Source organism: Equus asinus, chromosome 9, assembly GCF_041296235.1.
Source record: "Equus asinus isolate D_3611 breed Donkey chromosome 9, EquAss-T2T_v2, whole genome shotgun sequence".
Taxonomy (NCBI): Eukaryota; Metazoa; Chordata; class Mammalia; order Perissodactyla; family Equidae; genus Equus; species Equus asinus.
Window position 1 is genome coordinate 23,662,999 of NC_091798.1, and position 270,295 is coordinate 23,933,293.

General features: G+C 41.2%; 1 long non-coding RNA gene and 2 pseudogenes across 3 annotated transcripts; 1 reads left to right on the top strand and 2 right to left on the bottom strand.

Moving 5' to 3' along the window:
• Positions 1-14,037: 14,037 nt before the first annotated feature.
• On the bottom strand, positions 14,038-225,565 carry LOC139046144 (uncharacterized). 3 transcript variants are annotated; one of them, XR_011505744.1, is made up of 6 exons: positions 225,470-225,565; positions 177,513-177,581; positions 151,285-151,401; positions 35,935-36,117; positions 21,614-21,661; positions 14,038-14,181 (listed from the first exon to the last, which is right to left on the bottom strand). It is a non-coding gene; the product is annotated as an uncharacterized lncRNA (long non-coding RNA). The 3 variants fall into 3 exon arrangements; XR_011505745.1 differs by lacking the exons at positions 14,038-14,181; positions 21,614-21,661; positions 35,935-36,117 and adding exons at positions 120,919-121,676; positions 124,543-124,638; XR_011505746.1 differs by lacking the exons at positions 14,038-14,181; positions 21,614-21,661; positions 35,935-36,117 and adding an exon at positions 120,914-121,676.
• LOC106832116 (serine/threonine-protein kinase MARK2-like) lies at positions 183,858-191,799 on the top strand (annotated as a pseudogene).
• On the bottom strand, positions 192,491-192,978 carry LOC106832114 (large ribosomal subunit protein uL23 pseudogene; annotated as a pseudogene).
• Positions 225,566-270,295: the final 44,730 nt, after the last annotated feature.

The following is a 270,295-nucleotide window of genomic DNA, read 5'->3' on the forward strand; positions in this document are numbered from 1 at the left end:
TACATGGTTTCTGTAAATTGCTCTGAGGACCAGGTAGAGGGGAGCATCTCTGTCCCACAGCTAAAGAAATAGAAGCTCAGAGAGGGTTTGGGGCTTTTCAGAAGCTACATACTAGGAATGATTGAAGTCAGCCTGGAAACTGAGATCCCCCAGCCCTGTAGCCTTTCCACCAAGTCCTCCCGGCTCCAGCTACATCCGGCCCTGACACTATTGCCATCCAGATAGCATTTACTTCTTTGGTATAATTAGGACGCAATTCTCAGGCTGAGATTTAGGACTTTCTTTGCATTGAGATCCACACCAAAGGCTCTCGATTAATTCCCTGGAGTCACTTACCACCCCATGACTCACATTATAAGGTAATCGTGTCTTCTGAGCAAACCGTAGGCTACCCAAGAAGGGAAGGCAGGGGGAACCAGCCAGGAGATGATTAGCATACAGGCCCTGGAGTAGGACAAGGAAATCTGAATCCTGGTTTTGCCGCTTAATAGCTTGGGCAAGCTCTTAACTCAGATTGTCTCAATATTGACATTTTGAGCTGGACAATTCTTTGCTATGAGAAGGTGCCCGGTGCATTACAGGACGTTTAGCAACAACCCTAGCCTCTATCCACTAGATGCCAGTGGCACGGCCCCCCCCCCCGAGCTGTGACAACTAAAAATGTCTCTACACTGCAGACTGTCCCTTTTGGGAGATGGGGGCAAAACCACTCCCAGTTGAGAACCACTGACTTAAACTCTCTCAGCTTCAATGCCCTCAGTTGTAATCTGTAATCTTTAGATAAGATGATAATGATAAAAATACCTGCTTCATCAGGTTCCGAGGATGGATAAGATGATCAAATACTGGTGTGGCATAGCCTGGCACACAGTTAGATGATCAATAAATATTATATGCTATTATTGTTGCAGTATCAACCAAGGAATGAGGATCTTTGCAAGAATTCCATTAGCCTATTGAATTTGGAGTTGAAAATTCAATCCAGCAAATACGCATTGAGATCTACTTCTACAGGTACTTTTCCAGGTACTGGGAATTAAAGGTTGAATAAGATTTAGACCCTGCCTTCAAGGAGTTCCCTACCTAGGGGGAAGCTCACAGCCCAGACCCAGTTGAAATCCTAGCTCTGCCACTTACACGTGTGACTTAGGGCAAGTTTGCGGCACTTTGCTGAGTCTCTGTCACCTCACCTCTAAAACGGAGATAATAATCAAAATCCCTAGGGGACTTAGCTCTTAACCAGTCAGCTTCACTGTCTCCCAACAACACCAATGTCCCCCAATTGCCTCTCTGTTTCCTTTCCCTTCACCACACTGACTGCAGCACAGAGAATAAGTCCCTAGCCTTCCCCAATGGAAGATGCTATTTCCTTCCTGTGAACATTTACAATCATCCAGGAGGTGATTAGGAGTCTGAGGTCTGGGGACCGATGGCCTTGGTCTCATGGCCTTGGCAAAGTCACTGCACTTCTCTCACCCATCAGTTTACTCACATAAGCAATGGGGATAACAATGGTGCCTACTTCATAGGCTTCTTATGAGAATAAAGTAAGATGACTCTTGTAGAGCACCATGGAAAGCCCAGCACTGAGGCAGCACTCCATACCCTGTCGCCATGGCGATGAAGGTGTTGAGAAGGGGGAGGCGGATGCTGACCAAGATGGGAAGGAAGAAGATGAGGCTCTCTGTGGCCTGAGCCAATAGCCTTTTGAGAGCTGACAGAGGAGCCCAGAAGGAACTCAATCTCCCTCCCAGACCGCAGGGCATAACCTACAAACCTTTCAACACCAAAACCTCCTCTCTACCCCAGCTCCTCCTGTGCCAATTGTAGCAGCTTTTTCCCAGGCTCTCGCCAAACGATTCAAGCGGATTAAAATATGTATGTATATATTTATGCAGACTAGAAAGAGGAAAAGCATAACTTCTAGTCAGAGCCTAAATTTCCTGCCTCCAAAGCCCAGCTGGAGAGCAGGAGTTCTAACAGAAAACAGCCGCACAATTAGCTGGAGTTCTGTAGCTGTCTGCAGCAGACTGCTTACGCTGATGTCTCAATAGGTGGTCTCCCAGTTCATCAGTTCATAAATAAGTAATTTGAAATGTGTTCCTGGGGGAAATTTTCCTCCTGCTCTCCCCAACAGACTGTACTCATCAGTTTTCCCATTCTCCAGGTAGCTGCCGTCCTCATTTATAATGGCCAGAGGAACTACGCTGTTCTAATTCCTGCTTCATTACATTGTCTAATGCAAGTTTTCACCAGCCTCGCAACTCCACATTTCTTTATACTGATAAGACAAAAAAAACTTTGTATATATTATTTATTGGCACTTTGGAGATAGCTTTGCTACAGGTTTAAGTGGAATATTTTTACATACAAAACAAGACAGGCAAGTTGAGCTCTGGACAGAGGTTTGGAAATGTTGTTGATCAGCTCTCAAGTGGCACATACGTGTGCACACGCAGTGAACAACCCACACACACCACACAAACCACACACTCCACGCACATACCACCAAACCATCACCACCTATTTTACTTCTTTGACCTCGGCTCCTACCCTCACCACACATTTCGACTGGCGGATATTTTGTACACATCTTGATGCATTGTTCCAACCCTATATTTTTCCACTCGAGAAAATGCACAACCAGATCAAAAGCACCTGGTGACTTAGGAAAACCAGGGTTCCCTACTGGCGAAGCTAATGGAGTCACTAATTTGCCTGGCCAATAAAACCAATGATTTCTATACTAAAAGCCTTTGAGTGAAGCCTCCAGGGCTTGCTCCAGGGATAATGGAGGGGGTTAGTTTCCTCTTAGCCAATAACCTAATTATTTTTTAAAGCACTAACTGTACCTTTCATTATAATAATGCACATAATTGATTTTACTGATTATGTCTTTCATGGCATCTATTAGTCACTGGAAACTATATTTACTTCTTTTTGTTGTTTTTATGATTGTTTAGCTTTGGGGTCTCATAATAGGTAATTAATAAAATATGTTAATCTGAGAGTAATTTACCTAATGAGATCTCTAGGAATGCTTTTCTCTTCTGATAAAGGAATTCCTCAGAAGGCTTTTGTGGAAGAAAAAGCTATTCTGTGAAACCTTGGCACAATCTGAAACCTAAATTCATATTTAGATGTTTGTTTTCCTAGATTCTGAACAGTGAGAGAATTTCATGAAAAGGATTTAAAATCGAATGTCAGGGACTGTCCAGTGTCAGAGTAAACTGTTCTCTTTTCCGGTCTGGTGGCAACAATCAATACCCTTACCCCTTGGACGACCATCCAGTTAGCCATTAGTGAAGGTGACCCACCCGCTATTGGATGACTCTTTAAGGAAGGGGCTATAGTTTAGAAGGAAAGCTAGATTATTGTGGTGAGACAAAGAAAGGAAAGAAGAGAAAAGGGGCCAAAGAAGGACAAATTTCACATTACAGGAGACTTTCAGCACTGAACACACCATCAGGTGGGAGAGGAAGACAAAATCTAGACTGGTCTCCCCTGTGCTGGAACAATTCACCTATATCTGTGAGGGGTGCCAGTGTATTGGGGGTGCCAGTGTATTGGGTGGAAATAGCTTGTTGTCTGGGATGCTGCTGAGACAGGCCTAAGGATGCCTGCAGCACAGAGTGATGCTTAAAACTGGGTGAAAGCAGACAGATCTGGCTCAAATGCAGTTCTGCACCTAGGACCTCATGGCCTTGGTCAAGTCATTTCTCTCCGTGCCATATTACCTTTCATCTTTAAGATATAGAGTAGACGATAGTACCTACCCCATTGGATTCTTGAAAAAACTAATGGAGACCTGCCTTTAATGAAGGGACACAGAGCTTGGCATTCAGCAGGGTTCTCAACCTCGGTACAAGTGACATTTTGGGGCAGATAATTCTTTGTTGGATGAGGGAAGTGTTTGCATTGTAATCTGTTTAGCAGCATCTCTCCTTCTAGTCACTAGGTGCCAATATTGCTCCTCCCCTCCTAGCTGTGGCAACCAAAAGTGTCTCCAGATATTCCCAAATATCCTTTGGAAGGGGGCAATAGATACACTAGGGATTTTCGCCACTCCTAAGAACCACTGGCCCACACTAAAGACTCAATAAACACTAGCTTAGTATTACAATGATCTTTTCTGAGAATCAACTAGCAGGACAGATGAGAAAACCATTTGGGGAATAAAATGTTCTACAGTGAATTCCTCCAACTCTTGTTATGATCACTGGTAATAATTCTGGACTTCAGTTTGAGTGAGCGTCTCCCACGGAAACTTCTTTCCAGGGGAGGCCAAAATTTCCCAGTCAGGCAGGGAGTATTTACCTGGGGCTAAACTGACTCCAGGTTATGGATTACACACCAAGATGTGCGGGAACCATCTCACGTCCAGCTCCTGGAGAGCCAAGTCAAGCCCAAATCAGAGCCCACCACTGTGAACCAATGTGTGTGTGCACACGCGCACGCGTGTATAGAGATAGGTATAGATACATAGTTACAGATATATCACATACATAAGTTTCTGATATATAAGCATGGAAAAACTACAGTAAATTCTTTGCTGATTGAGGTAAAATTGAAAGGTACTTAGACCTGACCCATAAAAAGCAAATTAGGAAAATCAATAAAGCTTAAAACTGACTTGCCCATTCTATGACTCCTATGACACATGATGTCCTCTAAAAATTCAGGTCCTAGATGCTTTTCGAACCTAGATTATTTCAACTTTAGATTGAGATTGATTTGGATTCATTCATTTCTTTACTTGGTGAGAAAAAGTAACCTTCAAGCATGCACAGGCCGTGTGAAAGGCTCTTTTTTCATATGTCATCTCATTTAGCAAACTAGAGCCTGCCAATTTTAGCAATCACTTGATTGCCTCGCTCTGTAGAAAGAGGAAACAAACCTGCATCTGCATACATACCTATTCACCAAAAAAAACACACTTAATACCATAGAAAACCACATAAACACAAAAATAACAATATAAAATTGCCTAAATGTGTGTTCACACAACCTGTCATGCACTCACTCAGAAATAAGTACCTGATGACACTCAAATGTCCTACACTGGATTTCCCAATAAGCAGGAAAAGCATGTGCCTGAGACACATTGGCAAAACAGCAGCACCCAAAATAAAAACTTTGAATAGAATTTGCTATTTGAAAATCACGAGAGCAGTCACTGCGGGAAAAATTAGTTCTTTATTCTACTTTCTTACATTTTTGTTACAATTTTGCATTGTTTTTACTTTCAATTACCTACATTGGTGGGGTAGGGGGAGGTTGCCATAATTTTTTGAGAGATTCAGGTCTTTCAAATCTTAATTGAGCCCTGAGGCACACCCAAACATTCACATCCAACTATAAAACATGGAAACCCACGCCTGCTGATACAGGTACTCCTCAGCATGACACCTGGGATGGTGGGAGGGGTTCTGGTCCAGCAGCCAGGAGTCCTGTATTTTAATCCTCTCTAATCCTCACCTTCCACTTACTCCTCTCTGATACCTTGTTCAGATCTCAGATTCCCAATGTAAAAAAAAAAACCGCAAAACCTAAATGGTGGAATTGGCATGATTTCCAACAGTCACTTTAGCTTTGACTGCCTGTGAATCCTACCCCTTGCCCAAGGTCACCCACAGCTGGCAGCCACAGAGACAGAACTGGAGGTAATTCTGCCTCCTAGTTCAAGGCCTCTTCCACAAAATTCTTCGGGCACACAAATGCCCCCCTCCTTCTCTCTCCTCCCCCAGCTTCTCATTACTATGCATCTCCTCTCTCATCTCCCCTTCAGCCAATCCACAGGCTCCTCTCCACCCCCGACAGCTGGCACGGCAGGTAGTTTAGGAGAAGATAGCAATGGAGAAAGACAGCCAGGCACATTGAAGGGGTTACTTTGCCCGGGGACCCCTTTATCTGAAGTTGTCCTCAAAAGCGGAAATGAGTTGATTTGCATTTTCCCACTGAAGCATGCAGAGTAGCTGAGGAGCGTTTCTCTTTACCAAGTTTGTCTTCTCTGGTTTGCCCTGAGGCCTTCTCTGGGGCTGGAGCAGCTCTGAAAACACCTGTACGCTGCCCATTTAAATACATGCTTCAGACAAATCTTTTCGGGGGTTTCAAAAGGGAAAGACTAATGCTTTCCTCCCCAGCATACATTATCCTTCCTGTGACTGCTGAAGGCGGAAATTAACCCTCTCCAGGACTGGTTTATTTCTAGTCTGCTTATCCATGCAATGCCTGCATTCCATGTTCCTGGACTGGCAGTTAACAGTTTCCTCCTTCCTTCCTTCCTTCATTCAAGTCAGTTAGCAAGTGTTTACTGAGTATCTGCTCTGTACAAAAGCACTGTGTTAGCTGCATGAGACTGTAGAAACAACTTTGACAAGGATCCTGCTCTCAAACCACTCAAGACCTAGCTAAGGAGATAATGTGCCCAGTTGTACCCAAATACACTCAGATGTTCCCTGGGAACCTCACCACATCTCAGAAACTGGCTTGGACAAATGTTATGGTTCCCCAGAATCCAGAGTTTTCCCCATGACTTCTGCAAACTCCTGCCCTTCCTTCTCTGCTGTGCACCTAAGCCTGCTGCCATGATTGGGTCCCAGTACCTCCCGACTTTGGTAACTTGGTGGAAGAACTGAGGTGAGCAGAGAAGGGTGGCATTATGTGCCATGTGGTCTTCCACCATCTTGGTGGCCCTCCACCTCTGGGCTCTCCAAGAGGTGATCCATCTCACAGTGTGCATTCCTCTGTGAAGTATAAGCCCGCCCTGCTTTTCTCACAGCGAGTACATCCCACAGACCAATCTTCCTTCCCTGGTATCCTGGAAGTTTGGGGAATAAAGTTTTCTCCATCCTTTTATTCAAATAACTATAATATTCATGGGAAAGTGATGGAAGATGTAAGAGTGTGCCTGGTTCCAGGTCAGCAATTAATAAATATATTGGATGAACAAATTTGCTGAAGGAGAGGGTTGGAAAAGGACTATGGGTGTTGAGGGGAGGGAAAGTTCTCATAAAGAATTCAAAGCAGGAAGGTTTTTCTGCAAAACATGTAGTGGCACACGAGCAGGTAATGTCTCCTGTTACCCAGCCCTTTCTGACCCTCGTCTACCTATGCTTCTCCTGTTTTCTCGTTTGGGGTTTCTGCTCAGCTCTTCATGAAATCCCAGGAGATGAAGGGATCTTGAAGTTCTGAACACAAGACTCAGGAGCCACAAAATCCTAGAGGGTCCAAGCAGGAAGACATTTCGGAGCTTATCTACCCCAATTCCTTTGGCTCATAAAGGAGTAAACAGACCTTTCCAAGGTCATGCAGCATGTTAAAGGGCCATAATGAACTCACCACTTTTTCTTCTATAGCAAAGAAATCCAGACCTCTGATGTGTTTTATTTGGCCTGTAGTGGGTTTTTTTCCTCTTAATTGGAATGAATGATCAATATTTTAAAATCAGGAAGCTTCACATAACAATCCAGAAAAAAATCAACAGTCTGCCAACACTGGGCTCACATTCCTGACCAGCAGCAATGGCTGGAGTTGGGTGGCTACGGTCCCCTGTTAGCACAGTCCCCTTCACTCCCAGTTGCCTCACACCCAGAGGGGTTCACTCATCTCCATCACAGTCACTGCCCCTATAGGCCTTTGAACCGGCAAGCCCTGCTCTACAGCAAGCTTCCTGCCCCAGTCAAGAAAAAAACATTTAATGTGACTAGCTTCAAGCAGCTCTATATGTGTTGGGCTTCTAGAGGAACCAAGAAATTCAGTAATTGCTCTCACTGCCCCCCAAAAATAATAATAATTGTAATAAATTGCAGGCAAATAAGCAAACAAAAAAGCCTTTCCCATTGTCTGGTACTGCCTGGAATTCCACTGCAGCTTTGGGTAAGTGCTGTGGTCCTCTAACATCTTGGATTTGGAAGAAAAGTGATAAAGACAGACGTGGCCCCTAGTACACCTCTTCACCTACTTTAATATTTTGGCCGAGGGCAGCCCTTGACTTAAGAGCCCTCAGACCCTCTGCGTGTGCACACGCACACACATACCACACAGCACAATACTTGGTCCCCTCTCTCATTTTCTCTCTTCCACTCTCAAAATCAGCCACATACCCAACTTTCTCAAAATATGATTCAATCAACAAAACAAAAATTTTCCCTTAAAAAATAAGAAAAGAGGGCCAGCCCTGGTGGCCTAGTGGTTAAGTTCAGCTTGCTTCGCTTTGGCGGCCCTGGTTTGGTTCTTGGGTGTGTACCTACCCTGCCCTGTTAGCAGCCATGCTGTGCTGACAGCCCACATACTAAAAAATAGAGGAAGATTGGCATGGATGTTAGCTCAGGGAAAATCTTCCTCAGGAAACAAAAAAAAAAGACATAAAAGAGAAGAATTTTCATAAAATGAAAACATAAAGCAAATATACCTTTTTGAAGATGAAAATGTGATGGTTTCCTTTAGAGAATCAGAGAGTGTGAACCAAAGGAACAGACCCCAAGAGCACTGGATACTGCATTGTGCTTATGTGAGTGTGTGGACGTTGAGAGGCAGAAGGTATATGAACACAAGGCAGAAAGAAAGGAAGAAAAACTGTCACTTTAGCAAGGATTACTTTATTGTAATATCAAGCTAATAGTCAAGTAGGTACCAAAATACGATGTCCAAAATATTAACAAGTATTCTTCCTTTCTCTTGTTCCCATTGTGAGTCCCAGGAAAGGGAGAGAAAATGTCATGAAGCATATTTCTTTTTAAACGGCATGTAGCTGGCCTCGATGTGGATCCTGTTTTCTGGCATCATTTTAATTAGGAAAGGCGAGAAAGCTTCCAGTGTTCCCCCCATTGCCCTTCCCTGAGTCTAAGTGAGGGTTTCACAGAGAACTGGCAACCAACACAGTTTTGACAGAGTGAACTTCTTCCTCTCACAAGCATTCCTCCAATCCCCAGATAATACCCCTCATTCCTCCCACATTAACTAACACACACAAATTTCTTCCTCCCGCCCTCCCCCAGCCCACACTTCTCTCCAAAACGTATAACATAATTGTGAAGGCTAATTATCAAATAATGCTTAAGCCTTTGGGAGCAAGATAGGGGGTTCTAGAAATGTTTTAAAAAGTCCCCAGGCTGCAATAGAAACGTGATTAACTGAAACAAAAATGCCTGGTGAAAAGTTTCAAAACCAAAGTCAGTTAAAAATTTATATATATATATATATATATACACACACACACACACACACACATACACATGTATTACACACATATATATGTAATATTGTAATATGTAATATATATTGTATCATATATATAGTATCTGTGTATGTATATATGTATGCAAACAAAAATGCGTGTGTATATATGTGTATATGTTGTATCAGTTTTTTAATAGGTCACAGAGACTCTCTGACATTCTAGGGCAAGTCTCCTAAAGAGAGAAATAATTTGAAGTTGATCCATCCTTTTCCTGATCCTGGGATATCCACCGTGGATTTCTACCCACCCCCACCCTCCCCTGGGAGCAGACCCCTCAGCTGGCTCTGCAGGGAGGAAGGAGGAGCCTGCCTCTAGGAAGAAGGAAGGGGAGAGAAATTCTGGGCAATATAATTCTCTTCCTGGCCTGAACATGAGCAGATAGGGCCTGACAGATGTAGTCTTTATCATGGAATAAAACAGGCTCACAGCGGTGTGCTGCACACATGAATGTCACATTTTATGAATTGCCATATTGCCGCACTACACGCTGCAGTCAGCAGAGCTGGGTAGACCAGGAGGTTGAGAGACAACAACTGGGCCTCCTGCCTCCTGTGCCCCCTCCTCTCCAGGCACAGGCATTGGTTTTCTGTCTGCATCCTCAGAGAGGAAGAAACAGCGGCTGTGGATGCACCTGTGTGGGGGCCAAGTCCTCAGCTGTGATGCATGGAGAGGTTAAAAATAGCAACCAGGCTGGTCCAATTTCAACTGTCCTGGGACCTTGAGCAGTTACAGAGCAGAAGGGGCTGGGGTGGAGGGAGAGGAAGGATTCAGAGAAAGCATGCTTCATAACTATGCATGGCCTATCATGCAAAGAGCTGCAGGGCAGAAAGAAGACTCCTCATGCCTCCTTCAGTAGAAACCAAGCCCAGGATGCTGATTCTGTGCACAACAAGCCCTCTGGCAGGAAGGAGAGCCCATCCAGGAACCCTGGGCCAGGAAAGCAAGGAAGGTCCATTCTGAGAGTCAGTCCACAGAAGAGCATTCCGTGAGGATCAGTTCTTGACTCAGTACTGTGGAGGAGAGGGTATCCGTGATCTCTAGGGACTCATTTTCACATTGAAGAGGAAGTCCCACTGATTGTCTTTACCTCAAGCCCCACTGAGACTTCTTGCCTCACTCAAGAGACTCAGGCATGAATGGGGGTTCTGAGCAGGAAACAATCAGAATCTTTTGGGGCTCTCCACACCCCAAATTGCTGGACTAGGCCTGAGTCAGCTATAGTTGAAACTAATGACACCTCTTCATTTGCTCTTTCCTATGCTGTGACACCATGCCGTCGAAATTAGATAGGGTGTGATATGGTATCCCAGAATCCTCGCAGCCATGCAAGAATCATGGTGCATCTTCCCAGATCAATTTTTTTTTTTTTTTTTGATGCAGGAAAGTAGGATAGGGAGATTATTATTCTTATTAGGAAGCAAGCATAAATGTAAACTAGAAAATGCAAATGTTAATCTTCAAAGAAATTGTAGGCTTCCAGGAGACTATTTTGAACTTTAGCCCTATCACCAACCTGGAAATGAGTTTACTTCTCTCTGTTATTAGGGATACTTTGGTGCCAAAATCTTATGCATATAGTAGGCCACATAGCGGTCCCTCAAAGATATCCATGTCCTAATCCCCAGAATTTGTAAATTTGACCTTATGTGGCAAAAGGGACTTCGCAGTTGCGATTAAGTGAAAGATCTTGAGATGGGGAGATTATCCTGGATTATCTACATGTGACCACAAGTGTCCTTATAAGAGGAATGCAGAGGGAGATTTGGCTACAAAGAAGAGAAGGTAATGGGACGATGGAGGCAGAGATTGGAGAGATGTGTTTTGAAGATGAAAGAAAGGGCCACAAGCAAAGACATACAGACAGCCACTAGGAGCTGAAAAGAGCAAGGAAGGCATTCTGCCCCCAGCGCCTCCGAAGGAGGCCTGCTAACCCTTTACTTTAACCCATCTTGATTTTTAACCCCTTGCAAACTTCTGACCTCCAGGACGGTAAGAGGATAAATCTGTATCATTTTAAGCCACTAAATTTGTGGTAATTCATTACAGCAGCATCTGGAAACTAATATACCTCAGAAACAAAAGTCCAGGTCATGTGGATCAGCAACTTCACACTATTATAATGGATGATTTTGCTCTGAACCACACAGAACACAGGATGTTGGGGGATAATTGCTTTATCCTTTCTCCTTTAAAAATCATTCTGTTAAGCTAAAAAACAGGTTTTTCTCAGACTGGTTTCCATGCATTTACTCATATCATTCCCCCTGCCTCAAGAGCCATCCTCACCCTTACTCCTTTAAGTTCTGTGGTGAACAAATAAATGAAATCTCCCTAAATTCATATGCTTGATGAAGGTAAAGTTTTCTGTTTCTAATAGGCTTTAGTAATTGAAAAAGGCAAAGAAAAGATTTCTAATCCCAAAAAATGTAGGAGGTTCTTACCTCCAGTGCCAGTCTCAGATTTTTAGACTATATGATTTGATGGGCAGCAGAAACCTCAGGGTGCAAAACTGTCTATTGTACTGGCCTGCTGTTGTCCTATAAATGCATATTGGAGATTATAAGTCAATTTCTCCAGTGCCCACTAATAAAATGAAAATAATATTAAAAAACCACTGTAGTCATTACCCCAAATCATAAATCAGTTTTGAAATATACACACATTTGCCCAGACCTCTTATGTATTATCACAAAATCCAAACAATTGGAACTTACATTAAAAAGAGTTCTGGAAGATAGGCAAAGAGGATCCAATACACAACTAACAGGAGACCCTGAAGATGAAAGCAAGGGAACAGAAGAGTCTCAAGAGAACAAAGAAAATACCAAAACTATAATTCAAGAAAGTCTGCCTAATATAAAAAATGATTTGAACTATATGTTGACAGAACATATCATGTACCTAAGAATGTTGACCCAGAATGACCAAAACCAAGACATATTCTAGAAAAATTATTGTATTTAAAAGAAAAAGAAAAAAACTTGGATATCTAGGCAAAAGGAGCTTATAACTTACAAGAGAGATCAAATTAAATTATGCTCAGATTTTTTTTTTGACAGCAAAGCTTTTTGCCAGAAGAAATTAGGGTAATGTATTTAAGATATTCAAGGGAAGAAAATGTGAACTAAGGATGTTTTATCCAGGAAATCACGAACTGCTAATAATATGCGAAGACTCAGAGAATATTATTCCCATGAGCCCTTCTTAAGGTGTCTACTAAAGAACAAGTTTCAGACAAGTATTGCTGGTGAATATTAGATATATCGTTACTTATAGATAAAAGACTAAATGAGGGTTAAAAGGTAGAGACTCTAGTATGCAACGGCTGTATGATTTAAAATGCAAATATACTACAACTATAAAAAATGAGGAGATGATTCACATATGCAAAAAAATGTTTTAGCTACTTTCAGTAATAATATCAGTGATAGTACAAGTTATTATTCTGAGAATGTTGTATATGAAAAGTAGAAAAAAGCAAATGCTAATTAGATATTCTAATTCTACCATCCCCCATGCCTTCAAGGATTTTCTGGTTAGAGAGGGGAGCTACTGAGGTAATACATAAGATGTTAAGTAAACACCCTGTAGATATGAATCCGGATTAGAAATATCAGTATGAAATCATGACGTATTTGCTTATTCCAGCTCTTTCCCCTGAAAGAACTTAGAAACAAAAGGCAACCCAATAGCTGTGAGCATCTCTAGCACTCAGATTTGATCTTGAAATGACATATCCCATTGAACTAAACCAGGATTTCTTGGAGCAATGGCTAACTTTAGGTCTGAGGAAGGATCCATCCATGAGGAGTTTGGAGCATGCCAGCAGTTAGAAGGAAGTTGTCAAAAACTAACTAACATCATGTCAAAAGAACTCAGGAAGCACCTTGAAGAGTTCTCCACTGGCCAAAGATTTAAGCTTTGCAATAGACTGCAACTCATCAAATATACATAAATCCAAGAGCTCATGACATATATTTAAAATATAATAATTGGTCACCATCTGAGGAAACAATATTCCAATTGTTATCTTGAAAACTGGGTAAATAAAAGGAAATAATCAAACCCTACCCTACCTACCCTGTATGAACTGTACTCCTGTGTAACAAAATAGTAGATATGGGTAAGTGTCTCTTTATAAAAATACCCCAGGAGAAAAATAAATAAATAAATATATGAAATTAAAATATTACTATTTTCAACTCCCAATGAATTAATGAGGTAGACCTTGAGCATCTGCTTCGACTAATATCAAAAACAGTGTAAACCAGACACAAGATATAACATCACCAATAATCTTATTAAAGGGATTAAACCTGTATTAAATCAAGCCTCTTGATCCAGCTCCCAAATGGCAGGAAATACAGAAGACAGAGGAACACGCTGAACTGCACCATGAGTGAGCAGTCAGCAAATCTCACTGTAGGAAACCTGACAAGTCAAATGGCCCAGATTTGTCAACAGATAAATTGTAAGGAAAAGAAAGAGGTAGAGGGGGAAACCACAGATTAAAAGAGACCTAAAAAGCCTAACAAGTTAAAAAACATATGGACAAGACTAAACTATAGGTTTTAGAGATGCACACTTAAGTGATAAAACTATAAATAAATGCAAGGAAGTAATTACTACAAAAGTCAGGATAGTGGTTACTTTTGGAGGTAGGGAGAGATTGTGTTGGGATGAGGCACATGGAGGGGTGACGGGGGTGCCTGGGAATTCTTTCTCGATTTGGGTGGTAGTTATAAGGGTATTCACTGCATAATAATTCACTAAGCTTCAGAGTAGTTTGTTTTTCTGTATCTGTGTTTAATTTTACAATAAAAATATTTTTTTTAGAAAAAGCGTTAACTGCAATGGTTACTTGCGTTCTTCATCTCTGGGTTACCTATTTGGTCTTGATGAATAAGAAGCTCTCCCCAAGGCAAGGGTTCCTTTGATTTCTGAAGGAGAAATAATATTATGAGACATAATAACTCGTGTCCACCATGATCATTGAATTAAACACACAGTAGAGCCCATTAAACTCTTGTTGCATGAATCTATGAATCAGTGAGACGATAGATAATGCAAACACTCCATACTCTAAGTCATTCTAAATACTTATACTAGATGCCTCTCCCTGGCTAGAAAAATCTCTCGATTACCTGTAGGAAAGGCCCATGCTCCTCAGTTTCACATTCCACCCTCTTTTCCAGAAACCAGTCCCGACCAACCTTTCCAATCTTATCACCATTACTTTCTCAAATGCTCCATTCCAGCCAAACAGATCTACTCCTATTTTCCTCATTTCCCCTACCCCCATGCCTTATCTGGTAGCTTTTCTCTTTCTTTCTACTCACCTAAACTCTACTCATCCTTTAAGACCTGGCTCTATTCCCATTTCTTCTCTAAAGCCAGTCCTTATTACTCTGCCCCATTGCACTTTCCCTTTCCTTTGAACTTCAATAATGCCTATTATCACTACCGGACACTCAGTCCTTGCTTACAATGATATTGTGAGAGAACTTTTTATCTTTATTTGTTGTGGGTCTGTAAATATACTCTATATTTCTTAAGTCTGGAACTGTGACTGACACTTTTTAAAAATTATCACAGAGGGGCTGGCCCTGTGGCCGAGTGGTTAAGTTTGTGCACTCCGCTGCAGACGGCCCAGTGTTTCGTTGGTTCGAATCCTGGGTGCGGATATGGCACTGCTCATCAAACCACGCTGAGGCAGCATCCCACATGCCACAACTAGAAGGACCCACAACGAAGACTATACAACTATGTACTGGGGGGCTTTGGGGAGAAAAAGGAAAAGAATAAAATCTTTAAAGAAAATTATTATAGAAACCCTACTACCACATTTTGTGCATAAGAGGCTCCCAATCAATATTTGTCAATTGGCTAGTTAGGTGGGTGGTTGGACGAATGGATGGATAAATAGACGAATGGATTAAATTATCATATTTTTTAGAGCATTCAGTGGGTACTGACAGACATATAAGTTTATATTCAATGGGGCAGAATTATGGGGGTCTATTTTTTTTTTGAGGAAGATTAGCCCTCAGCTAACTACTGCCAATCCTCCTCTTTTTGCTGAGGAAGATTGGCCCTGAGCTAACATCTATGCCCATCTTCCTCTACTTTATATGTCGGATGCCTACCACAGCATGGCTTGACGAGCGGTGCCATGTCCGCACCAGGGATCTGAACCAGCGAATCCCGGGCCACTGAAGCAGAACATGCGAACTTAACCGCTGTGCCATTGGGCCAGCCCCTGTGGGGGTCTATTTGACCCTGGTACAGTCACTACAAGGGAGTCTCTTGTTAACTCTTGGTAGTTACAGACGTTGAGTATCTGGAAATTGAGATGCTGAAATGAAAAAAGAGGACACTGAGAGTGAATGGAAGAAACTACTGACAATTGTTTTTGTTTGCGATGTCGTGGACAAAACTTCACAGCTTTGTCCACGTCTGGATCTACCTATGGCAGGTCACACACTTAAATACTGAAACTTCAAGCAAAAATTTCAAGAGTCCCCCTCCATATACTCAAAAACATTTTCTGTACACAATCACTTATGGCAAGTTCAGGGGTGGGCAGGACAATGGACTGGGTTGCGTGAGAGCTTTTTTTGGCCTAAAATCTATGTATGAGCAATTACCATGAAAAATTAGAGGCCCAATCCTTCAGTTATAAAGGTGACATCTGCATAAAGAAGAAAAAGTAAGGTCCCTGATATGTGTCAGCTGTCCCAGGGAGCTCTGAGCTGAAAGAAATCCCTGTCCTGGTCAGAATGCCAGGCCAGCTGAGTGGCACAGTGCCCAGGGCCTCCTCCTTCTGGTTCCCTCCGTCCAGCTAACCATGGGCCTGCCCTCCTTTTGAAGGAATGGCTCCAGGGAGAAATCTTCAAGGACCGACAGATTGGAAAGGATAAATGAATTCGAGTCTGTATGCTGAGATGTCAGCAAACACAAATAAACAGAATTAGATGTGGAAAGAATGGGAACCTCCAGAGCCAACAAACTTTTCTTCACTCATGCTCAGGCATTTTCCATCCAAAAAAGCCAAGAAAGAAGAAAAAGGCTCTAACATGGATTGGATGGCTCCTGTGCCAGGAGAACTGTTCTAGCTGCTTTCATACGTTTAATTTTATTTAATCCTCCCTCTCAATTTGCAAGGAAAGGGTTATCTTCCCTGTTTTACTGATGATGCAAACCAAGATTCCAAAAAATTGAGAGGCTTGGCCAAGGCCACACACCTATTAAGTATCAAAACCAGGATTCAAACCTATGTTTATTTTCCTCCAAAGTCCTTCCCACTGCACCATGAGTGGAAGCAGAATCATAGCATGTTTTAGCTGAAGGATGACCTCACCACTATCCCCATTTCACAGATGAAGCAACTGAGGCCAGAAAGGAGAAGCAACTTGCCCAAGGTCACACAATCAGCTCATGACAGGTCCTCAGCTGTAGCCCAGGCCTCCTAATTCCAGGTAGGAATTCTCATCACTTGTATCCACGAGGGTCCTACAAGAATGGCATCCTCAAATAGGGGCATTAGTGAAGAGCTTGCGGAAGGGACTGTTAAATGCAAGGGCACATTTAAAGTAGCCGAAAAAGGACGGTCAAGCATTCCAGGTACAACAGCTGCATGGGGGCATGATCATCTCCGTGCTTGAAAGGACAAGGTCAGGGCCCTGAACCCAGAGGGAGCTGTAGCTGAGGCTGAAGCTGTAGCTGTAGGAGAGCTCTGAACTTTGGTAGAGAAAGCCACTGCCAGGTTGCAGCCTGGCAGGGAGGGAATCCAGGCAATAATCCCCTGCCCTCGTCCTCTCTCCCAGCCTACTGGTCTCCTACTGGTGCCTCTCATTAGCTGGACCCTACAGAAAGCCAGAAGCTGAGGGATTCCCAGGATGCAGCTTCCAGAGATCAGGGCAGGATGGAGAAGGGAGGAGAATGGACCTGGAAGGGCAAATGAAGTCTTTTGAGCACACTGCTACACAGGGATGCATCTCTGAACCTCAGTCCTTGGGAAGGGTCCTGCCTCAGCAGGTCATAGACAACAAAAGTCTCCTATCCTAATCAATGTGGGGCCATGAAGGCCTGGCATGGGGAAATAAAGGGCAGCTAGCAGCACAGAGCTGGATTTCTCACTGCCCATGGCAGGAGTTTTATCCTAATCTGGTCAACCTGTGATAACAGGGGACAGAAGCCCTGTGCTAATCACCTCGGGATCAAAGGCATTGCTTTGGGACTCTTCTGCTTTGGTACCCAGGTCAGTGCTGGTGTTCAAGCAGAGAGATGCTGGTGTTTCAGATGAGCTTTTGTGGGTATTTGAGAATTAAAAATGGGAGCAGGGGGCGAGGACTGTGTGTATGCGGACAGCATGTTTGCTGTTTACCAGTTCTTGGAAGTCGATGCCACTTTTTAAATAAAGATAACCCCTAAATGAAGGCAAATTGCTCTTATCTATGCCGTTAGCACACGCAACCTTGCTTTGATCCTACATCTCTCTCTCCACACACACACACACACACACACACGCACGCACGCACGCACGCACGCGGCCCCTTTAGGTCTCTCAGGTCCATCCCAGCCTTTCATCACCGCCTGAAGTTTCAACCTCAACTTCCACTGAGCCCCTCTCCTCACCCTGACTTGGTCATATTTCCTATTTAGTTTAAATCAACAGTCTGATTTTATCAACAGTAATGCTTTATGGAGGTTTATTTCTTCAATCAGACTGTGCTCCTCTTTGCTATAAAGTTAATTTTATGTTCTTTGTTCACTTTCCTAATCTGCAAATTACATCCTCCTGTTCCCTGATTACTTACTATTGGAAAAACAGCCTCTTTTTGCTTCCAGTTTGAATATTCTCTGCCTTATCTTGATGACCCTAATCTCTCTCCCCTGACTGGCCTCTCAAGGCAGCGGTAAGGACCTGGCGGGGCGCATCCTGGCCGCCAGCAAACCCGCGGGGCTGCTGCGCGCCAGCCAGGCCCCCGTGCCTTGCTCCTCCGTCGGCCTTTCCCCGACTCCCCCCCAATCGTTTTTCTCAAACATGGTGTGGGAAGAGGTTCAGTTGCAGGGGGAGGATTACAAATTCTGGGATCCACTCCATGCTCTCAGAAAGCCCTAGTGGGAAGACGGAGAACTTCCGACACTCAGAGAAACAAGGACAAATGCTTCGGAGGCTGACATTCGGCTGATATCGCATGAAAAATGACCTGACTCTTTTGTTGGAAGCGCCTGGAGGGGGAGGGGCTGCAAAAGGAAGAGAGATCACTTGGAATGGTGAAGGGAAAAATAGAATCAGTTCTTACATGATCAGGATTTTTAAAGAGGTGAGGAAGAGATGACCCACCTGTCAGAAATGTCAAAGGGAATTAAGAGTCTTTGTAACTGCATTGAGAGAGGGGAGGAAGGGAAATGAGGAAGGAAGAAGAAATTGACAAAAAAATTTTTAAAAACACAGAGTTGGAAGGGATCTTAGCAAACCTCGTGCTTTAGGAATAAGAACATTGGGGTTCCAAGACCAGACCCTAAGTTCTAATGACAGCAAAAGAGTGACAATATTGTTGATAACAAGAACGGCCAGTGATATTTGCTTACTGTTATTTACCAAACCAATTCATCCTCTTACTGTTGTTTAGCACAAGCCATGTTCATTTCCATCTCCGATTGCTCTAATTTTCTGGGCAGCATTGCAATCTGTTCAAAACCCCTCCAGGCTTCTCAATTGCCGGGGCAGATTCTTCTGATACCCCAGACCAGGTCAGAGGTCGGGTACCTCTTTGTGTAAAGAGCCAGATAGTGAATATTTTAGGCTTTGCAGACCACATATAGTTTCTGTCGCCTGTTCTTCTTTGGTTTTTACAATCTTTTAAAAACATAAAATATCATTCTTAGCTTGAGAGCTTCCTCCGATCCCTGTTCTAGGCTCCCAAGCCCTGGAGTCATGTTTAATACGTCCCTCTTCCACCACCGGTCCATCCAATCATAAAGTTCTTTGGGTTTGAGCTGCCTCTCAAAATACCCTTTAAATTTTTTTCACCTCCCTCCCCACTATTTCATGCATGCTCTGGTCACCAAAATGGTCACCCCTACTCCCCCGACGTCACTGCTGAATCTATCTTTGCAAACAACGATTTGCACAGATCATTCCCTTGCTAAAATACCTCCAAATCGAAGCCCCTCACTTTGCCTTCAAGAACTGATCCCCCCAAACACACAAAAGTCACATGCATAGACACACACAGTTATCTGGTCTTCAGTAATAACACAAAGAAGGACAGCTAACATTTAGTGAGCATTAAAATGAGCTAGCCACTCCACTAGACACATGGATCATCTCATTTAAGCCTCATTGGGACCCTATGAGATAGGTGTTATTATGAGTGCAATTTTACAGATGAGTAGCTAAGGTTCAGAGAGACTAAGGAAGATATGATAGTTTACACAGTAAAATGGTAAAACTAGGAACCGAATTGTGGACACCAGACTCCAGGGGCACTTCCCTTAATCTCCATCCAGCACTGCCTTTAACACATCTCCTCCTCCACCCTCCTAGAGCCTCTGCCCCTGTCCCACCAAGAAACACCCTCAAAAAGACCACTGATTCAAGACACGGCAAGCAGGTCATCCTGCAAGATACATATCTCAACTTGTGGCCCACGAAGGGAAGCAACTGCCCTGGAGGAGAGGCTGGTGCCTCTGAACTTAGAGCAACAGAAATCAAGCAGGGGTGACCCTCGGTGCGGACAGCAGGTTCCATGTGATGTCCCCAACAGCAGGCTGCCAGCCAACAAGTGGGCAGCTCAGAGCAGTTGCGTTTCAAAGCAGCAGACTAGGGCAGGCTACTAATGTGTGGACCCAACCACTCCACAATTTGCTTAAAAGCCACACTGTGTTTCCTGGACGATGGCCGCAGGCCAAAACACACACATTCCAGTTTTTACGACTGTAAGGTAAGCATTCTTTTAATGGTTCTTTCTCTGTTCCCTCACTCTCGCTTGTGTTGTATTTTGCTTGTTCCATCTCCCTGCTTTTTTCCCCTTTCTTAGCCCGGCTCTCCTCTCTGCCTCGCTTGCTTCCATGCTCCTGCTTCAAAGCTCCCTTGCCACTATCTCCTGCCTCGCTTTTCTGCAACTTCTCCATCACAGTGGTTTTCCCCTCCTTTCAGGCCCTTGGTCAGGTTTTCTCTAATTACTAGACTTCCTCTCCCTCTGTTTTCCTGTTTGCCTGGCAGAGCCTCCTTCCCCTGCCTTTTAAGTTTCCTGGCTTTAGCACAGACTTGAAAGCTCCACTCCAGCTTCCTCCTCTTCCCATTTCCCCCGTTGGTCCATCCTCTCTCCTCCACCACGGCTCCTCTCCGCGGCCCTTCCCTTTCTTTCTGGACACCTGGTCCCATGTATCCCTCTTGCCCTTCCCCAACCCCTTCACCTTTCACCTCTGGTCTTTGTTCCCTTGTCTCCTGTCTTTCCTCAGCCCTCCTCTCCCTCCCCTTGGAGCCCCTCCTGGTTTCCATCCCCCCTTTATCTTTGTTTTCCTTCCTTCTGGCTGCTGATAGAGTGGGAGTACTTGCAGGCTGCGTCCCTGATTTCGCATGCAGACTGGGAGCCAGCACGTCAGTCTAACACTAACATTGCCCCGGGGAAAGGGAGTCTCAGTCCCTCCATGCAGTTTGCCCCTGCAGTTTGGAGCTGAGATAGAAGGCTTCAGAGTAAAGCCACAGGAGTGCAAGGCTCCAGCTTGGCAGGCAGTATGGAGAAAGGACTGACTGCTTCTTTTTCCCACTGATCTTGTTTAAGCCCAGGCCAAAGATCAAGGCTGGGACATGTCATTTGTAAATTGCAGCCTTGGGGTGGGACCTGCCCCTTCTTCCCAATACACACACACACACACACACACACACACATGAGCGCACACATGCATGCACACGCAAACACGTATTTCTTATTCACTTTTGTTCAGAGCAAAAGGCCCTGTGACTTTTCAGATGTAATGTATAAAACACCCACACTGCAAAATAAAATCTATAAAAAGAACCAGAACCACCACAAAAGGAGACATTGCTGCTGGGGAAAGGGCTGTCTTCCATCCCTTCTACTTCTTGCTCGTCAATTCTTTTCAACTTCAGTTGTTCCTATTTCCTTGACGGAGCCCGTTAGAGCAGAGCTGGCTCTTTCCTTAGAGGACAGCGCCATCTAGCAGGTGAAATGTCAAACCCTTAGCTAGGAGCCAACAAGAAAACCAACCTCCCAGGTTCCTGGCTTCCAGGCTCCCAACTTCTCTTCTTCACTCCCTCAGCCAGTCAAACCCCAGCTTGCCTGAAATAGCGATTTAACCCTTTGGCCTCGTTGGAGATCTCAGTCCATTTCCACTCACCTCGGTTTCTCCAGTGCCTGATTTAGTTTCAGTTTGTGGCCTTAGTTCCTAGAAAAGGCAAGAAAGTTCTAGGTGAGGCAAAAGGCTCTGCCTGATGCTAGTGAGCTCCAGGTGACTTTTCCAAAGCAAACAAAACATCTTCAGGCTATCCACGGAGCTGCCCAGGCCCCCAGAATCTGTGGCAATATCTGCTGCTCTTTCCTTTTTCTATCATTTCTTCCTCCTTCCTTCCTTTCATATTTATTGAGTGCCTGCTGCGTACCTGGCACTATGCTAAGTTGATTAAGAGACACTCCTCTCTTAAGGGTCCCCCAGCCCAACAGACTCGAACGTTAGACTCTTGGGCTTGCAAAACATCTGATCTGGGATGGGGTTTTAGTCATTGTAGCTATGCTCAGGGTCCAGGGGATGGAGGAGAGAAGACAGGCCCAAGAGCCTCACTTCTACCTCTATCAGAACAGTTTCATGTTTATCTAGGTTTTATTTCTTAAGTTTTTGCTTATGATTTTGTTTGAATAAAGAATTTTGAAGCTTAAGAAGGAGTTTGAGAACATTTGCTCCGATCTAAATGTCTCACTCTACGGATGAGGACACGGGGTCCAGGAAAATTCAAGGACTCACCCAAGCCCAAAGAATTAGGGCAATAGGTCTCCAGGTTCTACATACCTAGCTTCTTGCAATAAAACCCCAACTTCACCAGGTCTTCAAGGTCAGCCTTCTACGGTGGCAATGAGGGCAAAGTGAACACTCTGATTATTTCGTATTTTTGTTTGCTTCTCTCCTGCCAGACTCCGTGTAGGCAAAGGATGGAGTGTGAGTTTTATAGGGCTGCCATTATAAAATATCACACACTGGGTGACTTCAACAACAGAAATTTATTTTTCTCCTAGTTCTGGAGGTGAAGTCCAAGATCAAGGTATTGGCAGGGTAACTATCTCTGAAGGCCATGAGGGAAGGATCTGTTCTAGCTCTCTCCCCTTGGCTTACGGATGACCATCTTCTCCCTGCATCTTCATGTTATCTTCCCCCTGTACGAGCTTCTGTCCGAGTTTCCTCTTCTTATAAGGACTCCAATTGTATTAGATTAGGGCCCATTCTAATGACCTCATTTTTATTTAACCACCTCTGTAAAGACCCTATCTCCAAATATGGTCACATTCTGAGGTGCTGGGGGTTCAGACTTCAACATGAATTTTTTTTGGAGGGTCACAACTCAGCCCATGACAGATGGCAAAGTTTTTCTTTCCCTTACAAACCTTGATCAATTGGCAGTGACTGCCTAGACCCCCATGCCAAAATAGATGAGAACAAATCTAAGACCGAGTCCTCACAGAGTCTACTTTGCCAGTGTAAGTTACTGGCCTTGGGAAGAAGCTACTGGGAGTGGGAAGTGGCAGTATGATTGTCACATGTCTGCCCTTGGTGACATAGGGCATATAGATACTACTCCTAGGAGCAAAGAACATATATCACCATGACATATCTTGACATACCAAAACATGCCAAAGCCACAGGTCTGAAAGAAGGTCCGTGGCAATCATGTAGTCCTCTCAAGCCTTTCATTTCAAAGATGAGGCAAACTGAGATCCAAGGAGCTTATGCCTTGCCTAACATCACTCAGCATCTTTGTGGAAGCATCAAGACTAGACCCAGACATCATGTCTCCTGATCTAGTGTCCTTTCCAAGAGCTCAGGTTGCCCCTAGTGACATCCAATAAAGACAGAAATGCCTATACTTCCCAGGCAGGATTCCCCAAGTCTCCCATTCCCTCAGACTCAAGAAGGAACCATATGAAGAGAACTAAGCTAAAAGTTCAAGTCCTGGGCCAACTCCATATTGCTTGGACCACTAGGTGTTAAAGGGATCTGAGGCTACATCTAGGCCTTTCCAGAGAGAACACTACCATCAATTAGTAATGTCTGCCATTGCTCTGCACACAGGATTGGGGAGTGGAAAGATGAATATGATCTATATGCTGGATTAGAAAACCTCTAAAGTCCCTTCCAGTCATAAGACTTTGTAATGCAAGCCTTGGGCAGGAGCCATGTGTTTCTTCCTTGAACGTAACTAGAAGGCTGGGTTAGGAGACATGCTGTAATGATCCTGATGCCCGAACACAGTTATGTGATCTGCTCCAAGGGCTTTCAGCACAGGCCCCTTTTTTGCAACTTCCTGACACAGAAGCTCCAGCTATCCATTACCTATGCATCCATAGGTCCAGTCCCACTGAATTTATCCCTGGTGTTTCTCCATGTAGAATTTTCCCCCTTGGAGTCAGCTGATGACACCTAACTCCAGGTTATGGCTAAACACTGGAAATTTCCATCCACCTGATGCAGCAAGAGGCAAGGAGTGTTTGCTGAAGACTTATCCCTCAGCCATTGCAGGTGAGGGGACATGCAAGGGTCCGCTGGATCATGAGCCCTGGAGAAGGTCAACTACAACAGAATAGATAACTTTTCTCAAAGGCTTTCCAACATGCCACAACCTCATACGTGGCTGACTCATGGGGCTGATCAGGGAGAGACATTTGCCTCTTAACTTCAAACAGAGGCACTGAGCCTCGTTCAGGTTCTTCTGTTCCAACTCAGTTTGCAACTCCCCAGCTCCCTCTTCCTCCTCCCTCTTGGCAGGCAGGCCTGGACCAGCTTCTGGGAAACTTTGGGATAGGTATTTATCACCTGGAGGAAAAAGCTCCATGTGAATCAATATGAGAGAACCTAGAAGTCATTGAGAGCTCAGCTCTGGAGACGATAAGATCTAGACTCAAATTGCAGTCCTACCACTTTCTAGCTGTGTGACCTCAGACAAGTTACTTAACTCATCCAAACCTCAATATTCCCATCAGAAAAATGGGGAGAACAATAATACCTAGCTCACAGGGTTGTTGTAAGGATTAAATGAGATCATAATTACTGGTGCTATTATTAGTATTAGTGATTCAACATATAGGGAACTTGGAGAATGGACTGTGCCTGGAGATGGTAAAATCCTGCAATTTATTCTCTTGGTTCCAGGAGAGGGCACCCCTGGAAATCAGGAGATCTGACTTGACCCTGGCTATCAATGTCAGTCAAGTCACCCTACTTCTCTGTGCCTCCGTTTCTTCAACTGTCAAATGGGATTGATTTCCTGCAAAGAGGTTCCATGAGGCTTGAAATTTTAAGTAAGAGGTGTGTGAAGCTTTGGGAAATTAAAAGAGCTATTCAAGCAAATAATAATCATAGCAACAAATCTTTACTGAGCATATACTACCTGCCAGGCACTGTGTCAAGGGCTTACCAGCATTGTCTTATCACAACCACCATTACTATTGCCACTTTACAGATGGGGAAACCTATTGCGAAGAGAGGTAATTTGCTCAAGTTAACACAACTCCTAGGTGGTAGACCTAATGTCGATGTGAAAGTGAGGGAGAGGGACGGTGCCTCTCCTCCCCACCCTAAACATGCTGGAAATACTTTTTAATTATCGTGGGGTCTGCGTAGACCCCAGGAGAAACAGAGGCCCCAAGCAATGCCATGCCCAGAATTAGATTCAGGGTGCAAGATAGCACCCTGCTTGAGTCCAGCTTGCCAGCCCCTAGAGAGGCGCAGAGCATTCTGGGTCCCTCTGTCCTTTCCTGGGAAGCTCACAGCCACAGCATGTCACTTTTTTGCCCAGTGGGTGCCAAGAAGAGCTCAATACGCAACTACCAAGTTTCAGTGAAGCACAGCCGAGGTCGCTGCTGGGGGCGTGGTCAGGGGAGGCAGCCAGAGCACAGAGCACAAGCCTGACTCTTGTTGCTAAGTTTCTGGGGCCATCCCTTGGCCAAAGGCCCTAGTCCCACAGGACACCTCACTGGAGGGCCCAAGGCTTCTGGGAAGATCTCCCTTTCCCCCTGCAATGAGCCTTGGCAGAACAGGGTTAACGGAAAGTGGGCCCAAGGTCACCAATGCCTCCAAGGCACAAGCAGGAAGGACCAGCTGTGAGAAGCTGAGTGGGTGGCTCCCAGGGCAGGCCTAGCCGGGAGAACACAGGGGATGTGCCTAGGCTGCCTGGAGGCTGGGGCCTCACAGTTAGCTCAGGGTATCAAAGGAATCCCACCCACTGAGAAAGCTGGGAAGTAAAAGCTCCTGGGGAAAAGATGGCACCCATGCTTCCTGGAGTTGGAGGAAAGCCCCGGTTACAATTTTTTCTGCTTTTGAAGAAAAGAAGGAATGGGAGGGGGGAGGCTGCTGATGCATAAAACAGGAGTAGAGTCGGGTGATCTTGGATCTTAGCCGTCTATCTGCCACAGCCCCCTCCATTCTAGCTACCTGCCCAGTTTTCTTTCTTTTTCTTCCTTCTTTTCTTCTTCACCTCTGGTACTACTTCTAGATAAAGTTTTTGAGTACTACTTCTATGCCAGGCACAGTGCTAAGTGCTTTATATGCATCATCTTATTTAACCTGCATAGCAACCCTCTGAGGTGGCAATATATAAAGATTTCAGAGCAGAAGAGACTGAAGCTCAGAGAGAGTTGAATAAACTGCCCGAGGTCACAGATCTGATGCAGCACCCAAATCCAGATTCCCACTCTAAAGCTCACGATCTTCCCATTGCACTACCGTAACCATAAGATCTGTTCGTAGAGAGGGAGCCCATCGGACGACTGCTTACCAGAGACTGAGCTTGGGCTAAGTTTCTTTTTCTTCAGCAAAAGTTCCCAGCTGCATCACAGTATAATCCCCGAAGGGAACTTTCTTCATAAAGGGGATATCGTGAGAGTATGTGACTGTTCTCAGACAAGGATGTAATGAGACATTCTGCCTTTTGAGGGGTTGAGAAGGAAGCAGCCCCACCCCAGGGGAGGGAGCCAGAGGGGAGAAAGCAGGATCAATGTTCTGGGCTGGTGAAGGAGTGGACTTTGAAGTTAGCCCTTAACCAATGACACTGTTGACAGTGATGCTAGAGCAAGTGAAGGTGAGCCGAGTGAGCCTGAGACTCTAGTGCAGTCGTGACCGGACTTGAGCTGAAGCCTTGCCCAAGAATGGGGCAGAACTATGCTTTCTCAGTCACATCACGGGCCAGTGAGAAACCACATCACTAGAAGATTGACCATGCTCCAATTCCCTCCTCAGCGAGTGTCCCATAAAGACAGACCACCCTTTGGGCTAAGTAAGCAAGCCCTGAGGTTTTGGATAATTCAAGGAGAAGCAGGAGACTCTGAGCCTTCTTTAATAAGGCATGTAAGGATTTCAAGTAATTAAATGGAAAAATAAGAAAATTGATCCTATTTGCACACGGAGGTTGCCCCACAAGCAGTGATATTACTGAGTTTCTCTTTGATGTTTCTCCTATTGGTCTTTCTAGTCTATTGGCGTGATAATGACAAAGACGTGGCTGGGATAACTTGATCAAGAGAGCCATAACTCACCAACACAAGGATGATTTCTCTCCCCCAACTAAGTCAGGGTTGCCATATATGGCTGCACAGGCTGTGCACTGCTCAATTCCAACAGGCACTATTCACATACTATGATCTGAATGGTTTCTCCACATGTTATGTAATAAAGAGGAACTAAACTGCGCTCTCCCAGCTTTCAAGGATCAGGTCAAATACATCCTTGCCCACTTAGCCTTCCCCAAACAGCCCAGCTGACAAGAATCACTCCCTCTTTTGTATATCCACAGTGTACTCTCTACAACAAGACACTTCCTGCCTTGTAGTTACTGTTTCATGTGACTAGCTTATCTTTCCCACCAGACTATGGTTCTTAACCTTTCTGGAGGAGTCCTGGGCCCCTTTGAAAATCCTATCAAAGATACAAACACATTCCCCAAGGACAAAAAAAAACTGCACAAACACAAGTAATTTTGTATCTAATTTCAGGAAATTCATCAATGCCCTAAAGCCCATCCAGAGCCATTCAGAGTGTAGCTTCCACAGGAGCAGAGACAATATCTGTCTTGTTTATCACTGTATCCTGGAAATTAGCACAGTGTCTAATACACAGTAGCATAATAAATGTCTGTTGAATGAAGAAATGATTAAACTCTGGAAGGTTCTTGGGTGCAGGGCCAGTGTCAGATCCATTTCTGTAGCCTCAGAGAGTTTCCAAGACAATGAACCCTCAACTAGTTTGGCCTAACACTCAGAACACTAGTGATGAATCATTGCTCCATCTCCTTCTGGCATGGGCACCTCAACCAGCCTGATCCTTCCAGGCCCAGCCAGACAAGGAAACTTCGCCAAGCTCCAGGGTCTCCACATGGAAAGGCAATGGCCCAGCTTGGTGGGGGTTTCGGGTACTGAATCGGAAATCTGACACAATGACTTTTTTTGGCCACTTAGAGTCCTGAAAATTTATGCTTTCCTTTGTTTTTTCCCAAGGAGATAGAGAAGTTTGTTTAGTGAGGTGAAAGATAACGTTAATAAAAGAAAATAATAATCATCTCATATAATTTGCAAATTAAATTGTCCTCCACATTTTCACATACATGAGTTCTGGTCTTCACGTGGCATCCAGTGAAGTAGCTATGATCCTCATTTTACAGATCAGGAAGTTGAGGCTGAGAGAGGCCAAGTCACTTGCCCAAGTCACACTGTTTGTCAAAGGCTAGAACTAGCACCCTGGAATTCCGTTTGTTTCTCCAGCATTGTTTTGCTGACTTCAGGCTGCCATCTGAGCAATTACTGAATCACGCATTAAATGTTGTCCATGTGCAAATGTCAGCATACTCTGAGTTTAGCCTATCTGGGCCATGCCCCAGAGTCTGTCTGCATCAAGCTAGAAAAGTGGATCTTCTCAGCAAGTCTCACCTGCCATAGGCTTCCAGCTGCCAAAGGCAGGGCTAAATCTGGCCAGGGACTGCCACTAGGACTCTCTTAGGTCAACAGTCAGCAACACAGTGGCCCAGAATTCCCCACCCCTCCTCCATCACCAACTGATGCCCACAGGAACCACTCAACTGTACCTCGAAGTGGCCTAGGTGTGTCCTGAGGGCTTGCAACCTCAACTTCCACAAGGAACAGCCCAAATGATGGAAGGGAAGAAAATGAAATTGGGAAGTGAATTAAAAGGACCTCCTAGAGCAGTGGCCCCTGCTCAAAGGAAAAGAATCCCATGGGAGGCACTCTGAGTAGTCTTTAAGCGTGTATAGGGACATGCTACTATGGATGATGTAGACTAGCTTGTGTCCATCTATATTAGAAGTAAAAAGGTAAGAGCTCCTACTGCAACAGGCAAATTTTAGGTTAAGTGTGAATAACTTCCCAATTGCAAGCCTGAATGAGGCTGTGAAGCTCCCTAGGGAGCTTCAGAGGAGGATTTGCAATCCATAGTATCAAATCACTTAAGGGCAAATCACCTGCATTGAGACAAAAGGGTAGACCAGCTTGACCTCTACACAGGCTTCCCTTCCCAATTTGAAATTATGTTGCCTCCTTAAAGCATACTAATGTCTTATGCCTGCATAGACTTTACAGTGTTCAAAGCACTTTTATGGAGATTGGATCATCTTTGTCAATTCTGGAAGGTAGGCTGGGAAGAAATTACCATCGCCAGTTTACAGATGAAGATGATCTTGGGACCCTTATAGAGCAATGCTTTTTCCACCAAGCTATGGCAAGGCACACACCTTACCAGCTGGGCTCTCAACTCTCAGCAGCTCAGTTTCTAAAGTCTGTCTGAATCCTTGCGCCAACCATTTGGATTTCTGAGAAAATCCAGGGAAGCCCGTACACAGACACTCAGGGCTGGGAGTTGGACAACCACACAGCCATAACAGCCAAGGCTGAGAAATCACAGTGACACCCCTTATCTGGCCGGAGCTGCCTGCAGATAAGGTAGAAAAGAGTGCACGTCACAGCAACTTCCTGGGTTTGTTCAGACAACCATTCCCCCTCAGTCCCATTAAAAAAGACTCCAGTCCTGAAACGCTCCTCTCTTCCTGTCTTTTTGTCTTCTCTCTGTTCTTTGCTCTCTCCCCAAGCCTCCTTCCTTATCTTACTCCTCCGTCTCCCTGAGGCATACTAGTCTTCACCTCTCACTCTCACTGCAGGGCAAAGATGCCATTCAGCATGATGGCAGGTGCTGGGAAAAGTCCATTGCCGCAAAAGATCTCCTATTCTCAAGAGCTAATGTTTCCAAAATGTAGGGCAGTCTTACGTGTGTATATTTACTGGGTAAATCTCTAGCAACTTGGCGGGAATTATTTTATCCCAATGTCTACCTTTGCACCAGGAGTGAATCTAGTGATTTATCCAGTCAACAACTGTGCCAGGCACAGAGATACATGGCCCCATGGTCTCACGGTGCTCACGGTCTGGTACAGGGCTTCCGTTATAGGCGTGCATGATCCTGAGCCTCCTCAGCCCCCAGGCAGCTGGGCAGCAGACACAAGGGCAGTCAAACCCCCCATTTGAAATTCTCATTTCTCATTTTCTATGTATGCTGCACCATGAGATGGTGGACATACAGCAGTCAAATCCAAGGCTCCTGGAGAGAGGAAGAGAAGGCACTGAAAGGGAAAGTAAACTGCAGACCAGAGAGTTGGGGGTCCCAAAGACAAATGTGACTTCACAATGCGTCTGGGATTTACCCCACTCCCTGTCACCTCTGACACCCTCAATTCATACACACACACACACCACAGCCCAATCAAAGAATTCCTGTAGAATGCCTTTTAACAGCAACTCTAGTGGGATCCTGAAACTCTCTAAACCACCTATTTGCTTTGATTTCCAAGCCAGCTATTTCACTCTTGGCCTGATCTTCCTGAGATCTGAGAGCTCAGCTGACCCCAGACCATGCAGTACGTGAAAACAGCGTGGATAAGTCAGATCAGGCGCCAGTGTGCCTGGATTTAAATCCTGGCCCATAATCTACTAAACTTGTGATGGCAGGCTCATAGTAAAACTTACTCACCCTTCTCTTATCTGTCCAATTGGTATTTTACTAGTACCCGCATTGTTGTGGTCTACAGAAGATTAAATGAAATAATATAAGGAGATGCTTAACACTAGGCACATAATACGTGCTCAATAGATTTTAACAGTAAAATAGTAGCAAGGTCTGGCTTTTTGATTTGTGATACTGTTGGGTTTTTTTTTTCCCCTGCCAAATTATGATTTGTGTCATAGAGAGGAGGTTGAGATATTTATGACCCAGTTCCTGATTCAGGGAAAAGAATGACCCTTTGAAATGTCACCAAAAGTGCACTCTGTCCTTGTTGCAGATTCAGATCAACCGAGTTTTGATGCCTCCCTACTCTGAGGCTCTGCCCTAGGAAAGCAAAGCAGACCCAAAACCTGAGGACTCCCCACCATCTCTCAAGACTAGCCTCTTGAATCAAGCTACAGAAGGACCCTCTGTGCAAATGCAACTTTGATATCACACTAGCCAAAAAGATACAGTGCGCTGGTCTTAGTGACACAATTCTTATCTCGCTAGTGATTCTTGCAAAGAAAGATATAAAAGTCTCATTCTTCCACAGAAGGGCTTGAGTAGAATTGAAGATTGTGCAGTTCAGGAGAGACCTGCAATATAATATCTGGAATCACTAGACATTTGAAAGCAGAAATCTCTTTCTCCTTTGAGTATTGCATCCTAACTGCCACCCAGAGATGATTTATATGTGCTCATCCTTATTACAGACTACACATAATAAAGGCATGATAGAAATCATATCTGCATAGATTCAGGCAGCTCTGGGAGAGAGGCTGCCAGTTTTGTTTGACAAGACACTCAATCAAGCAAAAAGGTTTAAAATATTCCAGGAGGATCTCACTGTCTGCTCAAGACTGTATATTTTTATCCAGATAACAGAAATCCTAATTGAGCACAACATTAGTACTCGCTTTTCCTAACTCCTTCTTGCAGTAAGAAGCACGAAAGGAAAATTACGGACACACTTTGCTTTTGTGGGCTAGGGTTATGAAGAAGAGTCTGTCATTCGGTTGTTCCCATAGACTCAGGTATTGCCACTGGTTTGGTGCTTCTAAGTAGAAAGTGAGGACTTCCATGCACAGCATACTTAGAAAGAAATATGCTTGGGGCTGAGTTTTTCCCTATATGTTTGAATCACTGGGTGAAAACTTTCCTTTGGGACTTTTTCAGATGTTTACATTCCTTTTAAAGTCTTCCTTGCACTTAGATTTATAGCGGCGTCCAGACAAGGGGGAGGTGAAGGAGACACTCACCCATGTGCAAAATTTAAGGGGGCACCAAAAACTCAGGAATCAAAATATATAATACAGTATTTAATATTTATATTTAATACAGTAATTTTCAAAAATAGAAATGAATGCCAAAAAATCCAAAGTGGAGAAAATATCCGAATTCTAAATAAAAACAGGAACCAAGTCTGCACTTTTACAATGCTGCATCCCTTGCCTCACCCTAACTCAGGCCCCGGCTCCAAAAAGATGGGTTAAAATAACTGGTAGCTGGTCTGTGAGTCATATTTTAATGATTTTATTTTTTTAATGTTGCATTAAAATGTTACTTATCTTGATCCCTGTGTTTTTTGGTGCCCCCTTAAGTTTTGCATAGGAGGAAAATGCCTCACTTGCCTCACCCTAAGTCTCAGCTTCAAAATGTAGACCAAGATGCTTGGAAACCCAAGAGGAAACTTAAAAAATGCAAATTTGCTCATTCAAATACTCCTTCATCACCATGGCATCCAAGGGCATGAAACACCTTTACTCCAGACTAAAGGTGAGCAGAGGAGGGGAGCAGGGGGAAAACCATCATCCCAGCTCCTAAAGAAATCGCTTTGCCAGCCATTACAAGAGCTGACAGGTTGATAAAACGTTTAAAGGCATAATGTTCAAACAGAGAAAAAAACTAAAAATGTAATAATAAAGTTAAATGTAACTGTTTTAAAGCATAATTCTTTTGAGAGACGAGTTTTATGTTGGACCAGCATTTGAAGTAGCAGTCGTCATTATTAACGGGAACCTCCGAGAGAGAAGATTTAAATCACCAAAGTAATAAAAGCTGAACAAGGACTAGCACCTTGAAAGGCACTTGGAGAGAAGATTGCATACAAATGCAATTAAAACGATGCTTATAAAATACTAAGATGTTAATTGGGTTCACTCCCAGAGGCCCCAGCAGTACAGTATGTCAGAAGTTAGCGGGTTTGAAGTTTAAAAAGAGTAGTTTAATTTGTACACCTTGTCCTAATTACAGAGCTTTCTGCAGCCCACGTATCTGTATGGTTTATTGTAGCTTGGAGCTTTGTAAAACAAACACACACACCAGTTAATTGGGTTATTGCGATGGAAAATTGGGCTACAGAACAGCAACCTCTCTTGCTGGCGTGCCTTTACGGCTGGTAATGAACGCTCCAGCCACGTCAGGGCACCCTGATTTGTAAGGTGTGCCGTTTACAGCTTGGTGATTCTGTTGGTCTGAGGAATAGGAGGTGATGCCGTGAAAACAAAGAATCACACCAGATAATGTTCCCTCACGACCACGCTCCCGCCCCAGCTGGCTTGTTTAGAACTTTTAGCACTGCCACCCGCCTGCCTGATCTCTGCCCTTTCAAACATCGCAGCCCGTCTGAAGGCCACCTTCTCACATTAAAGCCCTAACCCCCGGAATGGAGCAAGGAAGAGGGGCTCCCCGGTAGCCCTGTTTTTAGAGCACCTGCAGGGAGACCTTGTGAGGTGGTGGTTTTCCTCCTAACCAGCAAATAAATACGTAATGCTATCAAAATAGGATCATTAAATCGGATTAGGAGTGAGTGTGACTGAATCATTTTCCAGGAGTCCTATTGAAATGTGCTTCCCACGGGTAGGGTTTGGGCCATTTCGTGCCTGGCACTGGCAAACTTCCTTCATGAGGAAGGGCATAAAGCTGTGGCATATCATGGGTTTACCTTCTCTCTCAGTCACTCTTCCTGTCCCCTTCTACCTCGAGCTGCTAAATGTGAATCCCAAATGAAGTGAGATGAGAGTTTAGGACTTTTATTCCTATGCCAGCTAAATTATTCATCTCTGAGAAGTCCAGAAGTGAGCAATGGGGTGGCAGACAGTGTGGAAAACAGCAAATGCAAGATCCCCATGCCAGCTCCCAGCTTGTCAAAAATATAGGAGGGCCCCCTCAGTCTTTGACCATGAGCAAAAAAAGAAATATCATCTCCTGCCACCCCTCAGAGCAGTTTTGCAGATAGAGTCCATAGTCCAGGCCAGCCCAGCGTAGCTGACCCAAAGCAAACTTGGATGGTCAATGTCAAACTCCAACCTCCCCTCCACCTGGGTGCAGAGGGACCCGGCTCCTCACAATTGAGAGGAAAGTAACCTGACAAATGAAGGCACCATAAGGAATTGATGTCTCAAAGTTTTCTCCAACCCAGAGTAATTGCAGTTTAAAAAGAATTGCCATGGGTAGGCCATGCTTTACACAGATCTAGAAGGAAGGACTTAGGAGCCAGGGCCCTCCAGAAGAGGCCATTCATCATGCTGAGGATTTAAAACTCTGGACATTGAGGATAAGCTTTTCAACATGCTGGGTGCTGTAAAGAATCTCGGAACACAGGGTCTCTCTCGTCAATGCACTGACATTTGGGAGAGGCAAAGCCCACGCCTGGCTCTCAGGTACAGGGCTGAGATGAGCAGGGACCAGTTGCCATGGCAGCTTTGCATGGTGTTAGGGTAATTATCTACACCAACAATCTCCCTGGACCTGAAAATTTGGAATTAAAAATGTTTACTTTGGGCTAATCAAAATCCTAAAGGGAAATTTCCACTGTCCCAGAGCCTGGATGTTAAGGAAGCCTGGCCATGCTTACTGCCACTTAGCATCTGGCAGATGTGGAGCAGAGGCTCCGTGGTGTGAGTAAACCTGGTCCCCAACTCAGCAGCTGTGTGGCCTGGGGCGCCCTCCTTAACCGCTCTCTGCCTCAGTGTCCTCATCTGTAAGCCAAAGACAATTACATTACCTCCCTCCTAGGGTTCTTATGAGGATTCCAGGGGATAAGGCAGGTAAATCACTAAGAGGACTGCCTGGCACATAAGCACCACTAAATAAATATTACCTATTATAGTTACTACTACTAATATTATCCTTGCTCTGTGGATGAGGGATTGAGGCTCAGAGAAGTTGAGTAATATGCTCAAGGTCACACACACATGTAGAAGAGCAGAAATTCACATTCAAACCAAGGAATTCTGACCCCGAAGCCCAAGATCTTAATCATTCTCGAGGGCAAGTCTTTCTGAAAGGACACCCCCTCACATCTCAGGACTCCTTTACTCAATCTAGGTCTTTTCCAGCCCATCACCTGGAAGAAAAGAGGAGAGTGGGGACGTTTAAAAAACAGTGTGGAATCTGAAACAGGGCACATCGGAGGGGAGAGAAAAACTGTAAATCTGAGAATTCCAGGTCACCATGGACACACCACCCATTTCATAATTTCACCCAGATGGGTTCTGACCCTGGGAATCCGACTCAAGGACAGCGGCAGGGAGAAATTCCTGCACTGCAAAGCTGCTATGTTTTCTGCTTAAAATTGACTTTGAGGTTGTGTTAAGAAGCAAAAAAGCGTCAGCAAACCCAGCCTCCCTGGCTCCAACAAGCCCGCAGCAGGCAGGTTATTATTATTATTTATTATTTGTTGATGGATATTCAAAGCCACCAGTCGGGTCTTCCCTCAGGCTGGGAAGCCGGGGAGCAACAGGAGCTGGAAATCTGGCGCTTGGTTCCCAGAGCTGCTTGGGAACTGGGAGTTATTAAAGCACATTTTGCTATTGCCATCTGCTCTGCGGGGCGCTTGACCCTACATCTGACTTCAGGCTTCTGCTGTCCCTGCAGAACAAGCAACAGAAAGTTGTACAAATTGCAAAGAGGGAGTCCAGGGAAAGGGGAGGAGGAACTGGTGGGTAGGAAGAGGATGCTGGGGCTTGTTGAAATGGGGATTTCGTACCCTCATTTTGTACCCTCTCTGCCTTAACCTTTCATTACTCCATAACCACGGGACTCGCCGAGACCAGAAGATGAAAAAGTTGCCCAAGGAAGGATGGATGGAGCTGTCAATAGCAATAAAAGTCCGTGTAGCTAAAGAAGAAAGAGTCACTTGCCATATCATGTCACAAGGGTGAATACTGACAATATCCCTCACTGGAAGTTTTCAAACTTTTTTTGACCTTGACTCTGCCCCACAGTTAGAAACACATTTTACAACATGCCCCAGTCCCCTCATGCACACACTCATGAGGGAAACAAAGTTTTCACTGAAACAATACTCACTTTTACCACATGAGATGCCCTCTGATACATTCTATAGTCTTTTAATTCTTTTGTTTTTTTTAAATCTTGGTGAAGACCCACAAAATTAACTTAATACTCACCTTAAGCCTTGGAGATAAGAATCCTCTGAGAGGGGACAGCCCCGTGGCCGAGCGATTAAGTTGGCACACTCTGCTTTGGCGGCCCAGGGTTTCACTGGTTCGGATCCCGGGCGCAGACATGGCTCTGCTCATCAAGCCACGTTGAGGCAGCATTCCATATAGCACAACCAGAAGAACCTACAACTGGAATATACAACAACATGTAAGCTAGGGTTGACAAAACAACTGCACACCACAGCCTAGCCAAGGTGACACATAAAATTAACCATCACAGACCAAGACGAGGCATTACAGAACTGGCTACCTCCAGACCTTGAGAATTCCTGGATGATTTCAGTAGTTCCTTGAGAAGGCAAGTTGAGGCAGCTGAGGGTCCAATGCATAGTTTCATGTGTAAGAGAATTATCAGGATGCCTGTTGTCAAAAATGTTGGTTCCCTGACTTCATTCTCAGAGGATTCTTTTGTTGTTTTTTTGATTGGCACCTGAGCTAACATCTGTTGCCAATCTTCTTTTTTCTTCTTCTTCTCTTCCTCCTCCTCAAAGTAAAGAAGACGTACAAATGGCCAATAGGTATATGAAAAGATGTGCAACATCACTAATCATCAGGAAAATGGAATCAAAACCACAATGAGATATCATCTCACACCTGTTAAATGGCTATTATCAAAAAGACAAGAGGGGCCAGCCCGGTGGCGCAGCAGTTAAGTACACACATTCCACTTCTCAGCAGCCAGGGTTCACCAGTTCAGATCCCGGGTGTGGACATGGCACCGCTCGGCAAAAGCATGCTGTGGTAGGCGTCCCACATATAACGTACAGGAAGATGGGCATGGATGTTAGCTCAGGGCCAGTCTTCCTCAGCAAAAAGAGGAGGATTGGCAGTAGTTAGCTCAGGGCTAATCTTCCTCAAAAAAAACCACAACATTTCTACTAAAATAAATCTCTTATTGTATATTGTATATATATGCATGTATATGTACACACACAAATATATGCACATAGATATATGTAAATAGACTCCTACTCGTTCCTCCTAGTGGTTCTGTTTCTTTGGAGAATCCTAACTAGATACAAGGTTTAAAGTCATTTACCATTAACATTTACTATTAAATAAACTTCCTAATGTAAAAAAGAGAATGTCTACTCTGGCCGCACAGTGGAAACTAAAACTAAAGGGTGAGAAGAACGGATTCAGAGAGACACAGAAAAAGACTTGTAATCTAGGTGAGAAAAAAGCACCTTAGCTTGGGGAGTGGGAATAAAGAGAAGAGAGTTTTCTAAGACATTTATAAGCCTTATTCCATGGGAATTAATGGTTAATTTGTTAAGGAGTTTGCACAAGAGGAAGGAGTACAGAATGAGAGAGAAATAGAAAGTGGAATGAGCAGTTTGGGGAGGAATGGTGATGAATTGAAATTTATACATATTACATTTGTGCTGTGTGCAAAAACCTGCAGGTGAAGATACCTAGTAGGTAGCTGCATACATGTGTCTTAAGTTTGGAATCAGATCCAACCTACAGAGAGAGATTTTTGAATCATTTACATATAAGTAGCATTTGAAGACATAGAGGTAGATATGCCTATTAGTTAAGACATTAATTAAGACACAAACTGTCTGGGCCAGAAAAAGAGGAGGTGGTATTTATTGGCTCACATATCTAAAAAGTGCAAGGATACGCTGGCATTGGATGCAGCTGAGTAAAAATGTCCAAATGTCCACATGTCCAAATGTCCACGTGTCACTACCAGGAGTCACCAGGAATCAGTCTCTCTCTCTTATCTCAATGTTTCTCTCCCTTTAAGATGGGAAAATGGACCCAGCACCTCCTGGCTGACATCCCACAAGGTTAGTAACTCCATGAGAAGAGACCAAACAGATCCACTGAAAGTTCCAGGGCTGCAAGTTGGGGCCGTTCCCACAGCTCTTACGTGGTTCGCTTCTCCTCGTTCAGGTCTCAGCTCAAATGTCAGTTTCTAAAGACCTCCCTGGCCACATTGTCTAAGACAGCTCCCTACCTCAATCGCTAGTTTCACCTTTGCTCTACTTTATTTTATAGCACTTATCACTACCTGATATTATCATGTTACTTAATTTATGCATTTAATTATTAATTTATTGTCTATCTTCCAACAGAAGATAAAAGCCAAGAGCAGAGAGGCTATTTTGGTTCTATTCACCTTATGGATCCCCAGCCTCCAAAACAGTACCTCCTCAAACATTTTAGGTACTTAGTAAATATGTGTTGAATTAATAGGTTGTGACCATGGTGGGAGTATTTACACCAATGAAATGCTACCAATCATGACTTTTCCCCTGGATATTGATTGTTAAACATTTACCAGCACACCAGAATCAAGTATACTGAGAGTGGTAGAGGTTTTGTTGGTTCAACCAAAATAAATCCATTTGATTTTACAAAAGGAAGAGTGACATGGACACTGGGAGGCCAAAACAGCAGGTGGCCACCATAATAAAGTTGACCAGGAAGAGTCCATAAACCAAGAAGAGAGATATATCAAAGATAAAACCTTAGGGGCCGGCCCCGTGGCTAAGTGGTTAAGTTCGCGTGCTCTACTTCAGCGGCCCAGGGTTTCACCGGTGTGGATCCTGGGCGCAGACATGGCACCGCTCATCAGGCCGTGCTGAGGCAGCGTCCCACATAGCACAACCAGAAGGACCTACAACTAGAATATACAACTATGTACTGGGAGGCTTTGGGGAGAAGAAGAAGGGGAAAAAAAAAAGGAGATTGACAACAGATGTTAGCTCAGGTGCCGATCTTAAAAAGAAAAAAAGGATAAAACCTTGTAAGACACCAACATTTAAAGTGAAAGTGGACGAAAAAGAACCCACAGAGCATATATTAAGAGGGAGTAACCAGAAATAGGAAAATCAAGTCATTTTCATGTCAGAGAAGTCAAGGAAAAATTGAATTTCAGGGATGAAGAAATAGTCCATTCTATCTTATGCTGCAGAGATCAAAGTAGCCTAAGGTAGTAATTAAAAGCTAGGGTCTTTATTTGATTGATGAGATGACAAGATTTTTACCTACTTTGGTCCACATTTCTCTATTAGGTAGAATTAATGTACAAAAGCCACAGAATACGTGGCACCTATCTCTTTTTCTCAACTATTGGGGTTCCCTGTGCCTACAGTAAAAGCAAGGAGCTGTACTTTATGCTGTTTATTGGGGTACCATTAGCACAACAGATCCTACTCTCTCCTTGGGTGATGCCTTCAAAACCCCAATTTGGCAATGAAAGAGGGAGGTAACCAGTGATGCTATGGAACGACTTCCATACTGCGTTTCCAAACTAAATTTCCAGTTTAGGCTGAAAACCACTGTTAATTTTGTGTTTTGGGTTATTTGGTTTCTGCAGACCTACTCAGTTGAGAAAGAGGAGGGTTATTTGACACAGGGCCGAGTTTGCCAACTGCTTTCTGTTTGCATGCCCCATCTCCCCATCTACATTGTAAGAGTCTGATCAGGAACCATAAATATCACTGACCTAGGAGACAAGTCCTAGGTCACAGGTCCCAAAATACAGACTTACCACCATGCTCTGTGGCCCTGCTTAAGTCACTGAACTGTTCTGAGCCTCTGTTTTCTATAAGAATAGGAATGATTGAATTACACCACTTTCAATGTATCTTTCAGCTCTAAATTTCTGTTTCTGCACTTTGAATTACTTCTGTATCCCAGGTGTCTACCATTACGTGGAGTGCTCCAGTAAATACCTGCTGAAGGACTGAAGCATGAAGAAGCAATATATTACCTAGCCATCATATTAGTACCAGAAAGGAAGGGGTGGGGGAAAACATAAGGCAAGCTACAACCAAGAAAATTAACATCAGACCACAGCTTTGTGATTCATGGATTCAGAATAAGGGCACTCTGTCTTGGCCCCCATCTGTAAATGGTTTATTACTGTAAATTCTAGAAGGCCCTCATATATCAGCCTCATTTACATCATGACCCTACCCCTTGGACAGTTTTGTAACAAAATGTTCCTTCCTTGCCTTCAGCATTTCACTGGCGACAATTCTCACTGAAATGGACCCCATCGCTGGTATTGGCTAAATTAAAGAGATGATTTATATCAATTAGGGCTCTTTGGTAGCAAGCAACACAAATTGACTTACGAGGATAAAAAAGCAATTATTGTAAGTCTACTGTGCAGCTTGCGGAATAAAAGGAAGAGCTGGTTAACCAACTACAAGAAGGACAAGAACCAGACAGCTCAGGAATATTGGTCACTCATGATGTTTTCTCAAGAGCACTGCTTTCAGATGACTCCACTTCCTTCTGAATCTAAGAATCTCTGCTCAAGGTTCTAATGCTGGGAGGAAAACCAGATTGGCTTGTTCTGCATCATATACTTACCCCTGGGATCAATGAGTAGTGACTCTTCTCAGAAGAATGGTGTGTATACCGTGTCTGCATATGTGTGTATATGCATGTACATGGTATAAGTGTGCGTGTATATATACGTGTGTGTGGCATGTGCATGTATGTGCATATATGTGTGTGTGTAGCTAAATCTGTACATGGTACATGTGTATGAGTCTATATATGTGAGATTGTATGTGAGTGTGTATTGTGTGTTTATATGTACATGTGTCTGTGCACATGTGCAGGGGAAGATAAAGTCCACGCTATCAGTTATGTTTGGGTCAAGTCTCTAAGATGTTTTTGAATTCCAGTAACATTCCCTACCAGCTATGTAAATAGCTGTATAACCTAGCATCTCTAAGTTTTACTTACTCTCCTCTATAAAATGGGAACATCAATACTTACCTTTCAGGGTTGCTCTAAGGATAAAAAAAGACAATGCATGTATGCCGTAGCAGTAAGACTGACACAATAACCTCAATAAATAGGAGTTAATATTCTTACTATCTTATTATCTCTGAGATAGGCTATGATGTTCATAAATAGGTCAAAATCAAGTCAAAAAAAGTCCTATTCAATCTCTTTTTTCTGTCCCAAGAGTATCCACATCGGGAAAGTCACTCTTGTGCCCATCCCCAGGAGGCTACTCCCTCACTTTCAACTCAGGGGCTTTGCTAATGTGCTTCTTTCCACCTGGAATAGCCTCCTTTCTTGCAATCCCACTCCTAAATTCTCCCACTCCCTGAGAGCTGGGCTTCAACCCACCACTGCCATTAAGCCCTCGCCGACCCCTCCAGTCGTCCCCAATCTCCTGCACCTCTGAGTGACAACAAAAGAGGTTGTAATAGGAGAGATGGTGACTAGATCCAATGGTTGTACCTAGGATGTTGTGCTGAGAGGGATTCTGAGACTGAGATCACATCCAGAATCAGAATCAGGAAAGAGTGCCCTAAAGAATCAGTGTCTGAAATGGCGTGCAGGAAGTAGGTGCTGTGAGGTACCTGGCACATGGCTGTGATGCTGGCCATGTTAGTCTTTGATTGTACAATATGTTGTGCTATTCTGTAAAGGTTTCCCATGTGCTCTTCCCTTGAAACCAGGGACTCCGTCTCATACTTTTTATTTATGCCCCACTCTAACTAGTGTGGTGCTGAGCACAAGGCAGGGGATCAATCAAGGCCGGTCGGAGGATTAATTCATTCTTTGACGGGTAGCCAAAAAGTATGAGGTCATGTACTACAAACTCAGAGCATCTGGGGACAATGAGCAAATGCAATCTCACAAACTTCCCAGCAGGGAATATGGGGACAGCAGCGAGGTCTCGGTTTTTTGAGTCAGACAAAACCGGGTTAGACTCCAGTCCACCCATTAACTGGGTGGCCTAATAGCCGGGTCATGTAACTACACCAAATCTGGGTCCCTATCCAGAACGAACGGGGCCAATAATATCCACATTGCAGGGTCATTGGGAGGATTAGAAAAGATCCCATATAAAAGGCTCAGTTCTGAGCAGAGATGAAGCGTTCAGTATATCTGAGTTTCATTTTAAGATATGAATAATGAATTTGAAAAGAATTCAGAAAGTACTAATAACATCATCGTCATTGTCATCATCGTATGGGAATCTGGTTTCCCAGGAAGACAGTCCACACCAACTTCTCCTTGGATCCTGCCTTTGGGCGACATTTGTAAGGAATCCCCTCTTCTCCTCCCACTGGCCTCCTGCATGCTCCCACCCCCACCCCGCCCCCAGGAAGTGCCTGGTGCTCTTGCTGCACTCTTCCCAGGTAATTTGGAGCTCTTCCCACTAGCACAACAGGCTTTCTTCATGAAGGAGTGGGGGCTGGAGAGTTCAAACACACTTTCCACTGTGTCAAGCCTATATTTCTCAGGTAGGAGCTAACAATACTAAGAAGTGTGGAAAATCAGCCAGGATCAACAGAGACCCTGCATTACCCCTGCTTATGTAATTTTCTGAGGAAATCCAGGACATTAAAATCACGAACCACCCGGCATCAGTTGAAATAGTGCCTCCTTTTAGAGCCAAAAGTTAATCTAGGATAAAACATACATTCCAACCCATAGATGAAGCATTTATTTTTAAAAAGAGCTACCATTAATTGAGTGCTTACTATGTGCTGGGCACTACGCTAAGAACTCAACAGACACAGTCATACTTTATCCCTCCAACAACCCCAAGAGGTAGTACGAACAAACGCTCCTCCTCAAATCTATATAAAACGCAGTCAGCATCCGAAACACTGTTTCAGTAGTAATTAAAATGCACAGGGACATTACTGCCCCCTGGGCTTTATCTCTGCCCTGACAGGCACTCAGCACAATCACCAGGAATCCAATGGGGAGAGATGCCCAGGGGCAAAATTCTCATTCTTGTTCTGGAGGCCCTGGAGAATTCCTCCTAGAACATCCATTAGCCCTGGCAGGCATCGCTGGTGTAAATCACCACCCGGCACTCCATGAGAATATAGTTATTATAACAATTGCCGCATTGCATGATGCTCCTGCCATTCGGAAATGTAGGTCTAATTAGCTCTAAGCTGTAGAAGATTTGAGCATGGTAGTTTCATTTTGGCTTAATGCTCGGTGCCTGGTGTAAAATCTGAATTTATTACTCTTTTTTTAATCATTTCTGCACGGCTCAACCAGTCGTATCAAAACTACTGCGTGTTATAGACTTTAAAAAGTGATTCCCTGTAGGCATTTTAAGGTATAGGATCTATTATGGGAAGATATATATTTGACAGCATTCTGTTTATTACTCAGTTCCGCTACATTGTTCATGAACCCAGTGAAAGATGTTCACAGTGGTAAGTAACACTTTATTCCAGGAAGAAGAAACACAGGGCAACTTCTTTCAGTAAGTACTAGAATCTGTGTATGGCTCAATTACAGGATGGATAGGCAAATGCTTTGCATACTCCATCAAGAGCCTCAAAAATAAGAGACTGCTTTAGTACAACATAGCCCCCTAGATTTTACCAAAAAATATTTGTCAATTAAAAGTAGTATGTCCCAGCAGTGGATAATCTATGTTCTATTTCTGAACATTTTAAAGAACAAAATCCAGGAAGCATTACTCCTCCTACCCCCAGCCCCTGAGAACAGCTGTTTGAAGATGGGAATGGAAAACATCCTTGTTGTACATTCTCACATTTATTTCTTTATTCTATTTGTGCCTGAACCAGTTCAGCTCTTTTTCGTAGCTGTTGAAGGGAGTCGGCTCAAAGAAGTCCCATAAAAAGCCCTGTCTGGGTTAAATCCAGTGTAGGGCATGATCCTTGGCACTACTTCCTACCTCCACTCTGCACTTGTTTGCTCAGCCTCAGTCTCCCCAGTTTCTCTCCTTATTTCTGCATTCCTCCCCAGTCCCCTAGGTTGTGACTCTGGTCAGCCTGTCTTCTTGGCCCTCAGTCTGGCTTTAGTTCAGGTACTCACCTTAGAATTGCTCTGCAACCCTTGGGCCACTCTCAACGCATCCCCATGGAACCTGAGCCTAGGCCCAGTGCTCCCAGGGCACCGACTGTCTGGACTGGGGTTTAGTCAATACTTTTGAGAAAAGGTTTCAGGTAAAAAGGAAAGTGAACTGAGGCAGCTGGTCCCACTCAATTTCTGTGCCTATCTTAACCCAGCCCCATGTAGGATCTTTGGTATGGGATCCCATCTTCCATGCCTCATGGAACTCATCATGGTCTGTGAAGCCCTATCCTTCAGAATGGCTGAGTACAGAGTTGGGGCAAGTGTCATGGGGAAGTGACCCAGACCCCAGCCTACCAAACCAATCAACCTGGGCACCACCTACTTCCAGAACTCTTCCCATGTACAATAAATCTATTGTTCAAACCACTTTCCATTGGATATTCTGTTACACACAGCCAAAGCATCCTGATTAAATCACTAGAACTATTACAATCTTCCAGTCTCAAAGTATACAAATAGGTAGAAAAGAAAGAACATAGACTTGACCCTTGGACCTAGATGCACATCTTGACTCCCTCAGTAGCTCAGCTTCATTTATTGATTCTGTCTCCCTACTGGACTGTAGGCCTGTTGAGGATAGAGGGCATGTCTAATTGCTCTTCGTTTGGAAACAAAGTGTACTAAACTCTTTTACAAACTCAAACATCTTGATTGGAATCCAGGCTCTGCCACTAACTAGTTGTGTGACCTTGAGCAAGTGATTTAACTGCTCTAATTAAAAAAAGTAAGAAAAATAGTACCTTAATATCTACTTCATAGAACAGTTGTAAGATGAACAGAGATAATCCATGTAGTAAATACTTAGCACAGTACCTGGCATAATGTAAGAATTTTTTTAAAGGCAGTTAATAGTATTAGGTTTGTATGTTTACCACCTACCCAGACTACATCTTGACATTTAATAAAACAGATGTTGAATGAATAAGAGACTGAATGAATGAATGAATCAGTGAGTGAATGGATGAGGGAATAACAACCTTGCTTACACTGCTTTGAGTGTTTCAGGAGGCATAAATCTTGGAGGCTTGAGACACTGAAAATTAATTTGTGATGTGATATAATTTTTAAAACTATAGACTTTTCAGCTGATTTTTATCAAATGTAATGGTTCCTTATCCATTTTTAAGAACCTTTAGGAAACATTTTCCCAAAAGCAATGTGTTGCCTTCTTAGGAAACATTCCTTCTTGGTCTTGTTGCCAAGGACACAGAGCAGAGATGCCTCCTACTCTCGTGCCTGGTATCAGCTTTCCAAAGCTGAAAAGCCAGCTCTGACTTCTGGGGCTGGGCCTGAGCAGACCCCGCCTGTGCCCCCTGCATTACCCCTCTCCATCTCCCGACCTTGGGAGGCTGTTTCAAGTGGTTGGTTTGTAGTGAGCAGTGACCACAGGGTGCCGTGAGTTCTTAGGTAGGCTCTAGAGTAATGGGATGGTAGAGAGGAATACTGACGACCAAGGAGCAACGGCAGAGCCAGGATGGTATGCAGGCTTTCAACACACAGGTACTCAGCACATATTTTGGAACATCAACCACACATCGAGCACATGTGGAGGGTGCTGTGGAACACCACTCATACTCCTTCTTCAGGACTGACACATTCATTCCCATAGTCGTTGGTAACACTGGCTACCAAAGGCTTTAAGCTGAGCTCCTCTCTGAGAATTGCTCTCATCAGAAGAAAGTTGCCTTGCCCAAGATTTTGCTCCTTCTCCTGTAGCAGCCCACATCCAGTGACTGCTCATTCTTGGCGTACAAAGATGTAGCCCCTTGGCGTCAATTGGGGGCAACCCAAGGACTATCACAGTCCTGAGGCTGCAGACTCTGCTGTGATTTCCAGTCAGTTCCACATCTACCTCCTCCCAAGCCTCCCTCCTCACTCCTCACAGGTGTTACTCCTGCACACATGCCCCAGTCCAGCACAATAGTCGCAGAGTTTCCAGGAAATCTGGGCTAAGAGAGAATCATTTTAAGAGCTAGAGATACAGCAACGAACAAAACAGAATGCTCTAGGGGTGGAAGGGAGGGGAGTGAGAGATACAGAAACAAATAAAAATATGTCAGGTAGGGATAAAAGCTATGAAGACAAATGAAACAAAGTGAGAAGAATAGAAAATGAAAGCGGTGCTATTTTCAATAGTCTCGTCAGGGTAGGCATCCTTGATAAATGGATTTGAATAGAGACCGCAACGAAGTGAGTAAGGTAGATCAATACCTAAGAGAAGAATATTTCAAGCAGAGGGACAAGCAAGTGCAAAGGCCCTGAGGAGGAGATTTAGCATATTTGCAGAATAGTGATGAAACCAAACTGGCTGGACAGAGTAAAAGAGGGGAAGAATAAATTATATGACATGTTTTTAAATGGTTATTCTGGCTGCTACATGAAAAATAGATTGGGGCAGGGAGCAAAGGTGGAAGCAGAAAGACCAGTTAGGAAGTTAATGCAATAATCAGACAATAACCAAAGAATCTGAGCATCTTATTATATGCAAATCTCTAAGTTATGCAAGAAAAAACATCCACCTATGTATATATGCCTCCAATTACTTAAATGTCCGGGTCCCCCTTTAAAGGTTCTGGTCACCAATTCTGATGTGTATGAGGAGGGAAGAGGGCTTCCCCACACACCCAAGCAATTCTCTCACACCAGCTGTGTGTCCTACAATTCAATTCAAATCTGACACTATCTACGCAGAGATAGCATCAGATTCCATAGGTTAAGGGCTCAGTCCCACAGCACAGCCCTTCACACTTCAGATGCCAGTGACAAGCCCAGATGCTTCTGACCAACCTGTGCTTCTCACCGACCAGTTATAGATCAGAGGTTCCAACCACCCTCTCCTTGGGTTCAGTTAATTTTCTAGAGAGGCTCACAGAACTCAGAGAAACATTTTACTTACTAGATTACTGGTTTATTATAAAAAGGTTATAACTCAGGTACAGATGAGCATCCAGATGAAAGAGACACATAGGGCAAGTTATAGGGAAAGGTCTCAGAGTTTCCATGCCACTCTCCCCAAGTCTCCACTTGTTCAACCCAGAGGCTCTCTGAACTCGGTCCTGCTGGGGTTTTATGGAGGCCTCATTATATAGGTATGATTGGTTAAATCATTGGCATTTGGTGGTTGAACTCCATCTCCAGCCCCTCTCCACTGTCTGAAGGTCAGGAGGTGAGACCGAAAGTTTCAACCTCTAATCACATGATTGGCTCCACTGTTGACCAGCACCCATCCTTAGATGCATCCCAAAAGTCAGCTCATTAGCATAAAAAAGTCAAGTTTATGACTCTCTTCACTTAGGAAATTCCAAGAGTTTTAGAAGCTCTATGCCAGAAACAGGATGAAAACCAAATAGAGATGTGTCACTTAACAATGGAGATACTTCTGAGAACTGCATCATTAGGTGATTTCATCCTTGTGTGAGCATGATAGAGTGCACTCACACAAGCCCACATGATATAGCCCACTACGCACACAGGCTATATGGTACTAATATGGGACCACCGTCACATATGCAGTCTGTCATTGACTAAAACGTCACTATGTGGCGCATGACTGTATATATTTTTTTTTTTAAAGTTTGGCACTTGAGCTAATATCCGTTGTCAATCTTCTTTTTTTTCTTCTTCTTCTCACCAAAGCCCCTCAGTACATAGTTGTATATTCTAGTTGCGTGTCCTTCTGGTTGTGCTATGTGGGACTCCATCTCAGCATGGCTTAATGAGAGGTGCTAGCTCCCCACCCAGAATCCGAACCTTTGAAACCCTGGGCCGCCAAAGTAGAGTGCGTGAACTTAACCACTCAGCCATGGGGCCGGCCTCATATATTTCTTGTTATAAATCATAATGTCACATCCATCTACCCTCGTTTCAGAAGACTGTCAGTTGGAGGGAACTGCCTTCTCCAGAAGTGAGCTGTCCATCACAGTAGGTATTCAAACAGAGAGCCAAGGACATAATAGTTGGAAAGGTGGTATGAAGTACTCAGATTCCAGATATATATTTAAGGTAGTGGCAAAAAAATTTGCTGACGGATCAAATATGGTTTTGAAAGGAAGGAAGGAGTCAACAATGACTCTAAGATTTAGTCTGAGCAACTAAGATAAAAGATACAATGAAGAGAAATAGGTTTAAGGGATAAAATTAAATTGTTGGATAAATTTGAGTCACCTATTAGACACTAAAATGGAGCTTTGAATAGGCAGTTGGAGGTCTGGAGTTCAGCAGAGAGGTCCAGGCTAAAGACATGAATTTGGTCATTATCAGCATATAGATGATATTTAAAGCCATGAAATTGACGAGTTCATCAAGGGCGTGAGTGTAGTCAGAGATATCAGGGTCTGAGAGCATTCTAGTGTTTAGAAATCTAGATAATTAGAAGGAACCAGGAAAGGATACTGAGAAGGAACAGCCATGAGGTAGAAGGAAAACCAAATGAGTATGGTGTCCTGGAAGTCAAGTGAAGAAAGTATATTAAGAAACAAGAAGGGATCAACTGTAATAGGTTGAGCAAAATGCAGCCTAAGAATTGACATCTGGACTTGGCAATACGGAACTGAGTCACTAGCCACTTTGATAAAGAGTTGTTTTTGTCAGTAGTGGCAATGAAAGCCAGCATGGGATAGTTCACCAGAGAATGGCAGGAGAAGAACTCCAGTCAAATGACAGGATTGCCTGGAGTTCTGTTCTAAAACTCTAAAAATCTGATCCCAAATTCAAAGAGTGCTCCATGAGTATAGGATAGGGAAATGGTGGTATGTATGACACATATTTACTATTCTTGTTCTAGGATATATGCTGGCTCATTTCATATTCTCTATACACCTTTTTATGCTATCATCCATTTGGGGTAATCATTAACAGTCAATTTAATTAACTGCTCCAATAAACTCCTGGTTTTTCAAAGGAGGGGCAGAAAACTTTTCCCTTCTTCCCTTCTAGGTCCTTTGGCTGGTCTAATAATTAAATTGATCTAAATAATTAAATTAAATTAATCTAAATGAATACATTAAATTGATCAGATTAACAGAAGAAAAACAAATTTCATACGTACGGGAGTCCCAAAGATATGAGACCCAATGACAGTCAGGCATTGAGGCTTACATACCATCCTGAACTAGAGAGAAGGAGGTAGGGGTCTGGGGCTTCAAATGGGAGGAAGACAAACCACAGGGAGATGAGAACAGTAGATCATTGGTAAACAAATGTTTGTCATGCCATGCAGAGAAGTGTTCCTGATATAAAAAGTTATCTTTGTTATTAGCTCTCTTCCTGATCCAAGCCCTTTAAATTCTTTCAGGCAGTTAAAGGGAAGGTAAACAGCTCTTCCTGAGTCTTGATCGTCTTGATCATCTTCAGCTCGAAATAATCTACATGCCAAAGTGATACATTTTTGGGTGACATATTCTTCTCCCCGTATCAACATCCAGATAGTTTTGAATAGAAAACGATGTTTTATTAAATTCTATACCCTAGTTAGATAGTTTTAAACCAGTTTCTGGTGTACCATGTAAAACAATTTATAAGATACCGCAGTATCCTGAAAGAACTCTGGATGTCTTAAAAAGATAACCACATCTTTCTGCATTCCTAACTTATTAAGCAAAGGGGCTTAAAAAGGGTAGGAATTTCAACATTTGGCTATGCAATGCATACTTGCATCTCCTGTCTCCCTTTTCCCTGGGAATCAGGACTAGATAATACAGATTTCCACATTTATAGCTTCAAATGGCCACGAAGTACAATAAGAGAAACTAGCAGGAACAGGAGATGCACAGAAATACTAAAATTTAATTCAATGGCCAACTGATTCCCAATAAGACCACCCATGCTTCAAGTTGTGTGTTTTATCCTAGTCTCCGAAAACAGTTCTTTGGGACTCACGCCCCTGGGAGAATATTTCCTAGAAGCGTGCTTGGTATGGTTTCAAAATTTAATTTCCTTTTAAATTTGCATGTCTGCATTCTAACACACAACTTCCGAGAGTTGGAAAGTGTCTTAAGAGTTATCTTGTTCAAATATCAAATTCACCCCTGTGTGAATGAATCCTAGGTGCACGATCCCTGACAGAAGGCCCTCGGATCTCGGGTTAAACACCTCCCGTGATGGACCACTCACTTCTTCCAGAGAAAGCAGTTCTCTCCAGCTGTCAGTCTTCTGAAATGAGAGTTGAAGGGGGACCCGGGCATTTAAATAATTGGGGGAATATGCACATAGGTGGGTGTGTTTTCTCGCAATTTACAGGTTTGCGTAAAAAGATGCTCAGATTCTTTGGTTATCTGGGGCTGATTTATTTCAATACTTCTCTGATTTCCAAGGCTCCAAGAGAGAGGAAACATTCTTCATTTGTCAACTAAATGCCTTCCAACTATGCTCTCACTTAAGAGGGTTGCCATGAAAATAAACTCAGGGCTGCCTGATTTTTAAATCTCTTTTGTTCCCCAGCTAGCAGAGAGGCATGTGGTTGGGAGGGTGGAGGAACAACTGGAATAACGACCTTCTAGTTCTCTAATTATGGCACCAATAATTCCCTTTATATTCTGGCGTTTTGTAGCATGTTTATGGTTTTGTCTTATTTCATCTTTAAGGCTGAACAAAAGCTGACTCCAATTGCTACAAACTCACAAGGCCCCAGCCACAGGCCTCAAGCAAGGAAACAAACAAATAGAATGCATGGGAACCCAGTTTCTCAGAATAAATATGACAATGGTGTAGAGTCCATATGTTTCAGGAAAAGGGGGATATTTTTAAAGTCTCCAGGGTGCCCTGTCAAATCAGGATCATCCAGAACCCAGGCAATTGTCATTTTTCATCCTCAGTAGAATGTCCTATGGATTCTGTCCTTCGCTTATGCTTAAAGATGGATGGCCAATTGTTTAAACCTGGTGTTTTTAATTAATTAGGTCTCTGCCACCAAAGCTTTAAGTGAAGGCATTTAATTTTGCTTAGTGGGCTATAGAAAATCAGTATTTATTAGTATTTTTCGTTTTTATTTTCCATATGACTCAGCCAGCCAAGGAGGATAAGGGTTCGAAATTTTACAAACCGATTCCCCATAGATAACAGAAAGCATTAGATTTATTGTCAGGAGTGAGCAATTTTGTAACTCAGGCCTAGGTATAGCCAGAGCGGGCAAAGAAAGAGCAAGAAAGTGAAACACAAATTTTGGCTTTTTCCACCTGTGGAGAGACGGGGTAAGAATGTGTGTTTAGTTCATCTGTGGATTCTAAATGCTTGTTTATGGATTCAAGTATCAAAACGACATTCTCTTTCATTCTGGAAAAAAAAGTTTGGTAAGGAGTGATTTTTTTTTAAAGGCCAGCAAGGCAATCTGGTTATATCCATCATTACCCTTAGTTAATGACTTACTTGTTAGTTGGCAGCTGCTGTTGCCAAGGAAGGGTACCTGGTTTCTAACAGTAGTACCTCATTGCTACTGGGAGTGAGAAAATGAGAGGAATCAGGGCCTGCCTCAGGGCCATGTGGGTGAATGGACCCAGCTTGAAAAGAATGTGCTTTTCTTCAGTTACCTAGAATGACTGTATGTCTCTCCTTGGAAGAAACCTAAAAAAAAGAGCAGTTGAGCACAGGGTTACCCTAAAACTGGACGGAGCCAATCTGAAAGAGAGGTTGTAAGGAAAGCATTTCCAGGGCTCACGTTTCCTTGGAAAAGAATATAAAATATAACTTTGACAGCAAAATGCCAATTTATTCACTGCTAGTGAAAAACCTAACCATTGAGCAAAAAGAAAATACCTGTGCCGGTATGATTGGGGCATTCTCTTCCCGCTGTCAAGCCACATGGGACGCCAAACATCGGGATCACAAAGGGCTTGGAGCTCATGGAATCAGAAGGGAAAAGACGGGATAAATGGGATCTTTAATGGCATCTATTTGACAGTGACAAAGATCTTGTCCATTGGACCATAAATTTTCAAAGCCCTTCAGTTAGAACTCCTTACATTCATTGCCACACTAACCCTAACCTGTCACTGGAACCAAAAATAAAGAGATGCAAAACTAAAACCAAGCTTCTCCCACTAGTCTTTAAGCAGTACATGGAGAGTTTGGCAGCTTCCTTTCCAGAAGGCAAGACATGATTTAAGGAAGGGAGATAGCCAAATTCACAAGCATAATCACTGATCCATATACTTAGAACATTAAAGACACAGAGATATAGGTTAAAAATGCAGTCAAGGAACCCACTCATTTATGCTCAAATCCTTGAGGTTTTAATGATATTTTTAAAAACTAATTGGTTACCTTCAGAGGATGATAGGAAACAATTCATTATCCTTATGGTAAATAAAGAGAAAGAATCAAGCATTTCCAACATTAATCATACCACTGGGTAGTCAAAGAGTAGATGAGGGGAAGCATCTGTTTATAAGCTTTCTAGCTAACAAGGGAAAGGGAAATGATAGAATTAGACATCACTATTTAGCAATTCCCAGTGAACTAATGGATCCAGGCATTGTGCATTGGCTGATGTTAACATCAAAAAAAAAGGGCAAAAACCAGACATCATGTGTCTCCAGGTGAAAGAACTCAATGCCACCTACCAAACAAATTAAACCTGAATTTAATTGAGTCTATGAATACAGCTCCCAACTTGCAGAAAATACAGAGGAGAGAGGAACATAGAGAACTGTACAATGAGTGTGCAATCAACAACATCCATGTTGTAGGAAAACGCTACAGGTCAAAACATAGAGTATGAGGAAAAGAATATATAGGGAACTTGTAGCTTAAAGTAGACTTGAAAGACAGATCAATTATTTTAATGGAAAAGACTAAACTACAGTGTCTAGAGATGCTCACTTGGATGATAAAACTATAAAGGACACAAGGAAGTGATTGCTACAAACGTTAGGATAGCGGTTACTTTTTGGGAAGGGGAGGGGTGAGATTGGATGGGACGCATAGAGGGCCTTTCAGGGTGACTGGCTAAGTTTTATCTCTTGACCTTAATGGTGGTTAGAAGGGTGTTGGCTTATAACTCATTGAACTGTGCAGCTGTTTTGTGTGGCTTTTCATTTCTGTGCTTGATTTAATGATAAAAGGTTTGCAGAATGCGCAATAGACTCTTCCTCTTTCTCTTTGGTTTTGTGCTATGGGTACCTAGGCCTGAGGAAGACTTCTTACTCTACATAAGCGACTCAGGCAATCATTCTAACACTGCCCAATGTCAAGATATTTTGGAACAGCTATGTGAGGAGCTATGACCATTTTAATCTAGTGATTTAGATCTGTCCTTGAATGACACCTCTAGGGGCTACTCTGGCCCAAAAGCAACCTTTCTAAGAGGACCTCCAGGAATACAAACCCAACTCAGGAGCCCTAGAGGCTTTATGTCCTAGTAGTGACAAATAGGACTGATAGCTCGAGTCATTCTCTTTTATAGTCATCCATCCCGTGGACCAGAGTGTGGTGGCAGTGTATCCACTCGAAAAAATTATCTCATCACAGTCAGTCAAGAAATTACACACCATTTAGGACTCCTGCTCTCAGTTATCAGCAAGTGGCAAAGCTACAAACAGTTCATAAAAGCCTTCCAGGCATGTAGTAGGGTGGGGGAGTTGTTGCTAGAAGTATCCCAAAGAACAGGGTGACAGGATAATTTCAACGGCATTAATTTTTTTATATCCCTATCCAGCCCCTTTTCTCTCCCTGAGCAGGACTTGGCTGTATATGTCTACTTGGCCCAACAAAATAAGAGCTTTGGCACTTTCCTCAGATGAGCCCATCTCATTCCCAGGTAGTTTGCAGCCAATGCCTGGATACAGGAGAACTGGTGCCTTGAAAGGAGAAGTGAAGACCTCAGCTTCTATCCCATGAGGTCTACCCATTTAGCTTTGTAGCTCCCCACCCCAAAATTATTTCTGAGTATTATTTTTAATAATGATGATGATAAATTATTTCTGAAGTTCATGGCTCAAGAGCACTTGGGACTGGTTTATATTAAATTGGCCAATAAAGCTCCTTGAGTCAAGGCAAATTGTAAGGGGATGCAGAGATTTGGGAGTATGCAGCAGGGGAGAAAAGGGAGCTATTGGAAAAAAATCTACAAGCACAAAGCACTTTATAAGTCTTCAAAGCACTTTTAAAGTGAATCTGACATGTAACTAAAAGCTAACGAAACTGCACATATATATTCCTCATTTTGTCTCCAATCACACGGGGCATGTAAAATCCAAGATGCAGGGTTTTATGGGAGCTGGAACCCATAACAGGTCTGCCTGTCAGGAAGCTGATGAAACAAGACTTTTGATGACCTGAGCCAGTGGCACCCTAGGGTACAGACAATAGCCTTGCTCCACCCAAGGCCCTGTAACAAAATTTGGATTTCATTCCTTCAAAGAACAAGGTCTGTGGACTCTATGATAATAATCCCTGCATTAGAAGCCAGTTTGTCCACTATCCTCAGTTTATTGATAGAGGAACTAGGGTCCAACAAGGGACATACTTGCTTAAGGTCACTGAAGCAGACATTAATTCCATCCTCTGCTTCTTAGATGACAAAGCCCAAGTTTTGTTTGGATAATCACTTGCCACACAGCCATGTGCTCAGAAAAAGGGTCCCCTGGCACCCTCTGAGGGAACGAACTATGACTGGTCAAAACCAACCATAGCTGTCTCATCACTCATGGCAGTGATTGGTTTAGACACAGACACGTGATCAATCCTGGCCAACAGGATCTGAGGGTAGTCTGCTGGAGAATTTCTGGAAATATTTTCTCAAATAAAAACAAAGAATAAGAAGAAACATATAGGAAGAAATACTCCTCTTCTTCATGGGATACTATGTCTGCATATGACACCTGAAACATCCATAGTCACCTTACAACCGTGACAGGAAACCCAAGCAGAAAGATGGCAGACCCCAAGTCCTCAATGATGTCAGGAAGCTGCAACTCTGGATCTTGATATTTGGGATAATAAATATCCTTGCTGTTTAAGCCACTTTTTACTATACTTTCAATTTCTTGCAATCTAAAGCATCCTAGCTAGTACAATCACAAAGAAAGTTTGTGGCAGAGCTAGGATTGGAACCAGATGTCATGATTTCCAGGCCAGTGAAGGCCTCTGTTTCAGCAACAGGTGAAGTCTGTGTGCAGCTGTATCAGTCTAGGTTATCTGCGATAAGAAACAACCCCCCAGATCTCAGTGGCTTACAACAGCAAGGTTCTATTTCTTGCTTGTGTAACATGTCCATCAGAGTTGGCTGAAGTTCTACTCCAGGGACCCAGGCTAACGGAGAAACTTTTTTCTGAAATATTGCTGGTTTTGTGACAAAGAGAAAAAGAGAGCATGGCAAACCATGAATTGGCTCTTAAAGCTTCTGTTCAGAAATTACATGTATCCTTTTCACTCACATTTCATTAACGAGAGCAAGTCTCATAGTGTAGCTTGATATCAATGAGGAAGGGAAAAAGAACAATTTCTTTATGTAAGCACCACACATTGAGTCTGTATTTAACGTTTCTAAGCAATAGTTAAGCACCCTAGAGGTAACTAAAATGGCTACTGAATTGTTTTGGAAACATCTCTAAACTCTAGGATATTTTATGAAACACAACTACCAAGCCCTTTTTACAATAAACCCTTCTTTAAAATATCTTTTCATCTTACAATGATTACACGTCTGTTAAAAATACTTGAATGTTGGGGCCAGCCCAGTGGTGCAGCAGTTAAATTCACATGTTCTGCTTCTGCGGCCTGGAGTTCACCAGTTCAGATCCCGGGTGCAGACTTACGCACTGCTTGTCATGCCATGCTGTGGCAGCATGCCACATATAAAGCAGAGGAAGACGGGCATGGATGTTAATTTAGGGCCAGTCTTCCTAAGCAAAAAGAGGAGGATTGGCAGCAGATGTTAGCTCAGGGACAATCTTCCTCGGGGAAAAAAATCTTGAATGTTGCTAAGAGAGTAGACCTTAAATGTTCTCACTACAAAAAATGGTAATTATATGACAGAATGGAGGTGTTAGCTCATGTTATAGTGGCAATCATTTAGCAATATATAAATGTATCAAATCAACACGTTGTACATCCTAAATTTTCACAATGTTATATGTCAATTATATCTTAATAAAGCTGTAATAAAAAATAAAGAATACAAGAAATAGTTACAAATCAGCAAATGGTTAAAAAAAATAAAATGCCTAGCTTTCTCAATCCTATTTACTATTGCTAAATCACTAATAATTTGGTGTATGTCCTCTGGTCACTCTCTATGCATATTCACATGTTTGTATACGTGTGTGCATTTATATACATATTTGTGACTAATTGAAAAAATACCATTTTACACAATTACACATAATATTGTGGACATTTTTGCTTGTCAACATGTAGTGAATTACTTTTCTTTTGAATGATTACATAGTACTCCACTGTGTATGTACCATAATTTTTATCACAATTTCTCTCAGGATGGACATGTAGGTTATTCTCATTTTCACCATCAAACAATTCTATATTGATCATCCTTTTACATGTAGATATAGATCTTTGTATATTCCTGTGAATATTTCCATAGGATAAATTCCAAGACATAGAATTGCTGGGAGGAAATGATATGCACATTCAAAATTTTGAAAGATATTGTGAAATAGTCCTCCAAAAATGTTTATACAACTGTACCTTTGGACTGGTGGACCCATTGAATCCAGCCAACAATAGATTAGACAATGATCCTTATAGACAAAAATATGTGCCAAGATCCTTATATGTAGTCAGTAAAAAAGATGTTGGACATATTTATAATTGTTTATCTCCTTAATGAGCTTAAATCTAGTGAGAGAGAGAAAAAAGACATATGGAAAGTACTAAAAATACATACGGACGTAGGGTGAGAAACTGGATCAGGCACATGCCGAGAGCTGCAAGGAAGCAGATATGCTAAGGGAAAGGTAGGGGAAGCGAAAGGTGTCAGCGTAGGGACAGGGGAGCCTTCCTGAAAAGAAGCAATGTCATTGATCACAGCTGGTAGAAGAGGAGCTGAACCCTGGAGGGGTGGCTGTTGCAGATCAGGTTGATGGCAGCCCCGGGAGGGGAAGGGATGGCTGTTATGGGATAGTGAGCTCACAGGGTTGGTGCACTGAGCTAATCACATTAGGGTCAGAGTCTCTTCTTCAGGCCAAGATTTTACATAATCATTGTCTTGGGTCATTTTCCTGCAGACTGTCTTAGCAACAGGGGATTGGTGTGAATGGCCAATCTAGAGAAGTGAGACTAGAGGAGTTCTGCCCTCTGAGTCCCTCAGCTATAAACCACCAACATAGCTCAGCCATTTCATCTCCTGGAGAAAAAAATCAATCAATCAACTCAAAAGATATATCCAAATCCTTAAAGGGTCTGGATTCATAGGCCCCTCCTCAATACCTTAACCTTTAGTTTTCACTGGAATTTAAAACTATTTAAATAGACTAATGGGGATATCATTAGTTCTTCTGTAAGCCCGGATATCCATGGAAAACACCACAACCAATTCCAAGTTTAGGAGTCAGGATACGAATGCTGCCACATCCCCTTTCTAAGCCCAAGCCATCTCTGGATCACACTTTTTTCCGTTAGACCTAGAAACAGCCTCAGAATCCTTCCCAACACAGCCTTCCAAGAAACCACTGTCAATCACGTGTAATTGGCACTGGCATTGAAGCCCATGTGTCATTCCTGATTTATAGCAACAGATTAGTCATTTCCTCACCAAGCATTCTGTCCTACCAATCACTTCACCAACCAGAAGCCTTTTTCAGAAGAAGCCATAGGCACTGGGGCCTCATAAAGAGCCAAATGGCCCACAGTGGGAAGTGAGGGAAGGCTAATCCAGCTCTTCCAGTGCTCCCCACTATCTCTATCCCTCCCACCATAACGTCCACTCCTCCAAGCCTCTACATTCTTATAAAAGAGTTTCCCACAGGAGCTGGCGCCATGGCCCAGTGGTTAAATTTCCACACTCTCCACTTCAGTGGCTCAGGTTCTCGGGTTCCAATCCCAGACACAGACCTACTCAGCTTGTCAGCCATGCTATGGAGGCATCCTACATACAAAAAGTGGAGGAAGATTGGCACAGATGTCAGCTCAGGGCGAATCTTCCTCACACACACAAAAAGCATTTTCCCACAAAGATATTAGCTCTTCATCTGTTGTCCCCTGCCGAGTGGCGGTTACTTCCATTCATCCTTTCAACAAATATGTACTGAGTGCCTACTATGTGCCAGGTCATGTTGTACAGACCGAGGATATGGCAGTGACCAACAAGACAAAACCTGTGCCCTCTTGGAGCTTGCGTTTGAGGGCAAAGACACGACAAGAAGCAAGGAAAACACGTACGTGCAGAGTGGGCTAACTAATACGAAATGTCAAGGAGACCCAGAACACACAGGAAAGGAGAATGGGGAATATTTGCAGGTGGGGAGGGAATAGAAATTTTTAAAAAGGGAGACTTTACTTGGGAGATGAAATCCGGGTGAAGTCTTGAAGAAGGTGAAGAAGCGTGTCATGCAGATATCTGTGAAAGGGCCTTCCAGAGAGAGGCCCTGAGGCAGGAGCAAGGCAGGAATAGTGAAGAGGTGGATCTAAGTGGACAAATTCGGGAGTACAGGAGGGGAGGTCAGAGAATGATGGAAGGGGGTAGGTGTGGGGGTGGGGTGAGGGTTACAGATCATAAAGAGTCTCAGTGGGGGTCGAAGGAAGGATTGCTGACATAGATGGTCTCTGCCTTCACCAAGGTTCTATTTATCATGCAAGACAAATAATAAGTACATTATTACAAGTAATTTACTCTAAGTGTAACAAATGTGGGAGGTACAAAGTACCATGGCAGGTATGAGAGGACAACTTGATGGCATCTGGTGATCATGGAAGTCTTCCTGGAAGAGGGGACATCTACATCAACAAAGAAGGCAGAAAGAATGTGCCAAGCAGAAGGAACAGCATGTGTTCAAGGAGCTGGAGGGGTTGAGAGAAGATCTACGCCCTCGTAGCACAGATAGCAAGAGGCAAAGGGGTGAGATATCAGCCCGGAGAAGCCAAAAGGAATCAGAATGCTCAAGGCCTTGAAATGTTTACTGAGGATCTTTGACTTCATCCTAAACAGAAGAGGAAGTTTTTGAAAGGTTTTAAGCATAAAAGTGATCAGTCTTTCCCTTTTTTTGTAAAAAGATCTTTCTGATTACCATGTCACCAACCATGCTAACCTCTTAGATCCTTGAAATGACACCATAAAGTAAAAAATTTTTTAAATTTGGCCTTGCTTCTATTCTAATTAGCTGTCTTAAAAGCCTACTTTTCACTTCTCGACTCTGTTCTTGTGAAACAAAACCTTGCCCTCTCTTCACCTGTTCTGGGCTAGGTAAGTCCCCAAAGATGTTTCCCAAAGCAAGGCAGGCCACATTCATATGCGAATACTTCTCTGAGAGTGAGGAAAGGAAAAATGAAGTTTCCTCTATTTGCTTCAAGCTTCTTCCATACTGAACTCAACAGATCAAAACCATTTCAAACTGGGATGAACCATATGGTTTCCAGAATCACACACTGTTTTACAAGGTTGAGAGGTTCAGGCCACCTTCTTCTCTTGGTGGAAATGAAGCAGACTTTTCCCATTTGCTATTAGGGGTCATTACATAGAGGTTAATTAATTCATTTGTTAGCTGTGTAGACAACATATAAGGTGTCACAGCTGATCTGGGACTTACACAGCATCAAAGACGACAGTCCTCCCTTGTGCCTGAAATCATCTTGAGTCCTGTTTTTCTCAAGAAGCAGTGTTTACAATCTCCAGCCAGCAGGAATTTGTCGTTGTCATTTTATTGTGTTCTTTCTATTCTAAAGTTCTTGGTATATTCCATACTCTAAATGAGGCCTCAAAAATATTTCTGATTAAAAATTTATAGAGCTCATGACAGCCTCTTTCTAGAACATAACCCCTAACTAATTCATGTTCACTTACCCTGCAGTTTTCTATTTATAATATTTTACAATTTCTGTGTATTTGTATTATAAATTATTAAATGACATCAAGGTTTTTATTTTGATGAGAGAATTTTTGATGAATTTGACAGTGTAATTACTTCAGATCCTGCTCTGGATTGCTGGGAAAATATTTAATTTTATTTACCTCTATGAATAATTAAAGCCTGCAAGTGGTAGGCTCTCTTGCTGTGCCTTCTAGCTTCATACTTCTGTTTGCTTCTCACTAATTAAAATAGTGATGCTTATACATGTAGTGGCTTAGAAAAAATAAACTACCAATTTGGGGAGGTATGGAGAGTGTAGGAATAGGATAAGACTTTAGAAAGCTAAATTGAAAAGAGGAAGGAGGGAGATGGTGAAAACTTGGCTGTGTTTTATTTCATGTTTCTCTTGCAAAAGCATGGAGAGGGAAAAGTGATCTCCTTGTTTATTTAGTGAACCCCCCCACCCCAGATCTAGGAACTTCTTATCTGCAAGCCTCCTCAACTGAAAGAGCAGAAATGGCAATCGCAACAGAGGCTGGCAAGAACACCACAACTTCATAAGGCCCAGAAGATAATTGATTATGATATGTGCTATCATACTGGCTTCATGGACTACATCTTTATCCAATTTCCATTTGGTTATCATAAAACCCCTATAAGGTGGACACAAAGCCACCCTTAATATCCTACTTGAAGATGAGAAAGTTGAGGTTCAGTTTGATGAAGAGCCTAGTCCCACATCACTCACAAGTATGAGGTCCAGGTTTCCTGACTCTTAATCTGCTAGGATTAAGGAATCAAGGAATAATTTTTTTCTTACCACCTCATTTTAAGCAATCCAAAATAATTGTTAAAAAGCAAGACAGAGCCAGCCCTGATGACCTAGTGGTTAAAGTTCAGCATTCTTCGCTTCAGCAATCTAGGTTCACTTCCCCATCATGGAAGCATACCACCCATCTGTCAGTTGTCATGCTGTGGTGATGGCTCACAAAGAAGAACTAGAATGATTTACAGCTAATATATGCAACCATGTACTAGGGCTTTGGGGAGGCAAAACAACAAGAGAACGATTGGCGACTGATGTTAGCTCAGGGCGAATCTTTCCCTGAAAAAAACAAAACAAAACAACAGGCCCAAAATAGAGTTGCTTATGCTAAGCCTCACATCACCAAACCAAGACTTACCGTAATTACAATTTGGGCTCTCCCAGAAATGGAATCTTAAACCAGTCAACCAGGAATCACCTGATCAGCACTAGTTAGGTAATCTGCCTGATAGACACTTGCCATCCCCTAAAGGAAAGTAACCTTGCATTAACTGATCTGTTTTTTTGTGTAGTAGAACTTCCTTGTTCCTGCTCCCTTCTGCCTATAAGTCTTTCATTTCATACAGCTCCTCAGAGCTCCTTTCTATCTGCGGGATTGGATACTGCCTGATTCATGAATAGTTGAATAAAGCCAATAAGATCTTTAAAATTTACTCAGTTGAATTTTGTTTCATAAAACAATAAACATGTTATTAGATACTCAGTATATCTTACCAAAAGAGAATTTACATGTATCTAAATGTGTGTGTGAGAATTTTAAATGCTAAGATACTTGAGACATCAGCGGAAACAGTACTGAACTGTAGATCAGTACAAATCACTGCCCTACTCTGAACCTCAGTTTGCTCATCCAAAAATGTAGACAATATTGGTATTCGTCTCTTAAAGTTATAAACGTTTAAGGAGATAATGCAGAGAAAGAAGTCAGTAAGTCCTAGCTATTCCTATTGTTTTCAATGGCATATAGAGTTAAATATGGTACCAGAGGGTACCAACCACATCTTAGCCATCTTTGTACTCCCAATCCCTAAAACAAGGCAGGATATTCAATAAAGAAGTTGGATGGCTGACTGAGTGTCTTTTGGGGATTCCATGACCAGACTGAAAGCCCCTAATTACATCATAAGGTCCTTGAGGGCAGGACATTACCTTGTTCTTTTCCCTCATGCAGTATATTGCTTGAACACAGATGATGCTAAAAAATGCCTGCTGAGTTTTACTGGAATCGAGTACTCAGTATCCTCTACACAGAGCCAAGGGTTTGGCAGCAGCTTTTCCCAGGAGTGTTGCCTGAGGCAGGGGCTGTAAAAATCTTGGAAGTGCCGAGGCCACCTTAGTAAAGAACAGGGCATTGTTTGGGGCCAAAACTCCTAGCGAGCAAGGTCTTTTCCAATCAAAGGCCCAGTCACTGGCGTGTGTTCCACAAGCCCCTGGGGCCCAGCTCTCATTGTGTGGCAGGGCCACTGGGGGCGGGGGGACGCCCACCTCCCAGACTGTATCGATTAGCTGCTCCATCTGCCACTCTGCAAACAAGCAGTGCGGTCTCCCATTGGATGAAAATGTCACCCATGGTAACAGATCCTCACAGCTGGTGTCTGACCACAGGACCCTCGGGGAGGGAATAATCAGATCCTGAAGAGCAGTCAGCCCACACCAAGCTAACTGCAAAATGAAAAATAAATAAATGTCTATTTTAATCTCCTCCCTCCCTTCTCAACCCTGAGCACTAGACACTATTTGCAAGTTGCACTGTCACAGCAGGGGCCTAGTGGCCCCCAAGGCAGGTTGCTTGAGAGTCCTGTGTACAGTCTGTGAGAACTGTAACTCAGAGACCCCTCTCGTCTAGCTCTGGAGCTATAAATAATGCACTGAAAGCCTGCTCCAGCCACTCCAGATTTCGATTCTTTCCTTAGAGATCTCTCTCTTTCTTTGTCTCTCTCCCTCTCCCCAGACCTCTCTCCCTCTTCCTCCTCTTCTTCCCTTTCTCTCTCTCTTTCTCTGTCTCTCTCCCCCTTTACACCTCCCCCTCTGCCCTCCCTCCTTCCCATTCGCCTCTCTCCTCACAGTTGTGTTCTCTCTGCGCAGGATGCTCTTGCTCATCCTCTTTCCTGCATCACTCCTACTCCTCTTTCAGGCCTCAGCTCCAACGTCTTTTCCTCTGGGAATTCTTCCCCCAAACTGTGTAAAGTGGCCCTGATTCTATGCCCCTCGCATTCTGTGCTTCCCCTCTCACACTTGCCTGTCGCTCCTGCCAGGCTGAAGGCACCAGGAGAGCGGGAAGCTTGTTTGTCAAGCTGACTATTATATTCCCAGCACCTAGCACAATGCCTGGCACACAGCAGATGCTTAATAATTATTTCTTACATGACTAAACAAATATTGCCAGGTGCAAGGCAATTCTTATAGGGCTTCTGGATATTATCAGACTCTGAAGATGTCCATGCCATGAGATTTTTGTCAGTTTCCAGTTACTGTACTAGCTTCAAGCAAAAATAAAGGAATTTGTCCCAAGGGCACTGGAGTAGCTCACAAAGCTAAAGGAACTGTTAACATTTTGGATCAAAGCATTCTCGGTTGGGGGTGGGGAGAGGGCTGTCCTGTGCATTGTAGGAGGCGTAGCAGCAAACCTGGTCTCAACCCACTGGATGCCAGTAGCACTCACCACCCTAGCTGTGACAACAATAAATGTCTCCTAAGGTGGGTATTCCAAAATTATAGGAAAAGGTTTCAGCTGCAACCAGCCAAAAATAATGACAAAAATGATGTCCACTACATCTTCCCAGTTAGACCAGTGGTTCTCTGGGAATGATTTCTGCTCGCCCCCCACCTCAGGAACATTTATAACGCCTGGAAACACTTCTGGGTGTTACAGCTGGGAGCACGGGGTGCAGAGGACAGTCTCCCACAACAAGGAATGCTCTAGTCTGAAATGTCAATAGTGCCACGATTGAGAAATCCTGATCTACACGGATAAGATAAACTTAAAGTCACAATCAGACATCTTAACCTTTCATTGTAAAGCCTAAACTCTACATGTTAATCTTGGATTCCAAAGATACATTGGTCCCCTTGCCTTTTTTTTTTTTTTTTAGGAAGATTAGCTCTGAGCTAACTACTGTCAATCCTCCTCTTTTTGCTGAGGAAGACTGGCCCTGAGCTAACATCCATGCCTATCTTCCTCTACTTTATACGTGGGACGCCTACCACAGCATGGCTTTTGCCAAGTGGTGCCATGTCCACACCGGGGATCCAAACCAGCGAGCCCCGGGCCGCTGAGAAATGGAATGTGTGAACTTAACCGCTGGACCACTGGGCCTGCCCCTCCCCTCACCTTTTTAAAGCCGGTAGCCACTCCTTCATTGTGTGGAGCGTTCCCAGCATGAACACAGCAGGCTGCCAAGAGACCCTATGAGGCATGTCTGGTAGACAGCACTCTGGTGTGGTTAAGGGTATTATCATCTATATTTGTTAGCTTCAAATCCTAAGTCTGCCACTTTCTGGTCATGTCCTTGGACAAGTCACTCAATCTTCCGAATCTCAGTTTTCTCATCTATAATATGGGAATAATAATATACCTACGAGTGATAATCCAACAAAAGCACATGACACATTACTTAGCACGGGGGAAGTATTAGCTACTATGTTATTTATGTCACAATAAGCAATCGAGAGTTTGTGACACAGGGTTTTCACTGATTCATAGTTATTTTCTTTTTTTGACAAATGCACTGGCTATGATTCTCTAAACTATGATTAATCCATAGCTGTAACAAATGCTTTTGCGAAAGCGATCATTGCCCCTGGGTGCAAAGCTGCAGAGATACAAGACGGCAGGGCGTGTTCTGGCCAAGGTGAGACTCTTGGCACAGGAGGAGCTTAAAGCACAGGGATGTGGCGGAGTGAGGGTCAGCGGAGCTAAGCCATTTATTGAGGGCAGATTACAAAAGGCCCAGCCAAGGAGCAGGAGGTTGGTACCTCAGGCACCAGAGGCAAACAGAAACTTTAAGCAGTTGAGTAGCATATTAGGTCTGTCTTTTATGTGCTAATGCATCATATTGCTCACTTCCCTCACTGTAAACCCAATTATGCTCTCCCAACATTGGTTCTTCAAGTTCAAGTAGAATAACTTTGGAATGATGGGGATGAAGAAACAGCCATCTCAAGTACCACCCATAGCACTATAAATGAATGCCACTTTTCTGAAAGGCAGTTTGGCAATATGCCTTAGGTGCCTTAAAATCTGCATGCCCTTTTGCCCTGGAAATCCCACTTCTAGGAATCCATCCTGAGGAAATCATGAAAAATGTGCACAAATATTTACCTACAAGAAAGCTTATTTTTGGCACTGTTTGTAGGAGTAAAAAGTTGAAAACTCTAAATCTTCAATAATAATTAACTGGTTAAGTAAATTAAGGTACAATGACTTACAATGCAGCCATTAAACTCACATTATTGACATGTAGAAAAACAGGTTACAAAAGAGTACGTAGTGTGTGACACTTTTTTAAAGTACACACTCACACACACGCACACATCTTTATATGTTATACATGCCCTTTTGTCCCAGCAAATTCTTTCTGGTAATTTACCCTAAGGAATTAATGAAGGCAGTAATAGTGACTATGTAAAAGTGTGTGTTTACATTTATAAACCTACACATATACACACAAAATAGTCTAGAAGGGTATATACCAAGTTATTACTAGTGCTTGCTATAGGTAAAGAGGTTACGGGAGATTATTTTATTTTCTTCTTTTTGCTTTTCCAAACTTTCAGATCTTTCTCACAGATCTTTCTCTCATTATTACATTTATAATGAGAATATTTTTATATTTAAAAATAATAGCAAAGGTAAAGAAAGTTTATCCCCAATAATTATGCCCAACAGAATTTTGTAGCATTTCTGATCATGACGCAACTTTTGAATCATTAGAGGGAGATGGCCTAAGTCATACTTTGAAAATTCTGATTCTCCTTAGATTTCAGTATAATTTAAATTTGGTGTCTACCGAACTTAGTATATACTGAGTTGCCAATATCTGTTCAGCTACATCCTAAGTGATGTAGGGCCACAATGAAAATGTAACCTATATGATTCCTTTCCTCAAATTACTCATCGTCGATCCAGGATAAATGATATATGTGAAAGAGAAACTAGGACTAATTCAAGGCCACTCATGGTAAAGTGCTAAATCATAAGGGACAGCTGCTGAGTGGTATAGAGGTTCAGAGAAGGAGAAGTTAATTATGTATTGGAGGGGTCAGGAAAATCTTCAAGCACATAAAAGATGGGATGGCAAAAAGAAGAGCAGGGACATAAAAGGTGTATAGACAGGAATGACGGGTGAGTTTCAGAGACAGTAAGAGACTAGCTTGGCTTAAGCACTGAGTTCTTACTGAGGGCTGAAGATAGTGAGGACAATTCAGGGAGAAGCTTAAGTGCCGGGGTCAGACATCTGGATGATAATGTCTGGGTAATATAAGTTCTAGGTCTAAACATAGCAAATAGATGAGTGATTTTAAAATATCAAATATGAACAAGATATGAACACAAGCAGTACTCATCCAGAAACCACCTAAAAGAAGCAAGTAACACAAGAAGGAGGGACATCATAACCTCTTCTAATCAAGCCCTCAAAACCCACTCTAAAAGTATGTTTTGGAAAAAGGGGTAATGGCGGTCCTTTCAGCAGGCAGCAGCCCTCATGAATCCCGAGCAACTGGCAGGAGAGGAATGAACCAGAGGAAAGGGAAGCTCGTGCTGACAAATGGCGGTCAAGGAATTTGGATGAAACTCTAAGTAGGGAAAATTTGTTTCAGTCCCCAAAGTGGAAGTTCTGTAATGAGTGAAATTCATTATCTTAAACTTTTGGCTATGATGTGTAATTGTTAACCTCTGCTGCTTTGGTTCAAGGCTCCCTTCAGTAAAATATATTGTTTGCCATCAAAGCTGATGTGGATTAGGAGCTGAGCATGTGCCCTCCCTTTCAGGTTATATTAATATACCAAAATCGATAACATGCCATAGCTTTCAGAACTAGTAATAAAATACCCTAAAATATTCCCAGAATATGTCTATAAATTATTTGTTCAATGTACTTATGTTAAAAAGGTTGTCAGTTACAATGCTCTGGAAGACTCTAAAATTACAAGCCATCGTATTTGTATTTGATAAAGCTCTTGCTGTTTCAGGTCAGAGGGGGTTATTCTGTGGGGAAAAAAAATCATTATTTTCCCTAATAAATAAATTACTTGCCTATATTTCATGTATCACTCAGGCCAGCCAGTATTGAAGGTTTAAATAATAAATAACAAATAGCTCCATTCATTTATTAATAATGATGCATCACTTGTGTGAGTGTGTGTGTGTGTGTGTGCATGCACGCATGTGTGTCTTGAGTATATGAGTTTTCTTTTGGACTCTTGGGGTGAGAGATTGAACAGTAGTCATTTGAAAGGACAAAATCATGCCTCCAGGATCATTAACATTTTTCCAAGTTAAGGAAATCTAGTACTGACACACATTTTCACTGATGCAGGGGCCTGTTCTGAAAGAAAGTTCTTGAAAGGCACAGAACTACTCAATGTCTTTAACCTTAAATTTGCTAGAGGGACTCCTTATTATTAACACTTCTCAATGGAGCACCAAGACAGATAGAGTTCTAGGGGAAAAATAAAGAGAAAAGAAGATAATCAGACTCTCTGCAAAACGCTCTCCTTTTATTTAGTAGAAGGAAAAAGGATGTTAGCCAGGTCTGCTTAAGGCTGTTTATATCATCATTAGCCCAGTTAATTAACTGACTCCACAGATGTAAGTATCAATTTCCGCCATATTGTCACAAAGCGACCCTCACCATTACCTACAGTGCCTCTCCTATTTGAAGCAGACAGAGGTAGGTCGATCTAGGATACCCATTCCCACAAAAAGCCAGCTAAGAAACATATTGTACTACATTCAGCCCCCAAGGAATACCTGGACCAAGGAAACAGCTAGAAACAGCTGGAACTTGCAATGAGTTACTGTTGGCACTAGGCCAGAGCAAAAGCAATCAGCCTTGCAGCAAATCCTAGAACAGATGGATCCCCTCTGTTTGTCCTACCCTTCTCCACACACCTAGGGCAAGCACAGGGCTTGGCAGGAGCTCTGGGGACACGTACATATATTTAAAAGGACATAGGTCTCAGAACTACTCTTTCGTAATAAATTGCATACTTTTTTTATGCATTACTTAGCTCTAGGGCAAAAGATCTTTCACCTCGGAAAATACATATGAAAAATCTGACCTGCTGCAGTGACCTTGCTAATTGGGCCCTAGAATGTTGAGTGCGAGAGTCAAGTTCTGCCTACTGTTTGGGGTCTGCTGCTGATACCTTTTGCCCTAGGTAAATCTCTTCTCATTCTTTGTCTCTTCTTTATGTGACCCTCACCACCAAATAGCGACACGGAGCAGGGCACAGCAGGCTGCCACACCATCATCCTTGATTAAAGAACAGGGTCAGCTCCTTGCTGTGAACAGATTTTCCTCTGTGGAAGCAGGTTCATGTTTATCTTTCAAGTTCCAGCAACAAACTCAGGATAGCCAACATGTGCCACACAGCTGCGGCAGTGCCTGATTTATGAACAAATCTGCATATAATTGTGTTGGTTCTTTTTTTTCCTGGTCTATTTTTTTTCTTTAAATAAAATGGTTTATTCCAGGTTGCATAAAGCCCCAATTCTAAAGCCGTATAATTTTATGGACAAAGGGTGGGGGCAGGAGTGGGGGAGTTCTTTTGTATGGCACCTGAACTCATTAAAATCCTAAATTCCATAATTTTACACTACCATGTGCCACAACTGAACAGCCTAATTGCTCACCGTCTTTATGAGAACCGCAAATGGAGCAGGAAAACCAGGGAACAGGTGGGAAGGCCACACTGGGGTTTGGGTCCAAGCCCTGTCAAGAGGTGGTGACTAGAAGTGGATAAATTTGTAAGAGACTTGACTCTCTACGAAGGCCTGAATGTTGCCAAGAGTCAGTGGTGGGGTGAGGTATGTGTCAAAATGAATAGATTCCCATAACTAGACGTCTCTTATAGTGACCACACAGCTAGGATTTTTACGATAGGGCACTATGGGATGAGGCGAGAATCAACGACTAACAATGTTATCTCTACCTACGTATTAACAGATTCTCGGACAAAAATAAAAGTTGGATCTTACAATTTACCAAAAAAAAAAAAAAAAAAACCGCAAGTGATTTGGATGTCAAGAGATCAAGTGCTTCCCTGGTCCCTCATGACAGGATCTAGTGATGTGGGAGTCATGGAAATGAAAATTCTTTAGCACCCATTCTATAGACAGTAAAAACAATTGATTGACCAGAATAACTGGCATTTTTAGCATCATTTTGCTTAATCATTCTGCTTTCCTCACAAAGGAAACCAGCCCCTTTGAAAAGGGTGTTATAGTTTGGTTATTGTGGGAAGGGGCCCAGACGTATGCAATTAGGAAGAAGTTTTCAGCATATTTTTTTATTTTAACTGCCAATTGCTAGCAAGACCAGGCCAGCTAATATCCAATAGTAAAACCCCATTCTCAAGACTGTACAACCAATCTGATTGTTTCCTTCAACTTAAAATGAAGGAAAAAATCAACATATTTCCAAAATTCAACACTTCTTTCAAGCCTCAAGAAGCTTTACTCTTGAAAATTAAGGGTGCAAATGCTAGACTATCAGCCTAGATAACCATGAGACAAGAGAAGACCAAGTTAATGAGATCCAGAAATCTACTAAGTTGAAAGAGGTTGGAAGATGTCGAAGTACCAGGGAAGTTGGCAAGTCCATAGAGGTTAGCAACAGAAGCAACAAATGAGAGTTTTCAGAAACAGAAACCAAGTCTAAAATGAAGTAAGAATTAATGTTAAATGAAGGAGTCAATGGATGGATGGATGGAAAGTCAGTGAGTTAAGAAGAAAACAGTTGATGAGATCTGATCTCAAGGAGAAAAATCCTATAGAGGTGGGAGTGGTAAAGTGCTAGCCCTGGGCACCCTAATGATGATCACAATGAGAAGTTGCTGAGAACACTGCTAGTGAATGCTGTCCCCTAACTAAGGGACAGAAATACCTTACCAGAGATCTAATAAGGTCTAGAATCATGGACAAGCTCTTATTCCCCAAGGAAACTTTCACACAGAGCTCCTAGGGCTGTCCAAAGCTTTGGCCACTCAGCAGTATTTCCAACAAGAACTGACAACTTCTTTAGAAATGTGCAGAAATATCTCCTCTCTGAACCAGAGGGACAGGATGTTTCAGCTTAATCCTCTGTGGAGACATGAGATCTCATACCAAGAACATGGTGTCTTGCACCAGGAATTCACTGAGACAAAGTGGGGCCAGATGTGTGTCTAGTGTGCCAGGCACAGTCTACAGGGAAACAGAGGTCTCCTATTTAGGCCCAACAATTAGAAAGTGGGTCTGATATAAGAAAAAGAACACTGGATGAGGAGTCCTGCTTCTAGCTTTGTTAATTCCAAAATTAGGCCAAAAGTACCAAGTAGGACAATTCTTTCTGTTCACCTTCCTTCCTTACTTTTTCTTCTCTTCACGTTCTCAAAATCTGTTTCCAGGCACATTGCCTCACTAAACGTCCCAGACATTCCTCACCATTGACCAGCTCACAACTACGTAAGTACTTACTTAGCATTAAGCATTTTGCATTCATTGCTTCATCTAATTCTAATGACAACCTGGTAAGGCAGACACTGTAATTATTCCCATTTAGTAGATAAGGAAACTGAGGCTCAGAAAAATTATATAATTTGATTAAAGGTAACCTTGTTGATGCTAATGTTTCACATCTGGTCCCCTGCCTTCCTTACTTGCCCTTTGTTCTTATGGATGGTCTAGTTCCTAAAAGCCATGGCTCTCTCTTCAGCCCGCCAGGTTTCCATTCACCCAGCTAATGACTCATGGCTTGTCATGCTCTGCAGAATGGTAATGAATATGGAAGTATTTTATAAACCATAACGAACCACACAAATGTGAAGTCTTATTTTAATGTGTGTGGGGGTTGCATTCATTTCTGCACTGTCTGGTTTCTGACTTGTTACTTTACATTTTTCCTAGATGCATTCACCTGAAATTCAGACTCCTTAACTAGAGTAATGCCCACCTCCTAGGCTAGCCTCCACAAATCTGTAATGTGCCTGGGTGCTCCTAGTGCTAGCTCCTGTCAAATTTGGAATGACCCGAGGCCATCCTGTGCTAGACCCAGGGGCCAAGTGCTGCCTTGCTAATAGAAATTCTTTATGAAACATCTTCCCCCCTCCCCACCCCGCCGCATCCTATGGCTCTCTCATTTGTTCCTATGTCCCTCCCATTGATTCCCATTGCCCTTCAAATTAGTCCCACATGTACTCCTTTAAACCTTGAAATAGTGTTTCTTATCATAAATCTACAACACCAACAGAAAGTTTCTATTGTGGCCAAGGAAAACAGCCACATTATCATGGCTAATACTATTTGAGCATTTACTATATTCCTAGCACTGGGCTAAGCATCTTACATACATTATCTCATTTAATCCTCATAATACCTCTGTGAGATATACAGAATTGTTATCTCTATTTAATGGATGACAGAACCATGGTTAAGAATGTGCCCTAGGTCACACATGCTAAGAGGCCCAGCCAACGTTTCAATCAGATCTTAAGGTGTGTCTCGAAAGTCTTACGCTCTTAATGAGTATGCTATACTCCACAATACAAGAGAAAAATTTTTTTTATTCTCTGAAATGAATGAAGGCTTTCCAACTCTTCCAGGTTCACCAGGAGTCTTCTGTAATTTCCAACAGTTTCCTGAGTCCCAGGCCAAGCATATCCCCATGCATATTCCCAGGTAGAGCAGCCTGTGCCCACTCTTTCGGTCCAAGGAGTCAACTAGTGACTTGGTTCAAGGTCGTGCAAAATGACTGTTCCCTGATCACTAATCCATGTGTGTTAACACACAGATACTGTTAGAGATTATGGAACAAGAGGACACCTTAGTACACCTCAAAGAAGGGAACTGAATGCAAGTTGATCTTCTGCATATAGGACAAGCCACATTGTAGTTATTTTGTTGTTGTTGTTTTCAGCCAATAGGGCTCATGTGCTTTCCTGATATAGGAACCCAATGCCTCCCATTCTAGACTCTTGTGCCCATTTCAGTACTTCTGCCCATGAGTACATTCTTTAAGTATTTTAATAAATCCGCTCATGTTAGAAGAATGACATACAGTATTTTCATTTAAAAGTGTTTGCTTCAATTCAACTGACACTTGAGCAGGTGTTCTGAAGTTTGACCTCCCAGATTAAAACCCCTGCTTCATCAATTTTTTTAACCTCTCTAAGCTTCAGTTTCTTTAGTTGTCATAAACATCAAATGAAATTTTGCAAGTAAATTACTTAGCCCACACTGACTTCCACAGGTAGGCAAGAAGAACACTCAGATGCTACTTCAAAACAAAACAGAAATAATAAAAGCATATAAATCAGGCCAGTGAGTATGGGAAAGTGTTCACGCACGGCAGAACTGTACTTCTCCAACTTTTCTGTCATGGCCAAACGAAAAGATACATATGGGAAATTAAAGGGCAGAGAAGAGAGAAAGGATATGAAGCTTATCTTTTTCTAGCCCTTCTAAGTGGCACTGGGACTCAAGATGGAGCTTCTGAGGAAGGGCCAGGCCTATGGGTTGGCGTGTTTGTGCCCCTGTCCCTATAGATCAGTGGAAGGAGGGAAGTTCTCAGCCAAGGTCAGGAGCCTGGGCTTATTAACTGAACTCCCTCCCGCTTTGGCAGAAGGGAGCTCAGGAAAGAAATGAGTAAGTAAACAGGAAGGAATGGGGTGGTGAGAGTTAATAAAGAGTGTGCAAAAATTCTGATGTGCTTTCAATAGAAAAATCTTTTGACTCTACATCCCAGACATCGTTGCCTTGAATGTGAGTTGGGACAATCACATTGTATAAAATGAACAAGGGGAATAAACAAATCCAGAGCTGTGAAACACATTCTCTTGCGGAGTCCAAGAACATCTCCCATTGCCAGTTCACTGGTGGCAGAAATCTTAGCATTTCACCATTTAAGGGCCCATGAAACCTCTGAGTGAGGAACAACTCGTTTCCTGGCTTCCTTTATTACAATTCCTTCTAATTTAAAATTTATAATGAATGCGAACAATAACCAGTTTGTAAATACTGTTTTTAAGTTCACTAGAGCTTTGCAGAGATATTCCTTCTAGGTAACAAGTATGTGGCTCATTACTCTCTCATTAGCAAGATAGAAATAAAGATGCAAAAAAAAAAAAAAAGGAAGGAAGGAAGAAAAGGAAAAAAACACCCTCTCCAAAGATATTGTTGGAGTCTAATTGCCTGCAAGGAATTCTTAATAATGTTTACTAATGCCTTTTCAGCCTTGCCAATTTTATAATGCTCATTCCAGATTCCAGGTGTGACGTCTGTGGTCCCTGCTGTGATCTTAGCTAGTGAGTTTAGACACCAAGAATAGCAGCTTTGGAGAGTTTTTAGCCCCATCTTATGTCCCCAGGATGCAATCACACCCACTGGGGCTTTAGAAAGCAAATTTGAAGCTCTGGCATTTTTATTTAAAATTAAATTTCTAATTGGACGAGGCCTGCCATTTACCTACGCAAGACACAATACCAACTCAACCTGGTTCGTTCAGGGCAAGGCCCCAAGAGTGAACCTTTGGCTAGACATTGCAAGTGGCTAAAAAGCAATTTCCCCCTCATCTCCTGGAAACTGTGGTTAGGGCAGATTACTCTCCTGTCTGAAACATGGACCCTTTTCTGTAATTCTATTTGGTGTTCTGGAAATCCAAAAACAAATGGAAAATATTTTACAGAGATGAAGAGTCCATACCAAATATTAGTGTCTTGAATCTCACCACTATTAGAGTAGAGAATGGCAAGAGGACTCAGTAAGAAACTACAGTAGTTTGGAGTCGGGTGGTGCCTGGGGAAGCAAAGCTTGGTTGTTTTCCTTCTGAACAACTAATGAATTATTTAGGAATAATATTTAGGAAATAACTCATTGACTCTTGCAAGATCCTTGTGTGTGAAGAAACTAAGGCAGGGAATTTGTAAATTCGCTGCAGGTTAGAGACCATAGCCATCGGAGGTTTGTCCTCACTATACTGTCCCCATTGAGTCCTACTCTTCCTAAGCCACCTTTCTGCCTCCCTCTCTGGTCCCAGAAGCTGTTGAAACAGTCTTTCTAAGCCCATGAGGTCAAGGCTGAGTCGTGAGGCTTCCATTTTTGGTGTTAATTTTGAGAAGCAAATTTGAAATGGACTGACTCCATTTCCTTTCTGCTGGTAATCCCTTTCTCTTAGAGTTTTACAGTGAGAAGGAGGAAATGGGGAGGCAAGTCATAACTCCATCAAAATTCCTTGCAACTGTAGTGTTTAAAGGAGAACTTTTGGACTACAAACTGACTTGTTTGTAGGCGTCTGCTCTTGATTACACGGGGAAACCAAGCAGAAAACTGTGAACAAGTTCCCCCAACAAGGTTCATAAAACAAGATTGAAAAAGATATAAGAAGCCGTAATTTCAAAACCACCAAGCCCAAATCAGGTACTATGCTCAGATCTGGTGTCCATTTCCTAAAGAAGCCAAAGCCTCCAACAGGTGAGCAAAAGTTCCTTTCAGCCTGGGAGAGTGGAAGAGACTTGGGCAAGGGTTCAAGGGTTCTGGGTTCTGCCACCAACTAGCTGTGTAATCTTAGGCAAGGTGCTTGACCTCTCTGAGCTTCAGTTTTAAGCATCTATAAAATGAATTTTGTATGGTTTATATGGTTTTATATGGTTTAACTTGAAAGTGGGTGAATTCTGATGCTTGATTTTGAACTCTGGCTCCACCGCTTACTTATTAAAGCTGTTCAAGGTTAAACAGCCTTAGGGAAGTTACTTAACCAGAGAATGCCTCAGTTTCCTGACTTGTGAACTATCCTACTTCTCTCACAGGGCTGTTGTGAGGATTAAAGGAAAAATGATACAGGTAAGGGCCTAGGATGGTGCCTGGAATACAACTATCACTAGACATTGGGTGGTGATACTATTAAATGTGGCTAAATGACTGTAACTCATGAAATCAACAGGCGCAGGAAGGATCGAGCCATTACCTGAGCTGACTCTGGGCAAAAGGCTCCTGGTTTCCTAGGCTCATCGTTAATTCATTCCTCCAGGGACTCAGAAATCCTCATCTCTGCCTCCATGAAGAGGCATTTTTACCTGCTCCTCTTCCCAACACACACTGGCAGATGCCAAAGTTTAAATTCCGGGTTCCCAGACCACACTTGGCAAACGGCAACTCTTGTCCTGGTCGAGCTGCCCTCAGAGGCTCCCTGTATGCTCATCTCACAGAGAAATCTGTAGTTTAAGCTGGCTTTTACAATTCATTAGCTGTAGGACTATGACCAAGTCATTCAGCTTCTTGATTGATTCCTTTTTCTGGAAAAAATAGGATCATGACATCAGCACCTTGCTTGGCTCTAGAGATGAGAAAATGAGAAGATTGTAAAATACAACTAAAATTTACTGATCAACCACTATGTACCAGACACTTCACATATGTCATTTCAGGTAAATGATCCTCACAACAATCCTAAAAGGCAAGAAGTGAATAGCACCATAACTTGTCCGCTGCTCAGGTCAAACCTTGGAGTCATTCTTGCATCTTCTCCTACATTCTACACCAAGTTGTCTTGGCTCTACCTTCAAAAAGTAGATCCAGACCACTTATCACCAGTTCTGCCTCCACCACCCTAATCCCACCAACCTGCCTGGACCACTGCAACAGCCAGCTAACTAGTGTCCTTGGCCCCAGTCTCATCGGTTCTCCACCAGCAGCCGGAGCAATCATTTTAAGAGCCTAAGTTAGGTCATATCTCTCCCCTGCTCAAAACTCCCCAACAACTGTCCGTCACAAATAGAATAAACCCTAGTTTCAACCATAGCTTACAGGTTGGGCCTCTGCTAACATTTGCAGGGCCCAGGGTAAGAATTCCAACGAAGATCCACCTACCTTATTCTAAATTTTTTTAAGTTTCAAAGCAAGATAACAAACTGTTTAAAAAATATTTTCTCTTTATTTACTTGATCAACATATAAAATGGTAAAATCTAAAAATGTGTGTAGATCTATGGCTTTTAAAATAACAAATATAAATCTATGGTTTTTAAATGCCCAAAAGTTGGGAAAATATCAAAGACTACTCAATTTAATTATTATTACACATATTTGAATGTTTTGTTGATGAAATAGTAATGTTTGGATGAATAATAAAATAAATATGTAGATAATACTTGAATTATTATGCATTCATTCCATAAAATTTTTCTTGCCTTAATTTCAGCAAAATTAATAATTATGTTATTATAATCACAACTTTCACACTTTTTATGTTCTATTTATGTTCTATTAACAGTAGTGGTCTAAAGTATTAAAAGGTAATTTTTTTCAAAGTATATAGTACTTGAATATACTTTCATCAAAAATTTTCATTAATATAAATATAAAAATCAAAACAAAATTATTTTTCATGTTTGAAAAAATGTTATTTTTATTCTAAAATATGCAAAATTGTCTACTAAAATTAAAAGGCAAAAGGTTAATTATACTAATGACTGTCAATTTTAAATCAAGTTATTTAAACATAGCTGAAATTTACTTTTTTTGAAAATTTAATTAAATCTTAATTTTTTTTTTTTTTTGAGGAAGATTAGCCCTGAGCTAACATTTGCCACCAATCCTCCTCTTTTCTGCTGAGGAAGACTGGCCCTGAGCTAATATCCATGCCCGTCTTTCTCTACTTTATTTGTGGGGCACTGCCACAGCATGGCTTGACAAGCAGTGCACAGGTCTGTACCTGGGATCCGAACCAGCACACCCCAGGCCGCTGAAGCAGAACTTGTGAACCTAACCACTGTGCCACCAGGCTGGCCCCTTAAATATTTTTATAAAAATAAAACTATTTGTAATTATAGCTTGAAACTTTATCTAATTGCCAGTGTAAAGACTCAGCATCACACCACACTTCATACTGTTTATGACTAAATATATATAAATGTATATATACACAAATTTAAGGGTAATATGAATTTTTTACTATTGCAGGAAATTCCTTGGCCACCATATGCAACTGTGTTCATGAGTACTTTCAGAATATGAGGAGAAGAAATAAAATGGATGCTTTATAGTCCTGGGAAATAATTTTGCACTTCATTATGCAAAAATTTTTTGATATCTGATAGGAAGAATTCATCAAATCAATTTGTCTTTTCTTTTACCTAAATACTTTATCCACTCAATCCTTCCCACACTCCAAATCAGTGTCTGTTTCTAAAGTCAGCAGCAGCACCAGCTTCAACCAAACTTTTACAGTATTTGGCTGCAGTGACCTTTTGTTTTGAGGACATAGGGCAAGAGATGTGGGGAAGTGTTCCTCTGGGGCCTGAATAGTGTGAGTTGCAAGAGTGGCTGTTTAGAGTTGGGCTGCTCTGTGTTAATACTGCGTGCTGAATCTCAAGGAATACAGGCCTACGTGTGTGTTAATAAACTACGCTTTCTGTGATTGTGGTATGCGGGACCTTCTAATGCTGACGCCTGTGAGTAAGGAGAATATCATCCACAAGGGCCTATAATCTGGGTCTTGGGTACCTCTCCATCCCATCTCCTGTCACGCTCTTCCTCGATCATGCCGATTCAATGAGATTTGCCTTTCTTGATCCTTGAACACAACAGCCATGTTGAACACCTCCAAGGGTTTGCTGTCTCCTCTGCCTGCAATGTCCTTCCTCTAGATGTTGGTGCAACTCACTACCTCAGGACTTCACGGCTCTGCTCAAATGTCACCTTATTGAAGAGGCCTCCTCTGACTGCATTATCTAAAGCAATACATTTATCACTTGCTATTCTCTTACCATATTTCCATATTTTATTTTCCTCTGTAGTACTTAGCTATCTGACATTAAATGTAATATTTATATCCTTATTGCTTACTTTTCCCACATTTTGGTCACAAAATGCAGTATTGTACATTCTCAGTAAATGCTTGGTGTATGAGAGGCACTCAATAAATATTGGTTTCCCTTTTGTTTCTACTGCACTGTGCCCTTCTTGGTCTTTGGGTTTTTGGTTTTGTTTTTTTTTTTTTTGGTTGGGGATGGATATTCTGCAATGATATTCCTTAATCACTGTGGGGAAGAATGCGTTATAGTTTCTCAGAGACTTGAAAGTAGCAGAGATGCACCAGGTGTGGGTCTCCTCTGTTACCCCCAAATGAGGAACAAAAGACAGAGATGACTAATAGCATCTCAAAGTCATGGGAAGAGAGTAAATACAATGACTATAACCTCTAAGACCAGCTGGATTTTGCAAGTGATCCACATCTCCGGGGGTTATCAACGTTGGATCTAGTCAAGTGATTCCCTGCACCCACTCCTCCCTAGCCACTCCTCCTTCTGTTGTAAGAAACTTGAGGTCAGCTCCCTTGCTGTCTAGATTCCCCTTTTTCTTTTTCCTACCACTCATTGGAGCACTGGGCATATGCCAAGTACTAAGCTTAGTACTCGCCATGCTTTGCCTCATTGCACCTTTACACCAATCTACAAGCAGCTGCCATTTTTGTCCACATTTTACAAATGAGGAAGATGACACTCAGAGCGAGAATAACTTTTTCCAAGGCTAACAAGTAGCAGAGCCAGGTTTCTAATACATGGGTTTCTCTCTGAAGCCCATGGTCTTAACCACTATGTCTTCTGCCTCCTCAAATTAACCCAGTCTCTTCAATTCAAGCAACATTCTCTGGGCAACTTCTAATGGAATGCTGTGGTGGGTGCTGTGGGGGACACAAGAATAAGAAGACACAGTCCATATACTTAAGTTGCTTTACTCTACACGGAGAGGCAAGGTCTTCCCATACCAAACCATAAACGAAAACTACAGTATATGAGTTCTTAGCTACTTGAGTGTATGGACAATAAGTGCTCTAGGAAGACAGAAAAATAAGTGGACTTCAGTAAGATGGAGAAGTAAAGAGGAGTGAACATTTGAACCTGACCCTAAAGGATTTGGCAGTAAAATAGAATATTGCTCTATGTGGGGAGATACATGTGTAGACGATGTTGTCGTTCATTTGTGTATTTACTGCACAATATTTATTGATGTCTTATCATGTGCTTGGCAACCTGCTGGGTGACAGACTAAAATAAGTGCTTTGCAAGGAAAAATTAAACGGCCAGGGAAGATATCAGATCTGGGCTCTGTGAGGAACAGGAGGCTGCTTTCCTGGCTCCAAAGATCCCATTAGAAAAAAATGTGTTCAGCATTCTTTCTTTATTGCCCAGAGTATGAGAACATTTCATAATCAGGAACCACTAAGTGGCCCCTGGAGAGCATTCATTGAGTACCAGGTCAGACTTGAGCAGAGGCTCTTGTACGTCTCCTGGTGAGACATGCTACAGTGGTCAAAGGAGCAGGTTTGAATCTTGGCTTCAACACGTGAGTTCTGTGTTGCTGGGCAAATGACTTAACTTCTCTGAGCCTCATTTTCTTCAATTATAGAATATAGAGGATAATCCTTATTTCACAGGGTTGCAATAAGGATTAAATGAGATAAGATCTATAAAAATGCTCACATAGTTGGAACCCCAAAATTAATAGTTCGTTTGCCTTCTCCATTTTCCTTAGAAAAGTTTCTCACTTTCTGAGCAAGGAAGCGTGGTCTCAATTTTTTCTGAAACTATAAATTTACTGAATTCATCCACTTCTGCTAGGTGATTCCTACCATCTAGCTTCCTTTGCAAGGTCTCATTCTCCCTAAACTCTCTCCAAACACACTGCTTAGCCCCCAACCCACCTCACTTGCCTTCATCTTTCTCTTAGACTCGAAGCTTCAGTTTCCCTATCCAGAGTAAGAAAGCACATTGCGTGTCTTAGACCTAAGCTTGTGTAGCAAAAGCTTGCGTAGCAAAATCATTATAACAGGGCGATCCCCTGCTTTCCCCTGCAATAATCGGGCTCCCTCATTGGGGTAAATGACTTGGCCATCATGTTTATAGTTTACCCATTTGGGAACTGGATTATTGCTTCATAAAACTGGGCTACATGGTACTATTATCATTTAATTATGTTGCCTAAAGAAAAAAAAATAAAGATTGCCTTTTCAAACACTACTCTCCAGCACCACCCTAAGCTTTCTGGGTGCCTGGGTTCCTCGGGAAGCTGACTCCTCCAGCGCATTTCCTGGTCTCAAATATCTCTGAGGATGGAAGGTCATTCTGCTTGGCATGCTCTCCTTTGCCAGGCACCTCTCCTCAAAAAAGCAGTTTGATCTCTAACATGTTATTTCAAATCCCCAAGAAAATTGTGCGAGACTTTACCACATTTTCCTTCCCAAAAGTATTATGTGTCTCACAGTCCTTTATATATGTATCCTAGACACTCAATGCAAGAAATGATTTTCTCCATATGCTACATGATTGTTCAAAAAGACACCTCTGGAAATTGTTCTTTCATATCTATCTGGTAAAATGCCAGTAGTTTCCTCTTAAAGATGCATTCTTTTGGCGTTAATTTATTTTGTCTATTACAATGCAATTGCCATGTAAGATGTCTGAGGTAGGATGGAGTGGGTGGGAGCGCAAAAGAAACAAGACTTGCCTTGAGTTGATTACCGTGGAGGTTGGCTGGTGGTATTCAGGGACTCAATATGCTGTTCTCTCCACTTTTGTATGGGTTTGAAGTTTTTAAAAAGCCTTCACCGTGGGCGGGATAATAGGGTCAGTTTCATTTACATTTTAGTATTAATTAATTTATCAATTCTGATAGGATCCTTCAAGACACAATGCAAGTTATGATGATGGGAAGCGAAGATGAAGTGCTTTATGCTCAGCTCCACACGACTGCCCTGGTTCAGCACGACTGTGGGTTACACCCCACGAAGCAGCTAGTAAAATGTGGCCCCATCAACCCAGTAAAACTTTGGGGGAGAGGGAAGTCAAGAAGGATTTGAATACCTGGGCACTTCAAGTTGTTTGAAAGAGGGGTAAAATTTGTATGGATCTGTGAAGAACAGAGAATATTCCAGAAAAGGGAAATGACGTAAAGTGAGGTGTTGAGAATGAGCATGAAGTGTTTCCTGCCTGGCTTGCTAACTGGTCTCTTGCCCTCAGTCTGGTCTCCACATTGCAGTCATAGTAATCTTCCTAAAATACATATATGATCTTATCTTGACTCTACCAAAATCCCTCCTCATCTTCTCATTGCACTCAGAATAAAGTCCCAAATCCTGGAACCATCAACAGAGCCCTGTGTGTCTGCCTCGTACCCCCTCTCTCTAGCCTCATTTTTCCTCATTCTCTCCTCTCTATCCACAAATACCAGACAATATACTAACATTCTAATAATGGCTTTCTTGGGGTCATCATTTTATGGGTAACTTCAAAATTTCTTTTTGTTTGTCTTTCAGTTTCTAAATTTTCTATAATCAACCAAGATTACGTTTTTAGTAATAATAACTTTTTAAGAAGGCCTTGAAAGTGTGAGGGGAAACAGTTTAAGGAGGCAATTTTGTCAATAATGCAGGAGGCTTTAGAGAAGGCAAGTAGGCTGAGGGCTCAGTGAGAACAGGAGACACGGAGGCGCAGCAATGAAATGGTCCAGGAGTGACAGAAGTCCGTCCCGGGAGTAGACAGACATGAACTCTTCCTGGAAGTAAGCAAGGCTGAAAGAAAGGTAGCATTTAACATTTATTCTTCTGAAGAGCATGCGAAAACAAAGGAGAGAAATGGGAGCAGTGGTCTAGGAGGCAGACAGAATTAAAGTACTTCTTTTATTGTTTTCATTTGGTTTTGTTTGGCTTTATTTGATTGGTTTGGTTTTCTCACGTGAAGACATTTCAAGATGGTTGCAAGCTAAGTGCACACTCACCAAAGGTGCTCGCCGTGTCTGTCTGTCACTTGTGGCTTTTCTGTTAGTGTTTTGGGGATGATTTTAAGGATTACAAAGTATTTTAAACAAACTTTGTTTTCAACAAATTTCGGCCCAGTTCCATTTCTTTAATAAACAAATAACTGTCTCTAAATGAAAATACCATAAGGATGAAGGTGGTTGGAAAAGGTCTATTACCAGCAAATGATCCAATCTCACTACTTCCAGCCTGCTTTATTATTTGTTGTTACTCTCACCCTAATTCCTTTCAGCCACCAGATCTCTATATGGATGATAATCTGCAAACATGGCTCCCAGTGACCCCTGGAGACTTTTCAGTCCAGCTCACAACGATTCAATGAGTTAGGGCCTGGATGAATATATATTTTCAAAGAGCATTTCCCAGTGGTCTCAAGAGTTGGAAAGGGTTATTTAATTACATCATAAAAGGGCTAAAGAAATCGATGCTTGGTATCTTCAAGCTACACGGAACTTGCAGAATTAGCTACCCCAAATCCCACCTTTAGGAAAGGAAACTGGAGCCACAGAGGGTAAAGGATCTATCCAATGTCCCCGACAAAGTGATGGCTGAGCCAAAGTTGAGAACTCAGGTACTCAGACTCTCAACCCAGTGCTCTTTCCACAGGCAATCATTTTTCCAATAGTGCTCCTGAGCAAAACAAACATCTCTTTCCTAACTCTCTAGAATTCCAAACTCCCTGAGGAAATAGGTCTGATGGAGTTCTTTTTAGTATTAGTATTATTTTTAAAGAAATCTTTAAAAAAAAAAAGAAAGAAAAAAATGCCTTGATGATGACAAACTTGGCCCTAAGCAGAACAATTTCCCAGCGTTGTCAGAACCAGAGACACACCTCAGTGTTACCTATCTGGGCCCAACGTTATGTATCCCAATGAGACCTATGTGCTTAATGGAATAAAATGGGAGTAGACACTGGTTAAGTATTGTTTTTAACAGTCTATTGGCCAGCATAGCTCCTTCTGGAGCATAGTTCCCTGGAGTTTTGGATGGCCTTGGAGCCAGATCTCATTCTCAGGTGCAAACAGCTGGCTAAGGGATAGCCGCCATGTCTGGCTGCCCAAGTGGAGTGAAAAGGGTTTCCTCACTGCAGGTGGTGGAAATCCTGCCTTAGGCTACTTCCCAGCTTCCTTCCCCCAGCTCCCTGTGGCTGTTTCTAGGAAGCCCCGTGGCCCCCCTATGCCTTGGGCCTGCTTCCCAGGAGCCAGCCCCTCTTAACCCCATATCACCTTCTCTGATGACCGAGTGACATCATGAGGTCAGTGCAGACCATAAAACTGCACAACTGGCTCCAAGGAGCAGTCCTGAGCTCCAGAAGAGCAGGGTATTTGCAATCCTAAGAGGAATATGAACCTGATTCGGAGGGTAGGGCATGTGTCTTGGCTTTCTGCATTTTTTTCTTTTTAATTGGTCTTGTTATGACACAACCCAGACATCCAGTCACCGAGTAGAGACAGCCTAAAAGTAATGTGATGAAACTGCTGTCTTTTAAAGGGTGAGCGAATGCATTTTAATAATTAAGCTACTAGGGCTTTGATGAGAGCCACGTCCTCAAGAGGAACATGGTCCTGAACTCATAAGCAGGACTTCAAAATAGGTTAGCCCCATCCCCTGCCACCTTCGCCCTTTCTCCTCCATAAATTCAACCAATTCCAAAGCCCAATACTGACTGAATGGAGACTGTGGTTTGGATAAGAGAGTCTGAACATTGGAAAGCTCAAATGTCCACCTAGGCCAGTTCATTACAATAGACCTAAGTGGCATCAAGACTCCTAAAACATAGTTAAATCTGACCTGGGAGGACCCACTACCAGGTGCCAGCTGACAGTTAATCAGGACAAATCATCAAATACCTTCAGTCATGGGGATGGTGACCTCATATCCCAGATGTATCTGATTTCATGTCGCTCTATTATTTTCAGTAAGTCAGTTGATTCCCACATTACATCTAATATACATGCAAACGTGAACTGGGAAGCAGAATGGTATAGAGAATAAGATAACAGATTTGTGAGTCAGAAGGACGTGTCATTTATAAGCTTTGACCTGGCTAATTCTACGTACTTCTCCAAGCCTTGGATTCCTTATCTGTAGAATAAACGTATTCCTAATATTTACCTAACAAAACTGTGGGAAAAGTTACATAAAAACCTGAAAACAGTAATTACTCAATAAATAAATCGCTACATAACTAAACATGATTTTATTTTTAAGTCTTTACAAGACAATTGATTAAAAATAAATTCACAAATCAAATCACTCTCTGTCTGATCACATGATCCAACTTTTGGCTTGGAAACAGTCACAGTGGACACAGGTAACTAGAAGAATCAGGACGTAAAATGTAAACAACTCAACAATGCTTTTCTCTGTAAGTACGTCATTTCTGTAAGACTAAATCCATTCATCAGTGTTTTTTTTCTCCTCTTAAAAAATGTAATAATGCCATAGGGTTTAAAAACAAATCAACCAGGAAACAAAAGAACTGAACACAGGTGAGAAGAACCTGAGCCCAGGCCTGCCCATGTCACACTCTGTGAAACTTGGCGGCTTCGTCTATAGGATGAGTACTTTGGAACACACTTGCAGGTCTCTTCCAGCCCTAAGGTTCTGGGATCGCTATTTCAGTGACTTGGTAAGACTCATAAAGAGTAGCAGAGGGCTCCGACGTCAGACAGTGATTCACTTCCACTCTTTGCTACACAGAAGGCCACATGCAAGACGACAAACAAGCATCCAGACAAACAAGAGATGGAGCAGGGTGGAGTTGACAAACTCTGCAAGGCATACTATTCAATCCCCAGGACAGTAGCATCCGGGGTTAAGTTTATGAAGGTAGCAGCTAACCCTGCAACCAGTCCCTACATCCCCAGGGACAGAGGCCTGCACATACCTATCTAGAGATGACTCATATCCTTTGGCCACATTGAGTGTTGGCAGCAAGGAACATCCTGGCTCTAATCCAGGCCACCAGGCAAACCTCATCAATATATGAGAGTAAGCCCTTAGCTTGTCCCAACATCCTTGTTCCTGGAAATAAAACTGGCATCAAAATGTCTTCAAATGTAGTGCAGCCATGATGTGGCCCTTGAAAGTATGCCAAATAAATGTTTCTCCTGATGCAATCCCTAACCAGGAACCAACAGCAATCATCATCACTCCATCACAACTCCAAAAACCCATATGAGGCCTCAGAACTCGTCTAAATGCCAATGCATCAGATGGGCATTAGATTCAAAACCTACTTATCATCACTAATACAGTTTTAATTTGGATATAAAATAATATATATCATAATTTCAACTATGCTTTTTAGAACATGCTTAAATGCTAAGGTTATCTCTGGGTAGTAGGATTATGGGTCATTTTTTTATTTTACTTTATTGTATTTTCCAAATTTTCTGCAATGGGCCTGTATTACTGTTATACTCAGAAAATAAATAATTTTAAGAGAGTTTAACAAAAATATTCTGAATTGCCCTTTAACAGTTTAAGGAAGACCATCAGGCTCATCCACTCACTTGGGAAACTAATCTGAATGAACCAAATGCTGACTTGTATTGGCTCCTTTGAAATATCATTCCTATGACAGTTTAAATCAAAAGCAGTGTGATATGGTCAGAAAAACTGAAATTCAGAAGGCCTAAATTTTAATCCTAGTTCTGCTCCCTAACTAGTTTGAGATTGTGAGCCATCACAGCTTCTTTGGGCTCAGAGTACAGGACTGGAGTCAGATTGCTCATATCCATATCCTGCCTCCCCTGCTTTCTAGCTGTGTGACCTCAGGCCAGGGACTTTACCTCTCTGAACCTCAGCTGCCAATTCAGAAATTGGGAATAATAATTGTCCTTGCCTCCCAGGACTGCCGTGAAGATGAAATTAGATAGTCTGCATAGGCCTTTAGCCTCATGCCTGGCACACTGAAAGTTCTCAGGGAACATTAGCTGAAATTATTATTATTCAGAAGGCTATTATTCAAAGCAGAAGGAAAGCTAACATTCTTGAAAGGGGCCTTCCATGAAGGGAACTGTCTCTGCCTTCAGTGCTCTCCCAAAGGCCTAGCTAGTTCTTCCTCACAGAGGTCCAAACTCTCTACAGCGACCGTGTTCTGCCTTCCCTTCACAGTCACTTATTTCCCACTATCCCTCCCAAACAGCCTCTAAGATCTTCAAGTCCCTCTGGGGACCAGGAAGGGATAAAGGAAAGCATGTGGTGCCTGCCAACAGGCACAGAACATCAAGATGACCTCTCCTACCTTTAAAAGAAAAGGTTTGCGTGTGCGGCCCAAGACAAAGGGAGTGTTGTTGACTTTTATTTGTTAGAGACTATCTCGGATCCCCTGAGTTTGTTTGATGAATTGTTTTGGGTAGATAAAATAGCCCTGTTCCCACTCTCCCCAATTCTGCCATCGAGAGCAGATTAACAAAAAATGTGCTCTTCACATCGGAAAATGCAGCCCTACAAAAACAGTTCTTGAGGGAGAAAATTTTTTTGTCTCTGCTGATAATTTTCCCACGCTCTGTGGACAGCCCATGCTGGCCTGAACTCAGAGTTGCCTTCTCTCATTCAGAGGCGTCAGGAGTACTTAGGGCTGAAGACCCCGCACACGTTTTGTGGCTAAAGCTGGAACATATGGAAGACAGGCCCAGGAAACCCGTGGGAATTGCAGAAGACTGACTCCCACCCGCTGCGACCCATGAGCATGCAACAGAAGAGGAGGGACAAGTGACCTTTGGCTGCAGGAATACAGAGCTCAGAGAAAGCACAATTAACAGTCGCAGAAGGCTGTATAGCCCTGGGGTTAAATGCACGGGCTTTGGAGTCAGACCTCAGTTCCCATCCTGGCACTGCCCCTCACTCAAGCAGGTAACCTCGCCGAGCCTCAGGCACATGGGAGGGGAGGAAGACTGACCTCATAATAGTTATTACGGGGCCTAAAGGATGTGATGGAGCTCAAGCACCTGGAAGGTAAAAATGGTGGTACTATTAATAATATGTACATCCTTGAATAGGAGCCCTTCTCTAGAGTAGGAAGTACTTTAGCAGTCCCTTAAAAAAAACCCTGTTTTCTTTAAACAAGTTTTAAATGGGGCCATGGGGAACCAATGAACTCCTTGCACACAGTCTGCACTCTGTAATTGTAGCTGGTATTACATTAAATTATAAAAGCTGCTGGTTATTGAGCAGTACTACAGACCAGGTACCATTCTAGGTGTTTTTCACGCATCCTCTTATTTGATCCTTAGAGAAAATCTTATAATAATAAGTATTATTATTATTGTCTTCATTCCATAGAAAATTGAGACTTAAAAACTTGCCCAAGGTCATTCAAATAGTAGATGGCAGAACCAGAATTTGCCTATGCACATACATGATCCATTTCATGCATCTCATTGGTTGGAGTCACTGATGAATTTAACTGTTTTCTATGGAGAGATGTTGGATGACCTTTTATCACATCACATTAGCCCTTCATCCATGACCAGACTCACATCTCACATTCGTGCCATGACTTAAGTTGGAACCCTGTTGACGATAGCAGGAAATCATACTAAAGAGTTTCTCCAGCCCAGCCCTGAAAACCCCCTATTTTATACAATTATTTAATAGTATACCTCAAGGACCCTCTGAAATGATCCCTCAATGTCCTACCTTTACAAATGAGAAAACAAGACTCAGAGAGGTGAAGTGACTACAACAAAGACACACAGCCAGTTCCCAACTCAGCCAAGTCTAGAATCCAGCTCCCCAAATTCCTTGCTCCTATTTCATGCTTTGTCACCTCTAACATCATAGTCTTCCATGCAAATGGAACATGAGCTTTCACCAAGCTTAATAACAGTCAGAAGTCCACCTTCCCCTCTGGGATCCCAATGTATGTTCCCCCTGACAATAGGGGAGACTTCACCATAATTCTGACACACTGACACCTGCCGCCATGACAATGAGAATGCCCACTTGCCAACCTGACTTAGCTATCCCAAGTATAGGTGTTGCTTCCTCATCTTGCTCATTTCATTCAGCCCATCCTTGCCCTCTTGCTATGCTTTTTGTCCTGTTGGGACCATGTTCAGCCATCATTCTAAAACGTAAGTCCATAATGGATGTTTCTCCTTTTATCTACAAAGACTTTTGTCACTGGGTTCTGGGATGTAAGGATCATGAAGAGGATGAGTGTCCATGCATACATTAGTAGCTCAACAAATAATTATTGAGCACCTATTATGCAACAGGCATTGGGCTGTGTGCTGCAGTATAGTGAACCACAATACATGGTCCCAGATCAGAACCTACAGACGAGGAGGAGACCCAACTATTAAGCAGACAAACACATCAACAAATAAAATGATGGTGAAAATGCAATGAAGGAAACCAAACAAGATACTATGGAGAGAATAACTGGGGCAGCTCACCTGGGATCAAGTGCTCAGGACAAGGCCTCTCTGAGGAGGCGATCTCTAAGCAGATGCCCGAGGAATGCTTGAGTTCTCCATAAGAACAGCACAGAGACTTCTCTCATAATTCTGTTCCTGGTCCCCATTCCAGGTATTCAGCTTATCCCAAATCATGTTTAATATTTTTTAATTACAAAGCTAAGATATACTTATTGTAGAACATTTAGAAACTCAAAAAAAAGATAAAAGAATAAAAATTAAATTGCCCAAAAACTCATACTCCCATTATTGCTAACTGGTGCATATATATATACCATTATAAAAGGGAAACTTTTATTATTAAAAAGAAAACGCATGGACATGGTAAAAAAAATCCAAGGCATAAAAAAGTGTACAATAAAAATTAAGTTATTCTTCCACTCTAGCCACTTCCACCCCCAGTTTTATTCCCCAGAGTAATAGTTTTTGTGTGGACTTCAAGAAATATATACATTTTTTACATAAAATGATATCATTCTATAGACTCTATTCTGCTCCTTGCTTTATCATTTAACAATATATCCTGGAAAAGCAAGCACAGATAATCTTTCTTCTTTTTTAATGACTATTAATGCCTATTTTTACATAACTGAGGCCACATTGTATAATCATCTTGCAGCCTGCTTTTTCCCTTCAAATTACATCATTAAAAATTCTTACTTCATTTAAAATTATTTGTAAAAAATTTTTAAAACATTTTAATGACTGCAAAACATTCCATTATATGAGTAAACCAAAATTTACATAAACATTACCTAATTATGAATATTTAAACTATGTTAGAAAGTTTTATTAATGGCTTCAGTGAACATTATGCATAAAGCTGTCCTTTGGTGTGTTTCTCCACTGTTGGAATCTTGAATTCATTTCTATAAGAATTTATTGAGACCTCTCATGAACCCAGCACTGTTCTCTTGTCTACTGCAGTACCAAAGATAGATATGATGTGCATATTAATACCTTTAAGAATAAGAACAATATGCACTGTGCTAAATACAAATGCTCTCTGGATGATCCCATCTCCAGGTGGCCTAAATGAGCTCTGCTCTAGGCAGCAAGACTAATAATGCCTATTCTTGCTATTTTTGCTGTCTGACTTATTCCTCCCCCAACTGACCTTTGGGGGCTAGCACGCCAATAGAGTGATAAGATAAAGAGAGTCAAGGGCTCAGAAAAGGGGACAAAGGAGGCCACTTGGCCAGCTTAGATTCTAGGCCTCAGTCTCCTGTTTTAGGAAAAAGACGTCCTCCATGCGGCCCAGAGGGTTCTACACAAAGGTAGGAAACTAAACCCAAGCTGGTAATAAAATGTTCCTTTCTCTGGCCTTGTTGTGGGCACACATCTTTCGGGAATCTCACTGGGATTGGGGAGGAGTGGCTGAGACCAGATGGAATCTGGATGCCTACCTAATACCTCCAGTAGATAGTTCTCTATCCACTTGCACATAATTACTGGCTCAGTAAATATGAGTGTAGGTTCTGGAGCCAGGGGTCACTACTTAGACAAGTTATTTAAGCTCTCTGCGACTCCAATGTCCTCATCTTTAAAATGATGATAATAATGGAACCTACTAAAGGACTATTGTGAGAATTTCATGAGTTAATTTCATGTAAGTAATTTAGAATCATGCCTTGGACATCATGAGCATTCAATTAATGTTTATCATTATAATTTGTAACAAGTGAAAAATGAAGTTGAGCACTTAAGTTTTTAAAAACTCATTAAATTCCAATAACATGACAAAAGAGGCCAAAAAGCAATCAAATACTTTACAAAGTCAACTGTAAATATTTCAAATTCTTCAACATACTATTTGAGCATGGGACCAGGAGGAACACAATTAGACTAAAGTAGTGAAACATTGCTTGATGTGATGAATTGTTAAGACCAAGGACTAGACCAAGCCATATGGACTTCCCTTCATCTATCACATGTACTCCTTATTACTTCAATCATTCAATAATTTCAATTATCCAATCTTATTTATAACTCTTCTAGGAAAGCAGGTGGAGTATAAATTTCTCTGAAAGGCATTCCAGGCAGAGGGAATCATATTAGCCAAGCATGAAAATATGGAAGTATACTGTGTTCTCAAAGGATGACAAATGGCTCACTGGAGATGATACTGGGGTCTTTCAAATGGTTGGAGCCAGAACCTAGAGGAAGAAGATGGCCCTAAAAAATTGGAATTGGGTCAAAATATTCAGGGCTTCTCAGGCCACAGAGAAGTGATAGCATTTATCCAACAAATGTAAGAAAAGGGGTAACTCTTCAAATTTCTATTTTAAATAACATAATAGATGGCCATGTAGAAAATGTACCAAATGGCATAAAAATTAGTGGCAAGAAGGCCATCTTAAGGTTGTTATTAAGAATCTAGATAAGAGATGATGAGGATCTGATATAGGGTGATGGAAAATTCAAGAGGAAGAGAAGAAGGCATGAAAGACATTTCAGAGATAGAAGCAATGGGTCTTAGTGACTGTTTAATGTCATAGAGAAAAGAAAAAGAGAGAAGAATTAAAGTTGTTCCAGAGCATCATGTTGGAAAGAGGAGAATTCAGAACAAAGCACAGTGAAGTGTTGATGGTTAGGAAATGTTCATCACAAATGGAAGAGTTGAGAAGGGCATGTTCTAGTAGTGTTGAGCTCAGAGGAATCCGCAGATATCTAACTCACTGGGTTCCCCTGGGGTCAGGAGACACCTGAAGTGGAGAGAAAACTGCTGAAACCAGAGATGGAGGATGTGCCAGAGATAGTCTTTATCCATTTGACTATTGTGCCGAGTGTTGTTCCTGCCAATAAGAATATCTGCTTCAATGCCTTCCAATGTTGTGACATTCTCCAAAACCCTTTACATTGTCTCTCTCTGCTTTCTGCCAAGAGTGATGTATCCTTCCTCTGTACCCCCATGGTACCCAGAATACGTGACCACATGATGTTATAATTATCTGTTCCTCTACCTGTTTTCCTCTGGACTATGAGCTTCTTATTGGCAAGAAATGTGTCTTAATTACCTCTGTAATATCAATACCTAGCACAATGTCCAGCACACAAGCTGCAATCAGAATTCTATGACGCAGGATCCGTTTATTGCCTGAAATACGAAGATAATCACGTGCGGTTGCATTAGCCCCTCACAGATAGTTGCAGTGTTAATGTTCCTTGACCTGTTGAAATTGATAGGAGATGTATAGTCTGACCAATTTTAATCAAGACACTTAGATGTTGTCTGCTGCACTCTAAATGTGCTATAGATCCATCTGCCTTTTCTCAGATTCTTGCCACAGTCTTTTTGTTATCTCTATTTCTGGAGTCCCAGAATGAAAATTTTAAAAGTCTCTACCCTACCGATTCCAGAAAAATAGCAACAAAGTGAAGACCAAACTCAAAATGAAAAGCTGATGACAAGCCACATATTTTTCTATTTTAATTATTTTGTTTATAAACCTGTTAGAGATCTGAATGGATTGTAAAGAGTATGCCAGGATTTCAAGATTTAATTTGGGTTTTACAAGCAGTGAAAGCAAATGAGGCATTCATCTCAAAGTAATTTCTCAACTGTTATTATCGTCCTCAGTGCATTGACAAGGAAACCAAGACACAGAATTGAGGAGTAAACATGCAGAATCTGGGGAGGGTAGGAAATGGAATAGAATTCCTAATTCCGAGCATAGACTAGTGGCAATTAACCTTTAGTGGGCAGAAAAATCACCTGGCACATTTGTTTTAAACGCAGATTCCTAGGCTTCAGTCCAGACCTGGTGAATCAGACTCGGGAGGCTGGGTGCACTTTTCCAGGCTTTCCAGGTGATTCTTATGAACACCTAAATTTGAGTGCCACTGATGCAATGGTCAGGGGTCAGAAGCCATACCGCGAGAAACACTACACTAAACTCTTCAAATGGTTCTGCTCTATTTGGCTTGAGCAGAATGCCACTTTGTGAAGAGTCTAAAGGAAGGAAGCTAGCAGGGATTATGGGAGGCTCTCCCCAGTAAGCCCTCTGGCTTCCACCACATCCATTTTACCAATGTGGTAAAGACCCAGGTCTGGTCAACAGGCACCAGCCCCCCACACACCCATCCCCACTTCCCCAACACCATTGTGCAGACCCAGGAACTTTCCCTTTGGTCCTGTTTCGGAAGGGCTGCTGTGATGCGACAGCTCCCCATTCCTAATCTTTCCTGCAAGTTTTTTTTTTTGTTCTCTGTATAATTAATTAGCTAATAATTTTTGCTTCTGATCCATTCCTCATTAAAAAGCTGAATCCCTGAGTTGGAGCTGTCGGAACAAAGGTGGGAAAATTTATGTCTTAATTTTGGTTCATTATGGCAGGAAGCCTCTTGCTCCCATCACTCTCTCTCCTCAGCCCCTCCCCTCCCAGCTCTGATGGCTCTGTGACCCTAAATGCCTCTCGCGCAGCAGCCGCCATGGAGGCTGTGTCTCTGCCCTTTATCTTCCGCCGCCTCATTAAGAGAAATGAACCTGAGTCTAAGAAAGATGACACAGGGGAAATAAAAATGTAATCCCTTGGTGCCACCTATAATGAATTGTTATGAAAACCATGAAAATATCTGTCTGCAGATATTGTTCTTTGATTTGAAGTCAGTGTTGTAAGCGGTAATTTTTGTCATTAAAGCTGTTAATCTGCTCAGCGCTCCTCATAAGTTTTTATGAAGAAAAACAGCCCTGCTGCCTCCCTGCTCATTGCAGAGTACTTTGGAGGCCAACACACATGCAGAGCACCGTGGAATAATTAGCTTTAATTATGGCTGATACCGCTGTCTGTTGAAAGTGGAGGGACTTCATGCTGCTAGGGCTGGGGATGGGGCCTGGTCAGCCTTCACAAGGCCAGAGGAGAGAGGCCTAGAGCTTCAAGTCTGGGCTCTCAACCATAGCCAACCACAGACACCATACACCACACTCCAGCCAGGGCAGATGCACTCTGGCCACCACATACTCACACCCAAGCGTGAACATGCACGCTTGTGTGCACACACACACCCCTCACAACATAAACACACACAACTTCATATCCCTCATCCTCCAGTCATCATGTCCAAGTTCAACCACCACAAACACTCATACCACCCATGATCCACATACACTTCTAATCACAAGATATGTATACCAAGTCATAACAAGACATGCACCAAATAAGACAGGCACAGCAAAAACTCAGCTTATACTACCAGCTACAGCAGCATAAACGTTCAGCTATATCACATGCATACTCCCATTCCCTCAGCCACAACCTACATATACCCACCACGACATAAGTGCCTTGATACATAAAGCCGACCCCAAACAGACCCATACCCAACTATGAAACACACACCTGTGCATTAGCTCTAAGAGGCAGCCAGACCAATCACCCCTGCTATGTGAAAAGCCTAGTAATAAGTTCTGTAGGAGCAAATGTTCTTGACCTCAAAGAACTCATTATATGGTCAGAACTAAGCACCTAGACCAAAAACCGCTGGCAATTCATCTAGCATCTATTGATGCACTGAGCATTGATTATGTGTCAAGCACAGGCCTAGGCGCTATGGAGTCTTCAGGGGTAAATAAGACATGGTCTGTGCCTCAAGAAGTTTGTGGTAGACACAGGTTGCCTTTCAAGAAAGAACTTGTCCCACCTGCTGGGAGGGCTGTCTGCACAGAGGCTTTAGCCTCAGCCACCCCAGGGATTCCATCAACCACAGAGAGCTGCCTCGCCCAAGGTCACTTCCTGCCCAGGGCAGCCACATCCAATGACTGATCATTCTACAGATGTAAGAGCCTGACCATTTCGGTCAATGCCAGACAACTCTGACCTGCCAAAGCTCCTCTCATCAGTGGAGGTTCTAGTAAGGTCTACATGTCAGGTCAGCTTCTCCTTCTGCCCACTCCTTCTTCATTTTTCTCCCTTCCACAGATGTTGGTCCCAAGGACACTCCTTAATAAACATCCTATCCCATCGAACACCATCTCAGAGTCTACACCCCAGAAAATGCAACCTGCGACAGAGCTAAATTCTACACCATGGATACTATCTACTAAGTAAGAGTATCAGAGAGTAAGTGCTAAGGGGTCTCTTTGGAAAGAAAGGAATGAGTAGTAAGAGAAAGATTTCTGGAGAAGGTGAGACTTAAATTGGGTCTGGAATGATGGCTAACATTGCAGAGCTGAGGAAGCACAGAGTTTTTTAGAGAGAAATGACTTTGGCCAAGGCAAAAGAGCAAGAAGTACAAAGTGTGTTATTACCTCAGGGAAATAGTGAGATGTAAGAATGAAACCAGACTGTGGATAGAGCTTGAACTGAAATTTTTAAAAAGGGTTGCACTTCATGTGTTAGACCAACTGACCTCAACATTTGGCACTCCAGATTAATTACAAGGGAGATGTAACCCAAAAGTACATTTAGCATGGTTACAATTATAGTCATAGGGAGACATCATAAATTGAGGAATATTCAAAAGAAGAGAGAGGAGGTTACAGCTATATTCAAAAAGTCTGGCAACCACTGCTATAGCAAAGGCAATAATAGAGTTCTCTCACTGTGGTCCTCCAGGCCATCCCTTCATTCAATATTTATTGGGCACACACTGTGGGCAAGTCACATTCCAGATAAATGCCTTCATGGAGTTTACCCTCTAGTTGTGGACAGACATCAAACAAGAAATGAACAAACATACAGAAATGATTTCATTTCAGTTGTGGTAAAAATGTTAACATAATGGGTAATATGAACAGATCAGAAGATTCAAACTGACCTAGATTGGGGCAGGACAGCAGCTAAAGAAGTTTTCCCTGAAAAATTAAAATTTTAAATGGTGAGACCATTTTAGTACTCGGTACTTAGCTGGGCCCTCAGAGTGCTACTGAAAACATAGAAGGGGACAGAGATGCAAAATGGTAGGACCGAAGACAAATTTTGCCTGTTTTACAACTTTTGCGTAGGAAAGCACCTACATGGAAAAGGAAAAGTAGCTAATACCATTTGCTTCGTCGTGATGACAGGGGGGTTATGGGTGGACTCCATATGTGTGCTTGTGCAGTTTACTTATCCCTCCTCAAAGAATATATCCTGGGAAATGATGGCTTGAACTGGATTCCTAGTATCGAGTTGACCCAGGTTCACACTCTGCTTACCTCCTGGGGTGATGCTGAAGTGAAGGGTCACCAGGACACTGCAACATCAGAAGCAGGAGCTGGCGTGCTGCTGCCACTTCTGGAGTCTAGCCACTTCCACCCCAAACCCAGCCCCCAAGCATTATGCCTTCTGCTAACTAGCGACTTTGCATGGATGAAGCATTTGTCCCAAGCAGATTGAATTTAGAGACATTTGAAGTTATTCTTTTGTTCCATTTCAACAGTATTCAAAAATATATAGCTTTGTTGCTGGTTTGAACTGATTTCCTAGGGAGCTTTAAAAGGAGAAAAAAGGCCTTTTCTCTGACTCATCACTCAACTAAATAATAACATTTGGGTTTGGTTTCAGAGTTCAAAAAATTATTATTCACTTTTTCAATGATTCATTTAATCAGTTCAGTTCAAGTTCCTATAGTTGGCCTAATCCAGAAGAATCCATACAATGAGGCAGTATGGTTGCTTAGGATTCATCCAAACTTCTCAACTACTCCCCCCATGCCTGGGTTTACAGGCCTAGGGGGGAATGGGAAGATGACCCCAGTCTGAATAAATGAGAACAGTGACTTCTACTAAAGGGAACAAACAAATCAAACTATGAACTCTTACTCAGCTAGGAATCAGAGGAAACTTTCCTAATATACTTAAAGTATATAGCAGACACTAACAACAAGCATACATAATGGTGAAACACCAAGGATATTGCTATTAAAATTAGGAACAATGAAGATGCCACCATCACTGCTATAATTGAGATTTGTTCTGGAGTTTTTAGCCAATGCAGTAGGACAAGAAAAAAATTTTTGAGCAAACAGTGGAAAGGAAAAGACAAAATCATAATTATTTACAATTATAATTAACTTCCTAGAAAATCCAAGGGAATCAACTGAAAAACTATTTAAACTAATAAGGGAGTTCAATGTGAGGTAAGATACAATATATATAAACAAAAATTAATAACTTTCCTACATGCCAGCAAAAATCCATTGGAAAATTTCTTATTAAAGAAATAACCCATTTAAATAGAAATTAAAAATATAAAATTCCTAAGAGTAACTTCACCAAGAAAAGATCAAGACCTATATATTTTTTAATCTTTCAAATAAACCCAGGTACAATTGGAAAGCATCAAGCAATCTGAAGCTTAAACACATGATGCTATAAAAGGCTTGTGGATCTGAACTCCCTTCCATTATTAATTTCTATTCTTTATGAATTCTCTACCTGGAAATAATAAATTTGCTTCATTACCAACCAGCCCTTTCCAGCCCTGGGTAATGGAGAGCAATAGAATGCAGTTTAAACTTTTTGACTGCTGAGAGCCAATCAAAGGATATGGTTCTGAGATTGCTGTAGCTCTGACCAACAACACAGCCACGTAACTATTCAAAAACACTTGGACTCATCTGAAAAGCTTGAAGATAAATGCCACAGAACGGAAGTTTACATTTACTATAAACACATTAAGTATCTGTTAAATAAATAATGCTTACAACATGTCCAAAATTGTCATGTCTTGATTATAACAATAAAACTACTTAGGCTATTCGGGGTCTTTTGTTGTTCCATATAAATTTTAGGATTCTTTGTTCTATTTCTGCAAAAAATGTTCTTGGAACTTTGATAGGGATTGCGTTGAATCTATAGATTGCTTTAGGAAGTATGGACATTTAACAATGTTAATTCTTCCAATCCAAGAGCACGGAATATCTTTCCATTTCTTTGTGTCTTCTTCGATTTCTTTCAACAATGTTTTATAGTTTTCAGTGTACAGATCTTTCACCTCTTTCATTAAGTTTATTCCTAGGTATTTTATTCTTTTTGTTGCAATTGTAAATGGGATTGTATTCTTAATTTCTCTTTCTGCTACTTCGTTGTTAGTGTATAGAAACACAACGGATTTTTGTACATTGATTTTGTATCCTGCAACTTGACAGTATTCCTTTATTATTTCTAAAAGTTTTTTAGTGGACTCTTTAGGGTTTTCTAGATATAAAATCATGTCATCTGCAAAGAGTGACAGTTTCACTTCTTATTTTCCAATGTGGATCCCTTTTATTTCTTTTTCTTGCCTGATTGCTCTGGCTAGGACTTCCAATACTATGTTAAATAAGAGTGGTGACAGTGGGCATCCTTGTCTGGTTCCTGTTCTTAGAGGGATAGCTTTCAGTTTTTCTCCATTGAGAATGATATTTGCTGTGGGTTTGTCATATATGGCCTTTATTATGTTGAGGTATTTTCCTTCTATACCCATTTTATTTAGAGCTTTTATCATAAATGGATGCTGTATCTTGTCAAATGCTTTCTCTGCATCTATTGAGATGATCATGTGATTTTTATTCTTCATTTTGTTAATGTGGTGTATCATGTTGATAGATTTGTGGATGTTGAACCATCCCTGCATCCCCGGAATGAAGCCCACTTAATCATGATGTATGATCTTTTTAACGTATTGTTGTATTCGATTTGCTAGTATTTTCTTGAGGATTTTTGCATCAATGTTCATCAGTGATATTGGCCTGTAATTTTCTTTTTTTGTGTTGCCCTTCTCTGGTTTTGGTATCAGGATAATGTTTGCTTCGTAGAAGGAGTTAGGAAGCCTCCCCCTCCTCTTCAATTTTTTGGAAGAGTTTGACAAGGATAGGTATTAAGTCGTCTTTGAATGTTTGGTAGAATTCACCAGGGAAGCCATCTGGTCCTGGACTTTTATTTTTTGGGAGGTTTTTAATTGCTGTTTCGATCTCCTTACTGGTGATCGGTGTATTCAAACTTTCTACATCTTCTCGGTCCAGTTTTGGAAGGTTGTATGTTTCTAAGAATTTATCCATTTCTTCTAGATTATCCAATTTGTTGGCGTATAGCTTTTCATAGTATTCTCTGATTATCTTTTGTATTTCTGAGGTGTCCGTTGTAATCTCTCCTCTTTCGTTTCTGATTTTATTTATTTGAGCCTTCTCTCTTTTTTTCTTGGTGAGTCTAGCTAAGGGTTTGTCAATTTTGTTTATCTTTTCAAAGAATCAGCTCTTGGTTTCATTAATTTTTTCTATTTTTTTTTAGTCTCTATTTCATTTATTTCTGCTCTGATTTTTATTATTTCCTTCCTTCTGCTGATTTTGGGCTTTGTTTGTTGTTCTTTTTCCAGTACCTTTAGGTGCACTTTTAGATTGTTTATTTGGGATTTTTCTTCTTTGTTGAGGTAGGCCTGAATTAGTATAAACTTCCCCCGTAGAACCACTTTTGCTGTATCCCACAGATTTTGGCATGTCATGTTTTCATTTTAATTTGTCTCCAGGAATTTTTTTATTTCTTCTTTGATTTCTTCATTGACCCAATCATTGTTCAGTAGCATTTTGTTCAATCTCTACATTTTTGTGGCTTTTCTGGTTTTCTTTCTGTAGTTGATTTCCAGTTTCATACCTTTGTGGTAAGAAAAGATGCACGGTATTATTTCGATCTTCTTAAATTTATTGAGACTTGTTTTGTGGCCTAGTATGTGATCAATCCTGGAGAATGTTCCATGGGCATTTGAAAAGAATGTGTATCCTATGGTTTTTGGATGGAATGTTCTGTATATATCTACTAAGTCCATCTGGTCTAATGTGTCCTTTAAGGCGAGTGTTTCCTTATTGATCTTCTGTTTGGATGATCTATCCATTGGTGTAAGTGGAGTGTTAAAGTCCCCTACTATTATTGCATTACTGTCTATTTCTCCTCTTATGTCTGTTAATAATTGCTTTATATATTTAGGTGCTCCTGTGTTGGGTGCATAGATATTTACAAGTGTTATATTTTCTTGTTGGATTGTTCCCTTTATCATTATGTAGTGCCCGTCTTTGTCTCTTATTACAGTTTTTGATTTAAAGTCTATTTTGTCTGATATAAGTATTGCTACCCCCGCTTTCTTTTCTTTGCCATTTGCGTGGAATATCTTTTTCCATCCTTTCAATTTCAGTTTGTGAGTGTCTGTAGGTCTGAAGTGTGTCTCTTGTATGCAGCATATACATGGATCTTGTTTTTTATCCAGTTGGCCACCCTATGGCATTTGAAAGGCCCTGAATAGCCAAAGGATTCCTAAGAAAAAAGATCAAAGCTGGAGGTATCACACTCCCCAATTTCAGATTATACTACAAAGCCATAGTAACCAAAACAGAATGGTACTGGCACAAAAACAGACACACAGATCAATGGAACAAAATTGAGAGCCCAGAAGTAAACCCACATGTTTATGGACAGCTAATATTTGACAAGGGAGCCAAGAGCATACGATGGAGAAAGGAGAGTCTCTTCAATAAGTGGTGTTGGGAAAACTGGACAGCCACGTGCAAAAGAATGAAAGTAGACCATTCACTTACACCATGCACAAAAATCAACTCAAAATGGATTAAAGACTTGAATGTAAGACCCGAAACCATGAGACTTCTAGAAGAAAACATAGGCAGTACGCTCTACGACATTGGTCTGAGCAACATATTTTCAAGTCCCATGTCTGACCAGGCAAGGGAAACAAAAGAAAAAATGAACAAATGGGACTGCATCAAACTAAAAAGCTTCTGCACAGCAAAGGAAACCATCAACAAAACGAAAAGACAACCTAACAATTGGGAGAAGATATTTGCAAACCACATATCAGATAAGGGGTTAATATCCAAAATATACAAAGAGCTCATACAGCTCAACAACAAAAAACCCAACAATCCAATTAGAAAATGGGCAAAAGATCTGAACAGAGATTTCTCCAAAGAAGATATACAGACGGCCAACAGGCATATGAAAAGATGTTCAACATCATTAGCTATCAGGGAAATGTAAATCAAAACTACAATGAGGTATCACCTCACTCCGGTCAGAATGGCTATAATTAACAAGACAGGAAACGACAAATGTTGGAGAGGGTGTGGAGAGAAGGGAACCCTTGTTCACTGCTGGTGGCAGTACAAACTGGTGCAGCCACTATGGAAAGCAGTTTGGAGTATCCTCAGAAAATTAAGGATAGATCTACCATATGATCCAGCTATTCCACCGCTGGGTATTTATCCAAAGAACTTGAAAACACAAAGGCATAAAGATACTTGCACCCCTATGTTCATTGCGGCATTATACACAATAGCCAAGACTTGGAAGCAACCTAGGTGCTCATCAAGGGACGAATGGATAAAGAAGATGTGGTATTTATACACAATGGACTACTACTCAGCCATAAGAAATGACGAAATCCAGCCATTTGTGACAACATGCATGGACCTTGAGGGTATTATGCTGAGTGAAATAAGTCAGAGGGAGAAAGTCAAATACCATATGATCTCACTCATAAGTAGAAGATAAAAACGACAGAAAAAAAAAAACACATAGCACTGGAGATTGGACTGGTGGTTACCATTGGGGAAGGAGGGTGGGGGGAGGGCAAAAGGGGTGATTAGGGTCACATGTGAGGGGATGCACTATAATTAGTGTTCGGGTGGTGAACATGATGTAATGTATCCAGAATTTGAAATATGATGTACATCCGAAAAAAATAAAAATTAAAAAAAAAAATACTTAATTTTACACAATACCTTCACATGCAATGTCTCACTTCGTCCTCACAAAAACTCTATAAAGTAAGTAGTGCAGGTGCAATTTTTAAATAGGAGTATGTATAAAGCATTTATCCTGCTCCATGGCATACAGAAGGATTGTGCTAAATCTTCAACACCTAACAAATCATTCAATGATGCATCATGACATCACTCTGAGAATGGTCTTATTATGATGATGCTTATTTTATGGATAAGGAAACTGAGGCTCACGTTAAAAATCTAATTACAGAGCCAGTAAGTGGCCGAGCAATGATGAGCCCAGCCAAGTCTGACTTCAAAAGCTTCACTCTTAAATGCTTACACTATGCTTCTTCTGATGGTGACGGTATTATTGTGATTCTTACCACAATCAACGGCAGCACAGCATCATTAGTTTGCTCAGGCTGCCATAACAGAATAAAACAAATTTGGTGGCTTAAACAACAGAAATTTATTTTCTGACAGTTCTGGAGGCTTGAGGTTCAAGACCAAGGTGCCAACAAGGTTGGTTTCCAGTGAGGCCTCTCTCCTTGGCTTGCAGATGGCCGCCTTTTGCAATTTTCCACGACACATGTAAAATTCCTGACGTGGCCTTTCCTCTGTGCGTGCACACCCTGGTATCTCTTCCTCTTCTTATAAGGACACCAGTCCTATTAGATAAGGTCCCCACTTTTATGACCTCTTTTAACCATAATTACCTCCTTAAAGGCCCTATCTCCAGATAGTTATATTAAGGGTTAGAGCATCAACCTATAAATTTCAATCCATAACCTCTATATTTAAAGATAAGGAAGGGCCGGCCTGGTGACACACTGGTTAAGTTTGCACACTCCACTTTGCTGGCCCAGGGTTTGTGGGTTTGGATTCTAGGTGCAGACCTACACACCGCACATCAAGCCATGCTATGGTGGCATCCCACATACAAAATAGAGAAAGACTGGCACAGATGTTAGCTCAGGGCCAATCTTCCTCACCAAAAAATTAAAAAATTTAAAAAATAAGGAAACTGAGGTGCAAAGTTAATAAACTTGCTAAGGGCGCATAACCATGAAGTAGAGGAACTCAGGCACAAACCTAGATATACCCAAGTCTAAATCCCACATTCTTTCCACTTCTCCACAGTAATTACTCACACTGTGTAGTGTGAAGGGAAGTGGTATGTAAACAATGCAAAAGAACAGATAATACAAAACTCATTTCCATTCTGCTCTGGAATACTCAGTATACATTTTCAAACCCTGTTTTATCTTCTTCATTATTCTTAAGTAGCTACTAAAATGAGTTTTCATTGCCTTGCTGTGCCTTCAGCCCTAGCTCCAACCTAAGAACAAAGAGGGGGTAGCCCAAAACCAAACTGACGTGCATCACAAAGACAGCAGGACCTTAAAAACCTACCATAGCTAACCACACACCTATAAACCAAAACTCACTGGATGTACTTTGAAATACTTAGAGAGAAAGGGCTATATAAATGCAAACTGCTCTCCTACCTGGATATCTAATTCAACTTCACAGGGTCCTAGGATGCAGGTACAGCATTATTTTCCAGACACATTCATTTATTTATTTATTCAACTAGCATTTACAGAGCAGGGTCCACCAATTAGTCAATCCCAGACTAATTCATTTAGTCAATGGATGGCAATTGTTCTCTTTACTTTCCCACAGACACCGACCTGTGCTGTCAGGAAACGGACCTTTCTTGTGGTCTTCCTCAATGTCTCCACCTATATCCTTCCACTCCCAACCCCTACACACCAAAATAAGATGATCTATCTCTGGCAACAGGTATTGTTATTGCGCTTGTTTTACAGAGAGGAAAACTGATACAGAAGGGATCAAGTTCAACATCAGACAATTTATTTACTTACTTATTTATCTATGTATTTATTTATTTTTTTTTTTTTGGTGACGAAGATTTGCCCTGAGCTAACATCCGTTGGCAATCCTCCCCCCCTTTTTTCTTGCTTGAGGAATATTAACCCTGAGCTAACATCCGTGCCAATCTTCCTCTATTTTGTATGTGAGATGATTCTACAGCATGGCTGATGAGTGGTGTAGGTCAGTGCTGGGATCTGAACCTGCAAACCCAGGCCACCAAGCATGCGGAACTTTAACCACTCGGCCATGGGGCCGGTCCCTAAGTCATACAATTTATAAGTGGCAGTGCCAGGATTAGAACCCAAGCAGCCCGATACCAGAGACTACACTTGTATCTGCTATGCTGTACATACTTCTTGCTATGTTATATTTCTTTAATTTGTTTATCAACTTAAGAACTGAAGGAAAGTTTAGGCTTGCAAAGTTTAGAGAGACTTACCTAAAGAAGGGAAATCTTAAACTGAAAACATAAGGCCTGAGAAATCAAGGGATTTGTCCAAGGCCACTCATTGAAGCAGGAGACAAACAGTGCTCAGAACATGGATTTCTTGCCTTATCATCCTGACCCACCTTCAGGGATCTGGTGCCACCATAATCTTGGGACCATGGTCTGAAAGCTAAGAGGAACCCAAGCCCAAGCCCACCATCCATTGTCCACTTGAGTATGGCATTCCCACCACGAGTCCCGGTGAGCACAGGGAGGGCATACATATCCTGCACAGCGCCCCTTATGGGCAATTCCCTCTGATGGGGTAAGACTAGGAATAAAAAATGAATATAATAGAAGAGTTAATTTATGACATGTGAGAAGGGGCTAAGGGCTAAGGAAGAGAAAATAGAGTAAAGGGGATAGGGAGAGCCACCTGTGAGGGTAAAGGAGGGGGAGGAGTTACAGTTTTAAACAGTGTGGTCAATCTGGGCCTCATGGAGAAGGTGACAACTGAGCAGAGACCTAAAGGAGATAAAAGACATTGCCATGCAGATATGTGGGCAACAGCATTCCAGGCAGAGGGAACAGCATGCTGCAAAGATCCCAAGGGGAGTAGACAGGGAGACCTGTCAGGAGGTTATTGTGCAGTAATCCAAGTGAGGGATGATAGAGGCTAGAGTGGTAGTAGGAGAGGTGGTGAGAAGTGGTTGAATTCTGGATATATTTTGAAGGCCAAGTCCACAGTATTTCCTGGCAGATTGGTTGTGGGAAGTGAGAGACAAAGTATTCAAGAATGCCTCCAAGCTTTGGACTTGAGCACATGGAAGAACAGAGACGCTATCAACTGAGAAGAGAAAGGCTATGGATGAAGCAGTTTTGGGGTGGGTGTGGAAAGGAAGATCAGGAATTCAATTTTGGACAAGTTGAGTTCAAGATGTATCCAAATGAAGATGCTGAGTAGGCTGTAGAACATATGAGTCTGATGTTCAGAGGGAATTCTGGCTGAAGATATAAATTTGAAGTCATCAGCATATAGATGGCACTCAAACCCAGGCAACTAGCCAAACTCTCTAAGGGAGCAAATGTAGATAGAAAAAGAGGAAGACTAAGGACAGAGCCCTGGGGCTCTCCACCATTCGGAGGGCAGGAAGAGAAGGAAGAGGAAAAGGAGATTTGGAAGCAGCAACCAGGGAGGTGGGAAGAAAACCAAGCAAGTGTGTGGTGTTCTGGAAGCCAAGGGGAGAAAGTGTATAGAGGAAGAGGAAGTGTTCAGCTATATCAAAAGTTGCCGATAGGCCACATAACATGAGTTCTGAAAAATGGGCACTAACTTACACAGTCTGGAGGCATTTGGTAACCTTAACAGAAAGAATTTTGATGAAAGGATATGGGGGCAAAAGCTTAATTGGGGTGGATTTAAGGGAGAAAGGAAGGGGAAAAAATGAAGATAGCACAGATGAGCAAAGAAACGGGGTCACAATTAGCATGAAAGGTAGAATCAAGGGAAGTTTTTTTTAACCTGTGAAAAATGACAGCATATTTAAATGCTGATGGGAATGACCCAGTAAAGAGGAAGAGGTTGAGGCTGTAAGAGAGGGAAGAATTGCTGAATAATGTCCCTGAGTAGGCAAGAGGCCAGGATCTAGGGCACAAGTGAAGGAATTTACCTTTAGATATAAGCATGAGTAATTCATTTATCACATCAGGCCCAAGACAGAGTCTGTGGGTGCGGATGCTGGTGGATGGGGTTACGTATAGATGCTGGGGAGAAGGGACTGTCAATAAATAAAGACTGGTGAAGGAAGTGGGGCCAGACCATAAAGGACCATATAAACTTCTGTAAGTGGTCCAGACTTCATTGTGAGTGCAATATAGAGCGAATTTAAACTTTTAGGCAGATTTTTAACTTTATAAAACTTATTCACAGGAATACATAGAGTACATATAAGGTGGAAAGAGAACCTAAAAGTAGAGACCAATTAGGAAGATGCTCAAGATGTCTAGATGAGAGAACAAGACGACTTAAATAACAGCAATCGGAATAGAAAGAAGTTGACAAATTTGCAATTTAAAAGCAATGGACTCCAAAAGACCTGATAATCAATTGAACATGACAGAAGGGGAATGGGAGTCAGAAAATGACCTCAGTTTCCTGGCTCAGGCAGCTGGAAGGATACACATTCCACTCAGTTAGCTAAGGAATTCAAGAGGAAGAACACAATTGGGATAGAAGATAAATAGTTGGTTTCTGGACCTCTTGGGTTTTAGACATCTATGGGGTACCCACAGTGAGAATGTCTCCCAGATTATGGATTACGTAGAGCAGGAGGTGAAGAAAGAGCCCTGAATTAGAGCTAAAGATCTGGGAGTCATTCTAGAAAATTTCTGCTATAACATGGACAGGGTCTAAGTGATTAATTGATGCGTGTAGTGCTGTCTGCTCCTGCACACAGTGGCCCAGAGCACTCTGCTTTTACAGGAGTCCTCCCTTTGACTTTAGTTGTCACCCCAATGTCAGTGGAACCTGTTTTTAATCTGCCTTTATTTTACATTTACTGTATCTATGCAAAGTCATGAAAACAGCTGGTCTCGTAGAATAAAATAATGGACCTTTGTCATAGCAACTCAGAGATGTTTTCCATTTTCAATTTTATGGATACATTCTTGCTAGTTAAGGTTTTAGATAAGAGAATGCTACTACAAAATGCATTCTGGTTCTTAACTACAAAACATTTTTACCATGTGCTACTGTGGATGACACAAGCATTGTTTGTCTCCATCTACAAGATTAGCAAAAAGCTAATTATCTAAAGCAGTGTTTCCTAAAATGTGGACATACACTCCTCACTGTGCACTCAAGATGCTTTTACATGATATAGGAGAGGATTTTAGATAGTACATGAACATGGCAGTAAATAACATTGACTCTCACTGCAAGAAAGTTTATTTCATTTTCCATTTCCTTTCAATATTTCTGACTAGGCCAGTGCAAGGAGAAAGACACACTTTGATGTTAGTGTCTCCTTACTTCCCACTAATATCCTTTTATAACAGAGATAAAGCAGGCCTTGGGTTCAGAACCTTCCACAAACCACAGTTTCTAATTAGAACTCAATAACGTTGTTTTATTTTCATTGTATTTATTTTTATACTTAACTTTTATTTGTGGCAAATGGTTTCCATTTATAGCATGGATACCAAATGTCCTTCTAGAATAGATAGTATTTTAAAGTGAATCAATTGCAAGAAAAATATTAAGTAAAAGATGGTTCTTGAATATGTCCCAAAACATAAAGATGGTAGTATTAACAGATACCAAAAAAAAGTAAAAAAGTAAAGTTTTGACTCATATAAAACAACACATATTAAAGATTGTATTTATTATTTAATTTATTACTTAAATGAGGGAACCAGGCAGATGATATAACCAGTTCAAAGGAGAAGTCAAAGAAGTACAAATTCATATTACTTAAAAGAGTATTAATGTGGAAATGGACACAAAACTGACTTTTGCATGGGGGGGGGAAGTGATGTCCTTCCACTGGACAGAATTCATTTGCATGTCAAGAAACAGTAATTATTTCACTTTGCTATCTGTTATCTATAAAATTTACAGAGTAATAAAATAGTTCAATGGCAGTAAAAGGCGAGAATCAAACACCCTGGCAGGGTATGCTCTAAACAATGCATAGTTTTTCATTGATGCACTGGTCCAAGGTAATTTATAGTTCAAATCCTAGGGATGCAGCATTAAATAGATGAAAAGGGACATAGTCAGTGGAGGTCTAGAAATTTGGAGTCTTGACCGTGCAACTACATGAGCTTAGGCAAGTAATTTCCCCTTTTGACTTCAGATTACTTATCTGAAAATGAAGGACCTCGACAAGATGCTTTCCAAGGGTCCTATATGTTATGAAATTCTCAGAATCATGACACTTAAACCCCCATGACTTCAGCTGCATAAGAGTGGCATTTTGAAATAGTACTTGTATTTCTATTTTGAAACAGTACCTCTTATTTTCTTAACCTGGAATTGGCCTGCTCACCAGCTTTCTCAGAGCCGAAGCAGAGAAATTTCCTCCATTTACTCAGACCAGAAGGTAGTCAATAGGCAAGTTACCAGTTATCACCATTCATACACCAACGGCTTTGTTAGGAAGGGGGTATCCTCCTTTGTGTTCATTGTAATTAAGACTTTGCTGAAATCCAACAAATACACTTCATTTATCATCATCATTATTACCATCATTAATAACCAGAGAAGTCCCAGCTTCCACTGGCTACCACATCACATCATTAACTTCCTTCTCCCTGAACTAGCTGTAGGTCCCACTCCTGCTTAGAAAGTTCCTGTGTCATGGGAGGCGTTAACATAGTTATTTTTAAAGTAATTTGATATGAGAATTTCAGAGATGCACAGTTCAATTTTTGTACCCCCTTCTGAGTTTTTCTGGACCGCCATTTTAAGGAAGCTGGATTAATATAATTTACATTGAATCTAATTCTTTCCTTCCTCAAGCGACAGGGGATATGGACAAAGTAGAGGTTAAGAGGACTATACTCCATGATCTTACACCAGAAAAGAGCCTAGGGAGGGCAAATACTGCCTTTTTCTCCTCAAACTCTGCTCCTGAATTGTCTTGGTACCCTGCCAGAGCTGGAATGAGAAACTAAGAGGGTGGACTTTGCCGCCAGCAAGTCTTGGATCTGACATTTATCAAGCAAGTTCATCCATTTCTCTGAACCTTGATTTCCTGATCTGTTAAAACAAAAAAAAATTCTAATAGAACCACAGGGTTCTTGTGAGGCTTAAAATTAGGTATGGAAAACACTTCACACAATGCCAGTATGCACTTAATAAATGTTACCTGTTGTTGCAATTTCCATGTCCTACCTGACTGCACTTGGAATTGGAAAACAGAAGGAATCTCAAAAATAAGCATTCTTTGAGACTGGCCTGGTGGCATAGTGGTTAAGTTCGCACACTTTACTTCAGTGACCCGGGGTTCTCCAGTTCAGATCCTGGGCATGGGGTCACACCACTCATCAAGCCATGCTGTGGCAGCATCCCACATACAAAATAGAGGAAGATTTGCACAGATGTTAGCTTGGCGACAATCTTCCTCAAGCAAAAAGAGGAAGACTGGCAACAGATGCTAGCTCAGGTCCAATCTTCCTCACCAAAAAATAAAAAATGAGCGTTCTTTCATTCTGCCGTTCAACAGACATTTTCTCCCTTACCCATTTCCATTATTTTCCATTATAAAAATTGTGAGTAATACTGGTTTTTTAATGTTTTCAGTCAGTTTGGGATAGTATATACACACAAGTATTAGGAGTAATTTCCAAGGTGTGAGATTAGGAGAATTTCTCTTCATACTTGCAACACCTCAAGGTTTTATTGAGTAACAAATATACATCATGGTTATAAATTTTTTCAAAAGATTTCCATTTTGAGAAAACTGCTATGCAAGTATCATGAGTACACAATAACTTGCAAAAACAGAAAAAGAAAAAAGAAAGGTCTCCTCCTCCTACCACTCCCACTATCATTGTTGTAACTCCTCTGAAAACCCAGAAAGGTTTGACTCCTGCAGAATGTCAATAAAAGATCCTGGATTCAAGTGTAACAGCTCTGAAAAGCTGGAGTTCTTAAAATCTGGAAGGTCATGGATCCCACTAAGTATCTGATGAAAGCCATGGACCTTCCTCCAATGGATAGTGCATACACAAATAACTGCACACATTTATGCATGGTCCTAGACCTGCTGAGATTTGTCAAGATACAACGAACCCTGATAGTCATGCCCACGGTACCATATACCACTAACAACATTCTTCACCTATCTGCCTATTTGATTAAAAGCATCCCAAGAAGGTCCTATGACCAAAGAGATCTTCCCCACAGCCCCAACTCTGGCACCTAATATCTCACTATTAGGAATTCCTTTGAATCAAGGCATTATTACCTACAAAACTGCAAGACATTTATAAGACCCCAAGAGATTTAACATATTAAAGCTCATATCATTCATTCATTTATTTTTCCAACAAATATTTATTGAGCACATGCTGTATTTCAGGCAATAGGGTAAACAAGACAGTTTTCTTTGAACTCAGTCTAGTGTGTGGAAAAAGATGGGTAGGGAGATGGACAATAAACATGTAAACAAACTCATTAGTGCTGTAACTGGTTAATGACGGTGCTACAAAGAAAAGAAAACAAAGTAAGGGAATAGAATGGCTTGGGGAGGCCAACTTCTCATAGGGTCCTCAAGGAGGCTTTCTGCGGACCTGCCAGGTGACAATAAGCCAGTCATATAGAAAGATGTGAGGAAACACATTTCACGTCAGTCATGAAAGTGTTCATTGAATCTGCATATCACATTTTTTCTCAGATGAAGGCAGTTTTTAAAAATAGGAAGAAAGCAAGTCCAGAAAAGAAGATACTGCAGAGAAAGAAGGAAGGGGGCAACCATAGGGGAGTCACAAATAGGGAGAAAGACTGGGAAAAACGGGTAGGGAAGAGAGGTAAAAGGCCAGACCTAACATTTGATTAGATTTTGGAATAGTTACCATCTTTTCAGCTGCAAGTAACATACATCTGGCTCAAACTGGCTTAAACAATAGGGAATTTTCCTGGCTTACACAGATGGAAATTCAGAAGTAATGCAGGACTTGGTGATACCATCAGGCATCCAGCTCTGTTTTTCTTTGATTCTCAACTCCATCCTCCTCAGTAGAGACAGAGGTAGAGAAAGAGATCAGTAGAGATATAGATGATAGAAAGGTATAGAAATAGACACAGGAATAGATATAAGGACAAGTATATGCCTGGTACCTCTGGGCTTTTCTATCCCCCTTGCTCCCAAAAAACTTTCTGGCTTCGCTCCCTTGGTTTCTTCCACACCCCAGCTCTTGGAGACAGGTTCTGCCATCATCAGACAGTTCTTTAGATTTTGTGACAGAAGCAGGGAAAGGTAGGTAGGAAAGGGGCACAAAAGCTAGCACTGGAGGTAGAGCTTTGCTGGGACTTTCATAAAACTGTAGAAAAGGAGAAGCCACAAGGTATGAGAGAATTAGATGATTAGATAAGAGGGATAATGTTAAAAGAGCTTTGTGGAATGTCACCCTTTCTTAAGTTTGAGCAATTTAAATAAAGACCTTGAGGAGTTGTTTTATATTGACATTTTTGGTTTTTTAACTAAGTTCTTTGATTACAACACAGCTCTGAGACTGGACTACGTGGGTCCTGGCTTCAGTAGGGTTACACACCCACCCACAAACACGCATACACACACAAATGGCAAAAGCTCAACAACCCTATTTCTCACATCCCTTGGGAACAAGGTTGTCATGATCCACTCTAATGCTCACCTTGACTAGGCATAGAAGGAAAGAGACTGGAATTTTGGCAAGCCACTTTTTAAAGGTCATTGACCTCTGGTTTACATTACAGTTCAAACCATGAACTCGGTACTATAAATCATTATTATTAAAAGCAGCTTGGGTGTAGTAGAAAGGTCTTAGATTTATGAGCAGGAAACATGAGCTGAAATGTTATTCCATAGCTCAACTAGCTGAGTGATCTTTAGTACATTCCTTAATATTCCTTTAACATCTGTAAAAGGGGCATAATAGTGCCTGCTTTGCTGGGTTAGTGTAGAAGTGTGAGTTCCTTGAATAGATGGGCTTATACATAGAGACTATTCCTTATTCATTTGTCTATCCTTAACACATAGCTCATCAATGGCAAATATACAGCCCCAGTGCTGCAATTCCCTACCCAAGGAAAACAAAGCTAATAAATAATGGTAGGTTGTTCCCCTGAATCTGGCACATAGGGGCACCAAATAAGTAAACATTTGTTGAGTGAATGAATGAATGAACAGCCTGCTCTAGGTGCTCGCTACCAACTGATCAGAGCTGGCTCTTGAGTTGAAGCACAGTTGCTATCCCCGGCCCTAGCCTTTATTCTAGCATTATCACAATGTAACTGATGGCTTGCCCATGCCCTCTAGACCAAGGATCCACCACCTAATTTTGTAAATAAAATTTTATTGGAGCACAGCCACACTCATTTGTTTATGTATTGTCTATGGCTACTTTCACATTATAATGGCAGAGTTTAGTAGTTGTCAGAGAGACCATATGGCACACAAAGCCTAAAAAAATTACTATTTGGGCTTTTCCAGAAAAAAATTTGCCAATTCCTGCTCTAGACCATGACCTTCTTGAAGGTAGAGGCTGTGTGCTTCATCTTTTGGTCCTCAGCACCTTGCAAAGAGCAGGCATGTGATAAATGTTAACTAAATTAACACATACTGGGGATTCCAAGAAGGATGTTATTGACCTGAAAGTAGGAGTTCACTGGAATTAGCCATTCCACTTCTTCTTGGGACTCTTGGGTGATGGAAAACAAGATAGTCTACTTTCATAAGGAGAAGGATTGTGACCAAAGACAAACTGTCAAGTGTTGGCCTAGAGTAGAGCACTCATGGCAGGGTGGAACTGAGGTGGTGGTGGAGTAGGAGAATGCAGATCAAGAGGAGAAAAGCATGGAGAGAACAGGAAGGAGGAATTCCAAAGTCAAACCTGGTCTCCCATCTACTTTGCTGAAAACCACCACTACCTAATAAATGTATTGTAGTTAAGAACCTCCAAGTGTGGTCTGTGGGCAGCTTACATCAGAATCACCTGGGGCCAGCCGTGTGGCTGAGTGGTTAAGTTTGGGCACTCTGCTTCGGCAGCCAAGGGTTTCACTGGTTAGGATCCTGGGTGCTGACGTGGCACCACTCATCAGGCCATGCTGCGGCAGCACCCCACATGCAACGACTAGAAGGACCCACAACTAGAATATGCAACTGTGTACTGGGGGGCTTTGGGGAGAAGAAGAAAAAGGAAGAAAAAGAAGATTGGCAACAGATGTTAGCTCAGGTGCCACTCTTTAATAAAAAATTTCTTAAAAAAAAAAAAGAAGCACCTGAGGAGTTGGTTAACATAAAAACTCTCAGGAGTCATCCCAGACTCAAGAAGTCATGAGCTCTAGGGCTGGGGTCAAGGAATCTGAACAATTAACAAGCTCCTCGGGTGCTTTTTGTACTCACTAATTTTTAGAATCACTGGCCTTGAGAAGACGCTCCTTTCCAAAGTGAGAATTCCTAACAAATATTTATCACAGATAGCTCCCTTGTCACATATTTTCCATTTAAAGACTTTAAGATCAATGCACTCTCCCTGAAAATTTAAGTACTGTCTGTTGAGAGATACTTTTACTGTGTCCACACAATGCTAAATGCCTGGTCAAGCCAACCAAAAATACCAAATAAAGCTTTGCTTCAGTGAACTGGTCAGTCAAAAGTTGATTGATGATCCATGAGTCTTACAGAGACGTAGGTCCGGAGAGAGACAAGGACAGAGGAGGGGGAATACGCAGCAGAATAACTATATCTTATTGGAAAGTATCTTTACCCTAAAATAACCAAGATAAATGATTTGTGACTGTGACATAGGACAAAGATTTTCAGTATAACAGAGTTGACTATGGAAAAAATGCAGCCAGTACAGTAAATCACTCTATGGGGAAAAACAAAAAGGAAGCAGTTCAGAATTAGTGCCTCTAGAGATAAAAATCACCTCCCTGAGATATTTTTGTGGAAAAAAAAAAATCCTTAGAAATACTGGGAAATAATTTATAGTAAGGAAAAAAAAACCCATTATAAACCAAATGGTCTTCCTACATGATAGCAAAGTGTATATTTAACATGGGCTCATTATACCTTATTTACTATCGATTCTAACTAGGTTTTCATTTGCTGCCAAGGTTTGGCCCCAAAAGTGTTAACTCTAAAACCAACCTTTTCTTCTCAAGGCTGTAAATGTCCATGAAAGGGGTTAAGAAATGAAGACAGACTCCACCCCTACCCCTGCCTCTGGGACTCATTTCCTGACTTCTCAATGGCAGTCATTCATTACTTGTGTACCTGGGATACTCAAGCTACCTGCCAACTATTCCTACTCAGGTTCTGGAAGCAGAATTCAGAAACAGCATACATTCCAAAGAATTCTTATTTATTTTTCTAAAGAACTGAAAAAATGAGTAAAACGGTATTGGGAAAACTGAATAATCTTCTGGGAAAATAAATGATATTTGACTCCTAAGTCACTCCCTGCACCAAAAAGGCATTCCAGATGAACCAAAGATTAAAGTGCAAAATATGAAACCACAAAGGTTCTAGAAGAAAACACTGGGGGAACTGTTATAATCTTGCAACAGAGAAAGTATTTCTGGATGTAACACAAAATTCAGATGCCAAAATGAAGAGATGAATTTCACTCTACAAAATTCTGCATGAAATAAAATACTAGAAAAAAAAAAGCCAAAAGATAAATAATAAACTAGAGGGAAACTAGGTTGCAATGCATATTATAGAACATAAGCTATTTTTGTAATATACAAAGAGTTCTTAGAAATCAATAAGAAAAATCCAACTACCAAAGGAAAAAGAGGCAAGAACATATACACTTCATAGAAAATTAGCTAAATGACTTATATTAAATGGACTCAACTTCCTCATAATAAGAGAAATGAACATTAAAACTATACTGAGATATCATCTTTCAGATATCCTTCAGGTATCACCTACCAGATTGACCAAGACCAAAAAAAATTATGGCAACTAGTATTGAAGGTAGGAAAATATTGCTTTTAACACCTTATTAATGGGAATGTGAATTGATTTAACCTCTGAAAAAGGCAATTTGGTAACGTTTATTTATCAAAATTTAAAATGCACATGTCCTTTAACTCAATAATTAAAGTTCTAGTGATTCATCCTGAAACTTACCTAACCTGTGTACAATAACCAGGATTGTTAATTATACCATTGTTCATATTAGCAAAAGATTGAAACCTCCTGAATGTCCATGAACAAAGGGCTGGTAAAGGGAATTATGGTAAAATACATAAAGTTGAATATAGTATGAAGCTACTAAAATTAAAGAAGTAGCTTTGTATAACTATGTGAATAAAATCAAAAATATACGTTAAACTAAAAATGGTAAAGAATAACATACTGTGTTCATAATGATTATACATGCACAGAATACTTCTAGCAGGAAACACAACAAACGGGTAACAGTGGTTGCCTCTGGGGAGAACTGGACGGTTGGGGAACAAGGGAAGAGAGTGACTTTTCACAAAATATCTCTTTTGTATCTTTCGATTTCTGAACCAGGAGTAAGTACTGCCAATTGAAAAGATATTTTTTTGAAGAGCTGCAAGAAAATTAGACAAATATTCAAACCCTCTCATCATATTCTAAAGGGGTCCTGGAGGCAGGACTTTACCTGCATGATCTGAGTATTATCATCAGGCAGGAAATTTTTCTAGGATATTAATTAATATTCTGCTTTATTTTTCCCTCCTCACCTTTTCCAAACACGTATTCAGACCCTTAATAATTTCTTGCCTTAGGGAGTTTTGCAGCATAGAAAGCAGAAGATGCTGAGATCAGCAGTTCTTTTCATCTTTTGTAAAAGCCTCAGCACCTTGAAGAGATTATGGCAGTGGACCAAAAGGGAAGGGAAGAGGTGTGCTTTTGAGGATAATAAGGGTGTAGAGAGGGAAGAAGACAGCTTCTAGAACCAGAAAGAGGTGAAGTTCAGGCAGCACCAAGATTAAAGCTCCTAGTGATGGCTATTTGGTGGGCTAACAGGGTCTCTACATAGGACACGGGGCCTCCCAGGGTCATCAGAGTCCAAACTCCAAGAACCAACAACCAAAAGGCCTGTGGAAGCTCTGAGAGCTTGTGGACCAATGAGGCCACCTCTATCTGGCATTGAGAGAAAGCCTGGGACCTTGGCAAACCCCTGGGTCGGGGTAGGGGAGCAGCAGGGAAGGTTTACAGGAACTCTCATAAGGATTGAAGCTGGGTTTCCCTCCAGCCATCAGGATGCAGGGCTTATAGCTGGATTCAAGTTGGTTTACCACGTCTCAGACTTTGTGGGTGGAGATTCCTCCCTTCCACATAGCAGGGTGCACTGCAAATCAGCTGGTGTATAGTAGACACTCAATATCTTAGTCCTACTGCCCACTGTCTTTTGTGATGGCACCATGTGGAAACATCTTTTCTTTCTTCCTTTTCTATCACGTTTTGTTCCTCAAATCTCCTTTTGTTTCTCATACTGTACTTTTGCCTTTTTCCTATCTCTTTTTCCTTTCTTGCTGCCCAGAATGTAGACATACCAAAGGCACAAGAAGAATGATTTGGCACAACTCGAATCACTCAAAGGTGAAAATGCTCTCTTGAGCTTACAGAATCCATGCCCAAAATCTAAGAAATTTTCTCAAAATGCTGCCTCTTCTGGCCAGATTTCTCCATGAAGCTGGAGAACATGTTAACAGCGCTGAGGCAGACGATGAAGCTGACCCTCTGAAACTTCACAAGAACCTTCTAGATAGGGCTAGTTCTCTTTCAGCTAAGTGTAGAACTGGCCTATGGAACTGGCACCAAACGCAACAGTGCATTTGAACAGGAGTTCAGGGAGCTGGTCCTTCTTAGGTCCTCACGAGGACATAGCACAGGGACTAGCAAGAGACCGCAGCATCATTAATCATCAAAGAAATGCGACTTGGCTGTCTGAAGAAACATAATGGAAAAATGGGGAAAGTGAATAGGGGAACCGAGACCCTGCGGGGTAGGGAATCCCCTGCAGAGCTTAATTTAATGGGCAATGAAAGGTCTATTTTCTCAAGGGCCTGAGAGTTTCAAAAACATTTTTTAACTGTGTTTTCATTTCAAAAGAAAAAAGTTTTAGCAACTATAAAACTTGTCTTTAGCAGTGACAGTTTGCAACTGAAAGTTTACTAAATCAGTGTTTCCCAAATGGAGGTTTTCTCTGGAGTTGGGAGAATTTTTTTTCCTTTGAAAAGGATCTATACATTACATGAGTTTAAGAAGCCCTGGTTTTAAGCATTGTCTCTTCAGGAAAGTGGGATAAAATTTGAATGTTCCCATGGTCTCCCATCAGTGTCTTAGCACTGATTACATGACAACCAGCCACAACTTTGGAAAGCAGAGTCCTAGTGGGGCAGGGAAGGCTTGAGAAGTGGTGGAGTACATGAGAAGTATGGAGCAGCCAGGTGAGACATGAACAGAAGGCACTGAGCAAGAGAAGGATGCGCACCAATGAGCAGAGGAGGCCGCTTGCAAAAGGCCACTGAAGTACCAACCAACAAAATGTCAGATGTCAACCTAACAGACTGGTGGTACCACCCTAAACTTGAGCTTCATCCACGAGGACAGTCTCCCCGCAGTGTGTTCCAACTGCCAAAATGTGCAGCAGCATGCCACAAGCACAAAATGAAGACTAGCCTGGGATTCCTGCTCTTCTCCTTCTGAACTCCATCTGTTCTTCAAAGCCAACCTTCTCCCTGACCTCCTCCAACACGCCATAGCATCTGTGCCATATACTTTATCACTTATCTGTAAACTGTTTGAATTGCTCACTGTTGATCAACCTATATTTCTCTTGCCTACCCAAGAATTCTGTAAGATCCCTGTGGGTAGACCCTAAGAAAGCCTCAGCCCATAATAATCCCTATTCTTTTCTTCTACTAGAATGAACTTTTATGCATATTCTCTCATTTTACTCAAACATCCATCCTATGAGGTGAATTGGACAGGAATTAACATAGACCTCTATCAAGAAAAGGAAACTGAGTCCCAGAAAATTTTGGTGACTGGATTTGAACCACTAAGTGAACTCACAAGCATGCTAACAACTCTCTGACAGGCTAATCTCCACACTGACCTGGAGTCTTTTTGATATTACATGATTTGCCTTAAAACTTTCTTCAAAGGAATGGCGAACATCCCGGTCTAGCAAGCTCACTATCTTGCCTTCACGTTACTCATCCGAGCTGCAATTTTGTAGTTATTTTGTGATTATGGGCCTGACCCAAAGCAGGTGTGTAATAAATACTTGCTAATGAATGAACTCTACCTCCTCCACCAGACCGTAAGTTTCGTGAGAGTAATGACCCCTGCTTTGCTCATTATCATATCCTCAGCACTCAGACAGTGCCTGGTACACAATAGTGGGCCCTCATTAAATATGTATTGATAAACAAATGAAGCAGTCAATTAATCAATGCCTAAATGCCCTCCGATGAAAAGCATCCACGATGCCTACAGATTTCTTTTAAAAATCTGCTTTATGTGAACCGCCCCCAAACCAGGGCAGTGAACCCAAAACAGAATTAAATTACTTCCAACAAAATGAACTGTTCCCCAGTTGCAAATTGGCTCTGGATGCCGCAGCTTCTCTCCCATTTACACTCTTTTCAGGCAGCTATTTCAGGTGATGGCATTATCATCGATGGAATTCAATAAAGTGACTGGCTTTCCCCCCCTCGACGTTTATTTTCTATAATCCATCTTACAGCGGGAGACCATTATCCAGTCAAACAACGTTCAATTTCACCGGCATTACCGCTTCAAGGAAACACGCAGAGGGTTTGCACAAACGGGTGTGTAGTAAATTTAGTCTTTTAATAGGTTCATTCTTTATTAGGTATTTATTTCAGGAGGCGAAATCCTAATTAGATTAAGTGGAGAAGCTAAAAAGCTATGGAAACAACACAGAGAGATTCCAGAATTAGATGGATTTGGTTTAGGTTTCCAGTTTTCCTTTTATTTCCTTTTCTTCAGATGGCTGGAGAAATCCGCCCTGCAATCTCCAGCCCTTCAGATAAGGGTTTGTGAAATGAAACCCTGCCAACATTTTGTGTGAGGAAGTCACATTTGTCTTTCTCCTACGCAAAGTTATTGTGGGGCCAGAATCTAGGAAAAAGCTCCCGGAGCCAATGGTGAACCCAATTTACTGTGGCAGATGAATATAACAAAGGTGGTGGTCTAGATGTTTGGCCTCAAGGCACAATTCAATTTTCAGCTGTTTCAAAGCTATTATGTCAAAGGCTGTTTGCATAAACATAATGTTGCCGGGGTAATCTTGCAGGAGTAATCTTGGGTAGGCAGGAGTGGAGACGTCTGCCCTCTACTGCCCAAAGTGGAAATAGCAGCTGGACGTCTCTTCAACTCTGAGTTAAAGCTAGAAAAAAGTCTGCTGTCCCCCAAATAAACGGCCATCTCCAGAACTTTCTGAAACCTTTTTTCTCAAGCTTTAAAGCCAGAAGTGATTACTCAGTTTTGTTCCGAGGGAGAAAATTAAGTAGACTGAGGATGTGATGAGTTGATTGATGATGTGGGAACCTATGAGAAAGCTATTTCCCTTCTTAGAATTTAAAAGAAAATTTCCTTCACCCTCCCATCCACCCACACATATATATTTATATCATCACATTGATATTTAATATGTTTTTTTAACATAGAAGAAACAGACAATGACTCACAGGAAACAAATCAATACATTTCAGAATGAGCTAAAAATGTCACCATAAAAAAAAATGTTTAATGTTTATGAGGGCAAGAGTGGGAGAGGATATCTTTTCAGTTTCATGTAAAAGTCTAGCTCTTTCTTCAGGTTTCTGCTCTCTTTCTTTGTTCTTTCTCTAATAAAAACTGTGACAAGCTCTATGATAAACACTTTATACCCTCAGAGAACCACTATCAACATTTAAATGTTTTTTCCTTCCAAATACAAATGATTTTTTGTGCGTGTGAGAGAAAGATTGGCCAGGAGGTAACATCTGTTGCCAATCTTCCTCTCTTTTGCTTGAGAAAGCTTGTTGCTGAGCTAACATCTGTGCCAATCCTCCTCCACTTTATGTAGGACGTGGCCACAGCATAGCTTGATGAGTGGTGTGTAGGTCTGCACCTGGGATCCAAACCTGTGAACCCGGGCCACCAAAGCAGAGCACGCAACCTTAACCACTACGCCACTGGGTTGGCCCAAATAATTTTTTAGTGAAACAGAGGATGGGCCACTTTGGGGGAGGAATTTTTAGGCAGGCTGCTACAGTGGAGGTCCCCAGACAAAGAGAAAGGTCATGTGCAAATAGACAGAAGTTGTGTGCCAGGGAACACTGACCTAAACCTGAACCTGCATAGAGTCAGTCTTGAACCAAACTTGGAACAGAAAACTGCCCATCAGATGACATTGGTCTCAAATGGCACGGAATTAATCCTCAACTGGGTTTTTTTAAACTAAAGTCCTTATATCTAGAGATGTCTTTGAATGCTTTATATTCTAAAATGTCCAAACTTTGTTCAAGTCACTGGACACAAAATATTCCTTCTGCATACCCAGGTCCCTAACAAGGCCATATCAAGACTGGGCAACATAAACACACACATGGAGTTCACAGGCTAGTGGAGTTTAGTCTAGTGAAGTTTATGGTTCAGTGAAAAAGACTGACGTTCATCAGATAGTACAATCAAGTGACTAATCACAAAATGAAGGAGATTTTCTTAAATGGTGTCCATAAGCCATGTTTAACAGGCTACCTACACTAAGGCAATCCCTATGGTGGCAAAATATTTGTCTATAATAATAAAAATATCTACCACTTATGGGTCTTTCCTCATTCCAGACACTATATGAGTTTTTGCATGGTTTTCTCACTGAATCTTTCACTACACTCCATGAGGTAGGCATATTGTTACCCCATTTGACTGGTGAATAAACTGAGGTTCAAAGAAGTGAAGTAACTCGTCCAAGGTCATACAGCTGATAAACGGCTCATATCTGTCTATGTGCAAGGTCAACACCCTTCATGGCTTCCTACTTTCCTAATTATCTAAGCTAAATATGCTAGCAAATTTAGTCAATGAGTTTGAGAATCAACAACGCTCACCTCAGGCAGAGCTACTGTATCTATTTTCTTAAAGTTTCAAGGGCAAAAAAGAGTTAATTATTTCGAAGCAATAGAGGAATGGGAGGTTACTGCCCAGGGTCGTTGGTAGAGAAGTGTGCTTTCTGAGGCTAGACTGCTTGGGTTCAAATCCCAGAGCCACTACTACTGTGTGATCTTGAGCAAATTTCTTCATCTTCAGTTTCCTTACTTGTAAAATAGGGATGATAATAATAGTATCTTACCTCATGGCATTGTTTGGGAGGATTAAACAAGGTAACCCAGTGTCTCTGAAGCCCTTAGAATAGTGTCTGGCACAGAGTAAGCTCTCTATTTTGGATTCAGAATGAAAGCACAGGTGATGGTTTACCTAAAGGGTAATATTGGATTAAGTAATATTTGGAAAGTACTTAGAACAGTGGCCAGAACTGAGTGAGAACTTAACTGTTCAGTGAAATCCTTTGCTGGCTGCCCATGAGTGAGAAGAAGGGGGCTTGGAAGTCAAGGTCATCCTCGCATCCACAATCCCAGCTTTGAGATGAACCATGTGTGGGGCGCCATCCAGATGTTTGAGGCCAGAGCATTTATCACAGGCTCTGCTCCAACTGAAGAATGGTCTTGTGTTGCACACTCAATTTGCATTTGTTAGGGGAGCCTCTGCAGAACTTCCCTTTGTGGAAAAAAAATTAATTACATAAAGCAAGAGGTTCTTTGGTTTCTTTCTGCATTACCAGTGGTTTGCCTCACCCTCCCACAAAGAAATAGGAATTCAGGGATTGAGTAATTCACATCTTCTCAGTTGGCATATTAAAGGATAGGAAGGCAAAATAGGATAGTAATTAAAGACACAGAATTTGGAGTCAGGCAAAATCAGGTTCAAATTCCAGCTTCACCCCTCACTTACATAAGACCCCGAAAGAAAGCATAAGCTTTCTGAGCCTGTTTTCTCACGGGTAAATGGAGACCAAAATAGTATTTTCCTTACAGGTTTGTTGGAAGAATGAAACAGGTTAATATAAAAAGCGTCAATCATAAATAAAGATAGTATAAAAATAATAATAGCCAGTATTTATTAAGTGCTAACCATGTCAAGGGCCTTCTATGTCATAGTTATGCCTTACAACAATCCAGCATAAGTATTGCTAATAGTTTCATTTTACAGATGATGCTTGAGATAATTGAGTCACTCAGTTGGGATAGTTTGGATTTTAAATCAAGTCTGATAGGGCCTAGGACATAAGGTTCTATAAGTGGTAGCTGTTATTTCCTTTTATGTCGATTCTTCAATGATTCAAACCATTAAATATTTCTTATATGCTTACTTTTGTGAAGCCAGGGCCTATGAGGAAAAACCAAGCAGGCTAAGGCATGATTCTTACCTTCACAGAGCTTTGAGTTTTATTGTTTAAATGAGACAGGCAGTTGATGAGTTATTGCTCCCATCTCCATATTCTCCTAGATACAACCAGAGTCCTCCACATATGATATTCAACTTTGCCCATCATATTTGTCTTCCTCAAACCATATCTCCATTATATGAAGTTAACATTATTCAGCATCTAACTCTCAGTCCACGTGCTTTGGGAATCGACTCCATTCCAGGCACCAAAAGGCATTGTTGGGGGGGCTGGCCCCGTGGCCGAGTGGTTAAGTTCGCGCGCTCCGCTGCAGGCGGCCCAGTGTTTCGTTGGTTCGAATCCTGGGCGAGGACATGACACTGCTCATCAAACCACGCTGAGGCAGCGTCCCACATACCACAACTAGAAGGACCCACAACGAAGAATATACAACTATGTACCGGGGGGGCTGTGGGGAGAAAAAGGAAAAAATAAAATCTTTAAAAAAAAAAATAAAATAAATAAAATAAAAAAAAAAAGGCATTGTTGGGGCGTTGGGGGGAGGATTGACATTAACACAGGCTTAGCTCATCAAAAAGCTGCATTCTCTAAGCCAAGCAATTGGTTCAGGGATGGGCTCGTAACTTAATTAGAGCCAGAGATGCTTTTCCTGAGACTAAGGGGAGAGAGGCATTGTTTTCCCTGGTTCCCTGGGGTCTACCAGCAGTAAAGAGAATTGGAGTCTGGAGTTTCCAGGGCCAACACAAGAAGCCTAGGAATGAAGCCAACATGGCAAGAGGCAGAGCTGAGAAATGGAGAGAAACCAAGTCCTCATGATATCACTTGAGCCCTCAGACCACGTCACTTCTGAAGCATTCCACTGGAGAGAGACAATTTTTCACTCATCCATAGAAATCCCTTCTCTGCTTAAGCCAGTTTGAATTATGTATTTGTCACTTTCAGCCAGATTAATGTGGACTGATAGAGGGCTCCATAAATATAAATTCATTCATTAACAGTAGTAGGAGAAGTGGGAATTGTACATACTTTTCCACACTTCTCATCTTTCGAATCATTGGCACATCTCTGTGAAACATCTCCCCAGAGCTGGGAATGCTTTCTAAAAAATAGAATGAGCAAGATTTGCATCAAAAGCTAGGACTAAACCAAATTAACTCCACTAAACTTTGACTCCAACAATGCAAGACATAATATTGACTTTAGCATCCAACATCTACGTTCGTAATGCAAGATCACTCCAGGCCAAGACTTGTGTGTGCAATTTAGGTTGAACCAAAATTAAGTTAATTTATCAACCCCCAAGTAATTGGTTTGAGAAAAGTAAAGCCTAAAACCCAAAGAAGGTTCCTTTCAGAAAAACTGACATTGTGCGTCAAAACAGAGTGTTTTATAGTAGGACGCTTGTTTGAGAAATTCATTCACGTGTTTTTCCCTCGTGTCTTTGCCTCTTTTCTTTTACTTGTATCCAGTCAGGTACCAAGCTCTGTGCTTCCCATCCAGAGGGAAGGTTTGTAACTGTAAAACACTTTCTTCCCTGGCATTTGTTCTCAAAAGCCTACACTGAGGATAGCAACCTGATGGCCCATGGACATTTACTTTGTCTACACAGAGTAATTTAATAAATGCTCGAGCCAACATTTAACATGAAAGAAATTGCTCATAAAAGTCTGGATTTCAAGCTTTTCTCAAATAATCAGATCAGAAGATCTAGCAACACAGGGCAACATGAGTGACGACAGCAAGCCAGAACTAGGTGGCAGCACCACCTCCCTCCTCCCCGCCTTTAGACAGACCCTGTGTCCAGCCCCTGTCAAGCTACTTTACTCACTTCCATTCCTGTCTGGTCTCCATAGGCATTGGAGTTTGCAATTCTTAGCCTAAACCTACTCAAGAGAGTATGCCAGGAGTCCTGAAGGGACAGGAGGATAGGGTTGGATGCTAGAGGGGATTCCTCTGATGGAAGCAAGAAGAGAAATAAATTCTCTCCAGAGTAAGGAGATTGCCAAAAGCTGAGGGAGAAGACAGAGGGCTGCATTCTCCCAATGAGCAGCAGCTACCCAAGGGAGCTGACCACTAGTGTTCTGGAAAAATAGCAAGACTTCAGCAAGAAACGGCTGTGCAGTTCTCTGCTTTGACAACGATGTTCTTGTTCCAGTTGTGACACAAAAGCAGCAGGGCAGGAATCACACCATGGGGACTGGGTTCATGGGAATCTCAGCAACCAAGGCACACTAATGACCGATGAGCTGGGGCCCTCCCCAAGAGATGGTCCCCAGGACTAAGTAAGGTTGAATTTCCAGCCCACCAGTGAAATTTGGACGTCGGTTGTTTCAAAGGAAAGGGAAATGCAGTATGTTCTTGAGCAGATGAGATTGAGAAACTGCTACAATTGCCAAGTGCTCCAGGAAGTCACTAATATACTCCTCCAAAAATTCTTTCTCCCTTGGTTTTGCTCTGGTTTTTTCAAACATCTGGTTGGATTTTCTCGGATGGCCATTCCTGTTTGCATTGCTCCTATGGCTGCTGTGGCCTTGGCCTACAGAGGCCTGGGATTTATAGTGTCCTTAGTCCCAGGATGCTTGGAAGTTCCTCTCTGTTGCTCTGACCTGGACGCTGTGATCCTGTGATAGAGCAGCAGTCCCCACATTCCTCACATACTGGAAGAAGCCCAGTGGATAGCTTCTTAGCTGACAAGAGAGTTGAGCTCAGGCAAGTCTGCACAATAGAGTAACAACATCCCTGTGGTCTCTCTAGAACTGAGAGGAAAAGTATAGACTCTGGTTGCTCAGGGACAATATTTCTACATAGTCATTAAGAGTACCAGCTTCAAAGTCAGACAAACCAGGTTCAAATCCTGGTTCTGCCACTTAGCAGCTTTGTGTTTTGTTTTGTTTTGTTTTACCTTAGGCAGCTTCAGTTTCCTTAAAATAATAGTACCCATCTCACAATTTTGTTGGGAAGATTCAATGAGATGATGCATAGAAACTGTGTAGTTCAACACCTGTTCATAGTAAGAACTCAACTAAGGGTTAGCTATTATAATAATAATTATTGTTATCAATGGGAAACTGTCCAGCTTTCCTGGGAATTCAGAGCATGGATAATGAAACCAGCTAAACCAACATCTGCTCAGTGATTTCCTCCGTGGAACATACATTAAAGAAAGCGTAAGACACAGCACCAGAGGCTATTCCAGTCTCTGATAAATCCATATAAATACTCATTTGACCCTCACAGTCCATAGGGGAGAGGCAAAGCATCCCTGTGCTCAAGGGAAATGGAAGGCAATACATATAAGGTGTATAAGCAAGCACCTTCATGAGGCCAGTTGTCAGCTGCTCCAGAGAATGGGAAGGCGTCAAGGTCAGCCAGTGGAGCCAAATGGTCGGGGCCAGAGCCATCAGACAAAACTGTGAAGAAGACCAAGGTTTTATTCAGCTCTTTGTTATTCTTTTTTGGTAAATTAGAAAAACTCCTTCGAGTTAGACATCCAGTGCTTCATGCTGCCCTTTTAATGCCCAGGATCTGAAAGTTAGATGAAGTTCTCTCTCAAGTACCCTCAGGTACTCTGAATCTTCAAGAAACATACCCCCTAGTCAAAACCTGCCACATGTTCCCTTCCCTTGGGACTCTGCTCCCGTTTCACGAATCTGAAAAATCAATTTATTCTAAAGTATTATGAGTGGATGGAGTTTTCCTCCTTTATCACTTTTATCAAATCTGCATTTTTACCAGGCATTTAATTCCCCAAGAGTGAGCATTAGGCCTACCTCAAGAGTGACTAAGCCTTGGTGCAGCACAGACAAGACTGGAATTTTAGTTCGGTTATAAACTGTGAGGTGCTCCACAAACATGACAAGGGACGAGCTTTACTCAGAGAGGCACTGTTTCACGGACCAAGGCAGGATGGTGAGACCCTGCGGATCTGTGAAGGCAAAGCCTCCCACTTCCTTCCTCCCACCCCAAACCCCTCAGCAGGCTGAGCCGCAGGCATGCAGAGACTGCAAAGAAGGCAAAAGTGGACTAACAGCCAGATCGGCCTGTGGAGAGAATTCATGGCCCACAGAAAATTCCACTTGTAAAATCACCTCTCTCTCTGGTGTTTTCATAACATACAAACATCTATGAAAAGACATAGGAGAATTTCCTTTCGAATTAACATTTAAATTCCTTGAATGTATTTATTTCTTTATCATGTCATCTGGGATTTCTCAGGCCCTTGAAATCTAAATAGGTTTACCTCAAAATCCTTCTTCTGTAGTGTGCGGGAAGCCCGACATCTCACCAAGATTCCCATAATTTCCTCAAATTTACTCAGAGACCGCTATTTTCTTCCTGACTCCCAAGTCCAGGGGACCATCTCTGCTTTCCACTGAAGGGACTCAGATGTGAAGTCCAACCCTTCCTTGGATGATCCCCCAAAGAATCCAGTCACAGGGAGCTAGCAGTGAACAATGAGGATTTTATTGAAGATTCCAGAGAAAAGACAGCACACAGCCTCCAGGGAGCTACATTCGAAGCCCCTTTAAATGACCTCTACCTCAATGCCCACTGGACAGATCCAAGCTTCCCAGGACCTCTGTACATCTCAAAACTGATGCTCAAGCACTGTTAGCCCCAATCTTGTTTGTGCCAGTCGTGCTTCTACTGTAACTATGTAACTTAATTCAATATAAACAGACAAAATTTAAGTATAAAAAAATACAGCTCTTATTTCTATCAAAACTAAGTTAAATGCTTTGTATAGACTCTATAAAGGTGCACTTATAGAGAAATTACTGTCAGGTTAGAGCTTTGAGGAAAAAAATCACTATAAAAGGTGGGGCATAATAGTAAACCTCAGAAGGACTCTGCATTGAGATTACCTCCCAAGTTTCTTTTAAGTTGATGATCCCATTCAAAAAAATAAAAATTAGGATTCACATATGATGCATTTGGAGTGCCTGGTGCAAGAAAAGCAAGGAAATCCGATAGCAGACACTTGGCCAGAAAACATAGACCTTGGCCTGACATCAAACGATGAGTAAATGAACACACACTTTAAGTGTCTTAAGTTAAAATAAAATGTATAAATGTGGTTTTTAATGATATCCTGATTTAACCATTTTTTTCATTAATAGTGCAACTGCTCCTGTCATATCAGATTAGAGGACTTCTGCTAGTCAATCAATCAATATAGACCATCAAAAGGGATCACTGTACCTCAAAGTGAATTTAGAAGAAAGGCTTGACTTAACTAAGTGGATGAATTTCAACACAGAGACTACCTCATTTTATGCTACACAGACATATGCACTCATCTTACTTCCATCGATCAATGTACTAATCTACTGAAAACTCATTTGGGGAGTGATTAGAGGGCAACAGCTCCCTCATCACCTGTTTCCTGAGTCTCCTCAAAAGATCTTCACAAGTCTTGCTGAAAGAAGAATAAGGAAAGTACCTTGGAACCAGGATGATTTTTCAGAGCCTGTATTCTTAACCAGGAATTCATGGATAGGCTTCAAAGAGTCCAAGAAATTCCTGAAAATGTATGCAAAACATTGCATTCACGTGGGTGTGTGTTTTTTGGGAAGAGTACCTGTAACCATCATTTGAGTTTCAAATGTGACCTTCTGAAAACTGGCCAGACTGCTACCTTAATAAAGTGACCACTTGTGCCTATGTGACTGTCCCCATTTAGATTAAAGGTCCTGCATCCTGGGAAATCCCTCAGACCTGGGAAAACCAGGATGGTCGGTAACTCTAATATATAGGATTGCCAGATAGAATGCAGAATGCCCAGTTAAATTTGAATTTCAGATAAACAATAATAATTTTTAGTATAAGTATGTCCTGAGAAATATTTACTGCTTATCTGAAATTCAGATTTAACTGGACAGGCTGTATTTTTATTTTCAAAATCTGGCAACCGTATCCTCATGTAACAATTTATAATATAGGATGAGTAATAGCAATAGCAGTAACTGTCAATTATTGAGTGCTTCCTTCATGTCAGGCACAATTTCTTATTCAATCCTAACCACCACAGGATGTTAGGAATGATTATGATCTTTCCCATTTTATGGATGCAGTAATTAAGGACTAAAGAAGTGAAACAGCTTGCCCAATATCATATAGTTAGTCAATGGGAAAATCAGATTCAAATCCACCAAGATCCGTGTTCTATAACATGGGAAAAGGGGAAAGCCATATCTGGAGATGTCAAAGGTGGCTGAGTCTGCCACCTGGACTTCCCCTCCATCCATTTCCCTCTGCCCTTGTAATCAATAACTTATCCTCAGGTTCTGAACACCCCTCCCCAGGCTGTGCATCAGAGGCTTATATATTCAAAGCATTAGCACTATGGCTTGGCAAGCATCCTGTTTCCCAAACTCTGCTCTAACGCCTCCACTTTTCTCATTGGCTTTATCAGGAATACTTCCCTGAAGCCTTTCAGCCCACGAGAGTTGACAGTAACTTAGAATATCAGCTGAAATTCATTTGCCTCCTTGAGCTGCTTTCTGTTCTCCAAAATCTAAGCACTTTGCCCAAATATTTTGCAAGTTGGAATGGGACTTGCACAGAGTGACCAAATGTCCTGATTTGCCTGGAAATGAGACTTCCAAGGATGCAGGACTTCCACTGCTAAAAATGGGAAAGTCCCAAGAAAACCAGAACAGTCAGTCACCCTACCTATCTGGCAGACTAACCATAAGCTTTCACTAATGTTATCTTGCTTGATCCTCAGCACAAACCAGGGACAGAACCCATTTTACAGACAAGGAGATTGACTCACAGAGATATTCAGTAAAGGCTACAGTGTGCAGGCTTGTGAACTGCAGAGCTGAGCCTGCCAGACGTGCCTCACTGCAAAGCTGGGCCAAGAAGTGGTTTTATGCCCTAGGCTCCAGAGTTGGACTGCCTCAATCTGAACACTGAGTCTGACCTCAGGTCACTTTATCAACCTTGCCTAGCATCCCAATTCCCTTAACTATAAAAAGGGGATGATATTAAAACCTAGTGTCCCATTCTGTGAAGATTAAGTGAGATAATGCATTTAAAGCACCCAGCACAATGCTTGGTGCTTAATAAGTGCTCACTGATGGAAGGTATCATGACTCTATCTTATTGCTCAAAGAATGAGGTATGGAGACAGTTCTGGCTTCTTTGCATTAATCTCAAAGGTTGAGACTATGCCCAAAATGTCTTTTCTTTCCCCCTCATAACCAGTTATCCATATTTCACCAAAGGCTTTTCCTAAATATTTTTAAAAGCTACATTTTCAGCTTTTACTATCTCTTGTGTGTCCCATATTCTAATCAAAAGCTCTGTGTACTAAAGCTTCCTTTTATTCAACCTACATTTATCTGTATCTTTCACAAGCTCAAAGAGAGCATAGGTCCATCAGGGTCTAAGTAAAGACCAAATCCTCCTCGTCCCCCCACCCCGCGTGACTTGATGAGCACAGGGCCCACACATCTCCTCGATTCACCTCTGAGCTACCTCTGGTGCCACAATCACTGCAGGTACTCAATAAATATTTACTGAATTAATTCATTAATCAATCAATATCAATTCCCTCATTATCAACCATTCTTGCTACTCTGTATCTGGAACAAAACATTCCATTCTGTGAATCTTGTTTTGCAGTAATTTTTAATCTTCATTTTATAGTTGTTAAATTCTTAAAATTTACCGTCAGACGAAGCTACTCTCCAATCCAGTCACAAGAAGAAAACTGCTCAGACTAAATAAGAGCCAAGGAATGAATGAAGGCGGGTAGAAGGAATACCAAACCAGAAATCAGAAGAACTGCAGACCAGATTCGCCATTAATCAGCTACGTGTCTTTGCGGGGGAAAGAAAGGCAATGAGAACATTTGTGTAGCCCTTGCTATGAGCCAACTCTGTACTAAACACTTTCTACAGATTTTTTTCAATTCAATTCCCCTGCCAAGAAGCTATTTCTATCCCAGTTTTAAGGGTAAAAAAACTGAAACTCAGGATATGTGAGTATTTTACCTAAGTTATACATAATAGTGGAGTCAAGATTTGAACCCAGGTCTATTAACTAGAAAGCACAGATTCTTCTCATTTTTCTCATCACCACCAAGTTGCCTCCTTAAAATAAGAGATTGTAATAGAAAAATGTTTCATTCAATCAGTCTCAAGTTTATAGGTCCAACAAGCTTTCCTTGAATCAGATCATGTCATCTATTTAAGCCCTCGTTTCCCTCCAGGTAAAATAAGGTTGACCTAGACGATGCCTTTCACATTTGAAATCCTGTGACTTGGTGCCAGTGTGCTAAGGTTCACTCTAAAAAAAGACGATGCTAGTTGGGGCACTCAGAAGAAGGCAGCCTCTGTGTTTAAGCATCCATCCTTCTAGCATTATCAATCTGCCACATTAATATGCTAATTGCAAATTTGCAAGGGGGAGAAATGTGGAACTACTTTCATGTATCTTTCAAGTAAGGGCATCCAGGTAACACAAGATACTAGAGAATCAAAATCAGCGTGATTGCATTGACTTTGAGTGTGCCGTGGCAGGAGAACAGGAAACCGGTTCTTCCAACACAGCTCTTTAACATGTTCATTCCAAACAGTCCAACAGAAAGGAAGCTCTTCTCTCCATTTTCTTCTGGTGTTGGCATTGCCCAATATATAAACCACATTGGCAGCCTCCTCCATTCCTCCAGGAGCCCATCAAAAAGTAATAACCCTGATGCCTCAGGGCTGGCTAAATCTGTTGCTCTCAGAATCCCCACCCAGCTTTGAAGGATTGGCTGACTTGAATAGATGGGGCTAAAAGAATGTTCCAGTTGGCTTTTTCAGAATCTTGACTAATTGAACCATCTGGTGAAGGACAAAAACCATGTCATTTGGGGCATGATGATTTTAAATAAGCTGCCAGCATGTCAGGATAAAAAGGATTGGTGGCATGTTGGTGACAGCTCTGGGGGAACTTAGCACATCTGCCAGAATGTACCTTGAAACAGAACTTCCTAAATGCAAAACCATCTTTTTCCCTCCATGACCCCTGCTCAGATTCATAAAAACAAATATATGCTTAGATTTTTTTTCACATTCATTCCCCAAATAAGGGTGTTCCCAGCCTCCTCTTTTCCTTCCTTTACTAAGAACAAGCCTAAAATAGCAACAGGTAAACCGCCCACATGGCTCAATTTGCAGGGCCCCATAAAGTCATCCTGTCTTATCCTCCATACCACCTACCCACCAAAAAAACATATTAAACACTGGCTTTGCCACAGTGGCTGACATTCCCATCATATCCTTCCTTCATATTAAATGTGTATGTATCTCTCTAAGAAGCGGAAACATAGTATGTCAGGACCTCAGAAGCAGACCCTGGTAGGAGGATTGAGCAAGTGATTTGTTAAAGAAAGGTTCCCAGGAGAAATCAGTAATGGAAAGCAGGACTTGGAAGAGGGAGAAGCTAAGCCAAGGCTTGATTTATGGTAAATCTGCATGGGCTCATCCTGATCCCACAGGGAACCCTGGAGGGTAAGTCATATAGCTCAGAGTTCCTCTCAAGGAAGCTGGGCTTTCATACTTCTGCACAAGTCAGTTGTTGGCCAAGTGCAGCCCTGGGCAAGTAAACCCCAGGTATTTCTATCTCTCTGGGAATTTAGGTGAAGCCACTCCAGTGGTCCAAGAATGTTCTTCAAAGAGAGTCACAGGGGCAGGTTACAGAATCAAAAGCCCTGGGGTGAGGTGGGGGGCGGCCGGCCGGGTGGCGCAGTGGTTAAGTGCACACGTTTTGCTGCGGCGGCCCGGGATTCACTGGTTCGGATCCCGGGTGCGGACATGGCACTGTTAGTCAAGCCATGCTGTGGCAGACATCCCACATATAAAGTAGAGGAAGATGGGCCCAGATGTTAGCTCAGGGCCAGTCTCCCTCAGCAAAAAGAGGAGGATTGGCAGCAGTTAGCTCAGGGCTAATCTTCCTCAAAAAAAAAAAAATGAAAATAGGCAGGTTAGCCTTGGAAGAGAATAGGATCCAGGAGGAAAGGTGCAGATGGCAGGAAAGTTAAGTAACAAGAAGTGAGGAGGTGCTCCCGAGTAAGAGGAGGTGGGGCTCTATGAGGAAGTGTGCAATCAAGAGCACTTGAGAGCTGAAGGAGAGGATGTGGTGGGGAATGGAGGTGGAAGGGCATGGAGATACCCCCACATACAACACATTCATCCGTGGAAACAGCTACTGAGCACTGCAAGGGAGGGAGGAAACAAAGAGCAGAGGGAAGGGCACTAGATCAAGATGGGGTTCTCATCCTGGCCCCCCATGAACTCACTGTGACTTTGGACAAGCCATTTTCCCTCTCTTCATCTCAGCTACCTCTTTGGTAAAAGGAGGGTTGACCAGATTAGGACTATTACAAAGAGCACTGTGGTTTCATGAGATATTAACAGGTGTTCGTGGAAAAGGGTTCTGCAGAAATGAAGCTTAGGGAACACTGCCTTTCCCTCTGGGAAATCCATGTTAGCATACTATGAGGCCTGCCTTGAAGAAATTGGTTTAACTGTCGAACTCTGTTTATTTACTTGACCACAGGACTCTCTGGGGGTCAAATACCTAGAATCTTCTCTCAGGACACTGATGTCTGGGAAACTGAGAGTCCTTCTTGCTTTAGTGTTGAGTCCATTTCACAACTTGAGAATTCTTGCACTCAAAAATTACATGAAATAAAAACATGTCCAGTGAGAGAGACTCATGACTATCAAAAGGCAGCCAAGAAACTCAGTGATCATATTTACAACTACCAGGTATGGAGCAGTTAACCTATGCCAAGCACCACAGCAAGCTCTTTATAAATACTGTTTGATTTTATTTCCATAGGGACCTTGATTAGCATTTTTATCTCCATTTTTCAGATAATGGAACTGAGGCTCTGATAGGTTAAACAATTTCCTTGCTCTCACAGTAAGTTTTAAAGCCTGGAGCCAAGCCTTAGCAGCCCAATACCATGCCCTGGTCTTTATCATCACCCCAACGCTGGGAGGGCCTTTGTTTCTCATCCTTCTCATGCCACTCTGCATGTGTGAGACTCTCTGTCTTTTGTCACTTCACCTTTGATACATCATCCGTAAAATGGGGATAACAGTACTTCCACACGTACCTTTGGAAGCTCTCACAAAAATAACAGTGAAGTGCTTTTCAAATAGAAAGTGCTCTAAAATAATGTCATCACCCTGCTAGAACAGTCATTTGAAGATGATTTGAAATAAATAAATAAAATTCCATAGATTTTTGAGAAAATTGTTTCAATGAATCGATGAAGGGAATCATGTCAACATTACAGGGAAAAATGAGGGGGAAGAAACAATGCTGTTTTGGGTCAAAGTTAGAGCTAATTTTACTGAGATTCTGTTATGTAAGTGCCTGACTTAGCCCATTTGGGCTGCTATAACAAAAATATCATAGGTTGAGTGGCTTAAACAACAAACATTGATTTCTCACAGTTCTGGAAGCTGGGAAGTCCAAGATCAAGGTGCCAGCAGATTTGGAGTCTGGTGAGAGCCCACTTCCTGGTTCACAGACACTGTCTTCGCTGTTTTCTCACATGGCAGAAGAGGGAGAGAGCTGTCTGGGGCCTCTACTACAAGGGCTCTAAGCCCATTCATGAGGGCTCCACTTTCACGACCTAATCCCCTCGCAAAGGCCTCACCTCCTAATACCATCACACTGGGGATTAGGTTTCAACATGTGAATCTGGGGAGAAACATGCATTCAGTCTATAGCAGTGCCTCAAAGGGAAGAAGTACACGTTATACGTGTCTTGCATCCCACACGGCTCTCTACGTTATCCCAGAACTGGACACTATAAACCAAATTTGAGTAATTTTTTGCTTAATGTCTGTGTCTCCCACTAGCTGCAGGTCTCCTTGACGGCAGGGACATGTCTGTTTTGCTAAGAGATTATCCTCAAAATCTAGCACAGTCCCTAGCATACAATAAATTCTTTAAAAAAAAAATTGTTAGATAAGGGAAAGAATAATTCAATAGGAGATGCTCAACTAATAATAATAACAGAAAAAATGACAACATTTATCCAGTATTTGCTGCATGGCAGGCACCATGCGAGGCACCTGTATTGTATTTACAGTCTCATCTGAGCCTCACAACAAACTGATGTAGGTGTTGTTAGTAAGTCTCCTATAGAGATGGGCAAACTGAGGCACAGACAGGTTGAATGACTGGCCCAAGGTCACAGAGCGATCGAGGATTTAAGCCCAGTCAGTCTAACTCAATGGCCCAAGCTCTTAATGACTAGACAGATCAATATTTAGACATTCTGACCACCTGAGGATGACAAGTATCCAGAAATAAATTCAGATTTCTCAAGTGATCTAAGGCACAAAATAGAGGCCTCAATGCTGTTGCTTGATCAATATGCTGCTTTACAACACAGTGATTGGCAAGAGGCAATGAAGAAATTAAGAAAGTCACCACATCCTCAGAGAAGCAGGCAGAACATTATGCCAACATTTCATGGAGCTTCTACCAGGAGGTATCTATTTAGTCACTCACTCAACAAACTTTTCTTGAGTACTTATGTAAGGTGTTAGAAATGCCCTAATGAATAAGCAGTCAAGATACCTACTCTCATGAAGCTTCCATTCTGATGAGGGAAACCAAGCATAATCCGGTAAACTGACCCAGATAATTTAAGACAGTGACAAACGCTAGGAACAGCAATAAAAGGAGGTAATAAAATAAATAGTGATGGGATGAGGCAGACGCTGCTCTGGAAAGCATGAGTGAGGAAAGCCTTTCCTTGGGGGTGTCATTGGAGCAGAGACTTGAATGAAGTAGAGGATATATCCATGCAAAAATGTGAGGGAAGTTATATGATCTGGTTTCTGTTTTTAAAAGAATACTGTAGCTGTTATGTGGAGGATGAATTGTTACTGGCCAAGTGTGGAAATAGATCAGTTAAGAGGCTTTTCTCAAAAGACCAGGGGAGATGGTCATGGCTTAGACTCGAGTAAAAGCAGTGGAGTTGATGAGGAGGCCGTGGAGAGGAAGGAGAGGAAGGGAAAGGATATCAGGTAGTATGCAACCCTGGGAGCTGCACTGGGGAAGAGACATGGGATCTGAAAACTACTTTTTTTATCCCTCTCTTCTTCCCTTAACCAGCCTATCTGTCCATTTCACGAAATAATCGAGTTCATCAACATCGAGTCAATATCCAAACACATCGACAACGTAAAGAAGCTTGAAGTCTCTAGTCCCAATGGTATCCTTTCCAGAGCCCAAGTCCGAATTCCTCTAGGACAAAGGGCAGCACATTTTTGCTGTAAATGGCCAGATAGTAAGTATTTTCAGCTTTGCAGCCACATGTTCTCTGTCACTACCACTCAATTTGCAGAGTGCAAAAGCAGCCACAGATAATACACAAACAAATGGGTGTGACTGTGTCCCAGTAACAAATTTTTATGGAAAATAAGATTCTAGTTTCATATAATTTTCCCATGCCACAAAATATTCTTCTTCTTCTTTTGATTTTTTTCAACTGTTTAAAAATTTAAAAACCATTCTCAGCTTATAGGATGTACAAAAACAAGCAGTGTTTGGCCCGAGGGCCATAGTTTGCATACCACTGCTCCAAGAGGATGCTGGCTAGAAGAGCAGTATCTCTAACACTCCCCTCCCGTTTAGTTTCTTATGTAGCATCACTCCTATGGGCCCAATATATGTCATACTGCATATCTTACATATAAACAAAAGCCAGATTTTTTATTTCCCTCCATGAAGTCCCCCAGGGACTCAAGGGTCTAATAGTCAGAGTGAGCACATTTTGCCAACAACTCCCACTTTCCATAATGGAATTTAATTATTTGGCCTGAAAAGCATTTAAGCGCCACTATGCAGAAAGAGTCAAATAAATAAATAATAAAGGGGCACATTTTGATAGCACCTGCCTCAAAGATCTTAAAGGCACTGTCATGCCTGCTTTAATATTTTATGGTGTAGAAATGTAACTGTTACCAGGTCATAAAAATATACTGCTTTTTATACCAGGTCAAAATCTAGGGTCAGGAGTCCTGTTTCGTGGCAGGATGCAGAGGGCCAGGCAGGAAAGTAGTCTAGAGTTACCTTTTCTGAAATCTGAAGAGAGCTATTTAAAGACGACAGATCAGATAAGTGCATATTGGGTATTTTTTTCTCTCCTTCTTCATCTCAAAGCAGAAGGTTTCGGAGTCTGCCGGCAGCTGGTGCAACATTCATTATTTACTACTGAAAAGCCAAGCATCTCAGCCTCTGACCCTCCATTGTTGGTTAGGCATATTCTGGGAAGAGTAGAGAAGCAGGCAGGTGTTTCCTGGAGCCAGTAACACACAGTTTCTATACAAACACTCCAAATCTTCAAGTTGGAAGTGACACTGGCAATGATCTACCCCAGTATCCTACGTGTTGAAGAAAGACTCCTGCAGTGTCACTGACTGAGGACGACCCCGTCATGGGACAGGGAATTTATCCCCTCCCTGGGAAGACTTTGTCATCGCTGGAGAACTGCTTGTTATTTAAGATTCACAACAATCCTGGGAAACAGGGACTATTTTAATGTCCATTTTATGGAAAAGGAAATAGGTTACTTAATTTGCTAGTGACACAGCTAGTAAGTGCCAGAGCTGGAGTTTGAACTCCAGTTTTTCTGGCTCCTCAAGGAGATTGCAACCAGCCCTCTCATCATCCCCACCTCCCACCTCTCAAAACGCTTCGGTGTAACTAAGTCCTCCTTAACTGTGAGCTGCCCTAGTTCCCACCCAAGGAAAAGGACAATCTCCAAGATTGAAATGAAAAAGAGAATGAGAGAGAGAGAGACGAGCAACAGTTTCACAGCTGGAGTTAGAGGTACTAATAAAGCTAATAACTGATGTACAAGCAAACAAATGCAGAGAAAGGTTTTTGGCACCATAAAACAGAGATTAATTAATACTAGATTACAATGGAATTCCTATAGACTTACACTTGATCCAGACCCCAGAATAACAAAAGAATTCAACATGATTAATGCTTTGAATAGCAAGGGACATCGGAATGATTTACCTCTTATTACTAAACAGGGCTGCCAGATTGCTTAAAAAAGCTCTGCCTGACCCAGGATGTTGCTATCTCCAGTGCAATCAGCAATCTGAGTTTACTCATTTGACAGGAGCACTGATTCTTTGCCAATTTGGCTTCGTTTTACATACCTCCTTTTCTCCCTTCTTTCCCCCTTGCCCCACCCTCTCTCCCAGTTTGGAGGAATTCTTTTTTTTTTTTTTTTCTGCTTTTTCTCCCCAAATCCCCCCAGTACATAGTTGTATATTTTAGTTGTGGATCTTTCTAGTTGTGGCACATGGGATGCCACCTCAGCATGGCCTGACGAGTGGGGCCATGTCCAGGCCCAGGATCCAAACCAGCGAAACGCTGGGCCGCTGCAGTGGAGCACGCAAACCTAATGACTCGGCCATGGGGCCAGCCCCTGGAGGAATTCTGAAACTCCCAACAAGCACAGCTGGCTAACCAGGGTATTCAGAAGAACCAGTTATAGGCAATAGGCAACCCAAGCAAAACCAGCCTGGACACGAGTGCCAGCCATTCCACCAGCTCTGAAGGACCTCCTTTATTTTATCTTCTCGTTTTTCCTATTTGGAAAAATTTCAGCTGGTGAGTCATTTGCGGCTATAGGTGTTTAAAGCATTTATATGAGGAGAAAGACAGATTGATGCCTTTAGCACAGCCTGCCTGCTCTGGTCTAAGGAGAGGTCAGGAGGATGACAAGAATACTAAAGCTTAAGACGACAGAGTTGGCGCCAACATGCATTTAAGCAGAGACTAAGAGTCCAGAATTCCTGGACATCATAAAGAATCTATTATCATTGTGGTCACTTTCAGCAAGACTGATTTCATTACCATCTGTCTTCATCCACCACTGCTTGGTGAATAAATATTAAATATGGAACTTTTCCTGGACTCAAGTCACTGAGGCCGAGAAGGAAGCAGTTATGTAACCATGTGATCTCCGCACACCTCACAGCCCGGAGGAGAGCAGAGGAGGCGAGGGGGGTCAGGTGGGGGCCGCTGGGGGAGGGAGACACTGCGGAGAGAGATAAGATCATTAGCTCTACTGAATCGAAAATAAGGGTGCAGTTCTCGGTTGAGTAATAATTCTCTTTTCAAGGTGGGCAATATTTAAGCAATCATCTCTTGAAAATTGGTCATTACCACCAGCTAATAACTGATTTGTTAGTTAATAGCCCAAGGTGAAGCCAAGGGCAGCAAATGCTCTGGCATACCATTCTCTGATGGCAGGATTAACAGATTTCAAGGGCATTATTGCTATTATGAACCATGTTCATTGATTTATAACAACACTAATATGTTTTATAAAAAAGTAGGTGTAATGTCCTGGAAAAATTGATCATTGTCTGGTGCTCTGAAGTGGAATAGCCACTATACCATGTCCAAGAGAGACGCCTTCTGGTCTGGTTCTGGGCATCGCCAAGGTCTAGGCTGGCCCTGGGTGGCTCTCACAGTGTGGGATTAGAGAATCCAAAGAAATATCACTCAGAAGGGCCTGGCTGTAGCTTTATTTACAAAGATGTCACTTCCTCCCTTAAACATGTGCCTATTATGTATTTTTTTAAAACCTGCCAGCATAAAGTCTAGAAGGATAAACAGTAAGATTTTATCAGTGGCACCTCTTAGGAACAGGATTGGCATAGGGGAAGAGCAAGACTCTTTCATTTACTATTTTAGAATTTATGTTTCTTTTCTGAATATTTAATAAAGTTTTGGCCCCCCCAAAAAAATCTTATAACTGCCCTCTACAGAATCCTGAGGCTCAGAGTGGGAGCTCATGTCCGCTGGTGAGATGAGTCATTGCCCCAACAAGTTTGCACAACGTCACTGGGACCAAAGGAGAAAAGTTGTGATGGTGGGATAAGGCATGCGGGTCCCACTGGGAGCTGCCCAGACAACCCTCTGGCTGAGTCACCACCTCCATTCTTGAAGTCAAAGCTTTCTTAGGGAGCCTGGAATCATGTCTCCTTCGCTTCTTGTGACAGCCCTTTTCTCCCTTCTTCCTCAGGGTCATAACTCTAATTTTATGCTTTAAAAAAGACAGGGCCCCTCCCCATTCCCAAGAGTAAACCTTAGTTAATCTAAACTAATCATGGTAATTCTAATTCTCTTCCAGTGATTGGTTTAACAGTGGGCATGTGACCCAGTTCATACCAATAAGATTAAGGGGAGATCTGTAGAGGGATTTCTGAGGAGGGTTTTCTTGCTCCTAAAATCAAATGTGCAAGAAGATAGAAGCTCATTTTTCCACTCTCATGGCTGGTGAGGTGATGGCTGGAACTGCTGCAGCCTTTGGCAATCATGAAAAGATGTCAGTCCAAGAACAAAAGTAAATATGCTGAGGATGGCAGAGCAGAAAGATGAAAATGACCTAGGGATTTCACTTGGTTGAGCCCCCAAATGAACAAACTCTGCAACTGCTCTATCTTCAATTTGACATCATGAAAATGTCCAGATTGTTTACACCACTTTTCACTGGGTTTCTTTTTACTTACAGCTGGCAACATGCGATCTGATCTCTAGCCCGCCTCGAGAAACATGGATAAGGAAGGGCCCACAGAGAAGGAAGTGAGGACAGAGCCATGACAGAAGCTGAGGATGCTGGGTTTAGAAAATCCAGAGGAAATTTAAGTGAGTTCCATACAACTGAATGATTCCTTGTACACTAAAGATTACGTGGGGTCTTTTCCACGGCAAACGCAAAAGGAATATGTTTATTAGCCAGAAAAATAAACACTCACCCATGCCAAAGCCCTCAAAGACACCAGAGGGCAGCTGGTGGGAATCAAGGAAAATCAAGTCAAACCCAAGGAAATCAAGGAAAACCAAGTCGGGAGGAAGGTGTTACAATCAAGCTCACCTCTCAGCTCCATTGACCTCGCCATTCAGAAAAATGTTTGTAGGGAAATAGCATTTAGTGAAGGTGGTTGCCTGGCTCTCTTAGGGTGAAAAAGAGAAATAAAAGGTGAGGATTCATAACTGATTGGCTTACTAAATAAACATTTACTCACTGCCTGTCATGTGTGAGCACTGTTGTCAGGGCAACAGAATAGTTGAAGACGGCTCTGTCTTCAAGGAGCTCACAGTCTGTAGACACCTAACAAAAGGTTTCTTGGAGAGGCTAATGTAAGAATAGAAGGTAATTCAATAATTAGGTAAGCCTGACAGATACACACACGTTACCACAGAACTCAAAACTACAAAACCGGTCACAAACTGGCTCACAACCAACATATGTGCCTGAAATCAGCAGTTCTATGTTAAGGGAATAGACTGTTACTTCTCTTCTTTTGCACCTTCTTTCTTTTGCCTTTAGCTGAGGCAGTGGTTTTCCAGCAGCTGAAGCTTGACTTTGAACTTCTAAAGCTGCCAGAGTTGGAGGAGCCCGGGGAAGAGGTGAATGATGAGCAGGAATATTTGGCAACAACATAAAGATTATATGGGGAAAACGTTTTTACGTGATCGTTTTTTCTGATCCACCGTTTTTTGACGGAGCTGAGATTGGCCAGCCAATGTCATCAGTTAGTTCTAGGCCTTCCTCAAAACAATTTTAAATATCTCTGAATTCCTTCAGGAAAAGGTATGATCAATTTACGAGAAGAGAAAACTGTAACTTACTTATCCCATTTATAAAGAAAAAAAATAGAACTCTTCCTTGCTAGTAAGTAACAAAAAGGTTAGTGCTTCACCTCTACTCTGGAATAAAGCCCAAAAGATCTTTCACGAAAAGGATTCTGAACGTTTGCTTTTTAACAAGCCAAACTTCATGATGGAGGCAGTTTGTCTGCATACCTCCTTCCCATTCTCACTCCCCACCATCCTATTTACCGAGCCCTCCTTCCTCTTTTTGCAATACGCCCAGGCACTTAGGGGTCCCTGAACTGTAGTCTCACAATCAGATCTTCTTTACCATGATAAGCACCCCTCATTCTAAACATTTCCATCTCTCCTCACCTGCTCTGCCCTCACAAAAATCCATCTGACCAGTGTGTCATCCCTTTAATATTAGGTGCTCTGCTCAGAATCTGAGAAGCTAGATGCTCTTAGTGGGTATGAGTTGGTTAATCTGGTACCTCTCCCAGGTAACCCACAGGTATTTTTACAGGAACCCCCTGAAATAGTATTCAAACCCTCTGGTTAAGGATTCTAATAATGAGGATTTTTAAGTACCCTGGGAAACTTGTAAAAGAAGCTGGGGAAATACTCCTAAAAGTACACTTAGTGAGCCATTGGAATTCACTTATTTGTAGGCCTGGTCATCTCCTGTGTTTATCCAAATAGGTTGTGTGGGTTTACACAGGATGCTTCTCCTGTAAAACCACTCACATGTTAACAGCCTTGCTCCAGGAGACTCCAGTGCTCGCCTGACATTTTTGCTACAAGCCCTTGACTGTCAGTTCTAGAACACACTGTTCAATTGAGTCTAGATACTCATTTCTCTTTAGGAAGGAAGAAGATGCTCTGCATAACAATGGCCGCCTTCTCCTGCATATTCAACAGGCGGGCTAACCATAGCAATAAACACCACCAAACTCTCAGAGCCTTAAAACAGTAAAGATTTGTCTCACATAAAATTCAAGCAGCTCTCCTCTAACTAACGATTCAGAAATGCAGGCTCCTTCTATCTGGGCCTCTGCCACCTGCAGTCCATAGCTGACGTAGTTCCCTGGGCTTCACTTCTGGGCCAGGGCACAGAGAAGAAGGAACATGGAATCCAGGGACGTCTGGGAGCCAGGACTGAAAGTAGCAACAATACTTCAACCCACAAGCTAGTGGCCAGAACTCAGTCACACGCCCACTAATGGTGTGCATGTGACAAAGTAAGAGTATAGTGAGCAGTATCTGCCACAACCCAAAACACAGAGGCCTGATAACTGTGCACTCACTCTACAAAGGCCTGTTCTGACTCACAGCTACGGCAGACTGCACCTGACCAGACTCGAGTCTTTTCTAACTGCTTCCTCTTTGGGTTTCAGTTTCTGAGATTTCACAAAGATTCTTAGCTTAACCGAACTTTAATCAGGCTTCTGAACCTTCTCCTAGGCCCATAAGTGCACTCCCTTACAAAACCTGGTTTTAGCAAGAACTCTGCTGAGTCAGTTTAACCAGAACCTTCACTTGCAATATCTGATCATCCTCAATATCTGATCGGGTTCCTGATCCTCCACCATCCCCCAGGTGATGTCTGATCATCCTGGCCTGTCTTCAGCAAGAATCCTGTTAGGTCAGTTTAGCCAGAACCTCCCTTATCTCTGACGTTTCCTGCTAGTAATTTTCCACCCACTGACCCGCGCCCTGCTCTTTGACTATAAATTCCCACTTGACCATGCTGTATTCAGCATTGAGCCCAATCTCTCTCCCTCACTATAACATTCCATTGCAGTGGTCCCTATACCTATCACAATGGCCCTAAATAAAGTCTGCCTTTCCATCTTTAACAAGCGTCATAGAATATTTTTTCTTTAACAGACTAAAAACATGACCCTTGAGGAGATAAAGGCTGAAGAGCTGGATACTCTTGGTTGTAACGAATTCTTCTGGAAAAAATATCTTCAGTTTGAAAAAAATTATACACCTTCCAGGATCTTTCACCCTTCCAGATACATTGATTTAGGAATTTTCTGCTCTGCTCCCAAAAAATATATCCATGGATACCTAAGGTCTGAGAACAATATACAAGTATAAAATATACAGGCCTCTGGAAACCCGCCTCTCCCTGTTTGAGCTTGAGTAGCTTTCTCTAATTGGACCCACAGAATTTCTTTTGGGTTGGCTGCTTCACAGAAAGCCACAGTCAAAGGAGGACTAATCCAAGGATTGCAATGACTCTTTGATCCAAGGATCACTTTATTGAGGCATTCACCACTGATGGTCCAAGTCCATCCACTTCATCCCCAAAACACCTCCCCAGAGTGCCTGGGGGAAATTCACCACTTTCAATGAGACACCAATGAGCTGATGTCTGGTTTGTATTCAATAGGATAATTATTAATTCAATATCAAATTATTAATTTATGCCAGAAACTAAAGTATGGATGCTGTCATATTACAGCATGAATAATAGAGGAGACCAGACCTCGGACCACACTTTGAGAATCTCTAATATAATTGATTCCCACTCCCAACTGGCCCCATCTAGGCAGAACCACATGACCAGTTCGCCCTCTCAATCTGAGAAGCACTGATTGAAAGAGGAAATTACTGTTTTGTGAATGATCAACCTCACTCAAAGAGGACATTTTTAACATCTGATGGTAAAAGCAAATGTTGACTAGTGAAAACATTGTAAGCAAAAACTTTTTTTTTTGGCTTTAAGATGAAAGAATTTTTTTCTCTCATAAATTTTATCCTTGTAATCTCTAGATTTATTGAGCACCTACTATTTGCCACAAACTATTCTAGAAGACTTTACGTGTTCTATTCCATTTACTCAGAATAATCTAATGAGGTAGATATAATTCCTGTCTCCATTTAACAGATGAGGAAAATGATACATTCGTTTAAGTTTGCATTAATAATATCTAATATTTGTATCAGGTACTACAAGTTATAAAAATATTTTTACTTGCATTATCTCATTTGATCCTTACAACAACATCGGAGGTAGGCGGAATATGTCATATTTTTCCATTTAGAGATGAGGAAATTGATGCTGAGAGCAGTTAGGTTACTTGATCAACATCTCTGGAAATGCAGTGGTCGGGACTCAAATCTAGATCTTCCAGTCTCATCACTCTACCACATCACTCTACTCTGTTTTAAAAAGCACCCATAGAATGTCCTTTCATTTCAAGGAGTGGACGGAACCAAAGAATTAAATTTGAAGTATGTCTTCATACTCTTTAGAAGAGTCAACCCAAAAGTAACACGAAATGAAAAGATAGATAATACAAAATACTATCTGGACAGTCATATTGAAATAGTCCTTCCTTGGGTAGAGAGAAGAGAATGTTTGCAGGAGAATCAGCTCCACTGTGTTCACCTCTGGGAACATATAAATTGGACTGGAGGATCCACAAGCGTTGAGTGAATAGCAAACTCAACAATAAATTTCAAGGCCCAGAAGTATGAAATCCTGGACAAAGTCTCCCTCCACTCCTCCAGGAAGTTTTTTCCAACCTCCTCATCCCACAATGGCTCTTCCTTCTTGTGAATATGTATTTCTCTCACAGTCTATATCACACAATCTAGCGCCTGATGACATGTGGGATTTACTATCTTCTACATATCACAAATACATGACTTCTAGAAAGTAAGACCATGTCTCCCTCTTGTACTTTGGTATCCATCAGAAGATGAGCACCATCCTGGGTCCAGATGAATGATTACCAAAATTTGAAAGGTATTTCTGATGGTAATAACCATTCCACTGAAATACTAATATTGTATGATAGAACTAACCATTTATGAGCTTAACACATTGCATTAAGATTTTATCCTATGGAGTTATATTTCAGTGTATATAATTTGACCCATGTCAAATATTATATAGCGAGAGCTGCATAATAAAGAGGCATGTTTAAGACAGTTTTCCTATATTTGTGTAGATAATATCATTTAAAACCTACTACTAAATTTTGAAATCCCAGAAATAAGAGATAGAGATGGCTGGTTAAATATTTGGTATTTATAGACAGTGCATATAAATCAATCATAATAAAGATACATTGTAGACATCTCCACCCAGAAATTTTAATAAAAACAAGCCTCTAAATCTGTATTACTGTTTGAATAAAAATGAAACTGTTTCCATAACTCAGTTACCTAATGAACTATACATATCTTTTCCTTTGTCTTGGAGGATGAGTAGAAATGGATAGGAGAGGCCATGCCTAGCAATGATATTACCAATCATTGGAAGATCTTTTACTGCTGTCTTTACCATATAGACCTCCAGCAATTTAGATCTCACATTTGTGAGCATCAATATGTAAGAAAACACAAAGTTGAGAGCATTAAAATGTTGATGGTCAGGAACAGCCAGCAGAAAACACTGTTCATTGCTATTTATCACCTAGGAAAAAATAATAATTCCCTGCTCTTTACCTTCTGCAGAAATACCTCCCCATTGTCTCCTTAGTCTGAGAAGCAAGCCCATGTACCTGGACACAAAAACCCACTTATTTGGACAAAACATCCTGGGCAATCAGAAGTCAGGATGCTAAGCCTTTGTGTAGGTATGTGCCTGTTGGGCCAAGACCTTGAAAATACCTATAACTGTATAATAGATATGGCTACACATTAAAACTACTATTTGCAATCATGCTCAATAACACAAGGAATCATCCACAAGCTGCTCCATGACAGCAGTTCTTGACCTAACTAGTCTCTCTGACTCATTGGTATCGATGAGCTTGGGTGCATTTATGACTCTGATCCAGAAACGCAAGTGTGAGGAAACACAGACTTCTTGACAAAGCCAAACAAATCCCAAGTCTAGAGACAATGAAGGCTGCCTGCCAGCCAGCCCCAGGGAAATGGTACATAATGCCCAAGACCTTTATTTGCAAAATTGACCTAAAAAACAACCCCAGGTTCTGCTACCTGTTAAAGCAAATAATGACAAAGAAGACGGACTGGAGAAGATTGGTGGCACACTTAGGCAACTACCTGACAGAATGTGGTTCCAACATAGCCTTGAGTTTAATTTAAAATGCTTGATCCACAGATAGAACAAAAACCCGAGTTTAAACTCTACTCCTCACTCTGCACAAACTAGCTAACAGCCTTAAGTAAGTGAGTGAAACTTTCTAGGTCGTCGTTGCCTCAACATCAAAGGATGATGAAACTGTAGAATCATCTACAGTAGTCATTTGCTAAATTTAAAAAAATATAACAACTATACTTGTTGGCTGTCTTAGTTTTGGCTGCTATAACAAAAATATTGTATACTGGGTGGCTTATAAACAACACAAATTTATTCCTCACAGCTCTGGAGGCTGAAAGTCCAAGATCAGGCACCAGCAGATCTGGAGTCTAGTAAAAGCCTGCTTCCTGGCTTACAGATGGCTGTCTTTCCTTGTGTCCTCAGATGGCAGAGAGGAGAGAAAGGAAGAGGCAAGTTCTCTCAAGTCTCTTCTCTTTTTTTGAGGAAGATCAGCCCTGAACTAACATCTGCTGCCAATCCTCCTCTTTTTTTTTTCTTTTTTTTTTTGCTGAGGAAGACTGGCCCTGAGCTAACATCCATGCCCATCTTCCTCTACTTTATATGTGGGATACCTACCATAGCATGGATTGCCAAGTGGTGCCATGTCCACACCCAGGATCCGAACTGGCGAACCCCAGGCCACCAAAGCAGAACATACACACTTAACTGCTGCACCACTGGGCCAGTCCCTCAAGTCTCTTCTTATAAGGGCATTAATTCCATTCATGAAGACTCCACTGCCATAGCCTGATCACCTCGCAAAGACCCCCACCTGCTAATACAATCACATAGAGGATTAGGATTTCAACACACGAATTTCAGGGGGACATAAACATTCAGTCCATAACATTGGTCAAAGGTCTGACAATTTTACCCATTGATTCTTTCAAATTTTTGAGGTGGATGCTATTGAGTCCTGCATGTTTTTATAGCTAGGTTATGCCTTAAATCTAGGATATTCTGAGATAGTATTTCCCAAAGCATGTGCTATAGACTGCAAATTCCAAAGATCATTCACAAAGAAAAGGTTCTATGGTAAAATAAATTTGGAAACACAGCATACCGTAACCTCACTTTTGGATATTCAGTATCTATATTAGCATATTAAAGACTCTAAGAAGTCCTGAAGTAAACAAACCTTTGCTTTGTTTAGCCCATATCCCTTGAGTCCTCTGACTTCAAACTGGCAGTATCTGCACCTCTTTGTCTGATCTCTCTCTCTGTCGTGCCTCAGAAGGCTCTTCCACCTGCTTGCAGAGCAGGCTGATGTACCAGGAAACTAACACACACCCCAAGAGCAGCCCTCAGCCAATAACTGATGGCAACTGTGGTGTAACTATCCCAGCTCCCTTGCTGCTTGGTTGGGATGACTCTGAGGCATGTGCTTTATACCGTCTCCCATAGCTCTTCTGTGGGATTAAGCTCTAATCACCCACAGTGGTTGCTGGCTTGAAAGGTACCATTTATTAGATGCCTTCCCTTCACTGTCTTACTTCCCCACTCTCTGCCTCCCAAATAAACTACTTGCATACAAATCTTACTGCAAGGTCTCGTTCTAGGAGAACCCAAACTAACATGCCCAGGGTTCCCACATGTGTTTGATGGCAGATCAGTCTTCACATAACACTTTTTCAATTAGCCAAAACTATTTGGGTGGCAAGTGAGAGAAGCCCAACATAAACTGAATAAAACAGAAAAATTCATTTATTTAAGTCCAGGGATAAGCTGGTTTTAGACCTGGCGGAACTCAGAATCTCACACAACGTCCCGGTGACTCACTGTCTCCATTTCTGGGCTCAACATTCCTTTGTGTTGGCTTCATTCAAGCAAGCTCTTTCCACAAGGCAGAAAGACAACCATCAACACTAAGCTTATATCCTCTCTTTTCAGCAACCCCAATGAAAAAGGGGCTTCTCCTTCTCAATTGTTCCAAAAGAGCCCAGGATGAATCTCACTGGACTTTCTTGGTCACACAGTCATCCCTGCACTGATTCCTGAGACAAGTGAGATGGAATATACAGTCCTGGGCCATGTGTCCACCTCTGGACTCAGTCACACCAAAATCATGTGGACCAACCGTGGGGACGGATGGTTCCTCAAAGGCAAATCATGGTATTGCTACCAGCAGAAAGAAATGCTTCAGGGTAGGTGCAAATAACAGATGTCCACTCCACTCTTTCACATTCTGTAGAACTCACTAGGGGAGATGCTGTTCTACACCATTCACCACTACTTCCTCCAAAATTCCTGAGAAAGCCCTTCTTGGGAAAGGCTGAAAGTACACTTTAAAAAGAGATGAATCTCTGACAACTTCATGTCATGCAAATTCACCTTTTATACATGACCATTTTACTGGTGTTACTTGTTACTTGGCTTCCTGGCTTTGGTATATTTAAAGAAGTATTGATTATCAGCTTCGGCATTTCTTGTCACAAGAAAAAGATAGTCTATCAACACCTTTTCATCAACCTAGATCCTCGTGATTAATTTCTTTACTATTTCTATCAAGGAAGGTGGTCAAATAGCCTTAGCAAATGGGAGAACACATTCATAGCAATGAAAAGACTAAAGAATAATGGAAGCTAGAAATGTGCTCTATAAACCACCCATCCATTGCTAGAAACATTTTTTTTTAACTGTCTTGTCTTTCCCACAGGAAAAACAAAAAGGTTAACCTCAAAATAAAAAACAAATAGAAAAAAAAGTAGGATTTAACTGCACACTTGTGGTTTTATTGGGTTTTCTAGAATTTACTACAAATGCCAGAAATTAATTTATAAATAACAGTAAGCATGGGATCGCAACCAACATCACGTGAAGAAAAGGAAAACACCTCAAGAATGTTCTAATTGGCACAGAAACACTCATCTGTGGCTAGAATAGCCAAAAGAGAAGGGCAAGTTCCACATACCAGCCTTGAAAGCATTATTGGTTTTCAAATTCTACAATGATACAATATCGTCTTTCCAATTTTTTTCTATTTCTTTTCTCGGTTCATAAGCTCACTCTCCTGGAGGAATCCCACTGAAGTAGGGACACACATCTACATTAATAGGGGAGCCATGATGCCACTTTCTTGCACCTTGCTTTGATCATTCTCTACTCTTTGAAAGAAAGGTCCTGTGTCATTTCTACTTTATGGACTCCTGACAATAACTACCAATGTTTATCATAAAAAGATGTACTATATTAAAATCATATGATTTCAGAGTTCTTTGGTCTAGCAATGATAAGCAGCTTTTTAAATATAGAACAAAGGCCCCCTTTGACTTTTCAGCAGTGAGCTCTATTATGTTCGTGCGTGTGCATGCTTGGGAGGGGCATGGATTAATTAAGTGCCTGCTATTCATGCCTCAAGTGGCTGCACCTCTCTCACCCAAGTGCACTCCACCTGTGCACACCCCCATTTGCATGAGACTCTACTCTCAGGTATCCTAGGACAGTCTCAACATCAGGCCTATGTATAAGCGAGGAGGAACTTAGCTATGAAAACACGAAAAGATTCAACATCCACGGACCAGTAAACAAATGGTGAGGCATCAATTCCATTCAGCTCAGAAAAAAAATCCTTCCAAAGAATATTAATGTTGTGGGAAAATGCCAACAGTAAAACTTTTTTTAAAGAATGAGAAGAAATACACTCAAATATTAACAGTAACATTCTATCTCCGAATGATAAGATCATCAGTAGGTTTTTTTCTTCATGTTTTTCTGTTTTTCCCATGTTTTCTACAATGAATATCCATTACTTTATAATCAGAATTTAAAAAAAGAAGAAAGGCTAAATTTTGAAAAGGACAAAAAAAGCCTCTGAGAAAAATTTATAAAATGCTGGAGCAGAGCTGGTGGGACTAAGTAGGTCATTACTACAAAAATCAGAGCCCTAGATTCCTCTCCACACTAGTAAATGCTTGTCATCACCACGTCATGGTGTATACTTACAGCCCCCACAGCACTGGAACCTCCGGGACTGTAGAGCAACATCTCAAATTCTTTATCGTCCCAAAAACGCTTAGTACAGTGCTTTGTACAAAATAGGTGTTCAAGAAATGTAGTGTGAATTGATTTATTAGAGCATGTTGGTTCTAGGATGGGGGTGACTAGACAGGGACCATCAGGGGACAGGAAGAACTATGGGTCCAGCTGCTCCAGAGCCTTGAAACTTCAGGTGAATATCTAAAATCAGAGATGCTGATGGAAGAGTCAAAAGTCCAAGAAGTCCGGCAGGGCTTATGGGATCAGAGGGTTAAAACAAGCATCTAGGAAGGCAGTTGAGTCAATGACCCTGAAAGCCAAGACAGCAAAGCAATGTTGAGTATGCTTTCAACTTTCCTCTAAGCAGGGTGGTCCTAGGAACAAGTGTGCTTTGTGGTTACCCAGAATTGCCCCCTATGTACACCAGGTCCAGATGGTTTGACTGAAAACAATGTGGCCAAAGAAATGTAGTCAACTGAACAATTTAGGCCAACAATAGAAGGTTTGTTGGAACAACCTAGTCCTGCAATAGGATGTCTTTTATAATGTCATTTATTGTTTTTTGCCAAATTTCAGAAACAATGCGTTCTCATTAGAGAAGAATCTTGAGTGACTAATAAGCACATCAAACTTAAAAGGTCCAAAATTGAGCTCTTGATCTGGCCTCCCAAATTCCACCTTCCTGCAGACCTCCACATCTCAGTTGATGCAGTTGTATCATTCCAGTTGCCCAAATCAAAAACTTGGATTCACTCCTGCCTACTCTCTTTATCTCATACCATATATCCACAGACATACAGATACACACACACACACACACACACACACACACACACACAAGCCGTGTTCCCTTGGAAGCCCTTTTGTACTTGTTATTCCTTGTTCCAACATGAGTTTTCTCCAGATGTCCACCTGGCTCATGCCCTCATCTCCTTTAGGTCTTTACTTAAAAATTACCTTGACAGTGACACCTCTCCTGATGATCTATTTTAAAATTGGAACCCTTCCCCAACACTCTATCCCCCTTCCCTCCTTCATTTTTCTCCGCAGTACTTTTCACTGTCTAACCTATGACATATTTTACTTAGTTCTTTTATCTATTCCCTCTCCCCACTAGTATGCATCTTCATGAAGGCAAATTTTTCTCATCTTTTTCTTTATTGCTATATCTCTAACATAGAGAATATGGCTAACATTTAGTAGGAGCTTAAAATTTTGTTGAATGGATTAAAAAAATACCAATAAGCAAAATAATTCTACCTAACCAAACACTATTCAGACTTTGATGTATAGTTGTCCAAAACCTTCTCTATACATTATTCTTATTTTATAAATATAGGATTACACCACACATAGCCTTTGGAACTGTGTGTTTATTTCATAACACTAAGAATTGTTAGATATTTCGGATGTTTCAACTAAATCCTATTATCCCAACTTTCCACTTCCAACAAACACCAAAGAATAGGAATAATGGGCTGGAAATGAATTTGAAATATAATTATAAATATATAGGGAAAAAATTGAAAAGTTAACTTTTAAACGAGCAAAATCTTTAAAAGATGAATAAAGGGTGCAAATAAGCCACAATCCTGGGCCAAAATTATCAAGGAATAATGTCTGAAGAACATTCATTTTACATTTTTTTTCTTTTACCAAATAGCTATGTTGATTTCTTATTTTTGACTAAATTGTTCTTAGTTGAATAACCTGGAGCTGATGTTGGCAGAAGTCAGGAGAGACATAGGGAGAGCCAAAAGCTCTCAGGAGCGTCCTGATTCTGGCAGAAGCAGGAGCAGAGGGTTTAGAATCATGAGAAGGTCATCATAAACGTTCTCCTTCAAAGACTTCAGGTTCTCAGACCACAGAAATTGCCCTACATTTCAATTTCACCATCCACCACACTCAGAAAGAAACACTCCTTAACTCCCTACTCCTAAAGGATGAGAATAAACACAAGCCAGATCTCTCTGAGATTTTCAAAGAATAGTCTTGGAACTGCTGTGGGCTTTTCCAGAGTCAAAAGCCAATGGGATTGATTTTCGGAGCCCAGCGGCCCTCGTCTCTTTTTCATTACACTGCATGGATGTTCACATGGGGGTGCTGAAAGAGTCATAGTTTTTGTTCTCCATCCATCACCCTTACTAACCACTTTGGTTCCATGGACTCTGTATCCCTCTGAAAACCACCCAAATGGTGGAAATTTTGAGAGCTTTGGCTGACTTCCTATTATCTAAATAAAGTGGGTGACACGGCTTTTTTTTTATTTACTAAGAAAATAGAAACCAGACCCTTTGTTTTGTATCATCAGGTTAACAACTGAGTTGAGGTGTCACCAGCAACAGTAATGGGCTTTACCTACCTCCAAAAGGGGATTTCTGGGAGGGAACACTGAGGTGGCACCTACAAAAGACTCAGTCTTCACGTCAAGGGAAGAGAGAAATCAGTCATTCTTCAGCAATTCAACTCGGGGCCCATCCTGAAGAGAGACGAAAGGATGAAGAAAATAACTTTCTGAACCTACTATGTAACATGCCCAATGCTGGTACTTTCATATATATTATCTTAGTTAATTCTCACAACCACCACATTAATAATAACTACCTGTGACGTGAGTGTCATTATCTCAAATTTGCAGATGAAGAAAATGTGGTTCAAAGAAATTAAGTAATTTCTAAGAAGCAATACCAAAATTTAGAATCTTCCTGAAACTTCTAACTCCTGGTTCATTGGCCTAGTCTGGCCCTCCACCATGCTGTATTTTTGGATTTCAAATGTCAATGGAATAGTGATGTCTAGAGTTGGGGGAAATGGGAGGAATGAGAGATGACTAATAAACAGTTTAGGATTTCTTTTTGGGGTGATAAAAATGTTTTAAAATTGATTGTGGTGATGTTTGCCCAACTCTGTGAACACACTAAAATCCATTGAATTATATTCTTTAAGTGTGATTTGAATGGTATGTGAATTATATCTTAACAAAGCTGTTGCCAAAAAATAATATTTCATGGAAGGCTTTCCCCACCCTGTTACACCAATAAAGTAACAAAAACCTCTCAATTTCCAATAATCAACATATCCTGAGGTTCAAAGGCTGTGCTTTGTATCTCTTTGTAATTTTATATACCAGGCAATAAACAAATGGCTCTTGATAGCAATGATGAAACAGATCCAAATTTCCCCACCCCAATTAGTGGGGAAATGCTCAGTTAAAGGTAGCTGAATGGAGGTCAAAACCATAATCGCAAGTAAAAATGTCAGCAAAATTTTCTCTAGCATAGTCCCTGGCCCATTTCAAGAATCTTCCCCCACTCTCCCCACATTTCCTCCTCTTCCATCACCACCACCATGATCTTACGGTTGCACAATTTCATTTAGAGTCAAAATTAGAAATTAACTAAAGAAGCTATGGTATTCTCCTGAGTATAAGATGTCATCCCTTTAAAATGAATCATCAATTTAATAACAACTTTCCAAGAAATAAAAATGGAACACCACATTAAACACATACATTGTACACTAAATGAGCATTTCAGAAGTGTTCAAATGTGGGAGTGAATGCATCTAAGAATCAAAGAAATGAAATAATTCTCATGAAGGTGGTAATCCAGTTAAAGTATGATTTCTCCACATTTGAAGAAAAACAGAATTTTTTTTTAGAATCAGAGGGTTGATAAATCTTTAATGACAGAAATATAGGCCTGAGACAACAGAAAACAGAGCAGTATTTAGTTTTAGGGTGGAGGCGGCAGCTTCCCAGAACCTATCAAATGCTCAAAGGCTGTGCCCTACCAGTTCGTTTTGGCTGGGATGCACCTTCACCTTCATCTTGCAAGAGTAACAGAGGAATTGGAAATGGGTGTGGCTTTCGGCTCGGGCACTGAAATCTACATGTTCTCAAAGTCCTGGGGAGGTATGCCTGACTGCCGGGACTTCATGGCTATTGTCAGTGTGCTGCAGAACTTTCAACAAAAAATTGGTAATTGGACCACCCAAGCTCTGAAAAATTGTGAAGTCTAGTTTCTCATTGTCCACCAAAAAAAAAAAAAAAAAAAAGACTATTTAAGAAAGAACAGAAAGAGAACCAAATCCTGCCTATAAATGAAAGCTTTGGCTCTATAGTATTAGCCTGTCCATTGCAAAGATGACTTGGGTTGGAGATAGTAAGGAAATCCCAGCATCTCTGCCCCTGGCTTAATCTTGAGAAGGATTTGCCCAGCCTAGCATCTCTTGATTCCCTTCTGCTTAAAGAAGTAAGACCTGGGACCCCCACCACTCCCTCAGCAAAAGGGATTATACAGGGCAGAGCATAAATCTCTGTTGTGCTGCTTTTGCCAACAGTTTGACTTCTTGGATTCTGAATTGCTATACTGCCTGCCTACTCCAGCCCCTACTGGATTTGAGCCTGCCCAAACCTCAGGCATTTGCTTGGTAGGAAACCCAGGACAACTCCAAAACCATCCATATATCCACATGACAACTACTTCCTGGTGACAAAGGAAATGCAAAATTCCAACCAAAAGGTGATAATATAAGATGAGACTTTTGATAGTGAGTCCCTTGAAGGCAGAAACTACTGTACTTGCTGGAACAGAAGTTGCAGAGATATTTTGCATAGAGATTTTTTGAGAAAAAAATTTAATTATGTTATCACAGATGAGTTAGAAGTAATTCTAAATTGTAATTACAGAGGTCTGTTGATTGAAATTGGTCATTTTCTTTTTTTGCATAAACAAAACTCATAATGCAATGTTTACAATTTCTTGTTTAGTTTTCTTTGAAGAGTGATGAGATCTTAAAAACACGAAGAAATCTGAGTGGATGTAGAATCCTTAGTTTTTACAACACTGTTATACCAATCTTTCACAGTTATTTCTCACACTCCTAATTCAATAGCTATATATACATATTTTTAATGATCACCTTAATGAGTCTTTGTAAAGTATTCAACCTTATCCTTACATATACACTAACTTTATCTTTGTACATATATCTCACTGTATTTCTCACTAGCAAACATGGGTAATTTCTCTGCATTCTATGAAACAGTGCATTGTAGTAGAAAAAGAAAGGGCTGTTATATGTAAATTTTATCTCAATAAACCTGGAAAAAACAAACAGACAGACAAACAAACAGGCAAGCATACAAACAATCCCTTTGTAATCCTTCCTTAGAATGGGAAGAAAATATAATTAAACTGTTTGTGTGGTTTCCAAAGAAACTAACAGGAAGGCAAGTGTGGACTTATTTGTTTAAATATACATGACAGTGTGAAGCAAAAGAATGTACAATAAATTTAGCAGGTAAAAAAAGCAAAAAGAAAGGAGCAGAATGCTCAGAAACATAAGACCTAGTTCAAGTGCCTGCTCCATCTCCTTCCAGCAGTGTGACCTTGAACAAGCCAGCTCAGCTTTCTGGAGTTTGAGTTCTCCCTCAATAAAATGAGAGGGTGGTCCAAGAACTGGAACTTTCAAACTGCAATCTCGAGAGTTTTGTGCACCCACTCCCAGTAGACAGATGCTCTGTCCTAACAGAGGAATGCGAGGCACACATGCACCCGCATGCACACACGCTCCATATGTAGCGGCTCCAGGCTAACTGGATAAGATTTTCTTTGTTTTCTGACCTAAAAAATTGGAAACCACTGGTAGATGACATCAGAGTTCAGGCCAGCTCTAACTTTCCCTGATTCTTCCCTCCATTCTGCTGTATGTGCGGAAGGCACACAAAAAAATACGAGTTGTTGATGGTGTCTATTGTGACCCTTGCAAAACTGAACAGTCAATATCAGGAGCTGCTGGAATTAAGCCTCTTTCTACACACGAGATCCCTCACAACTCTGCACATGTTTAAGATTTAAAATCTGCAGCCTAATTAACAGAGAAAATTTAAAAAAAAAAACTGGCTGCTTAACTTTGGCATTGCCTTCAAATTGTATTCCCATTTGCAAATTTTACCACTGGATTTTTTTCAGATGTATTTGACGTTTTATTTCCCCATTAAGGCTAAGCTCAATAAAAAAAGAAAAAGAGGAGGAAAGAGAGAGAAAAAGAAAGAACCAAACAGGCAGCCTTGTGGGAGGATAGAGGAGAACAGCTGGATAAAGATCACCGGAAGATTGCTGCCTCTAGAAAGTTCAGGAGACTTGTAATAAATAACCCTGTATAAATCTAAAGAGATCTGAAATGCTTAACTAGTTTTTGAATGTGAGCAAATACACATACACACAGCAGTCTACTACGCTTCAGTTTCATATCCTGAACACTATAAAAATGTCCTATTATTGGAGTTCACAACAATTTAACAGCTTGGATAGATTATATTCCTTAGGGGCAAAAGGCGGCTACGATGCAAGGTTCAAGTTCCTGAAGTTCAGATAGTTTTAGGACGTTAAAAAAATTTCCCATAGGAAGAATTAACTTCTCTCAAGCGAAAAACAAGGAGTGAGAATTTCTTCACTAATCCCATGTTTTGGACAGAGACAGTGGAAATTCTTAGTCTCATAGGTGACTTTTGCAGAAAGCTTAAACTCCCATTTTCCCAGGAGGCCATACCCAGGTCTGTTAGAAGTGTATAACAGAAGTGCATAGGCAGGAAAATGTGTAGAAAATTTGCATATTCATTGCGCACAGTTTACATAAACTGACAAGGTTCATACAGTTGATTCTCAGGCACTTTTCAAGTTCACATTTTATTGCTGCTACCTTTAAGTTAGTCAGTTTGAAAGTTCACTCACCTATATTGCTTCTCGCTCAGCTAATATTACTGTCGTGGGTCCCCTGAGGTGAGGCACATGACTTAATTCATAGAAATGGAGGGAGGATTACGAGATGTGAGAGTTGAAAGGGTTTTGTTCCCTATCTCTCTGACATACAGAATTAGGGAAATAGTAGCAAGGTCATCTGAAATTTTCCTATGGCCCCTGGGAGCTGATGAACCACAGTTTGGAAAGCATTGGCCTAAAGGGGAAAAATACATAGAAATCCACCCAAGAGTGACTTTAGAGCATGCGCATTGGAGTCAAAGAGCAGTGGGTCCTTGCCCCAGCTCTGCTTTTTGCTAACTGCAGTCTGGCAAGTTATTGAACCTTTCAGAGGCTTTGTTTTCTCATCTGTAAAACAGGAATTCTATTAAAGACTGTTTCATAGGATTGTGCAAATTAAAGGAGATGCCTGTAAACTGTTTACTGTAATGCCTAGATTTAGTTCATTACTGTTTTAGAACCATTAACTCTGTCCTTTGCTGCGTGATTTCGCTGTTTAATAGCATCAAAGGGCCCCTATAGATAGAGAATTTCTTCTAACCGAGTAAACTCCTGTAACCAAACTTTTCATATTCCACATCAGCACAAGAACTAAGATTACTTCTAGAGTAGAATTCAAATATCCTAAAAAAAATTTCGTATGTAAACTAAGGTTATAGGTTATTAATCCAGATGCCAAATCACCAGCACCCCTCCCCATCATCCTTCAACAGTGAATTAGGTCACTATGCCCTTCTGTACCACCTCAGAGCCCCCCAGTACTTTTCATGGTCATTACCTTTGTCCATACCCACTTTGAAAAAAGAACCACATGGGTCTGAGCCATTCCAGGAACAAGGGTACAATCAGGCATTGATTATTTCCCCCCTTACAGCTCCACTATGTTATAAAAGGGGATAAAGAAACAAAACTCAGCATTTAGGGGAAAGAGGATGTTAGACCCATCCCTTGGCTGATTTTAATTTGAGGCACTTCAGTATGGTCATTTCTCAGAGTCACTGAGGGCTAATGGTGCAATCCAATTTTGCCTAGATGAATTTCCCATGACAAACGATATTGGCTCATTATCTGTGGTCGTGACTGAGTGCCAGTATTTTTCTTCCTCCAAAGCTTGGGTAGGACAGCATGGAGCTGTTATGTTCCTTGGGACATTTGTTTCCAATTTTGCAAACACTGTGAATGTGGTTATTTTTGTAGCTCTGTTAGGAAAGTGCATGGCATTTGGTTTTTCTTGTTGGAGTTAATTATAAATCATAGGGTTCCAGTGCCCACAACAAAGTCCTTGGACCTCAAAGCTCAATCACTGGTGATTGCGACTGTCCTACCCACAGCCCCCCACCTCTTGCTAAATCCTCCATTTCTCATTATGAAGCAGGAGGAAGGAGGGGGTGTTATTTTAAGATGTTTTTATTGGCTTCTGAATGTGAAGCTCCAGTTCCAAGGCCTTCTTTTTTCCCAGAGCAAGATAAACTTTTTTGGGTTGTAAATCATGGGACTTTTGCATCACTCGACAGAGTCCATGTTTAAAAGCCATTCCAATCACCTCTCTGATGACTTAAGAAGTGGAGAGAGTTGCCCACACATCATGAAAAGGACCCTTTCAGTAGCACTGGGCCTACGCCCAGATCTGTTAGTTTAGGATGATAAATTATTTCTATTTTCACCCCCTCCCCACCTCCATCCCTTGTTTATAGAAAATGGCATTGTGGCCTGCCTGGTGACTTTATAACTAGCCATTAGGAAAATTGGGAGGTCCAAGATGGCAAGGCTTAAAATGGGCGGTCCCTCCCTTACCTCTGAACCAATCCCTCTTCCTGCCCCCAGACAGGCACCCACATCCTTGGGCTGCCCCAAGTCCCCGGCCATAATTACCCATCCCATCTCACACTCCAGGGCAGCACCCATAGTCACAAGTTTTTCCTATTAAAATATCCCTATCCTGAATGTCATTTTCCCATAGCGCTCTATTTCCTACTAGATAGCAAAAGGGTAATCTAATTTTTTTTTTAAAACCTGCATTCATGTATCAATAGGTGCCAATCAAATAATGAAGTGAGGAGGAGACTTGTTTTCTGCTCTTTTTTTGACCTCCAAACCCTCACCTCATTCAAGGCCTTCTTTGATTCAATCAGAGTGGGTGACTGACACTCAGTTGTTCACCTCTATCCCCAATGCCTGGAACAGTACCTGGCACCCAGCAGGCTTCAAGAACTACTTGATGAATGAATGAGGGTCCATCCCCCTTTTCCTTCCTTCACCCTTCCCTGGCAGACCCTGGGGGTGCCCTTGGAACAGAGCTTGCATGCCATGGAGTCAATGAAATATATTCAAAGATCACCCTAGAATGCTGACCCTGAAGATCACTTAGTCCCACCTCCCCACTTCACAGATGAGGAAACCAAAGCCTAGAGAGATGAAATTTCCTGCCCAAGGTCACATAGTGATGAGTGACTCTATAACAGAATCTGACTCAGGTCCCTTGACTCCCAGGTCAGGGCTCATTCCCCCATGGTTTGCTGCCCCATTCTCTGCTTATTAACATAAGCTTTCTTGAGAAAAATAACTTTAGGCAGATGTCCTCAACAGTTTCCTCATGAAGATTTACTTGTAATCACACACAAACACACACACACATGCACACGCACACACACACACAAAGCAAGCCTTCCGATTATGGAAGAAGCAGGAGTATTGGAAAATAGAAGTTCTGGTCCTGAATGTCCCTCCCCTCCCTTTCTACCCCCAGGAATCCCCACAAGCTAGAGACACAATCATGACAATCAGCTTAAAAGCAAACACATAGGGTTTAGAGATGGTCTTAGTGTGGCTTCCCCTCAAAAGCAGACCCCAAGATAAGGATTTCAGGTCACGTTCATGGAGGTGATACCAGGAAGCACTGTGAGGAAGTGGTGAGGAAGTAGGCAGAGAAAGGAGGAAAGCCAGTTAACGACTTCTTGATGAGCAGATTATCACTAAGGGTCACGAGAGCCTCAGTCTCAGTCGGGATCCTCTGAGGGGCTGTGTAAACACACCTCAGAATGGTCCCACTAAGGGTAAGGAAGCTGGGGTATTTGTCCTCCAACTCCTGACCCACATCAGGAGAAAACCCCATAAGAGGTGTTAACTCTCTGGCACTCTTGGCCTGCCCCATGCGGCAGCCATCGTCTCTGCAGCCAGAGAGCCCATGGGGGCAGAAGCAGGGGCCATCAGCCTGTAAGGCAACAAACAGGTGATCAAAACCTACTGCTATTCCAAGAAAAGAGCCCTGTGTGGCGTTGGAGCTGGAGTTTTAGCTACACAAAGAAATCATATGAAACCAGGTGGGAGGCTGCCCTCTTCCTCAAATAGTATCCTTTTTCCTAGAAGGCTCTTCCCCCAGCTCATTCTTCAGGTTTCAGCTTTAAAAAAAAAAAAAAAAAGTCTATTGGGGAAGGCTTCCTGACCTGTTCTCATACCCTTCCCTTTGGTGACACTCTTGCTTATAAGGACATATTCAGTGTCCATGTTCCCCCACAGCCCATATTCTGAGAGCAGGAACATGTCTGTCTTATTCTCTTCTATGCTGTCAGCACCTAGCACAAGCCTGAACATAACCTTCTTTGCTGAATAAATATCTGTTACGTGTGTCATTTCAGCTTGTATTTAATGTAGCTTGATTGTGGGTCATATTTGTTTAGTGTGAATGGATTGAATTTAGGCCTTCTGGCTTGTTTTTGCCTGTTTATACTTGGTCAACTGAGCTTCTTCTGTGGATGGTAGGTGAGGCTGTTCCTCAAAGAAGCTTAAGTCAGTAAAAACTCAGGTGAGAGGATCTCATCAAGTTTCATTAAGGAAATTTGCTAAAACTTCCTCACCGTAACCTCTTTACTGTCAGGACCCATTTATAAAGCACAGGGCTTACCACTATAAAGGATTTAATCAGGTTTCCTCTTTTCTTGAGAGGATGAAAATTTAGTTTCCTTATAGAGTAAGCTGTATGATCTTATCACTGCCTGTTCTGGGAAGGACAAGCCTATTCCACTTAATGACTAGCATTTTCTCTGGATTTTATTTCTTGGAGCCTTTCACAGTGGCTGGCAACAACCATGACAAGGGGACTGGCAGATTAGCTGCCCCCAGACACAGAGGAGGGAAAAGGGACAGCAGAAATGGAGAAGAACTTGAGTCACTCTTAGGAGACCACCCTCCAATTTTCTGCCAATGTGTTTTTGGTCAAGACAACTAACAGTAGCTCACTCATACTAAGGGAAGAGGTGGTTATAGTTTAAGGATAAAAAAATGCCTCATGGGAAAGTAGGAGAATTTGAACAACCAGAACTCAAGAAAGGCAAGAAACAAGGCACCTTTGGGGTTTGGCCTCTTAACACTATTTCTCATCTCTTTCTCTCTCTCTCTCCTTCATTCTCCATATTCCTCTCTCTCGCAACCAGCTCGTTCATGATTGCTGCTTGAACACAGCCATCCTGTGTTCTTCCCTTTATACATTAACATTTTAATTCTAGCTCCTACTGCTAACTGGCAACTGGCTCTTTGTTTCGCAATTCCATAGCCCGAAAAGAGGAATCTGACCTGCCCTGCTTGTTTGAATGGGGACAAACTCCAAGAACAAGTCATAGGTTATTGACAAGCCCATAGACAATGCTAACTTTGAGACAAGTTTAGGCACTGGTCTAATCAGTGTGGTAGGAATGAGAATGGAAAGAGAGAGTTCCAAGGCTCAGAACATAGACATGCCCACTCAGGTGAGGGTGAAGGCAGAATTTCCTAAGAAAGGAGTGTAGATGGTACAAACAACCCAAAAATTAACTTCCCTAATCCTCTCCCAACAGGGCATGTAGCTGGTAGCTAAGGATGCAGAAATTTAAATCTTCTTAAGACAGTTGTATCTGAGCCTCTCCTCCACTGTTCCTCTGCAGGCTGACCACTTCCAACTACAAGCATCTGTGACTCTCTGCCTGAGACTTTTGCTAGTCATAGGTGCATGCTCAAGGCAAGCCAGAGGTGACTGGTTATTGATGGCACCAGGAACAGCCTTCAATCAGCAACAAGTAGGAGCTGGTAAATACCCCAGATGCTTTGGCCTTTGGGTGGGACAACTCTGAGGCACGTTCTACACTTTCTCCCAAAGGTCCAAACTATGACTGAGCCACAGTCGCCCACAGAGATAAGGCACTCAATAACAGCCTGTATTGGCTTCCTTCCCTCCCTTGTCTCACTTCACTCTACTGCCTGTGCCTCTGAGATTTATAAATCCTAGTTCAGGGTATGCTTCTTGAAAACTCAACCTACAAAAGGTTTTGCCAGATTTAAGAGTTTGAACTACCACTTTCCCCAGATCTGTGCTCCAGATATTGATCTCCTTCTGTATCATGGTCTTCTTGCTCCTATTCCATGAGGCAACCACCACAAACACGTAGAGACAGCAAATCAATGACAAAACCCACACATCATTTCCTAGAGTGAGGTGTGTTTGCTCTGAATATCATTACACAAGCAATTGGTCAGCTCCTAGATCTTCCAAACTTGTGAAACAGGTTGAGCCTCAGCAATAAAAACAATAATTTCAGCCAGTTTAAGAAATGAACCAAGTGGTCCAGTCTCAGAAATCTGTCACATGCAGAAAAACACAGTCAACAACCACAAAGGTCATTTAAAAACAACACATATTCTTCAAATGGAAAGGTATACTACACCCATGCTTAAGAACTCAACATCAACATCATAAAAATGTCAATTCTGCCAAGTTAATATATAAATTTAATGCAATCCAAATAAAAATTATCAGCAGTATTTTTGAACTATTTTCACATGGAAAAATAAACAAGTAAAACTAGCCAGAAAAATTCCATTAAAAAAAAAGTAATGACGCGAAATTAGTCTTGCCAGATATTAAAACATGATATAAAGATACATTAATTAAAGCAACATAATACTGGCCCATGAATAGACATGTCAAAGGAATATTCCAGTAATAGACCCAACAACATACAGGAAATTGATATATGATCAAGATGTATTATTAAAGAAATGATGTTCACACAATGGGTAGCCACTTAGAAAAAAAAATTGAATCCATTCCTCTAACCTTGAAACAAAAGAAATTAACAGATGGAGCACACATTTAAATGTAAAAACTAAAACCACAAAATTATTAGGAAAAAATGGAAGAAATTTTTGTACAGTCTCGGAGTGGGGAAGGCCTTCTAAACATGACATGCAAATCAGAAGTCATGGAAGAGAAGACTGTTAAATTTGACAACACAAAAAAAATTGCACAGCAAAAACCTCCATAATCAAAGTCAAAAGAATACATTTAAAAAACAGGGTAGATTTGTGCAATTCATATCATAAACAGCTCAGTTCCTAACATATAAAACCTCCTAGAAATTATTATGCAAAATTAACAGCTCAATATTTGCCGATAGGTGTGCAAACGACACAAGTAGCCAGTCCATAGTAAAGGCAGTCAAATACTCTTAATATATGATTAGTTTCAATCACAAGAAGTCTAAAGGAAAAACAAACCTCCTGTATGTCTCTCCTTTACTCTCACACTACCTACTACACTTCACTTCTGACACCAGAGGTGTGGATTTTCCACACATCAAGCAATTCTGTGACCCCTGCTGGGTGTCCTACAATTTAACACAATTCCCGATGATGTGGGCTCAGTGAGCCGAGGAGTTGAAAGAAAGATTTCTTGGACTCTCAAGGTCTGGTAGTTGTGCTCCTTTATTCAGAGAATAGCATGGAGTACCATGGTGACAAGACCCATGGGGAGGGAAGAGCTACAAACACGGTTCGAGGGTAGGGCTAAATTTATAAGGCATAGGTATGTGAGTTATTTCTTTACAAGATGAAGGACAGATTATGTAAAATAAAGTCATTAAAATGGTATCAGTGTAGGTGGGGTCTGGTTATTGGGTGGTCCTATAACTTCAGATAAGAATTAGATTGGATCAGGTCGGGATGTCCTATGCTTCCTGGAGGGCGATATAGATCAGTATGTAGGCCAGGACATCTTGCGCTTTTCTCCCCAGGGCAGCCTTGATCCACTTCACCCAAGACTGGCTACATGGAGATAGTGCCAGAACCCACAGGTTAAGGAATAAGTCCTACAAGCTTGCCCCCACCTCAGGTGCCAATCACAAGTCCAGGTTGTTACCTAGGCTTCTGATCAGAGGTTCCCTAGACCCCCTCCTTGAGTTCGATTAATTTGCTAGAGAGGCTCACAGAACTTGCAGAAACAGTTCACTTATTAGATTACCAGTTTATTACAAAAGGATATATCTCAAGAACAGCTAGACGGAAGAGATGCATAGTGCAAGGTTTGGGGAAAGGGGCTTGGAGCCATGGGGGATTGGAATTAGCCACCCCAAGATATGTCTCTTTAGCATGAGGATTATTTTGGGCTGGTTACTTTTAAAAACTGCAGACATGAAAGAAACTCTGAAAAGTATAAGTTATCCTTTATAAGAGACATTTACATTTGTAAGGGAAATCTCCATCTGTAAAGGTGTCTCCCTGTCTGTACCAGGAAGAAGGGGGGATGACCTTATCTCTAAAAACTCTTATCAATGCAGAAGGCAAGGACTTAGGTCTGCATAATAACCTTGCTCTTGTTTACTGTGCTTTTCTGGTGATCTCCTGCAACTGACTCCCCCAACCCCCAACATCATCCTTTGCAGCTGAAGATAGTATTTAAGATGAGAGCCTCCACCATTTTAGCAAGTTGCTCAGTTTTTCTGAGTCTCTTCCATGTATACATGTTTTTAAAACTTTGTTTAATTTTCTCCTGTTATTCTGTCTCATGTGAATTTAATTCATAGCCAGGCCAGAAGGACCCAGAGTAGGTGGAGGAAATGTCTTCCATCCCAACTCCTGCACATAAGAGAAACTGTTCCATATCTGGTCTTGGGGGGGCAAAATATTTTTGCTTCACAACCTCTTTTTGAGAAGTTAGCATTCCTAATAAAATGCTCAAGCAATTTTCTGTGAACTTTAATAGGATTAAGGTTTGCTCGGGGAAACCAATTACCCACATGCCCAATTACCCACATTCTCAGTTGCCAACTGTCAATCAAAGGTCTAGTGACCTTTAACCAGACTTTCCTTTTTTTCTGTGTCTAGTCTAACAATGATTATCTAACTGAATTCTTTTCCTATCAGGTTTCCTGCCAAAAGTGAATTTGGGAAGTGGCCTTCTAGGGTCCATTTCCCTTACTTGCATGATCTTAATAAAACTTTGATACATGCTAACGGCTAAATCGCCTGAGAAGTTTTCTTTAACACTTGAAACACTTACCTGGTACTGTTACATGAGTAAGAAATAAATTTATTTTTCTTCGAGCCATTAAATTTTGGTCCCTATGGCAGCAGCCTAATCGACTCTAATCCATTCACACTTTATAAATTTGCTAAAATTCACTAAATGTTTACTATGTGCCAGAGACTATACTGAGCACTTTACATGCATTTCTTCCCCACAGTAAAGATCTGCAGCTAGGATCGGATGCCTGGCCAGGGACCACCACCACTCATAATAATAGTAGTCATAGCAGCAATAATAACAATAATAATACCCGCTAACACCTACTAAATGCTTACTATGTGCCAAGCACTGAGCAAAACTCCATATACATTATTCTTTACAACCTTATGGGGATTCTTCTTGGAAAAAATAAGCATCCAATCCAAGTTTAATAACTAACATTAAATTAATCTCTCCAACAGGTTAATTCACTACCTTTAGAAAACAAAAGGAAACCTACTGCTTTACCAAGACAAATTGCTGACAATAAAGCTCAACTCAATAGTCTTGGTTGGGGGAGATACAGAAAAAATGACGCTCTTCTTAAAAGGAACATGATTCCCCGGGAGCATATCAGCATCACTAGGTCAGAACTGGAGGTAGGATTTTTTTTCTTAACACTTTCCAAAAATGGATATTATTTTTACAGGCTGAGAAGCACCTGTTTTTTTAAACTTTTTCTATTTAGTCTATCTCACCGGTCCTTCAGAAAGCATAGCTTTGAAGATGTTCTTCAAGACTTTTCTCCTAAGCTCTCCTTCCCTTTAGCAGAAAGAAACCATCTCATTTTGTCCCCAAAGACTTAGCTCAGTTTTAAATCAACCTCAAATTATAGGCATAGGAGGAAGGATCAGATTTTGATTTGAGGAGCAGACTGGGCCTGGAACATTTTTAGATACTTTTCTCTAAGGGGAATTTAAGAGCTGATATATTCATATCGATTTTCAATAGAGTTGGACAGATTTTTGGTTTTGTTTTTGCTTTTCTTTTTATATAGGGGTTTGTGGGATCGTTTCTACCTAATGGTGCTTCTGAGGCAAGGAACAGAGGATTGGTTCAAGTGGGAGGTCTGCATCAATCCATCATGGTAAGATAAAGGAATAAACACTGGGACATGTCTAGGGAGCAGGAGTCCTGGAGACCACGGCCTCTGGGTTCCTCGCCACCAGACGTATAAATCAGTCATATAACTCTTCCATGATGTCAAAGAGCAGACCTCTGTTGTATAGAGTGCTTAAAATCATCTGAAGTTGTCCAAATCTCTGTTTACTCATCTGTTAAATGGAACCAACCCTGCTACCTACCTCGTAAGACTGCTTGCTGTGAGAGCAGTTACGGAGAGTTTAAGCACACACACTCTGAAGGCATGCAGCCTGAATTTTAATCATTATGCCCCTCTACTAAAGTGTGAAACCTTGAGCAAGTACCTTAACTTCTTTGTGTGCACTGGGCCAGTAGTTAACAATGTATTGTATATTTTAAATTTTGCCAAGAGAGTAGCTCTTATGTTAAGTGTTCTAATCACAAAAATAAATAACTAATAAAGATGGTGGGAGGAAACTCTTGGAGGTGATAGATACATATATGGCATTGATTGTGGTGATGGTTTCATAGGTGTATATTTATCTCCAAATTCATCAAGTTGTATGTCATTAAGCACATACTGCTTTTTGTATGTCAATCATATTTCAATAAAGTGGTTTAAAAAAAACACCAGGGATACAACAGTGAGCAATATAGTCAAAGAGATGTGACTATATTGGTAACCTACGTTATGGAGCAGTTCATATAAGCCATCAAATAGAGAATTATTTTGTAATGTCAAGTGTGTTTTTCAGTCTACACTTGCCTTCCAACTCACCTACCCATCTGAAAAAGTGCCTCTAGCCTTCACCCAGGAGTAGGGGCATCCATGGACAATGCTGGTTATATACAGCCAAATGCTGGCCTTATTGCCTGCCCCAAGACTGAAATTGTCCTCAAGTAGGAGTCATTCCTTGAGGTTCAGACTAGGTGCACATCCAAGAGTCCCATTAAAATGCAAATAGCCCTGCAGCCATGACACATTACAACATTATCAATTATCAACACCTTTCAAGTGTAACTGCAACACGGAGGGTAAAGAAATCCCAGAGAGGGAGAGAATCTGGGAGGGTGCTTCTAGGAAGAACAAAGCAAGCTGGCCGGGGCTCAGCAGGAGTCCAAGAAGGGGGCTGCCAAGAGGTTGAAGAATGGTGAAGTGAACACAAAACTTCTACTTGGAGTGGTTGAAGGACTCTTAAAAGAAGAGCCGGAAGGCAATAGGATAATCAGTAACAAACTGAATGATGTCTGGTGGTAGACTGTGATTAACTACTCATGTATATCTTCACAAATATCTGAACCTCGTAATGGTTCACAGTCATTTTCGGCATTTAGGCAGGGTATACCTTATGTAACAACATGGGGAAAAATCTTCTTTTCTCAGCAACCCAAAATTTTTTAATTGGGTGAATAACTAAATTAGAAGCTTTGATGGGGGAGGAGGCCTCCAAGACGCATTTGATAACCACTTTGAGGCTAATTCCAGGGTTTGGTTTTGCTGAAGGGGGTCTATAAATTGGGGACACAAGCTGAATAGCCTGGATAATAAAGGAGTCTTCAGAGGTTGTTTGGACTAAGAAGGGGGAATGACAAAGTCACTGACAGAGGACAGAACAGGGATGAGAGCTTTATTAGTTCTCTACTATGTGGTCCAAGATGCAAATCACCTTCCCTGTTTCCTCATGAAACCTTCAGCAAAAAGTCCATTCTTGTTAATGTGTCCTGGAGCTGGGGGTTCACCAAAGACCTTAGGGAATAGCATGAGCACCATCTGTCCACAGGAGGTCTGCCACATCTGGATTCTAATTACAAATATTGAAGGAATTCAAGTTGTATAGGGCCCAATGCATGGAGCCTGCTGGTCAATGCAGGGTTATTGGTTTGGAGATGCGATTTTTTAATGGTGGTGAAAAAGGTCTGGGTATTCAAAATACAGTATTTTGATGGGGCAATGCCAAAGGAATGTTTTGTACCAAAACCAGGTCCCTGCTTTTCAAAAATGAAGATGCCTAATCCTCAAAGCTAGGGGAACATGGTAGGTATAATTTCCCCATTTTCAAGAGAGATGTGACTCTTGGTCTGCAAAACTATAGAACTCCACCAAGATTACTCTTCCCAATAATGACAAGAATCAGAGAACCTGGCTCTCTGCTGAGTGACAGACATAACCTGTGGAGCCTGGGAGCCACATTTGAGTATGGAGCTTCATGAAGTTCATTTCCTAAAAGTAAATTCCATTTTCTTCTCCATCAGAAGGCTGCTGAGACACCAATGGATGACACTATCACTTACATTTTTAAAAAACCAGGCCATCAAGCAGAGTCACGTGTCAAACTCAGCAATAGAAAGAGTAACAGAATAGCATTCTCCAAGGAACTCTAGAAGACAGTTTCCCACCAAGGCATTTCACCAAGTTGGTTCAACCATAGAGGGTTCAAGATAAGTAAAATATGATTTCTTGGAAAATAACCCAACTCATATAAAAGATATGGTGTACTAGATTCAATGAGCATTAGTATCCTCATTACAATTTCCATGTAATTCAACATCCCAAAGAGCTCTATTCTTGGTCCAAGATGGATTGCCAGCAATTGCCACTCACTTCTGTTTAGGGCTAATGGGGGAAGGCATGCTGTATTGTGGCTTTTCCTTTCTGCAAACATGCTTAAGCCTCGGTTAGTCGATTGCCCCCATGACTCCTATATCCATTTACAGTAATTTCTATTAAGAAAAGTTCCACCTCTTGCACTAATGGGAGCTTTGATGATCAACTCAAGGTCCCTAGCTACTATGTTTAGCTACTATCCCTACTCGGACTTCCAAGACCTTTCTCAGTGCTATAAAAAAAGTGGATCTTTGAGGAGTGTAATGATTCTCATTATTCCTCCTAACACACTTCACTGGCAGACAGAAATCAGCATGGGTGACAGCCAGCAAATCAACACTGGGAACTATTGTTACAGTCGTTATTGTCTGGCATAACACACACATCTGCCACCCACAATGGTATTTTATTCAACAAAGCAACCCTGTATTAATTATATTTTTCACTGTTAATAATTTTTCACTGATTTAAGTAGCTCCTTCCATGCTGTTGTCCCAGAGTAAAACCAGACATGTCCACTGTTAATAGCACTACAATGAAAGATTGCATTTTTGCAATGAATTATATGTGCCACCTTTTTTCAGTGGCACAATCCCAGCTCATGACAGCCAGAAGAGGGGAGAAGGAAAAACCAAAAACATAAGTCATATATAAAGTGGGAGTAAAAAGACAATAGAGGATTATATCAAAGTTTGATGCAATGGATATGACAGGAGGTGGGAGCTCTCCCCAGTCTAGAAAACTGAGAAAAAAAGCCCCAAGACAGAGATTTTAAACAGAGTCCTCTCCTTGCTACTCAAAGTGTGGTCAACAGAACAGCAAGCCGCATGGCATCACCTGAGAACTTGATACAAATGCAGAGTCTCAGGCCTTAGACCTACTGAGTTAGATTCTGCATTCAATAAACACGCAGGTGACATGCATGCTCACTGAAGTTTGTGAAGCACTGCTCTAGCTCACTGATTGTGAGGAAACAGAAGCCCCCTCATGATGGAGGGCCAGTTTTTACATTTCCACTAGAATGAACCTAGCAGAGAAGGTTAGGCAAGAAAGTGAGGTTTTAATTTTTTTCACTGTATTTCAGGGCCTCTTGCTCATGAATTCTGAGACACTCTCAACCGGACAAAGTGTTAACTTTGACAAGTTATTTTTATTGTCACTTTCTACTTGTACTCTGAACATGCTGTATCTTATAGTGGAAGTACTCGCAAGTTGCTATGTGATATAAAGATTTGTGGGATTTGGGGCTACTTTGTCCTTTTACATGATGTTTTTAAGTTCTATTCCTTTTAAATCTAGCCTACTGTATCCATAGCTCCTATAATTTCAATAGATATTAAGACTTAAACTTAACATAGATTTTTCAAAATTGGGTGCATGAAAATATAGGGTCTCCACAAGAAAATACCTCAAAAGCTCACGTAGAATTGGCAGATCTTCTTGTTCTTTAAGGACAGATATGTGATGCTCAGAGTTTCTGTCTTTGTCAGCAAACCCTCTCCCCAACTTGTAAAAAAATTGACAAAACAGTGAGCAAAGCAGCTACTATCTATACTTAAGTTCAGGGCTGATGCTCAGTGACATGCACCAGTAGAACCGCATCAGTTGTTTGCAGCGGGTGGCCAATCTGACTGATCAGTGCCTATGGTACCAGCTCTTAAATATTTTAAATATCACTCCTTCCTATATTCTAGTTATTGTCACAGACCCAGGAATGTCTGGAGAGTGAGAACCACAATCATGCAACAAAGCACAGGTAAGAGAGTTCTCTTTCTCTCCATCATGCACCAGCAGGACCACCTTCTTTCATGTAGATGCAAAGAGTAAGCATGGTAGGCCTATGGGTGCCTGGTCTGATTTGAAGACATCTGGAAGAGTCCAAACATATCTTCTTTTACCACTGTTTTATTTAAGTCCCCAGGAAAATTCCCATTTTGAACCTACCTCTCCCTCTACCAAGCAAAAGGGTTTTAAATAATAATAATAATAATAACAACAACATCAGAGAAGAGCAATGATAAACTGATTCACTTATTCATTCTACAATGGTTATTAACCATCTACTATGTGCTAAGCAGGGTTCTAAGTGCTATAGATTCATCAGTGAACAAAACAGACAAATTACCTGCTTTCATGGAGCTTGCATTCTATTCAGGGGAGACAGGCAATAAACAATAAACATAATATGGTATGTTAGATGGTGATAAATGCTATGGGAAATAATAGAACAGATAGGAGCAATGGGGGCAATAGGGAAGGGTTTACAATTTTTGTCTGTGTGTGTGTGTGTGTGTGTGTGTGTGTGTGTGTGTGTGTGTGTGTATGTGTGTGAGGAAGGTTGGCCCTGAGCTAGCATCTGTTGCCCATCTTCCTCTATTTTTTTTGTATGTGGGATGCTGCCACAGTGTGGCCTGACGAGTGGTGTGCAGGTCCGTGCCCGTGATCCAAACAGCAAACCCTGGGCCGCTGAAGCAGAGCTCGCAAACTTAACCACTACACCAGTGAGCCAGCTGCAGGGTTTGCAATTTTAAGTGGGAAGGTCAAAGTAGGTCTCATTTGAGCAAAGACTTGTGGGAAAGGAGGAAGTGAGACACGCAGATTTCTGACAGGAGCATTCCAGGTATGACTGGCACTTTGAGGAAAAAAGAGGATGTTTATGTGTCTGGAGCAGAATGATCAAGCAGAAGAGTCAAGGGAAATAAGGTCAGCCAGGTAATAGGGGTGAAAATTAAATAAGCCTTCTATACCGCTGTAAAAACTTCAGCTTTATTTTGAGTCAGATGGGAAGTCAATGGAGGTTTTTAAGCAGAAGAGTGGCATGATCTAACTTACGTGTTTTAACAGGATGACTCTGATTACTGTTCGAGAATAGACTATTGGGGTAAGCAAGAATGCAAGCACAGAGACCAATTGGTAGGTTTCTGCAATAATGCAGGATAGAGATTACAGAAGCTTGGACTAAGGTGGTAGCAGCAGAAGTAGTGAGAAGTGGTCAGATTCTGGATATATTTTGAAGGTCGTACCAACAAGATTTGCTGATGCTTTGGATGTGGGGTTTGAGATAAAGAAAGAAATCAAGGATGGTACCAAAGGCCTAAGCAACTGGAAGATTAGGGAAGACGCAAGTGGAGCAAGTTTGTGGGAGGAAGCTCAAAAGTTCGTTTTGGACATGTTGGGTTTGAGAAGACTGTTAGACAGCAAAGAGAGGATGCCAGATACAGGAGTTCAAGGTACTGAGCAAGAGATACAAATTTGAGTGTTGACAGCATATGGAAGTGTCTGAAGCCATGAGATAGACAAGCGCCCCTAGAGGAGGAGTAGAGATTGATAAGAGGGTCAAAGACTGAGCCTGAGGCACTCCAATGAGAGGTTGGGGAGCTGTGGGGGAACTACAAAAGAGACTGAGACGGAACAACCAGTGAGGTAGGAGGAGAGCCAAGATCTGACCAAGCAGGACAGATCATTCGATCCGTTCTTTGATGGCAAGATAAAATTTTGAAGACTTAATCAGTGAAATATTTTGTTTTATTTTTGTTTCTCTTTGTCAGAGGTGATATTCTCCACCTTGATCACCCTTCTGTTTAAACAAGACCTTGGTCTTCACTCTCTTGAAAAAGGGTGAACACACAAAAAACATGAAGAGAGATAAAGGTCACCTTTAAATTTCCAAAAGCAAAAGTCCTACATAAACAAGTGTTTTACAGGAAAAAAAATTGCTTAGCTACTTTTTTTACTGACATAATGAGAGGGAAGAAACTTCTCAGGGCTCTAGGCAGAAGAGATTGAAAGGATGCAAGAGATGTGGATGCTTCTGAAGAGCTTTTATTCCCAGGTCTTCACTTATTGGTGAATGACGTGGATGAGGCATTAAGCTTCACAAGCCTCAGTTTCCTCATCTCTGGGAAGGAAACCTGCATTCAGTGTAGTCCAAAAGTGAAGGAATGATACGCAGACAGACAGACACACACACACACACACATATACACACACACACCACATAAGGCCTAGGAATTTGGGAGTAGAAAATACCTATGCCCCACTTTATGCCTGGAATCATGGGAGACTGTGGTTTTGCAGTACTGTGCATACTACCATGACATGAGAGCAGTAGACTATAGACAGTTGCAGAGGCAGTATGGGAGGAAGGAGAACTTTCTCATGCCTTCTAGAAGGACATAAAATTTAGGAAAGAGGGGCTGGCTTCATGGCATAGTGGTTGGGTTCAGCATGCTCCACTTGAGCATCATGGAGTTCATGGGTTCAGATTCCAGGCATGGACCTACACCACTAGTCAGCCATGCTGTGGCAGTGACCCATTTGCAAAATGGAGAAAGACTAGCACAGATGTTAGCTCAGGGCTCATCTACCTCAAGCCAAAAAAAAAAAAAAATAAGAGGAAGATTGGCAACACATGTTAGCTCAGAATGAATTTTCACCATCAAAAAAAAATTAGGAAAGAGATAAAAGGAGGCAGCAAATCCGAAGAGGCCTTGTAACAGGAATAAGTGAACATCACAGTGATATGTAGTATAGATATCACATCAGTCAGGATAGGTTAAGTTATGCTGCAATAAGAAACAACTCCAAAATCTCAGTGGCTTAAAACAACAAAGGAGTATTTCAGTTCATGTTACATGTACATCACAGGTGGACAGTAGAGCTCTGTGTATTGTAGTCCCTCAGGGACCCAAGCTGATGGGGTAGCAACCATCCTGAACATTGCCATTTGCCGTGCAGAGAGAAAGAACTCTCAAGAGTATCAGACCAATAACCAAATGCTTAGTCTATAAGTTGCACATATCACATCCACAGAGAAATAGTCATATTACCAACCCAATCATAGAGGAATAAGTGTAATCCTCCTTGTGCCCAGAAGGGGTAAGACCCGAACATATTTGGCAAACGTCACTCTTGACCACCACAAACCATCTGGCTAGGGACCAAATATAATACAAACAGCTCAGCAGAAGCCATCAGAGAAGGAGTGACAAATCAGATGGATGAATACCTCACTGTCAATACTCACCAACATGGGATCAAATGCCCCCTACTCTAACTCCATGACACTACATGAGCCCTTCAGAACTTGCATGTCCTCTGGAGGCAAGGAAGGAAAACAGAAAATACTGACTTGACTTAGTACAGCTAGAGTGAACTAATGTTATATTTCCTGCTATCAAGCAGAATGGAGTCTCAAAAATGAGACCAAGTTGAGCTATCAAAAACTAAAGTGACTTTTGTGTGTGAGGAAGAGGGGTTTTGTTTGTTTGTTTGTTTGTTTGTTGTTGGTGAGGAAGATTGGCCCTGAGCTAACATCTGTTGCCAATCTTCCTCTTTTTGCTTGAGGAAGATCACTGCTGAGCTAACATCTGTGCCCATCTTCCTCTATTTTATGTGGGATGCTGCCAGAGCGAGGCTTGACAAGTGATGTTAGGTCTGCATCTGGGATCCGAACCCGTGTACCCTGGGCCGCTGAAGCGGAGCTCACAAACTTAACCACTATGCCACTGGGCTGGCCCCTAAAGTGACTTTTTTTGCACAACTAATTTTTATATCCACACCTCTCCTATTAACAACCTTCAAGGATCAGTTCACATTTTATCTCTTCCGTGAAGACCTTCCTGATAGGTCCATCAAGCTGGGTTATTCACTCGACACTCGGTACACATAGTCTTGCATTGTTAGTTATCTTCTAATGAATATAGCTTATGTCCCCAACTAGATTGTCACCTCCTTGAATTCATCAATACTTTCAACTCAACAAGCCTATTTTTAGAGCACTGTACAGCTTAGAATTGCTTTCAGCGACAAGTGGCAACGAATGTCTAACAGCAGCTTGCACAATTTCACAATTTAATTCTCTTTCTGACAATTTCAGGACTAGTGCAGAGGCTTAGCAATGTCAACTAGTACCTAGACTCTCCCTACCTTTCTGCTCTGCAGTTCTTACCATGCTGTCTTTTTATATTTGGGCTTGTTGCTTCAAACGATATGGCAGACTCAGCTCCAAACATCACATCTTCACACAACCGTATTTAAGACCAGAAGAAAGGAGGTATTTCCTCACCATCTCTTTTATTCAGAAGCAGATCCACCCCAGAAGACTTCCCCATACATCTCATTGACCACAGCTCGGTCACATGGGCACTTCTAAACCTCCCTAGCAAATGAGGAACAGGATTACCAAACTAGGTTTAGACCCTGGACTCAGGGGAGTGGTCCGTATCCTGAGAGTGTGTGGTAGCCTGAACAAAATTGCAGGTTTATAGAAAGTTAGGAAGAAGTGAGGAACAGCTGCTTTGTAAGCAGCCAACAGTGTCTGATGCAACCACTGCATTCAAGGCATCCTGCTAGTCCCTGTTTAGAATACAAAAATGAGTTAGGCAACTACAGGCAGCATCCCCTGCTGTCAAGAACACAGGCACTGGAGCCAGACAGCCAGTGTTCAACCTGGTTCCCTCACTTACTAGCTTGTGAAAGCAGGGAAGTCATCTACAAACCTTGCAGCCCCAGCTTTCTCAATTGTAAAATGGGGGTAATAGTCACCTTAAAGGATTGCTGTGAGCATAAAATAAGGTAACATATATAAATCCCTCAGCCAGGAGTATATATAGCATGCAATAAGTAAATAGTCAATAATGACCATTGTCATTATTATTACTCAGTAAGTAATAAGTCAACAGTAGTTAGCTACTACAACGGTTTGTCTCTTCTTCACGGTAAGTCTATCTATGAAGCGCAAACAACATGCTAGGTGCTCTTAAGGGGCATCGGGACCCAAACAAGATATGATCTCTGCCCTCCCTGAGCCCCCCTTCCCTGCCTGCAAACCCACTGCTCAGAGCTAACACTCTTCACACTTCGACGTATATCCATGTGTATGTGGATTTATTTTTATTTTTTTAATTTTTTAATTTATTAAATTATTTTATTTATTTTTATTAAAATGCTTTCATAGTATAATTTATTCATTTATTCAATATTTACAAACACTTACTATCCGCTAAGGACTGTTCCAGGAACCGGAAATAAAGTGGTGAATGAGAGAGATTCTTCAGAAGCGTGCTTTACATTAAGGTGTCCTTTTTTTCTCATGGTCTTCTTGAAGATCTACCCCTTTCATTTTGATGGCTTTCTGCTATCACATTGTGTGATTCTCCCAAAATATATTTAACCATCCCCTTTTGAACAGACATTGGGGTTCTAATTTTCTACCATGAATTACACACAAGATCTTGATGAACTTCCTTGAAATGTATCTTACAACACACATAGGAGTTTTTCTGTTGCTTAGCTTCCTGAAGCAGCTTGCTATATCACACTTTTCCCTCCGTCCCGCAATGGACACAGTGTTTCACACACAATGGGTGTTTCAACATTTACTCAGTGATCAGTCCCGTGGACCATCCCGACCTGATCAAGAACCTCCTGAACTTTCAGCTTGACCTTTTTTTTTTTTTTTACATTTCAATGAGAGACTGAATTCCTGTGTTTAAAATAAATAAATAAAAATTTAAAACCCTAATTCTATTTTGCAGATTTAAACTATAATTCACTCCAGTTTATGAAAAGGCTGCTATTGGGCTTTCTCACCAACAACTTGGCATTTTTAATATGTTCTCATTATTAATAAAAATCTGTGTTTTACGGAACAAATTTTCAAACTGGCTTTTGAAAGGGTCCCCGGAGAATTGCTGCGGATAGCTACTGACGTGAAGAAAACCCAACATTTACCGTGTGAAATTATTGTCTGCATATCCACCCTTCCCAGAGGCTGCCTGGGGATCAGCGTCCCACATTGCTCTCGCACTGTGTGACAAACAGCAAGGACGATGCCTTCTTCCGAATCTCGCCTGTCTGATGTGGGGGCCAGTAAGTGACACATGAGCACAATTGGTCTGTTTGTGTTATATGGGATCCATGTAGGCTATCACCTATTAAAGTGCTTGTTAAATGTGTACTTTGTGTGTGTGTGTCATTCAATAACCAAGGGGAACAATGTACTTGAGGACTACAAAAAGAACTTCAAAGGCATACAGCACCAAATTTGGCACTCATCAACCAAATTTTGTAAAAAGCATGTAGGGTCAGTCAGTGATGTCTGTGAGGGGACAAAAATGTTCTTCAGGGAATTTGTGATTTGTGAACCTGAAAGATGAAAAGAAATTCTCCATACTTAAGAATGCAGAAATTAGCAAAAAATGCTTAGGTGCATAAAAGTTCAAACATGGAGAAAAATGAACCTGTGACTAGCTTAGAGTAGTGTTTTTCAAACTTTTTCGATGGCAAACCACAATAAGAAATACAATTTATATCATGAACCAGTGCAAACACACATATATGCACAACACACATATACGCACCACATACATAACCAAAACGGAAGTTTCATAAAACAATACCCTTGCTAAGTATTTTTCATCCTATTCCACTCAATTTCAGTTTTAATGAGGTTTGCAACCTGCTAAATTGATTTCAGCACTCACTGATTGATGGTTTATTATTATTGATGGTCAGCAGCTATTCTCTGAAATTAGAAAAAAAATCAACTTCACAGAAAGATGGGAAACTCAGGCCCATAATTGTCACATACCTCAAGTTTTACAGTTGCAAAGATCTGGGTTTTAGTCCCAGCTCTACTACTAGTGCATAACTTGGAAAAGGTGCTTAACTTTTATAAGCCTCAGTTTCTCCACCTGTGAAATGGGGATAATAATAGTATCTACTATACAATAGGCTCTCAAATGATAGCTATCATCACCACATCAGGATGATGATAACAATGGTGATGTACTCACTTATCTTGAAAAATGTCCCAGAAATTGGAACATAATCCAGGATAGAGCAAGCCCTACAAAATGCAAAAACCTTTTATGTAGGTCTCATTCCACTTATGAATTACACAGTCACCCAAATAAAGGTTTTCTAGAAAAATAGTGATTGTATTTTCCAAATCCTAAAAGGCATAGTTTATAAGATAATCCTAAAAGAAGTACATACACGCTCATGTTCATAGCAGCACTTCACAACAGCCAAAAAGTGAAAACAGCATGAATGATCATCAACAGGTGACTGAACAAACAAACACACAATGGAATATTATTCAGCCATAAAATGGAGCAAAGTGCTGATACACACTACAGCATAGATGAACCTAAAACCATGCTAAGTGAAAGAAGCCAGATGCAAAAATTCACATATTGTATTATTTCAATTATATGAAATATCCAGAATAGATAAAGCCATAGAGACAGAACATAGATTGGTGGATGCCAGTGGCTGTGGGGAGAGGAGAGCAGGAGAAAATGCTTAACGGGTAAAGGGTTTTACTTTGGAGTGATGAAAATGTTTTGGAACTAGATAGAGATGGCAGCTGCACAACATTATGAATTTACTTAATGCCACTGAATTGTTCACTTTAAAATGGTTCATTTTATGATATATGACTTTCCCCTCAATAAATCATTTTTCTTAAATGAGAATGCCTAGAACATAGGAAGAAACCCAATAATTACTAACAAATTCTATTATCAATCCCCTCCACATAAATATATTACTATTACATTGTTATTCTTAAAAGATTGGTACAATCCAAAGGCATTAAGTCTGTCTTAATAACATTCTGACTAAAAAAATTCAGATTCTCCTAAAGAGAGAGAAAGAGAAGGCAACATCTAAAGAAAGTAACATAACACATGAAACTCCTGCAAGAACCACACAAATAGATGGAAGAGTGAGCACTTAGGCAAACTTAAAAGCAAATACAGGGCACAAAGCTAAAGGAAGAAAGTCAAGATTAATGAATATTTTTGAAAAGGCAAACTTACTTATTAAATCTGGAGATGATACCCATAAGTGGGAGATTTCTCTCACAAAACCAAGACTATTTCAACCAGCTGGAGGAGAAAAAGAGAAAACAAAATGAAAGCATTATTTTAGATTTTTGAGGTTGAGATATATTTCAGATACAACATTTTGTAAGTTTAAAGTGTACAAGAAGATATTGATCTGATACATTTCTATTGCAATATGATTGCCACTGTAGCGTTAGCGAACACCTCTATCATGTCATATAATTATCATTTTTTCTGGTGTTGGGAACAACTAAGATCTAGTCTCTTAGCAAATTTAATTTTATAATAGAGTTTTGTTGACTATAATCATTGTGTTTTGTATTAGGGCTCCAGGACTTACGTATCTACTAGTTACACATTAAATAAAATTTAATAGGAGCAAAGTAACACCCTATATTTAGGTGTCTTAAAACACCTCTATTTAGGTGTTTTTAACAAGGTATAGAATGAGGTAAATCTGGTTTAGGAGCTATACATTAAAAAAAAAAAAGATGTGGTTTCAATTAAATAACTGCTGTGTGGCTGCTTTAAAAAACAAACAAACAAACAAAAAAGCAAAGTCAGATTCACTAATAGAAAGATGGTGTCCATATCCAAGGAAGGGACAGTAACAGCCCCACTGTAATCATTATACTGAGAACCACATTTTAAGAGAGACTCTGATCCACTGTAACATATTCAAAGGACAACACATTAGGTTGGCAAGGGGTCTAGGAAAATATTCCAAGAAAAACTGGAAGGATTTTGCCCAAGGGAGAGAAAGTAAAGAGAAACACAATACAAAGAAATTTACGGGTGACATTCAAAATGATCAAATAAGAAAAAAATTGCAGACAGTCAAAATTATCCACAAAAATCCTCTATACCGCCTATAGAATACATACATACTTTTGTTTACACACACTGAAGTTTGAAAACCTCAGAGGGAACGAACAAAAGGAAAGTATGTACACAACTGAATGGGCTTCCCATCTTTAGGATAATTGATCAACCCCTGGAAGTGAATGGAGGTTGTATTGGTTTCCTAGGGCTGAGGCAACAAAGTACCAAACCTAGGGGCCTTAAAACAACAGAATTATGTTTCCCCACAGTTCTGGTTGCTAGACTCTCTGCAATCAAGGTGTCAGCAGAGCCATGCTCTCTCTGAGACTTTAAATAGAATCCTTCCTTGCGTCTTCCTAGTTTCTGGTAGTGGCATCAACCCTTGGTGTTCCTTGGCTCGCAGCTGCATTGCTCGAATTTCTGCCTCTGTTGTCCTGTGGCGCTCTGCCTGTGTGTGTCTGTCTTCACACGGCTCTTCTCTTTTCTTACAAGGACACTTGTCATGTTGGATTAGGGTCCACCCTAATAACTTCATCTTAACTTAATTACATCTGCAAAGCTCTTAACTCCAAATGAGGTCACATTCCCAGGTACCAGGAGTTAAGACTTCAACATATCTTTTTGGGGCACACAATGCAACCCAGAACAAACGAGTACGTAGAATAGACTCTAAAGTAAACTTGCACACAGCAAGCTGTCCCCGCTAGCCTTTAATAGTAAGCCCCTTTAATATCAATAGATGGTAATAGATACATTTGTTGATATAATAATTAATGCTTGCTAGACTGCCACCTAAATTTTCCTTGTTCCAATGCACACACATACTGTATGAAACTGAAAACTTTGAAAAGCTTTTGGAAAGGAATCTGGTCAGCTGCTTTCTGTCCTTCTAAATTGTCGTTTTCTAGGATGACCCCACCGACCAGCTTCACTCTCCTGCCCTCAGGCATCTTTCTAAGGAGGTTGTGTTCTAAAGCCACCAGGTAAAGACATGCAGATGAGATGGGACTGTTTTGGTCTTAATAGCTACAGGCCTCAGTCACCTCATAGATAAAATGGAGGAAATAATACACACACCTCAGTCACAAGATTGTTGTGCATGAATGCGGTAACACCTGTGAGAACTGCACTGAGAACAAAGGCTGGTCCCTTGCAAACACTCAATAATGGCAGCTATGTTCATCGTTATTATTTAAACAGTGTAAATGTGAAAAAAAGATTTAGTGAATTCTAGGGTGAATTGTATGGTGATTTTATGTGAATTCTCACTTACAGTAGTAAGTAAGCAATTAGGGTGATCCATAAGTGGTCCTGTTCCCCATTCATAGATTTGTGTAAGCAGAGGCTATGTCCATCTGTCAGGGATGCCACAGAATGTTTACTCTCATCTGAACATAGGGCGCTAATGCCTACCTCACAGGGTTATTATAAAGATTAAGAAAATCACAAAGGAGGGGCCGGCCCAGTGGCGCAGTGGTTAAGTGCGCACGATCTGCTTTGGTGGCCCAGGGTTTGTCGGTTCGGATCCTGGGTGCGGACATGGCGCTGCTTGGCAAGCGAAGCTGTGGTAGGCGTCCCACATATAAAGTAGAGAAAGATGGGCACGGACGTTAGCTCAGGGCCAGTCTTCCTCAGCAAAAAGAGGAGGATTGGCAACAGATGTTAGCTCAGGGCTGATCTTCCTCAAAAAAAGAGAAAATCACAAAAGAAAAAGGTGTGGCCCAGTGTTTGACACACGGGGGGCGGGAGGTGGCACTGTTATTACTATTGTAATCATTTCTGTTACTAAGTCATTGTTAGAGAAGATTCTAGCCAAGAATAGAACAATCTATCAACCAGAAAACTTCCTTCCAACTCTCAGTCAACGTGACTTTACAGGAAGAAGCATTGCAGAGTTTCTTTTTTCCTATTTACTTACTAAGAATATCTGCCTTGTTAATATTTCAGGAAGAAATGAAGTCCAGGGGTCTAAAGGCTGAGATTTTGAGGACTCATAAAAATGTTTATTCTGAGATGTTCATGGCAGCATTGTTCATAAAAAGTTAAGACTGAGAAATAACTAAAACACACAAGGCTAGAGAACTGGATAAACAAACAGTGGTGCATGATTAAGAGTACAGGCTCTGGAGTCAGTCAGCCAGGTGTGAAACTCCACTCAGCCTTTGACAAGTTAATCTCTGTTAGCCACACTTTCCTCTTATTCAAAGGTTGGCTGGGAGAATAAAAGCAGGTAAAACATTTAGCTCAGTGCCTGACATAACAACAAGCCTTCAGCGATGGTGATAACATGATGATGATGATGATGATGATGATGATGATGACAATAATGATGGCGATGATTGTGGTGGTGATGACACTACCATGAAAAATAATGTTGTCGGTCTGCCATTTCTCACTTCATAAGTAAAACTAGTATATGTGGCTAAATTTTTTGAAGGAGGTCATTAAATGGAGAAACAACAATACCTTAACTCAGAGATGAAAATTAGCATTACCAGTGGGTATTGTGTACCTCCACATGTGATATGCTAAGACAGACACAACATCACCCAAGGAGTGTTCTGGCCAGGAATACATAACCTAAGTGTAGTCGATAGAAAATATCAGATATACCAAAATTGAGGAGGATTCTATAAAATAAATGGCTCTATTCTTCCAAAATGTCAACATCATCAAAGTCTAAGGAACAGTTCCAGGTTAAAGAAGACCAGAGAGACAGGACAACTATATGCTATATGTGATCCTGGACTAGACCTTGGACTAGAGGCAAAAAAAAAAAGGTTATAAAGGACACTCCTGGGACAAATGATAAAACTGGAATATGGACTATAAATAAAAGTATTATATCAATTAACTTTCCTGAATCTAATAACTCTACTGTGACTACCTAAGAGAATATCTTGTTCTTAGGAAATGGGCACTGAAGTATGGAGAAGGAAAGGTCTTAAGGCATGCAGCCTACTGTCACATGGCCCCCAAAATAATAATTTTATGTGTATGTGTACATATACATACACACACACAGAGAACAAGAGAGAAAGAACGATAAAGCAAATGTGGCAAAATGTTAAAAATCAGTGAACGTAGATAAAGGGTATTCAGGCATCCTCCATCCTGGCAATTTTCCTTAAGTCTGAAATGATTTCAAAGTAAGTCATTTTGTTAAAAGATCTATAGGGAAGGGAAAGTACTGGGAATAGAGATGAAACAAGATTGGCCATGAGTTGATCATTGTTGAATCCGGGCGATAAGTACACAGGGTTCATCAGACTCTTCTACCTACTTTTGTATATATTTTAAAAGCAAGTCATAAGGCACCATAAATAACATGATTGTTTGGAAAATGTGGGTGCTCACATGTGTGTCTGTGGCATGTGTGTGCACATATGTGATTACAGTGTGTGTGTGCACATGTGTGAGCAAGTATGCATACATACATACAAAAGGATAATTATGAAAGAGTCCAGAGTGCCTCTTTCTCAGCACAGCGGTGTAGGATAGCAGTAAAGAGCACAGGCTTTAGAGTCAGGAAACCTAAGTTCAAATCCAAATTCTTACCCCTCTTCAGCGGAGGTAAAATTTGATCTTGAGAAATTTACTTAATCCCTCTTTTCCTCAACTTCCCCATCTGTAAAACACAAATGACTGTCGGAACTACCCCCTCAGGTTATTAGCGATGCTCAAATGTGTTAACAGATGTAAAGTGCTTAGAACAATACCTTGCACCATTTTTACTATTACTTTTAGATAGTAACATCGCGGGCAATTTTTACTGTCTCCTTTACACCTTTCCTTATTGTCTGAACTTTTTTTTACAGTGACTTTATAATCTGAAAAGGAAAAAAACTTTTCTATTTTAGGACAATAAAGAAAGAAAAGAAGGGAAGGGAGGAAGGGAGGGAGGGGAAGATTTGCTCCCTAGGGCTAAGTCCAGTTTCCCCTACAGCTGTACACTTCATTGGATCTTTTTAATTGCTATTATTTGAAGAAGACTTGAGGTAAAGTTTTTCCCCTGGAAAATGAAAAACTGTTCTGTAATGCAAATGGTCTTTCTCTGGTGTATTTGTCCTGTAATGTGGGGATTGGAAGTGTTAAATAAGAGACAACAGATCCAAAATGGAGTCACTTGTGCTAAGCCCCATGTCACCAAATTGAGACTTAATGCCTAACCCAGCTGCAGTTTGAGCCTCTCACAGGAATGTAATCTTAAACAGTCAGTCTGGAATTTCCTAGGCAGCACTAGGGAGAGAATCGACCTGATAGACACCTTTTGTCCCCTAAAGGAAGGTGATGTTGCCTGAAACAATTCACTCTTTTCCCTGTAAAAGCCTTCCATTTTGTACAGCTCCTTGGAGCTCCTTTCTGTTCACTGGCTGGGGTGCTGCTCAATTCATGAATCATTGAAGAAAGCCAACTAGATCATTCAATTTTCTCTGTTGAATTTTGTTTTTTAACTGAAGTTTCTCAAAAGCAGGGCAAACATGAGTGCCCCTCCAGATAATGGTAATCTTTTTTCATTTCCTAACTTTAATTTTGATCATTTTTAAACATACAAAAGTTGAAAGAATAGTATGAACACCTCTGCAGCCACCACTTAATTTCAATACTAATTAGCATTTTGCCATGTTTGCTTTCTCTCTGCAATACATATACTTCTTTTTTTTCTCTTTTTCTTTTTTTGCTGAACCAATTAAGTTGTAAGCATCACCCCACTTTACCCATAAACACTTGAGAATAAGGGCATTCTCCTAGATTCTCCACAATAGTACTAGATAATGGCAATTACATTCTCACACCAGTAAACATTGCCACACAACTATTTATTCATTCCACAAATATTTATTGAGGACTTACTATCAACCAGTCAGTGAGCTAGGGCAATGAGAAAAAAAAAACGTGACCCCTGCTCATGGAGGGAGAGACCAACATTTCAAAATAGTCACACTGATCGCTATATAAAATTACAAACGTGGTGAGTGTCATAAAGGAAAGTGCCACAGTGTAATTACTTCAAATTTACTTGTGATTATCTACTGCTAATAATAACAAGGGCAAGCATTGACTGTCGTATCAATTAGGGGACTTCCATGTGCAAGTGAGAGAAATTCAACTAAAACTAGCTTAAGAGAAAAAGGAATTTATTGTCTCCCTCTAGGCACACCCAGAAGCAGGAGCTTAAATGATGGCTCCCTTTGAATTTCCAGACCCCACCTTCCTCCTCAGTGTTGATTTAATTCTCAGGTAGCCTCTCTCCATGTAGCCAAAGAGATGGCTACTGCCAATCCAGATATACAAGAATCAATAAAATACTAGATCCAGGAGAAAGAGAAATGCCCTCTCTCCCAACGTCCCGTACGAACTCTTAGAGAAGACCTGATTTGCCCAGTGTGGGTCATGTGCTCTTTCTAAACCAATCCCTGAGGCCAAAGGAATGGAGTGCTCTCATTGGTCAGGCTGGGTCCTATGCCCGCACATTGTGCCTGGGGGATGGGCAGGATGGATGCCAGCCAAACTCTAAAGAATGGTTCTTGTACCAAGGCAAGAGGTGTTGGATGGTCAAAAGCCATCCGGCCACCCCATGGCAGTATCTGAAATTCTGCCTCTCCACAGGTCCTAGAGGCCTTCACAATACAGTGAAGCCAAATGCGGGCAGGTGGGGATAGGTAGCAATGACTTCCAGATTCTAGCTTGGTCTATGTCTTAACAGGCGGAATCCACCAGAGGTCAGGGCAGAGCGCAAAGCAGGAATCATCCAGGGGCTGGCTCTTCAACTGGGCCGTCAGCAGCTCTCGCCGGCGTTTCTGAGAACACAGAGGGTGCCGCCGCCAGAAGCAGAACCCAGGCTGCGGCAAGGGACTATGTTTCCTTCAGAACTGGCTTCCTAAAGGACAGGTTTAAACTTCGGAGCAGGGGCAGACAGGGTGAGGGAAGCGATTTTTAAAACATTGTATTCTGCAGCTACACATGTTCTGCTAGCAAACAGCTATCAGGGCCCTCCAGAATCAGGCAAAGTGAGATACAAACTATAGAAGTGAGGAATCGACCAGAAAAGTTAGGTTCTTGTCTCAACTCACCCCTCTAGACTCAGTTTCCACCACCTTCCTGCCTGCTCACTCACTGTCAGCCACACTGATGGCCTTTATGCAACTCCATCATGCGAAGCTTGTTTCCACCTCAGAACCTTTGCCCTTGTGGTACTCTTTGCTAGGAAAGTCCTTTTCCTAGATCTTTGCATATTGGGCTCCTTCTTGTCAAGGAGGTCTCCTATTAAATGTTAGCACCCCATCTAAAGTAGTGTCCCACCCAGTAGCACTAACACATCACTCTATTTCCTTCATATCGTTTATCACTCTCTCAACTTATGTTAATTTGTTAACTTGTTTCCTCCACCCCACAACAAAGGACAGCAAACTCAGGGACTTTGCTCTGCACTTTATCCAGAACCTAGAATAGTGCCTCCTCAGAGCATAGGGAGAGGCTCAGGAAACATTTGTTGAATGAACAAACAAATGAGTGAGCCCAGTTTCCCACACAGAAAATGAGACGGTTAGATTATATGACACTAATGGTGATGGCTAACATACGCTGAACATGAATTGCATGTTGGGCACATTGCTAAGGGCTATCGGTAGTGCTGTATATGGTTGACTTTATATTTTTTTACCTCTAACAAAATCTCAAATATTCTCAGCACCTTAAATATCCAAAATGATGTTTCTGATGCCCAAATTCCTCACTTAGCCATTTATTCCTTTGGCTTAGTTCAGAACCTTTCAAAATACCTTTGTGCTGCAGAAACATTTGTTCCAGTGAAATTTCACCTGGAAGTCCTATATGAAAAACAGTTGGAAACAAAAATTATGTGTGTTAGACCATCAAAAAAGCCTCCAACAAATTTCAAGAACAGGAATCATAAAGACCATCATCAATGACCACAAGGTCGTTGCGTTAGAAGTCGAGGAGGAGACATTTCTGTTGTAGAAGTATCCCAGCTAATAAATGAAGAGATGATAGATTTAGTCTTTCGCTACTTGTAACGATTTCATGAATCTCGACAATGAGCATGGAAGCCTGCTAACATCACAAAAAGAGAGACCATCAGACATCACACGCCTCCTGAAAAAAGAACACGCTACCACCCGTAAAGGAGGCCCACCAAAAAGATCACATCTAAATCTGACCAAACCTCGAGATTTAACTATCAATTTACAGGAAGTACAGAGACACCCGTTAATATACCCCACAGGAATACCATCAGCAAAATCTAAACAGTGGGAAACTATCAACCTGAATTCCTCAGAAATAAATTACAAGGGGGAAAAGGGAGACAGAGCAAAACTGATGGACTAAAAGAGGCTTAAAAGACATATCAACCCATCACAATATGTGGACCAATTTTGGATCCTGATTCAAGCATATAATCTGAAAAAGAAAAAATTTCAAAATGCATGAGAAAATTTTTAACAGATGAATAGATGATGATATTGAGAAATCATTGTTTTTAGAATGGTATTTTAGTTATATTTTTATATAGAGTCCTTTTATTTTACAGATACAAACTGAAATATGAATAAAATGAAAAAAGAAGCTAATAAAAAGTTAAAAATCCCCATGTTTGGACATTTAAAAATACACTGAGCCAAAAAATTATTACAGTTTTTCAATCTAGAAATGAAAAAGCCACTGAAGCTTGATACATGTTTTGATTTCTAATAAGGTAAATATCAATAGCCATAACCCACATAAACCAAGAGCTGTTTGGGGTTCTCAATAATTTGTTTAAAGACTAAAGGGTTTTTGAGACCAAAAGAAAATGAGGAAACCACTGTGGATTACCACCAGCCATGATAGGTCCCTTTCATCCTATGACCTCATAAGGAGCCATTATTATAGAATTCCAAGCACCTATATAAGTCCCTGGTACAGCCTAGGTTTGCTGTCATAGCTCAGGAAGCTGCTTTTCAATGACCTGAAGTACATCTGGCCAAAGTTAGCTTGTATTCTCCTTGGCAAGGTGGGTTTTCTGTATATTTCATTTGTTCTTTTTCCTCATTTTTCCATTTTCTTTATTTCTCTTCACTTTTTCTTTTTTCTTTTCTTTTTATTTTTCTCATTTTTTTCTTTTTTCCTTTATAGTTTTCTTTTCTCTTTTTTCTCTCTCTCATTTCTTCTTTTTTTCTCATTTTTTTACTTAGTTTTTTAATTAGTTTATTTTTATTTTAGTCTGCCATTGTGTTTTAATTCCATTATAAAGATCAATTTGTCAGGTTGTCTTGGGAAGTAATTTTCTTTTGAGGTGACCTGGACCAAGCCTCTCACTAGCTTTTCCCAGGTTTAAGCTGACCTTGAGACACCCTGCTCAAGCCCAGCAGCAAATCCAACCCACTACAGAGCCTCTCAGCCATCTCTGCTGAGGAAAAGACTCATGTTGGCAACAACCAGCATCTCGAGACCATCAGCAAGGGTATTTTTGCCCTGAAACTAGCCTGGCACATCCTGACTGGGAAGAGGTAGCCATGAAGATTACTGACAAGACTCAACAGAATTTCCCCAGCCTCCAGAGACTATCCCCAAAAGTGAAAATCATGAAGGCTTTGAATCATCCCAACATGGTGAGATTATTTGAAGTGATAGGGACTGAGGACAAGAGTCCTTGTCATGGAGTACGCTAGTGGAGGTGAGTACCTAGTGGCTCATGGCAGTATGAAAGAAAAAAAGATCCAAGCCCAATTCTGCCAGATAGTGTCTGCTATACGGTACTGGCACCAGAAGTTCATTGTCCGTAGAGACTTAAAGACAGAAAATCAGCTGTTGGATGCTGACATGAACAAGAATGCAGACTTTGGTTTCAACAACTCATCCACCTTTGGCAATCAGTTGGATACCATCTTGGGGAAGTCCTCCTTTATGCTGCCCTGAAACTCTCCCAGGGCCAAAAGTATGATGGACCCAGTGTGGCTGTGTGGGACCTGGGAGTCATCCTCTATAGACCCTGCCTTTGATGGCCAGAACTTCAAGGAGCTACAGGAGGAAGTACTGGGCAAAATATACCATATTCCCTTTGACTTGTGCATAGAATGTGAAAACCTGCTCAGGAAATTTTCTCATTCTCAGTGTCGCAGCAAGAGAGGCACTTTAGAAAAATCACGGAGGATCCATGGATGAATGTGGGTCGTGGAGCTGAGGAACTAAAGCCTTACATAGAGCCACTCTCTGATTACAAAGACTCTGAAGACTGAGTTGATAGTGTCCACGGATTACACATGGGAAACGATCCACAATTCTCTGATGGGCCAGAAGTAAAATGAGGTGATGACCACCTATGTGCTTCTGGGCTACCAGAGACCCAAGCTGCAGGTCTACACCCTTACCCTGAAGCCCCAGCCTTCAGCAGATCTGACTAACAGCAGGACTTCCTCCTCATCCCCCACAAGGTACAGCATTAGGTCTCTACCAACCCCAAGCACTGAGTTTCAGCGAGCCTATCATTCCTACCTTTAACTGCTGTATTATTTTGCTAGGGCTGCCATAACAAAATACATAGACTAGGTTGCTTAGACAACAGAAATTTATTTTCTCGCAGTTCTAGAGGCTAGAAGTTCCAGATCAAGGTGCTATCTGGGCTGGTTTCTAGTGAGGTCTCTCTTCCTGGCTTGCAGCCAGTCACCTCACTGTGTCCTCCCATGGTCTTTCCTCCATGTCTGTGCATCCCTAGTGTGTCCTCATAAAAAGACACCAGGCATATTAAATTAGGGCTCCACCCTTATGACCTCATAATATGACGTTTGCCGTCTCTTTACAGGCCTTATCTCCAAATACAATCACAATGAGGGTTAGGACTTCAATACATGAATTTAGGGTGGACACAATTCAGTCCATAACAATTGCTACTCTAAGAATTCTCAGAGAAGCAAGATATATCCTGAGGAGGATCAGGAGATAGGGAAGAAGGCCAGCAGCACAGCCATCATGCCTGCCAGCCCCGTATCCTGCCTGAACAGGAAGAGGACCACCTGTAGCTCCTCTGCAAACAGCAGCCTCTCTACCAGCCCAAATCAGAGCAGGAATTCCCCACCTTAGGAGACAGTCAGCCTTGGCCGGGCCTCCATTCAGAAGGGCAATGACAACCTAACCATGTCAGGGTCCAGGACCTCCAGGGCTTCTGCTTCTCCTTCATTCTCCCTGGCCCTGCCCCAACAGCACCAGGAATTCAAGATGGCCCAGTTGTAACCCAACTATCCCTTTGGGGCTGCACCTCATGTAGGGTAACTATAAGATGCTGCAGCTCAGCACTGTCCCCCAGTGTGTCCCTGTGGCTTCCCCCTTGACCTGCAGCATGAGCAGCAGTCCTGGGACCCAAGATTCAAATTTTCCCCAGATTATCCAAAGGAAACTCCATACATGCTGGGCAGCTCCAACAGGTGCGGGACCAGTAGATTTTGCCTACTGTGACCCCAGCCTCTCCCTCTGGCAACAGCCATGGCCAGCACTGGGCCACTTGAGGCTTCTTTGGAAGCTCTTCAAGTTTATATAAAGACGTCTTTGTTTCATATTTGCCAGAAGGAACTTGAATGAACCTGAAAGCAAAGACCAAGTGGAGACATTGAAACCTGGAGCGGACAAGCCACACACTGCAGTTCACGTGGAGTATGAAGATCACAAGCTCCATGGAGCCCAACGAGGTGATGAGAAAATTTGGCAAGGTGCTTGACACGCATAGCTGTCAGTATGAAATGAACAAGAAATGGTGCTGCTGGGGTCGGCCTGCAACCGAGTGGTTAAGTTCACACACTCTGCTTCGGCTGCCCAGGGTTTTGCCAGTTTGGATCCTGGGCGTGGATATGGCACCGCTCATCAGGCCATGCTGAGGCAGCATCCCACATAGTACAACCACCAGCACCACAACTAGAATATACAACTATGTACTGCGGGGCTTTTGGGAGAAAAAGAAGAAAGAGAAAAAAAAAAAAAGATTGGCAACAGATGTTAGCTCAGGTGCCGATCTGAAAAAAGAAAAAGAAAGAAATGGTGCTGCTGTGCATACAGGGCTCCCCAGGGCCAATGAGAATTCCTGCAGTGGAAGGTGGAGGTGAGAAAACTCCCCAAATGGTCTGTCATTCATTTAAATACATACCCAGCACCTCTGCGGCCCTCAAAAGCATTGCCTCTAAAATAACAAAAGAGATTAAGCTTTAAAAGGTTGCCAAATTTTTAGGGCAGTGAAACTACTCTGTATAATACTATAAGGGTGGATACATGTCACTGAACATTTGTCAAGACCCATAGAATGTACAACACAAGAGTGAATCTTATCATAAACTGGACCTTGGGTGATAACGATGCGTCAGTGTAAGTTCATCATTGTAACAAATGTACCACTCTGGTGGCGGATGTTGATAATGGGGGAAGCTGTGCATGTGTAGGGGCAGGGGAGGTATGGGAACTCTTTGTAACAACTTCTCAATTTTGCTATGAACCTAAAACTGCTTTTTAAAAAATAGTCTTTTTTTAAAAAAAGTTGTCAGGAATACTCCTGAAATTGATCTACAGATTCAACACAGAATCCCAGCTGATTTCTCTATAAAAATTGACAAGCTGATTCTAAAATTCACATGGAATTGCAAGGGACCCAGAACAACCAAAACAGTCTTGAAAAATAACAAATTTGGAGGACTCACACTTCAAAACTTTCTACAAAGCAACAGTAACCAAGACAGAGTGGTACTGGCATAAGAATAGATATATAGAGAATTAAGAAATAAGCCAGTGTGTTTAGGGTCAACTGATTTTTGACAAGGATGCCAAGATCATCCAATGGAGAAACAATAGTCTTTTTAATAAATTGTGTTGGGACAACTAGATAGCCACCTGCTAAAGAATGAATTTGGACCATTAGCTCACACTGTTTACAAAAATTAACTCAAAAGATCAAAGACCTAAATGTAAGAGATGAAACAATAAAAGTCTTAGAAGAAAACACAGGGGTAAATATTCAAAACCTCAGATATGGTATTGGTTTCTTAGATATGCCACAAAACACAAGGAACACCAAAAGCACAAGCAACAAAAGAAAAAACAGATAAAATGGACTTCATAAATATTAAAAACTTTTGTGCATCAAAGGACATAATCAAGAAAGTGAAAAGACAACCTCAGAATGGGAGAAACTATTTGCAAATCCATTTCTGATAAGGGCCTAGTATCCAGAATATACAAACTCAACACAAAAAGACAAACAACTCAAGAAATGGTCAAAAAGATTTGAATAAACATTCTTCCAAAGAAGAAATAAAAATGGCCAATAAACACATGAAAAGATGCTCAACATTGTTAGTCATTAGGGAAACACAAATCAAAACCACTTCAAACCCAATGGGATGACTATAACAAAACAAAACCAGAAAATAACAGTGCAAGGATATAGAGAATTGGAACCCTCATATATAGCTGGTGGGAATGTAAAATGATGCTGCCACTATGGAAAACAGTTGGTGGTTCCTCAAAAAGTTAAGTATAGAATTACCATATGAGCTTGTATTTCCACTCCTAGGTATATACCCAAAAGAAGTAAAACAAATTCTCACATAAAGACTTGTACACAAATGTCTATAGCAGTCTATTCACAATAGCCAAAAAGTGGAAACAACCCAAACGTCCATCAATGGATAAACAAAATGTGTTATATCCAGGCAATCAAATATTACTCAGCCACAAAAAGGAATGAAGTACTGCCACATGCAACACCATAGATGAACCTGGGAAACATTATGCTGAGTAAAGAGTCTAGTCACAAAAGACATATTATGTGATTCCATTTATATGAAATGTCCAGAATAGGCAAATCTATACAGAGGATGTATTACAAATCAGATTAGTGGTTGCTTAGAGTTGTAAGGATGGGGGGACAGGACAGTGATGGTAAAGGCACACAGTTTCTCCCTGTGGTGATGAAAATGTTCTAAAATTAACTGTGGTGATGGTTGCACAAATCTGTGACTATACCAAGAAACATTGAATTGTATACTTCAAGTAGGTGAATTGTATGGTATGTGAATTATGTGAATAAAGCTGTTTTTTAAAAATAAAGAGGTTGCCAGGAACCACCTGGAAGACAAGAGGAGGGGCCAGCTGGCTCCATGTGCCGGCCTGCCACTCAAGGCCACTCCAAAGGCAGAGACTGGACTGGTCTGTTTCCCCTGGGGCACTTCCCACTTCCCCTGCCCTTCTGTGTCTTTTTCTTCTGTGTTTGTGGGGGACGGCAGACGGTTCTGTAAAATAAAGACAAAAACATAACTCTTCCTCCTTCCTCTTTCCTTCTTCCTCCTTCCTCCTTCCTCTTTCCTCCTTTTTCCTTTCCCTGCTCCTTCTCCTTCTTCTCCCCCTGTCTTGTGTTTTTGGCTTACACAGCAAGAGTTTGGTTACATACAGGGGGAATTGAGCAAATAATTAAATACATCAAAGATAGTAGAAATCAGATTTCTCACTGGAAAACAAGTTACAAATATGGTAAAGAGGAAGGCAAGAATAAACTTTGTGGTGTTGGATTGGAATTAGAAATATTAGTGTGAACTCATGCTTTTAATATAGATAAATATATGTGTGTGTATGTGTTCATTCTGCCACTACGAGAGACAATAAGCATGACATTCCAGTAACAGTGAGTACCCCTAGTACCCAGATCTTGGTTTCTATATATTATCCTCCACTTAAAGAAACCAAGGCTCTTTGGAGAAATGGCTGACTCCAGGGCTGGATAGGGAAAATACAAGATAAACCTGCAATATCTCTTTGCTCCAGAAAGTAAGGAAGGGCTCAAAGAATGATGAGGACATAACAAAAAGACACAAGAATATCTATAAATAATCTAGAGCAATCTTCTAAATGGAAAAATGCTAGAATCATTCTTTTTTAAATCAAGAATGGGATGGAATCCCACTAATACTACTTCTATTCACATTGTGAAGCTCTGAGCCACTAGAATAAGATAAGAAAAAGAAACGAGTTCTAAGCATTGGAAGAGAATAGAAATCTACAGCTAATTGCATATGATATGAATATTTAAAAGGAAAACTCAAAAGAATATATCTAGATAAATTATTAGAAAGAATAAAGTTTAGCAAGCAGGCTGGTTATAGGATTTTTCTTATCATGATAAAATTTATATTTAGAATTAGCTGGCTGGACTCAGTTTTGATGATTTCAACTTTGTTGGTAATATACAAAGCATGATAGTGAGGAACCAGTTGAACATAAGCCTGATGAGGATGTTGACCTTGGCCATGTCAGCATGACAGAGCTTCTTCACAGCTGTTCTGATCTGGTGCTTGTTGGCCTTGACATCCACAATGAACACAAATGTGCTGCTGTCTTCTATCTTCTTGATGGCTGACTTGATAGCCAGGGGAACTTGATGATGGCATAGTGGTCAAGCATGTTTCTTCTGGAAGAACTCTTCTGAGGCTATTTGGGCTGCCTTCTGAGCTGCTGCTGCAAGGTGGGTGATGTCTAGATCTTTTTTCTGTGGCTGTGGACACCTTTCAGCACTGCCTTCTTGGCCTTCAAAGCCTTTTGCTTTGGCTTTGGGGGGAACAGGAGCTTCCTTCACTTTTGGTGCCATCTTCATGAAAAGGATTAATATTATTTAAGTTTCATTTCTATATATCAGTGACAAAAAATTATAAAATGTAATTTTAAAAAAAATGCATTTACAGTAGATCAGAGAATACCAGGATAGGAAAACAATCTAACTAAAGATGTGTCAGAACTATGAAGGAAACTATAAAACTTTATTAAGATATTAAGAAGATCTAAATAAAAATAGAAATATCTACCATGTCCATGGGTAGAAAGACAATATTGCGGAGATATCCATTCTCTCCAAATTTATCTACAAATTCAATGCAAAATCTCAATAGACCTTTAAATGGAACTTGACGATTCTAAAATATATACAGAAGAGGAAAGGACCAAGAATGGCTAAGACCATCCAAAGAAGAGCAGGAGAGAGTACTTACCCTACAAACTTTCAGGATTATTATGAAGCTATAGTAATTAAGACAGTGATATTTGTGCAAGGTCAGATAAATCCATGAGCAGAGTAGAATGGAATGGAATTGGATAGGAAAGGGCAGAGTAGGGTAGGATAGGATGGGATAGAGTAAAGATCTCAGAAACAAACACATTTATGTAATATTTTGATAGATGATACAAGTGGCAGGTCACATCAGTGGGGAAAGAAGTAACTGTTTAATAAATAGAGCTGTGGGGGAAAAAATGCAATCCATATAGTAAAAGAAGAAATCGAGAGTGACATCAGCATCATGATGGAATGAGCTCGTCCCTTAAACTCTCCCACTAAGATACAATGAAAAAGACATTCATAAGCCAATGAGGACATTCACACAACACAAAAGACATCTGAGAGACCCATACAGCCATATGTCTGAAAGTGGAGGTGCAGGACCCCCAGGAGGAAGTGGAAGGAGGCAAGGAGATCTCCTCTCTCTCCCCAGCAGTGACTCAGGGTGCAAGACTGTACGCAGCTCTGAGAAAAGAAGGGGGAGGGGTGGCTGCCTGTGGGAAAGCCTTTGCTCTCCAAGTTCCCTCACAACCTGTGGGAAAGCTCCACACAGAGGATGCTAAGCTATTGCAGGGGTGTCATCATCAACCCAGCACCCCAGGAAAGCAGATAGCGAGGGCAGAGCCAGGACAGCCCCGGGATCATGCATACGAAAGAAAGCACCACTCCTCCCACCCAGGCACTCCACTCAGTTGGTCGGCCAGAGCACCTGCACATACCTTAGAAAAGCAGCAGCTGTGAGCAAACAAGCCAGCAATTGCAGACAGGCCCTGTCAGCATAGATCCAAAAGAACAGGCACAGATGCCAGGGATGGCAGAGGTCTCAGAATACACAGCTCCAGATTCCCCCAACAGTGGCGGCAGGTGGAATCTGTGACCAGATTCTATCACTATGCAAAGGCAAAAATCCACACCATCAAACAATATGAAGAAATATAGTAATACTCCAGACTGGAAAGAAAATGACAAACACCCAGAAGTCAATCCTGAAGGCACAGAAATTTACAATCTAAGAGAGAATTCAAAATAGCTACCAAAAAAAACCTCAGATTTACAAGAAAATTCAGAAGACAGTTCAATTAAATCAGGAAGAAAATTAATGAACAGAGGGACTTCTTCACAAAAGAGACGTAAACTATTCTAAAGACCAATCAGAAGTGTTGGAGATGAAAAACGCAATGGATGAGATAAAGAAAAATCTGGACTCTCTGAATAACAGAGTTGGTATTATGGAGGACAGAATTAGAAATCTGGAGGACATAAATTTAGAAATGCTTCAGATGGTGGAGGAGAGAGACTAAGACTAAAAAGAAATGAAGAAATTCTCTGAGATATATCCAACAATTAGGAAATGCAACATAAGGATTATAGGTATTTCAGAGGGAGAAGAGGGAGAGAATGGAGCAGAAAGCTTGTTCAAAGAAATAATAGCTAAGAGCTTCCCAAACATGGAGAAAGAGCTGGAAATACAAGTAAAATAAGTTAATAGAACTCCTAATTATATCAAGGTAAAAAGATCTTCTTGGGGCCAGCCTGGTGCCATAGTGGTTAAGTTCGCGTGCTCCACTTTGGCAGCCCAGGGTTTGCAGGTTTGGATCCCAGGCACAGACCTACATACTGCTCATCACGCCATGCTGTGGTGGCATGCCACATATGAAACAGAGGAAGACTGCCACAGATGTAGCTCTTAGACAATCTTCCTCAAGCAAAAAGAAGAAGATTGGCTTCTCTGAGGCATATACTAGCAAAACTGGCAAAAAAAAAAAAAAATGACAAAGAAAAAATATTAAGGGCAGCAAGGCAGAAGAAAACAACTCACAAAGGAACCCTTATCAGGCTTTCAGCAGATTCCTCAGCAAAAACTTTACAGGCTGGGAGAGAGTGGAATGATATATTCAAAATTCTGAAAGACAAAAACTTTCAGTCAAGAATACTCTATCCAGTGAAAATATCTTTTAGAAATGATGGAGAAATTAAAACTTTCCCAGATAAACAAAAGCTAAGGGAGTTCATTGCCACAAGACCCTCTCTACAAGAAGTGATCAAGAAGGCCCTCATACCTGAAAAAAAAAAGGGGTTTACAAAGGTTTGAGCAAGGAGGTAAATAGACAGACAAAATCAGATAATTGCAACTCTCTATCAGAACAGGTTGGCAAACACTTAAATATAACATTAAAGATAAAGAGAAGGAAAACGTCAAAAAAATTATAATTTTGTAATTTTAACCACAAACTCACAAAACAAGATGGAATAAGTTGTGACAACAATAACTTAGAAGGGGAAGAGGAAAGGGATGGAATCGGCTTAGACTAAGGAAATAAGAGGCTATCAGAAAATGGACTATCTCATCTACAAGATTTTTTATACAAACCTCATGGTAACCACTAAACAAATAATCAGAAGAGAGACACAAAAGACAAATAAAGAGAAAACTGAAAAATTATCATAGAGAACTACCAAACTGAATTGGTAGTTGAAAATACATGGGATGAGAAACAAGGGAAATACAGGACAATCAGAAAATGAGTGATAAAAGGGCAGCATTAAGCCCTCATATATCAATAAACACCCTAAATGTAAATGGATTGAATTCTCCAACCAAAAGATACAGAATGGCAAGAAGGATTAAAAAACAAGATCCAACAATATGCTGCCTCCAGGAAAGACATCTCAGCTCTAAAGACAAACACAGGATCAGAGTGAAGGGATGGAATATGATACTACAAGCTAATGGCAAACAATAGAAAGCAGGTATTGCCAGACTTATATCAGACAAAGTAGACTTGAAGATAAAAAAGGAAATGAGAGACAAAGAGGGGCAGGATATAATGATAAAAGGGACACTCCACCAAGAAGACATAGCACTTATAAATATATATGTACCCAACACATGAGCACCAAAGGACATAAAGCAACTATTAACAAACCTAAAAGGGGATATTAACAATAACACAATAATAGCAGGGGGCCTTAACATCCCATTTACATCAATAGATAGATCATCCAGACAGAAAGTCATCAAGGAAATAGTGGAATTAAGCAAAAAACTAGACCAGTTTTTAAGGGGACTTAATAGATAGATACAAAACACTCTATCCCAAAACAGCAGAATATACATTGTTCTCAAGTGCACCTGGAACATTCTCAAAGATAGACCGTATGTTGGGTAACAAGGCAAGCCTCAAAAAATTTAAGAAGATTGAAATCACATCAAGCATCTTTTCCAACCATAATGCTATGAAACTAGAAATCAACTACAAGAAGAAAGCTGGGAAAGTGACAAATATGTGGTGATTAAACAACATGCTATTGAACAACAAATGGACCATTGAAGAATTTAAAGGAGAAATCAAAAATATCTGGAGACAAATGAAAATGAAAATACACCATACCAACTCATCTGGGATGCAGCAAAAGCAATCCTGAGAAGGAAATTCATAGCAATACAGGTCCACCTTAACAGGCAAGAAAAATCTCAAATAAGCAATCTTAAACTACACCTGACAGAATTAGAAAAAGAAGAACAAACAAAGCCCAAAGTTGGCAGAAGGAAAGAAATAATAAAAGTTAGAGCAGAAATAAATGAAATTGAAACGAAAAACACAGTAGAAAGGACCCATGAAACTAAGAGCTGCTTCTTTGAGAAGGTAAACAAAATTGACAAACCCTTAGCCAGACTCACCAAGAATAAAAGAGAAGAGGCTCAAATAAATAAAATTAGAAATGAAAGAGGAGAAATTACAACAGATACCACAGAAATACAAAGGATTATAAGAGAATACTATGAAAAATATATGCCAAGGAATTGGACAATCTAGAAGAGAAGGATAAGTTCTTAGACTCATACAACCTCTCAAAACTAAATCAAGAAGAAGTAGAGAATCTGAATAGACCAATCACAAGTAAAGAAATTGAAATAATAATCAAAAACCTTCCAAAAAATAAAAGTACAGGACCAGATGGCATCTCTGGAGAATTCTACAAAACATTCAAAGAATATTTGATACCTATCCTTCTCAAACTATTCCAAAAAGTTGAAAAAGACAAAACACTACCTAACACATTTTATGATGCCAACATCACCCTGAGCCCAAAGCCAGACAAGGACAACACAAAGAATGAAAATTACAGGCCAATGTCACTGACGAACATAGATGCAAAAATCCTCAACAAGATATGGGCAAACCAAATATAGTAATACATTAAAAGAATCATACACCATGAACAAGCGGGATTTATACTAAGGATGAAGGGATGGTTCAACATCTGCAAATCAATCAATGTGATACACCTCACTAACAAAATGTGGAATAAAAACAACATGATCTTCTCAATAGAAGCAGAGAAAGCATTTCACAAGATCCAACATCCATTTGTGATAAAAACTCTCAATAAAATGGGTATAGAAGGGAAGTACCTTAACATAATAAAGGCCATATGTGACAAACCCACAGCCAACGTCATACTCAATAGGGAAAAACTGAAAGCCATCCCTCTGAGAACAGGAACAAGACAAGGGTGTCCACTCTCACCACTCTTATTCAACATAGTACTGGAGGTTTTGGCCAGAGAAATTAGGCAAGAAAAAGAAATAAAAGCTATCCAAATTGGCAATGAAGAAGTGAAACTCTCACTGTTTGCAGATGACATGATTTTATATATAAATAGAAAACCCTAATGAATCCACTGGAAAACTATTAGAAATAATCAAAAACTACAGCAAAGTTGCAGGGTACAAAATCAACTTAGAAAAATCAGTTGCATTTCTATACTTTGATAACAGACTAGCAGAAAGAGAACTCAAGAATGCAATCCCATTTACAATCACAACAAAAAGAATAGAATATCTAGGAATAAATTTAACCAAGGAGGTAAAAGACCTATATAATGAAAACTATAAGACATTATTGAAAGAAATTGATGATGACACAAAGAAATGGAAAGATATTCCATGCACACAGATTGGAAGAATAAACATAGTTAAAATGTCCATACTACCTAAAGCAATCTACAGATTCAATGCAATCCCAATCAGAATCCCAATGACCTTCTTCACAGAAATAGAACAAAGAATCCTAAAATTCATATGGGGCAACAAAAGACCACAAATAGCTAAAGCAGTCCTGAGAAAAAAAGAACAAAGCTGGAGGCATCACAATCCCTGACTTCAAAATATACTACAAAGCTATAGTCATCAAAACAGCATGGTACTAGTACAAAAAACAGGGACACACATCAATGGAACAGAACTGTAAGCCCAGAAATAAAACCACTCACCTATGGACAGATAATCTTTGACAAAGGAGTTAAGAAAATACAATGGAGAAAGGAAGGTCTCTTCAATTAATGATGTTGGGAAAACTGGACAGCCACATGCAAAAGAAAGAAAGTAGACTGTTATCTTTCACCATACACAAAAATTCACTCAAAATGGATCAAAGACTTGAAGATAAGACGTGAAACCATAAAACTCCTAGAAGAAAATATAAGCAATACACTCTTTGACATTGGTCTTAGCAGCATCTTTCAAATACCATGTCTACTCGGGCAAGGGAAACAAAAGAAAAAATAAACAAGTGGGACTTCATCAGACCAAAGAGCTTCTGCAGGGCAAAGGAAACCAGGAACAAAACGAAAAGACAACCCACCAAATGGAGGAAAATATTTGCAAATCATATATCCAACAAGGGGTTAATCGCCAAAAGAACTCACACAACTGAACAAAAAAACCCAAATAACCCAATCAAAAAATGGGCAGAGGATATGAGCAGACATTTTTCCAATGATATACAGATGACCAATAGCCACATGAAAAGCTGTTCAACATCACCAATCACCAGGGAAATGCAAATCAAAACTACACTGAGATATCACCTTACACCTGTCAGAATGGCCATACTTACCAAGACAAAAAATAGCAAATGTTGGAGAGGATGTGGAGAAAAGGGAACCCTCATACACTGCCAGGGGGAACGCAAACTGGTGAAGCCACTATGGAAAACAGTATGAAGATTTCTCAAAAAATTAAAAGTAGAAATACCATATTACCTAGCTATCCCATTACTGGGTATTTATCCAAAGAACTTCAAGTCAACATTTCAAAGAAACTTATGCATCCCTATGTTCATTACAGCATTATTCACTATAGCCAAGGTATGGAAGCAAACCAAGTGCCCATTGACTGATTTTTGGTTAAAGAAGATATGGTGTATATTATGTGTATATATATATATATATATATATATATATATATATATAATGGACTACTACTTAGCCATAAAAAAGACAAAATCTTCCCATCCACAACAACATGGATGGACCTTGAGGGTATTATGTTAAAGGAAATAAGCCAGACAGAGACAGACAACATCATATGATTTCACTCATATGTCGAAAATAAACTAACACACAGACAAAGAGAACCAGTTCGTGGTTACCAGAGGGGAAGGGAGTTGGGGAGTGGGCATAAGGGGCACATTTATATGGTGACTGACAAATAACAATGCACTATTATGACCTCAGTAAAATTTTTTTTTTTTAAAAAAAAGAAGAAATTGGATCCCTGCCTCACACTATATCCAAAAATCAACTCCAGATGTATTAAGGACACAAATGTAGAAAACAAAACTTTATTTGTATTTATTTATTTATTTATTTATTTAACAGATTGGCACCCAAGCTAACATCTGTTGCCAATCTTCATTTTTTCTTCTTCTTCTTCTCCCCAAAGCCCCCAAATACATAGTTGTACATTCTAGTTGTAGGTTCTTCTGGCTCTGCTATGTGGGATGCTGCCTCAACATGGCCTGATGACTGGTGCTAGGTCCATGCCTAGGATCCGAACCAGTGAAACCCAGGGCCGCCAAAGCAGAGCACATGAACTTAACCACTCGGCCACGGGGCCAGCCCACCAAACTTTTATTTTTAAATAGAAAACATTAAGCACATATTTTTTTTTTTACCTGCGGTTAGGGAATAATTTCTAAACAAGACATAAAAAGCATTGACTATGAAAAAAAAGATATCAATTTGGCTATTTAAAATTAAGAACTTGCTCGTCATTAAAAGACACCTTAAAGAAAGTGAAGTAAGTCACAAACTTGGAGCAAATATTCTCAATACATGCAACCAACAAAGAATTAGCATCAAGAAGAAAAACTCCTACACAGCAATTAGAAAAACACAAGTAATTGTAGGGATCAACACACGTTTTCTTAAAAGGTCAGTTAGTAAATATTTCAGTCTTTGAGAGTTACCTGGCCTCTGTCACAACTACTCAGCCATAATTGCCCAAAGCAGCTATAGAAAATACATAACATAATTACCTTCTTTTTGTGGTGAGAACATTTAAGATTTCCTCTCTTAGTAACTTTCAGGTAAATACAGGTAATACAGGATTGTTGACTACAGTCACCATTCTGTACATTAGATGAGGTGATGGAGATGTTAACTAACCCTATGGTGATAATCATTTTGCAACATACACATGCATCAAATAATCACATTGTATGCCTTAAACTTACACAATGTTATATGTCAATTATATCTCAATAAAGCTGGGGAAAAGTACATAACAAATTAACTGTATTCCAATAAAACTTTACTTACAAAAACAGAGGACCAGCACAATGGCTTTAGTTTGCCAATCCTTCCAACAGACTAAGGTTTGTGTTGAATCTGTTTAAAAATAGAGTTTGTATCAGCTTTTCTACATAATAAAATACTATAAAACTTGGTGGCTTAAAGCAGCAAATATGTACTATTTCTCAAGATTCTGTGGATCTACTGGGTTCTGCTTGTGGATCTACTATGATTTCTTCTGGTCTGGGCCAGCTTGGCAAATGTCTATTGTCAACTAGTAGTTTGGCTGGGGCTAGAGGTTTCAGGATACATTCTAGGCTGAATGTTTGTTGTTTGTGTCCCCCCAAAATTCACATGTTGAAACCTAATCCCCAACGTGATGGTATTAGGAGGGAGGGCCTTTGAGAGGTGACTAGGTCATGAAGGTGGAGCCCTCATAAATGAGATTTGTGTCCTTAAAGCAAGAGACCTATTTAGAGAAAAAACTCTCCTGAATGTTGTGAAAGATGACATGAGTGGAGCCGTATTAAAATAGAGCCAGAGAAGCCATTCCAGAGGAATTGCCTTGCAGGTCTTGTTTTCTTTGTCTTCCAAACTGAACCAAACCGCCAACGTTCCAAGAAGTCAGTAAGGACAAGAATATCCTGTCTGTAATGACTGGTGCAACTGGACTTTGCTGATGACCAAATCACTAACCAATCAATGAAATATAAGTCCAGGCTTCTGCCTGAGGATCCAGCCTCAAGCCAATCTATGAAGTAGAAACCTAGCCTTACCTTGTCTAGCACCAATGAACTCTTCTTCACACAACTCACTTCATCCTCTCTTTTTCCCATAAAAACCCTAAGCCCCTCTCCTGTAATCGGGACACTTTTAGATTTCTACCTGAATCTGTGCTTCCTGAATTGCAATTCTTTGATCCCAAATAAACACTCTGCCTCTTAAACTGATTTCTGTTTTTGCAGGTTGACAGTGTTTCCTCTTCTCTCACACTACACTTTGTTTGACTTCACTTCTAATATCAGATGTGTGACAGTTTTTCCCCACACCAAGCAACTCTGAGACAGCAGCTAAATGTCCTATAATTTAATTCAATTCTGAACTGGTGTTAACATCAAATCCTACAGTTTAAGGACTAGGTCCCACAAGACTGCCGCCCAGCTCCAACTTCAGATGCCAATTGCAAATCCAGGTTGTTAACTGTGCTTCTGACCAACAGGCTATAAAACAGAAATTCCTACCACCTCCTCTTTCGGTTTGATTATCTGCTAGAGAAGTTCACAGAATTCAGGAAAACTTACTCACTACGTCACCTGTTTATTACAAAGGATCTTATGGATATGAATGAACAACCAAATGAGATACACAGGGTGAGGTCCAGAGGATCTATATACAGAACTTCCTGTTCCTGTGGAGTTTGGGGTGTGCCAACCTCCCAGCACATGAGTACCTTCTTGTTCACCAACATGGAAGCTCTCTGAACCCCATCCTTTGGAGTTTTTTGGAGATTTCATTATATAGACATGACTGAGTAAATCTTGGCCTTTGGTGATTAAACTCAATCTCCAGGCCCTCTCCCCTCACCAGAGGTCTAGGGGTGAAGCTGAAAGTTCCAACCCTCTAATCACAAGGTTGGTTCCCCTAGCAACCAGTCCGCATCCTTAAAGGCTTTCTAAAGGTCACCTCATTAACATAAACTAAGATGTGGTTGAAATAAGCTTGCTATGAACAACAAAAGACACCTTTATTACTCAAATTACTTAAGAAATTCCAAGGGTCTTAGGAGCTCTGACAGGAACAGGACGAAGACCAAATATATATTTATCATAAATAACAGCGTCACAAGACGTCAGAGAACTCCCTCACCCCGTCTGCCATGTGAGGACATAGTGAGAAGACTGCTGTCTATGAGCAAGGCTCTCACCAGACACCAAATCTGTCTGTCGCACCTTGATCTTGGACTTTCCAGCCTTCAGGACTGTGAGAAATAAACGTCTGTTGTTTATAAGCCATTCAGTCTCTAATATTTTGTTATTGTAGCCCAAGTGAACTAAGACAAGGTAGCTTCACTCACATGCCTGGTGGTTGGCAAAACAGTTGGTGTAGGGGCCTCTCTGGACCCCAGTTCTTGCTCCCCATGTTTTCTCATCTTCTAGGTGACTGATGTGGGCTTTGTCCTGTGGTAGCAAAAGGGGTCCTGGCAGGAAGAGAGGGAAAGCCCAATACACAAACAGTTTTCAAGCCTCTGCTTGCATTACATTTCTAAATGTTCCTTTGACCAAAGCAGGTCATATGGCCAAGCCTAGAGTGAAGAGGTGGAGAAACAGACTCCATTCTCGATGAAAAGATGACAAAGTCATGTGGCAAAGGGGAGTGCCATCTGGGATGAGAGGAATTCGCAGCCATTTTACAAACTACCTAACTTAAACACTTAAACAACAATGTTGTGAATTCACATTCTAGGTAGCTAACGACTGTAAATATGTGACTCAAATTATTAACTTCTCAGGTTAGTCCTCAGGTTTGATTCCTAAAGGAAAGCTTTTCCACCAATAACAAGTTTGTAGAATAGTCCACAATTTTGCTTTTCAACAGGGCTCTCTTGTGCAAATCTCTTGTCCAAATGGGTCAACTGAGATTATAAACATACTATTTATATCAATGATTCCCAAGAGAACAAGCACTCTCTCCCCCAAACACCACCCAGAAAGACTTACTAGGCTTGGGGTGGGTGTATATAATTTGAAAACACTCAAATAAACCACACAATTTTACAGTTAGAAAATGAGTCAGAAAGAGAGCATCCCTGGAACAGCCCCAGGAATATTCATCCCCTGGCGGAATCCACCCCCTGGTTGGTTGGCGCTTGGCAACCTGACAGATGTTTCACATTCAAAAGGTCAAGCTCTGAGTGAATCTGCTCAGAGACGCTGGTGAAGAAGGCCTTGCCACTCACGCCTGGATGCCCAGGCCTGGCGTCTGTCCCCAGCCCCTGCCATTCTGACAGCTGTGGAAGAAAAGACCCAGGTCCCAGGTTTGGGCTGTCAGCACAGTAATGGCAGCCCTTTTGCTGAAGGTCAAACTCTAATTCTCGCACCAGGGAGCCTTCCTTCTCTCTTTCTCTCCTTCAGCATGCCCACTTATTAATTGTTTGTATTTTTCTGCTACTTTATATTCTTTAAAACATTTTCCCTTTCACACTCTCCTTTGATCCTCTCTGAGAGGGGGAGGATGTCAGAGCAATCACAAGTTTCCTTTTTGTAAGAAGAAACAGAGGCCCAGAAAAACCAGGCAATTGAATGTTGAGAGAAAGTATAATATGGTGGTTGACAACAAAGGCTCCAGGGTTACATTCCTGCCAGTTACCAACCAAGTAACCTTGAGCAAACTACATACAGTAGTCCCCCCTTGTCCACAGTTCCGTTTTCCAGGATTTCATTTATCTATGGTCAACCGAGGTCCAAAAATATTAAATGGAAAATTCCAGAAATAAATAATCTGTAAGTTTTAAATTGCACGTCATTCTGAGTAGCATGATGAAATCTTGCGCTGTCCTGCTCCATCCTGCCCAGGACACGAATCATCCCTTGGTCCAGCATACCCATGCTATGTAGGTTACCTGCCCATTAGCCTGTTAGCTGGGAAAAAACATGGTACTGTATATGTATAGTTCAGTACTATCCACAGTTTCAGGCATCACTGGGGGTCTTGGAATGTATCCCCCACAAATAAGGGAGGATTGCCATAATCTCTCTCTGACTCAGTGTCCCTATATATATAATAGAGATAATAATTTTCCTATTTCATCATGTTTTTGCAAGAGCAAAGTATAATAAGATAAGTATGTCTGACATATAACAACAGCATGATAACCCATGAGTATGTTTTTATTACTTGTATTGCTGCTGTTGTTATCACATAGCTAGTGAGTGGCAAAGCAAGGACTAGAATACATAACTATGGGCCTAAAAGCCATACTATCTGCCTTCATCTTTCACTGAAGAGAGCAGGGGTTCTAGCTATTCTGCTCTCCCAAATGAGAAGCACGCTATTCCATGAAGGAGTAGTCTAGAAGTCTCTGTTAGACCCACTTTCCTAAAAGAAAACTTTTCCTTACAGCTTGCTAAAACTTCTGAAAAGAATCCCAGGGCTCTGAATTCTTAGTTACTTCCCAAAAAAACAGGTCTTACCAAAAACTGGGTTTCTCCTCAGAATACTGTTAGCCTTTCCCTCCACAGCAAAAGTCAGTATTCCCAGGGAGGGTCAGCTCTACTGATAATCAAAGTTCTTGTTTCAAAAGAACCAGGAGATTCAACTCTTTCCCCAACTAAACTTTCATCAAATTTGCTCAAAAAATCACCAAATTTTAACTGAGTTCTTTTTCCTCCTTCATCCCTGGGTAATTGTCAATGAATATGTTAGTAAGAAGGGAAAGGTTATAAGGTTAGCAAGAGGATGAATGTGAAAAACTAAGAGTCGATGTAACCTAGTGGTGGGCTGCCAAGCCCTGAATAAGCCACAACCGACTTCGCCCACCAAAAAGAAAAATTAGAAATGTATACTTACAGAAAGTAAAACAAACAAAAGCTCAGAAGCAGAAAAGAATTAAATTTCAAATGTTATAGTGACAATACAGAAAAAAATCAAGTGGGAGAGAAAATGAAGAGTCAGAATCACCAGGAAATACATTAAACCATGGTTGTGAAAGACGAAGAGACTAGAAAGAGAGAGAAAATAACATAGAAGTCTACCTTCACCGCACTGTGTCTGACCAAAGAACAGCATAATGAATCTCCCACTACCATTAAATTAAACACAAATTGCTTTTGTTTCTAATTAACATCTGTCTGAGCCAAACATGATGTGTGAAAGTCTTTCTTAATGTCTTTCCCATGCCACAGAAATATTACAACCAGAATGAAAGATTATGGATGTTTTTCAATAGCTTGCTCTAAAGTACTGGAGAGGCCAAACCTTATGGAAGGTATATGTGAGAGTTATTTGAATTCCAAATGCATTTACAAGGACCAGCTCTATTATAGTGCATAGCAAATGAATCCATAATGAGCAGACATTCCAGACCAATTGTTTCCAAATTACGCTTTTAAATTATCTTCCCTTCTCTTTTGAAAATATTCCTTGTTATTTTTAGCATAGCATAAGAAACCCTTGACTTTCCTGGTATCAAATTATAGCCCCAGTTTCTATGGTTGCTCTCCTTATGCCTTTACACACCAGCCTGGCCACACCAGACTTAGACCCTTGTCATTCCTAGTAAACTCCTGCCATGCTCAAGCCTAGCTCAAATTTCACTTGCCCTGTGAAAGCTTTGCCAGCACTCCCAGGTGGAGTGAGAAATCCTTCCTCATGCTTCCAGTACCTTATATCCATGCCTCTATTGTTCTACGGGTGGCCTTTAGCAAGAATCTTCTCTTCCAATATCTGAACTCACCAGGTTATGGGTATAATCACAGTGCCTGTATTATGGATTGTAACAGAAATCTATGGGAGCTATCTTAAATTTAAAAGGGTGGGGAGGTGGAGTGCATATTATAAGCATCCATGGAAAGCTCATGGAATCCAAGCTGAGACCCAGGAAGAGACACATGTAAGAAATGGATAGCCATTTGGAATCCAAAGGTCTCTCTCTTCCATATTCCATCACCAATTCACCCTACACATGCCTTGCTCTTTAATCACTACAGACTGATTTTTCTGTTATCAGCCTACACAGAAAAAGGGCAGGGTGGTGGTAGAGGGACTCATTTCCACCACAATTTCTGCACCTATAGAACAGGAGTCCAGCCAAGCAAAAAAAAATCCCTTATTGTCTCCCCTTTGGTCCCAATTCCAAATTCCAGAGAAGCTAATCAGATTGCCCAGCTTGAGTCGGGTGTCCACAATGACCCAATTTGCTAAGTTCAGATGGTCAGGGCTATGCAGTTCAAACGCAATTAGTGGGGACATTGGAGAGGGGGCAAAAGAGAAGGGAGAATCATTGTGAGCTAAGCAGACAGCCCAAAAGGTAACTTCTACACAGGCATTTTTTTGAATAGAAGGGAGGAAGGGAAAGAAAGAGGAAGGGAGGAAGGGAGGGAAGGAGAGAGGGACAAATCCAAACACAGTTGGAGGGCTTTCTCATGATGATAAGAGTAAACCAGAAGGTTAGGAACTTAGTGTTTTACTGGAGATGCTCATGAAATCCAGTGGTAGTGATACCATCAATGTACATATGCACGTGATGAGTATCTCCAGGTAAGGACCCAATTATATGGACTCTTACCTTTGAGAACATGCATGCCAATCAATAGCAGGGATCTGCAGCTTAGGAAAAATCAAAAATAGGCTCTTCACTGAAGAGCTCAAAACCAAAAAACCATACACCAGTCAGTGGCATCTGCTCCAAACAACCCAGGGATCTGTGGTCTTCAAGTTTAGTACACATCAAAACCTACAGGGAGGCAGAGGAGAAACACACATCTACTCACACTAAAGGGTAAGTATGTACTCACAGCAGACAATTAACTGCCCTTTGGGCATCAGACTGTCAATAAGATTAAAGCTTTGGTATGGTCAAGGTTTCCCAAAGTGTGGTCCACACCAGAATCTCAGCCAAGAAGCCAGCAAATTTAACAAGTTTCTGAGAAGTAGCCTCTAGAATGACTCCCAGTGGTCCCCAAGCTACACCCTTTTGTAGCCCGCTCCCACATCGCACCAGGTTTGATCTGCGTGGCCGATAGCACAGAGCAGAAATGACAGTATGTCACTTCCAAGATTAAGTTACAAAAAGATTGTGGTTCCTGTCTTGAGGGGTTTTTTTCTCTTTCTCTCTTGCTCTCTCTCACTCTGCTTTTCCTCTCTCTTTCTCCTTTTCTCTCTATCTTTTCTTAGATCACTCCTACTGAGGGATATCATATCATGAGCAGCCCTATTGAGAGAACCATGTGGCAAGAAACTGAAGTCTCCTGCCGATAGCCATGTGAGTGAGCTTAGTAGCCAATACTCCGGCTCCTTCAGAAACTGCAGCACTGGCTGGCAGCTTGACAGTGTCAAAAGTGACTTTAGTGGAGCCATTTTAAAATGGAGTCAGGGCCAGCCTGGTGGCATAGTGGTTACGTTTGCGCACTTCATTTTGGTGGCCCAGTGTTCACCAGTTCGGATCCCCGTCGCAGACCTATGCACCGCTTATCCAGCCATGCTGTGGCAGGCATCCCATATATAAAACAGAGGAAGATGTGCACAGATGTTAGCTCAGGGCCAATCTTCCTCAGTGAAAAGAGAAGGTTGGTGGCGGATATTAGCTTAGGGCTAATCTTCTTCCAAAAAAAGTAATAAAATAAATAAAATGGAGTCAGCGCTGCCTTTCTAGAGAAATTACTTTGCTGTCTTAAACCTTGGACTAGGCCAAAACCTTTGGATTGGTCTGAAACCACCAGTGTTTTATAGCCAATATTTGAGAAGTTAACAGAGAAACAGACATCCTGATCACAAGACTGAAGATTATGAATTTTCTGTTTGAAGATAGAATCAATAACCAACTATGCATACCCAGGGGCAAGTTAGCTTATTAACACCCATACAAATTTTTTTTCTTTCCTCTTTCAACTTATGTAATTATCCTCTTCCTTTTCTCATAAAAAACCCTTGCTTTCACCTTGTAATCGGGACACTATTTAGGCTTCAGCCTGAATCTGTATTCCCCGAATTGTGATTCATTAATCTCAAATAAACACTTGCCTCTTGTTTTTGTAGGTTGACAACTGCAACATCCTAAGAGTTTCTAAAATTGGAACCACTCAGCTCAGCCATTTCCAGATCCCTGACCCTCAGAAACCATGTGAAATAAGAAATGTCCTTTGTTTTAAGCTGCTATGTTTTGGGATAATTTGTCACACGTCAATAGATTATTAATACAGACAGCTAGTTTCCAAAGACTTCCCTTCTATCCCTGATTACTGCTCCTCATATCAAGAGATGGAATTTATTTCTCCTCCATTTAAATCTGGGCTGGCCCTGTGACTGGTGTGAGCAATAGAAGGCTGCAGAAGTGACATTCTGGAACTTCTGAGCTCATATCTCAAGAGGACTAGTAGCTTCCACTTCCTACCCCTTGGACCCCAGACACATGATGTAAGCAACCAAAGCCACATAGAAAGGATACGTGGAGGAAAAGTGAGGTGCTTTGTTTGGCATCCCCAGCTGAGCTCCCCGCCAACAGCCAACACTGACTGTGCACCATGTGAGCAAGCATGTTGGACATCACACCCAATTGAGCCCCTCAGATTGATGTGGATTAAGGCTGCCCCAGGTAGAGAAGCCCAAGGTGACCTGGCCTACATGCCAAACTATATGACCCGCTGGATTTTTACGGTATGAATTAGGGCTGCCCCAGGAGAGAAGCCCAGGGCATCCTCACCTACATGCCGATCTATATGACCAGATTGGTATCTAAAGTTATATGACCGCACAATAACCAGACCCCATCTGCACTGAAATCATTTAATGACTTTTTACATCATCTTTTCTTTTTCCAGTAAAAATAAGTCACGTACCCGTGCCTTATAAATTTAGCCCTAACCCTCAACTCAGGGCAGCAGCAGGAGCTCTGACTGTCCATGGGTCCTGTCCCCATGCTATTCTGTACTATTCTCTAAATAAAAGAGCACCACTGCCAGACCTTGAGAGTCCAAGAAATCTTTCTTTCGACTCCTCAGCTCACCAACCCCGCATCAAGATGACTGCATCCTTCCCAACACCACGTAAAACAAAATTGCCCAGTCAACCCAAGGAATCATGAAAAATAATAAATGGTGGTTGTTATTTCAAGTCACTAATTTTAGGGGTAGTTTTCATGTAGCAATAGATAACCAAAACATACTGTGATAGGCTAGTGAATTCATTCTTTAACAATTGGATTGCGAGCATCAGCGTATAAGTAAGATATAGATATCCATCCAAGGAACATTTCTAGGCAAAGAACTCGTGCCACCTAAGATGGTCCTGTACTTGGCATCCATCATGATGCTGAGTATCTTCCAGAGGCCCACTTAGGCTTTTTGACACTGGCTCCCCCAGTTTCATTCTTGCTTCTAATAACAACAGGAAGAACTACAATTTACTGAGCTCCACCAGGCACTGTCATAGTACTTTACTTCTCTTAATTTTTTAAATTATTATGGCAACCCTAAGAACTAGGTCCTATTGTTAACTCCATTCTCCATATGGGGAAACTGGTGCCCAGAGAAGTGAAGAACTTGCCCAAGCTCACACAGAGCTAACAGGCAGTAGAGCCAAAAATGGGACCTGGGCAATCCGACTCCACGTCCATGCTCTTACCCACTATTCCATACTTCCCTCAATCCCATGAGGTAGGTGCTATTGTTACCTCTGTTTTAGGAACAAGGAAGCTGAGGCTTAAGGACAGTAAGTCCTGGCAAAAAGTTCACACAGTTAATAAAGGAAAGAGCTAGAAGGAAAACTTCCTGTAACACCTATGTTCTGAAACAAGCTTTTCTGCATTCCCAGATCTGGAGAATTTGTAGGTTGTAGCCGGGTCTGGTCCAGTCACTTAATCTCAACTCATCTAGGCTCCACCTTATCAAGCATTTTAAGAACAAGGGTCTGTGAATCACATACCTGTGATGTAAACTAAGCAGCTCCTTAATCCTCCCACCTCCCTTTAGGAGGAGATCATCAGAATTTAGAAACATTCCCTAGAGTTCTTTAAATACCCTGCAAACAGCTGGGCAATTTTCAGGGACTCAGAAGAAACTCACCATATTTAGAAGTTCAGAGAGAAAAAACAAAAAAAGAGTCAGCAAACTCAGATCTGCCAGAGAGAAGTATTTCCTCTGTAATTCATCTCATCTTGAAAACCCTTTTGCTCTCTCCTCATTTTAACTGTGAACATCACCTCCATCCAGGAAATGTATTTTTCACATCCATGCCCTACAAACAGTGAGAAACAAAAGAAAGCTAGATTTCCCATGCCCTGTTTCATTTGATTCTCATGAGTTTCTTTTAACAGCAAAAGGTATTTTACATATGTAGCGTGATGATTTATTGAGAATTTACTGTAGCACAATAATCTACTGAGATATTTCTCTGTGTTTATTTCTTCTTGTCTATCAGGAAGGAATGAATGGTATTTACGGATCTTTGTTCTGGGGCCCAAAAGGAAAACTTCCTGATAGACGTGGGGGTGGGAGGGCCCTGATTACAAGCTCAAATCAGACGAGGTGGTTCTGAAGCCCTTGCCCAGGGTCAGGCCTTCAGGAGAGATGGGCTTTTTGTTAATTGGGCTGTAAATACTCAGCTGGCTGCCCAGAGGGGATTTGAACAAAATATTCCAGGGGCGGCTAGTTTGCAACTATCTGGGTTTTCCAAAATAAAGAGGAGTGGTGCTTGGTGCTTTGAGGGTAATCTGAAGTAAGATTCCTCTTGCCTGGGGATAAGGAATGAGGAAGAGTTGGCCCTCCTCAAACCCAGTCCCTCTAAGGCACAGGAGTGGCTGAGGCCTGAGCCCCCAGTGCTATGACCTTGGGAACCTCAGGAACAATCCCACAGTAGGTTTTGGCACCATGGTGACCACTTTGAATTGAGTGCCAGAAATTGAGTGCCTGCAACATTTTCCTGGACTGCATAAGCCATGAATCTCCAACCAGACTAGGAAAGGGAGGCCCCACTGGCGCATACCCACTTACACGTTCACACAAATGACCGGTATTGTCTGCCTTGTCAACGTTGACACGTGGGGGCCTGAACTAGGCTTAATATTTTTAGAATATGTAAAAAAATGTCATTGCTTGCACTCCACTTTATGAAACAAATATATCTTCTGCAACACACATTTCCTACCACTACATAGAAAAAAAAACTCACAAACAATTTTACTTTAATCTCAATTTCTTTGATAATAACCTCTCCCGTCTTTCCTCCTTTGGTTCTCTGATATCCTTTTTTGTTGCACACTTGATACTTCAGGCAGATCACCTTTTGTTTTGTTTACACCCCTGCTTGTTTTATCCTCTTTGATCTTCCAGAAAATCATTTCTATTACAGAGCATTTTTCCTCCATCAAGTCAACATTTACAGAATGTCTGCTAGCTTCTGAGCACTGATTGGCAAACTAAGAGCCACGGGGCCAAATCCTGCCCAAAGCCTGTGTTTGTAAATAAAGTTTCATTGGACACGGCTTCTCCCATTCAATCAAGTATTGTCCATGGCTGTTTTCACACTATTACAGCACACTTGAGTCTTTGTAACAGGAACCCTCAAAGCCTCGAATGTTTACTATTTGGCTTCTTTCAGAAAAAGTTTGGCAACCATTTGTGTAGCAGAAGAAAAATATATGTTGTCCTGCATAATATTAAACTGCACTTTATCCATCTTTGGTGATGTTTAAAAGAGGTCAATGCAAAGTATTCTGGGAGCACCATTAGATTAAAAAGATCCCATAGACATGGTTTATAGCTGCCATCTATATGAAGTTGAGGCTTCATATTGCAAATAACAAACTATTCAAACTCTATTTAGTCCCAAAAAAAAGGAGTTTTTTAATAAAATACGACATTGGTTTCTTCTCTATCAGTCAGAATTCAATCAGATAACAGAACCATTATCGCTATAACAGTCATAGGAAAATTATTAAGGTTTTAGGAATAGGGAAGTTATTACGTTTATTATCAAAGTCATACTTTGCACAATTGTGGGAGGAGTTGAAGAAGAAAATATCTGAAAAGGGCAACTGGAGGGTCAGGGGGAAGTCACTAAGCGGCCTTCCTGAAGTCTAGCCTGCTGGAACAAGGCCAGACAGAACAAGGAAGCAGTGAGGGTACAGAAAATCATGTGCCTACTAACATCTACATCGTCTTTGCCTGTTATACCTCTTCTCCCTTTATAAGAGTCCCACTTGCATGCATTCAACGAACAGAAATGCCCCCCAAAATTGCACCCTTTGGAGGAGTGATAATGCTTTGCCTTACGTTGGAGTGAGAAGGGTCCTCATCCAAACTCCTCACTGTCATCCCTGTACGTAAGAAGCGACAATGCTATTCTAGTTTTACTTCTCTGCAGGAGTTCTTATCTCCTCAGAAGAAGGGTTCAAGCCTCAACTTTATTGATTTTGACTTTATAGATTTTGCAAAACTCCCGGAACAGTGATTGGGTGAGTGACCGTTTTAAAACTTGTTTGCAAGTTCATTGACACTTCTCCCACAAAGTGTAGAGTCTAATTCAACCTCCCCTTGAGTACAGGCTGGTCGCAGTGACTTCTTCAAAGGAAGAGAATGCAGCAGAAGTAATGCCACGAGTCTTAGGCGGCTAGGTCATACAAAGCTGCACAACTTTTACTTGGCTTTTTCTCTCTCCTCAGAACATGCATCCCTGGAGCCCCGAGCCGTCATATGCAAGGTCCAATTACCCTGAAGCCACCATGCTGGAGAGATTACATGAAGAGACCACCCAGAGTTAGAGAAGAGCCGTGGCTGCCCCAGCCCCTGGTGTTCAGGATTCCTAGCCTAGGCTGGGAGCAGCTTTTGAATGATCTCACTCTCCAACCACCAAGCTGCCCCAGCCAGCACCAAGTAGAGCAGAAATGAGCCTTCTCCACTGAGCCCTGTTCAGACGACAGATTTGTGAGCAAAATAAATGTTGTTGAGGGGTAATCATAAGTTTTGGGATGGTTTATTATGTAGCCATTGTAACTGACACAGGATACAAAGCAATTTTCCAAATAAGCTATAGAGTTCTAACTCAGAACAGAGTTAGGTTGAGCTTCCAAGGATAAAACAATGTATATACCAATATATACCTATGGAAGTTTATTCATCCGTGTCATTCACTACTCCATCCAATAAATATTTGTGAAATGTCTACTTTCGTGTGCTGGGGATTCAGTGGCAAAGACAGAAATGAATTCTGCCTTGATGGAGCTTTCAGGCTACTGTGGGTTAAAGAGACATTGAAGGAATAATTTATCAGTGTTACAAAAGGGGAAGCCCAGGGTGCTCCATCAGATAGTAAGTCACACGTCTTTTCTGGGTACATTCCCCTTAATTAGTAAGAGTGTTTTAGATTCTGGCAATGTTCCAGACACGCAGAGCAAAAGAAAAGATATCAGTTTACAAGTTCAGCAAATGCAGGCTTCCTGGGTTACAGGGGTTTATGGTGGCTGCTTTCAAACGTGGCCATCAGCTGTCCTTTCTCTGGATCAAACATACATAGACAAGATGCAATTGTAAGCTCTTTCCTGCACCTACTTTGAAATTATTTATAATGATGAAACTGTAAGATCATCTTGTCTAAGAAACACTGCTGTGCAGAGTGGCCATAGTTCGGTTGCTTACCGAAATTACTTACAAGATCTATATTAGAAGCTAAAAGCATTCTCATCAGGCTGCTGGTAATGAAGTTTGCTAACCATTCTAGTGCATAAAGTAGAATTATGAAAACTGATTCAGTCTAATTATCAAAGGGTCGGGGGTTTTCCGCTCTTCTCAAAATGTAGCTGTTGAAGCAGCTTGAAAACTCGTTGTCCAGAATTTAAATTGCCTATTGTCAAGGCTCGGTGACTGCTCCAGGAATGAACGGAAGTGCTTACAATCTCCCGACTGTTTGATTACAGGTACCCGTCTGCCGTTTGCTCAGTCATGTACAACTGTGCAATTAAAACAAATGGTGGTACATAAAAGGTTGACGGAGGTAGATTTGGCCTGCGGGCAGAGGGCCAGTCTGTTAGAAGGAAGTGCCAAACATGGTGGGGAAAACGATGGACAGTGGACGCAGCCCCCCAAGCAACACACCTTCATGGAGCTTACAGTCTAGTGGGGGAGACAGACAGGTAAATGAGCATCAATAATACAGTGTGTAAGACCTACGTTCAGAATGTGTGCAATCAGAGAAAGCTAATCTGAGGAAGCAGCCTCTAGGTTGAAGGTTGTGTAGGAGTCAGTAAGGCCAAGGTAGGGCGACAAGAGGGAGAAAAAAGAATCGTGCAGCCTTAGTCAGGGACAAGCTAAGACAAAATTCAGAAGGTTGGAAGATTAGGAGGCAAAATGTTGAGAGAAGAAGCTGGACAGGCAGGGAAAAGGGTCACCCAGGTAATGAAGGGCCTTTTAAGGCATTTTAAAGGTTCAACTTTCTATTCCTTAGATTTCATTTCTAACATGAAACAGACATGTTCAGCTGGCACCTCAGATTTATTTATTTTCTTTCTTTTTTTTTTTTTTTTGATGAGGAAGACCGGCCCTGAGCTAACATCTGTTGTCAATCTTCCTCTTCTTGCTGGAGGAAGATTGTCACGGAGCTAACGTCTGTACCAATCTTCCTCTATTTTATGTGAGATGCTGCCACAGCATGGCTTGATGAGCGGTGTGTAGGTCCACGCCCAGGATTGGAACCGGCAAGCCCCAGGCTGCTGAAGCGGAGCACGCAAACTGAACCACTATGCCACCTGGTGGCCCCCAGAGTTTTTTAAAAAGATACTTTTATGAGGATGTCTTAAAATCAGACAAATGGAAGAATCACTTCTTCTTTGGTCTTAGGTCAAGAAAGCAGAGAACATGGAGTTCCCATTCTCATGCTCATGTTCTATTCTTCCGAAGACTGGTAGCTATTTACTCTTTTACCCACTCAGCCCTGACCTCTCTGCCCAGCACATTGGAGAGGGAGGCCGCAGAATGAAGTCTGAAAGCTTGAAAAATATCATTCTCCATTTTCGAGAGGGAATTATCCAGCAAAAAGGATACGGATTATTATTTCAGACACACACAAGACTAGGCAAATATTGAGAGTTTAGAATTGTCAAAGATTTTCCTTTTAATGTAAGAAAGACTCCTGCATAGAATATTTATGCCTTTTATCTGGGTCTCAGAAAAATCACATATCTTATAGTTTAGTATACAGCACATGTGAATACACTACCAGCATTTGGTAGCAACCATTTTTACTGTAGGCAAAGTGATTACACATCTGTAAAGTAATAGTACAGTTGCTCTGTTTGCAGAAAGGGCCTGAGCCAAGTGTAGGATGTCTCCTAGATTGAGTGCTAGACTTTTAGTGTACCCAGCATGGTGCTAGGGGGTGAGAAAATAGAGATGAATTAAATACGAGTTACAGCCTGTTGAAAGTCCACGCACAGGCCTAATGACATGGGGCAGGCAGGGCTTCTGGAGTAAACACAATTCTGTGTTCTGGAAAAACTTCACACTTTGCTGAATCAACTAGGCAAAACTCACAACAAAGAAACCCCCTAGGGGCCAGCCTTGGGGCACTGTGTTTAAGCTCACATGCTCTGCTTTGGTGGTGGCCCAGAGTTTGCAGGTTTGGATCCTGGGCACTGACCTACACATCGCTCATCAGGCCATGATGTGGCAGCATCTCCTATACAAAACATAGGAAAATTGGTACCAATGTTAGCTCAGGGACAATCTTCCTCAAGCCAAAAAAAAGAAAAAAGAGGAAGATTGGCAACAGATGTCAGCTCAGGGCCAATCCTCCTCACCAAAAAAAAAAAAAGAAAGAAACACTTTAACTTAAAACTAAGCAAAAAGACAAGTGTATTAGTTTTCTATTGCTGCTATAACAAATTACCACAAACTTAGTGGCTTAAAACAGCACAAATTTATTTTCTTACAGTTCTGTGGATCAGAAGTCCAAAATGAATCTTACAGGCTGAAGCCAAAGTGTCGAGAAGGCTGCATTCCTTCTGGTGACTCTAGGAAAGGATCCATTCCTTGCCTTTTCCAGCTTCTAGAGGCTGCCCACCTTCCTTGGCTCATGGCCCCCTTCCCATCACTCTGTTCTGCTGTCTCATCTCCTTTTCTGAGTCTCTGCCTCCCTCTTTCCCTTATAAGAATCCTGGTAATTACATTGGGTCCACCCAGATAATCCAGGATAATCTCCTCAATTCAAGATCCTTGTCCCACATCCATAATGTGCTTTTTTTTTTACCTCGATGTAAAGATAAAAGAAAAAAAAGATTCTTAATCACATCTCAAAGTCCCCTTCTGCCCATGTAAAGTCACATAGTCACAGGTTCCAGGGATCGGGCCATGGACTCCTTTGGAGGGCCATTATTCTGCCCGTCACAAGAAGAAAACAATCCGTAAGATCTGACATGGCAAGATTTTGTCTGGTTTGTTCAACATCATCCCCAGCATAGTACTTGGTTCATTGTCAGTAATCAGTTAACACCACTTATTTATTCAGTTGAGTCATTTCAGTAATAGAAAGGATGTGCTGTTTCCTGTGATAAGTCCTCATGTAAATAAGGTATAGACTGTACCAAAATCTGTAACTTGCTGTCTCTTAAAAATCTGAAGGATTGAATGAGCTTCAGTTTGGGAAGATGAAAAAGTTCTGGAGATGGATGGTGATGATGGTCACACAACAATATGAATGTACTTAATGCCACTGAACTATACACTTAAAAGTGACTAAAATGGGGGCCGGCCCAGTGGCACAGTGCTTAAGCGTGCATGTTCCACTTTGGCGGCCCGGGGTTCGCCGGTTCGGATCCCAGGTGCTATCATGGCACCATTCCGAAAGCCATGCTGTGGTGGTCGTCCCACATATAAAGTAGAGGCAGATGGGCACGGATGTTAGCTCAGGGCCAGTCTTCCTCAGCCAAAAAAGAGGAGAATTGGAGGCAGATGTTAGCTCCGGGCTAATCCTCCTCCTCAAAAAAAAAAGGCTAAAATGGTCAATGTTATGTTATGTATATTTTACCACAATAAAGAATACAAAGGACTAATCAAAAGAGTCTACAAATCAAGAAAAAAATTATACAACGACCCTTGACCAAAACAGTAACTGACTTGGATATCCTTCTTGTATTAATTGCCTAAAGAGAAAGGTGTGGAATATCCTCAGTCTTGGGGCGGAATCTTCTCATCATTGGTTTTCCTCCTAAGTCGTTAGAACTTATGACAGGTCGTGGTCATTAAGCCAAAATGTTTGCCTTACACTTTTTAAGTTACACTAATGCAGGAGAGATCAGCCACACAAGCAGGTTTCTACTTGGGCCTTTGGCTGGTTTCTTTCTCTAAGTGTCTTCATTTGTCTGCATCATGGTTTTAAATTTGTACTCACACATACACTCTCTCTACATACAAAGAGAGACTCATACAAACACACGTGCACAAACCTGCACAAGAAGGCAGTATCCATATGGGGCCAAAACACTCTATGAGTTTATAGATGAAAACCAGCCAGATTGCTTGGGCGGGCTTTGCACAGACCCAACAACCAGGATGTGAAGTGAATTTTCCACTTATTTATCAGTTCACTTGAGCAAACAGTAGACACAACCTCAAACAGACCATTCTCAGAATAGATGGTCAACTTTGATCCCAAAGCAACAACTAGGAACCCATTAGAGTCATTCTCTTCAATGGGGCTTATTATTGGTGCTAATCTGTGAATAGAAGAGTCCAATTGTGAGGAAGGTTAGCAACCCCAAATAACACACCCATGAGGTTTATTAGGCTTCTGCCAACACCTTGGGCTGCCTTAATTGCTTCTTCAGGGCTGGTTTCACACAGAGAATGGAGTCATTTCCAGTGCTCCCGCCTAGTTCTCTCAGCATCAGGTATGGAAGGCAGGGAAGGGCAGAAAACATTTAGGGCACTCTACTAAACCTGTAAGAGGAGTATTTTTAAGTAACTTACACAACGTTGCACGACTAAAATCAGTAGAATACAATCTGGAGCCCAAATCTATCTTACTTGAAGTCTACTACTTTTCTACTATATCACACACTGACCCACAGCGAAAGAGGAAGCCCTCAGGAAAAAAACTAGTCAATATGCATCTTCAATAAATGTGCAGTTCTGCATATATATATATCCTGGTCCCCTTTCAGCAGCCCTATTTCTCATCATCTTAAAGGAGTACAGTCTCCCTGCCACATGCACCTATTAAGGAAGAAAGCATTTGGTGAAACAAACTTTCCTGCCCACTACAGCTAGAATTTACTGGGTGCTCACTCCGTGCCTTGACCGTGTTAACTGTCTCGCATGCATTATGACATGTAAAACTTTTTTCTTAGATATGATTGGTGATGTTGAGGTCTGAGAAGTCATTAGCAAAACCAGAGCCTGAATTTATGACACCGGACTGAGCTCCAGGCCTTTCTAGTCCACCACATCCCCTTTGGGATCGCAACCTACAACTCCATCTTCCCTACCATAGTGAACGTCAGTAGGTGGAGTACAATATTGACTTTGTGACATAAACAAAGCAGGCCAGGGATGCAGTGGAGATAGCAAAAAAACAAGGAGCCCTTAGCTGAGGGAAGAAAGGACTCTTCTATAAACAAAGATCTCTTACATTTTGCTTTCAAAGAATTTCTTTATAGCAGCAAGGATTCTATGAAATACATTTGTGTTGGAAAGTGCAAGAATGCATCAATATTTCTTCTGTGTTTTCTATGCCTTGGGTTGAAGGAACTTGGTAGAAATTGTTCCTTCCAGCATGAAGCTAATCCTGATCCTAAGAGATATTTAAGGAAAGATGGATCCAGAGTCAGTCTTCATAGTGTTCCAAAGTCCGCTCACTCCTCTAACCACCATCCAACATCTTAGAAAACTAGGCTAGATGTTTCCCAAGAGATTTGCTCACAAAAGGGTCATTATTTTTTTAATGAGGCTGGAGTAAAAACCCTCCTGTGAGAACAGTCTTCCCTTGGATAGCTTTATGTTATTTCCTGTCTCAAGAGCTCCAAGGCAGAGTGCTGACTCATGAGCACCCCTTTGCAAAGTCAGAGAGGAATGCGGCATGCAGGGAGAGAAGACTTTTTATAGATATTCAGGTCAAGGAGCAGGAGAAGACTCAAGCTAGATCTTGATCTTTCTTTTCTTTTCTTTTTCTCAGCCAGTAAAATCGCCCAAGAGAGTGCTGAAATCTTTCTACAGACCAAAAACTGAAGGTCTGAAAGGAGGGATTCCAAGTTCTTAGTTTTTAACTTTGTGAAAAGAAATTTTTTTCTCTGAGATTAAGCAGAGAAGCACGCTAACTCCACCCAATCAGTGGCAAACAACCTTGAAAGAAACTCATGGGGGCAAATCAGCACGGCAGGGATACTAGTCCTCCTTTGAAAGTGACGGAAAATCACACCACTGTCAGACAGTAAGTCTCTGGGCTGCAACCCAGGGCAATGGAGGAAACTTCTCATGGATGAAATTAATACGCAGAAAATCGCTCGGTGGGCAGTACGTACTTTCCAGGGAAGTTGATGCCTGAGCTTGGGAAGAATCAGAGTGAAATGCAACAAACAGCTCCAGGACAGAGCTAAGCTGACCAACAACTTGGTTTTTAGGCCTATCGCTTGAGCTTGCAAAATTTAAAGAGTTGAAGAGAAGAATTAAATCGCCCAGTGACAAGTCTCCTGGAGAGCTTGTTTCTGTTCTCTTGCTGGTGACAGCACTTGAAAACTCCAAGCTGAGTGGTCCTAGTGGGATGTGCAGGGAAAATTCCGCTTCATCTGACTGACACCAGGATAGAGTCAAATTGTAAAGTTAGCTGAAGCTTTGTGGTATGACTGGAAAATAAATCACCTGGGTTCCAACACTGGCCCTGCCACCATCTCCATGGGGAGTCAATCCTAGACTTTATTTTTCTCCTCTGCAAGAACGGGAGTTTTGATTAGATCACCTTCTAGCATCCAGCTAAGCCTTCACCATCTAGATTTCTAAATTTGTCTCTGGTTTCCTTCTATTTCAAGTTCTCCTCCCCCAGTTTTGTCACTTGTTACTACAGTCCAAGGCAGAAGACTGTCCCAAGCACCTCTGTAAATGATAATGTCTATAAATACTATCTGATTTAAAATACACACATACACACACGCTAAGAGGATAAAGGTATTATTATGTTCATTTAGCAGATGCAGAATCTGAGACTCAGAGAAAGCAATTGCCCAAGATCAAAGATCAAGAAGAGGGTGGTGCCTGAACTTGAAACCAGGACTGTCTGACCCTGAAGCTGACATTCTCCTCACTTCCCGCTGCAGCCTCCCTGTAGCCCTGGACCTTTCCAATGAGTCCCATGGCAAAGGGCTCTTTTATTCAGCTTGAAACTCCTAAGGAATGAGGCTCCATTCTCCACCAAAGCTTATTTGTCCTACTTTTCACTTCCTCAAATGCCTATCAGTTTCGCACATACTTTCTTTACAATTGATAGAGGATAACCTATTCTGATAACTTTTTCCAATCTACTTCTAAGAAAAGAGGAAGAAGCTGAAGCCCAGACAGAGGAAGCAGCTTACTCATTCTCACAGAGTTTTTATGGGTAAGGCCCAAACACAGCCCATCAAAACCCACCACTTTTTAAGCTGTCACGTAAAGTCATTGAGCACAAAAATAGCACTGAACTATCTTCGATTAATGTATTAACACTCGTGGGTACTTTTTTTTTTTTTTAACAAATAAGGTATGTTTTCTTCCACAATAAAAAGAATGCAAGTTTATTTTTGGACAATTTAGAAACTAAAGCAATGTAGAACAAGAAAGTAATCCATTCATAAATCACCCAGAGAAGAGCACTGTTAGTTTTATCAAATTTATTTCTAGTATTTTTCTTTTTTTCTCTTTTCCTTGGCATCATTTCAGTTGTATTCATTTTTTTATAAAACTTATTTTTTCTGATTATAAAAATAATATGTGGTCCACAATGACATACCATTACACACCCATCAGAATGGCTAAAATTTTTTAAAAGACTGATAGCATCAAATACTGGCAAGGATATGGAGCAACCAGAACTTGCTTACATTGTTGGCAAGAGAATAAAATGGTACAGCCACTTTTTGAGAAAGGGCCTGGCAGTTTCTTATAAAACTAAATACATTCCTACCCTGTGACCCAGAAAACCTATGCCCAGGTATTTATCCAGGAGAAAAACATATGTCCACAAAAAGACTTGTAATGTTCATAATAACTTTATTTATAATCGCCAAAAACTGGAAATAGCCTAGGAGTCTATCAATAGGAGAATGGAAATACAAACAGTAGTATACTTCACACCATCCCCAGCAGAAAGGAACAAACTATTGAAACATACAACAGCATGAGCAAATCTCAAAAACATTATGTTGAATAAAAGAAGCCTTACACAAAAGACTACATACTGTATGATTCCATTCACGTCAAATTCTATAACAGGCTAAACTAATCTATGCTGGAAAAAATTGGAGCAGAAGTTTCTTTGGGGACAGAGATTGACTGGGGATGAGGGAACTTTCTGGAGTGATGACAACGTTCTGTATCTTTTTTGTGTGTGTGTGAGGAAGATTCGCTCTGAGCTAATATCTGTTGCCAGTCTTCCTCCTTTTTTTTTTGCTTGAGGAAGATTAGCCCTGAGCTAACATCGGTGCCAGTCTTCCTCTACTTTGTATGTGGGATGCCTCCACAGCATGGCTGACAAGTGGAGCAGGTCCACACTTGGGATCCGAATCCATGAACCTAGGCTGCCAAAGCGGAGCATGTGGAAATTTAACCACTCAGCCTTGGGGCCAGTCCCAACAATGTTCTGTATCTTGATAAGGATTTGTCAGGTGGATTGGTGCATTCCACCGTAAGTAAATGTTACTCCATAAGAAAGAAAAGTACATGGGGCTGGCCCCATGGCCAAGTGGTTAAGTTCACTCACTCCACTTTGGCAGCCCAGGGTTTCACTGCTTCGGATCCTGGGTGTGGACATGGCACCGCTCATCAGGCCATGCTGAGGCAGCATCCCACATAGCAGAGCCAGAAGGACCTACAACTAGAATATACAACTATGCACTGGGGGACTTTCAGAAGAAGAAGAAAAAAAAAAGAAGAAGATTGGCAACAGATGTTAGCTCAGGTGCCCATCTTTAAAAAAGAAAAAAAACACACAAATAAATATTGAATTTTAACAATATGCATGATGAAGTATTTGGGCAGAAGTAGACTGATGCCAACAACCTACTTTGAAATGCATCAAAAAATAAGATGAATAAATAGAGGAACGAGTAGATAATATGCTAAAGCAAGAGCAGTAAAATGTTAATTGTAGTATCTAGGTGGTATATGGGTATATGAGTATTCATTGCAAAATTCTTCTAAATTTTCTGTATGTTTGAAATTGTCACAATAAAATGTCAGGGGGAAAAGTAAAAAAAAAAATGTAGAAAGAATGGAAAACTCAAAAAAGTAAAAACAATAAGAATTTTCCAAAACACCACTGCCCAACAATATTGAAAATAATAGTGAATTGCTTTCCATACTTTTCTCTATATTTGTGGATGTGAGTGAGTGTTTAAAGATTTATGTCTTTCTATATGAAGTAGCATTTTATCAATGGCTCTTTCCAAGAACATTAAATATTCCTCAAAAATATTGTTTTATAATTTATTTAACTAGAATTCAATATTTTAGGTTATTTTTCACTGCTGTAAATAACACTTTGATGAACATGCACAAGCAAATATGCATTTTGCCTAGGGCCTTACAGCCACCTAATGCTGTTACCAAAAGGAAGTGCTTTTCAAGGCAGTGTGGCATTGTGGTTTAAAGAGTGGGCATCAGGGGGCATGCTCCATCGTGTAGTGGTTAAGTTCAGCATGTTCCACTTTGGTGGCCCAGGTTCTCAAGTTCAGATCCCTACAGCCCTCGTCAGCCATGCTGTGATGGTGACTCACATAGAAAATAGAGGAAGATTGGCACAGATGTTAGCTCAGAGCTAATCCTCCTCAGCAAAAAAAAAAAAAAAAAAAAGAGTGGTCATGAATCCAGCTCTACCACCTGCTACACTTTTACCTTGGGAAATTGACTAAATCTCTCTAGATCTATTTCTTTTTCTGTGTTCTGAGGTAGTACGTGGGAAGTGCCCAGCACTGTGCTGGCAGCTGTCATTTTTTCACCCAGTCATGTTACTTGCACACTGTGACAGCTAGTTAAGGATATTTCTGACAAAGGAAATATTCAGGGAGACATAGCAAGGACCATGCCTAATTTGACTTACTATCACCAGACCTTGCACAGTTTCAATAACGTAAGAGTTACTGAATAAACGAGGAATGAATGAATGTATAAATAACAGGGTAGCTGCTACCTGGCTTTAATTCACCTAGGCATGAGGCCAGCCTCAATCTCCCTTGTAAGCTTTTCCTGCTCCTGTCCCTCTGGAAGCAGCTGAACACATCTCTCCTTTGTTAGCTGAGGTTGTATGATACACCTTCACTTGGAGAGCAGAGTTCGAAGTCTGGCTCTATCTCAAACTTGCTGTGTGTCTTTGGACCAAGACATTGGTAACAACATTCTGATTATTCTATTAGACATTACAATAGTCTCCAATGAGGGAGGGGTGCAGAGCGTGTCTTTATCCCCCTTGTTCGGATAAGAAAACTGATGCCCAGAGAAGTGAAATGATTCATCTAAATTTCCTCCTCTGACCTGGAGGCAGTCAGGTGGGAGACCTCTACAGAGCCTTCTGGCTCTAAGAGCCTTAGACTGCAACGTTTCCTTTTGACCACTGCCTGGTTGCAAATAGGTTCCCCCATAGCACTCTCCTTTATGCTACATCCCTCTGTGTCCACCCCCTCCTCCACCGCCGCCCCCCCCCCCCCCCCCCCCCCCGTCACTTCCCCAAAGCCAGCTGTGCCAGGCTGCGCTAGGAATTTTTGACAGCAGAGGGGGCTGCTGAGCCAAACCGGGCTTTCTTCAAATAAGGAAGAGAAGTGTGCCTCCCCGCTGAGATGCAGCCTGAATTCCTCATTCCATCCCCAGTTCTGTGAAGACTCTCAGGTCACAGTAGTACAAAATATCCCAGGGATCTGTACAAAATGTAATCCATGAGGAACATGCGCTCTGGTCCTATCTCTGCCAATAACAACTTGTCACTCCGGGAAAGTCCCTTCGTGGAAATGTAAAAAAGTCCTAGCTTAGGTGTTCTCGAGCCTGGCTGCACATCAGAGTCTCCCAGGCTGCTTATTGAAATATACAATCTGGGACCCCATCCCAAACCTATTAAACCAGAATCTCCAGGGGTGCAAACTGAAAATCTATAATTTTACAATTTGAGATCCCAGGACTTTCTAATGCACAGACAAGTTTGGGAACCACTAAACTAGATAAACTAGAAGGTTCTTTTTTTTATATTCTAAGATTGAAAACTCAAAGCGTATTGACCTCTCCCTACTGCCATAAAATTTTACTCTGTATTGCTTTTATTTCTGGTTTATTGATAATTAACTGCCTAGAGAATTGTCTTAAGAATGATTTGAAGGCAGCACTACACAGCGTAAATAGAACAGGAGTGACAAATGTGAGTCACATATACAATTTTACATTTTCTAGTAGCCACTTAAAAAAAGTTAAAAGATACAGGTAAAATTAATTTTAATAGCATATTTTATTTAACCCAATATACGCAAAATGTTATCATTTCAACATGTAATCAATATAAAAAAATTATTGAGATACTTTACTTTTTTTTCTGTTGTGAGGTCTTCATGATCTGCTGTGCATTTTACCCATATGGCATAGTCAATTTGGACGAGGCATATTTCAAATGCTCAGCAGCTACATGTGACTAGTGGCTGCCCATATTAGACAGCGCTGTTAAGCCACATCAATAGGAGATAGTGCAGTAGCCAATTAGCAGTGTCCACACTGAGCAGGGAAGTGGAGGGGAGGCATGTGTGCCATATAGTTGTCATCACTGGGTAGTGGACGCCAAATGACCTAATTCCCAGTTCTCTGGAGATCAGGCAAAAGGACAAAGATCAGAGGTGACTTGACCTAGGACTCATTCATGGAGAGGAGACAGGAAATTCACGCTAGTGGTTAGTGGTTAGAAGCACTGCAATCGAATATAACAAATGTTAGAATAAGTGAGAAAAAGATTTAGCCAGAAGGAGTGGGTAGAAGAGGCCCAAGCACCAGTACTTGAGAATATATGTTGTATTCATTCTACGAAAATAATCTTCTTGATTCTGGGTCAATATAATGGGCCTATTGATTGATTTATAAGGAGCATTTACAGGATGGTTGAAACTCCACTCTGAGAGAGAGCCAGATGATACACTGCAGAAGAAGAAGTGGGGGAGGAGGGTACCTAGGTCATGGAAATAATGATGCAATCAGTAATAATAAGGATGATATTTAAAATGTATTAGTCTAAAAAGCACTTTACTTTCCATTCTCATCTGTTCCTCATGACATATGGGGCAGAGAGGTGGGATGCATGTTCGCATTTTAGACTGGTGAACTGAGGTTCAGAGAGCTACGTGTTTGCATGAGTCTCATAGCCAGGGAGTAAATAGCATAGTTTCTCCGCATGAAGTTCTCCAGTCCATATGGGAATTCAACCTTGGCCTCATTATCAGCGAGCTCTCGCCAGCTACTTACCTGATGCGGCTATAAATATCATTAATTCATTTTTCAAAGCCCTTTCCTCTTCTAATAGATTAAGTTCCAGTTAGCTTCGTATCCACCCCCACCTCTGTGTCTGCGTCTGCCCCTCCTCTGCTGTCTCTAATCATTTGTCTCCCTGGAAGGTGTAAATGCCTTTGCCTCGGGCAAGGATGCCTTTTCTACACCATGTGGAGCCGGCAGCCAGCTAGTAACACAGGAACAGCACTTTCCTTTGCTGGCTGAGTCCAGATAACAACTTGCAAAGTCACTCAACGAGGCATGGAAGGATTTTGAGCAGGAAAGTGATGTGATGAGATGGGACGGTGTGTAAGGCAGGTGAACAGCTTAAGTGGAAAGAGGGAGAACCAGAAATAAAAAGAAGAAGAAGGGAATAACAATAATAACAATAATAGTCAATATTGACCATTCTTATCATTCAGCTCTTAGTTTGTATCACTTCCTCAGAGAGGCCTTACCTGTCTAACCTGCCTAAAGCAGCCATCCCATCACTGTCTATCAGATCATCATCTAATCACTGCATAGCATCTGTCACTCTCAGATGTTTTTATTTGTTATTACCTGTCCCCACCCCAGGTTGACTATAGGGTCCATGAAAGCACAAACCTATTTGCTTTATTCACTGTTTATTCACTGTATCCACAAATATTATAACCACATCCAGCCCATAGTAAACACTCATTAAAGATTAGTTTAATGAATGAATGAGGGACTGGGCTAAGTACTTAATACCATTTACAGGTTATATCACCGAATCCTCACATTAATCCAAGGAATTAAGTTTTATCATCTGCATTTTACAGGTTCCCATAATCTAAGTGTGAGGTGATAAGAGTTTATAATCTGCATACTGTAAAGTCACTATGACTTGTATGTGAATGCTCATAGCAGTCTTACTTGTAATAGCCCAAAACTGGAAACAACTCATATGTCCATCAGTAGGTGAATGGATAAGCAAAACAGAAATCCAAACAATGGACAGCCACTCCACAACAGAAATGAACAAGCTGTTGATACACACAACAACACGGACGAATCTCAAAATAATTACACTGAATGAAAGAAAGAAATCAGACAAAAAAGACTATTCACTGTATGATTACATTTATATATAATTCTATAAAATGCAAAATAATCTATAGTAAAAGAAAGCAGATCAGTGGCTGCTGGGGAATATGGTAGGGGAGAGAGGAGGGGACTATAACAGGACAGAAAGAAACTTCTGAGCGGCACGAGTATGTTCATTCCATTGATTTTGGAGATGGTTTCACAAGCGCAGACTTATGTCAAAACTCTTCAAATTGAACACTTTACACATGTTCAGTTTATTTTATGGCAATTACTATATTGAACAAAGCTGTTTTTAAAAGCATGAGAAAAGACTAGAAATTTAAATAAACTAAAATGTTTAAGAAGTTATATTTGATTATAGAAATATGGATATTATACATTTTCCTTTGCCCTATTTATATTTTCCAAAATTCTGATATTTATTATTTTTGAAGTTTGCATTTTTTCTCAAATATGCCTTTATATTTATTATAACAAAGTTAAACAATAAAAACATTTAAAAGGCAAAATCTGCTCATCCACCCTCACTACCACAATCAAATCCCAATCCTGAATTAACCACTGCTAACAATTTGGTGTGGGGCTTTCCAGGCTTTTTTCCACGAATAAACTGATATGAATTGTATATGTGTGTCTGTGTGTGTGTGTGTGTGTGTGTGTGTGTACATACAACCACATACATAGGGTTTTTTCCCACGTCTGTGGGAATATAATCAGACAGTTTTGGAGATTATTGAATTAACACTAATTCCTAGAGTTGCATGATGCCATTGTGGTCTACCAGTTAGAAAAGGGACTTATGACTCAGGTCCATCTCACAGTGGGTCCAGTGGTTCCCTGATTCCACCCCACAATGAAAACAAAATTTCTTCCTTGGGCACCCAAACCAATAAATTTGGCTGAATCTGGCATAATATTCCTTTTATTCTCACACACGCAGATTTATTCCCTTATATATCCCTTAGGTTTCTGTCAATATAAATTGACAAAATCTTCCAAAAATTCTTGGCATTTATAATACTTTCCTGTCATTACCTTTGTACCTGACCTCCTGAATCCTGCCAGGACTGAGTCTGGGTTAGGTGTGGAAGCAATGAGAGTGGTGGGAGATAGGTCTTGAGAAGAATCAGCATTCTGCTGTCAGGTTCCCACCTCAAGAAAGGCCATAACAGGTTCTTCAGGCAAGGGAAACTAGACTTCTCAAAGATGGACGGTCACAGCTAGTCGCCAAGGAAGTTTAGCAAAATTTAGACTTTCAAGGCACTCAGCTTTGTTGGAATCTGCCATCTATTCTCATCTTAATTTTCAGGATCCCACTCCTGCCCATTCAATGCCTAAATTTAACATAAGAGACCCTGTGAGATTACAAATTCCATTTGTGTTGTAATTCAGCCACTCATAGGATTAGACTTTGGGTTTGATTTTCAAAAACGTAGACCCTGTGGCTATAAAAGGTAGGATTTTCTTTCAGGGAAGTCATAGAAGCTTTGTGTTTCCTTACTTGGCCCTTGAGCTAAAAATTAAAAAGCTTTCTCCAAATTCTCTGGTGTCCTCAAGTAGTTAACCAACTCCACAGTCCCTATATTCTTTATTTCCACACTATAATGTTCCATGGCAGCAACTACTTGGTTAACTCTCCTTCCATAGGCACTTGGCTCCAGGTGACTACAGGTTAACTAACTGATTTGCCACTGCATATCATATACTACCAGTGTCCCATTTACCACTGGCAACAGGCTCATCTATGTCTTAAAATCAGATCAAGAACCAATTCCGGATTTCTATCCTTATGGTTTTATTCCCTGGAACCATTCCCGGTACCAATAACTGTATCAGAGAGGGTTCAGTCAGGGAAGCAGAATCACCATGAGTATATGAAAGATATAATTTAATATAGAAATTAGACTTTAAACAACTGTGAAATTTGCTGGGAAAGAAAGGTTAAGTAGAGACACCCAGAAGATCAGAAGAGCCACTAACCTGTCAATCTGAGCAGCCAAGAACAATTGCCTCTGAAGTAGAACCACAAATAAGGAGCTTGTGGAAAGGTCTATCTATGGAAAGCTATTATTTCTATGTTACTACTGCCTATGTGGGTCCACAGCCAAGCATCTGGTTTTGAGTCTGAAGCCCACAGTTAGGAAGACCTGAGGACAGCCCCAAGGACAAACTGAAACCTCCTGGCCTCAGTCTGTCACCACAATTGATCACAACAACCCTCTGAGAGGAATGGCCACTTCCTCACTTCAACCTTCCCAATCTCACGAAAGCTCCTTTTTAGTCCAACTCTAACACAGAACCATACAGGGAAGGGAACTCTGGGAAACAATGCCCAGATGAACCAAGTCAACTCAGCATAATCTAACACACGTAGTATACTAAAACGTAGGTGTATCATGCTTTATTTCTTCCTTTTTTGATTATAGGTATTTAAGTTGATTCTATGTGTCTACTGTTTAAAATTGCTACAATAAATATCTTTGTACCAGTACTTTTTAAGACAAATTCTTAGAAGTGGAATTGCTAGGTCAGAGGATATATGCATCCAAAGTGTTATAGATGGATCCAAATTGTCCTCCAAATGGTGTGCCAATTTACACCCTTTTCTGCCCTGCTTCCTTGTCAACACTGGATATTATTTGCCAATATGATAAAAAGAAAGAATATGCTGCCTCATTTTGCATTTCTTTATTAAAATGATTGAATCTTTCATATCTTTCACATGTCTAATAGGTTTCTATTTCTTCTTCTTTGAGTTGCCTGTTTATATTCTTTGTTTTTCCTACAGAGTTGTCAGTCTTTTTCTTGTTGATTTTAGGAGTTCTTTATCTTGTAAGTACATTTTAGGTAAATATTTGCAAATATTTTCACTCAGCCTATAGTTTACCTTTTAATTTGGTTTACAATGTTTGGCTTTGTTTTATTTTGTTTTGGTTAGGGTCATATCAACTTATTTTAGAATAAAAAATTTCAGTGTGTGCCAGTGGACTTAGTGACAGTGTAACTCTATCAGTGTAAGAACTCCCCACTTCTAGACAAACCACAGGTGTGTAGATCCTTTTGCTGGAGGCAAAGTTGTCCTAAATGAAGCACAGAATTATAGTTATTCTGCTTCTCCAAACAACCCAACTATCATTTTTGGAAAAATCCACAGAACCCTAATTCTTAATACAGAAACTCTCTTTCAATGTTTAACCAATATTCGCATTGTCTCAGAACTCTGATTGGAATTTCTTAGAGCCTCTTCAATCAAGGGATCCTAAAAATGAGGCACCATGTTGTCATCACCACCACCATCCCCTTTTCACCCATAGTAGACATCGCTAATTGATCGCTCTTTCTTCCAGAGCCCATATCAAGCTTCCTCTATGCAGCATTCCAGGGAGTTGCTAACAATCAATAGGAATTGGCATGTAAGATTTTATCCTCAAGGGTCCACCTGATGGCATAGTGGTTAAGTCCGTGTGCTCCTCTTTGGTGGCCTGGTGTTCTCAGGTTTGGATCCCCGGGGCAGAACTACACACTGCTCATCAAGCCAAGCTATGGAGGCATCCCACATACAAAATGGAGGAAGATGGGCACAGAGGCTAGCTTTGCCTCAAAACTAGCCTCCTGCCTCACAACCAAATGCTCCATCCACAGCAGCACTGTGTCCTGCCCCTTCTGCCACTACCAGAGAAAGCCCTCTGTGGAACATTTGGTGAAGACCCTTTCACGGAGTGAATATTTACATATAAATGGCTTAATCACAACATCTGTGTCAATAATATCCTGATAGGCTTAAAGCCGAGTTAAGAAGGGGACTAGGTGAGCAATCAACAATCTATAAGGGACCGTGAAACACAGTGACAAATTTAAGAAAGTGGAAAACTTGTCTCATCAAGAGCTCCTATGAAATTGGATGAAATATCGAATAGGCTGTTTGCAGGGAGTGGAAACCAACAGTCCCCTCAAGCAACAGGCTCAGCACTAACAGATGGTCTCTAAGCTGGTGGTCTGATTAACTTTTGTTTTGCAGAGTGGAGCAATAACAAATCCTTGGAGACAATAAAGGAGAGACTAAAGGCTAACAAAAGCCAGCCTCCTTCTCTGTCCTTCCCCCATGCATGCTCCTCTAGACTAACACTAAACAAACATCTAAGGACTACCACTTTAAAGGATCACTGTATTATTGGGCTGCTCTAAGCACCAAATCAATGATCCTTGGGATGCAGTCACATGTCTCCAGCCAGCTTTGTTTACCTCTACCTATCCTCCCATCTTACCTACTCTACAAAGGCTTCCCTGCCTCCCACTCTGCCCACAGTGATGTTTCTCCTCTTGCTTATCATCTGCATCCTGCTTAGGTTCTGGGAATATGCCACCTGTTATTAACAAGTATCTCTCTACAGAAGGACAAACTGTTTCTTCTCTACCAGGGGCAAAAATGTGACTTTTCCTTATTTGTATGCCATGCAGCAAATGGTTGATACTGTGACTGCTCAAAACTACGTGTTGATTAGACAGAAAAAACTCAGTGACTTCTGGTCTTGACTTTCATAGGATCCATGGAGATCTTGGAAGCACACAGAGTTTCTTTTCCTCAAAGGCTAATCTGACTGGGTCCTGTGCCATTCACAGAAGGACTCTGCTCTGAGAGGCATGATTTTGAATTGCCTTACTGTTCTTGTTTTTTGACTGACTCCCGTTTTATCACAGTATTACACATATAGTAGCAATTAGTTTCTATTTGCTCTCATGCCTAAGGCTAGCAACAATTTGTGGTGAGGCCCACAACGTAATTTATTTCATCCTCTATCATGAAGGCTGGAATTAGGGAGACAGTTGGGAAAGAAAGGAAAGTGGGGTTGGAATAAGAGAAGGATGAGATGGTTGATAATGCGAGTTTATTGATAAATGCAAATCTTTATCTAGAAGAGTGGTTCTTAACTAGGGGGAGATCCTGTCCCCCAGGTAGGTTTCCAGATTAAATATAGTACACCCAGTTAAGTTTATATATTCTAAAATTTATTCATTGTTTCTCTCAAATTCAAATCTAAGTAGGCATTCTATATATTTATTTGCTAAATCTGGCAATCCTTCCCGAGGGGACATGTGGCAATGTCTGGAGCCATTTTTTATTATCATGACTTGCGGGGGGAGGGGGGGTGTTAAAAGATAAACTGAGGCATATTAAACCTTTTAAGAGTTTATTTGAGCAAAATTCGATTCAAATCAGGCAGCACCAAACAGGAAGTGGTTAGGAGTGCTCTGACAGGAGCTAGGGTCAAGACTTCCTAGAGAAGATGTGGAAGCAATGCAAGGAAATTGTTTGACAGGCTATAGCCTAAGTGGTTGCTATACTTGACAAAGCCTAGTTGGCTGTTTGTGAATGGTTGTCCTTAGATTTCTTAACCTTGGGGCATTTACAGGCTTAGGTTTTGGTTGGTTTACATAGGCTGCTAAGGCATTAAAACCTCCTCAGTCAAATGGTGTACTTGTGTAATTAATTTAACAGGGTGCTATTGGCATCTAGTAGGTAAAGACCAGGGATGCTGCTAAATTTCTACAATGCCCAGGACAGCCTCCCCACAGCAAAGAATAAGTTGGTCCAAAATGTCAATAGTGCTGCTGTTGAGATGCTCTAATGTAGAAGGAGAATTTTTATCTCTAAAAAGTACCTGGTATAACTAAAATAGCACAGTAGGAAGACAATACATATGTATATTTTTTCCCAGAAAATATGTTTGCAAAGTTTCCTTAACTCTACATGCTATTATGAACTAGTTTTATAATGATAATTTCTCCAGGCCTGGGGAGATATGACAAAATTCATATCACATTCGGGAGGAAAATCACTCAGAAATATTAAGTGATTTTCCAGGATCCCACAGAGCCCTAAGGAAACTAGAATTAAAACTCACAACTGCTAAACACATCGTTCATTCCGAGAAAACCAACCTGTCTGCACCTCTGCTCAGGTCTCACCCGGCTCTGGAATAGGGCAATTGCAACTGGGCTTTAGTTTTCAAGAGGAGATCAAAAGTTTTCACAACTGATTAGTATCCAGAAAGCAACAGCCTCCTTTAACCTTGAGATGCAAATAGCCAAAGATTGTCAAGGGATCTGAAGGGCTGGAGGATTTGATGGAAGATCAAATTCCCGACATTTCCAGGGCAATTAGTTTCACATGCAAAGTCACAGGAAGGTGCTGCCCACTCTCCACGAACAGTAAAGCTGTAATAAGACGCTGAGCTCTACAAACTTGGACTAATTGGCCTGCGCCCACCCAGCCGAGTTCATTAATGTTGTCCCCATTTCATCGAACACAGAAAGTGGGTAGAAATCTTTTTACTCCACCACGACTAGGACCGGATTCTTTAATATTTCCCACTTTGGATCATTGTACACAAATCTCCAGGTACCAAAGGTCAGGATTGCTCTGCTAATTATTCACGCAATTGGGAAGGAAAGGTCTGGAATTAACTCAAATCTCTTTGCACATAGGTGCCTCTTAAAATTCCACTTGAAGGTGAGTCAGGGCCTCAACAAGATTTAGAACAGTTCAGCACTTTTATCTGTTGGTTAAAGTAACCAGGAAGGAAGTTGCTGTCAATTGCAGCCAGGACTTTGGAGCCTGAGCAAAATGGATTTTGAAAGATCTGATTGCTGAACTGCTTCCCTCGCACTGGTGGCCCTGGCCGGAGCCCCGGCTGACTTCTCCAGACGTGCTGTGGCGGTCGAGTTCCAGCCAAGTGGCAGAGCCCATTTGGTGACTCAAATGCAGCCTGTTGTCATGATGGATTTTCCACTCACAAATGTACAGTTATGTCTGCATGTCTTCTGTCATCACCTCAGTTCTCTGAAGGGCAGCACATCAGCTTCCTTTGTGGCGATGGAATGGCTAAGGAATCTTCCATTGGGAGGCCTTGGCTGACTGACAGGGTGTATGACAACTCCAGACTCTCTAAGGCTTTCACCTCAATGTTTCCTTTTCTCTGGCACTGATGAGGCTTTACCTTATGTGAGCTGGCACCTCCCTTTCTCAAATCAGCCCAAGGACACTGATCAAAAAGACTTGTCTAGAGAGAATGTGGTCAGCCAAAGATGCTGGTGGAATCCTTGCTGGTAGGACTGACTCCCCCAACCGAACAGCTCAGCACTGGCTTCCTCACCCTTTTGGCTTTCCACTAAATTTTCACGAAAAAGGTGGGGCTGATAACAGGAGGTCCAGGCCCTACAAAGGTTTCTGCTGCCCTTATCTTTCTTGGGCACTTGTAAACAGTAAGCTGTGGTGGTTAAGAACAGGGCTCAAGTCTCTGCCACTTTACTAGCTTTGTAACCTTACACAAGTTATTTTTTAACTGCAGTTTCATCCATAAATGTGGGATAACGATACTGAGACCGCAAAGAGTTTTAGGAAGCAATAAAGGAATCAGTGGCACATGGTAAAGGCTCAATAAATATGATCTTGTATAGTGGTGGTGGTAGTAGTGGTGTGGGCTTCACCTGTCAATCAAAGTCATGGGCAAATTCAAGCCTTCAGGCCCACTCTTTGTTACCCACAAAAATCAATCAATCATCAAGAGAAAAAAAAACAAACTCCAAGTTGCCTCATTTTCTTGTTTGTTGCATTTTTAAACCTCTATTCCCACCTAGTTCCAGGGCTCTCCTCCTGCTCTGTTTTTACCAGAAATCTACACCATCCAATGACCTTTACTCAGACAGCCTTTCCACAGCCACCCTGCCATACATTAAAACCCTTTTGCCAATTACATCAAAACGCCTGCTATCTCCATTACTTTGGTCTCTTCTTGCCATCACAGCATACACACTGAACCAGCCTTGGGCACTGGCAGATCACACTATTACCTTCAAAGGGTGACATGCTTATCCAAGGACCTCCTCCCACTGGTCTACTGCAGAGCCTTCCTTTTGTCCTTACTGGGCTAAAATGTCCAGTGTGAAACTTCCAGTTTAGGAAACATCATCCCTCCATAGGCTACTACAGAGATGTCCATTTATTACATGACAGATGAAAGAAAGCCACTTCCCTCCTTAGTTCACCAGTAAGTCATTAGTTCATAAAAATTGATCAGATTAGTGCATTGAAAAGGGAGTTGAGTGAGAGAGCCAGGCGTAGGATGGGGAAGTTTTGATGGAATCATAGGGAGAAAACCTTTTACTGCATGAGAAACAGGCAACTCTGGAGACCACAATTATTGGGGGAAGAATGAGGGTTGATATCCAGGAACTTAGAAGGTAAGATTCCCAAGACTGTAGGGCAGAGATATAGGAAAGGTCAACTTCTCCATCTTCCCTGCTTGTAGCAGAGTCCTACCTCCCTGAACCAGAAGGCAACAGCTGTCTGACTGGATATGCATATTCATGGACCCATGCTGCTGCAGACAGAAAGGTGTGAATATTTTAAATCTACGTTTTCTGTTTCTATCATGAGCTTGGAAACTTTTGCAATTAAATTGTGGAAGGCAGGAAGTTTGAGGGGAGAAAGCATTGCCTTCTTGGGCCTAAAGAGGATAATTTTTTTCATCTGCAGGGTCTGTTGGATGACAGATATCAAAAGAAAGGGGTTGGGGAGGGTGTTCCATGTGAAGCATTTATCATGTCCTTATGGCGGGTCACTTTATATGGGAAAGGAACCCAAGGGTAGAAAGAAAAATAATATATGTAGATCAGAACAGCATAGGCTTTTAAAGTACTTCAATTTATAAAGTCATTATTTCAGGTTACCTGAAGGACATGAAGTATCAAACACAACTTTTATTGACTTCCACAGACGCCGTTAACACTTGACATCTCACTCCCCCATGCTTGCACAAATAAAAAGAAGAAAAAGTAATACACAGATATATTAGGAAATAATGCTCCCCTTCAAATCTCAGTGATTTGAAAGATAAAGTTTTATTTATCCTTCCCATCACAGTCCAAAGTGGGATGCAGTCCCTCAGGCACCCTGATCCTTCCAGTAGATTCTCTCTTTGGAGCTGGTCAAGAAGGGAGAAGGAAGGAGAACAAAGAAAGCTTTCCTGTGCTTAACCAGCTCAGCCCAGAGGCCACTTGCATCACTTCAGCTTACATTATATTGGTGGGAACTAGTCATATGGCCCAGACTTAATACAAGAGGATGGAGAAAAATAGTCCAGTATGTGCCCAGGCAGAAGAGAAAATGGATTGGCAAGCACCTAGTGTCTACCGTAACAAGTGACATTAGTTTTAGCATCTAGTCAGTTTCATATTTGGTTTTCCTTCATTAGCACAATATATAATGCAGATATGACTGGGCTGAATAACATTCAAATTTACAGTAGTCAGAGAAATCATCTTTCACTAGATTGGCACATCTTTAGTACGTCTGCTGTTACTTCCTATTTCCTGACCGTGGCAGGCATAGCTAATTAATTGTGACATTCTTCCCTATAACTCTAGTCACAGCCTCACAATCTTCCTCAGTATAGAACTACAGACATTCAGGACCAATGGATCAGAGTCAGCATACAAAATAAAACCTATTTTCATCCCTGATTCTTTCCACCCCTTACACTTTATAGATGAGGAAACCAAAATGTAGGGAAGTACAATCACTTCATTCATTCATTGACAAACTTACATTTTGTCCCTACTATATACTAGACATTATGCTAAACTCCCACAATGTTCCTTCAAAGAAGATACATGTCTGCCTTCAGGAACTTAAATGAGAGTGGGAAATCAGATGAGAGGACAGGTAATTACAATATAGTGTGACAAGTATTAAGAAAGAGGTAAGGGCAGGATGCTATGGGAGAACATGGCAGTGACAGCTAACCTACTCTTGATGAGGGTTAGGCAAATCTTACTGGAGGAAGAGCCATGTATGCTAGTCATGAAAGTTGAAATGACTTTAGCCAAGCAAAGGGTGAAGCTGAAGGATAAGAACATTTCAGGCAAAGGAACCAGCCTGTGCAAACACCAAAAGATGAAAATGAGAATGGCATATATAGAAAACTACAATAAATTTAGCTCGACTTGAGCCCACAGTGCAGAGAGGTGGAATCAAGGGTGTATCAATTAGCTATTGCTGTGTAACAAACCATCCCAAAACTCAGTGGCTTAAAATAAAGACAGATTATTGTTCATGAGTCTCTGGGTTAGCTGAGCAGTTCTAGTTTTGGCTAGGCTCATTCATGTAGTGGCAGTCCACTGAAAGCTGGGCAGGTAGCTCTCTTTCACGTCTGGGCATCAGCGCACTGTAGACTGGTTTAGGAAAGCCATGGATGTGATAGCTGGGTCTCTTCCACATAGTCTCTCATCCTCCAGTAGGCTGGCCTGGCCTTGTCCACATAGCAGTAGCAGGCTTCCAAGAGAGAGAACAGAAGCACTCCAGGCCTCTGATGCCTAGGCTCAGAATTGACGCAGTGCCACTCCCAGTGCATTCAATAAGCCAAAGCAAGTCACAAGGACAGCCCAGAGTCAAGGCATGAGGAGAGAGACTCCATCCCTTGATGGGAGAAGCTACACAATCTTTCTGCAAAGCATATGGATACAGGAAGGAAGCAGTTAGGCTATTTTTAAAAATCAACCTACTACAGAGGGAGAGCAGTGGCAAGAAGTAAACTTCCAGGTCCAAAATATAAAAAGTCTTGTTTTCCAAACTCAGGTGTTTGGAGAGGCACTGGAGAGCCAGGGAAGAGTGACACGTTCAGATATGAACTCTAGGAAGGTGTTACTTTAATGCAAAAGATAGTTGATGAAGGCCTGGATCATGGCAGGAGAGATGGATTTCACAGTAGTTAGATTCAAGAGATACCTACAGACACTAACTGTTGTGGGGGTAAAAAAGAGGGAAGCATCTAAGGCTACACAGCTGGTGAGCAGCAGAGCTCAGATTAAAGCCAGGTCTTCTACATCCCAATCTGATGTTATTGCCGTTCTTCCCCCTGGGTACGGTATTGTAAGTTCAGGGATTTTCCATCTCTCCCCCACCAGCTGCAGTGTTTCCTTGTCTGCTTTCTGAATCCATCACCAGGGGACACCAAGGCCACTCTAAGAAGTAAACTTCATTGAGATATGAAACCCTGCTTATCACAGTAACTGTCAGCGATAGAAAGCCTTTAGATATGAGGAAATAACAATAGACCCTAATAACTAGCACGTCAACCTGGTGTGGCTTGGACAATTATTAACCATTGTTAGATAAACAAATCATGGCTGTTGCTTATCCAGAACATGCTTCTCAGAGTTGCTTATGTGAGAAGCAGCTCAGTTGCAAATCAACACGTGTCATTAGGAGCATCTACCCTTTGACTTTCAATTTAGGACTCATATTTCAAATCTGTGTGTTTTCTCTGTCCACGGCATCCTAATCCTTTGGCACATCTCTCCTAGCCAGCAGTCTACAGGCCCCAGTTCAATTTCAATAACTCTAGCGAATGACTTCCCCAGAGCTCCTTACAGTGAATTACATGTATGCCAAATAAATATTGCCTATATTTTGTCTGATCATTGCAAACACATCCTCCAAATCTGATTAAATCTACCTAATTGATTTTGCAGGTCATGGTGACAAACAGAAACTATTTATGTTTATTTATAGTGGATACTTGCCCCTACACCTTGATCATACACTGCACTTTTCTGCCAAGGGGCTCAAAACACTTTGTGAATGTTGTTTCATTTAATATTACACCTTTGGAGTTAGGTATGAGTCAGCTGTCATTACTCCTTTTTTTTCAGGTCCAGTGTGGTAGTTGATCTGCCAAGATGACCTCAACAATTCCACCCATCCTTTGTATTGCACACCTTTTTGCAGCAACTCCCACGAAGAGGTGGTGTCTGTTTCCCCACCGCTTCAATCTGGGTTGGCCTCATCACCTGCTTGAAGCAATAGAATATGCTATAGGTGACACTGGGCAGCTCAATTGGTCTTGCAGTTTCTGGAATGGCTCCTGGAGCTGCGGCCATGTTAATTCATGAGAGCCTGCCAGATACCAATGACAGCCTGCCAAGCGAGCCTGCTGAAGGATTAAACAAGAGTATATGTGTACCAAGCCCCCAACACATAGTAGGTGTTACAGTAGATGTTAGTTTCTTGCCTCACTTTCTATAGTAATCAGTTCCTATCTAGAAAAGGCTTAAATTAAGCTAGTAATTTGGGGGAATTTCTTTTTAAGAGTAGGAGAATAGTTTTTCCCTCTTCCTTGCTCAGAAATGTACTAAGAACCTGGTGTGATGATGGCCAGTTGAAGTGTGTCAGATATGATTACCATCTGAAGGACAGCAGCAGGGTTCTTCAAAAACCCTCTGCCCCTTACTGAGAGAAAGGGTTCACTTTGAAATACATTCTCAAGCAATGAGTACAGAGAGTACTTTGAGTTCTGAATACTAAGTATAGTTCAAAAATCCAACTCATTGGAAAGCAGAGAGGGAAATCATAGGTTTTACAACAAAGTCACACTTCAGGTTCTCAGAATCAATTGAAAAGACCAATTTTACTGTTTGCCTGCTAAATCTGAGTTTTTTGTCCTATTGCTGTTAACCACATAGGTCTCCATGGGTCACCAAGGCCTCAGAAGCAGAGCGACTGGGCTGCTATAGCAGGAAAAACCAGTCAAACTGGTGGAGGGCAGTGCAGCAGGTGGCAACTCCCTCCTTCCTTGGAGTCCTTTGAGGTTTACAAGAAGAAAGGGGTGTGGTAGGTGGATGGGGGCAGTGGAGAGGGTGGTGTGACATTGTCTTGCCAAGACTATGTATGTGTGACAGCAGCAGCAGAGCTGATAACCCTCCAAAATCTGGATAGCCATTAATAGAAAAAGATAGGGTGCCTGCTAAAATATCCTGACCCCCATCAGGAAATACAATAAACCAGGGTAGGCAATCTTTCAAAAGCACCCATCCAAGACTCTATGCATGCTCTTCCATTTGATGAAACTGTGCCAGCATCTACGGTACTGTGGGTACCAGGCACTGAGAGTAGAGAAGGAAGGAAGCAAGAAAAGCAATAGGCCTCAAACTCAGGTGTTTTACCCGGGGCGGTAAGATGGGGAAGGTTATTCTCATGCCAGTTTTCTTTGGCATATGTGTTGATGCTTGCCAATACTTGCAATGAATTGAAGTCTGTATGAAAGTTATTTTAATGAGTAGAAATTGTGACTCAATACTCTAGATTTGAACAATGTCACGTCTTTATTTTTCTAAACCACACAAAATCCACCTTCCCTCCCCACGCAATGAGGTCACTAAGAAAACTTACATCTGTCATTTTTGTGGCTTCCTCTCTCTGTCTTGGTTTGTTTCAGAACATGGGTGCTGGTGCATGCCAGGTAAAAACGGAAGTAAGAGCTCTGGTCGTCAGTCCCTGGCAGTCACTATTATCATCACTGTGCCTTCTAATATGTGCGCCACGAGTGAGAGCTGTTGCTTCCATTTGTTGGTGTTGGCTGCTCTGAATGCTCCTTCAGCCTTCTCCTCCCTAGGTCCCTAGGCCACAGGGGCCGAGACACTCTGCCCAAGAGCACAGCATCCACACAACCACCTGCTGGCCAACAGCCTGCAATTTTTGAAGGGCTTTGTACAAGAGGCAGCCTAGATTTCAGACACCCTACACAGAAGTGTACAGTCCCTATCCTTCCGCAATCTCCAGGATGGAACTTCAGCACAGCCCTCTCATCTGGTAAATGAAGAAGGCTGTCAATACACCTGTGGAGTGGGGAACCCAAAACTCAAGGCTGCTTGCCCTTCCTCAGATGTGAAGGAAAAATTTACCTACTCCTTCTTTGGCTCTGAGTCTACTGCAATGAATAAAACAAAGCATAACCTAAATAATTATTAATGATAGCCTGCTTGATGCAGAACCTTGGTGATTTCTCTGTCCTCCCAGTTTTGGTAAATAACAGTAAACCTTTATTGATAGGCATGGAAATGCAAAGTCGCTTACACAACTTGTTCTTGCTTTCTTTTCCAAGTTAGTGTGGTCTCTAAGACAGTAAATTCCCAGAAAGTCATCACCAAATGTTTACTTTGTAATATAATTACAATATGATGCACAACTAGACAGTTATTTATGATGACCCCGTCTAATAATAATTATCATCATTATCATATATTACCATTTATTGGGAGCTTATTTTGTGATAAGCACTATCTCGAGAGCTGTACACACATTACCTCATTTTATCCTCAGAACAACCCGTAGAAGTGGGCATTATTATCCCAACTTTCCAGCTGTGAAAATCAAAGCTCAGAGATTAAATTGCCCATGATCACCAGCTAATACATATAAGACCTGAGGTCAAGGACACATTGTCTGATTTGAAAGGCCAAGCTTTGAACCTATATGATATGTAGTCTTCCTACCATATCCAGGATATGCCCAAGCATGGCTTACTAAGCCCCTGCCCATCTCTCCAGACTTATGTACACCACACATCACATTTCAGGTCCATCAAAGAAGTACAACTCCCAGAACACACGCTGCTGTTTTACACCTAAGAGCCTTAGTTCAAATGGGTGCTCTACCAGGATCACCGGCTCCCCACCACTTTTGCTCATTCATTGCACACAAATCAGCTGAGACATAAGCTTCCTGGAAAATCTTCCCCAATCCTTTCTCCAGGGTGTTTTTCTGTCCTGACTCTGTTGCCCTATAGCACCTTAGGCATTCTTCTGTCATTGTCTTTATCACATCATATTGTAATATTGTATTTCCTGTTTATTTATCTGTCCTACTAGACTTTAAGCCCCTTCAAAAACAGGAACTATAATACACAGACATACGTATCCTGTTATATCTATAAAATATAAATATATTTTTATATATATTTAGATACCAGGCATACCTTGGAGATATTGTGGGTTCGGTTCCAGACTACCAGAATAAAGCTAATATCACAATAGAGTGAGTCAATATGAACTTTTTGGCTTCCCAGTGCATATAAAAGTTGTGTTTACACTATACTATAGTCTATTAAGTGTCCAATAGCATTATGTCTAGAAAAACAATGTACATACCTTAATTAAAAAATACTTTATTGCTAAAAAATGCTAACCATCATCTAAGCCGTCAGTGAGTCATAATCTTTTTGTTGAGGGAGGGTCTTGCCTCAATGTTGATGGTTGCTGACTGATCAGGGAGGTGGTTGCTGAAGTCTGGGGTGGCTGTGGCAATTTCTTAAAATAAAACAACAATGAAGTTTGCTATGTCGATGGACTCTTCCTTTCACGAACGATTTCTCTGTAGCATGCGATGCAGTTTGATAGCATTTTACCCACAGTAGAACTGCCTTCAAAATTGAAGTCAATCCTCTCAAACCCTGCTGCTGCTGCTTTATCAACTAAATATATGGAATATTCTAAAGACTCTATTGTCATTTCAACAATCTTCTCAGCATCTACACCATGAGTAGATTCCATCTAAAGAAACCACTTTATTTCCTCATTCATAAGAAGCAACTCCTCATCCATTCAAGTTTCATCAAGAGGTGGCAGCATTTCAGTCACATCTTCAGGCTCTACTTCTAATTCTAGTTCTCTTGCTATTTCCAACACATCTGCAGTTCCTTCCTCCACTGGAGTCTTGAACCCCTCAAAGTCATCCATGAGGGTTGGAATCAACTTCTTCCAAACTCCTGTTAATGTTGATATTTTGACCTCTTCCCATGGATCATGAATGTTCTTAATGGCATCTAGAATGGTGAATCCTTTCCAGAAGGTTTTCAGTTTACTTTGCTCAGATCCATCAGAGGAATCACTGTCTATGGCAGCTATAGCTTTACAAAATGTATTTCTTAAATAATAAGACTTGAAAGTCAAAATGACTCCTTGAGCCATTGGCTGCAAAATGGATGTTGTGTCAGTAGGCATGAAAACAACAATAATCTTATTGTACATCTCCATCACAGTTCTTGGGTAACCAAGTGCTTTGTCAATGAGCAGTAATACTTTGAAAGGAATCTTTTTTTCTGAGCAGTAGTTCTCAGCAGCAGCCTTAAAATATTCACTAAACCATACTGTAAACAGATGCGCTGTCATCCAGGCTTTGTCGTTCCATTTAAAGAGCACAGGCAGAGTAAATTTAGCATAATTCTCAAGGGCCCTAGGATTTTCAGAATGGCAAATGAGCATTGACTTCAGCTTAAAGATATCAGCTGCATTATCCCCTAACAAGAGAGTCAGCCTGTCTTTTGAAGTTTTGAAGCCAGGCATTGACTTCTCCTCTCTAGCTATGAAGGTCCTAGATGGCATCTTCTTCCAATAGAAGGCTGTTTTGTCTATATTGAATATCTGTTGTTTAGTGTAGCCGCCTTCATTAATCATCTTAGCTAGGTCTTCTGGTTAACTTATTTCAGCTTTTTCATCAGCACTTGTTGCTTCACCTTGTACTTTTATGTTACAGAGATGGCTTCTTTCCTTTAACCTTGGGAACCAACCTCTGCTAGCTTCAAACTTTTCTTCTGCAGCTTCCTCACCTCTCTCAGCCTTCACAGAATTGAAGAGAGTTAGGGCCTTGCTCTGGATTAGGTTTTGGCTTAAGGAAATTTTGTGACTGGTTTGATCTTCTATCCAGACCACTACAACTTTCTCCATATCAGCAATAAGGCTATTTAACTTTCTTATCATTCATGTGTTCACTGAAGCAGCACTTTTAATTTCCTTCAAGAACTTTTCCTTTGCATTCGTGATGTGGCTAACTGTTTGGCTCAAGAGGCCTAGCTTTCGGCCTATCTCTGCTCTTGACAGGCCTTCCTCACTGAGCTTAATCACTTCTAGCTTTGATTTAAAGTGAGAGACATGCGACTTTTCCTTTCACTTGAACACTCAGAGGCCATTGTAGGGTTATTAATTGGGCTTATCTCAATATTATTGTGTCTCAGGGAATAAGAAGGCCCAAGGAGAGGGAGAGAAATGGGAGAACGGCCAGTCAGTGGAACAGTCAGAACAGACACAACATTGATTGATTATGTTCACTGTCTTACATAGGTGAGGTTCATGGTGCCCCAAAACAATTACAATAATAACATGCAAGATTACTGATGACAGATCATCATAACAAATATAATAATAATGAAAAAGTTTGAAATATGGCAAGAATTACCAAAATGTGACAAAGAGACACAAAGTGAGCAAATGCCATTGGAAAAATGGCACCAATAGACTTGTTCAATGAAGGGTTGCCACAAACCTTCAACTTGTAAAAAATGCAAGGTCTGCAAAGAACAATAAAATGATTGTGCTGCAAAGCCTATATATTTATATTTTGTATATATTTTTATCTCCAACACTTAACACATTCCGTATTATGTGTGAGATACTCAATAAATATTTGCTGACTTACACAGCCAACAGTGTTAAGTGAGTTTCCAATGCTTATCTAGAAGTATTACCCACAGTTTTGGAACAATAGGTAAAAAGCGATCACCATTTAATTCAAACAATATTTATCACAAAGTCACTTACTAAAAGAGCATGAAGGGACCTTGGAGAAAACTAGTTCAGGATGGTATACGTATATGAAAGACTCTGGCATGGGGAACAAAGAACTGAGTTCAAGCCCCTCTTAGCTACTTTTCAGCTCAGGCAAACTCATGACCTCCGTGTGCTTTGGTTGGCTCATCTGTGAAATAGGGTTAATCATATGTTATCTACCTCGAATGGTTGGTGTGAGAATCAATTGAGATAATTATGGATACATTTTGCTTACTGAAAACATTATATCATTTAAATGGTTTTATTTTATTTTTGCTTTTCACAGAGCCTGGGACATAGTAGATGTTTCATAATTGCCATTAAAATTAATTAATGACTAAACTCTTCATTTCCTGGTTGACATATCAGAGATCAGATTAAATAACTTGCCTAAGGTTCCCCCTAAACTGTAAGTTCATTGAGAGCAAAAACTTTCTTATCCCCAGCACCTAACATAATGCCTGGCCCTTGGTAGGTGCTCCATGAGTTTGTAGAAGGAAGAAAGGGAGGGAGGAAAGGAAGATATACAGCTAGGCATGACTGAAAGCTCCAGGGTGCTGATTCCCTGGTCATAGGTCCTTCCACTTGATCATGACATTAGGTGCTATAGGTCAGTTATTCTCAAAGTATGGTCCTAAGAACCAACAGCATCAGTATCAACTGGGAACTTGTTAGAAATGCAAATTCTCAGGGTCTATCCCAGATCTGCCTAATCAGAATCTCTGGGGGTAGGTCCCAGCAATCTGGGATTCAACAAGACCTCCAAGTGATTCTGATGCATGCCACAGCTTGACAACCATTGCTGGAGGAGAAACTCTTCATCATCTGCTTATATTTGAGACTAAATGGACAGAAAAAGGTGAACTTATTTAAATTTTTTTAATAATTTATTTTTTAATAATTTTAAATAATTTATTTTTTAAATAATTTATTCTAGAAACCTAATGCACATTATTTTCATTGTGATTTTCTCCTAACAACATATTTATGATAAAAAGGGGATACATTTCTGGAAAGATTACATGAATAATGCAATACATTTTTGGTTAAAAATAACATTTACTGAATTGTTTTCTAAGTATAGAAGACTATATGATCACTGCTAATAATATTAATACCAAAAATTGTAATGACACAGTGTTTACCATGTACCAGGCACTATTCTAAGCACTTTTCCTCTCTTAACAAAGTTATTACTCAAAACAATCCCATGAAGCAAGTACAGTTTTTATCATCCCCACTTTACAGAGAGGAAATTGAGGCATGTAGCGTTTATGTAACTTGCCAAAGGTCACACAGCCTGGTAGAGCCAGGATTTGTATCCATGCAATCTAGCTCCAGATTCCATAAGATTAACCATTATGCCATATTATAAATCACCCATAATTTAGAGATAATCACTGACTATTAATATTTACATAGAATTTAGTATTTTCCTTTGGGTTGGTGAAAATATATACACACACACATATATATATACACACACACATCTGTTCATATATATACATATATGTATATAATATATTGGTAAATACATTTATTTATTTACAATTTATTTATTTACATGTGAATTATCAACATAGTTTTACATTTTAAACATATTTTCATATTTTTTACACATACATTTATTTACCATTTAAAAATAAAATCAGGTCGTTTGCTGCTGTAACCTAATTCTTTTAACAATATATAGCAAACATTCCAATATTATTGCAATTATAAAATAATTTAAGAAATAAAATAATTACAATTATAAAATAATTGTAATGGCTCTACTGAATTCTCTTCTATTTAATCAATTCTCTAGCGTTGGACGACCAGCTCACATTCAATGTTTTATATGACAAATGGCACAGTAATGAACATCTCTGACCTTAAAGTGTGATGTTTATATACTTTATGTTTGAATCTCTGCATCACTCTTTAATATGGGCCCACATAGATAATGAAAAATAACTCTCTCCCAACAGTCCATACAGTCCATAAACTTTCTCACTTTAACACTTTATGACAGAAAAATCAAATTATACTCCACTGCCAAGCAGCAAGACTATCTGATAATTATACAGGTTATTTAAAAATGCTCTGAGTGACTATTTTATTAGCTTTATATTAAGGAAACTACAGGCACTATATCATCAGAGACTCAGAGATAGTCATGGAAGAACTGAACAGCCATAAAAAGTCAAAATATCTATAAATGAAAATAAAAACTTTCCTCGCATGTAGACTCATCCCATGGGCTAGAGAGTGTTTAGAACATAGCAAATGTTTGTGAATAAATGAGTATCAAGGTGCAGTAAATAGATGAAAACATGAGAGAAACTAGAGAAAGGGAGAAAATAGACCCTCTTTTCAGACTTCTCTGAAAAAGGCTATTCATTGCATTGTGGCAAGCAGCTTAAATACACTTCACACACCAACACTAGAGAGAAATATAAATAGCAAAGGGATTCACTGACACACGACCCCATTTCTGGTGCAGCCTTCTAGGGCCTCGGCATGTTTGGGTTTGGTCTGAGGTCTCCCCAAACCCAACCCCCTAAGGAACTGGAGGGAAACCAAAATATTTAAGCCAAATTGGAGGGGGCCAGGATGTGTGTCACAAGCTAAAAATAATAGAGTCTCTGTGTCCACACTTATTACAGTGGCAAGGGGAAGTGTGACTCTACTAATCCAGACTTAGCTAGAGGATCAGTGCCGGGGAAAATGCATGGGGAGGAGACAGAGTGGTAGTGCCAAAAGTTTCAGGAAACTCCCTCTTTCTCTGTGTGCTGTGTGTGTTGGGAACCTGGATAATGAAACACGCAACAATTTCCTAAGTTAACATGAGACTATGGTATAGGAGTAGGGTCTTATATTCGGAGTAGGTGCTGTATGTGAAACGGAAGAACAAAAAATAATTGTTAAAATAGATGTATATCACCAGGAGTGAGCAGGTTATTTCAGCATCAGAACGTAAGGACACCTCTTTTCCCATAATTATCTCGTTCTCTTTCTTGCCAAAGGAAGATTTCGTATTGCAGAGACAGGTTCTTCTGGTATAACTGACTCTTTTGAATCATGTAACTAAACTTTAAAGGCACACTGTTGACTTAAATGTTTGAGAACCTAAGATGCTGAAGTCGGAAGAACTTTTGTGTTCAATGAATCTTAATCTAATATTTCTCAGCTGAGAAAATTAAAGGCTAAAGAGATGAAGTGACTTTTCCAGAATCACAGAGCAAACTAGTGGCCGAGCCAGGACGAGGGCCACAATCTTGATTCCCGCTCCTACACCACACAGCCACTGCCCCATGTTTGTGACCTCAGTTTAATGATATTACCTTTCGCAGACTATCAGCCAAAAAATATTATTTTACCCAAATGTGCTTAATTCCTTTGCATTCCTTTATTCAATACCTATTTACTGAGCATTTTCTATATGTCAATGTTCTAAACACAGGCAAAAACATAACTAGCAAGATAAGTTCTTGCCTTCACAGAGTGGGGGGCAAACAGACAAGAAGCAAGTAAAAACATAAATAAAATAAGTTCAATTTGTGATAAATGCTGTGAAGACAACATAATAGAGTAATGTGGCAAAGGGTGCTGGGATTGGAAGAGGTTACTCTAGAGAAAGTGGTCAGAAAAGGTTTCTCTGAGCAGGTGATATTTGAGGTAAAACCTGAAATATGAGTTGGAGTTCGTCAATCAAAGATCTAGGTGAGGGGCCGGCTCCACGGCCGAGTGGTTAAGTTCACGCACTCCGCTGCGGTGGCCCAGGGTTCGGATCCTGGGCGTGGACATGGCACCGCTCGTCAGGCCACGTTGAGGCGGCGTCCCACATCCCACAACTAGAAGGCCGTGCAACTAAGATATACAACTGTGTACCGGGGCGGGGGGTGGGGGGGGCACGGTTTGGGAAATAAAACAGAAAAAAAAAAAAGATCTAGGTGAAAAGGATTTCCAGCAGAGAAACATTAAGTGCAAAATCCCTGAGGCAGGAGTTCCAGTTCTAGGTAAGATGTAGTAAGTGCATCCTATCCTGTCTCTCCCAGTAGATGAAGCTGGAAAGCATGGAGTTTTCTTAATTCGGATGATAGAAGGCAAATTGGAGAACACCAGAATTTCAAGTACCACTGAACCAGCTGTGAATTTCCCTTTTTTGTCTGGTATCCTACAAGTGGTTTCAAGACATCCCAATATCCAGAGATGGACACTGGGCACAGAAAGAGAGGTCCAGGAGAAGCCGTCTAGATCTGGCCTCAGGAGAGAGAAGAGGAACTCCTAAGGCTAAGGCAAAATGGAAAAATTCTTCAGGGTTGTTCTCCATTCTCTCATACACTGGCCCCCAGGCAAGCCCATGGTGGCCACAGCAGAAATGACAGCGACAGTAACAGTGGCATTCCGGGGCCCATAGGTGCCTACATTCTGAGGAGGTGAGACTTCCTATTTGATCAGAGAGGCTCTCGTCCCAATAAGGTGGGAGAACACCTATTGCTTTTTCTTCTCACTGTCCTCCCACCACTTGGCCCCTGATGCAGGCACAGCTGCAGAAGTCTAGAGCTGAATGTGTACAGTAGTCCCCCCTTATCTGCGGTTTCGCTTTCTGCAGTTTCAGTTACCCACAGTTCGAAAATATTAAATAGAAAATTCCAGAAATAAACAGTTCATAAGTTTTAAATTGTGCCCCATTCTGAGTAGCCTGATGAAATCTCTCACTGTCCCACTCCGTCCCACCTGGGACGCAAATCATCCCTTTGTCCAGCATATCCATGCTGTATGCACTACCCGCTCTTAGCTACTTAGTAGGCCACTCAGTTAGCAGATTGACTGTCGTGGTATCACAGTGCTTGTGTTCAAGTAACCCTTATTTTACTTAATAATGGCCCCAAAGCACAAGAGTAGTGATTCTGGCAATTTGGATATGCCAAAGAGAAGTTATCATTGTTAATCTCTTACTATGCCTAATTTAGAAATTAAACTTCATCATAGGTATGTATTATAGAAAAAAACATAGTATATACAGGGGTCAGTACTATCCGTGGTTTCAGGCATCCACTGGGAGTCTTGGAATGTATTTTTCACAGATTATTGGGGACTACTCTGCCTAAGGGCCTTTGGAGCACCAAGGACCTAGAAAGTACTGGGAGATCATGGAGAAGGAGGAGCCAGAAAGAATTATCATTTCATTAAAAAAAAGAAATGCAAATGACTCTTAAACATATGAAAAGATGCTCCATCTTGCTCATGAGAGAAATGTGAATTAAAACCATGCTGAGGTATCATTTCTCACCTATCAGACTGGCAAACAATCCAAAAGATTGACAACATATTCTCTGATGATACTTTGGGGCAACAGATCCTTTCATTCCTTGATGGTGGGAAGGCAAAATGGTACAACCTCTATAGAGTAGAATTGGCAATATCTACAAAATGGTCATTTTCATTTTCTCTTTGACCCAGAAATCCCACTTCCAAGTATCTATCCCCAAAATAAGCTGACAAATCTAAAAAGTTGTGTGTAAACTGTGCCAAGTATAAATTAGCATCATTAAGAATAGTGAAAGACTGGAATCAACCCAAATGTTCATCAGTAGAGATCTGGCTGCATAAATAAGAGTACATACCTGCAGTGAAGTTCTCTAAGCTGTAAAAATGCTATGAAGTGATCACCAAGGTTTATCAATGAGTGAGAAAGCAAAGCAGAGAAAAATTATTCTAGTAAGTTCCTGTTTAAATACATACATGCTTATTTATATGTTCTATGTATGTATGTATGTATCTATGTAATATATATACAGAAGGAAGTATATTTATATATGTCTATATATGATGTTTATGTAAACTTAAAATAGATTGTTATCTCTCGGGGAGGGAGGGAAGTGAGTAGAAGGGGTAAGCTGAGAAGCTAGACTTCTGAATATAATTTGCTTCATAGATTTGACTTGCAACTACACAGACGTTTATATGATTAACAAAGATAAAAATACCCACCCTAAGAAACAAAAACTAATAGTATATTGAAAAGAATTATTTCACATGATTTTAAAACATAGTAATTTGACTATATCCCTAGAAGAGAAAAAGCACAAAAACTGTCTTAAACTATTTTTAGTATTCATATTGTTAGTAACAATATTGTTATTATTATTCTGAAACTATTATACTCACATTAGAATAAAGCAAATAAGTAATTGTTAATGTTGTGAGAAACCGAGATTTTCAGAGTAGGAGAAAAGAAATACAAATATAAAAATCAAAGAAATTAACTAATACCCTCATAATAAATTTTGAATTCTCATGAACTCATAATGTTTTTTCTTTAAAAGAAACAAAAAATATTTCCAAGCTATCTCCACTGAAAAGTCCTAGAAACTAATAAAACCAACAATAATAAGCACTGCTCATCTTCAGACTGTGGCCTCTAAAATCCTATTTCCTTGGAGAAATGGCAGACTCTAGGTTGGGGCAGGAAATGCAGAAAACAGCCTGGATATCTTGTCATAATAAAAAGCAAGAAAGCAATTAAAGAAATCTGGTGGTGTGTCAAAAAGACTCAGGAGCCGTAGTGAAAAAGCTCTCTTTGGCCAAAGTTGGGATAATTTGAACATTAAAAAGAATAATAACTGTAATTGATTCAAACAAGTCAAATGTATTAAACATCACGAGTTCATTTAAAAAAAATTGCTCAGCTTTGAAAGATGCTAGGGAACCAATCTATTATTCTAAATACTGATGAATAGAGAAAGGGTCAAGCATTTATCCTTGTTCTCAGAGTTTCCTAATAACTGATGAGGGAAAAACTTCTCTTTAGAAAATAATTCCAGTTAAATGAAGAAGGAATGACAGAATTAGAACATGATCTTTTATTTATTTATTTATTTATTTATTTTTGCTGAGGAAGATTCACCCTGAGATAACATCTGTTGCCAAACTTCCTCTATTTTGTATGTGAGCTGTCACCATAGCATGGCCACTGACAGATGGGTGGTATAGATCCACACTCGTGAACTGAACCTGGGCCACCAAAGTGGAGCACATTAAATTAACCACTAAGCCACCAGGGCTGGCCCAGAACATGACCATTTTTGCAAACCCAGAATGAAATAACTGATCTAGGCAATAAGCATCAATGACAGCTAATATTACCATAGACAGAGACGACCCCCCACATACCACATGCTTCCTGATGGAAATTCCCAACACCAGCCGTATGAGTTTGCTACAGCTGCCAACAGTACCACAGACTGGGTGGCTGAAACAACAGAAATTTATTTTCCCACAGTTCTGGAGGCTGGAAGTCCACCTTGATACGTATCAGCAGGGTTGGTTTCTTCTAAGGCCTCTCCTCTTAGCTTAGAGATGGCCATCGTCTCCTTATGTTTTCCCATGGTCTTCCCTCTGTAACTGTCTTTGTCCAAATTTCCTGTCCATATAAGGACATCAGTCATATTGGATTAGGGCCCACCCTAATGACGTCATTTTAACTAAATTACCTCTTTCAAGACCTTGTCTCCACAGTTACACATTTTGAGAGACTGAGAGTTAGGCCTCCTACATGTGAATTTGGGGATATACAATTCAGTCCATTACACCCCCATGAAATATTCTTGCCCAAAACTAGAATCTGAATCAGATCAAGTCTCCAGAACTAAATGCCAATTTACAGGGAATATGTGGAAGAGACAAACATGTTAAACAACACAGTCGAAATGTAATCAGCAAAATTCAGAATTGGGAAAACTCAGACAATTAACCTGTTTCTATAACAAATAAATTGCAAAAACAAAACAAAGAGGAAGAGGGGTACCCACAGAGTAGCAGAGGCTTAAGACAGATGAACCAAATGCTATCTTTCTGCCTTGTGTGGATCCCAATGAAACCAAATAATTCTTTTCTTTTCTTTTCTTTTCTTTTTTTTGGTGTGGAAGATTGGCCCTCAGCTAACATCTGTTGCCAATCTTCCTCCTTTTGCTTGATCAAGATTGTCGCTGAGCTAATATCTGTGCCAATCCTCCTCTATTTTGTATATGGGATGCTGCCACAGCATGGCTTGATGAGTGGAGTGTAGGTCTGCACCCAGGATCCAAACCCATGAACCCCAGGCCACTAAAGTAGAGCATGCAAACTCAACCACTATGCCACTGGGCTGGCCCCTGAATTTTTTTTATAATATGAAGGCATTACTATTATTTGTAGGTGTGATAATGCTATTGTGATTACGTATTTTAAAAGAGTCCTTGTCTTTTAGAGACACATATTGAAATATTTACAGATGGGTAATAAGACATCAGGGATTTATTTCAAAATAATCCAGTAGGGAAGGAGGTAGGAAGGATATAGATGAAACAAGAGTGGTGATGAGTTAATGATCATTTCCAGGTGATGGGTACATTGGGCTTTATTATACCATTCTCTCCACTTTGGGATATACTTGAAGTTTTCCATAATTAAAAGTTTATAAATAAGTAAACGAATGAAAGAACAGGTAGTCGTGCCATGCATCCCACTGAGCAAGAGGAAAACAACTGAGACAAAAACAGGGAAGACTAATGTACTGAGGAGCGCAACTGGAAATAAACGTGGCTAACAAATAATAGCAGCCAACCTTTGCAGAGCACTGGCTAGATTCCAGGACAGGCACCAGGCAACACTATCCATGAATATGCATAGTCACAAATCTCTACTGCTTCTCACCTTTATAACATTCCTGGAGAAGGGGGGAAATTAGGTCATTTTACAAATAGGGAATCCAAGACTCAAAGATGCCTGAAACCACAAGCTGGTAAGGACCTGAGACAAACCAGCACCTGGGACTTTGGTTGACAACTTGTATGCTCTTTCCCCTACCCCACTCTGCGTCTGGGGTCCAAAAGGGAATGAAATAAAGGCAGAAACTTGAGTCAAGACAGAATGGCCTCAATCTGGAAATAAACCTTTCAGTTTTCTTTCTGTGTTGTTAAGGAAACTAGTTTTAAGAGCTTATCTTGTTTTGTCCTCTATCAGTGTTCTTTATTTTAAAAAGCACTTAAAATTGTCCTTATCCAAGAGAAATGCTTGCGGTCACATTTCTTCTGCAGGTTCACTTTCACAGAGATGAATACCAAACCTTCTCTTTATGCCTGTGATGACATATGTTGAGCTACAATACTGACATGAGAATATGAAGGAAACAGAGATAGTGTGAAAAATAGACGTGCATTCTTTATCTTCTGCTATGAATTTCTAGGTTTTCCTCCATGGCAAAATGAAACTCCTCAGACATGAATCACAGGCACACGGTATCTCAAATAAAATGGCATCTATCTTTTTCATTTGGAGAGTATGTTTTGGTTCTGTTTTTTATTGTCACTATGCTCTTTTTAATAATCTGGGGAAGCAGACTTCATTTTAGAAAGATTTCCATCAAGAGAGATTAAAATTGAAAGCTTCAGCCCATGAAGCTGAAGCTTGGCTGGCCTGCAATGCTATACAGCCGGGCATTATTCAAGCTACTGAAATGTCAGCTTCTCTCTCTCCGTAGATTTTTACCGCCCTCATGAATATTAGGGAAAGAGTTGAGGTGGAGGTGGGCATTAATGATTTGTCCCTTACAGAATCATCCTCTTGACACTGCTCCTTCAAGCTGGCTGTTCTCTGACCATTCTTCTCTCTGCCAAGGTGGTGGGAGGGTGTCCGGGGAGAAGGGGCCCTTACTTCCCCTATTTTGAGCCCAAAGGATTGAGGGTAGAGGGATGCAAAAGGGCCTTCTGGTGTAGCCTCCCATTCATGAAAGGACTAAAATTTGCCTTTAAAGTTATTTCCAAATGAGGTTATATATAAAGCTAGGAAGACAGGCTGACCGGACTAGAAGATATTGGTGTTCGCCTTGTATCCTCTCCCTGAGCCAAAGTATCTGTAGTACCCAATTGTGCTCTGTGTAACTACCCTGTGAAGAGTACAGTTTTATTGCTTGTATTTTTTTGTGTTTTAATTTGTTATATGTAAATGTTTAAAGCATACCACAATATTCTGCAATCATACTTGTAATTTCCTTACTTTTTAATGTATGGGTAGCCTCAAAAATGGAAGTGGCCCTGGCCTCTCTTGGTGTCTGAAAGGCCTTGAGAAGAGGAAGAGAAGAAGGTGGAGTAAGAACGGTCACAACAGTCAACATATACTGAGCACTTTTATGTCAGGCCCCGCCAGGTGTCCTACTGTAACTCACAATAATTAGCACATTAATAAACATGTACTAATTCATTTAATCCTCACCTATGAGGTAGATATCATCTCCATTTTACAGATAAGAAAACTTAGGCAAAACTGATAAGTAGCTGTGTATCAAACTTTACTGAAGCATTGGGAGAAGCAAAAGGGAATTACAGAGGAGGAGGGAAATAGACTAAACTATATACAAAGTATAACTTTTTGTGGTTAAAGGGAAAAGTACCTAAGAGGTTAAAACCTTCATAATGGAGTTTCCTTCCTGGAAGCCTGCAGGTCTAAACCTTGTTTCTGGATCTCCATATTCTCATATGAGTACTGCCTTCCTCTCTACCACTTTTTGGGAAATTCCACCCTTCCCCACACAACAGCTGTTCCTGCTCCAGGGCCATTCTTCCCCCATCAGGTGATGTGTTCCCAATAGGGGAAAAATTCCAGAGTCTGAGTTACTCAGTCTAGAATAAGACTCAGAAACTTGTTAGGGAGGCGGCAGTGTGGGGGAGGGGATTGTTGGCACTCCAGGTGTCTGGTCATCTTTGGTGTCTCTCTGACATGGTAGGTGACAAAGATCTTTATTCTATCTTGGCCTGTCAATAACTGTTGGATCTACAGGCATCTCCCAAAGATTATCATTAATTGTCAAGAGCAGTTACATCTAAACCAACCCCTACGGATGTAGAGAAAGGGCCCTAAATGCTTCATAATTTGCAAGTGTATCTTCCTCAACAATGGAGTTAGTGCTTTGGATTACAATAGTTCATTGATTTGGTTCATGGTCTCCCTCCTCTCAAACTGGGCTCCCTTGGGCAAACTATTTTCCTCCCCACAGCTCCCTGGAACGAATGGGAGGTGGGTGGGTGAGGGTATGAAGGTTTAGGTCTTCCAGCTCCACCACAATGTAAATAAAGTAGTTGAGACTTTTCTTTTTTTAACACACTTCCTCTACATTCTGAGTGATCAATAAAAGACTGTGGTGATATTCTTTGGTCACATTTTACCCCAGCACCAAAAGTATTTATCGAGAGTTCCCTGAGAGCCTGGTTGTTATTAAACCCTGTACAGTATAACTACTTTCTTGGAGCCAACTTCCAGGGCCTGTCCGTTACCCAGGAAAGTGCTGAGAAATCTCATGTTAATATTTTATTTCAGAAAACATTTCTTGGGGCTGGCCCCAAGTAGAAGGATAAGTTGGTACTATAAACAATTCAAAGGCAGTTTTTAGAATAAAAGCAAGCAATTCTCTGTGAATTCCTTGCAATGCCCAGAATAACAAGTTAAGTTTTCCAAAGCAGTTTTACACCTACTACCCTGTTTCAATCTCACAAGAACACAGAAAGGTCGTTAGACTTGGCATTATTACTTACATTCAATAGACCAGGAAATTGAGATTCAGAGAGTTTAAGTGATTGGGCAAGGTCACTCAGCTAATTAATCACAGAGTAAAGCTTGCCTTCTGACATCCTGGTCCAACTCTTGCCAAAGCATTGAAGTTTGCCTTCTTTACATCAGTAAAGCATTTCACACTTATTCCCCTTAATGTATAGTTCTATACAGAGGCATCTTTTTAAACTTGTTTAATCCCGGTGATAGTTAATTTTATATGTCAACTTGACTGAGTTAAGCGGTGACCAGATAGCTGATAAAATTGGAGGTGTCTGTGAGAGTGTTTCCAGAAGAGATTAGCATTTTAATTGGTCAACTGAGTAAAGCAGCTGGCCCTCCCCAATGTGGGTGGGCATCATCCAATACATTGAGAACCTGAATAGAATAAAAAGGTGGAGGAAGGGTGAATTCATTCTCTTTCCCTGTTAGCTGGGACATCCATCTTCTCCTCCCCTCAGACGTCAGCACTCCTGGTTCTAGGGCCTTCAGACTTGGACTGGGGCTTATATCACTACCCTCCCTCCACCACCTCCCTTGCTGGGTTCAGTGTTGTATTAATCAAGAACAGAAGTTTGAGATCCTAGTATGGTCTGTGAAACAAAAGTGCTCAAATGGGAGGAGACAAAAGTTCTTCGTGTAAACCAGAAGCCAGCAATAATTCTAGTAATTATTACTGACATTAGGAATAACTTCCTAAAGTTATCATCAATTGATTTTCAACAAGGTACCAAAACAATTCACTGGGGAAAGAATAATCTTTTCAACAAAGGGTGCTGGGACAACTGTATATCTTCATGCAAGGAATAAACTTGGTTCCCTACCTCACGTCATATATAAAAATTAACTCAAAATGGATCAAAAATCTGAATGTAAATATTTATGACCTTGGATTAAGCAATGGTTTCTTAGATAAAAAACCAAAAGCACAAGCAGCCGAAGAAAAAATAGATAAATTGGACTTCATCAAAATTAAACATTTTTGTGCTTCAAAGTACACTATCAAGAAAGTGAAAAGACAAACCACAGAATGGGACACAATACTTGCAAATCACATATCTGATAAGGGACTTATATCTAGAATATACAAAGAACTCAACAGCAAAAGACAAATAATTCAATAAAAATATGAGCAAAGGACTCAGACAATTTTACAAAGCAGATATACAAATGGCAAATAAGCACATAAAAAGATGTTCAACATCATCAGCCATTAGGGAAACAAATCAAAACCATAATGAGATACCCTTTAACACCTACTTGGATGGCTATAATCAAGTGCTCATGAGGATGTGGAGAAATTGGAACCCTCATACATTGCTGTTAGGAATGGAAAATGGTGTGGCCACTTTGGAAAACATTCCGGCAGTTCCTCAAAGAGTTAAACACAGAATTACCACATGACCCAGTAATTCTGCTCCTAAGCATATACTCAAGAGAAGTGAAAACACTATGTCCACATAAAAGTTTGTACGCAAATGCTCATGGCAACATGATTCAAAGTAGACAAAAAGTAGAAAAAATGTACATCAACTGATGCATGGATAAACAAAACATAGTATATCCATACAATGGAATAATATTCAGCCATGAAAGAGAAATGAAGTTCTGATACATGCTATGAATGAATGAACCTTGAAAACATAATGCTTAGTGTAAGCTGCCAGACACAAAGGGCCACGCATTGTATGATTCCATTTATAATGAAATGTCGACAATAGGCAAATCCATAGAGACAGAAAATAAGCACACTGATGGTTGCCAGGAGCTGGGAGGTGAGGGGGAAGGGAAATGACTGCTAATGGAGGTGGGGTTTTTTTCAGGGGGGGATGATGATGTGTTCTGGAATTAGATACTGGAATGGCTGCATACCTTGTGAATATACTAAAAATCACTGAATTCACACTTTAAAAGACTGAGTATTATAGCATGTGAATTATATCTCAATTAAAAAAAAAAGAATAACTTTCAGCTTTCCACAGGCAGTAATTAAGAAAACAATAAATCATTTAATTCAGGGCGCCTAAGCTCACCATCAAGGAGCAAAGTGAGAAAAGAACAATGCTCAGAAAACCACCAGGGAGGTCAGATTGGTTTCTATGACTCTAAAGTACTTTAGTGGCACTCCATGTCAGTCTCTAGGGAATTTACATTCATGCTTTATGTCATGACTAGCCCCAAAGTGAAACTGTGGCCTTAGAACCAAGCTGGTCTCATTCTCATTAACCTCCATCTTGCCATCTTTCAGGTGTTTCCTCTGCAATAACAGAAAGGTCAAGCTTATGACTTGTTCTCAGATAATTGAACTCAATTCAATTCAACACATTTTACTGAGCACTTGGGAAGTGCCAGACACTTGCTAGAGCCAGGGTACCAGCTGTATTCAGGATAGACACTCCTGCCTCAAGGAAACTTATATTCTAATATAAGAAACAGATAATAAAAAAATATGCTGGTCTCTCTTCAATTGCCCACCCATCCCCAATCCATTAGATGGCCTTTTCTAACCTGCTCTGTGTCAAGGAGAGGTGGGGTTGACCTCTGAATTGCATCACCCAGGCTCCCTTGTAGTGGCTGGAAATCAGGCAGCAGGAGAGAGATCTGAGTATTTCTTCTACTGCTCTCTCCCTGCCTCAGCAGCTGGTAGTAGATTTCAACTACTACATCTCCTGTAAGACAGACCTTCCTCCACAGTGCCAGATCTCATTGGAAATTCTATTTTCTCTCTTTCTTTTCATACTGAGGCACATGTGGTAGATTATCTGCAAAGATGGCTACTTATTATTCGTCTCAACTCTATATGCGCATGCTGCTCCTCCCCTTAAAAGGTAGTATCTATTTCACTTCCCCTTGAAGCTGGACTTGCATCGTGACTTGCTTTGACCAGTAATGAGGCAAATGTGATGCTCTGTCAGTTCTGGGACAAGTCCTTAAGGGGCTCAGCAGCTTCCACTTTGACTTTTTTCGGATGTAGCCACCTATTAAGTGCTCAGGCTAAATTATTAAATGATAAGAGACCATATGGAAAGAAAGAGAAACAAGTCCAGCCCACCCCTTGCCATTCCAGCCACCCCAACAGAGGCACCAGATCTGTGAGTGAATCCATCTTGGATCTTCATGCAGCTCCAACTGAGTTGCCCCAGCCAACTACACCAAATGCAGAGTGGAGATGAGCCATTTCCACCAAGCCTTGCTCAAATTGAAGAATTACAAGAAAATAAATAGTGGGTTCTTTTTAAGTCACTAAGTTGTGGGGTGGTTTTTACACAGCAATAGATAACTAAACTATCAGTAAATAGGTCTTCACCACTGCTAGTCCCAGGTGCCTTGACATCCTTATTAATATTCTTAACCCTGACCTTGCCTCCATAAATGGTCTATTGGCTTCATTCTCTTCAATTAAACCCTTTTGAGTACTGTTTTCTGTTCTGTGTTCTGCAACCCTGTCTAAACAAGCAAATAAATAAATAAATAGGACAATCACAGGTTCTTGTTGGTACCAGGATGGAAATAAGAAGGCTGATATGATAGGGAATGACAGAACCAACTTTAGGCAGAGTGGTTAGGGACAGCCTTTCTGATTAACTTCTTTTTTTAAGATTGGCACCTGAGCTACAACTGTTGCCAATCTTTTTGGTTTTTTTCTGCTGTTTCTCCCCAAAGCCCCCCAGCATATAGTTGTATACTCTGGCTGTGGGTCCTTCTAGTTGTGGCATGTGGGATGCCGCCTCAGTGTGGCCTATTGAGCAGTGCCATGTCTGTGCCCAGGATCTGAACCAGTGAAACCCTGGGCCGCGGAAGCCAAGCACGGGAACTTAACCACTCTGGCCACTGGCCGGCCCCTGATTAACTCTTTTTACGCCAGTTAACACCTGCAGCAAAGAGCTTGATGGAAACGCAAAGCTATTGGAAGCAAAGAGATGGCAAACTCAGCTGAGGAATCCACTTCAGGATCAAGTCACTCTTTTTCAGGTCTCTCTGCCCTGAGCCACGGAGCTAGGATTTGTAACTACTTTTATATCTCCGGATAGATCACTCATTTCATTCTTCCTATTAGGCTGAATAGTTGAAGTAGAAGAAAAACAAACAAACAAACAAACAAAAAGAATGGGAATAGCTCCTTCTCTGCTATGCCTGCCTTTCATCTCCCAACATACCTGGAAGTACAATTTTGAGGGGTATAAGCTGTACAGATCAAGAAGAAACAGGACTGAAAAATGGGAGAGGTGTTAAAAGGGACTTTTATATAAGGTATGAAAGCACAGGTTTACCTCAGTTAGAATTACTTTGAAATTAAGGCAACTTATTTTTATTAATCCAATTGGCAAAAATTCAAAAGAGCAATAGCATCTAGTGCTGATGAGGATGTGACAAAATGGGCTTTCCAGTATGTTGCCCAGTGAGAGTGAGAACTGCTATATCTCTCTGGTACACAATCTGCCAATATCCAACTAAATAAAAAACACATATCTTTCCTTGGTCCCACTTTTGAGAATCTATTCTAAACACCATATACAAAGATCTATTTTATTGCAACATTGTTTACAGTGGCAAAAAAAAAAAAAAATAGAAACAAGCTGACTATCCATCAATAATAAAATGGCTCTATAAATTATGGCACATTTGTATTAACGAATAAAGCAGTATTAAAAAGAATGAGTTAGACCTATATTTATTGAACTGGAGGGATATCCATGATATTATTAAGCAGGTATTTTAAAAAGCCAGCATCATGTATAGTATCATTGTAAAGCAAAATTTACACATGTGCACATATATTTGTTTATATTTGTGTGAGCATGGTAAGAGTTTGGAAAAATATATATCAAGCTTTTAACAGGATTACCATAGTGGGGTGAAAATAAATGGAGAAGAATTAACTTTTCTTTATGCATTTTTGCATTGTTGCACCTGTTGAAATAGGTGTATATTACTTTAACTCTCCTGTCCCTACCCCTCCTTCCACATCAGGCAACCACAGTCCTAATTTATTTCACCTTGGATCAATTTTGTCTGTTCCAGAACTTTACATAAATGGAGCTATAACTTTTGTGTCTAGTTTCCTTCATTCACTACTGTATCTGCGAGATTCATCCAGGTGGTTGCATGTATTAGCAGTTCATTCCTTTTTATTGCTGAGTCATATTCCATTCAAAGATGTATCACAATTTGTTTATCCATACCCTATTGATGGACATCTCTGTTGTTTATAGATTTGGGCTGTTGTGAATAAAGCTGCTATGAACATTCTCTCACAAGAATTTTGATATAGATTTCCATTTCTCTTGGATAAGTACCTGGGAGTTGAATTGCTGGGTCAAAGGGTAGATATATGAGGATGTACGAACATATTTTACTTTTGTAATAAAAAAACTAATAAAAATTATTTCAAAGAAAAATTTTGAAGAAAGAGAATGAATCTGTATTAAAAAAAGATAATAATACTTGCTATCTTTTTCTCTATACTGTCCCCTCCCCATAGGTGTGTGGGTCTCAGACCTTAGGCTTCCCAGGCCATGTCAGGGATCCATCACTTTTCAGGGTGAATCATCAAAACTGGGGAAATTCTAATGTTATACCTTCCTGACAGGAACTAGATTTAGTCACCACCCACCAGAAGACATAAGACTCAAGAGATAGTTCAAAAGAACTGCTAACACACAGGAAAAGCAGCTTCCACAGTCAGAAACTACCGGCAAACAAAACAAAACTCATGACACTCCTTTTCTATAATAACAAGGTGTCACCAAAATAGATACTTAGCATTAAAAAGAAGAAGAAGAAAAGAGCAGGTTTTGAAACTAGTCAAATCAACACATCAAGAATGACAGTAGCAGAAGTAACCTCACCGCAAGGGTGGGTTTATAAACAAATTGTGAACTAAAACTTGGTAACTTCAAAACCTAAACTGAAAGTCCAAGATGCTACAAAAATCCAATCCATACCACAAAGACCTATTCTTAGGAAGGACTGACTGGAATAAACATATATTTTTAAATGTTAAAACAAAAAGTACTACCACACTGTCAATGACAGATTTTGGGGGTACTTGCTACGCCCATGGCCTGCCATCACCCTTTTTTCACAGAACTGGCCTTGAGGCCTAACCCACAGGAGGGTCACAGTATCGGTCTTTCCTCCAGGATACAGCTTTTTGGATCAGGGATGGACTCCTAATAGGTAAAGTTTGAATTCTAAGTACGTGGGAAGCCACTGAAGTACTTTTTGCAAGTAGTAACATGGTCCGATTTATGATTGAAAAAGATCTTGAAGAAACAAATTAGGAAGCATTTGCAGCAGTTCAGATGAGAGATGGTTACCGTTGACATGGGCAGTGGAGAAAGAGAAGTAAGCCCTAGAGGGCCCCTCAACATCTACAAGCCAGGGAGAGGAACAAAAGGTTTCTAAGGAGCCTGCAAGGTAGGAAGAACTAGAAGACTGTGGGATCATGAAAGCTAAGAGAGCAGGGAGTTTGGAGAAGGAAGAAGTGTCAATTATGGCTTGAGAAGTAATGAAGAGGAGCCAGTTGGTGAAGATGATAGCCTTCTGTTAAGGAGAGCAGAGAGACTGGGCTGTAGCTGGAAGAAGAGGAAATGATAAGGAAGTGACAATAGCATGTTTACAGCTTCTGGTTGCACTTTAGATAACAATCTAAAAGTCGTGCTTAACATGACATACAAATTCCTCCGTGTTGTGAGTCCTTATATGAGTCAGGGTCCCAGCTGCAAACACTGGCACACTCAGAGTTTAGCTGAAGAGAACATAACAAAGGGATAATTTACACCAGGGCAGGCAGGGTGAGGAAAATAACATTTGGGGAAGCACCCAGGGGTTAGCATCAGGGTGAAGACATTGCCACCCGAAGGCTGAAGAGGCAAGGGAAGGAAACTCAGAGCTGGAGCCATGGAAGGGGGGCCACCTGACACCAGGAATGGCCACAGCGGGCCAGAAACCATGTTCTGAAGAGGGAGAAAGGGGAAAGAAATATCAGCACTTATCTCTCCTCCACTGTCTGATCCACCCTCACCGCATTAACAGCATTGAACTAGAAGCCAGAAGCCACGAGAATGCAGGTAATGGAGTCCACAGAGGTCAGGAGGGCACAGAGCAGGGCAGAGAAGTATGAAGAATGGATTGAGCAGGCAAATGACCAGCATGTCCTTGCTCACCTCCTCCGCTCATCTCTGACCATTCTCCCCCTCTCTCTCCAGCCTGCATTAGCCCTCCTTTCATGTCCTGGAACAGGCCGAGCTGCACCCTCCCTCGCGCCTTGGCACAGGCTATTCTCTCTATCTGGAATGCTCTTCCCCTCTGTCTTTGATATCGAATCTGAAGTGAGTTCACTCACCCGTTGCACAGCAAGCCAATCTCTGACACCAGGTGTAGTGGAAGAAAGTAAGAATTTTATTATTGCACAGCACTGAGCAAGGAAAAAGGGCAGCTAACGCTGAAATCCCAAACTCCCTGAAAAGCTAAAAGAAAGGGTTTTTATTTGGGGTTTTAGGTAGGGGAGTAGAATCGTATGGCCTTGCTGGTTGGAGCTTTCCCACCAGCCTGTCTTTGGCCTTAAGACTACTTGCAGAGAGGAGGGGGCCATGACCTTGCTGGTCAGCAGCTTTCCCACCAGCCTGTATCTCCTTGGCGGGGAGGAGACAGCAAATCCAGGTGCTTGTCCTTGGCTGTGTCTGTCTCCATGTTCTGGAACCAGGAAGCCAGGGAGTAAGCAAGGAATGAGTGTTTTGGTTTTAACCCCATATATGCTGGGTTTAATGTAGGGAAACTGGTATCAGGGTCAGTATCATCTTCACCTCGTTAACTCAAAATTATCTTTCTATCTTCACCTTAAAAGTCACTTTCCCAGAGAGGCCTTTCCTGGCCCTTGCCCCTACCCAATCTGAATGAAATACCACTGTTGTATTCTCTCATAGCACCCTCTTCTTTTCTCCCACAGCATTCATTGTTGTTTGCAATGACAGATTTATCAAGGCGTTACTTGTTTAACATCCATCTCCCTCAGACTGTAAACTTCATAGGCACAGGAATTGTGTCTGTTTTTCACAGTACAATTCTTGGCAATGAGACAAGTGCCCAAATACATATTTATTGAAAGATTTAACAAACCTGTTCTAACAATGTCTCCCACATCGCGCATGATCTCTGGATACAAACAGTTTAGCAATGATCACAGGTCTCATTTAATCAGTCCTGGTTACATATCAAGCACGGTGCTAGAAATTCAATGTATATTAGTCCCCCCTTATCCCCGGGGGATATGTTCCAAGACCCCCAGTGGATGCCTGAAACCACAGATAGTACCAAACCCTTTATAGACTATGTTTTCTCCTTTACATACATACCTATGATGAAGTTTAATTTATAAATTAGGCACAGTAAGAGATTAACAGCAATAACTAATAATAAAAAAGAACAATTATAACATACTGTAATAAAAGTTATCATAGATCTTAGTAACGTCAGCATAGAATTTTTTCCTTCCTTTAAGCCAAGAACATTCACCTTTTCACTTAAAGGAGGCACTTTATGGCTTTATTTGGCATATCCAAACCACCTGCATCACTACTCTTGCACTTTGGGGCCATTATTAAGTAAAATAAGGGTGACTTGAACACAAGCACTGTGATACCCCAAGAGTCAATCTGATAACCAAGACCACAACTAAGTGACTAACAGGGGGGTAGCATTACGATGTAGATATGCTAGACAGAGGGATGATTCATGTCCTGGGCTGCATGGAGTGGGATGGGGAGAGATTTCATCATGCTGCTCAGAATGGTGCACAGTTTAACACTTATGAATTGTTTATTTCTGCAATTTTGCATTTAACGTTTTCAGACTACGGTTGACCTCAGGTCACTGAACCTGTGGAAAGCAAAACCTCATTCACTTTTCACAACAACCCTATGAGTCAGGGACTCTTAGCCCCATTTTCCCAATGAGGGCACCAAGAGGTCAAGTAATTTAGCGAAGGTCACACAGCTATGTGGTGTGAACTAAGGTCCTGTTGATACCACAGCCAGTGCTATGACCTCTCCTCTACACTACACTGCCTCCTTAAATATCTCACTGTGGTTTTTTTTGGTTTGTTTATATGTCTATCTTCCATATTAGACTATAAGTCCCTGAGAAACAACAGGTTTTAGTCATCTGTTTAACCAAATTGCACATTGCAGATGCTCAATAAATGACAAATGTTGACTCTTTCCTACCAAGAAAGCATGCCTTATGCTGACTGACTCCTCAAATCTTTAGCCACATTCATTCTGTTTATTACAGAGCAGTGGTCTGTCCATCAGACTTTTCACGTCCACTGCAGTGAACTCTTCCTCCAGAGCACAGTTCTTTTAACGAACTGACAGTGTTTAAGGACCAGCAGAGCTTCCATGGGAACTCTGGACAGCTGGGGACTTTCTCAAGACGCTTGACCTTATCCAGAAAGACCCTCAGAATCCAGCCAGCCCATCCTTTCTGACACCCACCCCTTTCCCTCCTGAATCTGACTTGACAACGCAGGATCAGTTCCCACAGTGACAAGCTGCCTAGTTGCTTCATTGATGGCACTTGGCTTCCTGTGAATAGAGTTTTCAGAGGCCTAGACAGTAGGAGCAGCATGTCCACTCTGGGCTTGCCTGGTCAGGAGACAGAAGGAGAGACAGCATCCCAGGAGGCAGGGAAATGATTCCAAGACTACTTCTCCTCCATCTCGCCTGCCAGCTCCTCTATGTTCTTGCAGAATACGTTAGCCCTTTAGAGCACCTACCAGGCTTTCTGAATAGGCCCACCTGAGCCCTGCTGACAGCCCTGAAAGGAGATCAAATTTCAGCCAAGAGCCCAACTGTCAGCAGAACAAAGAGCTAGCGAGGGCATGCCCTGCTACAGCTTACCTGCTGCACAATGCTGCAACTCCACCTGACTCCTTCCTTCTTATTGCTTCTTTTTCTTTTCTATTATCCCCTATGGTATTCTTTTCACTTTTGCTCTCTCCAGCCCAGCTTCTTTTGTGGAATTTGGACCTTAAAAAAATAGAAATACAAGGGCTGGCCCAGTGGCATAGAAATTAAGTTTGCACACTCTGGTTCAGCGGCCGGAGGGGTTCACAGGTTCCGATCCCAGGCACCCACCTAGCACCAATCGTCAAGCCATGCTGTGGCTGCATCCCACATAAAACAGAGGAAGATTGGCACAGATGTTAGCTCAGGGCCAATCTTCCTCACATACACACAAAAATATGTTGTCAGAGTTAGAAAGGACTTTTGTCATCTAACCCCGGGCATCCCAAACCCTGGCAAAATCACTTAGGAAGGTTTTTTAGAATACAGATTCCTAGACTCCACCTTAAACCTACAGTCGAGAACAACTATTGCTTTTGTCTGCCACAGCATGGCTTTCTTCAGAATTTCTTCAGAGAACTCTTCTTTCCCCCACTCTATGTGGTTTTCTAAGGCTACCAATTCTGTAATGCATGTCTCGCTAGATGTGACTGGCCCTGAAATAGGCACATAATGCAAACTGGGCCAGTCAGAGTCATTCCTGTGACATTAGACTCAGTGGCTGAAAGACAAAAAGTGTCTCCTCTCCTTTGGCTACCTAGTTGAAAAAATGTAACCCATTCTCCACAAGGTGGTAGCCCTATTTCCTGCCAACTAAGAGAAACCTATCTGCCCTGAAGGAAAATGAGAATCAGAGAGAGAGTGCTGACAATATTTGCTAAGTTCTTGAGGGAAATTCTGTGTCTGAACTCCCCAGTCTCCTGTGTCAATAAATTCCCTTGCTCTGCTTAAGCTAGTTTCGAGTTTCTGTCACTTGTGACCAAAAGTATAGGGTATAACACACCTACTTAAGCAGGAATGCAAGGGCTAGGACAAGACAACCTGAAATTCTAAAGATGTTCCGGAATTGCTGATGTACGGCTAAGTTTAGGATACTCTGACAGGCCAGCCTCCCAGTTTATAAGGAAAACAGCTGAGATCCACATAAGATAAGGGATTTGATAATAATAATGAGGTAGAACTTAATAAGCACTTACTACGTGGAGGACCCAATGTGAGGTGATCTTCAGACGATCTTCAGCATATCACCTTGAGTTTACTAAGTTTACCACATCTATTTGCTTGTTTACTATGTTTTGTCTACAACAGTACATCCCTCACCTAGCACAGTGCCTGGAACATAGGAGGAGCTTGCTAAATACTTGTTGAATATTGAATAAATTTTACAGATTAATGTAACTACTACTTGTAGTAGTGGTAGTAGCAATAATAATAGTATGAGCAGCATCACTAACATTTACTGAGTGTTTATTTTGTCTTAGGTGCTGTTCTAAGTTCTTTTTAATCATTACCTTATTTAATTGTCTGAAAAAGCCTTTAAAGTAGGTTTCTATTATCCCCCATTATGATGAGAAAACTGAGTTACAGAGACGTCAAATAATTTCTCCAAATTCACCCAGCTAGGAAGTGGCAAAACTAAGATTCATACATAGGCAATCTGGTTCCAGAGTCCCAGTTCATAACCAGAGTCCCAGTTCACAACCACTATGCTATATTGGTTTAATTCACTTATCCAGAATGACCAAGCTACTGAAGAGCGGATGTAGAATTTGGGCCTAGGTTTGTCTGAGTTCAGAATCTGCACTCTTTAACCACACTTTATACTTCGTTTCTGTGGTTAATTGGCAGTTCATGGTAGTCCACATAAATGGTGTCCCTGGGGTTGTACAATACCTAATCTGCATGGCTTGTGGCAACACTCATAATATGATTATAAACTGAGTACCCTGAGTTCTAGAGAGAAGCAGTCAGGTGTGATAAAAAAGAAGACTCATCAGGCCAAATATTGAAACCAAGGTACAACTGTTTGCCTGTTGTCAGTTGGATACAGCAGGAAGCACAAGCCAAGATGGAATTAGAAGTGTAAGAGATTTATTTGGGGAAACACCTTTGAAGGATAAAAGGAAGAGGGAACAAAAGTAGGTGGGGAGAGCCTCAGACCACAAGGAAATTCTGATATTTGTCAAGGGAGGGGAAAAGGAAGGAAGATTGGGTAGGAAGAGCATCCGTCCAATTGCAGCAAAGCTCTGAGGAAATCCGGGCCAGGTTAATGGGGAGCCCAGGCCAATGCGTGCCCAGTAGAGGAGCCTGCAATCGCCTGGCTCCAGCACTCCTTGCTCAGTCATTGCCTGGGAGTAGCCCAGTGAGATCATGGCCTAGGTGTAAAAGCTGTGGCTGATCCCTGAGGAGTGGCTGCTGAAAGCTGTCGGCCATCCACACCACTTGCAGTTCGTTCTCTTGAAGAAAGATCTCGGCAGTGCCTTCCATGCCTGCCACACTGGCGTACCATCAAACTTCTCCGAAGGAAACATCAAGGAGCCAACCACCTGAGATAAGCAGTCAGCGTCTACAACCTGATCCTCACATATAAGTAACACAGCTGAGTACTTTTGCTTTCCAACTATGTGTTGGTTTGGCCTTACTAAAAGAGTCAGTTCATTTACTAAAAAAACTTAATTTTCCTGAAGGGGGTGGGTGGGGAATTTTCTCATTTATTTTTCTACCGTGGATACATTTAAACTGCCACAAAGAAGTTACTATGGAAACTGCTCCCAAACTTGCAAGATAAAAGTAAAAATGGAACACTTTGTCGGCATGCAAATTGTCAGTCTTTTGGGACCACTTTTTAACAAACTCTCCTTGTCTGGTTCTTCTGAGTCCATCAGGGGCTCTCTTGACCCAAAGGTGGACAGGCAGGTTTTTTGGTCTTAAATTGTAGATGGCTCCAGCCAACTGTGAAAATGTCACAGGTGACAACTCTGGAATAAGTCTAGAAACTTTCAAACTTGGTGTTAGAACAAGCAAAGTAGACAACGACATTATACTCTCTGGGTAACTCTGGGAAGGGCTGACTGTGAATTGTCAGGAAGGTGCCAACAGACCCAGGGCGGGGAAGGTGGTTATTTTTATGCCAGGCCCATTCTGCAAGTGTACCCTGGACCCGCTTGTTTGAAAGTTAACTTGCTAAGGTCTTATTTATGCAAAGTAGTTTCTCTTTCTTATCTCCTCTGGCCACATTCCAGCCTTTGAACCTTGAGCTGGACAGTCCTTTCAACATAAAACACAAACTTCTGATTTTAATGCCCCATTTCTCTACCTATCTCTGCTCATCTTCATCTGTCCCTCCCCACCTACATCTTCAGCTTACTTTGTGTCTGCCCAAGCACTCTTATCTTGACAAAGCTCTGAGATACCTTTGTCCTGATTTCTGCTTTTCGTACTTTTCTGCCTGGCAATTCCCTCAAACTTGCTTCTCTCAGACCTTAATTCCAAAGCCTTATTGAAACCCTTTTCAAAGCTGCTTCCAGTAATCAAGTGGATGCAACATGAAGAGGTGACTTGCCATGAGGAACTAGGGGTCAGAGGTTCTGGGTTCTTGATTTGGGATTATTGTTACCCAGCTTCATGACTAGCAGCAATCAATTTCACTTCTTCTCTACGAGTCAGAGTCTTCATCTGGTCCCTCCACAAGGAATTCTTTTCTTGTAGATAGTTTTTTTATGGCCTGCTCCATTTTATCATTCAAGTTTCCGCTTAAATATAATATCCTCAAAGAGGCTCCAAATATTCTGTAATGTTATTTTCCTCTAACATGATTCTCTATAACATTGTTTTGTTTTCTTCAAGCATTTTCTATCTGCAATTATCTTAAATGTTTCCTTGATTATTACATTTCCTCCAAAGACCTTTAAAATCCAAAGAGAGCTAAGGCTTGTCTGTCTTGTTCCTAGC